The following is a 288,358-nucleotide window of genomic DNA, read 5'->3' as shown; positions in this document are numbered from 1 at the left end:
TTTACCCATTAGCCTAAGAATGCTACTGTAGACTGTTATCCATAAAAACCATTCTTGTTTATCCACAGATCCATATACATCTCAGTACTCTACATGAGGTTGTACTTCTGCTTCCCACCAGATCTCACTCTCTTATTCATGTGACATTCCATCATAGTTACATCAGCATCAGGTGCTCCTGATGTTAACTCTTTACTTTATATCTCCCTTCAAGTCTTTATCGCAAGTGCATACATCCTCCTACGTCACCACACAAAGTCTTAGATTTCACAGGGTTAGTCTCTGTGGTGCCATGACCAATATGCCTGATCTAGTCCTGAATTCATTTTGAGGTTGAGGACGAACAAACTGTACTGTCATCTTTCAATAGCAGTGTCTTCCACCTAGGTAGGCTGTAGAGTTTCTACTTGTTTCTGATTCCTTGTCTCCATCCAGATCTAAATAGTATGTCCAAGGTTCCATTGGTTTCCTTCCCAATGATATCAAGGCTCTTCAGTTCCTTCTAATATCTCCATGGTTCATCTCAATTCTATAAGATCTCAGATGCGGAGCTCTTTCTATTACAATGCTCTCTTTCTATTGATCTCAGATCCACACTCTAGCACTTTCAAGTCCCGTCCTCTGTGTCTGAAGTTGAAATTATGAGCTTGACATTCTCTTTGTTGCTCCTCACGCTTTCAACTGACTCATGATCATCTGAGGTAATATTGGGTTGTAGTGTTTTTTGTAGAGCTGGAAGTTGTGTTTGCAGCCATCTTCCTATCAACAGTTCTGATGGCAAGAGTCCATTTTTTTAGCAGTGAGGTCCTGTAGTTAAGAAGGGCTAAGTTAATATTTTCACACGTTTTCATCAATTCCTTGATTGTTCAAACTCCTCTTTCTGCTTCTGTGTTCGAATGAGGATATCTAGGCATACTAGTCACATTTATGAAACTATATTCCTCTGCAAACTTGCAAAACAGCTCGTCAGCAAACTAAGGTCTGTTGTCTGACACCACAGTCTCCAGGATGTCATGCGTCATGAAGATTCTTCTTAGTGATGTAATGACTGTCTTTGGCGTGGTACTATGCAGTCTACTCATTTCAAACCATCTGGAGCAGTAATCAATGACGATGATGAAAACTTTGCCATTAAACTCAAATAAATCCATTCCCAGGCGTTGCCATGACCTCGAAGGAAAAGTAAATGGTGCCAGTAGTTTGCTCTGCTGTTGGCTATTCGCTGCACACGTCAGGCAAGTCATGATTAACTCTTCAATGGAATCACTGATGCCTAGCCACCAGACTAACTGCTGGGCTCTTGCTCGGTATTTCCAAGTGACCTTGGTGGATTTTCTGGAGAATGTCGAGTTGAAGTGTTTTAGGGATGACTAATCTGTTGTTAAAAACTAAGGAATCATTGATGATTGTGAGATGCTTTCTCTGCTTGAAGTATTGGCAAACTACTGGGTTGTTAGGAGTATACTCTGGCCCTCTGTTCAGGCAATACTCTTTTACTTTGATGCACTTGTCATCTTGCTTAATTTCTTGTAATCTCTTCGCAGTGGCTGATAAGTGTTTGGTAGGGAGCATAATATATACTTCCACTTCCTCATTAAAATTTAAATCTTCCAGCTGAACATACTGGTATGCTTGATAATGTATTCATTGTCATCTGACACTTTCCTTGAACATATTCAGTAACTGAATCATATCTCGTGAGTCTCAGTCCAAAACGTTGAATTCTAGGTGACATTTTTGCAATTTCCTTTAGGTTGAGAAGAGTAACCAAAGGTTTATGGTCGATTTCAATTTTAAACCTTAATCCCATGACATAATCAGAGAACTTCTCGCAGGCCCACGTGGCTGCTAATGCTTCGTTCTCAATTGTTGCATACCTTTTCTGTCTCCATCTGCGGCCTTGAAGCATACTAAATTGATTTTCTTTGTCCATTGTTTTGAACTTAAAACAGCATTGCGCCCAAGCCTATAGATGATGTGGAAAAACTCAGCAAGTCTGACAGCATCGGCGGAGAAGAAAAGAGTTGATGTTTCGAGTCCTCATGACCCTTCAACAGAACTGAGTGAATCTAAGGAGAGGGGTGAAATATAAGCTGGTTTAAGGTGGGGGGAGAGAAGTGGGAGGGTTGGTGTGGTTGCAGGGACAAGCAAGCAGTGATAGGAGCAGATAATCAAAAGATGTCACAGACAAAAGAATACAGAGGCGTTGAAGGTGGTGATATTATCTAAACAAATGTGCTAATTAGGAATAGATGGTAGGGCACTCAAGGTAAAGCTCTAGTGGGGGTGGGCGACGTAAACTGGGCGACCGCTTTGCAGAACACCTGTAGTCTGTCCTCAAGAATAACCCAAACCTCCCTGTTGCTTGCCATTTTAACACTCCACCCTGCTCTCTTGCCCACATGGCTGTCCTTGGCTTGCTGCATTGTTGCAGTGAAGCCCAACGCAAACTGGAGGAACAGCATCTCATCTTCCGACTAGGCACTTTACAGCCTTCCAGACTGAATATTGAATTCAACAACTTTAGATCTTGAACTCCTTCCTTCATCCCCATCCCCTTTCTGTTTCTTCCCCCTTCCTTTTGTTTTTTCCAATAATTTATATAGATTTTTCTTTTCCCACCTATTTCCATTATTTCTAAATCTTGTATGCCCTGCTAGCCTGTCCACCCCACCCCCACTAGAGCTGTACCTTGAGTGCCCTACCATCCATTCTTAATTAGTACATTCGTTTAGATAATATCACCATCTTTAACGCCTCTGTGTTCTTTTGTCTGTGACATCTTTTGATTATCTGCTCCTATCACTGCTTGCTTGTCCCTACAACCACACCAACCCCCCTCCACACTTCTCTCCCCCCCCCAACCCCTACCTTAAACCAGCTTATATTTCATCCGTCTCCTTAGTTTCACTCAGTTCTGTTGAAGGGTCATGAGGACTCGAAACGTCAACTCTGTTCTTCTCCGCTAATGCTGCCAGACCTGCTGAGTTTTTCCAGGTAATTCTGTTTTTGTTTTGGATTTCCAGCATCCGCAGTTTTTTGTTTTTACCTATAGATGATGTGTCCATTGCTACAATTGTTGGCAACTCTGGATCATAGTGTGCTAGAAATTAGGATATCTTTGATCTTGTCAAAAGCATTTTGCTGTCCATGTTCCAGAAGAACTGTGACCTTGTCTCAACAGCTGTCATAATGGCTCATTGATTTCCATCAAGTTTGTTAGGAATTTGCCTACTTGATTGTCCATCCTAAGGAATCTTTGTAATTCTATGATGTTTTTAGGCTGTGGGAACTCTCTACTGATCTTAGTTTTATGCAGGTCGACCTTAATTTCTGAAGTTTGCACAATGTGGCCTAAGAATTTTATCACCAGCTTTGCAAATTCATATTTGTCATTTAATACCAAACCTGCTTCTTGTAGGGCTTTGAGGACTGCTCACACTCGACAGTCATGTTCCTCCCTCGTTGAACCATGTACGTGAATGTTGTCCATATGGCTTATTACTCCTCCATGCCCCCTGGGGTCTAAGACATCATTCCTTAGAATATCTCAGTTGCAGAAGCAATTCTGAATGGTCATTATTGTTTTAACAGGTTACCAAATGGGTGATAAAATTAGTTAGCAATCTGGATTCTTTGTTCAGAGGCAACTGCCGAAAGCCACTGTTAGCATCCAATTTTGTGATGAAGGTACCTTTTGCTAATTTGGCAAGACTTTCATCCACTAATGCCATCAGTTAGATCTTGCGCTGTACTGATTTGTTTAATTGAGTCATATCCATGCAGATTCTAATTGAACCATTTGGCTTTGGTACTGTGACCATTCCAGGACATCACTTTGTCAGTATGGTTACTGGAGAGATAACTACTTGTTGTAACATATGTTTGATTTCGCTCTTGACTTTATCAGGGTGAGGGACCTTCCTCGCTGTGAAAAGACATATCAGCTTAGTATCTGTCCTTAGGGTAATGTGATATACTGTTTTCAGATTTCCTAAATCTGAAAATAGGGATAGAAATTAACTTCTGAAGACATTATTGCACTGCTCATCAGCAATTTCATCAACCTTATAAATTAGCCTCAACTGCAACATGTTTTTATGCTGAATAATGATGACTCCTGGTTCTTTATCACATACAATTTCCACAATTTCTTTATCCTTATATCTTAATCTTGCCAAGTGTTGGCCTATTACTTATAGTGTAGTCCCTACTGGACCTTCAACTGGATGGAGGATGGCTGTAATGTGATATCTTTCTTCCTATAAGCAATAGAAACGTTGGATCTGCATGCTATCTTAAAATGTCCTAACTTTCCACAGTTGTGGCACTCAGCCTCTGCTTGCGTGGGGTTTTCCCGCCACAGTGAGAGCATCTCAAGATGGCAATTGGCATGCTTTTTCCCAATTTCATGGGATACTGCTTCCCTGTGATTCCTCCTTTTTGTCTGACATATTGAATGGCTTCACTCATTTTTTCCAGGGCACATTTTCCCCACAAAAAACTGCTCTGTTTTGCTTCCTTCCTGTTGTGCTTTCTGCACTGCCTTTATGAGTGTTAAACCTTCCCTTGTTTGCAAAAGATCTGATAGGGTTTCATCTAAGACTCCAACTATTGTCCAATTGTGTATTGATTCAAGTCTGAGGATCTCATAGTCGCAATTCTCCATAGCCAGGATTTTTCCCTCGTTGTGTGAGCTCGGCGGGGGCGGGCTGGAATGGTCAGGAAGCCGACTGCTGCCTGCGATCAGGGCTGGACTGCGATTTCACGCTAGCGGGCCAATTAAGGCCCATCCAGTGTGAAACTTGTGTGGCAGCGCTCAGCGCTGCCTGTGTGGGGAGGTGGGGGGAGGAAGGCGAGCGTGCAACTTCGCATATGCACAGAGCTACCTCGGGGAGATGAAGATTTTGAGAACTAAAAATAAAGGATTTTAAATTGTTAAAAACATGTCCCCTCATGTGACTCTGTCTTAATGAAATGTTTACATTTTTATTTGCTGTTGGAAATCTAATGCCACCTGTGGATGAGGTTTCCTAAAAACTTGGCCTATTCGCCTGCCCGCCAACTATAAGGTTGGATGGGCAGCGAGAAATTTATCTCAGTTATAACCTTAATGGCCTCAATAGGCCTTTTAATTGTCGGCAGGTGTGCTGCCGATGCTCGTGCATGATCGCCGACCGAAATATCGCACGAGTGCGCAATGACGTTGGGATACCTGCCCAACGTCATCGTGTGTCAGTTTACACTCAGTCAGATCGTGTGCACGCCTGCCCAACTAGCATTATATTCTGGTCCATGAGTCTGTACAAGTCATTTATAAATAAATCCATGGACTAACCCGGTTTCTGCCTCCTCTTACTAAATTTCGCTCATAAAAGATAGAAAAGGGGGAGATAATTGTTAAGTAATCAAACTTAGAGAAGATAAAATCTCTATTCTGCATGGATTGCATCTGTGCATATTGGAAGAAGTTAGGGAAAAGATAGAAACTTATTGGATAAAGGAATAGTGCCAGAGGTCCGCAGACAGCTAATGTGATTCCTATATTTAAAAGGGTGCAGTCCCAGCTATAGTACTAAAGAGTTGTGCTACAGAACCAACTTCGGCCCTACCTAAGCTGTTCCAATACAGCTACAATACTGACAGCTTTCTGGCTATGTGGAAAATTGCCCAGTTATACCCTGTCATAAAAAGCAATATAAATTCAATCTAGCCAATTACCATCCCATTAGTCTATTCAATCATAAGCAAGTGGTGGAACTTCTCATTGACAGTGCTATCAATTTGCCCTTAGCAACAACCTGCTCACTCATCAGTGCTCAGTTTTGGGTTTCCCCAGGGCCACTTGGCTTCAGGCCTCATTGCAGCCTGAATCCAAACATGGATAAAGGAGCTGAATTCCAGAGATGAGGTGAGAGTGACTGCACTTGACATCAAGGAGGCATTTGATCGTGTGTGGCATCAAGGGCCTTAGCAAAACTGAAGTAAATGACGTGCAATCAGGGAGGAGACTGTCTAGTGGTTGAAGTCATACATAGCACAAAGGAAGATAATTATGGTAATTGGAGGCCAATCATTCCAGCCCGAGGATAATGCTGCAGGAGTTCCTCAGGTTCCTCAGGTTCTTGGTCTAAACATCTTCAGCTGTTTCATCAATAACTTTCCTTCCATAAGGTCAAAGGTGGTGACATTCACTCATGATTGCACAATGCTTATTAGCGTTTGCAACTCCACATGTAGCAAGACCTGGACAATGATCAGGCTTTGTTGATAAGTGGCAAGTGATAAAGGTGCCACACAAGTGCCAAGCAATGACCACCTGCAACAAGAGAGAATCTAATCATCTACCCTTGGCATTTAAGAGGATTCCCCATCACCAAATCTCCCACTATCAACATCCTGTGGGTTACCATTGACCAGAAACTTAATTGAACCAACCTTATAAACACTGTGGAATTCTGCAGCAGATAATTCACCTCCTGACTGCCCATAGCTGGTCCACACCTACAAGGCACAAGTCAGGAATATAATGGAATAGTCTCTACTTGCCTAGTCTCTACTTGACTGCAGCTCCAACAACACTCAAGAAACTCAACACCATCCAAGACAAAGCAGTAGCTTGATGGCACCCCATCACCACCTTAAACATTTATTCCCCCTACCACCAGTGCACAGTGAGAACAATGTGTACCACCTGCAAGATGTGCTGCAGCAGCTCACCAAAGCTCCTTTGGCAGCACCTTCCAAGCCCATGACATCTACCATGTAGAAGGACAAGGACAGAAGACGCATGGGAACAGCAGTACCACCTGCAAGCTCCCCTCCAAGCCACATACCATCCTGACTTGGAACTGTATCACAGTTCCTTCATTGTCGTGGGGTCAAAACCTGAAATTCCCTCCCTAACACCACTAGGGGTGTATCTATACCACATGGACTGCAGCAGTTCAAGAAGGCAGCTCACCACCATGTCTCAAGGGCAATTATGAATGGGCAACAAATGCTGGCCTTGCCAGTGACACTCATCCCATGAATAAATAAAAAAAATGTTGTAGCCTGTGAAAAAATTCAAGAAGCTGCAAATCTTAATTGAACACAAAAATACTGGAAATGTATCAGTGATAACTTTGAGTAGAGACCCTTTGTCAGAATTATTTTTTATGTTCTTGGTAGACTTGCTGTCCATTTCCATTTCTCAAGATTTTCCCACCTTCACTCATGTTACTGATTTGATGTTTAATAGAAGAACCTTCATGCAATTGAAGTATTCTTGAAGACAAGAATGATAGATTTTAAAGGGATCGGTGGTATTCGGAAAAGGTGAGGCAGATGAACAGTTAGTACCTTTTAACTGCTGAATTTCTTCATGTTTGGCATGTGCATTGAGTTTCTGATGGCACTATTGAGAATGGTTATAGATATATGACAAGTAGAAAAGTGAGCAAGGACACTCCCAATTGATTTTCATTTGAAAGGGAGCAAAATAAAATGCAATTACAGATGTCCCTGATAAAAATGTCTAAAATTAACTTGGTATTAAATATATAATTTACATTAATTTAGTCAAAAATAGAGTTTCCATAGATCCACATCACCAGCTACTGTTTTGTGGAAAAAGTTTGGCATATGCATACTGCACTTTCTTAAGCCTTTCTTATATTGCATGTTCATTTTGCAAATCTCCTGACATATCTAGGAGGTTTCTGAATCCTTGATATATCGAGGAGGTTTATGGATTACCTGTGTCAGGTCTTAGACAAGCCTTGTGACATCAATACCACCTTTTTCCATCTGGCACAGTTCACAGGTTTGGCTGCAGCATTGAATCAACGCAAGTGATCCAGGAAACTCTACATAGTGTACATGAACATAATATAACCATTTTTTAGGATTTTTTTTGGTAATCTACTGATCCACAAAATCTTAAATCATCCCCAAAAACATTGTTGACTTTGTAGTAAATACATGCTTGTAATTTTAGTTCTCAACTGTGTCATTACATTTTCTTCCTTTAGTTAAACTGCATGTTCCTGCATAACCATGTCAGAGGCATTTAATGATCAACCATTCATTTTTTGTTCTGAAAAATATATTTTATTCATAAAAACATTTATAAATGGTCATCACAAAAAGTGCAATCATATTCAACTTTTACACATGGATCACGAGGTGCTTCAATACAATCAATGAATATTACAGTCATTTCAAAATGGTCATTACAAACAGTCAGATATTGCAATGGGATTGGAGTTAATGACCTATATCATGTTGCACTCTGAGGTGCTTCAATACAATTATGATACATCTAGAGTTCACTACATACATTCATTGTGAATTGTACAGTCCGAGGGGTCTATACAATTCCCAGTCCCTCGGTACACTATGGTAGAAAGGTCTTAGACAACGACCTTTCCCCATTGTGCCTTTGCGGTGGCTGCCCCAATCTTTACTGCGTCCCTCAGCATGTAGTCCTGGACCTTGGAATGTGCCAGCCTGCAACACTCGGCTGGGGACAACTCTTTGCACTGGAAGACCAATATGTTTCGGGCAGACCAAAGAGAGTTTTTCACCGAGTTGATGATCCTTCAGCTGCAGTTGATGTTTGTCTTGGTATGTGTCCTTGGGAACAGCCCGTAGAGCACAAAGTCCTGTGTCACAGCACTGCTCGGGATGAACCTCTTCAAAAACCACTGCATCTCTCTCCAGAACTTCTTTGCAAAGGCACATTCCACATGGAGGAGAACAACGGTCTCTTCCCCACCGTAGCCACTTCGAGGGCAATGTGCAGAGGGGGTGAGACTCTTGGCGTGTAGGAAGGATCTGACGGGGGTGGCCTTTTTCACCACCAGCCAAGCTACATCTTGGTGCTTGTTGGAAAGATCTGGCAATGAGGCACTCTGCCAAATGACTTTGACAGTCTGCTCAAAGAACCATCCGACAGGATCTACCATCTCCTTTTCCCTCAGAGCCTCTAGGACGTTATGTGCCGACCACTGCCTGGTGGACTTGTGGTCAAAGGTGTTCCCCTGCATAAATTTTTCCACGAGGGATAGGTGGTATGGCATGGTCCAACTATTTGGAGCATTCCGCAGCAGCGTGGCCAGAGCCATCCTTTGCAACACTGGGGACAGATAGAACCTCAGCATGTAGTGACACTTGATGTTTGCATACTGAGAGTCTACGCACAGCTTGATGCAGCTGCACACAAAGGTGGCCATCAGGACGAGGGCGATGTTGGGCACATTCTTTCCCCATTTATCGTGTCCCTGTGAACATGATCCATTTTCGATCTCTAGATAAAGTGAAGGATTGTTCGGGTGATCGCCATCGCGCAGGAGTGAGGAATGGGCCAGACTTGCAACAGCGGGAGTGCCTCACACCTGATGACCAGGTTCTTACCCGCAATGGAGAGGGAACATCGCTCCCACATGCCAAGTTTCCTTTCCACCATAGACACTCACTCCTTCCCGTTTCTAATGCAAGCCCCGGTCCCTCCGAACCATATCACCAGCACCCTCAGGCTGTCCGCCCTGACGGTGAAGGGGGCAAAGGATTGTTCAGCCCAGTTCCCAAAGAATATGGCCTCACTCTTGCCATGATTTACCTTGGCTCCTGAGGCCAGTTTGAACTGGTCGCAGATGCTGATCAGTCTGCGTACCGACAGCGGATCCAAGCAGAAGATGGTGACATCGTCCATGTACAGGGAGGCTTTGACCTGTTGCCTCCACTGCCTTGGATCGTCACTCCTCATGCCCAGATCCTTCCTGATGGACTCAGCAAAGAGTTCTATGCAACACACAAACAGGACAGGGAGAGAGGGCAGCCCTGCCTGACTCCAGATTTAATTGGGAAGCTTTCTGATTCCCACCCATTGATTGAAACTGCGCTACTTATGTTAGTGTAGAGCAGTTGGATCCAGTTGCAGATTCCCTCCCCAAATCCCATTTTGGAAAGCACATCTACCATGTAACTCTTTCGAGTACAAACCCATTTCCATCTGTTTCAGATGAAGTTACGTTGTTTCATAGTTTGCCATTGTGAGATTTGAACTCTTGATCTTGGGGTTACAAACCCAGTACCATAACCACTTGGCTATTTAGGCCAAGCGTCACATCTACCATGTAGGTGTGCGATATTCTGTCCAAGATTAATTATATAGAATCACATTAGAGTACAAGTGAATAAGGTCAATTGGTGCACTTATCTGCACCAGCTGTTTGAAAGAGCAACCCAGTTAGTTCCACACCTTAGTTTTGCCCCCTCCCAGCAACTGTTTTCCCCTCCAAGTATTTATCTAATTTCCTTGGAAAGCCACTACTGAATATGTATTCACCACCCTATCAGGCAGTGCATTCCAAATCCTAACCACTTGTTGCATAAAAAAAAAGTTTTTCCTCTTGTCTCTCCTGGTTCTAATGCAAATCACCATAAATTTGTGCTTTCTCTTTAGCGATCCTTCAGCCATTGGAAACAGTTTTTCTTTATTTACTCTATCTAAACTCTTCATGATTTTAACCACTGCTAACAAATCTCCTCTTAACCTTCCCTGCTGTAAGGAGAGAATCCCCAACTTTGCCAATTTATCCACGTAGCTGTAATCCCTCATCCTTGAACCAATTCTAGTAAATCTCCAAAACCTCACATTGTTGCTAAAGTGTGGTGCCGAGAATTAGACACAGTGTTCCAGCTAGGGCCAAACTAATGTCTCTTATAGCTTTAGCATAACTTGGCGTCTTTTGTACTCTATGCCTCTATCTTTAAAGCCCAGGATCTCATATGCATTATTAACCTGTCCTCCCATCTCCAAAGTTTTGTGCAAAACATCCCCAAGTCACTCTGTTCTTGTATCCACTTTAAAATTATAACATTTGGCTTGTATTATCTCTCCTCATTTTCCCTACCAAAATGTATTCCCTGTCTTCTGTGTTGAATTTCACCTGCCATGTGTCCTTCCATTCCACCAGCCTAAATGTCCTCTTGAGGTCTACTTCTACAATCCTCACTGTTTCTGTAAAGTGGGATGGGTTTTTGCTAATTTCTTAATTGCACTGCTGTAAATTTTACTATGTGGGAACTAGCAAATTCCAAATTAGTAATGCATGCAATTTAATGCCAGTTCATGGAATCCTCAGTCAGAGAGTCTTGAAGTTTTAAAACTTTGTTCTTGGGTTATGGATTGGGCTGTTAGGTCAAAAGTTCTAGGATTTTTACCCAGTGACAATGAAGGAACAATGATATATTTCCATTTCAGGGGCCATGTAACTTGAGGGGGTGATGTTCTTACATGCCTGCTTTTTTTTCTTTCATTGAATGTGAGTTTCATTGGCCAGGTCAGCATTTGTTGCCCATCCTCAATTGCCCTTGAGAAGGTGGTGGTGAGCCCCCTTCTTGAACTGTTGCAGCCCAGGTGGTGTTGGTGCACCCACACTTCTGTTAGGAAAGGAGTTCCAGGTGTTGCTTCATGTTGCAACCAGCGGCTCACTACCACCAGATATTCCACTCCCACCTAATAACCAGCTGCTCCTTCTGGCTGGCTACAGACCAACAGCCTGCCAAAGAGGTCCTGCAATTAAAATTTTTTGGGTCTCACCATGCTGAGGTCAGGGAGATTTGCTGTTTGCCTGCTCTGGGTTAAAATCAAGCACAAGGTGATGCCAATTGCTAACTTAGTCGATCACTGCATGCAAAAATACTGGAAATATATCAATGCAAATAATGCATGACCCGCTCATACGTTAATGCCTTTAGATCCAAACACCAAACTCTATGTTGTCAGCATCTTTCCATCCGTGTAAGATGATGGACATGCAGCAAATCAAATCCATTGGGGATGGTCTAACCTGTAAGGATACCCACAACAATGTGCCAAGACCAAAATGCGCACAAAAGAATTGTAAAAGGTTTTAGAGGAGCAACTGGGTTAATATACCAGGATTTAAAGTGCTGTGATAGCTTATCACTTGTTTACTGTTGTTCCAAGTTATCCAGTAAAATATTGGGAGACATTTTGAGAATGTGTACATAAAATTCTAACACTTAGTTTCATTTTAGGAAGCAGCAAGAGCAATATTTGACTATAATCGAACATAAAGTGAATATTCTACAGAAGAAGTTGATTAGGATAGCTCTATTAAGAGAAAAGAAAAACAAGCTTCTCTTCCTTCAACTGGAAATTATATTCTGTTTATTGGAAAGAATGAAAGCTAGCACCTAATCAAAGCAAGAAGATAACATCATGGATTAATTCAGTGATGTACAGTACAGTAATAGTCTTTCTCAGGAACATGTTGGGAACTAAGCTCCCACACAAACTTATACATATCCTCTGTATTTTTAGTATTCTTGATGGGTTGACCTGTGTAACCATTTAGTGTTTCAAAAATCTTAAGTGTCTCTAATCAGCTAGAAAGGCACATTAAACTCACTTACTATGGTAACACCTCACCTTAAGCAGTTTTCACAGCTTTTGACTGTCTTCACAAAACCTACAGAAAAAAATAGACTACACAAGCTACTTTGCAACCTTGTGAAGAGGGCTCTTTAACTAACTAAATAAAATTGTGTTTATTTTCTATGGGTGAGAAGACTAGTCACGTAACAAAGAATGGGAAAGTATTTAACGAAAAGCAGCACTACTGTAGTACAAGATGATCTCTGCAATTTAACTAACCTGTGATCATAACATGGTTCATTTTAAAACAAATGCAATCTCATTTTCACCAAAGTTTATTCATTGATCTTCAATTTCTGGTGACATTGTGCTCCTGTGGCATCGAGTCACCTAGCATTTCCAATCTAAAAGTGCAGTACTTGAGGAGAATTAAATGTAAATACAAATCAAAATGAATAGGAAGCAAAAATAATTTATTGTAGTCATCCTCAACCTTTCAATGAAGCCCAACCTATACCAATATTTCCATCGTTACATCCTCATGTGATTTAAGATGACTTCTATGTTACTAGTTTTGTGTATACACTTAAAAAATCTGTTTAAGTTAAGATAAAATCTAACACAATGGCCTGGACTTTCTGCTTCACTGTTATACGGGCAAGATTTAACATTATTTTGAAGAACAGCAGGGGAGTTATCATCATCACAGAAACAGATTATCTGATCAATATCACATTGCTATATGTGAGCTTACTGTATGCAAGTTGGCTGCCGTACTGCCTACATTAAATAGTGACAACATTGCAAAAAGTACTTAATTGGCTTAAAGCATTTTGGGATGTCCGGTGGTCCTGAAAGGCACTAGATAAATGCAAGTCTTTTTTTTTTGAAACTTCTGAAAGAGTTCCTTCTGTCAGGGTCAAGAAAAACAAGTTTCAAAGGCCCTGCATTCACCACACACCACAGGAGCTGAACCTAGCTCGATTGATTCTGGCATAACAATAACCTAAAGCATAATACTACATGCAATGTTTGCATGGAAAGGATTCATGTTCAGTGAAACCTATATGAATGGACACATTGAGGATCGTGAATAACTTGCAGGTTAATATATACAGAGGAGAGAACATATATAAACGGAGAGATCCAACAATATGCTGACCAGCATGACATGCAAAGCTTTTTTGAAGCTACTGAGGCCATCTATAGATCAAGGTCAAATGGACAAAAATCTCCTTTTTTTCATTTTTCATGGGATGCGGGTGTCGCTAACAAGGCCAATTTTGTTGCCCATGCCTAATTGCCTTTAAGCTGAGTGGCTTGCTAGGCTCTTCAGAGGTTTAGACTCAACCACGTGGCTGTGGGTCTGGAGTCAAATGTAGGCCAGACCAAGTAAGGATGGCAGATTTCCTTCCCTAAAGGACATTAGTGAACCCAATGGGTTGTTACAACAATTGATGATAATTTCATGGTATCCTTTACTGAGCCTAGTGTTATATTCCAGATTTTATGAATTGAATTGTAATGTGGGGCACAGTATAAATCAGGAAATTAGGGGTGCATGTAATAAGGGTAATACAGTATTTTGGGGGACTTCAATCTACACATAGACTGGTAAACCTAATTAGCACTAATACTAAGGAGGACGAATTCCTGGAATGTATATGCAATGGTTTCCTAGAACAGTATTTTGGGGAACCAACTAGAGAATGGGCTATTTTAGATCTAGTATTTTGCAATGAGAAAGGGATAATTAATCTTGTGGTAAAGGAGCTTTTAAAGAATGACCACAATATGATAGAATTTTATGTGAATTGTGAAAGTGATGTAGTTCAGTCCAAAACTAGGTTCGTTAATCTAAACAAAGGAACCTATGAAGGTATGAGGGGCATGTTGTCAGAGGCAGTTTGGGAAACGATATTAAAGATATGAAGATAGACAGGCAATGATTAGCATTTAAAGAATTAATACATGGTTTGCAACAAATTTACACTTCTTTAATTCACAAAAAGCCAGTAGGAAAAGTGACCCAACCATGGTTAACAAGAGAAGTTAAGGATTCTATTAAATCAAAGGAAGAGGCATATAAAGTTGTCAAAAAAGTAGCAAGCCTGAGGATTGGGAGCATTTTAAAATTCTGCAAAGGAGAACCAAGAAATTGATAAAGAAAGAAATTCGAATATGAAAGCAAACTAGCAAGGTATATAAAAATGGACTGTAAAAGCTTATTTGGTATGTAAAAAGGGAAAGATTAGTAAAGACAAGTGTGGGCCCATAATAGGCAGAGAATGAAGAATTTATAATGGGTAATGAGGAAGTGGCAGAGAAACTAAAATATTTTGGCTGGAATTTTCCCATCCTGCCCACGGTGGGTTTTGTGGTGGGTGGCAACGGAGAATCCAGTGGCAGGCAAAAAGTTGCAAATCCGCTGTCATAAAAACAAGTCGCAATTCTCCTGATGGTATGTTCATGGCAGGTCAGTTATCCTGCCGACTACTGGCACAAACACCATTTGCATCATTAGCATGTCATGAATGCTCATTAAAACAGCTTCTCACTGGAATCTTGCCACGCCTTCCAATCTTTCGTCACGCCAGTTGGAAATTACATCAGCCTCAAATCCGTTTGAAAAAAGGTGATGTGCACAAGTCAGACCTCAGTTCGCTGGTAACTTGGAGGTGAGTGGAAGATACCTGCTGTAGCTCTGCGCTGGTCCTGTTGTGATTCTGTTGGGGCTGTAGGGTTGGACTCCTCTTTGCTTTCATTGTCCCGAGGAAACCACTGTACAGTGGTACTCATGCAGGCCTCCACTTTAAGAGACTAAGCACTTCAACCCGGGGGGTTGGGTTGTGAGGAGAGGGACAGATTTATGAACATGATGGGGGCAACGGGGAGGGCAGGCAGTAGAATGGCAGTGAGAGGGAAGGGCAAACATGATGGGGGCCTTTCTGGCGTCGCCCTCTAACGTCTTGTTGCCACAGGAGTGAGCAGGAGTCTGCTTAGAAAGAAAGCAGGAATACCTCCTTGCATTGAAAGCCATTAAATGGCTTCATTAGCATTGTTAGAGGGCTACTCAGAACTCAGTGGCTACACATTAGTTGCTGCATCTCAAAAGTAACACATAGAAATGTAGAATTTGGGAATGAAGGCCAATAGTGAAGGAGGCACAGCAGTATCATATATCACATTCCATCAATGAAGGTCTGTCATGTGTTCACCAGAGGTGACACTCCTAATGGGCCAAAGGGCATCCACTCATTGATCATGAGCAACTGATTGGTCATTAAAATGCCACATCAGAGATTGGAGCATAAAGCTATGTTAAGTTCATCTCACTTAAACTTTAGCATCCTATGAGGGGCTCAAGATGTTACATCTGCGATGCTATCTTGGTCACCTGGGTGTGTGTGCTAGTGCCTCAGGGACAAGGTGGCATCAGCCACCATGCAAGTAGGGCAGGAAGAACAATGGACCCTTACAATCTCCAAACGTGTCAACTTCTGAGCTTTGCTTTCTTGCCCCTTGAATCATTAATGTCTTCAATGTTTCCTTTCAGAGAGAAGACAAAAGCAGATATGGATCCAGGGCTCAATGCTACCTTTGTAAGGGTCCAAATGCAATGGAGACAGCGAAGGAAGGAGAGGTGACTCCACGCACAGCTCCAGCAGGAGGGACATGGTCAAGCAGAGCCACAGCTTGAACAGGAGGGTCAGGAGAAGAAACCCAGACAATGGGGTCGACTCACCAGACCTGGGCTTTATTGCCCGAGAGTCTCCTAATTATAAATATGAGACAGGCAACGTCGTGCACGTCGGCATTTGTCCTGAGATCTGGTACACCACATATGCCACATTCTTCGTGAAGACCTGATGCCATGTGGAGGTGGAGAGTATTCCCTCCCAGTTGCTTTGAAGGTGACTGCTGCACTCAATTTCTTGGCCTCTGGTTCTTTCCAAGGATCAAGAGGTGACCTGTGTGGCATCTGTCAGTCCTTAACACATTGATGCATAAAGGAGGTCATAGATGCCCTTTAGAGGAAGGCCCATTATTATGTCAGGTTTGCTCTGGATGAACACAGCCAGGCTACAAGATTCACTGGCTTCGCCACCCTCTCAGGCTTCCCAAGAGTGCAGAGTGCAATAGACTGCATCCATGTGGCTATACGGGCTCCATGGTAGCAGGCCCTAATGTTTATAAACCGCAAGAGCTATTATGTACTGGTGTGTGATCACTGGAAGCACACATTGCATGTTTATGCACAGTACCCTGGAAGTTGCCATGACTCCTACAGCCTTCATCACTCCCAGGTGCCTGAGATTTTCGAGGGGCCATTACATCTGCAGGGATGGCTCCTTAGGATAAGGGGTACCCACTGAAACATTGGCTGGTGACACCAGTGCGTTGCCCTCAGAGTCATTCCGAGGTGAGTTACAATGCTGCTCACAGCTCCACACGCTCCCTTATAAAGCAGACCACAGGGCTTATGAAGATGCTTGTCAAATGCTTCAACCCCCCAGGTGGCTCATTCCAATACACCCCTGACAGGGTTTCCCACGTCATCGCAGTATGTTGCATTCTCCTCAATCTCAAAGCTCCACCAACCTCAAAGAGGTGACCTCCTATCAGAGGATGACCTGGAGGAGGATGAGAGATCATAAGAGGATGAAGATCTAGAGGCCCATGAACCTCAGAAGGCTGCTGAGTGTCAGTATGAGTGCAATCATGGAGGAAGGGAGATGTGGGAGACATGCCTTTGATACGTTAATCACTGACAGGTTCCAGGAAGAATAAGGTCAAGTGAAAGAATATGGCCACATCTCTCCTAGCCCTCAATGCCATTTTCTTTCAACTCAGGGGATGTCCACCCACTTGCAGCGAAAATGAGTCCCGCATTCACACTTGCCTCATGAATTGCCAGGCCATGGCCTTTGCTTTGGTCCGTGGGGCCCTGAGAGTGAGCTCACTATGGGATCTGAGAGCCCACTTAGGAACATGAGCAATGTGAGAGAAGACTTGAAGCCTTCGCCGCCATCTAATGATGCAAACGCTGCTGCAATTGAGATGTGGACATGCCTAGGGATTTCCTCCTCCCGTGCATGTCTTTTCTGCCTCTACCACCGAGGAGACACAAATGCTGCTAGGTTATCAATGCTGATGACCTGCCCTTGCTCAATGGTGTTCTTTGAGGAAGAAAGGTTAGAAACGCTTATATCACACACTTCCAATAAAGATTTAAACACATCTCCCTGATATCACACAAGAGGTGCGGATACTAGTTCAACTGAGGTTGACATCACAGGTATGTGAATCTCAGTGGGACACCATCGCTGAGTGGGAGGAAGGTTAAACCTCAAAATAAGAGGATTCAAAAGTACAAACTCACAATGCCTTCAGTTGACAGGAACATTCACATAACCATCAAATAAATGAACAAAAGTGCAATTTATTTACATGTCTAGCAAACACATGATCCAAAAGTGACATCAATTTTTCTTAACTTTCCTAATTCTAGCGCTACCTCTGGGTGCAGCTCCAACATCCATATTAGAGGTGGAGGCAGCCTGCTGACTGCTATGTCCTGATGTCTGTGATGATCTTAGCAGTCCTCTGGTGGTCCGTGGCCTGGAGAGCCTCGACCTGATAAGGGTCACCTGCACAGGGGCAGAAATGCCCTCGGCGAGTTGAGAAGCTGGAGTGGATGAGGTCACAGGCAGAGGGGGCTATGAGCAGTTGCACACCCTTGGAGTGTCCTGAGAGGAGGCCTCCATATGTCCAGCTGACGCTCATCTTCCCTGTGGGTGCCTGAGCGCCCCGCCTTGGCTCCTGAGGAGATGGTGCACCTGGAGTGGGTCAAGGTGCCTCGTCCACATGTCACCTTCACCTGATGGTGCCTACCAGGGTGAATGGCCGTGGATTGCAGGGCCGAGTGCAAGTCCAGCAAGACCACCGGACCAAGGTCTCTATGATGGTTGCCAGCCTTCCCATGATGACCTTGAGGTGTTCACATGTCGAGGTCACAATCAGACAGAACGCAGAAGGACTCCTCCATCATTTGCTGTACTCTGCTGAGTGTCTGCTGAATCTCTGCCTGATGTTCCGTTGCCTGTTGTTGCATCTCCAGCACATATTAGGCGGCCTCTTCCAAAGGCTCAGCATCTGACTTGAACTGAGCGAGTGGCTAGTCTCCAGCAGCCTTCCGAGTGCTGGAGATCTGGCTGTCCCTGCCTCTGACTGCTGTGCGGATGTGTCAGTGAGGTGTTTCCCAAAAAGTGAACCTGAACCTAATCTATATCTGTGCACCACTGTGTTCTGTGCCTCTGAGCTGGTGGAGGATGTGTCTGAGCGCTGTGATAGTTTTTCCAGAGCTTCCTTCTCGGATGAAGTCTGGGGGCTTGCACTGGTGGTGCTGGACTGACTGGGGGCCTCAATCTGCTGATGTCTAAAAAATAGAAAATTGGGTTTTAGCTAATGAACATGAACTAGATAAGACTGCACGTGACTCACTGTGAATGTCAGGATTTTATGAAGCGATGGAGCTATGATCTATACTGGTTTGGTGGGAGAGGCCAATTTCCCTTTCTCCACAGGAACAATCCCTGTCCTCCCCAGCCATCTCGGCTGCAGCCTCCTCAAATTCAGTGAGGGCAATGTTGTCGGCCATCCCTCCCCTAGTCTGCACTCTTGCACGCCTGTTGTGCGCCAGCTTGGCCTGTATGAAGAAAAAAGGCATGTAAAAAGAATGCATGGAGCAGAGGTTGGGTGAGATGCATGTTCCCTGTGGGAAGAATTTTCCCCCGTCGGGGGGGCAAGTGCAGGAGTGGGCACGTGCAGGCATGTCTCCGATCGGTGCCCCCGATTGGGAGCGCGCTGCCATTTTAGTGGGCGGGCCAATTAAAGCCCGCCAGCGTAACGTTGCCAGTAAGTGCTATGCGCTCCCTGTGTGGACGGGGGGTGATTCCCTCAGCCAAGAGGCTAAGTGCTGCCTCAGGGAGTTTGGCGCCAAATTTAAAAATGATCAATGTACAAAAACAAAATTTCCCTGACATGTCCCCTCTTGTGACACAGTCATATGAGTTGGGACATGTCCATCACTTTTAATCAAACTTTTATTAAATTTTTAAAAACCCTCATGAAACCTCTTCCTGCCCGTGGAAGAGGTTTCATGATTTTTCTGAAGCCCACCAGGGCTCCTGGCCTGCCCGCCAACCTTAAGGTTGGACAGGCAGGTCCATTAATTACTTGAATTAGTTTTCAAATGGCCTCAATAAGCTGTTGACAGGTTGGCGGGCGCACAGCTGAATTGACTGTGCCCCCGCCAACCTGAAAATTGAAATGACGCAGGGTGACGGGAGTTTCGCCAGATGTCATCCCGCGTCATTTTACACGTCAGTGAGCGGGCCCCCCCCCGCCGCTCATTGACCTCAATATCCTGGCCTGTGCGTGGTGAGCCCTCCCCAGAAGGGCCAGAGGATGGAGTGAGAGCAATGTGACAAATGGAATTGTGGTGATGTGAAAGTCTCAGTGAGAGAATGTGTGTTGATATATGTCCCCCACTAATGGTTATGTGAGACCCCTGAAGCGAGTAGCCATTTGAGTGTATGATGCCATAATGAGAGTTTGATATTGGAGGAAGGTGAAGGATGACTTACCCTGGTGGAGTGGATGAGATCATTCATCCTCTTCCTGCACAAGGTACCACTTCAAGCACAGGTGCCAGTCGCGCTTACCTGCTCCACTCCCAGGCTGGAGAGATGAGGCTGCTGTGCTTCCTGCAGCCATCCCTGAGATAATGCACTTGCCTGTGTTCCTGCACTCCTCTGATCAAGGCCTGGGGAGCCTGGTGCGTAAAGCAGGGTGCTGCCTTCCTGTTCAAGCTCTTGGCCTTCCTCATCTGGCTGCCAGACGTCTCTGGTGGGCTGGAGAGAGTGAGATATTGTGTGTTGGACAGGCAGTTAAATATGGCACCTGGACCAGCTGATGGCAGGTGGACGAATCAGATCCCAACCTGCCAGTCAACACACGCCTCTGCATAATTAATGAGGCCTCAAGTACAGAACTGGGCGCAAGTTGCCGCCATTACGGGGAGCTGGCTGGGTGCTGCTGAAACCGCCTGCCACCGCACTTATTTTCATTATGGGAAAATGTCTGTTTTCATTGGTGGAAGATACAAAAAACCTCCTTGAAATTCTGGGGAGCCAAGAGACTAGTGAGATTGAGGACCTAAAAGAAATTAATATTAGTAAAATATTAGTGCTGGAGAAATTAATGGGGCTGTAGAGATAGTTGATGCATTGATGATCATCTTTCAAAATTCTACTGATTCTGGAATGATGCCTGCAGATTGGAATGTAACCCCACTATTTAAGAAAGGAGGGAGAGAAAAAACAAGGAACTACAGACCTTTTTAAAATTTTTAATTCATGAGATGCAGGCATCACTGATTAGGCTAGCATTTATTGCCCTTGCTTAGGGGGCATTTAAGAGTCAACCACATTGCTGTAGGCTAGCTAGACCAGGTAAGGACAGCAGATTTCCTTCCATAAAGGACATTAGTGAACCAGATAGGTTTTTACAACAATTGTTTCATGGTCATCATTAGACTTCTTAAATTCCAGCTTTATTTTAATTGAATTCAAATGCCACCATCTGCTTTGGTGGGATTTGAACCCTAGTCCCCAGAGAATTACGCTGGGCTGCTGGATTACTAATCCAGTGACAATACCACTATGCTGATGCCTCCCCTGAACCTATTAGCCTATCATCAGTAGTAGGGAAAATGCTAGAATCCATTCTAAAGGATGTGATAACAGCGCTTAGAGAATAATGATGAGATTGGGTAGAGTCAACATGTATTTATGAAAGGGAAACATGTTTAACAAATCTGTTGGAGTTTTCTGAGGATGTTACTAGCAGATAGATAGAGCACCGGTGAATGTGGTGAATTTGGATTTTCAGAAGGCTTTTGATAAGGTGCCACACAGAAGGTTAGGAAGCAAAATTAGAGCTCATGGGATTAGGCGTAATATACTGGCATGGATTAAGGTTTGGTTAAGAGACAGAAACAGGGTAAGGATAAACGGATCATTATCAGGTTGGTAGGCTAGTGGAGTACTGCAAGAATCAATGCTTGGGCCCCAGCTATTCACAATCTTTATCAAATGATTTGGATATGGGGACCAAATGTAATGTTCCCAAATTTGCTGATGACACAAAACTTGGTGGGAATGTGAATTGTGAGGAGGATGCAAAGAGGCTTCTAGGAGATTTAGACAAACAAAGTAAGTGGGCAAGAACATGGCAAATGGAATATAATGTGAAAAATATGAAGTTATCCACAGAAATGAGGACTATTTCTTAAATGGGGAGAGATTGGTAAGTATTGATGTCTAAAGGGACCTAGTAAAGAGGTCTTGTTGCAGTCGTACAAAGCCTTGATGAGACCATGTCTGGTGTATTGTGTGCAGTTTTGGTCTCCTTATCTAGGAAGGATATACTGGCCATAGAGGGAGTTCACCAGATTAATCCCTGGGATAGCGGGATTATCTCGAGTAAGAATTGAGGAACTGGGCCTGTATTCTCTAGGGTTTAGAAGAATGAGTGGTGATTTCATTGAAGTGTACAAAATTCTTACAAAGCTCAACAGGGTGGATGCAGAAAGTATGTTTCCCCTGATTGACGGGTGTCTAGAACCAGGGGGGACAGTCTTGGAATAAGAGGTAGGTCATTTAGGACGGAGATGAGGAGGAATTTCTTTAGTCAAAGAGTGTTCAATCTTTTGAATTCTCTACCCCAGAGGGCTGTGGAAACTCAGTAATTTAATATGTTCAAAGCAGAGGTCGATAGATTTCTAAATACCAATGACATCAAGTGATACAGAGATTATGCAAGAAGTTGGCATTAAGGTCAAAGATCAGCCATGATCTAGTTAAACGGCAGAGCAGGCTCAAGGGGCTGAATGGCCCACTCCTGCTGCTATGTTCCAATGAATTCACATTACACCAGCTGCCATGGTGGGCAGCTTCGCTCATAGGATGGCGTTTCTCTTCTTAAGGATGACAATTGTCACTCTATGCCCCTTTGTTTTTGAAAATATGATTTTTAAACTTTCAACTGACTGAAAACCCTGCAATTTGAATTGAGACAGAGTAAACTGCTTAAAAATGCAAGACTACATCCCAAGGTGAAGGTGATAAACAAACAAATCAGCCTCAGGAGAGTGTGAAGAGAGAGACATTTTCTAAGATCCAGACATTCATTAAAATGCATAACTGTCTCAGGAACAGACATTAAAAATATAAAGTATTGGATATTGAAACAATGGCTGCCACAGACAGACACACCCAAAACCTCTTGGAAATACACAATGGGTGAAGTATTTCAAGGCAAAGTCGCCCAGCCACTAGAGATTGCAAGTGAGACAGATGGGGTCAAGAAAGTCTTCACCAGAGGAAACAGGCTGGAAACTGCGGTCCCACCCTCTCTCTGTTTTGGAATAAGAGTTTGAAAAGCCAACTCTGCCAGAAACCTACCAATGAACCAAGATCTCGTACTAATTGCAACATCATCTTCATCTGACTGCACCCAAGAAATCAGCTAACCCAAGTTGGCTGCAGCGTTTAAAACCTACTCCTCAAGAACAATCAAAGGACATCTAATCGTATATTCTTTTGCCTTTTTTATTGGACTCTAACTCCCTTTATTTCTGGTGTGCGTGTGTGTCCAAATGACTGCACGAAGGCCGAATGCTTGACGTCATATTTTTTATTATTTTTCTTGGGTTTAGTGGTTAATAACTTTGCTCTTTCAATGTCTCATGAAAATCTTGTTTGACTGGCTCCTTATTTCTCACAGCTTAAGTACATTGAGATTTAGAAAAGGCATATTTTCATGAAAAAGAAACTTAAACCATTGTTGTGACTAACTGAGGATGTTGAATAGAGGGGAGCCAGTTCACCCCTTCACACCTGTTTGTAACAAAATTGGGTGTTGTATCCAGAATTGTTCCCACAGACTGACAAAAGAATTGGAGTGGGGAAAGGAAATTGTTCCTTCAAAAGCAATTTTAAAACTGAAAAAGGTTTTCTCGGGTCTGTAATACTAAAGTGCTAAAATGTCCACATTCAATGTCAGTGCTTTCATAGAACAGGATGAGATAACTGGTGAGAAATTAAAGGCACTGTCCTTGGAAGAATTGAAAGGTGTAGCTAGGCACTTAGAGGTGGAGTTTTGCCCGAAGGCCAGAAAAACTGAAATTTTAAAATGGTTGGAGAAACATCTAAAGGTGGAAATTGAGGACACAGATAAATTAGCGGCAGAGAAATTAAGATTGGAGCAGCAGAAATTGGAACTGGAATTTGAGAAAAGGGAAAAAGAGAGAAAGGCAAGAACAGGAAAAAGAGAGACAGGAGGAGATAGAATCCCAGGAAAGAGAAAATGAAATAACTCGAGCTGAGAAAGAAGGATCTCACTGTACCCATTGAAGACACCCCTGGTGAGGGGTGGTTCCCTAGTGAGGGAACCATCCCCAGCTCTGATTTAGGGGCTGAGGTATTCAAGTTTGCCCATTTAATTCCTAAATTTGATGAAGAAGAGGTGGATGCCTTCTTTATTTCTTTTGAAAGGTTAGCACAGCAGTTAAAGTGGCTAAACCAACACTGGTCCCTGCTGTTGCAGAGTAAGCTGACAGGAATATCTCATGACGTGTACTCCCTCTTGCCTGAAGAAAGTGCAACAAGCTATGAGGCAATAGCAAAATGGGCTATTTTAAGTGTGTACTAGTTAGTGCCAGAGGTGTACCACAAGAAATTCCACACCCTAAGGAAATGGTCTGACCTGGAATTTGAATGGCTTAAGCAGCTCACTTTTGACTGGGGGCACGTGCTTAAAATTGAGGCCACCAACAAAAACCTTTATGAAATAATTCTTGAGGATTTCAAAAACTTCAAACTTTTCCCATTAAGAATTCACATAGAGGAACAGAGAATAATGGGGCCAGGCAGGCAGCAACCCTGGCTGATGATCATGAGCTTGTCCATAAACTCTCATTCCAAAGGAAACCCTTCCTTAGTCATCTCCAACCAACTGAGAAGGATAGAAGAAGGGAAGTTGATAGGAACTTGAGGAGTCATGGGAGAAAAGTGACAGCTAGAAACACAGGGGACCCTCCTCAAGCCAGAAAGGTTGGTGCTGAGAAGAGGACTGAGGCCAAGAAGCCTACCACAAGACAAGACACCTCCATGCTGGAAGTTATGGGAACAACCCATGGGATTTGTTGGGGCACACAAACCCCACACAGCAAATGGGAGTCAGACAGAAAGCATAGCAGACCAGGCTGTGGCTGTGGTTGTAGTAGCAAATCCCTGCAGACACGTTACTGTGAGTGCAGTTGAATTTAAAACAATCCCTGGGAACTACAAGGATATTACATCAGAAGGAAGAGTGGCCACATTTCCCCAGAGTGAGGTGAATAGCCTGTGGTGATACTGAGGGATACAGGGGCCAGCCAACTCTACTGCCGGGAAAAGGCATGACCTTTCCATAAGAGAGTGAAGCAAGTGCCACGGTGCTAGTAAAGGGTATTGAAGAAGGGTACATGCCCATCCCCTTATACCATAGTGCAACTTTGTGTCAGGACTAGTGACCGTGGGAGTTGTCCCCAGTTTGCTTGTGGACGGGGTCAACAGAGTCGACCTGCTCCTGGGTAATGACCTGGGGGATCAAAAGTGATAGCATCCCCAGTAGTCTCAGAGAAGCCAACCAAGGTCAGGGATACAGAACAGCTGCAGGAGAAAGTGCCTGGCATTTCCCCTGACTTGTGGTTACCTGGTCTATGGCCAATCAAACTCCATCAGAGGGGGCTAAGGTGGCACTGCAGACAGATGACCCCACTGTCTGGTCATCTGAGACCTTTCTCAGGAGTCTGGAGGACCCTAAGGAGGTAATATGTGTATCTTCCTTGGTTGAGGCTCAGCAAGCTGACTCATTGTTAAAAAAGTTAGTTCAGGCTGTCCAAACTGAAGCTGAGGCAGATGCAATTCCTAAATACTATTACATTAAAAATGAAGTGCTGATGAGGAAGTGGAGATCCCCCCTCACAGTCCTGAAAATGAGGAATGAACAGTAATCCACTAATTAGTGGTGCTGCCAAAGTACTGTGAGGAAATATTAAGGTTAGCACACGAAGTCCCGATGGCTTGGCATTTGGTGTTCAAAAACCCAAGCCTGCATCAGCCAGCATTTTTACTGGCCACATCTCCACAGGGAAATAGTAAGGTTTTGCAAAACCTGCCACATCTGCCAGGTCGTGGGAAAATACCAGCCTGCAACTATGATGACCGTGCTGGCCCATGAGGAACCATTCAGCAAGGTGCTGATGGACTGTGTGGGGCCCCTGCCAAAACAAAAGGGGGCTGCCAGTATATCCTTACCATTATGGATGTAGCTATCTGTTTCCCAGAGGCTGTTCCCCTGAGAACCATATATGCCAAAATAGTGTAATGTAATGTAATTCTTTACGGGAATTGACTGCCTACCAAAATCCAGTTGGATCAGGGCTCAAATTTCATGTTCTGAGTATTCCAGGAAGTCATGGGTAACCTAGACATGACATGACTGAAGTCCTTAGCCCATCACCCACAGTCATAGAGGGCTCTAGAATTGTACCGCCAGACTCTAAAACAATGATCAGGGCATACTGCCACAAGTACACCCATGAAGGACTAAGTTTTCTTCTGTTCTCTATGAGTCCAATGAGTCCACCGGTTTTACTCCATTTGAATTGGTTTACGGATACCAAGTGAGAGGTTCTCTGAAACTAACCAAGGAGAAATTTTTAGCAGAGAAGGAGGAAGTCTCCATGTTAAACTACGTAACCATGTTCTGTGAGTGAATCACAAGAGTCTGTGATGTGGCTTGAGAAGAGATAAAGATCTCCCAAACAGCTATGAAAAAGTAGGCAGACAAACATGCAGGGCCCGAACCTTTCAGCCAGGAGATGCCATGTTAGTGCTCCTACCAATACCAACCCCACAATGAAGAATGCAGGAGGGCATGCCAGGAGCAGCCCCAGGCATACCTAAAAATGAGCTATCAACCTGGCGAAGCCGCAGCACAGAACTCCTGCTGCATAAGCAGCAAGTGATAGACAGAGCTAAGCAATCCCACAATCAACGGATCAAATCTAAGCTCTGCAGTCATGCCACATCCAGTCATGAGTGGTGGTGGACAATTAAACCACTCACTGGAGGAGGAGGCTCCACAAATATCCCCATCTTCAATAATGGGAGAGCTCAGCACATCGGTACAAAAGATAAAGCTGAAGCATTCGCAACAACCTTCAGCCAGAAGAGCCAAGTAGAGGTCCCCACCTTCACAGATGCCAGTCTTCAGCTAATTCAATTCACTCCATGTGATATCAAGAAATGGCTGAAGGCACTGGATACTGCAAAGGCAATGGGCCCTGAAAATATTGCTGCAATAGTGCTGAAGACTTGTGCTCCAGACCTGGCTGTGTCCCTAGCCAAGCTGTTCCAGTACAGCTACAACACTGGCATCTATCTGGCAATGTGGGCAACTGCCCAGGTATGTCCTGTATACAAAAAGTAGGACAAATCCAACCCAGACAATTACCATCCCACAAGTCTACTCTCCGTCACCAGTAAAGTGATGGAAGAGGTCATCAACAGTGCTATCAAGCTTAACTTGCTTAGCAGTAATCTGCTCACTGACGCTCAGTTTGGGTTCTGCCAGGGCCACTCAGCTCCTGACCTCATTGCAGCCTTGGGTCAAACTTGGACAAAAGAGCTGAACACAAGAGGTGAGTTAAGAGTGACTGCCCTCGATATCAAGGCAGCATTTGACTGAGTGTGGCATCAAGGAGCCCTAGCAAAATTGGAGTCAAAGGGAACTGGGGGAAAACTCTGCTGGTTGGAGTCATACCTAGCACAAAGGAAGATCGTTGTGGTTGTTGGAGGTCAATCATCTCAGTTCCAGGATATCGCTGCAGGAGTTCTTCAGGATAATGTCCTTGGCCTAATCATCTTCCACTGCTTCATCAATGACCTTCCTTTCATTATAGGGTCAGAAGTGGGAATGTTTGCTGATGATTGCACAATGTTCAGCAGCATTCGCGACTTCTCAGGTACTGAAGCAGTCCATGACTAAATGCAGCAAGACCTGGACAATATCCATGCTTGGGCTGTCAAGAGGCAAGTAACATTCATGCTGCACAAGTGCCAGGCAATGACCATCTCCAACAAGAGAGATTCTAACCATCGCTGCTTGACATTCAATGGCAATACCATCGTTAAAACCCCCGATATAAAGATCATGGTGGTTACCATTGACCAGAAACTGAACTGGACTGGCCATATAAATACTCTGGCTAAAAGAGTAGATCAGAGACTAGGAATCCTGCAGTGAGTCAAAGCCTGTCCATCATCTACAAGACACGGGTTAAAAGTGTGATGGAATACTCTCCACTTGCCTGGATGAGTGTAGCTTCAACAACCATCCAGGATAAAGCAGCCCATTTTATTGGCACCCCATGCATAAACATTCACTTCCTCCACCACCGACTCAAGGTAGCAGCAGTGTGTACCATCTACAAAAAACACTGCGGGAATTCACCAATGCTCCTTTGACATCACCTTCCAAACCCACAACCACTGCCATCTAGAAGGGCAAGGGGCAGAAGATAGATGGGAACACCACCACCTGGGGAAGTTCCCCTTCAAGTCACTCACCACCCTGACTTGGAAATATATCGCCATTCCTTGAACTCCCTCCCAAACAGCACTGCAGATGTACCTACACCACAGGGACTGTGCAGTTCAAGAAGGCAGCTCATCATCACCTTCTCAAGGGCAATTAGGGATGGGCAATAAATGCTGGTCTAGCCAGCAACGTTCACATCTCATGAATGAATAAAAAAAAGACAATGCAATCTGTCAATGCCAGAAAGAAGATTTTTGACAACTCCTCAACTGTGAATCCATAGTGGCAGCTGATACTCTCCAGACTGTCCCCCAGCACCCTCTGGTAGAATCCATGGATGAACCACAATTGAGGGGAGAGCTGTAATAAGTAATCAAACAAATCAAAAACAACAGAGTCTGCGGCCCCAATAATATTCCAGCTGAAGTTTTCAAAGCTGCCGGACTTTTGCTCAAGACTCAAGACTGCATCCTACGGTGCTGGGAGGAAAATGAATTCTCCCTCCAGCACTCCAACTTCAGGAATGTGACAATTGCAACTCTCTCCAAGAAGGAAGATGAATTATCCTGTGGAAACTATCGAGATATTTCCCTCTTGTCCATAACAGGGAAAACCCTGACACACATTCTCCTGAATCACCTACTTCCTGTGTTGTGGCTGAGGAAATCCTCCCAGAGACAGAGTGTGACTTTAGATCTTCCACAGGCATTCAAAGATCTTGACACAGAAGTACACATTAAGTCCAGTACAGAAGACCACCTCTTCAATCTGCATAGACTTGCACAAAGATCACAGAACAGCTACTATGTGAACTCTTGTTTGCCGATGATTGTGTTCTTGTAGCACACACTCTGGAAGACATTCAGCTATTTGCTGACTGCTTTGCCCAAGCCTCAGAACACTCCTGCCTTATAATGTCTGAAAAAGACACAGCTTTTGTACCAATCGTTATTTAAAATTCATCCACAGGATGTGGGCTTCACTTGCTGGGCCAGCATTTATTGCCCATCCCTAGTTGCCCTTGAGAAGGAGGTTGTGAATTGCCTTCTTGAACCGCTGCGGCCCATGTGATGTAGGTACAGCCATAGTGCTGTTAGGAAGGGAGTTCCAGGATTTTGACCCAGCGACGATGAAGGAATGATGATATATTTCCAAGTCAGGATGGTGAGTGACTTGAAAGAGAACTTCCAGGTGGTGATGTTCCCATGTATTTGCTGCCCTTGCCCTTCTAGATGATAGTAGTTGTGGGTTTGGAAGATGCTGTCGAAGGAGCCTTGGTGAATTCCTGTAGTGCATCTTGTAGATGGTACACACTGCTGCTACTGTGCGTCAGTGGTTGAGGGAGTGAATGTTTGTGGATGGGGTGCCAATCAAGTGGGCTGCTTTGTCCTGGATGGTGTCAAGCTTCTTGAGTGTTGTGGGATCTGCACTCATCCAGGCAAGTGGGGAGTATTCAATCACATTCCTGACTTGTGCCTTGTAGATGGTAGACAGTCTTTGGGGAGTCAGGAGGTGAGTTAATCGTTGCATGATTCCTAGCCTCTGACCTGCTCTTGTAGCCACAGTATTTATCTGACTAGACCAGTTCAATTTCTGGTTAATGGTAAACCCCAGGATGTTGATGGTGGGGGATTCAATGTTGGTAATGACATTGAACATCAAAGGGCAATGGTTGGATTCTCTCTTATTGGAGATGGTCATTGCCTGACACTTGTTTGGCATGAATGTTACTTGCTACTTGTCAGCCCGAGCCTGGTTATTGTCCAGCTCTTGCTGCATTTGGACAAGGACTGCTTCAGATCTGAGGAGTTGCGAATGATGCTGGACATTGTGCAATCATCATCATCAAGCATCCGCACTTCTCACCATATGATGGAAGGAAGGTCATTGATAAAACAGCAGAAGATGATTGGGCCGAGGACACTACCCTGAGAAACTCCTGTAGTGATCTCGTGGAGCTGAGATGACTGACCACAACCATCTTCCTTTGTGCTAGGTATGACTCCAGCCAGCGGAGAGTTTTCCCTATGATTCCCATTGACTCCAGTTTTGCTAGGGTTCCTTGATGCTACACTTAGTCAAATGTGGCCTTGATGTCAAGGGCAGTTACTCTCACCTCACCTCGTGAGTTCAGCTCTTTTGTCCATGTTTGACCCAAGGCTGTAATGAGATCAGGAGCTGGGTGGCCCTGGCGTAACCCAAACTGGGCATCAGTGAGCAGGTCATTGCTAAGCAAGTGCCGCTTGATAGCACTGTTGATGACCTCTTCCATTACTGATGATCGAGACTAGACAGATGGGGTGGTAATTGGACGGGTTGGTTTTGTCCTGCTTTTTGTGTACAGGACATACCTGCGCAATTTTCCATATAGCTGGGTAGATGCCAATGTTGTAACTGTATGGAACAACTTGGCTAGGGGTGCGGCAAGTTCTGGAGCACAAGTCTTCAGGACTATTGCTGGAATATTGTCAGGCCCCATAGCCTTTGCACTATCTTGTGCCTTCAGGTGTTTCTTGATATCACTTGGAGTGAATTGAATTGGCTGAAGACTGGCACCTTTGATGCTGGGGACCTCCAGAGGAGGCCAAGTTGGATCATCCACTCGGCACTTAGGCTGAAGATTGTAGCAAATGCTTCAGCCTTATATTTTACATTGATGTGCTGGGCTCCCTTATCATTAAGGATGGGGATATTTGTGGAGCCTCCTCCTCCAGTGAGCTGTTTAATTGTCCACCACCATTCATGACTGGATATGGCAGGACTACAGAGCTTAGATCTGAACCGTTAGTTGTGGGATTGCTTAGCTCTGTCTATCACTTGCTGCTTTTGCTGTTTGGCACGCAAGTGGTCCTGTGTTATAGCTTCACCAGGTTGACACCTCATTTGTGGGTATGCCTCGTGCTGCTCCTGCACTTTGCATTAAACCGGCTTTGATCCCCTGGATTGATGATAATGGTAGAATGGGGGATATGCCAGGCCATGAGGTTACAGATTGTGTTCAAGTACATTTCTGCTGCTGCTGATGGCTCACAGCACCTCATGGATGCCCAGTTTTTAGTTGCTAGATCTGTTCGAAATCTATCCCATTTAGCACAATGGTAGTGCCACACAACATGATGGAGGGTATCCTCAATGTGAAGGTGGGACTTCATCTCCATAACAACTGTGCAGTGGTCACTCCTGCCAATACTGTCATGGACAGATGCACCTGTGGCAGGCAGGTTGGTGAGGTTGGGGTCAAGCACGTTTTTCCCCTCATCACCTAGCAGAGACCCAATCTAGCAGCTGTGTCCTTTAGGACTCGGTCAGCAGTGGTGCTACCAAGCCACTCTTGGTGATGGACATTGAAGTCCCCAACCCAGAGTACATTCTGCACGCTTGCCATGCTCAGTGCTTCCTCCAAGTGGTGTTCAACGTGGAGGAGCACTGATTCTTCAGCTGAGGGAGGGCGGTATGCAGTAATCAGCAGGAGGTTTCCTTGCCCATGTTTGACCTGATGCCACGAGACTTCATGACGTCCAGGGTTGATGTTGAGAACTTACAGGACAACTCCCTCCCGACAGTGCCATCACCTCTGCTGGACCTGTCCTGCCAGTGGAACAGGGCATACCCAGGGATGGTGATGGTGGAGCCTGGGACATTATCTGTAAGGTATGATTCTGTGAGGATGACTCTTGTCAGGCTGTTGCTTGACTAGTCTGTGAGACAGCTCTCCCAATTTTGGGACTAGCACCTGAATGTTAGTAAAGAGGACTTTGCAGAGTTGACAGGGCAGAGATTGCCATTGTTGTTTCAGGTGCCTTGGTCTGTCCGATTTCATTCTTTTTTGAGGCCAGTTTCATTCCTTACTTGATACAACTGAGTGGCTTGCTAGGCCACTTCAGAGGGCATTTAAGAGTCAACCACATTGCCACAGGTCTGGAGTCACATGTTGGCCAGACCAGGTAGGTAGGGACAGCAGATTTCTTTCCATAAGGGCAATTGTGAACCAGATGGGTTTTTATGACAATCAACAATGGGCAATGGTTTCATGGTCATCATTAAACTTCTAATTCTAATTCACCATCTGTTATGGTGGGATTTGAACCCCAGTCCCTAGAGCATTACTCTGGTTTTGCATTACTCTGGGTCTCTGGATTACTAGCTCAGCAACAATATCACTACGCCATCACTCTATTCACAGGACATGCTTTTTATCAGCTATCTGAGCACAAATATTGACCCATTTAAAAATACAACTTGGGAGTGACCTGAGCTTTACATTATCCTTTTTTATCAGAGACAATGCTTGGTGGACTAACTCTTCCCATCCTTTGTACAGCTCAGGGAGTGACCTATGTTTGTTTTGTCCCCTTTACAGATTAGGACTTCAACACTCAATTTTATTTTAAAGCCTTTCCACTCTAAAAAAAATAGTTAAATGGCAGAAATTCATTTATACATGGAACACCATACATTTATACAGTGTTTTTAACATAGCAAAATTACCCAAGGTGCTTCAGAAGTGTTACCAAAATTTACTCCAAGCCAAAGAAGGACTGATGATCAAAAACTTGGTCAAAGAGGTAGGTTTAATGGAAATCTTAAAGGAAATCTAGAGAGCAAGCAAAAGCTTACATTTCCTTTTATTATTTCCTTGCCATTGACTGTGAGGTCTAACAAAATTATAGGAGTTTTATTTAGGATGTGCAAGCTTTGGCCACTGAGCATCATGAAACATGTACATTATAGTTTGAGTATTCAGTAGAAGAATTAATGTGAGTAGGTGCTGCTACACTTGAAACCCTGAACTGGGTGTTTAAAGTAACACTGCAGAATGGTTTCCTTACTGCCAGGTGAGGTATTTTTGCTATTAACTTTCAGAACAAGGTTTCCATTTCATGTTTATACCTTTTGTTTGGTTTTACATTTTATTCATAACTTAAAATTAAACCCAGACAATCCTCTCCTAGCAATGTTAAGTATCTTCTGGAACTTGAATCCTTTAATCTATTCAGTCACCAGCACGCACATGAAAACTCACCTTTGCCAATTATTTCCTGGCAATTATTTTGCTTGCCTCTCCGCCATATACCATTTCCAACCACCTTCTCCCTTAATTTTGGCACTCCTGTAGTTTAATTTTATTACATCATTTTTGAAAGCTGCTTTCAAGTTCTTGTCATGTTAAATGCAGCAAGTTACTCCAAGAGCAATATTAAGCCTGTTTACACATACAATTCACTTGGAAGAAGAAAATGTCTCATTCTAAAGAAAAACTATTATTGTTGAAAGTTATTGACATGGTTTTACAGTACTGTTTATACCAAAGTGTAAAAGTGTCATTTTCACTGCCTTGCCTCTGATCACTAACAGGAATGAAGCCGTACCCCTTCACGCTCCTTGACCGTGACAGAATGTTGACTGACAGAGCTGCTAATGCACCAAGCACCTTGTAGACTGCCCATTCAAAGTCTTCATTTGAGTCCTTTGCAGCAGTACTTATCTGCTACATTGCCCTCCAGGGAACTGGCACACAAACTATTCTTTTCCCCTGGCTTGGCTGCAGCTCTTTCATGTCAGGTGACTTAACACATGCAAATTCTGACTCCATACTAGCCTCTAACGTTTTGCACCATGCCAGTATTTGAGCTGGTAGCAATGAGTGCAAGATCAACTGATGGTGCTTCTTTGTCAGTGCTATGGTATGAAAAAACTTCCATGCAGTGAGTGGTTAAGGTCTAGAATCCACTGCCTGTGTGTGTGGTGGAAGCAGGTTCAATCAAGGCATTCAGAAGGGAATTCAACTACTATCTGAAAGGGAAAATGTGCAGGGTTACAGGGAGAAGGCGGGGAATGGAACTAGCAGAATTGCTCATTTGGAGAGCTGATGCAGACACGATGGGCCAATAGCCTCCTTCTGTGCTGTAACGATTCTGTGAGCTGTCCAAACTTAATCAATCCTTAAAGTGATGATAATCCTTCCTGGAACCCTGAATACACCATTTAGTACAGGAAAAAGGTCCATCACTTGCACTCTGCTGACCTCAAGTAGGCTTTGGGGAATCCCACAGGGAGCATCAGCTGCCCCCTAACTGGGACTAATGTCTCTGGTTTGATTGTGTCATTGAATTCAGTAACAATTGTAAGTTTGCATGGACATCCTCCAAACCTGCCTGTGCACGAGTTTTATTTATATTCATTGTGTAAAAATAGCTGCCGCGCATGGAGGATAATTAAAGCCAGGGAAGAAATTAGAGAAGCAAATCTATAGGGGAAAAAGCAACCTACAATCGCCCTTTGACGAGATTTTTTAAAAAGTTTCTGTAATTTATTGATTTACTATGAGACCCAATATACAGAGGTAATCAGTACAGTAGAAGCCATGAGCCTAGAAGCAAATTTGCAATCCAGTCCATCTGTACTCAATTTCTTGCAAACACTTGGTCCATTCCTTGACTAGAAATTAACAATATGTTAACTGCAATGATCTTGCAGGGGAAAGACCGAGGTGTATATTTGATACAGAGAAGTAAAATTATATTAATTATACCTCATTTTTTTGCTGCGCATTTTCCTTTCAGATATCTAATCGGAGTATGTTTCCAGTGATAGATAAGTGCAGAACATGCGAGGCTTTAATGATACCTGCTCATTCTTGTGAAACATTAGGCTCTACGTTCCAATACGAAGAGAATATTTGACGAGCTGTGATGCAAACTTGGTCAAACAACATTTACAACTGATTGAATGTGATCTTTCTGCTTCACAATGCTAGCTATTTCTGTGTATTGGAAACTGGCCTTTAGTATTTTCATATAAAACAGAAATACAACAGTAGCTGGAAAAGCACTTGAAAGAGATAAATATTTCTCTTGCTTAACACACAGACCTGGTCAGCATTTTTTAAAGAGACGAGAGCCAAGTTTTGTGAGAGTGTTTCTATACCCCTAACTTTTAAACATTTTTAACTTCTGACTTTATATCGGAAATCACAGCTGCAGCTTTAGTGTGGTCAGAAAATTGATGAAAAATGTAGCACTAATCTCGAGAAGTAGAAATGGATGATTGGAAATCGAGTGTCGACTTTCACCAATTGAGTTGAGTGAAAATCTGTGAACGTTAAAATTCAATATTTGCCCTTATCCTCCTTTCACCCAGGAAGAATCTGTTCCTTTTACAATTGCCCTTTGATGAGATTTTTAAAAAAGTTTCTGTAATTTATTGATTTACTATGAGACCCAATATAGAAAGGTAATCAGTACGGTAGAAGCCATGAGCCTAGAAGCAAATTTGCAATCCAGTCCATCTGTACTCAATTTCTTGCAAACACTTGCTCCATTCTTCTAGTCTTCCCTCCAATTTTGAGGGGTGATCTTACCAATAGGAGACACGTTCCATGTAAGCCCAGCCTGCATTGCAACGTAACTCCAGACTGCAACACAGAATGCTAATCCTCCCACAAGGATAGCATTTCCATACTTGTCATGAAAGTCAGGACCAGTTTTGTGGTGAACTTGCCTTGTTACAATTTGACGAATGCTCTGACTGGACACAGAAAACAGACTCTTGGTCAAAGGCATAATCTCCACCGTGTACCTTCCTGTACCACTGTGAAGAGTAGGCAATCACATTGAACCAATAGATGGCAATGTGACTAATAAGCTAAACCAGGGTGGGGCAGTCACACCCACACTTTCCCACACAGCAAAACCCTGGTCTCAGCTGCGCCTTGAGATGTGTAATGAAGGAAGCAGTGGCCTCTTGTCTGCAGCACATAGTAAACAGTTTAAAAGGGAATATTGCATAGCTTTGAATAACTTAAAATGGACAAAGGGGACACCAGCCCTAGACCAATCTTTTTATACCAATCACTGAAAGCAAGCATGCAGGTGCAGCAAGCAGTTAAGAAGGCAAATGGTATGTTGGCCTTCATTGCGAGAGGACTTGAGTACAGGAGCAAAGATGTTTTACTGCAGCTGTACACTGACTGAGCCAGTATTTTTTTCCCATCCCTAGTTGCTCTTGAGAAGGTGGTCGTGTGCTGCCTTCTTGAACCGCTGCAGTTCATGTGGTGTAGGTACACCCACAGTGCTGTTAGGAAGGGAGTTCCAGGATTTTGACCCAGCGATAGTGAAGGAATGGTGATATATTTTCAAGTCAGGATGGTGAGTGACTTGGAGGAAAACTTCCAGGTGGTGGTAGTCCCATCTATCTGCAGCCCTTGTTCTTTTAGATGGTAGCGGTCGTGGGTTTGAAAGGTGCTGTTTAAGGAGTCTTTGTACTAAGGAACCATTCAGCTTCATAAGCCTGGTTCAATTGCAGTGCATCTTGTAGATGGTACACACTGCTGCTACTGTGGATTGGTGGTGGAGGGAATGAATGTTTGTAGATGAGGTGCCAATCAAGCAGGCTACTTGTCCTGGATGATGTCGAGCTTTTTGAGTGTTGTGGGAGTTGCAGTCATCCAGGCAAGTGGGGAGTATTCCATCACACTCCTGACTTGTGCCTTGTAGATGGTGGAAAGGCTTTGAAGAGTCAGAAGGTGAGTTACTCACCGCAGGATTCCTATCCTACAACCCGCTCTTGTAGCCACAGTGTTTATAAGGCTAGTCCAGTTCAGTTTCTGCTCAATTATGTTGATAGTGGGGGATTCAGTGATGCTAATGCCATTGAATGTCAAGGGGCAATGGTTGGATTCTCTCTTTTTGGAGATGGTCATTGCCTGACACTTGTATGGCGTGAATGTTAATTGCCATTTGTCAGCCCAAGCCTGGATATTGCCAAGATCTTGCTGCATTTGAACACGAACTGCTTCAGTATCTGAGGAGTCGCAAATGGTGCTGAACATTGTGCAATCATCAGTGAACATCCTCACTTCTGACCTTATGATGGAAGGAAGGTCATTGATGAAGCAGCTGAAGATGTGTGTAAAGACAAGCAGAGTGGGACAGGAAGGGACAGAGGGTTTAACAAAAAATGTACATCAGCGAATAAGGCAATTGCAGGGAATGGAAGTAAAAAGATGAAATTAAAGAATCTTTATCTGAATGCACGAAGCATCTGCAATAAGTAGATGAATTAGTGACATAAATAGAGGTAAGTGATTTAGAAACATAGAAAATAGAAGCAGGAGGTGGTCATTTAGCCCTTCGAGCCTGCTCCGCCATTCAATATGATCAAGGCTGATCTTCTATCTCAAGGGCGTACTCCTGCACTCTCCCCATATCCCTTGATGGCTTTAGAGTCTAGAAATCTATTTCCATCTTAAATATATTCAGTGACTTGGCCTCCACAGCCTTCTGTGGTAGAGAATTCCTTAGGTTCACCATCCCTGAGTGAAGAAGTTTCTCCTCATCTTAGTCCTAAATAGTCTACCCCCTATCCTGAGACTGTGACCCCTTGTTCTAGACCCCCCAGCCAGAGGAAACATCATCCCTGCATCCAGTCTGTCCAGCCCTGTCAGAATTGTATACGTTTCAATGAGATCTCCTTTCATTCTTCTAATCTCCAGTGAATACAGGCCTAGATGGCCCAAGCTTTCCTCATATGAAAATCCTGCCATCCCGGGAATCAGTCTGGCGAACTTTCGCTGCACTCCCTCTATGGCAAGCATATTCTTTCTTAAGAGACCAAAACTGCACACAATACTCCAGGTGTGGTCTCAGGTGTGGCCCTGTATAGCTGCAGTAAGATATCCTTGTTCCTGTACTCAAGTCCTCTCGCAATGAAGGCCAACATACCATTTCCCTTCTTAACTGCTTGCTGCACCTGCTTGGTGTAAAAAGACCCCAGGTCCCTTTATACATTGTTTCTCAGTCTATCACCATTTGAATAATACTCTGCCATTCTGTTTTTCATACCAAAGTGGATAACTTCACACTTAACCTACATTATACTTCATTGGGTATGTATTTGTCCACTCACTCAACCTACCTAAATCGCCTTGCAGCCTTTTAATACGCTCCTCATTGTTCGCATTCCCACCAAGTTTTGTGTCTTAGCAAACTTGGAAATAATACATTTGGTTCACACATCGAAATCATTGATATATCTTATGAACAGCTGGGACCTGAGCACTGATCCCTGCGGTACCCCACTAGTCATCACCTGCCACTCAGAAAGAAAAACATTTATTCCTATTCTCTGTTTCCTGCCTGCTAACCAATTCTCAATCCATGCCAATGTATTACCCCCAGTACCATGTGTTTTAATTTTGCACACCAACCTCTTATGTGGGACTTTATCAAAAGCTTTCTGAAAATCCAAATACTCCACATCCACTGGTTCTCCCTTACCCATTCTGCTACTTACGTCCTCAAAGAACTCCAGTAGGTTTGTCAAACATGATTTCCCTTCTATAAATCCATGTTGACTTTGTCTAATCCTGTTGATATTTTCTAAGTGTCCTGTTATCACCTCCTTTATGATAGACCCTAGTATTTTCCTTACTACTGAGGTTAGGCTAATAGGTCTGTAATTCACAGTTTTCTCCCTCTCTCCATTTTTAAATAGCGGGATTACATTTGCCACCCTCTAATTTTCCGGGACTGTTCCAGAATCTTGAAAGATGACAACCAACGCATCCAGTATTTCCATGACCACCTCCTTTAACACCATAGGATGTAGATTATCGAGCCCAATTTATTGGCTTTCAGATCCATTAATTTCCCCAGCACTATTGTTTTACTAATTTTTTTCAATTCCTCCTTCTCACCAGGCCCTTGGTTCCCTCATGTTTCTGGGAAGTTATTTGTGTCTTCCTCCGTGAAAGTAGAACTAAAGTAGTTGTTTAATTGCTTTGCCATTTTCTTGTTTTCTATTATAAATTCTCCCCTTTCAGACTGTATGGGACCTACATTTGTCTTCACTAATCTTTTTCTTTTTATATATTTGTAGAAGCTTTTACAGTCTACTTTTATGTTCCTTGCAGTTTACTCTCATACTCTATTTTCCCCTCTTAACCAATCGATTGGTCCTCCTTTGTTGAATTCTAAACTGCTCCCAATCTTCAGGCTTACTACTTTTTCTAGCAACATTATATGACTCCTCTTTGGATCTAATACTATCCTTAATTTATTTTGTTAGCCATGGTTGGGCTGCTTTTCCTGTTATGTTTTTGCATCAGAAAGGAATGTATAGCTGTTGCAATGTATACATTCGTTCCTTAAATATTAGCAATTTGATCCACCATCATGGAAAGCCTATTCCCTAGTCGGTGCCTCGATATACTGGCTTAAAAAACCATCTCGTACATATTACAGGAATTCATTCACCACAGTATTATTGCTAATTTGGTTTGCCCAGTCTATATGTAGATTAATGCTAATTTGCTTTGCCCAGCCTATAGATTTAGATCTAATCGCCATTACAGAAACAGGGTTACAAGGTGATCAAGGTTGGGAAATAAATATTCCAAGGTACACAATAATTCAGAAAGACAGACAGCATGGCAAAGGAGGTAGGGTAGCTCTGATAGTAAAAGATGACATAAGAACATTAGTGAGGAAGGATCTGGCGTCAGAAGATCATGAAGTAGAATCAGAATGGGTGGAAATTAGGAATAGCAAGAGTCAAAAAAACCACTGTTGGGAATAGTTCATGGGTCCCCTAACAGTAGTTATACTGTTGAGCAGAGCATTAAACAAGAAATCATTGGAGCCTGTAACAAAGGAAATGTAATAGTTGTGGGGGATTTTAATCTTCATATAGACTGGGACAATCAAATTGGCGAGAATGGTTCAGAGGATGAGTTTGTAAATATTTTTGTGACAGTGTCTTGAAGCAGTACATATTGGAACTGACTAGGGATAAAGCTATCTTAGATCTAGTACTGTGTAATGAAGCAGGGTCAATTAGTAATGTTATTGTGAAAGATCCATTGGGAAATAGTGATCAGAATACCATTCAATTCCATGTTAAATTTGAAAGTGATTTATTCCAATTGCAAACAAAAATCTTAAACTTTTAAACAAAGCCAGCTACATAGGTATGGAGGGAGAACTAGCTAAGGTTAAGGGTAAACAAACTAAAAGGTAAATGAACTGTTGGATAATCCAAAATATTCAACAAAATATATTCAATTGAAGAACAAAAGCTCAGCAAGATAGACCCATCAGTGGCTCACTCAAGAAGTTAAGGATAGTATTAAATTAAAAGAAAAGGCTTACAATATTGCAAAAAACAGCAGCAAGTCTGAGGATTGGGAGTGTTTTGGACACCAGCAAAGGGCCAACAAAAAGTTGATAAAAAGTGAAAAAAATTATATGAGAATAAACCAGCCAGAAATGTAAAAACAAATTGTAAGAGCTTTTTATAAGTATATAAAAAGGAAGAGAGTAGCTAAAGTAAATGTTGGTCCCTTAGAAGCAGAGACAGAGAAATTATCACAGGGAATGAGGAAATGGTAGGGACATTGAGCAAATATTTTGTGTCTCTCTTCACAGTAGAAAACGCAAGTTCCATATCAGAAATAGGTGATAACCGAGGGGCTAAAAAAATGAGGAAATTAATATCACCAGAGATAAAGTATTAGAGAAACTTAAGGTACTAAAATCTGACAAATCCCAGGGACCTGATGGCCTACAGCCTAGTATTCTAAAAGACATAGCTGCAGATGTAGTGGATGTGCTAGCTATGATTTTCCAAAATTCCTTAGATTTGGGAATGGTCCTACTAGATTGGAAGTTGGCCAACATTACATCACTTTTCAAGAAAGGAGGTAGAGAGAAAACAGTAAACTACAGGCCAGTTAGCCAAACACCAGTTGTTGGGAAAATGCTGAAATATATTATTAAGAAAGTCTTAACAACGCACCTAGAAAACCATGGTATGCCTTGAGCAAGTCCAAATGGCTTTACTAAAGGGAAATCCTGTTTGACAAATTTATTGGGGTTTTTGAGGATATAAGTAGGTGGGTAGATGAAGGGAACTAGTAGATGTAGTATACCTGGATTTTCAAAAGGCATTTGATAAGGTACAGCACAAAAGGTTAATAGGCAAGATAAAGACTCATGGAGTTGGGGATAATATATTAGCATGAATAGAGCACTGGTTAACAGATAGAAAACAGTGGTCATAAATGGAGCTTTTTCAAGTTGGCAGGCAATGAATAGTGGCATGCTGCAAGGATCAATGCTGGGGCCTCAACTATTTACAATCTATATTAATGACTTAGATGATGAGACAGAAAATAATGTATCTAAGTTTGCTGATGATAGGTGGAAAAATAAGCTGTGGGAAGGACACAGAGAGGCTGCAAAGAGATATAGACAGGTTAGGTGAGTGGACAAGATGGCAGATAAAGTATAATATAGCAAAGTGTGAGGTTATTCACTTTGGTTGTAGGAATAAAAAAAGCAGGATTTTTAAAAATGGTAATAAACTTGTAAGTGTTGATGTTCAAAGAGACTTCATTTGGTGTGCTTGTACAAGAAACACAAAGTTAGCATACAGGTGCAGCAAGCATTTATGAAGGCAAATAGCATCTTGGCCTTTATTGCAAGAGGATTGGAGTACAAGAATATAGAAGTCTTTCGACAGTTGTACAGGGTTTTAGTGAGACCACATTTGGAGTAGCGTGTGTAGTTCTGGTCTCCGCATTTAAGTAATACTTGGAGGTGGTTCAATAAACTGGTCCTTGGGATGAAGGGGTTGTCGTATGATGAGAGGCTTGAGCAAATTGGACTTATATTCTCCTGAGTTTGGAAGAATGAAAGGAGACCTCATTGAAACCTACAAAATTCTGAAGGGACTTGATAGGGTGGGAGATTGTTTCCTCTGGTTGGGCAATCTAAAGCTTGGGAGCACAGATCAGGAAAAGGGGCTGATCATTTAGGACTGAGATGAGGAGAAATCACTTAATTCAAAGGGTCCTGAATCTTGGTATTCTTTATCCCAAAGGGTTGTGGATGCTCTGCCACCGAATACATTTAAGACTGGGATAGACAGATTTTTGGTGTGGAGGAGGAAAGGAAAGCCTTTACTAGAAACCCTCAGGCAGTGATTGGATGTGTCAGAGTGCAACCAAGCAAGGGCAATCCTGCTGAACTGGACAATTAGGGAAAGACATTGAATGAGGATAAGGGAATTGTGAGGAACATAGGCAAGAATTCCAGAGGCAACAATATGCTGAAGGATTTTGGAGAGGAAAGGGAGGTGGGAGATTGGGTGGTAGGTTGCAGAGACATTATGCTCAGTGGTAGGTTTTTTGCAAAGTTGAGTGATAATGATGATATTGAAAGGGAGGGATCAGTATCTAAAAGAGATTTGGAGACAGGGAAGGGGAAATTGAGTCGTCAGCAATTCACTGGGAATAATGTCATGGGGGCATGACATGGATTGGAGTTGGGTGGCTATTTGTTCGTTTTTGTACCAGACAGTTGGGATTTCAGTGCATCTGGTCCATTTCAAGTCCTGAAAATCAGTCACATTTGACTCGCATTATCCTGGATAGTACCCATATCACACCCCATTCCACATGTCACTGATCCATGCCTCAACATCAAACCATCTGCATAAAAACAATGCTCAAAAACCTCTAGAAGTACTTCAAGATCAATAATTTGAAATGTAAAAGTCATAATGTATTAAGAATTGGTACCAGTAATGAGGTGTACTGTTCATTATACTTGTGATCTGTCCTTCAATGAAACAGCTCTGAATGTGGTCAGGAGTTTAGAGAACAGAGGCTGAAACTCTGGGAAAGTGCTCAGTCGACTGCATGGCAAGTCACTCACTAAAGCAGTGAGGAAAGGCTCCAGCGGGGAGGTGAGAGGCCAGTAGCAGGCAGCAGTCAGAGGGTGGGGGAGTGGGTCCATAAGGGAAGAGAATCTGCCTAAGGAGGGTGCTCCGTCTGTAGTGGGCAATGCTTTTGACAAAGGCCAATGAGAAGCTGAGGCGGGTATTATTGAAGCAGGTCCCCATATAATTTACTTGCCAGTTTCCCTCACTTACATTACTCATACTCTAGTGAACATCTTTAACGTATGTATATTTCTGAAAGCTTGTGTTCTTAGTATTTCAGCAAATTGCAAATCCTAGTGTTGTGTAAAGCAGCCTGAGTGGAACTATTAACAGTTATTCTGTCTGGTAAAACTGTTTGTCCTTTCTTTCAAAGAGATTAAGTTAAGGAAAGGTAAGGGTTCTAGTTTTTATTTAAAGTACATAAATAATTTAACTTTTATTTTACTGTATTTAACCTAAAGGAAAGGTTTTTTTCCAACTAGAGGCATGGAAGGGCAGCTCAGTTCCATGTTATGTACCGTCTGCAACATGTGGAAATTCCTAGACGCTCCTTGAGCTCTGACCAACCACCTGTGCAGGAAATGCCACCAGCTGCGGCTACTTGAGCCCCGAGTTTGAGCTTGAATGGCAGCTGGAGGCACTGAGGTGCTTCCGCGAGGCTGTTTTGTGGACAGCACGTTTTTAGACGTGGTCACCCCACAGCTTACAGAAGTGCAGACAGAGAGGGAATGGGTGACCATCAATCAGAAGAAAGGTGTCAGGCAGATCGTCAGGAAATCCCCAGGGTGCATCTTGCTCGAGAACCGTTTTCTGAAAAGTGAGTGTGATGGTTCCTCTGGGGACTGTAGCCATGCTCATGGCACTGAGTGGCTCAGCTGCACAGGGGGAGGAAAAGGAGGGTAAGAGCAATAGTGGTAGGAGGTTTGATAGTAAGGGAAACAGATAGGTGTTTCTGCGGCCGTGGGCATGACTCCAGGATGGTATGTTGCCTCCATGGTGCCAGGGCATTCTAAAGGGAGAGGGCAAACAGACAGAGATCGTGGTACATATTGGTACCAATGACATAGGTTGAAAGAGGGATGAGGTCCTGCAAGCAGAATTTAGGGAGCTAGGAAACAGATTAAAAAACAGGACCTCAAAGGTAGTAATCTCTGGATTATTTCTGGTACCACATGTGGCTGGAGAGATGGTGCAGGAGGGAGGGCTTTAGATTCCTTGGACATTGGGGCCATTTCTGGGGGCAGAGGGACCTGTACAAGGCAGACAGGCTGCACCTGAACTGGAATGGGACCAACATCCTTGCGGGGAGGTTTGCCAGTGCAGTTGGGGAAGGTTTAAACTAACTTGGCAGGGGGATGGGATCCTGAGAGGGGGTTCAGCAAGGGGAGATGCATAGCCAAAATGAGAAGAGAGAACAAGTGAGTCTGGAAGGCATAGAAATTATAGGCCAGTTAAGGCACAAGGGAGTTTGGCAAGGTTGGATGGTATTTATTTTAATGCAAAGAATCTGACAAATAAGGCAGATGAGTTGAGGGCACAAATTAACACATGGAAGTATGATGTCATTGCTGTCACAGAGACATGGTTGAGAGGGGGACAGTATTGGAAGCTCAATATTCCAGGATATAGGGTTTTCAGGCGAGACAGTGAAGGAGGTAAAAGAGGAGGGTATTGCAATATTGATCAAGAAACCAATTACAGCAGTGAGGAGGGATGACATCTTAGAAGGCTCCTCAAATGATGCCATATGGGTAGAACTGAAAAATAAAACAGTAACAATCCCATTGCTGGGAGTGTACTATAGACCCCCAAATAATGAGAGAAATAGAAGAGCAGATATGTTGGCAAATTTCAGAGAAGTGTAAAAATAATAGGGAAATAATAGTGGGGGATTTCAACTTCCCCAACATTAACTGGGTTAGTCATAGTGTGATAGGTTTAGTGGGAGTGGAATTCTTAAAATGCATTGACAGCTTTTTAAGCCAGTACGTAGAAGGTCCTACAAGAGAGGGAGCGGTCCTGGACTTAATTTTAGGGAATGAAGCCGGACAAATGGTAGAGGTGTCAGTGGGGGAGCATTTTGTAGATAATGATCATAACTCCATTAGATTCAAGATTGTTATGGAATAAGACAAGGATGGGCCAGGAATCAGAGTTCTAAAGTGGGGGAAGGCCGATTTGAATAAAATATGATTTGGCCAGAATGGACTGGGAGCAGTTACTTTTAGGTAAATCTGTGTCAGAGCAGTGGGACTCATTCAAGAAGGAAATAGGGAGATAGTACAGAGCCAACATATTCCAGTAAAGACAAAGGGTGGGACCAACAAATCCAGGGAGCCCTGAATGTCAAGGGATATAAACGATTGGATAAAGAGAAAAAGGGAGGCTTATGGTAGATACAGAGGGCTCAAAACGATGGAAGCCCTAGAGGAGTATAGAATGTGTAAGGGGAAACTTAAAAAGGAAATTAGGAGAGCAAAAAGGGGGCATGAAAAAGCATTAGCTGGTAAAATAAAGGAAAATCCAAAGTTATTTTACAAGTACATTAAGAGTAAGAGGATAACTATGGAAAGAGTAGGGCCCATTAGGTAGTAATTTGCGTGTGGAGCCAGAAGACATAGGTAGGGTTCTATATGAATACTTTGTGTCGGTGTTCACAAGTGAGAGGGACAATGTGGGTATGGAATCAGGCAGAAGGACTGTGATATAATTAAAGAAATTAGCATAGAAAGGGAGGAGGTTCTAAGTGGTCTGGCAGACTTAAAAGTAGATAAATCTCCAGGCCCGGATGAAATGTATCCCAGGCTGTTGAACGAGGCAAGGGAGGAGATAGCAGGGCACTGGCAATAATTTTCAAAACCTCTCTGGCCACAGGAGAGGTGCCAGAGAACTGGAGGACAGCCAATGTGGTACTGTTATTCAAGAAGGGAGGAAGGGATACACCAGGGAACTACAGGCCAGTCAGTCTAACCTCAGTGGTGGGGAAACTATTGGAAGCAATTCTGAGGGACAGAATTAATCTACACTTGGAGAGGCAGGGATTAATCAAGGACAGTTAGCATGGTTTTATTGAGGGGAGGCCATGTCTGACCAATTTGATTACATTTTTTGAAGAGGTGACCAGGTGTGTAGATGAGGGCAATGCTTTTGACGTAGTCTACTTGGACTTCAGCAAGGCTTTTGATAAGGTAACGCTTGGGAGACTAATAACGAAGTTAAGAGCTCATGGGATCCAAAGCAATTTGGCAAATCGGATCCAGAATTGGCTGAGTGGCAGGAAGCAGAGGGTGATGGCCGAGGGGTGTTTTTGTAACTGGATGCCTGTGTCCAGTGGGGTTCCACAGGGATCGGTGTTGGGTCCCTTGTTGTTTGTGGTATATATAAATGATTTAGACTTGCATGTAGGAAGGTTGATCACTAAGTTCACGGATGACAAAAAAATTGGTGGGGTGGTAAAGAGTGAGGAGGATAGCCTTAGATTACGGGAGGATATAGACAGACTAGTCAGATGGGCTGATCAGTGGCAAATGGAATTTAATCCGAATGAGTGTGAGGTGATGCACTTGGGCAGGACAAACAAGGCACAGGAATAAACAATGAATGGTAGAACCTTGGGAAATACCAAGGATCAGAGGGACCTTGGTGTGCATGCCCACCGGTCCCTTAAGGTAGTGAGGCAGGTAGAAAAGGTGGTTAAGGTGGCATATGGGATACTTGCCTTTATTAGTCAAGGCATAGAATGAAAGAGCAGGGAGGTTATGCTGGAACTGTATAAAACATTGGTTAGGCCGCAGCTAAAGTATTGCATGCAGTTCTGGAATCCGCATTATAGGAAGGATGTGATTGCACTAGAAAGTGCGCAGAGGAGATTTACCAGGATGTTGCCTGCGCTGGAGAGTTTTAGTTAGGAGGAGAGATTGGATAGACTGGGGTCATTTTCCCTTGCAGCAGAGGAGATTGAGGGGGGATATGATTGAGGTGTATAAAATTATGAGGGGCATAGATAGGGGAGACAGGAAGGAACTTTTCCCCTTGGTGGAGGGATCAATAACCAGGGGGCATAGATTTAGGTAAGCGGCAGGAGGTTTAGAGGGGATGAGAGGAAGAATTTTTTTCACCCAGAGGGTGGTGGGAATCTGGAACTCACTGCCTGAAAGGGTGGTAGAGGCAGAAACCCTCATAACATTTAAGTAATATTTGGATGTGCACTTGCGATGGCATGGCATACAAGGCTATTGGCCTAGTGCTGGAAAATGGGATTAAGATAGTTGGGTACTTGTTTGACCGGTGCACACTCAATGGGCCGAAGGGCCTTTTTCTGTGCTATAGGCCTCGATAACTCTGGTGTCTCAGCAAATTAAGTGATATGAGGAGCGGGTGGGAAAACAGTTGAACCCCAATGAATGGAGGGGCAGGCTCAATGGGCCGTGTGATCTACTCCTATTTGTGTTTAATAAAGGTAAAAATTAAAATATCAAACAAACTTTTAAACAAATTTTACATTGTGGGTTTCTTAACATAATGGTAACATTTGAACTTAATTATGAACTTAGTATGCCATTAAAAATCCAGCTTCATCTCATTCAACAAGGTGTAAATTTTTTTCCAAGGGCTTTTACATCATGACTAACAGTGTAAGAATGGAAGTCTCTTCAAGCCTGTGTGTCAATTTCTGAATATGTATGAATGCATTTGGCATAAATCAACTGAAACAGTTTTTTATTCATTCATGGGATATGAGCTTCACTGACTGGGCCAGCATTTATTTCCCATCCCTAACTGCCCTCAAGAAGGTGGTAGTGAGCTTGTAATTACTTTGGAATATAAATGCAGTGGTTTCTTTAACTGATTTTTAATGCATTGTTCTGAAGTGTCAACCTAGTGCATACAAAAATTAAAACGCAACTAAAAAAACTGATAAATGATTGCAATCACACAATATGAAAGGAAATCATGATTTTATTATTTTATTAAAAATCTACTGCTCTCAAAAAATTCTAATTTGTAATTACTACATTTCAACATCTATACAATCACAGTTAAAGTGCTAAAACTGAAAAAAGACTGAATGAAACTAAACATCTGAACACAATTCTAATGTAAACAAAAAGGCTCTTTATGGGGCGAGTGCAAGTTACAAGGTTTTCTCCTTTGCCATTTTAGTGTTGGACACAGCTCGACTGAAGTCCCCTTTCTACCACAGGGTTGCTTCTGATGGTAAAGGCAATGGTGCTCAACAGCCCAACAATCTTGCTGTCAGGAGGAGCAACAAACTCCTGGAACATAACTTGCAGTTGCTGCCTCCAACAAGGAAGGTGCAGATGGCAGCTACTGATCTGATTGTGGTTGGGCTATCAGGCCAGCAGTGTAGTTTCAGCACAGCTACCCTGTCACACATCTGTTCCTAACATGTCATATTGTGGCCAGATGTGCTAACTGCATAAAGTGGGAGATTGAGCACGAGCAGTAATGGTATCAGGTTTGTGAATTCCGATATAAAATTGAACAGTTCCTCACTGCTACTGAATCAGCCTCAGGGCAGGTGCAGTACACTCAGTGGCTTCCAATTGGAGCTGTTGAATAACAAGGGGGTAGAAATCGGCAGAGTTAGTTAATATCAACCACTACTTTCACCCCAAATCAACAACTAATCAGTGTTAACAAAGCCAGCACGAGGTGACATTGCGAATAATGCAACCATCTGTTTCAGTGCTTCACATAAATCAAGTGCAGCCATTACAATTGGCCCAGAATAATTTAAAATTACAAAATTACAACAAAAAAAAACTTAAAATTTCTCAATCTTCATTGGTTCTTTTTGACAATTCAGATTCTTTACAAAGTCCCAACATTGAAATTTTGTTCAGTCCCCTATAGTACCTTTCTGTTTACACATCTTGTAACGTGCCTTCACCATTCAGATTCAGGTTGTGTTGCTTTTGAGGGATGGGGGAGGCGTAAAATGGAAGGAATCAGTTATTTCCTCTTCCATTGAGGTTGTTCTATGCCACATACCATCCACAACAGAGAAGGCTTTATTTTTAATTTTAAAAGATTAACCAAGATCACCATAAAGGTTGAAAGAGAAGACTACTATCTAATAGGGGACAGTGATAATTGGACAAAACTAAGCTTGGGTTTGGAAAGTCTAAAGATTGACAGAGGAAACCCTGGAGATTTAAGAAGTTCCTGAGTCAAGGTACTAGGAAATAGGAGAGAAGACTGCAATGAACTTGATTTCAAAATATTGACTTAGTAGGAAATCACAAGAGTACATAGGATAGCATTTGTTGAACTTTGCAGGAATAAGGGAAAAGTGCGGAGAAATATAAAGCATAGTCATGTCAATAAAACAGAAAGGCTGCAATAAAGAAATGTTGGAATAATCAAGGTGAGTGAGGGATTGCTTTATTTATCTATGCTGTTTTATCTTGTACTCTGCCCAGGAGATCAGGCAAGCCCTGTAGATATATTAAAATGTTACGGCAGCTTTAGCAAGTTAAACCTTTGGTCATGAACAAAGTACACATCATCCCTGGAGGCCACTGAAGATTTTGAGGACAATAATGTTGGTAAATGAAGGCTAAATGTTAAACCGGTAGATGCAGTAAATTTAGTCTGTACTAAATGTCATGGAAGAAATAAAGATATTGATGCTTAGCAATTACACCACAAGAGGAATCAAGTGCATGACCTGAAGGAAATCGATGAATGTAAAGACTTCAACGAATAGTTGGACCATGCATGAAGGAAGTTAGTGATCTGCGACAAGGAGACTGATTTGTTTGGACTTATTTAAACTCATTCTCTGGATTATTAGTTAAAAATAATTAAATCCAGATAAAGCTAGACTTTTCAAAACACAGACAACCATTCAGATTTCAGTTAGGCTGTGAAAACAGTTCGTTTTGCTAGAGGGCCTTTTCTGAATGAAGGTTAGGAACCCCAGGGAACAGGAGATCTTGTTTAAATAAAATAAGAAGTGTTCCTTATTTTCGATCATTACGTGAAGATTTAGGTTGCGCTAATTAAATCAATTAGAACTGTCATTCTCTCCATTCAACTTACTGTGAAATGAACCTTGCCTTACCCAAGCCTTCTCAGGGAGACTGATGGCAGTGGGATGGGAACTCTCGGACACTTCATGTGTTACAGATAGTCACATGTACAGGGAGTGCTGTTAGTTGGAAGAGCTTGAGCTTCAAATTTCAGCAGCTGGCATCATGCAGTGCATCTGCGAACTTGAGAGTTTTGTGGATATCATGTTTCTGGTCATCGTCACCCCAGCTTAAGGATTACAGACATATGGGATATGTGAGACCATCAGGCAGTCCAGGGGGACCAGGCAGGTGGTACAGGAGTTCCCTGAGCACATCTTACTCTGAATACGTCACTGAGTGGCTACAAAGGACTCCAAGGGGGGAGGGTGAACAGCCAGCTGTCATGGTGCATATCAGTACCAACGACAGAGGTAGAAAGAGGGATGAGGAGTAGGATGTTGCGGCGATAATAGAGAACTGGCTGAAAAAAGAGCAGGACTGGGTGTTAAATATTCTTGAACATGGTATAAAAATTAGGGTAGGTAAGAAATGAGGGGGGGATGGCAGTATAAAGCTAAGAAATGACAAAAATACCGTTACACTACTGGGTGTATTCAATAGGCCACCAACTAGTGGAAAATATATAAAAGAGCGAATTGGCAATGAAATTACAGAGAAGTGCAAAAATGATAGAGTAGTTATAATGGGAACTTCAAACATTCTAATATAGGATGGGTTAGTACTAGTGTTAAGGACAGAGATGTGGAAGAGTTTCTAAATGTGTTCAGAAAAATTTTCTACATCAGTATGTTTCCAGTTCACTGAGAAAGGAAGCATTGCTGGGTCTGGCTCTGGACCAAGTGGATCAAGTGTTGGTAAGGGAATATACAGGGAACAGTGATCATACTAGTTTAGGGTTTAAGTTAGCAATGGTAAGGGGCAAGGAGGAATCCTAGAGTAGAAGTAATTTGTTGGGTGAGAGCGAATCTCAATGGGGTGAGAATGGGTCTGGCCCAGGTAAATTGGAATCAAAGATTGCCAAGTAAAACTATAATTCAACAATGGACTGCCTTGAAAGAGGAGATTTTTAAAATTCATTCATGGGGTGTGGGCTTCGCTGGCTAGGCCAGCATTTATTGCCCATCCCTAGTTGCCCTTGAGAAGGTGGTGGTTAGCTGCCTTCTTGAACTGCTACAGTCTATGTGGTGTAGTACATCCACAGTGCTGTAGGTACATCCACAGTGCTGTTAGGAAAGGAGTTCCAAGATTTTGACCCAGCAACAGGGAAGGAACAGCGATATATTTTCAAGTCAGGATGGTGAGTGGCTTGAGAGGGGAGCTTGCAGGTGCTGGTGTTCCCATGTATCTGCTGCCCTTGTCCTTCTAGATGGTAGTGGTCATAGGTTTGGAAGGTGTTGTCTAAGGAGCCTTGGTGAATTCCTGCAATGCATCCTCTAGGTGATACACACAGCTGCTCCTACAGTGTGTCGGTGGTGGAAGGAGTGATTGAATGTGGAAAGGGTGCCTGTCAAGCGGACTGCTTTGTCCTGGACGATGCCAAGCTTCGTGTCGTGGGAGCTGCACTCATCCAGGCAAATGAAGAGTATTCCATTACACTCCTGACTTGTGCTTTGTAGATGGACAGGCTTTGGCGAGTTACACATTGCAGGATTCCTAGTCTCTGACCTGCTCTTGTAGCCACAGTATTTATATGGCTAGTTCAGTTCAGTTTCTGGTCAATGGTACCCCAGGTTGTTGACAGTGGGGGATTCTGTGATGGTAATGCCATTGAATGTCAAAGGGCGATGGTTAGATTCTCTGTTGTTGGAGATGGTCATTGCCTGGCACTTGTGTGGCATGAATGTTACTTGCCACTTGTCAGCCCAAGCCTGGATATTGTCCAAGTCTTGCTGCATTGGGCATGGACTGTTTCAGTATCTAAAGAGTTGTAAACGGTGCTGAACATTGTGCAATCATCAGCGGATCCACTTCTGATCTTATGATGGAAGGAAGATAATTGATGAAGCAGCTGAAGATGGTTGGGCCGAGGAGAAGTACAGTCAAAATAAATGCCCATGAAGGGGAAAGATAGGGCAAACAAAGCCAGCAGACCCTGGGTGACAAGAAAGAGTAAGATGCAGAAAAGGGGGTAAGTTTGGGAGGAGAGGAGGCACATATGCCAGATGTCAATTTGATAATACAAGTGAGAAGTAGGCTGAATATAGAAAGTTCAGACAGGAAGAGAAATAAGAAAAAAAGCACAGAGCCTGTATGGGATAAGGCAGACAACCAACATAAAAGGAAATCCAAAAGTCTTTTGGCATTAATAGTAAAAAGGTTGCAAAAAAAAAAAGGGACAACTGATTAGGGACCAAAAACGGAATTTACACATGGAGGTTGAGGAAATAAATGACTTTTCAATTATCTTTGCCAAGGAAGATGCTATAAAGTCAGTGAACGAGGAGGTAGTTGAGAGACTGGATGGGCTATAAATTGATAAAGAGGTGATATTAGAATGGCTGGTTGTATCTGAAGTTAATAATTCACCAGGACTGGATCAGATGTATCCAAGAATGCGGAGGGAAGGAAGAGTGGAAATTGCAGAAATGGTGGCCATAATCTTCCAATATTCCTTGGATACAGGTGTGGTGGCAAAGCACTAGAGAATTGAAAACGTCACACAATAAAGGATGAAAGGATAAATCCAGCAATTATGGACCAGCCAGTTTAACCTTGGTTGTGTGAAAGCTTTAGTAATGATAATCTGAGGCAAAATGAACAGTCGCTTGGACAAATAAAAGCAAAATACTGCAGATACTGGAAACCTAAACTAAAAACTTGAAGTGCTGGAAAAAACTCAGTAGGTTTGGCAGCAGCTGTAGTGAAAGAAACAGAGTTAATAGCCAGAATTGAGAGTCCAGCGGGCAGCGTGGTTAGCGCCAAGAGGGGAAAACAGCCTGCTGCCCGTGATCAGCCCCCCAACTGCGATTTCATGCTGGTGGGCCAATTAAGGTCCGCTGAGCATGAACCATGGCTCCCCCAATGTTTGGGAGCAGGCGGGCAGAGGTGGGGATCTGTCAGCTGCTGGGTCCAATGGCGACCCAGTGGCCGGTTAAAACCGGCAGAGTCGAGCCCTGAAAGGCTGCTGGCGACAAAGACATCTTTAGTGTCATCAGGAGAGTAAAAATTATGGAAACAAATGCCAGGCAGGAGAGCAGGTCGGGTGGGCATTCGGCCCTAGTTTACTGATGAATGTCTCGCGGTCCTCCTGGAGGAGGTGGCTGCCAGGAGGAATAACCTTATCCCCAGAGATGGAAGGAGGCGGCCACCGTACCTTACAAAAACTGCTTGGGAGGTGGCGGCAGTGCTGGTCAGCAGCCATGATGTGGTGCGGTGCACCTGGGTCCAGTGCCACAAAAGGAGGTTTAACGACCTGAAAGCGGGAAGGGTGGGTACCGAGTTGGCATGGATCAGTGTGTTGAAGTGTTAAGGGCTGGCCAATCCCCGTGGAGCCCAGGGGTGTTAGAGTCTGAGTGCCAACTGTCAATTATGCTGGCATGGCCAAGGGGAGAGCCCTGGCTGCTTGGAATGAGTGCCTTGTGGCTCGAGGGCAACAACTCAGATGTGCCCTGTGAGGTTCTCCTCAGGTGGAGTTGGCCAGGCTGCAAATGGGGCTGCAGATAGAGAGTGGACTAATCAATGTTTCTCTCACCTTTCAGAAGACGGCCCATAATAACATAGAAAGGTCATGGACTGATGGAAGCCCCCCTAACCTCCTAATCCTAATCAGATGCGAGCAGGATGCCTTGGAGCTGGAGAGGCGCCACGCACCTCGGTCAACCAGCCGTGGAGAGGCTGGGGCATCAGACGAAGGTAAGAGTGCAGTGCACAGAGGTGAGAGTTTTGGATGGTGCAAACATCCTTGCGTAGTCTCATCATTGACGGGAACCTCAAAATTGGATTCTCCGTTGATCATTGAAAAACGATGGCACCATGATTCTGATCTCCATGGTCTCTCCAGGGTACATGGCATGCACACTGACATTGTGATGACTTAAACTAATGACACATTATTCTACCTTAGGTTTGCCAACACGCACCCAATCGCAGGACTCCAAAGACCCACCCCTGACACCAGAGGATCACCAGGCTCCAGATGCACAGATACCAGCACCTCAGTGGTCATTAGATCTTTGGTTAGAATTTTGGTGAGGGCAATTCACACTTGTCTGAGGTGCAGACGGAAGCAGAGTGCGCCCAGGGCGCCGGCAGTTGGAGGGCTGCTGGAGACCAGGACGATGCTCAGTTGAAAGCAAATGAGGAGCCTCTAGTGTTGTCCATTAGGCGGCAGATGCTGGATGTCAAACAAGATGTGTGGGAGGATCTGGCGGAGATCCATGAGGATTTGAGTGCCATGGTCTCTGTTATGGAGGCATCCATGTGGAGCATCAGCACTGCGTTGACCCTCATGGCCGAGCGCAATGCCTCCTCCATTGAGAGTGTGGTGACTCTCATGGAGAGGCAGCTCCAGAAACAGAATCAGGGTTCCGTGGGGTTGCTCTCAGATCTGCAAGCCCTCACACAGGGACTGACCTCAGGTGGTCAGTGTCCAGTTGAGAGATGGATGAGGTGCCCAGTATCCCAGCTAGGTTCCTGTCCATCATTGGTGAGCAGGGAGGTCCAGAATGAACTTATGTTGGCCCACGAGCTGCCTGTCATCTCTGAGGGCTCCTCTCCGAGCTTTCTGGATGACGGCAGCAGCTCCTCTGTCCCTCTGCCAGTGACTGTGGCATCTGATGAGGCTGCAGTGACTGGGGAGATGCCAGCCATGGAACTGGCTATTCCCTCCCAGGCGGGGCCAGCACAGGCTCCACTGGCCAGAGGGTGACTGCCAAGGTCGTCAAGGCCAACAGAATCAGCAGGCTGTCTCCAATGCCAAAGCCAGCACGTGGGGAACACCAAGATGTAGCACTCGCAAACTTAAGTTTGAGGCACCACGAGCACAAGAGGGACTGGTCACGGGTGATCTTCTGTTGTGCACTGTTTTGTTTATTTTAACTGATCTGGGGTTGAAGACCAGAGAAGGTTCTGTTACTTCGTTTTGACTGTCAACATGAGATAAATTTTCTTTTCTTGTAATGGCCCGAGTATACTTTTTTTATTTAATGTGGTGCAGGATACGCCAGTGTGTATTGCTGGACTTGGGCTTGAAACTTTCTTGCACAGGCACTGAGTGGACTTGAGTCGAAGGAATGGGCCATTTCAGATGGATGGAGGCAGGAGCCCTGGTGTCATGAAGATATTAATGTATATAATGTTATTGGAAATTATTTTAAATTGAGCTTGTAGTGGGGTCTGTGTCTGTGAGTGTGAGTGTGTCTTAATTGGACTAAACCCAGCTAGGCTGGATGCTTTGATGTACAGTAGTTTGGAGATGTTAAACCGTAAGGTAAAGAGTACATTTGCATTTTGTTGAATAAACCATTCAAAGACTAGGGGTGAATTCTTGCACCTAGCTAGAAGGCACCAAGCAATATGTTTATATTACTAATAAAATTGGTACTATGAAAGGGGTTTTATTGTTAGAAGAGGTGGAGTTCAAACAGTTCAAAGTTTAATGAAAGTTTGCATTCAAAGGGAAGGCTAGATATATATAGAAAAGTTGTGTGTGTGGAAGTCAGAGGCATATAAGATCTAAGCCTGTGTCTGCGAAGGAACAAAAAGAAAGGAACCTCATTTTGAATTTGTAAAATAAAATGTGCTTTGCCTGGTGTCTGTTTAAATCTGTGGGTTATTGTTGCCTTGGGAAGATTATCTGAGTCATTAATTTGGGGATTTGTTTAAAAGTTATTATGGTAGTAATTTGTAGACGTGTACGTATTTAATTCCTTGAAAATTAATAAATTTAATTTATATAAAAAAACCTCGAGGCTTGGTGGCTTTCATTTCTGAATTCAGAGCTGCATCTCAAACATACCAACTGAAAAAATAGGTTTTGACAGTTATTTAAAGTTTCTCTCTGGGACTTAAAATAACTCAGCCTTTATCAACTGCTGTGTCATAACAATGGCATGGGGTGATAGCGCTTATTTGGCAGCCTAGCTGAAGGAGCATTGGACTAAGGTGTCCCTGCCTTCCTGGAGGTTACAGAGGTCTGGCTCTACGTCCTCAGCGTTCTCCTCACGTGCTCCTCTTCTGACTTACTACTGGGTTCATCCTCTGTGGCCTGTGCAGCCAAATCAAGACCCTCTTCCTCCAGTGAGTCCCCCCTTAACAGTGCCAGATAGCGGTCGCATGCTGCACTCTCCACAATCAGTGACACCCACTCTGGGGAATATTGTAGTTCTTCCCCTGAATGGTCCAGGCATTGGAAGTGAGTCTTTAGAAGACATATGGTCCTCTCTATCACCGCCCTTGTGGAGGCATGGCTCCTGTTATATCGTTGCACTGCCTCTGTTCTTGGGTGGCAGAGAGGCGTCATAAGCCACCTTTTCAACGGATAATCCTAGTCACCCAGCAGCCATCCATCCAGTCGGGCTAGAGCACTGAAGAGCCTCAGCACCTGGGAGTGTCTCAGGATGTAAGCATCAGGCGAGCTGCCAGGGTATCTTGCACAGACTCTCAGAATCTGCATCCTATGGTCACACACTATCTGAACGTTCATGGAGTGGAATCACTTCCTGTTAACAAACGCACCCGGCTCACCCGCTGGCGCCTTGATGACTACATGTGGAGTTGATTGCACCCTGGATGCGGGGGAACCCAGCAATCACTGTGCTTGCGCCTCTCCTCCCACAGGTTGCTCCCCTGAAAGCTGCATTAGGGCATATGGCCTCCACTCCCTTCTGTCCCTCCCTTTCTCCTCAGAGGAGGTGCCTCCAGCAAAGAGCACAATCTCCATTACCAGGCTGTCTGATGCCTGGAAGGGTCCACATGGTCTGAATCCTCCGGGGTCCTTGGAGTCACCAAGAAAACCTGAAATGCAGCCTGAAAATGCGAAGAATGAAGTCCCGAACAGAGTTGAAACTGCCAAGTACCAATAAGTCACCAGCAGCAAACTATCTACGAAACGACTACTCACATTGGCAACGATGCTGACCTTTTTTATCCTGCCTGTAGATGAGATTTTGGAACTTGTCAGTTGGCTGTCTGCCTGTTTAGCCTGTGCAATGAGTGCGAAATTGCACAGGTAACGAAAAATCGGTGTCAATTGACTTTTTAATGGCCTTAACTGGCCTCTTAATTAATGGTAGGTGCGGCTCCAGCACCTGCCGGGTGAAATATCGCGCAAGTGCGCGATGACGTTGGGATGCTCACCTGACGTCATTGTGCGCTATTTTATGCTTGACCATGTCGGGTGTGCGCCTGCACGCCAAGCAAAAAATTCTTCCCAATGTTTTGAGTTGAATACGACTCTTCTTCAGAATTAGTCCAAGTGACTTATCCAAGACACTTTGGACAAATACAGATTAATTAAGAAAAACCAGCAAATATTTGCTGAGGGCAACTCATGTTTAACTAATTTGATTGACTTTTTTGATGAAGTGCAGGAAGGATTGATGAGGGTAGTGTGGTATACATCAGTTTCCAAAAGGCATTTGATAAAGTGCCAAATAACAGGCTTGTCAGCAAAGTTGAAGCCCATGAAAGGGACAATGAGAGCATGGAAAAGAAGTTGGTCAGATGACAGGAAACAGACATTAGTATTGCATGTCTATTTTTCAGACTGGAGGAAGCTATACTGTGGGGTTCCTCAGGGGCTAGTAATAGGACCACAGCTTTTCTTCATCTATGTTAATGACTGAGATTTGGGTATACAGAGCACAATTTCAACACGTGCAGATGGCAAATTTCGGAAGTATTGTGAAATGTGAGGAAGATAGTGAAAGACCACAGATAGGCAGACTGATGAATAGGCAGACAGGAGGCAGATGCAATTTAATGCAGAGAAGTGTGAAATGATGTATTTTGACAGGAAAAATTAGGAAAAGCAATATAAATTATAGGGTACAGTTCTAAAAGGGTTCAGCAGCAGGAGAACCTGGGGTATAGGTGAACAAATCATTGAACGTGGCAGGGCAAATTAAGAAAGCAGTTAACAAAGCACATGGGATCTTGGGCTTTATAACTATGGGCAGTGTGTACAAAAGCAAGGAAGTTATGGTGAACCTTTACCAAACACAGGTTTGGCCTTAACTGGCATACTGTGCCCAATTCTGGGTACTGCACTTTAAGGAGGATATGAAAACACCAAAGAGAAAAGATCTATGAGAATGGTTCTGGGAATGAGAGACTTCAGTTATGTGATTAGGCTGACGAAGCTGGGGCTGTTCTCCTTAAGAGAAGAAGGTTGAGAGGAGATTTTCTGGATGTGTTCAGAATCATCACAGAATGAATCGTTAGAAACTGTCCCCATTCGCGGAAGGGTTGAGAACCAGAAGACAGATTTAAAGTGACCGGCAAAAGAGCCAGGGGCGAAATGAGGAGAAACCGTTTAATGCAGTGAGTGGTAAGGATCTGGAATGCATTCCTGACAGTGTGGTAGATGCAGATTCAATCATGGCTTCCAAAAGGGAGTTGGATAATTACCTGAAGAGAAAAATTTATATCTACAGTGAAAAGGCTAGGGAGCGGGACTAGCAAAGGGCTCTTACAAAGGGCTCTTACAAAGAGCCAGATTTGATATGATGGGCCAAATGGCCTCCTTCTTTGCTGTAACCAATCTATGATTCTATAATAAATACACGTGTGAGAGACACCACTATCCAGCCTAGGTCACAAAGGGATAATATTATTACACCCGTGGGTTATCATGGAGGTATTATAGATACAAGGAGGCATGTGTCACTTCCATTAAGGTAATCAAACTGTTTAGAAAGATGTAATTGCATTGACATAATACCTTTTACAACCTCAGGATGTACCAAAACAATTCACAGCCAATTAAGTACTCGAATGTAATCACTGTTGTAATGTAGGAAATGCAGCAGCCAATTTGCACATGCAAGATCTCACAAATATCAACGTGATAATGACCAGAAACATTAGTGATGTTGGTTCTGGAGAAAATATTGGAATAGTGCTGTGGAATTTTTTTCCTGTCCATCTGAGAGGGAACACAGTTTAATATCTCATCTGAAAAATGGCACTTCTGACAGTGCAGCACCCTCTCAGTACTGACATAGCAGTGTCTGCCTAGATCCTGTCTTTAAGGCTCTGAGTTAAAAGGTAACGGGTTCAAGCCCCATTCCAGAGGCACCACTGAGTTATGAATGGCGCTAATGATCGAAATGTAGTGTCTCAGAGCCTTCATTGCCTTTTGTAATCAGTGGAATACTAGGCGAATATTTTTGGTATAGAATTAATGTGGTATTTAATTACACAGTAACACCTTTGCGAAAATACTGATGAGTGTTTGGAAGTACCTATTTGGACTGAGGTTCAGTTAACTGGTCGGCAGAATAGACAATTGCAAGGCGGTTCCACTTTTTAAAATCCTGTTTCAGTTCATTTCAGGCAAACTGCAATTGAAAATTTATTGGATAGATATAAACAAAATATCATCAAAAGGATATTTTTGGTTGCAAAAGCAACAAATGAGCAAACAGTGTTTCTAGTGGAGTTTCCAGGAACTGTAGAATTTGTCCAAATTACATTTTTTTTTTGAGGTGAATGGCAAAGTGTGCTGGGGTGGGAGGCAGGGGCAATACCACATCACAGCTATTAAGCTCCCCCAGTACCTGGTATAACGTATCATTGAGCTGAGTGCAATCTGCACTTCAACGTACTGTCATGTTACAAATCAAGCTCCTAACTCAGCACCATTCTCCCTATCTTTTTTTTGTTCTTTCGTAAGACATGAGCATTACTGGCAAGGCAAGCATTTGTTGCTCATCCTTAAATACACACTTCAGGCCACAACCGCCTCCCAACACCCACCCCTCTTCAGCAATGCACTATTCAACCAAAACAGAAATGCATCGGTGATAGGCTAATCAGTCTATATTGCTGCCTCATCTGTTGTGTGGACAAATCTTAGAAGGGCCGCCATGAGGTGGTGTCGCAATATCCTGACATGAATAACAAAAACTTTGCATCAGCCCCTTTACAAAATCTACCTCAGTTCAAGTTAATGCAACATATTTCTACACTTTATCACATCATTTGATCATTGCTTTCATACTATGGACCCTGTTTCTAATAACAGGATTTAATCTCTTAGAGATGAGAGTTCTGAAAACCAACAGGCTTGCTATTAATGTCGTCAATTCTGCCGTAAACTTAGTAAAAAATAGTTCCAAACAATGATCCCTTTGATACCATATGGGTATGGTGTCTTCATAGAGTCAAATTCTGCACAAGAAATGTATATGTTCATTTAAAGATCTCACAGCAATGCTATAAAAAATGTTTTTAACGTTAAGGATCATTATCAGCCTTGAAGAGGAATCCAAATTTCCTTACTCCATCAGTTTTATAGAGAAGCCAGAGCCAACAGCAGTGTGTTAGGAATGAGAAGCCAAAGTCAGCTTTGAGCTTCCTCCTCTTTAGTCTTTTCATTGGTGGCAACAGTTGTAAAGAGTCTGAACTTGTGTTGTTCCAAAGACGATTTCAAGCCACATTTGTGTCAGCAACTATTTTAACCCTTCTTGGCAGCACCAGTGGCATTGGATGAGATTGCAATTAACACCATCTATTATTTATTTCTCTATTGCTGACCTATCATAGTATATCAGAAAATGAGCTCCCTCTTGCAAATGCTGTGGATTTACCTGTCTTCTGTTGAACTGTGTGCCCCCTTCACTTTGCCTTGGATAAGAGGCTTTGTTTAGGCACTTGTGCAATCTTCCTCAATGACTCGGTTCATGCTAGTACCATGAGTGATGTGGGTTGCTGGATTAGTCAGGTCCCTGATACTGCTTTGCCGGGACTGGTCATTCAGACGGTGTAGGCTGCTTTGCTGGGACTGGTCGTTGAGCCTTGGCAGACTGCCATGCACCAACCGCTCATCCAGACCTCTGAAGCTGCAAGGTGTATATCTGATAAAAGAACAATGGTAAAATTTCCATTAACCATCACTTGGCAGCAGGTTTGTATGTGTGTTTATAAAACATCATGGGCTGGAGGTGGTTCAGATCAGCATAGCCGATTGAGTTTCGAAAGCACCACAAACCAAGGTGTTCCTGTGCTAGTCTCCTGTTTGAACACTGATGGAGGAGACTCAGAAATCCACATGGGTTTTTGGACCCACCAACTGCTACTGTAAAGTGGACCCCCCCAACCTGAACTAACACACTCCCGGCACATCAAAAATGCTGCACCACCCCCAATCTTCCCTGTTGCCGTTTACAGATGTTTGCACCTAAATGTCATGTCAATTACAACCCTCCAAATTAATTCTGCACTCTCTCACACCCATCCTGTGTTGTCAGAGTCCAGGGTCCTAGACTGCTTCTGGAATATGTTTTATTAAGAAAAGAGGGTGTTCTAATATTGTGGTGTAAACAGAATTTCAAAAACTAAACTACTGTAGTCTTATAATCTTTCTCCAATGGCCTCCTCTCCCATTTCTGCTGTTGGCCATCCATCATTCATAAACTTCGATGTGAATGCTGCAGGCTATTCCACCACATTGGGCTTCATGAACCAGTATGGCTTTGCCCTCTGCAATGTCCATAAGCACATCCTTCTAGCAGGGGCTGTGGACAATTACAGTGCCCCCAGCATGGTCCAACTGACATCAGGGAAGAACTTTCCTGTTCTAGAACACAAGAGATTGAAGCTGAAGTAGGTCATTTAGCCCTTTGAACCTGCTCTGCTATTCAATAAGATTACGGCTTCTATCCAACTCCACCTTCCTGTACTATATAAATATTCCTTAAAGCCCTAAGTACCAAAAAAACTATCAATCTCAGCCATTGAATATATTCAAGACAAGAATATTGTAGAGAATTCCAAAGATTCACAATCCTTCAAGTGGAGAAATTTCTCCTCATTTCGGTCCTAAATGTCTGATCCTTATTCTAATATTGTGACCCCGTGTTGTAGATTCTCGAGTCAGGGAAACATTTTCTCGGTATCTACCCTGTGAAGCCCCCATTTTCTTTGTTTCATTTAAATCACCACTCATTCTTCTCAACCCATGGAATATAGACCTTGTCTACTCAATTTCACCTCAGGACAATCTGTTGCACTTCCTCCAGGGCAAGTATGTTCTTTACTTAAGGAGACCAAAACTTCATACAGTACTCCAGGTGTGGCCTCACAAATGCCCTGTATAACTGTGGTATGATTTCTTTATTCTTACATTCTAATCCCTTTGTACCAGTGTCCTTCCTAATTGCTTGCTGCCCTTGCATGTTCACTTTCTATAATTCATGTACAAGGTCATCCAGGTGCCTCAACGTAAATATTTCCCAGTCTCTCACCATGCAAAAAAATTCTGTTTTTCCTATTTTTCCTCCCAAAATGGATAACTTAAACACTTGGTATTCTATCTGCTATGTCCTTACCCATTCGCCCAACCTATCTAACAGCCCCCTAGCCTCCTTCACAGCTTTCTTTTTCATGTAATTTTATATCATCAGCAAACTTTGATAAGTTACATTCCTCTCATTTAAGTCACTAGTATAGATTGTAAATTGCTGAAGCCCATGAATTGATCCTTGTGGTTCCCTGTTAGTTACAGTTTACCAGCCTGAAAATGTCCTGTTTACTCCTAATCTGTTTTCTGTCCATTAACTTAATCCCATTGTGTGCAAAAATCCGTGAGAATGCTTTTTGAAAATCCAAATATACATCTTCCACCGATTCCTCCTTATCCTAGTTACCTCCTCGAACCACTAACAGATTTGTCAAACATGATATTCCTTTCATAAATTTGAGAGACTCTGAGTAACTCATTGTGATTTTCGAAGTTCTGTTACCACATCCCTAGTAATAAGATTCTAGCAGTTTGCTTACTACTGATGTAGCTCCTCATTTTCTCTCTTCTTCCTTTCATAAATAGTGGGGCTATATTTGCAACTTCCTACTTCCTGGGAACTGTTCCAGAGTCTAAGGAATTCTGGAAGATCAAAATCAACGCATCCACTATATCAATAATATAAAAGCAAAATACTGCACGTGCTGGAAATCTGAAATAAAACAGAAAATGCTGGAAAAATTCAGCAGGTCAGGCAGCATCTGTGGAGAAAGAAACGTTTCAAGTCTGTATGTCTCTTCTTCACTATCCCTGCAGCTATTTTAAAATCCGAGGATGTAGGTCAAGTCCATGGGATTGGTTTCCAAAGAGTCCCCTTAAACCTTTACTTATACAGATTTAAGTTCCTCATTCTTGCTAGGCCACCGGTTCTCCATCACTTTTGGAATATTTTCGTGTGAAGACAGATACAAATGCTATTTCTTTAATGTCTCTGCCATTTCCTTATTCCCCATTATAATTTCACCTGTCTCTGCCTCTAATGAGCCTGTGTTTACTTTCATTAATTTTTTATTTACATATCTATAGAAACATTTACAATCTGTTTTTATGTTCCTTGCTAGTCTACTCTCATATTCCCTTTGCTCTTTATGTGCCGATTTCTTGGTGGTCCTCTGGTGAATTTGGAAATCTTCCCAATCTTCAGGCTTACCACTCTTTTTGACAATAAGCTCTTCCTTTGATCTCTTAACACCGTGTTAGCCGTGACTGGACCACTCAGTTTGTGTGTCTTAAAGAAATGTGTATTTGTTGCAAAGTATGTATTAATTCTTTAAATGCTAGCCATTGCTTGTCCACCATCATGTCTTTTAATATAGTTTCCAATCTACATTACCCAACTCTCCCTTCATGCCTACCTAGTTTACTTTGTTTAGATTTAAGTCCTAATTTGAAACTTAACTAAATTGCTTTCAAACTCAATATAAAATCCTATCATATTATGGTCACTCTTCCTTAAAAGCCCCTTTACTGCAAGATCAATTAACCCTTTCTCATCACATAATAATCCAAAATAGCCTGTTCCTTGACATACTGATCGAGAAAATTATCTTTTATACATTCCATGAACAACTCCTCCACACTATTACTGCAAATTTGGTTTGCCTAGTCCATATGAAGATTAAAGTTCCTCATGATTACTGTATTAACTTTATTAGATGAACCTCTCATTTCCCAATTTATATTCTGTCTACACCAACTACTTCTAGGGGGCCTATAAACAAATCTCACCAATTTTTTCTGACCCTTGCTTGCTTTCTGCCCTTCTACCCAAACTAATTCTACTTCGCCTGATCAATTGTTCATTGAACAAAATGGCTGAGCAACCAGTCCTGGCTCCTAGCTCTGGTCTCACTCACAAGTGTCTATATGTCTATCATTTCAAACCCTTTCATAATCTTAAAGGACTCCAGAAGGCCATCCCTCAATCTTCTCCACGGAAAAGAGCCCCAGCCTGCTCAGATCTTTCCAGATGATAAGTTCTCGGTTCTGATATTTTTCAATTTACACCAGATTAAGCGGCACATTGTCAGTGACTCTGTATCTTTTCTACTCCCACCCCCCCCATATAGCTGTGGTCCTTTCTCCCTGTGAAAGGATGCTGACAAGCATTCATAGACCATTCTTAAGTTGAAATTCACATCTCTGCAGTTGAGATGCCTCCTACACTAGTAAAAAAAGAGTTGAGGCACATCAACTCACCCACAACACAGCCCACTATCACCTGATCCCTCCTTCTTAACCTTTCTACCTGAATATCAAAAATCAAACAATGCTACTGGTTTAACCAATGTGAAATCCGACATTAGTTATTTAATATGATAATCCTGACTGAACAATGCAGTTGCATATCTGATACTTAATTTTTAAAAAGCCTCTGTCACACGTGATTTGCCGTGGTGTTGCTGCAGTAGTTCTGCTCACCTGCCATCCCGTGACCTGTGCAAGCTTCCATGGTAACTGCTGAGTTTACTGTGTACACTGCCGGCCTTGCTCCTCTGGTCGTCCATAAGGGCGAGTTGCTGCGAGGAGGCGTGAGTGGACGTTCCTTGCGTAGAGGTGCCTCTGGATTTGCGGACGATTGGGGTGTTGGGGTCTCTCAGCAGTGACTGTGCAAACTCGGGTTCCTGCAGTACTTGGCGGCTCTCATTTACAGAACTGAAAGGAGAAATGAGAAGTCAATTGTAGAACCCAGTTAAAGGGAAGATAATTCTCAGGGCAAGTATTAAGTTTCAGTTATCACCAATTCCCCAAAATAACTTCTGGTTTCTGACTGCCAGCTCTGCGTTGACAGATTTAATACATATTTTATATATTTATTTTGTATATTATATAATACATACACCTACAGGTTTTGGCCTTGGAAGAGATAGAGTGCAGATTCTCCAAAACAAGAAGCCTCATCTTAAAATTAAAGTCAGGTCATTCAGAAATGAAATCAGGAAACACTTATTTTTTCCTCACACATAGGGTAGTGGAAATCTGGAATTCTTTTCCACAATAAGCTGTGGATACTGGGCATCAACTGAAATGCTCAAGACTAACAGCCTTTTGGGATCAAAGGATATGCAAGTCTGTATAAATGTTCAGATACTGATCAATCATGATCTGATTGAATGACAAAACATGCTCAAGGGGCGGTTCTTATTTTCAAGGACACAACCGCCCAACCACCGTGTCTCAGTGCAGGATAGGAAGTGCAAACAATTAAGTTCACTGAGTGTAAAAAGTCCATCCATCTCTCAAGTAAACATCTACTCACCTTCTCATTATGTCCCCCAGTCACTGGCTATTAATTGTGAACCCCTGGGAACATTGGCTTATTGGGTTCACTTAATGACCTTACATGAAATGTGTTGAAAGTTTCAAAAATTTTCCTGTGCACGCTAATTCGTCAATACAGATAACACCACAAATGTTGTGCATCGGACACAAGTACAGAAAATGCTGGAGGTTTTGAGGCAGGCCTAATCCAAGCTTGCCTTTTTTTCCAGGTTGTTGAAGTTGCTTGCTATGCATTTCTAATGTCAGCTGTGGCTTGGTAGGCAACTCACTCACTTCAGTCAGAAGGCCTTGGGCTCAAGTCCCAGTTGTTACAAACAACTGGTTAATAAGATTGTTATGTTCTGGGGCTGTCTCTTTTAACTTTAAGTTAAATGGGGGAACTGAAGGTTAAATGTTAAGGTGGGGGAGGTAGAGCCATTGCTTTACCGGGGAGAAGGTCCAAGATGTTCATACCTCTAGACAAATGGCAAGCGCATCTGTGATGACTGTAGGTGGACAGTTAGTCTCGAAGTCTCATTGGGAGGCGTTAGGAATGTCAGGGTTTTTTAAGCGGATATACTTGAAACTATCTATTCAATTCCAAGAAAGAATGGAGATTGGGGGATCTAGAGGGTAGCTAATGAACATTTCTACCTGGATACAAGGCCCATGTGATTCACGTTGCCTTGAGTATGGGCTTTAAGAAGGAAACGTCAATAGGAAGCCAATGTGATATGAGGTTGCTTAAGCTCTGAACCTCCCAGACTGACATCTGCAAGAATCTGAAAGCATGAAAGAGAGCACATGCAGAGAGGGCAAGGGGGAGGTGGCAGACAGGGAGGGGGAGGTGGCAGACAGGAAGGGGAAGACAACAGGCGTCACTGGCTAGGCCATCATTTATTGCCCACCCATAATTTCCCTTGGGAAGATGGTGGTGGGCTGCCTTCTTGAACCCGCTGCAGTCCTTGTGGATAGGTACACCCACAATGCAGTTAGGGAGGGAGATCCAGGATTTTGACCCAGCAACAGTGAAGGAACAGTGATATATTTCTAAGTCAGGATGGTGAGTGGTTTGGAGGGGAACTTCCAGGTGGTTATGTTCCCAAGTATTTACTGTCCTTGTCCTTCTAGATAGTAGTGGTCATAAGTTTGGAAGGTGCTGCCTAAGGAGCCTTGGTGAGTTTCTGCAGTGCATCTTGTAGACGGTACACACTGCTACCGCTGTGCGTTGGTGGAAGGAATGAATCTTTGTAGAAGGCGTGCCAATCAAGCGGGCTGCTTTGTCCTAGACAATTCGTGCTCCTATTTCCTACGTTCCCATGAAGCAGAGAAGCGGTGAGGACAGCCCTCACCAAGAAAGCCAGTTCGAGGTTAGAAGTTACCAGGCTGGGAAAGGAAAATGGTAGCAGGCCATCAGGAGTGGATAATAATTTTGGACTGGTTCCAGGAGAATAGTGTCCATTTAAGGGGCAGAGTAAAGTATAACCATGGCAGTGTATTTTCAGGTGTGTTAAAAGTCACATGGGAGATCTTTTCTGTACTTTAAAGTATAAGTTCCACACTAAAAAGTGGTTGGTCAATGTTGCTTTTTTGTTTATTTGTTACAGTAAAAGTCTTAAAACTTGAAATCTTGAAGTGTGATCCCTCCAGTCAACCATTGGAAATTCAAATATCTTTTTCAAAGTTCTTGGTCTCTACAGAGATTGTAACACAGCTACTTCAACTGTAATCAAGACTACATTTCTGCTGGCTGCAGTCCTGAGGGACTGCTGCTGGAGGTAGCGCTTTTGGTTTCAGATGTTAAACTGAGGCCTGTTGCCCCCTGGCTGGACCTAATTGATCCCATGGCACCAGTGGAAAAAGAGCAAGGGAGTTCCCGTGAATCAACCCCAGTACTAGAGGCACAAATTCATTAAACCACACTGTCCTCACACCATGAATAGGTTTTATTGAAGAGTGATATGTGATTTATGATATCAGAAATGTTTACAAATTCTTAACCATTCACATTCAAAGGTTTTGATCATTTACATCTTATGAAATGATTTTGGAACAATTCCTTTCAACTTTCATCCTCTTCTCCAGAACACTGCAACCAGAAGGGACTAAAGAGCAGATATAAATCTCACCAGCAAGAAAATAATTTGGGACAAGTCAGGTGGAGTTGAATTTCTCAGCTGTGCTGCTGGCGAAGAGAGCTCCCTGTCAAATGGGCTGATTGAATAATTACACTTACCATCCTTCACTCCCAAGCCTCGTTCCATTTCCACCCCCAAAGACAAACTCTCTGGTGTTTATTGGCCAAGGTTAAGCTCCTCTAACTTTCAACAGAATTCAGCTGTGAAAAGTAGTACAGCATACCACATGTCCTCAGTCTTCAGTGAGGCATTGTTTACATGCACATATTCATCATTCACAATTCCTGTGCACTTGGGTCAGTCCTGATCAGAAATGTCAGACACTAATTAAAATGCGGTTTTACTTGAAACCCACAGGAACTAATGCAATGAGTGAGTTACAGCAGGGGTGACCTGTACTGAAATTGGAGTGACAAATGATCACTAGAGTTACTATTGCTTTAAAAGGAGCTGTGTTAGATGAGGACTCGAAACGTCAACTCTTTTCTTCTCTGCCGATGCTGCCAAACCTGCTGAGTTTTTCCAGGTAATTCTGCTTTTGTTTTGGATTTCCAGCATCTGCAGTTTTTTGTTTTTATCTCTGTGTTAGATGCACAGCACTTGCTCACTGCTTACTTGCACACATCCCAGTGGGCTGCTGCAGCAGGTCTCAAACATACCTAGGTGTGGGTGGGATCTGGTCTCTGCTATAGGAATAAGGCAGCAAGACAAAAAAAGGGGACAAAACACCAACTTACCCAACTTTTCCAGTTCACCCACCTGCTTCCCACATACCTCCCAACACACAAGATGTAGATTCATTTTTGGCTGTCTGTGCTCCCTTCTACTCACTTACGAATGCGGTGTTTCACAGTACCCGAAAGAATTTATGAAAAATTAGCTATAATGAGGTGTAAACACATGGCAGGTAGTGGGGGCAGGGCAAGCGGTGGGGAAAGAAGACAACATGAGGAGTGCAAGGGTACGCAGCACAAGAAGCAGACTCACTCTTTCTTCTTGCGACCATGGAAGAAACTGGCCCATTCAAAGCAGGTCTTCTTACTGCCAACCCAGAATACAGAAGGAATTCCAACAACCAGAGCCATTAGGTACTTCATGAGGAAGAGAATAAGATCGGGGCGGCTCACCTGGGTGACCTAATGAGACACAAAGATAGTTTAACAACACATGGAACAGCAAAAATACAAAAAATAGCCATGTTGGTATATTGTGGAATTTTACAACCAACTCAGTGGAGAAAAATAATTTTATTCTAATTAAGGCTCACATCTCAATCATTAGCTTAGTTTTTCTTTTTATGGATGCTGATTGACTACACATTCCATCCCACAACACTCTTACCACTCTATACCCTAATGGACAGTGCCACATCCCAGCCTCTGAACAGTGCTGCATTCTGCCACCCTACCTTTCTCAACAGGGCATTTCCCAGTGAGCCTTTAAGGGAGCATAGGTGCAATATCCTCTATTCACTAATTTCAGCAAAATTGCACAAGTAAAAAGGTTTTTTTTTAAAACTCTGTTTTCATTAAAATTAGTGAAAAGGAAAGTACAGTCCTTAATAACTAAATTAACTTTGATTTTTATTTGTTACATTTAATAATTTACCAAATTCACATGACATGGGAGATGGGAAAAATGGATAACGTTTCTAAAGCCCTCAGCAGTAACTCAGGGCTTTGTGTATAAAATAAATGTAAAGTCATTTACCTCTAAAAAATCTCAGGGGACAAGTCTCAGGCTTCTCCTCTTCTATCCGTCAATGGAGTAATTGCTGTGACCAAGCAATTACTGAAACAAAGCTATATAATCAGTTATTGGATGGCAATGTTTCAAAGTGGATCCAACTTCTAATTAAAAACAAAAAAACTGCGGATGCTGGAAATCCAAAACAAAAACAGAATTACCTGGAAAAACTCAGCAGTCCAAGTTGGACTCGAACTCAAGTTCTGTCGAAGGGTCATGAGGACTCGAAACGTCAACTCTTTTCTTCTCCGCCGATGCTGCCAGACCTGCTGAGTTTTTCCAGGTAATTCTGTTTTCGTTTCCAACTTCTAATTGTTCTGTTCATTCTGTAGCTATCCAGAATTCATTGAGAACTTCACTGGAGCCTTCTGTCCAAAATGACTCAGGTAGACCATTCCCCTGTAACTATGCTATTTACTATAATTGTATAATGGGGTGCTGAAAAGAGGGCAAACTGGCTACTGCCTCAGGAAATGCAAGGAAGTCCAGCAGTGAGGGAGGGTAAAATAATTATGGAAGAACATGGTAACAGGCCCCACATCAAAAGCAAACCCCATTCACATTATCCCTAGCCGTTTGGCTTCCTCTACCATGTAGCTCATATCAAAACACTCAAATGATAGCACTGGTTACACTTGTGCCCAGAACCAGGAAGTTGTATCTAATATTTTTATCGAGAGCACTTTACCAGACTGTACCTAATACTTCAGGAGTTTAGATGCAAATGCAGGACTTTTAACCCACTGTACAACAAACTGTATGCACCTTTAATTTGATTTGTGCTTCTAACTGCAATCTGGAGACTGTAGATTAAAGAAATCTTGCTATTTCTGAGGATCTGTATAAAATACATGCTCATTTCAGAAGGTGTGGAACTCCATTTATTTAAACAATAATCTAACTGAGTGAGGAAACTAGATATGTACAGAATTACCAAATTGGAAAGAGAAACAAGATTGAAACTAGATGGACCATCTGGCATTAACCTAATCAACAAATTCAGACACGACAAATGTACACTCTGTCCTCCTCATTAATATCTGGGGACTTGTGCCAAAATTAGGATAGGGTGTAGGATAATTTAAGCAACAGCCAAATGTACTCACCAATTTGTGCCTTAAAACCAATGTCCCAAGCTCCTCTATCGCTATTCCTGGGTATGCCATGTCCCACCAGGATAGACTCACCAGAGATGCCTGAATGTAGCAAGGGCCAGAATATACTCGGTGAGGCATTTCAATGTCCATCACCAAGAGCGGCCCGATAACACCACTACTGATCGAGCTGGTCGAGTTCTGTAGGATATAGCTTCAAACTGAGCTTGCAGCATTGCAAGAGCCAACATGAGGGAAAAACCTACTTGACTACTGATCTGTCTGTTGCAGATGCATCTGTCCAGGACAATATTGGCAGAAGTGACCAGAACATAGTTCTTGGGAGGACAAGAATAGTAGGTATATTGGAGGCCGGTTAGCTCAGTTGTGTAGACAGCTAGTGTGTGGTTCAGAATAATACCAACAGCGCAGAGTTTGGTCCCCATTCCGGCTGAGCTAGAATTGGGGACTGCCCTTCATCCTGTCCAGTAGTAAAATCATGGCATAAGCCGTGGTTCGGTGGCCATCGAATAATAGATTATGCTATCTGGAGAAGAAGATGTATTGGAACTCCATCGCTTCTAGGTTTCCCTCCAAGTCATACACCATTCTGGCTTGAAAATATATCGCTATTCTTTCATTGTTGCTGGAACAAAATCCTGGAATTCCCTAACTCCCACAACCAATGGATCAAATCAAAGATCTACAGTCCTGCCACATCTAGTCGTGAATGATGGTGGACAATTGAACAACTCGCTGAAGGAGGCAACTCTAAAAACATCCCTAGCCTCAATGACTTAGGGGGGGCGGGGAAGCCCAGCATCAATGCAAGAAACATTTGCAATAATCATCAGCCAGAAGTGCCGAACAGACTATCTATCTTGTCCTCCATCTGAGGTCCTGACAACATCTCGGCTGTAGGAAGAAAGATCTGTGCCCCAGAACTAGCCATGCCCTTAGCTAAGCTGCTTCAGTACAGCTACAACACTGGTTCTAACTAGCTATGTCCTGTCCACAGAAAGCAGGGCAAATCCTACCCAGGCAATTACCATTCCATCAGTCTACTATCAACTATCAGCAAAGTGATGGATGCTGCTATTGACAGTGTTATTAAGCAGCACTTACTCAACAACAACCTGCTCATTGATGCAGTTTGAGTTCCACCAGGGCCACTCAGCTCCTGATCTCATTATAGCCTTGATCCAAACATGGACAAAAGGGCTGAACTCCAGACGTGAGGTGAGAATGACTGCCCTTGACATCAAAGCAGCATTTGAGTGAGTATGGCATCAATAAGCCCATGCAAAACTGAAGTCAATGGGAACCGGGGAAAACTCTCCAATGGTCGGAGTCATACCTAGCACAAAGGAAGATGGTTATAATTGCTGGAGGACAATCATCTCTGTCCTGGGAATCATTGCAGGAGTTCCTCAGAGCAGTGTCCTAGGCCCAACCATCTTCAGCTTCATCAATATCTATCTTTCCATCACAAGATCAGAAGTGGGGATGTTCACTGATGATTGCATAATGTTCAGCACCATTCGCAACTCCTCAGATACTGAAATAGTCCATGTCCATATGCAACAAGGTCTGGACAATATTCAAGTTTGGGCTGATAAGTGGCAATTAACATTTGCACAACACAAGTCCCAGGCAATGATCATCTCCAATAAAAGAGAATCTAACCCTCTGACATTTGATGGCGTTGCCATCGCTGAATCCCCCACTATCAACATCCTGGGGTTTACCACTGACCAGAAACTGAACTGGACTAGTCATATAAATACTGTGGCTACATGAGCAGATCAGAGGCTAGGAATCATGTACTGAATAACTCACCTCCTGACTCCCCAAAGCCTGTCTACCATCTACAAAGCACAAGTTAGGAGAGTGACGGAATACTCTCCACTTGCCTGGATGAGTGCAACTCCAAAAACACTCAAGAACACATGACAACATTCAAGACAAAGCAGCCCACTCGATCGGCACCCCATCCAGCATCACTCCCTCCACCACCAATGCACAGTAGTAGCTGTGTGTACCATATCCAAAATGCACTGCAGCAACTCAGCAAGGCTCCTTCGTCAGCACCTTCTAAACCCGCGACCTCTACTACCTAGAAGGACAAGGGCAGCAGATGCATGGGAACACCACCACCTGCAAGTTCCCCTCCAAGTCACACACCATCCTAACTTGGAAATATATTGCTGTTCCATCATCATTGCAGGGTCAAAATCTTGGAACTCCCTCTGTGGAAGCACCTTCACCACATGGATTGCAGCAGCTCATCACAACCTTCTCTAGGCAACTTGGGATGGCCAATAAAGTGCCAGCAAAGCCCATATCTTAAGAATGAAATTATAGATACAAAAGGCAGCAAAAGTGGAGAAAGGAAAAATAAATTAAACAAATTAGCATGATGACAACATGACCTTCATAAGAATACCCTCATGTTCAAGTCTTGATGTATAATGAATTCTATTCAAAGGCTTACAGGGAAGATGAACAAAGGTGAGGTATTCCCAATGTGCGTCTAGTTTAAAAGTTGTTTTCAAATGTAGCGAGAGGCAATGTAATTCAAATTTGTCAAATAATCTGCCCTGAAATACCCAGCAGTGACAGGCCATGGACATTAACTGTCATTCATTATAACAGCTACCCAACCCACTCAACGCAAGACTAGAACCGTCTTCACATTGGTCCACTTCAGCTTCTCAGAAGCTCCCAGAGCTCAAATTAGCAGGCGTATTAAGCATGTTCAAGACAGAAGTCGATAGATTTCTGGATAATAGTGACATCAAGACATATGGGGATAGCACAGGAAAGTGGCAGTGAGGTCAATGATCAACCATGATCTAACTGAACGGTGGAACAGCCTCAACCAGCTATATGGCCTATTCCTGCTCCTGTGTCCCTATGTGTACATTTAAAATACATACAGCAAAGCAAAATACAAGCTCTCTGCCAGTAAAATGGTGTTTTTAGTCTGATTGGGAATACAAAGATTACTTTAAGATCGTTCATTATTTGGGGGTAACATCCACACACCATTGGGAGTAAGTGAACATTGAAACATGTTCACTTGGATCAAATCATGTAACTATAGATGCTGCAGCTGTAATCTTCCAAAGTTCTTATGATTCAGGAACTCTTTTTTATTGAAAAATTACATCTGTCATTCTGCTAGTTAAGAAAGATGAGAGGGAGAGATCAGTAACTTACAGACCAGTTAGTCTTAACACCTGCTGCCAGGAAATTACTAGTGCCAATGGTTAAAGACAGAGTGACTCAACTCTTTGTAAAGTTTGAACTGATCAGAGACAGCCAGCATAGTTTTGTAAAGGGTAGGTCATACCTGACAAACATGATTGAATTCCTTGAAGCTGGGAATTCAATGGATGTTACTTATATAGACTTCCAGAAGGCATTTGATTAAATCCCTCACATATGGATTACACGGTGTTGTTGCTTCCCTTGTGCTCTCTTTACTGTGGCCCCTCAATGCCCCAGGCATTGCTTTTACCCAACCCCTCAACCAGCGCCCCCCACGGCCTTTACCCTTCAATCCCTCTGCTTTTACTTCCCTCAACTCCTTTATGCAACCTTTATTCCTCCCCCCCACCCTACCCCACTCCTTTACCTCTCCCTCTGCTTTACATGAGCAGAAAGAAAGAAACTGATTATTATTTGGTACTGCTGAAAAAAGAGACATGTCTAAGCTATTCACTTTGTGTAATTCTTAGCACATTGAGGATTATTCAGCAAATGTTGTCCAATCATGGATTCACATCTAATGTTGGACACTGTGTTTTGAGTTTTGCAAGTATGGGCTGGTTGAGTACGGTCTGTACCCTGCCCATTGCGAACGGCAGCTGGGACATGCTGTTTGATAGGACCTGCCAGTCTTTGTAACGTATGGCCCATATTGGCACTGAAATTCATATACCACATTTCTCGTTTGTGTGATAGAATGTATTTTTGGCTTGATGGCAGCAACCTATTGGTGCTGAATACTGCATAGTAGCAGTGAGAAACAGTTAGCTTCACCCGTCGCTCAAATGTTTGAGATACCTTGCCCTTCCAGGGTAATCCGAGGTAGACTGGACACTTTTCAGGGTCGAAAGTGACAAGCCTTAGGTCCGTTCATAAACTTGTGTGATAGAGAGCATAAAATGATTTGATCAGGGTAGCCATTATCCTGCAGGATACCTTTGTGCTAAGAATTACACTGACAATCAATTTAAGATTGTCAGTCAGGCTCACAGTGTGGTGCAGTTGCATGTACTGGAAGCTACATATGTTAATACACAGGGCCCTGTTCTTTGCAGACAAAAAGAACATGTACATACATTGCTCCCGTTTCAGCTAAACAAAATAAGTGAGCCATTCGCTGACTTATTTCGCAGGGCAATGCCTTGACCAATCAGGGTCAAGCTGCTTGATTTAAATTTCAAACAATGCTTGGCAGTTAACTGTCAGTCGCCAGTGGTGCATTCTCCATGGCAATGCCACTTGTCAACCAATCAGCACTCTCCTCTCATACAGTATAAATTGTTGTTTTCCCCTAATATTGATATTCTTGCGAGTGTCCGGATGAGTGCAAGATGAAAAGCTTAGAGATGTTCCTTTTTTCAACAATACTCAAGTTCTATACTATCAGACGACTATTATTTGGTACTACGAATGGGTCGATTGTTTCTCCAATATCAGATTACCTGGTTGCAGACTTCCACTCATGGCATTATCCTACTGAGCTATTTAAGGATACAATATAGGGTGCACTTGTGCTGAGAATTTCATCCTACAGTTCAGGCACCAGTGAGCATATGGTGTGGCGTTGCAGAAGAGGATGTGTTCTGTCCTGTTTATTAACATACCGAACCATTTGTGCACATGCCTTTCCCAGGAGATCATAAGTTGGGAGTAAAGAAATCGTGTTTGGAAGTAAATATTTATGATTATGCTTGGCCACCATGGTGCGGGGTAGACTTGATGAATCAGCTGGTCTTGAAACTTGACTGCCTTTCCCCTCAGGGTCTTATAATCATCAGGGAGTTAAATATACTGGGCACAATTCAAGGTTTTTGACGTAGCAGACAATATAATTCTGTGCCAATTTCTCCCAAAGAAGGTAGGTTCCATAACAAGTGAGACAGGGAGTAGAGCTTTCACAAGCTCCTCCATATCCCAGCACATTTCATTCCCTACCACCTCAAATCTGCAGCAAGGACCTGGCCTACATCCTGGATTGGTATGAACAAATTCATGGTATTGGTTGAGTCAGTCTGTGATTTCAGGTACCTATGGCCAGCAGTAAGCATTCCCATAACACTGGTTGGAGACAAAGTAAATCTCCCTCTGCTCAACAAGATGCTTTACTCCAAACTACGTTGTAAGACATTTTACAATCCATATAATATCCTCTCCTAGCCTCTCAGTGGGGCCAACTGCAACAGAAGCTGTGGTTTCAGATTTGACTTTGATGTCTTTTGGCAGATTGACTGCAGTTTAGTAATAAAAATTCCATTAAAAATGTGACAGCCTCAGAAACAATAAATCATGTATGGATTAATTTTTGATAGCTTCAATTTTTTAGACAAAAACATTCAATGATCAGCCTCTGTTAAGTGGACCTTGCACTGCCATTCAATGATAATTTCAAATCTTTATTAAACACAGCTCTAATCTGTAGGGAATTGAAATAGGCTAACAAGCTACAGCAAGCATCAACAGGACTTGGGAATCAAGACTGACAAAAAGCAGCTCCCATGTTGCTCTTCTTTTAATGATTATCTTTCACGCTTCACAAATCTGCAATGTGGTCTTGAATCTGATGCATAACATGACAGAAGCCTGAGGAGTGATAAGGTGCTGGACAGTCCACCAGATGTGTTGGAAAGAATGACCCAAGATGTTAGTAAAACTTAGCAGCAATTTTGAACTATTTAAACTTCTCGCACATCACATGTCTAGGCATATTTAGCCCACCTTGATTTTCAGCCTTTACTCCTGAGAATGACTCCTGCTGGGGTACACTTCCACCGGGCTTGATGGTCAATTAGCATTTAATCCAAGTATTTTGCCTACTGAAGAATATTTGATGTTTGTGGGCTCTTCAACCAGCAGGTGGGGCAAATCCAGTTCTTATCCTCTATCAGGATCAATATCAGTTGCACTACATCTAGCCACGATCTTCTTCAAATCCTCAAGATGTCTCAGGAGGAAGGCAGTTACAGCAAATGCTCATTCTCATGTCGTTTCTTTTTGGGGTACCCATCGCAAAGAGAAGGATGGGCTGGGAGCATTAATTACATATGATTTCTCTAGCTATCTTAACCTCCCAATCCTTTTCTTCAAGGAAAATTTATATTTGGCTTTTCACTGTATTTAGAATTCCCTGGTGATAAGTAGTCTAAGTGGCACTCAATAATGCCCAGGACTAGGGAAATCCTGGGGCTGGTGTTCTGGAGGGATTAAAATCTTTGTCTTTAGTTTATAGTATCCTTGGGCCCAAGGAGAGACGCCTCAGTAATTGTTGCAGTCACTGTGATCCCCTTTATTTTTGCACAAGATGACTAGTTTTACATCATGCATGTCTTGAGGCACAAATCTTTTCTTCCAGCAGAGGCACAAAAGTTCTTGGAGATGTTGCAGCAGTGTGGTTTTCCCACTTTTGATTAATTCAGGTGGAATGCCATAGTTTCCTGGGGCTTTACCACTGGCAAGGCAGTCAACGGCCTCATTGCGCTATGCTGTGGTGGGCTCGCTGTTCAGCTCCTCCATGACAGGAAAGTCTGGACTGGTGCTGAAAGCTTCTTCAATGGCGACATTCTCCATTGTGTAGAATTTGAGGTGGTACTCCCTCCACCTTTCCATCTGCTTGCTAGGTTCAGTGATGATCATCCCTGTCTTTGACTTCAAGGGGGCTGATTTGGTTGCTACTGGGCCTGTTGCTTTCTTGATTCCTTCATACATCCCCCTAGCACCCCCAGATTCAACACACTGATGCTGTTGAAAAGTTTCAGCCAGTATGATTGGTGCAATGCTGAGCAATCTGCTTGGGCTTGATGCTCTGAAAGCATCTAGATCTTTTGTTTGTGTGCACTTGCTCTAGTTCCTGAGGGCTCTCCTTTTGGTTGCAGTAACTGACACCATTGCAGTCTAATAAGCCTCAAACCAGTCAGCATTCCTCTGATCTCCTTCCCTGTATACAGTGAGTGCAGAGTTAATGATGCTGTGTGCAGATGATCCAACTTCGATACCACACTTTGGCGTTGTTGCCTGAAAGAGCCTGATCAAGGATGATGAGGAACTCCTGGGTCCTTTCTAGGTCAGTGGTATGGCAAGTGTTGATCTGAGGATGATATGCAACAATTACTGAGGCATCTCCTTGTTAAGTATTGTGGGGAAGGTTTTTGTTCACGTTGCTCTGATCAGATTACAGACCCTAGCATCACACAACTACCCAGAGTATCAGTGAGGCTTCAGAGCTGGCAGGTCGACAGCTGACATGATTTTCTCACTTTGGTAGTCATAGGAGAAATGCCATGAACAGTGAAGATCACTCTACATTGCCTTCATAAACCTCAACAAAGCCTTCGGCCTTGTCAGCAGAGACGGACTCTTCAAACTGCTATGAGAAACAGGCTGCTGCCTGGACTCCTGAGCATCATTTCTTCTTTCCATGAGAACATGCACAGTTTCATAAGTTACGGCTTTTAAGGTCAGCAGCGGGGTAAAGCAGGGCTGCTTCCTGGCACTAATGCTCCTTGGCATATTCTCTATGCTGCTATTGTATGCTTTCAGCGATTCAAACGAGAATGTCTATCTGCTTGTCAGAGCTAATACCAAGCTTTTCAATTTAGCAAGACTGCTCACCAAAACCAAACTGTGTAATGTTCGAGTTCGCAAGTGCTGTTTGCTGTTGACTCTGCACTGGCATCCCATTGTGAAATTCACTTGCAACAGCTTGTCAATCGGTTCCCCTGGGCCTACAAAGAGTTTGGACTGACACCCAGCATTAGGAAGACCAAAGTTAAGGGGCAGGATGTACAGACTCCATCTTCTAGCAACATTGACAACCTCACTCTGGAGGTCATTGTCAGCCTCACATGCTTTGGATCAACAATTACCAGCAAAGTTGACAAGTCAAGTGTGGACCAACAGCATACGAACTGAAAATACAAAGCTCCATATGTACAAGGCTTGTGTTCTCAGCACCCTTCCTTTACATACAGTAGAGGGGCATGGATAACTTATACAAAACAAGAAAAACAGCTAAAAAAAGTTTCCACCTCTGCTGCTTCAGACAAATATTGGGCACCTCCTAGCAAGACAGAGTGCTGGATAAAGTTCACCAGCGTGCAGGAATCCCCAGCATGTTTGCCCTCTAGAGTCAGCTGCGACTCCATTGGCTGGGTCACGTGAGCTAAATAGATGGCGGCTGCATCCCCAAAGGCATGCTTTATGGCAAGCTTGCTATCAGCACAAGACCAACAGATCGCCCAAATCTGTGATACGAGGGTGTCTGTAAGCAAGGCTTCAAGTTGACCGAGATTGGAGTCAATGCATAGTAAATCCCTACTGTTGACCATTGTGCCTGGAGAAAAGCAGTCAAGTAGGGTGTGGAAAAAGCAGAGGACAAAAGAAATGACCAGATGGCAGAAGAGAGAGCTCAATGAAAGGAAAAAAAAACATCAGTTGACCTCTGGCCAACGTTATTCATTTGTGCCAGCTGCAGAAGGGACTGCCACTCACAAATCAGCCCCTACAGCCACAGAATGTTCAATACAGAAGTGGCATATATCCTGGGTGCAGTCCTCCATCTCCCGAGACAAATGGATGCCAAAGTCAAATTAGGCCCAATGGGTTATGGCACCATTGCTACTACAGCTTAGCAACATCCATTTGGTAGAGGCTGGATACATTAAATGACCAATTCCTGCCTCTGGGCTATGACCGACCTGCTTCTATTTATTCCACAATTTCTCTGCTTTGAAAAAGTGATAACGTGGTTTAGCAGTCATTCCTACAAACACACAATGAGAGGCTGTCGCAAGGCAGTGGTGTCATGTTTTAGCAATAAGCATTTTAAACACTGCTTGAGCTCCACATCAATGGTCTTCTATTTTTCACAATATTTAAAGTCTTTAGCAAAAGCTCGTCACTTGCATCAGCTTTGGTTAGGAAAGAGGCACTGTGTGTTGGATGTTAATTCCAAATCTGCATCATTTGGTTTGCTAACTTTTATGTCTCTCTCACAAAGCACGAGATCAGTCAATGGCATTACCATTTAACCCACAAGGAGCACTGGTTACAGTTGAGGATATAAACAGAGCAACATTGAGCAAACTTATTTTTCTTTTATATAAATGTGTTTCCACATAAGTGCAGCAGCATCAGTTGATATTGTTCAATGAATTAAACCACACCCTAAGTCTAGGGAAGAAAATAATAATGACATGGACTGGCCTGTTTAGAAACAGGATATATCTGCAAATTGAAAACTCATATCTGATACAGCCTACACATGCAGATTTCACAGGGCCAGAAATAAACTATTCAGTCCCTCAAGCCTGCTCTGCTATTCAAGCAGATGATCTGTGTACAAATTTCATTTTCCTTCTATACCCTTACATAGTCAAAATCCATCAATCTCAGCCCTGAAAGCTCCAACTGTCCAACTCATCTTGAGAAAGTGATGGTACAGATAGTGATGTTTTAGAGAACATTTGAATTGGCATGATACCACTCTTGATCAACGCCATAACATGTTTAGAAACACAATTTCCAGGGCCAAATAATCTAGGCTCAACTCCAATGATATGGGAAGAAAGCTTAATGCCACTACAAAAAGTCTTCTTCGACAATCCCTCAAGATTGAGGATGACTTGCTTCCACTCTGGTTTGATGGGTTCTGAGATGGCTGATCAGTCCAATGAGCGATCTGCAGACTTTGCCACATGCAGGGCAGGTGCTGCTTGAAGGGTCAAGCAGACGAGGTGTTTGGAAGTTTGTGCGCTCTCTCGAACGCCTCAAATTCGCTTCTGTGGGGTCTGGCTGGCAAAATGGTTAAGAACACTGGTCTTTCAGCATATACTAGTAAGATGAAAATCTATATTGGCTTCTTAATAACTTAGGCAAAGTGAACTTAAGCAGTCAACCCAATTTGTGGTGGGAATGGGACTTGAGTAGAAAACTCCCAATTAATTCCACAGAAATTAGGGATTCCTTGAAAGGCCACAGGATGGGTGGTGTAGAAAGCTCTAGTAATGCTTGTGTATTATAACATGTGTGATATTGTGGAGAAATTACTCAGTTTAAAATTCAAACGTGAAAGAAAGACTTGCAGTTATATAGCATCTTTCTGAACCTCAGGGCATCCCAAAGTGCTTTACAGTCAATGAAGTATTTCTGAAATGTAATCACTGTTGTAACATAGGAGACTGACCTAGCCAGTGAAGCCCACATGCCTTGAATAAACTTTAAAAAAATTTTGAATACAAAGTTCCCACAAACAGCAATTTGATAATGGCCAGATAACTTTTTTTGAGAGATGTTGGTTAAGGGATTTTGATGCTGATTATGGCACATTTTCTTGGAGAGAATAGAGGGACTTTCATCTTCATTTCATCCAATATAGGCAGAGTAGACCATTTAACCCTTTGAGCCTGTTCCAGCATTCCATGAGATCAAGCCACATCTGCAACTAAACTCCATTTACCCATGTTTTTCTCTCAGATTCCTTACCATCTTTGGTTAGCAAAAAATCTCTCAGATGTAAAATTAGTAAATGATCTAGCATCAATTGTCCTTTGTGGAAGAGAGTTCCAAACTTCTACCACCCTTTGTATGTAGAGCTGTTTCCTTTCACCTCTGAAAAGTCTGACTCTAATTTTTAGACAATACCCCCTAGTCCTAGATTTCACAACTGGAATAAATAGTTTCTCTATTTCTATTCATTCCCTTTTACATTTTGAAAATTTTGATCAAATCACTCCATTGCCATCTAAATTCAAGAGAATACAATCCTAGTTTGAGTAATCTCACCTTTCAGCTTAACCCTTGGAGTCCAGGTATTACAACAGAAGACCTAAACTGCACTCCCTCCAAGGCCAATATTTCCTTTCTAAGGTGTGGTGTGCAGAACTGCTCGCTGTACTTCAGGTGTGATCTACCCAGGACTTTGTATAACCGAATTATTACTTCCACCCCACTGTATTTTACTTTTCTCAATATAAAGGTCAGCATTCCATTTTTGATTATTTTATGTACTTGTTCATGACATTTTAATTATCTGTGAACATGGACCCCCAAGTCTATTTGGACTTCAAGCTTTTCACTATTAAGTACCCTGTTTTATCTGTAGGTACAAAATGATGCATCCATTTGCTACTGTTTTCCCCGTTTGCTTAATCAATACCTCTTTGTAATTTTATGCTGCCATCTACATTGCTTACAATGTGAGATCAGCAAATTTGGATATGTGGCTTTCTATTCCGTCTTCTAAGCTGTATTGAATAGCGAATAGGTGAGGCTCCAATACAGATCCTTGCAGGATAACACTCATCATATTCTGCCACTTGAGCAACAGCATATCTCTACTTTCTGACCCCTTCCACTCAGACAATTTCCTAACTAGGTAGATAATTTACCTTCAAATCTATGACTTCAACTTTAGCTGTTTATTATGAGGGACTTTATCAAATACCTTGTGGGAATCCATATAAATAATATCCATAGATAGTCCTCTGTTCATTACTTTAGCCACCTCTTCAAAAAATTCACTCAGGTTCATTAGGCATGACCAAACATTTACAAATCTGTGCTGTGTCTCTCTGATCAGTTGAAAATTTTCAAGTTGTTCAGTCACCCTAACCTTAATCACAGGCTCTAGTAATTTCCTCAACAGACGTTAGGCTAACTGGTCTGTAATTCCCTGGTTTCCCTCTGCCACCTTTCTTAAAACGCAGTGTTTGCTCTATCATTTTGTTTCCATTAATTGTGGCGAGTTCTGTCCCTGATTCAATATTAGTTTCCTTGCGATTTCTGGAATGCTGACCTCTTTTGTCGCTATAAATGCTGATGCAAAGTAATTACTCAGCATGACTACTATTTCCTTAAAATGCTGACAAGGTGATTAATGAAGGTGGATAAAACTAATCAGCGCTGGCACTTGAACACAAAAAACAAAAAGATGCTTTTATGCAAATGACTTGCTGGTTGATTATTCAGTTTTCAGCAGTGTTAAAGCAGGGAGTTTCTCCTATCTATTTGTGGGTGCTAATTTAGAAACAGAGCCCACTGTGTCTATAGAGCCTGGATCCCTATTCTAACCATTAAATTGAGAGAGGAACAGATGCTATCTCAAGGGTAGCCTTTTGTGTAACATTATGGAAACAGTAACATTGTGGTAAAGTTATTGGATCAGTAATCCAGCGACATGAGCTCCAATCCCACCATGGCAACTGGTAGAAGTTAAATTTAATTAATAAATAAAATCTGGAATAAAATGCTAATTCCACAGGTGATGACCATGAAATTACCAGATTGCCATAAAAATCAACCTGGTTCACTAATGTCCTCTAGGGAAGGAAATCCATGGTGCTTACTTGGTCTGGCCTACATGTGGCTTCAGACCCACAGCAATGACTTAACTGCACTCTGAAATGGCCCAGGGAATCAGTTATATCAAAGCCACTACAGAAAAGTCAAATAAGCATAAAACCACAGATCACCTAGCAACGACATAAGCACCGGAAATGACAAAGCACACCCTGCCCTCCCGACCTTGGAAGTCCTCCTCACTAACATTTGAGGTATGTGTTCCCCTCCAAGTATCACACCATCCTGACTTAGATCTATATTGTTGTTCCTTACTGTTGCTGGGCCAAATTCCTGGAACTCCCTCTCTAACAGCATCATGGGAGTACCTACGCCACAGACTGCAGCAGTTCAAGAATGCAGCTCACCAGCACCTTTGCAAGGGCAATTAGAGATGAGCAACAAATACTGGCCTTGCCAGCAATGGTCGTATCCCATGAATGAATACAAAATAAACTCATTACAAACGCTTTCCACATAGCTTTAGAGAGGCTGTGGTGTTAGTGGGAACAAATAAGAGATGAAAGAATCATAATGTGTAAGATGGCTTTCTGCTGTAGTCTGTCCTTAGCTACAGTTCCCATAAGACCTGAGCTGCAACATTCCCTTCTCCCTCATACTGAATGAAAGTAATGAAGAGCATCTTACTGCATTCTCGCTTGGCCTAAATAGCCAAGTGGTTATGGTACTGGGCTTGTAACCCCAAGATCAAGAGTTCAAATCTCAATAGCAAACTATGAAACAACGTAACTTCATCTGAAACAGATGGAAACGTGTTTGTACTCGAAAGAGTTACTGCATTCTCCAAACCAAAACAATCTCCCTTTTCCTTGTGCTATAAAAGAATGTCTCAAATCAAATCACTCAACTGTTTTATTGGAATATTAGTAGCCACAGAATCCCAGAATGGTTACAGCAGAAAAGGAGGTCATTCAGCCAATCATGTCTGTGCTGATTCACCAAAGGAGCAATTCACCTAGTCAATAAATAAATAAATCGCTGCAGTTGAACTTTATGTTCAGCATTTGTTGCTCATCTCAAGTAATCTGGTTTTTGCAGTTGAGTTCAATCTGCACGCTATCACTTGCCCCCATCTCCAGTATAACGAGACTATCCCATGGTCTCATTTTATTTTCCTTTGCATATCAAGCCGGCACACATTCCAGCTCAATAACTAATTAAGCTTAATAGCATGCATCAGTCTGCTCACTCAATGAAACGTACAGCATTGGGAATTGGGAAGTATATGTGATAAATGGGGAGCAGACATCGCAGTCCACTCAATTTAATTTCTCTGCAAAAATCACAGCAATAAATAAACATATGCCTGTCACAGGAATGCCATGAAGTTTCAATACAGCCATTGTCAGCCTGTTTTTATCCTAACACCAGCTATCAGTACACATGCTAATACTAATAAAGTCAGTCAAAATTTATAGCATTTGTTAGAAACAATAATTGCACTCCAGAGTTCATACCATTTAAATAATTTGTAATTAATGGAAGTCGGGTTACGTAGGATGACTTCTGAGCCACATTTCATCACATAATAAACAGTAAAAAACAGTCTATTTCTTCCTACATTGTGGTCATTAGTACTTGGAATTATATGTTCTTACTCTTCTTACGCTTCAAATATGCACATCCTAAATATCCTTCTTATCCCTTCCAACTTCACTGTGTAGAAATAAGGATCATTACACCTATTGCTACTCATTCTTTCCCAGAAGTTGAAAGTTGAGGCAAGTCCTATTTATCCTTGGGCTTCCCTCCTGCTTCAAATTGTAGCTTTAAAATCAAAACTTAATGTCATTAAATTGCTGATTAACCTACTACTTTTACTCTTTTCATCTCTGGTGTCTTGGTCATTCAGCACAACAAAATTGTAGATTTCCACCACTTCCTCCCTCCCACTCACCCCACCAACAATGGAACGGATTAGACAATTCTGAACTTTATAAATTACAAGTCACATCAGAAAAACTGATCGCAAATTATTAATAACAGAAAGCAATTGCAAGAGATGCAACTTGGGGGAGGCGATGGCATAGTGGTATTGTCACTGGACTAGTAATCCAGAGATCCAGGGCAATGCTCTGGGGACCTGGGTTCAAATCCCACTATGGCAGATAGTGGAATTTGAACTCAATAAATATCTGGAATGAAAAGCCACAAAACCATTGTCGATTGTTGTAAAAACCCATCTGGTTCACTAATGTCCTTTAGGGAAGAAAATCCGTTGTCTTCAACTGGTCTGGCCTACATGTGACTCCAGATCCGCAGCAATGTGATTGACTCTTAAAAATGCCCTCTGAACAAGAGCAATTAGGAATCAGCAATAAGTGCTGGCCTAGCCAGCGACACCCACATCCCACGAATGAATAAAAGAAAGCCCTGTCAACTCTGCAAAGTCCTCCTCACTATCAGGGGGCTAGTGCCAAAATTGGGAGAGTTATCTCAAAGACTAGTGAAGCAACAGCCTGACAGTCATCCTCACTGAATCATACCTTACAGATAATGTGCCTGATTCCACCATCACCTGTCCTGTCCCATCAGTAGGACAGACCCAGCAAAGGTGGTGGCACAGTGGTATAGTGGGGAGGGAGTTGCCCAGGGAGTCCTCAACATCGACTCCAGACCCCATGAAGTCTCATGGCATGGCATCAGGTCAAACGTGGGTAAGGAAACCTCCTGTTGATTACCAGGTACCACCCTCCCTCAGCTGATGAGTCAGTGCTCCTCCATGTTGAACATCGCTTGGAGGAAGCACTGAGGGTGGCAAGGGCATAGAATGCCCTCCTCTGGGTGGGGGATTTCAATGTCCATCACCAAGAGTGGCTCAGTAGCACTACCACTGACCGAGCTGGCTGAGTCCTAAAGGACATAGCTGCTAGACTGGGTCTGCAGCAGGTGGTGAGGGAACCAACGAGAGAGAAAACATAATTGACCTCATCCTCACTAACCTGCCTGCCACAGATGCATCTGCCCATGACAGTATCGGTAGGAGTGACCACTGCACAATCATTGTGGAGACCAAGTCCCGCCTTCACATTGAGGATACACTCCATCATGTTGTGTGGCACTACAACTGTGCTAAATGGGATAGATTCTGAACAGATCCAGCAACTCAAGGCTTGGCATCCATGAAGCGTTGTGGGTCATCAGCAGCAGCATCCATGAAGCGTTGTGGGTCATCAGCAGCAGAATTGTACTCTAACACAATCTGTAGCCTCATGGCCCAGCATATCCCCCATTCTAGCATTACCATCAAGCCAGGGGAGCAACCTTGGTTCAATGAAGAGTGCGGGAGGGCATGCCAGGAGCAGCATCAGGCATACCTACAAATGAGGTGCCAACCTGGTGAAGCTAATACACAGCACTACTTGCGTGCCAAACAACACATGCAGCAAGTGATAGACAGAGCTAAGCGATCCTGCAACTAACGGATCAGATTTAAGCTCTGTAGTTCTAAGCTCTGTAGTCCAGTCATGAATGGTGGTGGACAATTAAACAACTCACTGGAGGAGAAGGCCCCACAAATATCCCCATCCACAAAAGATGGAAGAGCCCAGCACAGACCTGCAAAAGGTACGGCTGAAGCATTTGCAACAATCTTCAGCCAGGAGTGCCGAATGGGTGATCCATCTCGGCCTCCTCAGGTCGTCTGAGCATCACAGATACTAGCCTTCAGCCAATTCAAGTCACTCCATGTGATATCAAGAAGTGGCTGAAGGCACTGGACAGTGCAAAGGCTATGGGCCCTGACAATATTCCGGCAATAGTACTGAAGACTTGTGCTCCAAAACTTGCCGCGCCCGTAGCTAAGCTGTTCCAGTACAGCTACAACATTGGCATCTACCCGGCTATGTGGAAAACTACTCCGGTATGTGCTGTGCACAAAAAGCAGGATAAATCCATCCCGGTCAATTACCGCCCCATCAGGCCTACTCTCGATCATCAATAAAGTAATGTAAGGGGGTCATCAACAGTGCTATCATGCAGCACTTGCTTAGCAATAATCTGCTTACTGACGCCCAGTTTGGGTTCTGCCAGGGCCACTCAGCTCCTGATCTCATTACAGCCTTGGTTCAAATATGGACAAAAGAGCTGAACTCCCGAGGTGAGGTGAGAGTAACTGCCCTTGACATCAAGGCCACATTTGACTAAGTGTAGCATCAAGGAGCCCTAGCAAAACTGGAGTCAATGGGAATCAAGGGGAAAACTCTCTGCTGGTTGGAGTCATACCTAGCACAAAGGAAGATGGTTGCGGTTGTTGGGGATCATCTCAGCTCAAGGAGACCAGTGCAGGAGCTCCTCAGGGTATGTTCTAGGCCCAAGCATCTTCAGCTGCTTCATCAATAACCTTCCTTCCATCATAAGGTCGGGAGTGGGGATGTTTGTTGATGATTGCACAATGTTCAGCACCATTTGTGACTCCTCAGATACTGAAACAGTCCATGCCCAAATGCAGCAAGGCCTGGCCAATATCCAGGCTTGGGCTGACAAGTGGCAAGAACATTCGTGCCACATAAGTGTCAGGCAATGACCATCTCCAACAAGAGAGAATCCAACCACTGCCCCTTGACGTTCAATGGCATTACCATCACAGAATCCCCTACCATCAACTTCATGGGGGTTACCATTGACCAGAAATTAAATTAGACTAGCCATATAAATACTGTGGTTACAAGAGCAGGTCAGAGGCTAGGAATTGTGTGTCGAGTAACTCACCTCCTGACTTCCCAAAGCCTGTCCACCATCTACATGGCACAAGTCAGGAGTGTGATGGATTACTCCCCACTTGCCTGGATGAGTGCAGTTCCTACAACACAGAAGAAGCTGGACACTGTCCAGGACAAAGCAGCCCACTTGATTGGCACCACATCTACAAACATTCACTCTCTCCACCACCAACGTACAGTAGCAGCAGTGCGTACCATCTACAAGATGTACTGCAGGAATTTACCAAGGTTCTTTAGACAACACCTTCCAAATCCACAATCACTACCATCTAGCAGGATAAGGGCAGCAGATAGATGGGAGCATTACCACCTGGAGGCTCCCCTCCAAGTAACCCACCACCCTGACTCGGAAATATATCGCCGTTCCTTCACTGTTGCTGGGTTAAAATCCTGGAACTCCCTTCCTAACAGCACTGTGTGTGTGTATCTACACCACATGGACTGCAGCAGTTCAAGAAGGCAGCTCAACACCATCTTCTTAAGGGCAACTAGGGATGGGCAATAAATGCTGGCCCAGCCAGCGAAGCCCAAATCTCGTGAATGAATTTTTAAAAACTTGGTTAAAAGGGTCCCATTTGTCATTGTTTGCTAATAATTGTTGATGTTTTGACATTACTATGAAAGGGGAGATAAAAATATTAGATATGGAGGAAAATGGCACTCCCTCTAAGTTACAATCAAGGAAATCACACAATTGTGTTTACTGTTTATCCCCAAACAGACATTTAAGACATGACTCAATGGTAGCGCAAGATTGTGGGTTCATGCCCCATTCCACAGTCTTGAGTACATGATCTAGGCTGGAAATAAACTTGAATACTCTTGAATATGGAAGCTGAAAGGATGTTCTAACTGAGGAGCTTAAGATGATCAGAAGATTTGATAGAGTAGACATGTAGGGGATGGGCTTGGGGGGGGTGGTGGGTGGAGAGATAAACTATTTCCTCTAGTGGGGTCCAGAACAAGGTGCCATAACCTTAAAATTAGAGCATTAGAGCTTAGCTATTCAAGGGTCACTTATCAGGGAGCACTTCTTCACAGAAAGGGTAGTGAAAATCTGGAAAACTCATCAAAAAACACTGGTAAGACTGGGGTGGAGGGTCAATGGAATGTTTCAAAACTAAGATCAATAACTTTTGTTAGGCAAGGGTGTTAACAGATTGTTAATATATGTGGGTAAATTGAGTTAAGATGCAAGTTAAATGGAGATCAGCTATGATCGAATGGCAAACAGGTTTGGAAGACTTCCACCCCGTTCACACATTCCTATAGCATTGCGTGCACTACTGGGGGGGGGGGGGGGGGGGGGGGGGAGGAGGAGCTTGCTGCATATTTGGAGGTGCAGTCACTCAGAGGAGACTTAAAACTAAGTCTGCTCTTTTAAGTGGATGTAAAAGATCTCATGACACGATTTAAAGAGCGGAGTTCTCCTTGTGTCCTGGACAACATTGATCCCTCAACCAACCAACACCTAAAACAGATAAGGTCATTTATTTCATTGCTATTTGTGTGAGCTTGCTGCACACAAGCCGATTGCCACATTTTCTACATTGCAACAGTGTGCACACTTCATTGACTGAAGCATTTTGGGAATTCTGGAGGTTAGGAAAGGTGCTATGTAAATTCAAGGTTTTTTTAATGTCTTGCATTCACTAATTATTAGATACTATTTCTAGTATGCAGGTGACATTTTCTATGTATGTTATATACACTCACATACATATACAAATATATATATATATAATATATATATGAATATACACACTTGCTGAAGTCTGTACGTGTTTTTTTAATTATTATAGAGTAATATAGGGCATCAGTGAATACAGTTTGAAGCTGCAGGGCCAGCAATATTAACAAGTTATTTGTTACAGATTACAGAAAAGTTCATCACCTCATATACTAGTAGTCAGCTGTGATTTTTACTTTCCCTACCGATTACTTTCTAACCTAAATAGTGAAGCATGACGTACCTGGTAAGGACAGGGAATGTGGTATTCACGACAACGTTCCTGAATCCATGTTGTCTCCCATACAGTACGGAATGCTTGCTCATAAAAGTAACATCCAATTACAACAAGGAGTGGTACGAGGTAGAGAATGCTGAACACACCAATGCGGATCATGAACTTCACCAACTTGTCCTGATTCTCTTTTTCCAGTGGGATTTCAATCCGTACACGGTTCAGGGATATTATACCTGCTAGTAGCAAAGAAACCCCTACCACCACATAGAGACATAGAGGAGCCAAAACAAAATATCGCAGCGCATCAACATCATATAGTCCGACAAAGCAAACACCACTGATGTTGTCCCCTTCAATTTTGTTCATGGCGAGGAGAATGATAGTGAGGGTCCCTGGGATCCCCCAGGCGCTTGCATGGAACAGTAGTGCTTTCTTCTCTATTGCCTCACTGCCCCATTTGGGAACGGCAGCCAAAAACCACGTGATGGTAAGGATGACCCACCAGACACTGCCTGCCATTGTGAAGAAGTAAAGTACCATAAACAACATAGTACATGCCTTATTGTGGGAACCTTGTGTCACTGTAGATACTTTGTAAACTGAAGGGTCATTTCTGTTGCAGGCAACCGTGTCTTCTAGAAGAAATCCAATAAAGAACACCAAGGAAACCATCATGTAACAGACTGCATAAAATATGATTGGTCGCTCTGGATAGCGGAATCGTTTCACATCAATGAGGAATGTGAGAAAGGTGAAGAGTGTAGCAGACAGGCAGACGATAGATATCACGCCAATGAAGTACCTGGCAAAAGAAAGCTCTTCACGTCTGAAATACATGTTAGGACAAGGTGGTGAACAGTCTGTGACCCCCAGGAAAGAATAGCCAAGCTCAGGATCGATTTTTAATTCCCGTGGGCACCAAAAGCCATAGTCCCTCTGCACAGCCATTGGAGCCTCCTCTGTGGGATCACCACCTGAAACAGAGTCAGTGTGGCGTGGGTAGGCTTCATCACAGTCTGGAAATCTGTTGGACAGAAAAAGTGAATCAGAAAATCAATTGATTATTACTGAGTTTGCACTTATTGCACTGAGCCCCACAAAGATTGTTTGGGAGAATTATGGTTAAAATTAACAAAAAATGTTTATGCTTGAGTGTTGCTGGCAACACCAGAAATAATTGGTCTGGAGAACTTGAAGTTAACAAGAAGTCTGAAGACCATAATACTGAGGATCTTATATGATCACTATCTATATGGCTGTTAGCCAAGGTCTTTCACGCTAAAGGGAGAGGAAATCACCAGATATGCCTCTCTGAAACAACTGCTTTCTCTAAGAGTACAATTTTAACATCAGAAATTGCCAATAGTTATAGTCCAATAGCTTATAATCAGATATGGTAAGTGCAATATATTTGAGAGTCCACTGTCTACAAGACAAGTCAGGAGTGTGATAGAATATGCTTCACTTGTCTGGATGGGCGCCATCCAAAAACACAAAAAGCTGGACACCATCCAGGACAAAGCATTTGATTGACACTCATCTATCACTTTAAACATTTACTCCCTCCACTAGCGCACAGTGGCAGCCAAATGTGCCATTTACAAGATTCACTGTAGCAACTCACCTAGGCTCCTTCGATGGCACCTTGTACCTTCAAAGCATGCAACGTCTACCACCTAGAAGAACAAGGCCTGCAGGTGCATGGAAACACCACTACTTGCAAGTTGCACGAATCACACATCATCCTGACTTGGACTATAGTGGAACTCCCTCACTAACAGCACTCTGGGTGTACCTACACTAGATGGAATACAGCGGTTCAAGGTGGTGGCTCACCACCACCTTCTCAAGGGTAATTAGTGCCTGGCAATAAATGCAGACCTTGCCAGCAACGCTCACAACCCAGAAACAAAATTTTTAAAAAAGGTGTCTCTGAACAAAGCTTTCCACCAGTGGCACTTTCCTGGCTTCACATCTGGGCGTGTTGCAGACTCATTGATAGAGATCGATTATGATGATTAGTCAACAATTTTATTACCGTTGCCTCATGTTACCAGGATGGTAGCAGGCGAACTAGATGAACTGTGATCTGGAAAGGACCATTGCTTTTCTTAATATATTAATGTCTCAAACCTGGGTGTACATGGCACAATTTCAAAATCTGCGGATGATACAGAACTTGGAGGTATTGTAAAATGAGGAGGAGAATTGTACCGGACTTCAAGAGGACATGGAGAAGTGGGTGGAATGGGTGAACATGTTGCAGGGAGTGTGAAGTGATTCATTTTGGTAAGAGGGACAAGGAAGGGCAATATAAAAGAGAGAGGGTACAATTCTAAAGAGGGTGCAGGAGCAGAGGGACCTGTGGCTATATGTGCATTAATCGTTGAAGGTGACAAGACAGGTTGAGAAACTGAGGCGTAGGGGATCCTGGGTTTTATGAAAAGAAGCAAAAAGTACAAAAACAAGGATGTTATGGTTAACGTTTCTGATCATTGGTTCAGCCTCAATTGGAGTAGTGTGTCTAATTCTGCACACCAATTTAAGACAGGTGGAATGGCATTGGAGAGGGTGCAGAAAAACTTCACAAGAATGGTTCCATGGATGAAAGAGTGCAGTTATGTGGATAAACTGGTGAAACTGGCAGTTCTCAGCCTTTTCTTTGAAGGAGAAAAGATTTGATTGAGGTGTTCAAAATCATGAGGGGTCTGGACAGAATAGGTAGGGAGAAACTGTTCCCACTGGCAGAAGTGTTGTGAACCACATGACATCGATTTAAGATGGCTGGCAAAAGAACCAGAGGTGATATGAGGAAAAGCGTTTTTATGCAATGAGTGAATAGGATCTGGCTGGAATGCACTATGTGGCAGAGGCAGATTCCATTGTGGCTTTTAAGTGGCAATTGGGTAATTATCTGAAGAAAAAAAATTTGCAGGGCTACAGGGAAAAAGCAGGTGAGTGGGACTAGCTGACTTGCTCTTGCAGACAGCCAGTATGGACACACCAGACTGAATGGCCTCCCTCTGTTCTGTAGCCATTCTATGATTCTAAATTCCTACCTTCCCACCCAACTTATAGACCATTCCATCACACCACTCGTGTGAGTTTCTCGTTTTCTTCCCTATGCTTTGGTTCTGTTTATTCCTTTTTAATGATGATTACCTATCATTTTTCCCCGGTTCTAATAATGAGTTATACCCAATCTTTATCTTGTGTTGTTCTGAGTGCTTCCATCATTTTGTTTCTCCAAAATACTTGCTTGGTCTCAGCATTTAAGGCAGAGTATGGATGCAAGAGACTAACAAAATACACTTACAGATTATGTGGTCAGTTCTGCAAGCTGAGAACAAGCTGCTTCGACCGAGAACCTGACTATAATTCTCATTTCCAACATGGCTTCAGGGTTCCCCTGGAGAACAGTAATAATTGAAAAGATGGGATTCGCTACTACTTCTTGGGAGAAAACGTCAACATAACTAAAAATGAATGATGCTGCAAGTATGCAAAAAGCTTCGAATTTTTCTCCTTTTGCCCATATTACACAGCAAGCGTGTCAAGCAGAGGCACGATTTGCTGATGACTAAACTGAAGCAGATGCCCAATTGTGCACTTTCTAGCAGCTGGCATCCGGAAGTAGGTCACCTGCCGATTCTCAACAAAAGAAAACAAATAAAGGAGGTGAAGAAACAAAATCAGTTGGTAGGTTGCTTGTACAAATGTCAGGTCTGTCGGATTAGATATGTTTGGAATCCCCACACCACCTCTCCGCTCTTATTTCTTTAATTACGCAACATACAGGAAATATAATTGATCCAAACCATGCCTCTAGTCACTAAAATAAATTTGTGTGCTTATATTGTTACCAATTTTTCTAAAAATACCTTTCATGTTTTCTTTCCCTCCCTAACCTGCACAATACTCTTTGAACAGGTTCAAGATTAAGCCTTCAATTGTCTATTCCTATGTGACAGCCAAACTTAGATCAGTAATCTGACTTACACAGGATAGTGGTCAGGAACCTGAATCCATTCAATGAACAACACAAGTAAACAAATCAATGGGCTAGCTGCTTAAGGAGAACATTGAACACGTGCCATAGGAACAGAGCACATTGGTGTTTCAATATACTATTTCTGGAGTGGATCTTTGAGAGAAAACAAAAGTTTTAAGATATTTCTAACAATTAAGAATCTAAATGACTATTTTCTGGTTGTGGATTCAAGTCCAACTCCAGAGACTGGAATACATACTCTAATCTGATTCTTCAGTGCAGTATTGAAGTAGAGCTAAATTGTAAGATATGTTGTTGCCTTTCGAATGCGATGTTAAACTGAGGCACTCTCTGCCCTTGGCACTTTTTGGAGAGCAGAGGAGTTTTCTTAGTGCCCTGGCCAACATTTATAAGAACACAAGAAATTTAAGCAGCAGAAAACCATACAGCCTATCGAGCCCCCTCCACCATTCAGTATGATCACTGTTGATCTGGGGGCTTCAACTCCACTTTCCCACTCACTCCCCACCACTGGATTCCCTGCAAGACCAGATCTATCTCAGCCTTAAATATATTTAACGGCAGTGCATCCACAGCCCTCTGGGGTAGAGAATTCCAAAGATTCACAACCAGAGTGAAAACATTTCTCATCTCAGTCCTAAATGATTTGCCCCTTATCCTGAAACTATGCGCCATGTTCTAGATTCCCCAGCCAGAAGAAACAATGTCTCTGTGTCTATCCTGTCAAGCCCCTTCATAATCTTGAATGTTTCAATGAGATCACCTCTCATTCTTCTAAACTTCAGAGAATATAGACCCAATTTACTCAGCCTCTCATCACAGGACAACTCTCTCATCCAGGGACCAATCTAGGGAACCTTTGCTGTACAGCAGCTAATGCAAATATATCCTCCTTAAATATGGAGGCTAAAACTACAGTGTTCCAGGTATGGCATCACCAAAGCCCTGCACAATTGCAGCAAGACTTCTTTATTCTTGTACTCCAATCCTGTTGTAGCAAAGGTCAACATGCCAATTGCTTTCCTAATTGCTTGCTGTACCTGCATGCTAATTTTATGCATTCCAACTCCCGCTGAACATCAACATTTATAAGTTTCACACCTTTTAAAAAATATTCTGCTTTTCTATTCTTACGACCAAAGTGAATAACCTTACACTTCTCCATGTTATACTCATCAGCCACCTTTTTTGTCCACTCACTTAACCCATCTATATCTCTTTATGGCTCCTTTGTGTCAGTAAGCCTAGATACATTACTCTGTTTCTTTGTCCAAGTCATTCATATAGATTGTTGTCGGCGGTCCCTCAGAATCAAGGATGACACCCATCAGGCTTGGTGAGACTTCAGATGATGGAGGAGCCCAATTCTGGATCCACATGTTCTTCCACAGTGGGGACATGATGTTGTGCAGGGGAGTGGAAATCACAGGCCCAAGTTAGCTTCCCTCTCCTTCCTCTGCCATCGCCATTCCGCCTCGCTGTCGAGTCAGAGTCTTGAAGTGGCATGCACCTTGATGGACCAGGTGGTGCCAGGTCATGCAATCAGCAGCATTCTCCTCCCAGTCAGTGATGTTAATGCCTTTGTGCTTATACCTTTTCCTTTGGCCGCCTTTTGAGCGCTGGCCAGTGGAGAGCTGAGAGAAGAGAACCTGCCAAGGGAGACAGTTTACAGGCATCCAGGCGCAGTGGGCGTCCATCGGAGTTGATTCCACAGGAGCAGGGCTTCAATGCTGTGTCTGGTAGATGCAGCTTCATGGAGGATGCTTGTGTTAGTCCAGCGGTCCTCCCATTTGATCCCCAGGATTTGACGCAAGCACTGATGGAAGATTGCAAGGATCTTAATGTGGTGTCGGTGGACAGTCCATGTTTCACTGCAGAAGAAGGGGGTGGTCAACACAACAGCCTTATGAACCAGAATGTTTGTTGACTTCCAAAAGGTCCCTGTTATCAAAGGCACGTTGGAGCACCTTGAAGCAGCAGCACTGGCACAGTTGATTCAGTGATGGACTTCCTCATCAATGGCAGCCCCTTGGGAGAGGTGGCTGCCAAGATAAGGGAAGTGCTACACATACTCCAGGGCCACCCCATCTACGTGGGTGATGCGAGGGAGGTTCAACTGGCCCGGGGAAAGCTGAAGGACTTTCACCTTGGCGATGTTTAAGGACAGGCCAAGCCTCTTATACGAGGTGTTGAAGAGGTCAAGTGTACTTTTTATGTCCTGTACAGAGTGAACCATCACGCAGCAGTCATCTGCAAACTGAAGGTCGTGAATGTCCGTGGTGATAAGTTTTGATTTTGCCCAGAAGTGACTGAAGTTGAAGAGCTTCTTGTCCAGACAATACTGAATGCTGACACTAAGTGGTGGGTCATCTCGAATGAGGTGGATAATGACGGTCAGGTAAATGGTGAACAAATCAGGGGTGATCACACAACCTTGTTTGACCCCGGTCCGGATGTGAAAGGTGTTGGTTTCAGATCCTCCACTCAGGACAGTGGCGGTCATGTTGTCATACAGGAGTCTCAGGATGATGACAAACTTCAATGGGCAACCAAGGCATTGGAGGACGATCCATAGAGCTTCATGACTTAAAGAATCAAACGCCTTGGTCAGGTTGAAGGAGGAGAAGAACAATTCTTGATTTTGCTTCCGACATTTTTCCTGAATCTGTCTAACCACAAAGACTATGTCCGCAGTACCCCAGGATGGTCAGAAGCCACGCTGGATTTCCAGGAGGATCTCCTCAGTGATTGGACAAAGGCAATTCAGGAGGATGCAGGCCAGGATCTTACCAGCGATGGACAGGAGGGAAATCCCCCTGCAGTTTTCACAATCAAATTTGACCCCTTCTTGTGGACAGTAATAATAGTAACATTCTTGAGGTCCCAGGCGATGTCCTCTTTGTCCCAGGATGAACTGGTGGAGTCATGACATGAGCTGATAGCTGCCAGCATGGTAGACCTCTGCAGGTATACCATCTGGCTGACAAGTTTTGTTGGTTTTCATCTGTTGGATGGTCCGCTTAAGCTCATCAATGGTTGGTGGATCACCAAGGGAATCCTCCACAAGGTGTTGTGGAATGGCTTGGAAGGTCTCCTCCAATACAGTGGAGTCCTGATTGAGGAGCAGTTCGAAATGCTCCTTCCAATGCTGACGGATGGCGTCGCCATCCTTGAGGAGCCAGGAGCCACCCTGTGATCTAAGAGTTTTATCCGGAAGAGCGGAATCCATAGATCTTTTTGGTAGTCTGGAAGAAGTTGCGCATGTTGTGCTGGTTGGCGTAGACCTGAATCTCGTGCACCTTCTCCACCCACCAGTTGTTCTTAATGTCACAAATGTGTCACTGGACCTCAGCTTTCAGTTGGTGGTACACTGCTGGTTACGTGGGTGGCTTTGCCAGGTGACAAAGGCTGCTTGTTTCTGCTTGAGATCGTTGTAGATTGCGGTGTCATCGGGGTGAAACCAGTCCTGGCTCCATCGTGGCACAAGCCCGATAGTCTGTACGCAGGTGTTGAGGATGGCAGACTTGAATTGCTCCCAGTATGCCTGGATGGAAATGGCATCAGTGGTGGGCACTTGTTCCACTACACTGTACAACTGAGCTTGGAACGCTTCCTGCAGTCCCAGGTCCTTCAATGCTGCAATGTTCAACTTTCTCTGGGCGGTTTTTTTGGGTCTTCTGGTGTCTTGGTGCCAGACAGGTGTTCGTCACTGAGTGCTGGACACAGAGATGGTCCATCCAGCAATGTTCAGAACCCTTCATGGCCCTCATTACAAGCACATCCCTCAGGTTTCTGCCTCAGACAATGATGCAGTCCAGGAGGTGCCAATGCCCCGACTTCGGGTGCCTCCACGTGGTCTTGAGTGGTTCTTCTGGCAGAAGGCCATGTTCATCACGATCAGACCGTAACGGGCACACTTGGTCAAGAGTAGGATGCCATTGGTATTGGCCTTCCCCACACCAGTCTTGCCAATAGTTCCACTCCAGATTTTGTGGTCATGTCCAATCGGGCATTAAAGTCACCTAGAAGATGACCTGTCACACCTGGGGATAGAAGCAAGGGCGCCAAAGGATTGGAGTAGAACGTCTCCTTGACCTCACAGCTGGAATCTAAAGTCAAGGCATATGTACTGATGACAGTGGTGCATTAGTTACAGCTGAGATGAGGGCGTAGGGCCGTCAGCCTCTCATTAACCCCCAAGGGGAGTTCGGAAAGCGTGGCAGCTATCCTGTTTCCTGATGGCGAAATCGACTCCGTGGATGCAGGGGTCACGGTCTGACTTCCCTTTCCAAAAGATGGCATACTCTCTGCTGGCCTCCCTCAGTTGTCCCTTTCCAGCGAGCTGGGTTTCACCAAGAGCAGCAATGTCGATGTTGTGCCTCGCTATCTCCTGGGCCATGATGGCAGTTTGTCTTTCCGGGCAATCACCCCCAACTGCATGACCCCTTATCTTGCATAGCCATTCTGTGATTCTATTTTTTTGGGGCACCTTATCAAATGCCTTTTGGAAATCAAGGTATACTACATCTGCTGGTTCCCTGCTTTCTACCCTCCTCGTTACATCTTCAAAAAGTATAATACTTTTGTCAAATAGGATTACCTTTTCATAAAACCATGTTGACTAGCTTTGATCATACTATGCTTTCTTAAGTGTATTGTTAAGACTTCCTTGGATTCCAGCACTTGACCGATGACTAATGTAGGCTAACCGGCCTATAGCTCCTTATTTTCTCTCCCTCCTTTCTTGAATCGTGGTATTACATTTGCTAACTTCCAATCTGCTGGACCATGCCAAAATCTAGGGAGCAAAATCTAGCCAGCACATCGACTATCTTTGCAGCCATCTTTTAGAACCCTAGGATGTAGCCCATCAGGTCCTGAGGATATGTCAGATTTTAGTCTCCTGGGTTTCTCCAGTACTTTTTCTTTCCTGATATTAATTACCTTAAATTGCTCACTGTTATTTGCCTTTAGGTTATCCTCTATTTCTGGTATGTAACTTGTCTTTTCTACTGCGAATACAAGTTCAATGTCGCTGCCATTTCCTCATTCCCTATAATACCTTCTCCTGTCTGTCTCTAAGGGGCCAATGTTTATTTTAGCTACTCTCTTCCTTTAAATAAACTTATAAAAGCTCTTACAATCTGTTTTTATAGCCCTGGCTAGTTTACTTTCATATTCTATTTTTTCTTTTTTTAAAATCAACGTTTTGGTGGCCCTTTGGTTCTCCAAACTATTCCTGATCCTCAGACTTACTACTATTCTTTGCAACATTATAGGCAGCTCTCCCCTCACATCTACATAACTGGCTTTTTTGTTTGTGATTGGAGTTGTTTTCAAATTTAATGTGGAATTCAATTCTATTATAAATACTATTTTCCAATGGATCTTTTACTATGATATTAGTAATTAACTCTGTCTCACTGCACAAAACTAGATCCAAATAGCATTATCCCTAGTTGATTCCACAATATAATGGTCCAGGAAACTGGCAAAGGCATTCCATAAATTCATCTTCCAGACCACCTTTGCCACTTTGATTCGTCCAATCTATATCAAGATTAAATCCCCCCACAGATATTCCATTGCTTTTAATACAAGTTCCAATAATTCCTTATTTAATGCTCTATCCAGCAGTAGCACTACTGTTATGGGGCCTACAAATTACTTCTACCAGCATTTTCTGACCCTTGCTATTCGTAATCTCTACCCATACTAATTCTACTTCCTGATTTTCTAAGCCAACATCCCCCCTCCCTAACCTCCCCCCTCCCTAACATCCTTTATTATTAAGCCTACCTTTCGTCTTTTTCTTTTTGAAATGTTGTTAGCCTGGAATATTTATTTCCCAAACCTGTAATCATGTCCCTGTGATGGCAATTAGATCTAAACCATTTATCTCTAAATGTGTCACTAGTTCATCTATCTTACTGCAGATTCTCCATACATTCAGAGAAAGTAACTTTGATTTTTTTTTCCTACTACTTCCTGCATGGAACTTACTCCCTTATGCATTATTACCACTAAACTCTCTGTCCCACCTGTCTTTATCCACACTTATGTACTTACCCATTGCCTCAATTTTTATTTTTTGGATTTCTAAATCTTCCTTCACCCAAACCCCACTCCTTCTCCCCCTCTGTTAGCTAAAGCCATTTTTTCCTACTCTGACCATATTTGCTGGTACGCTCATGTTTGCATGCTCTGTCCCTGCCTGTCATACTCTGGTTACTTTTACCCATATCGCTATCCTGCATTAACTTTCTTTAGCTTTCCAAATCTCCCCTCACGTGAACCTTCTCCCACAACTATTTAGTTTAAAGCATTCTCCACAGCCCTGATTACATGACTTGTCAGGGCACTGGTCTCAAAATGGTTCAGATAAAGACCTTCTCAACAGTACAGTTCCCTCTTTCCCCGGTGCTGGTGTCAGTGCCCCATGAATTGAAACCCATTTCTCCCACACCAATCTTTGAGTCACGTATCCAACTCTGATACTTACCCTAGGCCAATTTGCTCGTGGCTCAGGTAGTAATCCAAAGATTGTGGTTCTCCTTTTTAATTTCGCTTCTAACTGCTCATACTCTCTCAGCAGAACCTCTTTTTTTTTTCCCCCTATGTCATTGGCAACAAGTTGTACCACGAAAACTAGATCTTTCCCCTTCCACTCCAAGTTCCTCTCTAGTTCAGAAGAGATATCCTTAACCATGGCACTGGGCAGGCAACAGTCTTCGGGTCACTCACTCTCGACTGCAGAGAACCCTATCTATCTCCCTAACTATACTGTCCCTCAACTAATGCAATTGAAAACAGATTAACTGTTCAATTATCACATCTGCTGTCGCTGGGGTCTTGGTGTGCACAAATTGGTTGTTGCTTGTACAGTAACAGTCACTAAATTTCTATGAAGTGCTTTGGGATGTAGGGCATGAAAGACACTATTTAAATGCAAATGCTTTCTTCTTTCAAACTCAAGCTGTTTTTGTTCCATACATTATATAGTTAGATTTTAAATTTCCACTGCATTCTAGTCAAGTTACCTGGAAGAGGAAAAGGGGGCAGCAAAACAATCCTAGGACAGGTAGGACCCTTTGCCAAAAAGTGAGGGTGTCTCTTCTGATGGATCAGCCAGAAAATGACAACAGCAAATATTTGCAGGTTACTGAAGGTGGTCAAGTAGACTTTGGGATTGGAATGGGAGCATACATATAGAAAGGAGAAACCAAGTGCTTGATAGAAAACAGACAGCAGTTGTAATTTTAAAAACAAATGCTGGAAATTCACACTGAACTCCCAAGTGGAAGGGTAGGATATACTGCCACTTCACCAAAGGGACTTGCTGGGTTCTTTGTCAGAACTTGTGACAGTAACTTTCGAATCAAGAGCATCACAAGTAAATGGCAAAGTGCAGAGATAGTTTTCTTAAATCTTTTATTGAAGCACCAGTAGAGTAAAAAGTTAAAACACTACTCATTTGCCCATGGAACCTGTGTTTGAAACTCTTTCAGACCAGAGAGATAGAAGTATTCTCTCTCTATGGTTGCAAGTGCCCTAAATAAAATAAGCTCATCCAGTTTCAAACTGGTTAACGTTGGATGCAGTTGTGAGCCATTACAACGGTATCTGCAGAAACTGACAGTCAGATAACTGGGAGAAATTCTAGTGTCCTAAGTGGGACACTGCTCTAGGTAAGGATTAAAAGAAAGAAAAAGCTTGCACTCGTATAGCACCTTTCACAGCCTGTGAGCTTCCCAAAGCATTTTACAAACAACGATTAAAGGAGAGTGTGCCTAAATTGCTGTAAAATTCTAAATGTCATCAGAAATTTCATGCAGGCAGCTCTTAATCTTTATACTTTATTGCTGCAGGTTAGAAACAATGTATGCATATTTTCACAATCAGTGCAGCAGATCCTTCGATCCAATGATGGCATCAACTCAGGTGCTTGACTCAGACTTCCTCCCCACTCATTAGTGAGCACAAACACTATTTCACTCAAAATAAAAGGTCTCAACAGGTCTCACAATATATCTGCTTCCGGGCTGGCTACAGTCAGCAGTTGCAAGTATGAAACAGCAGCATTGGACAGACATTACAATGTGTACACATCCTAAATGTTATATAGTCAGATTATAAGTGACAATTCAGATAAATAAACTTAATTTAATGGACACCATAGAGAAGGGTGTATGTTTTTGTACATTAAGTAGGATAACCAGGATCTTATGACAGAGCTGAAGAATGTTGTAAACCTGAAATAAACAAAATACTTTGAATACCCACAGGTCAGTCAACACTTGGAAGAGAAAGGAAGGTGAATGTTTTTGGGTGAGATCCTTTATTCAGTTATGATAACTTAACCTATTTTTCTCTCTTAGGTGACTGATCTGCTGGGTATCTAAAGCATTTGAGATTTTTTCCTCACCAACATGCTGGTTCAGAAGGGTTAGCTTTCTTTCTTACTTCATGCACTCCATCTCCTCTGGCCACATGACTCCAAACATCTCCATCAGCTTATGACACTCCACATATGCTCGCTGACACAGCTTACGACATGGCAGAGTAATACGCCCATACTCCATGCAAATTGGGGCATACATCGCACACAGGAATGGTTGTAGGTCCTGGGAACATTCCAAGTTTACAAGAGGATGGAATGGCTGAAAGAAAAACAAATGTAAGGTTACAGAGCTCAATTTACAAAACCTGACAGTCAAATTCAATGAGAAAAGCCTGACATAGTCGAATTCAATTACAAAGATCAGTCACGATCAAAAGAAAATTGAAACTAAATCCCTATCTCATTCACTGCAACATGGTCTATCCAGAAGATCAACAATTCAACATCTTTGACTGGACACGTATTTTGCTCCAAGCTCATTTAAAGTCAATCCTCCCCATTCCTCCAACAAATCATTAATAGTTATATTAAACAAACATAGCCACTGAGTGGAAAACAATTATTTTCCAGCAGGCTAAATAAGATTGGTTAGCTCTGATAACTCCAGCACATCAGCTTCCAGGCCAAGTGTAGCTCAGCAATTATCATCGCTTCCATGACAAGCATTTCCATTCTGTATATGTTTACAAACTTTGCAAAAGTTTTATTTTCCTCCAACACTGTTCAAAGAAAGAAGTTTCATTTCTAGAAAAATATCTGGAATTACATTGTGGAGTAGAGGGCAGGGAAGAAAGAGAAACCAAAAAGGGACATAAATTAGATGACACATTCCAACATTGATAGACCTGTCCTGTACCAGTTACCCAATCATGTTGTCCTGCAGAAGAGGAGGGTGAATTTTGCATATGCATCACCAAAGCTGGGATTACGCACGCTGGTGAGATGTTAACGCCAGTGCACCGGGACACCCAAACCACAAGGGAATTGCTTATGGGCAAAGGTCCTCTCCAAGGACTGAAGCAAAGATTTAGGTTGCCACTCCTGTGCTTTACTGAAAGAACAAACAGCAATGAAATAAGGGGCTCAATGATCTGTTTTAGTAATGTTAGTTAAACAATAAACACTAACCATGACACTGAGGAGAGCTTCCTGACTGTTCTCTGAAGTAATGGCATGGAATCTGTTATGCACAATGTAAAAATACAGAGTATTTTACTTTGTTTTGGAACGGGGAATGTACCACACTGCATTATATAGGATACTTTGTGAAGAATTGTTTGAACTCACTTGCAATAACATGGAAAGCCAAACACTTGCCCGAGTAAAAGACGAGGATTGCACATCAGCAGGAATGGCAGCTGCTTATCAAAAAGAGAAATCATTGCAGATGAATTTATCCTGATGTAGCCAGAGATAAGAATGGAAGCAGGCAAGTGCTGTTCCACAGATGAGAGTCCATTGGAGGAGGACATTGTGATCAGCCATTATCAATGGCTGCCAACCGGTCAAGACAAACAAGGAGGGTTAATTTAGCTTTGTCAGAGCAACACTGAATATCACTTATAACTTTGAAATGTTTCAGTTCTGCAGCAGGGGCAGAAACCTAATTGGAGGGAATCAAATATGCAGTTCTGAGAAAGACAGGCATGATTTCACAGAATCTTTACGGTGCAGGAAGCAGCCATTCAGCCCACTGAGTCTGCACTGGCTCTCTGAAAGAACATTCTACCTAGTTCCATTCCCCGTTCCTTATCCCTGTACATTCTAAGATGGGAATTGAATTCCCTTTTGAATATCCCTATCAAGCCTGCCTCCAATACCCTCTCAGAAAGTTTGTTCCAGACTCCAACCACCCTCTGGGTGAAAAAAAAAATTCCTCACATCACTTTTACTCCTTTTGCCAATTATTTTGAATCTGTGCCCTCTGGTGTTTGATGCTCTTGACTTGGGACAGTTTCTCACTATTTCCCGTGTCCATACACTTCAGGGTTTTGAATACTTCTATCAAGTCTCCTCTCAGTCTTCTTTTCTCCAAGGAAAACAGTTGCAACCTCTCCAATCCATCCTCATAGCTGCAGTTCTTTATCCCTGGAATCACTCCTGTGAGCATCCTCCATACTCTCTCCAATGCCTTCACACCCTTCAAGTATGGCACCCAGAACAGGATGCTGTACTCCAGATGAGGCCTAACTAGCATCTTATACAAGTTCAACATGACTTCCTAAGATACTATGTGCTTTATTAACTGCTCTCTCAACATCCCTGCCATCTTCAATGACTTATGTACATATACACCGAGGTCCCTCTGTTCCTGCACCTCCTTTAGATTCTCTCCCTTTATTTTATACTGTCTCTCCATATTCTTCCTGCCAAAATGAATCACCTCACACTTGCCTGCATTGAACTTCATCTGCCACTTGTCTGCCCAATCCAACATGCCTATGTCCTTCTGAAGTTCAAGCCTATCCTGACCACAGTTGACGTTTCCAATCTTTGTATCATCTGCAAGTTTTGAAATCATGCCCTGAACACCACAGTCTATATGTTAATATAGACCAGGAAAAGCAAGGGTGCCAACACTGACCCCTGGGGATCTCCACTACAGGCCTTCCTCCAATCTGAAAAACACACCTTTAATCACTACTCTCTGTTTCAAATAGTTGTTCGTTGGACAAAGCCTGAGTATTGCTGAAAAAAAAAGACACATTGAAGCTTTTCACCTTGCACTCATCAGGACACTTCACCAAAATACCAATATAAGGGGAAAACAACAATTTATACTGTATGTAAAGAGTATGCTGATTGGTTGGCAAGTGGACTCATATTGGCAGTGCACCATGCACCAGTGATGGTGACTGACAGTTAACTGCCAAGCATTATTTGAAATTTAAACCAGGCAGCTTGACCCTGAACAAAAACAAAAATACCTGGAGAAACTCAGCAGATCTGATAGCATCTGTGGAGAGAGAAAAAGTTAACGTTTCGAGTTCAAATGACTCTTCAACAGAACTAAGGAAAAATAGAAAAGAGATGAAATATAAGCTGGTTTGGGGTGGGGGGGGGGGGGGGGGAGACAGGTAGAGCTGGATAGAGGGCCAGTGATAGGTGGAGATTGCCAAAAGATGTCATAGACAAAAGGACAAAAGAGGTGTTGATGGTGGTGATATTAGCTAAGAAATGTGCTAATGGGGACATTAAGGGTGGAAAGCAGGACAAGCAAGGGACAGACAGCCCAAGGGGCGGGGGGGGGGAGGGGAGAGAGAAATTGAAATAGGCTAAAAGGTAGAGATGAAATAATGGATGGAAATATGTTTAAAAATAATGGAAATAGGTGGGAAAAGAAAAATATATATAAATTGTTGGAAAAAGGGGGATCGGAAAGGGGGTGGGGAAGGAGGAGAGTGTTCATGATCTAAAGTTGTTGAACTCAATATTCAGTCCAGAAGGCTGTAAAGTGCCTAGTCAGAAGATGAGGTGCTGTTCCTCCAGTTTGCGTTGAGCTTCACTGGAACATTGCAGCAGGCCAAGGACGGACATGTGGGCATGAGAGCATGGTGGTGTGTTGAAATGGCAAGCAACAGGGAGGTCTGGGTCATGCTTGCGGACAGACCGAAGGTGTTCCGCAAAGCGGTCACCCAGTCTGCGTTTGGTCTCTCCAATGTAGAGGAAACCGCAATGGGAGCAGCGAATGCAGTAGACTAAATTGAGGGAAGTGCAAGTGAAATGCTGCTTCACTTGAAAGGAGTGTTTGAGCCCTTGATCAGTGAGAAGGGGGGGGGGGGGGGGGGAAGTAAAGGGGCAGGTGTTGCACCTTCTGCAGTTGCATGGCAAGGTGCCATGGGAGGGGGTTGAGGTGTAGGGGGTGATGGAGGAGTGGACCAGGGTGTCCCAGAGGGAACGATCCCTGTGGAATGCCACCGGGGTAGTGAAGGGAAGATGTGTTTGGTGGTGGCATCATGCTGAAGTTGGCGGAAATGGCGGAGGATGATCCTTTCAATGCGGAGGCTGGTGGGGTGATAAGTGAGGACAAGGGGGACCCTATCATGGTTCTCGGAGAGAGAGGAAGGTGTGAGGGCGGAAGCGCGGGAGATGGGCCGGACACAGGTGAGGGCCCTGTCAATCACCGTGGGTGGAAAACCTCGGTTAAGGAAGAAGGAAGACATGTCAGAGGAACTGTTTTTGAAAGTGGCATCAGAACAGATGTGATGGAGGTGAAGGAACTGAGAGAATGGGATGGAGTCCTTACAGGAAGCGGGATGTGAGGAGCTGTAGTTGAGGTAGCTGTGGGAGTCAGTGGGCTTGTAATGAATATTGGTGGACAGTCTATCGTCAGAAATTGAGACAAAGACGTCAAGAAAGGGAAGGGAAGTGTCAGTGATGGACCACGTACCACGTGAAAATGATGGAGGGATGAAAATTGGAAGCAAAATTAATACATTTTTCCAGATCCAGACGAGAGCATGAAGCAGCACCGAAGCAGTCATCAACGTACCGGAGAAAGAGTTGTGGGAGGGGGTCTGAGTAGGACTGGAACAAGGAATGTCCCACATGCCTAACTCTTTAAGGGGTATAACTGTGGCCCATGCGGGTACCCATAGCCACACCTTTTATTTGGAGGAAGTGAGATGAGTTTAAGGAGAAATTGTTCAGTGAGAGAACAAGTTCAGCCAGACAGAGGAGAGTAGTAACCCTGGTTGGTCAAGGCATTGCCCTGAGGAATGAGTCAACAAATGGCTGTCATTTTGTTTAGCTGGAACATGCACAATGTGTGCACATGATCTTTCAGACTGTAAATAAGGCCATATATTAATATATGTAGCTTTCAGTGCATGCAAATGCACCCCACTGCGAACCCGACTCACAATCTTAAATTTGTTGCCAGCATAATTGCTGGCACACTGAGGATTATTTAGCGAGTGTCATCCAATCGCAGATTCACATTTAATGTTGGACACTGTTTTGAGTTTTGCAAGCATAGGCTGGTTGGGTATGGTCTGTTCAGGTTTTTTCCCTTACTCTGACCCCATCTAATGACTTACTATTGCCTTCTCTAATTCTATCAAACTTTCCAAGTTTTCTATTAACCTTGATACTACATTGATATATCCTCCTCAGCAGTTAATACTTCACTACTTCCCACTGCCAGTTCCTCTCCTCTCCATTCTGAATTTCCCCTCAGGTTCCCATCCCCCTTCCAATCTAATTTAAACCAACGCCAACAGCACCAGCAAACCTCCCCGTAAGGAGGTTAGACCCAGTCTTATTAAAGTGTAACCCATCCTCTTGTACAGGTCCCAACTGTCCCAATGCCTTAGAAATCTAAAGCCCTCCCTCCTACTCAATTCTCCATCCAAGTGTCAAACTGCTCAATCTTCCTATTCTTATGTTCACTCGCACGTGGCACTTGAAGTAATCCTGCTCTTGAGGTCCTGCTTTTTAAATGCCCTTCCTAACTTCCTAAAATCTGCTTTCAGGGCCTCATCCCTTTTCCTATGTCATTTGTCCCGATGTGGACCACAACCTCTGGCTACTCACCCTCCTCCAAAAGAATGTCCTGCAGCTGCTATGTGACATCCTTGACCAGGGAAGCAACATAGCATTCTGGAGTCACATCTATGGCCACAGAAATGCCTGTCTGCTCCTCTAACTATGGAATCCCCTACCACTATAGCACTTCCACTCTTCCTCCTTCATTCTTGTGCAGCTGGGCCACCTGTAGTACCATGAACTTGGTTCCTCAGAGAGCTGTAGCAAGACCCATCTCACTCACCAGTATCCAAAGTGGAAAAACCGTTAAAGAGTGAGATAGCCTAATGGATTTCCTGCACCACCTGCCTGTTTCTCTTAGATACTCTGGCAGTCACCTAGCCCCTCTCTGCCTGTGTATTTCTTAGCGTGACCACTTCTCTTAATGTGCTATCTACGTAATCCTCAGCATTAAGAATGCACCAATGACTCCAGCTGCCGCTCGAGTTCCGCAATCCGGAGCTCAAGTTTCTGCAGCTGCTGACACTTCCAGATGTAAGCATCATGGGCACTTTGTGCCTGTATGACTTCCCACATCCCACAGGATGCACATTCCACATGGCCCAGCTGCGCTGACATACTTTAAACTGTAGAAAGCTTTTACTACAGAATGGTATAATAACAACTCACCTGTCACTCACCAATCATCTCCTCTGTGCCGATTTTATATTTACCAACCATTCAGTGTGATGTCACTTTTAGATTTAATCTGTAAACTCCTGGCTCCCTCTCTCTCTCTTTCCTCTGCTTTATGGGCTCTCTCCGAACCCTGCTGCTTTATGGTCTTCTCCTGTAGCAAAGTAACAGTCAGCTACTGGAGGCTGAGGAAAGGTAGAAAATGAAAGGATCATCTTCTTCCCTCTTCACCGAATTCCCTCACTCAAACTTCAATTTAAGCACTCTAATGCACAGAAAGCAGCACTCAGGTTTGGGAGACGATGGAACATTTAAAGAGTTTGGAGAGGAAAGAAAGGGGTTTGAGATAGGGCTGTAGCTTTTGGTCATCTCATGTCGCTCGATCTCAAGTTTTGTTTGATAATGCTCCTGTGAAGTGCCATAGGATGTTTTACTATGTTAAAGATTCTTTATAAATAAAAATTGTCTTTACTGTAGCTGTGGTTCTCTAAATCTTGAGATGTCATATGATTTAAAAACTTAGTCCCACTTTCAATAAAAGTTGCAACTAAGATATGCCATTATTAAAATATCTGAAGGAAAGACATCCGTTGGCCTCAAGTGTTTAATTAAATACTTGATTCACTGGCTTAGGATACCATGAGATTAAACTTTATTTCTAAAGTGCTGAGCTTAAGGCATCACAAAGGTGGCAACTTTATGCTCAATCTGCATTTTAAATACAATAGAAGTATCATTATCTATCTGAGAGGTTGTGATGCAGGTATGAGTACAACTGAAAGAAATATAGCTACTATTTATGAAGTGTGGAGGATATAAATGAAAGTGAAGATATCTACAGTATTACATATTGGAACAATGTACCAAGGTGCTACACAAAAATGATCGCCCTATTTTTTTGAAAGAATTCAACCTCCCTGAACAATATTACTTTGCTGACACTTAACAAGTGGAAATAACAAAGGCATTGCTACCATTAAATTCCAAAGCAATGAGGGGAGGGATAGGGTGCCTGGAGATTGGCAAAAGTATAAGGTGGCCAAGGACTGGCAGCACTGGGGAAGTGGCAGCACCAATAGAGCCGATGGCGACAGTCTAATAGCAAAGCACGAGTCAGTCAGCAGAGAATCCGCCCTGACCTAACTCAAGATACCTGACTACCACTTCTTTTCCCAAGCTACTTTCATTGCTAATATGCCTTTTAAAAGTAACTGCATTGTTAACTATGATCATGAATCCAGTCAACACACGCAGTATTAGTACAAGACAAGTCTTTTGGTTTTTCATGCCAGTTATGTTTAATTTTTCCTAAGATAAAGCTGAAGAGGTTAATAAAATTATAAAAAAATTACTTTTCAAAAGGTGTCTGATTGGTTCACTAATCGTTCTAATTTTCCTTTTCAGATAATCAAATGTCAATAAAATCTGCATACCAACCATTCAAATGGAAGCAGTTCAAATCGAGGATCATCATATAGGGAATACGTATAGTGAATCTCTCGTAGAACTGCCGTAGCAAGTCAGAGGATGTGCTGATTTGCAAGGATGGGAATATTACACCATCTAAAAATACAAAGCATTATTCAGCTGCTGAAATACTGGGGATAAATTTCATGAAAATCTCAGCTGCTGGTGTAACTTCAGCAGAAACCCTTCTTACACTTCAAACAAGCCACGTTACAGTAGAAGAGGAGTCATCCTAAGGAAATGCCTTGAATAGGTAGTCTAATCGGTAATAAGTAAACACTGGGGGGAGTCATTTACAGGCTGACTGCTTTTCAGACTAGAGATCTCTTTGCCTGGCTTCTTTGGAGGCCTATTTAGGGCCCAGCTGTGAAAATTGGAGTTCCAGCACTGTATGGCCCTGAAGCGTTTTTCTGCGTATTGCAACTGACTGCATACTTCCTTTCAGTTTGCGTTAGTCAGCATGGATCATCTGGCATGCAAGAGATGGCACAAGCATGACAGGCCAAATGGCCTCCTGTGCTGTATCATATTAAGAAATTTCAGTATAAGTTGCCTAAGCCAACTCTGATGACGAGGTGCGACAGACAGATGGGTTGATAGATGGAGGCATTTGCTGACCTAAACATTTTGTGTAAATTGATGTGATCACTGAGGTTCTCGTTTACTTTATTTAAAAATACCAATTGTGCTACCTTTTTCATTGTGGAAACCATTTTGAAGCCACTGATATTAAGACTGTGGAGCAGTTACCTTTCACCAATGAGCCACAGCTGTCTACCAGAACAAAGATATTTTTTCCCTCACTAGGGTACCCACTGCTGCCAAGCCATAGTATAGGAATCAGCTGTCATGTTCCTCATTGCCAATGTCCTGGCAGTGTTCACTGATTGGGCTCATATGGAACAGCATCTGGATCAGGTGAAAGCTGCTGGCATCTGTGGAAACTTACATTCTAAGGGAAAAAGGTTGAATGTCATTGTTTCCCAAATCCTACATTTGAAGGGAAACCACCGTATATATGCTTTAAACTCAATACAACACCTTTTTTGCCTGGAGTCAAGAACAACATTTCAAAGAATCATTATCTAGGATCTCTGTATTGATTTTAAATGATCAAATGTTACTGATGACATAAGACAGTTTCATGACTACAGAAATTTAAATGCCTTTATATTTGATTACATGCCCAAGAAGTGCCTTGGGATGTTTTCTATATTAAAGGTGCTGTGTAAATGTAAGCTGTGTTGACACTTTTGTAGTTTGAGTGACAGGACATCCAAGTTTTAGGCTTCTCATCAAAATCAAGGTCTGCAATTCTGTCTCGAGATCAACAAGCTGCCTTTGGCAATGTAAACAACGTGAGTCTGGCACACAGGTGTCAGCCTCCTTTGTGAATGATGGCAGCACTATTGGAAGATTGTTTTTAATTTGTCCTGTGGGTGAAATTCCAGCTAAGGCTGAGGCAGCCCCAGGTTAAAACGCACATTGCCTATGTTAATTCATTTCTTAGAAGCAGACTCTAAGAACCCCTCCAACTCTATTCCTTAAATGTCATCAGTAGCAACTGCACAAGTAAAATAGAGATGGACAGAAAGAGACAGCCCCAAAGGATGCTACACTTAATGATAGTCAAGTGTTCTGTGTTGAAAGCATGATTAAGAATTTCACAGGAGAAAAAGCATTAGATAATTATGGGACTTATAGCCAAATTTCAACATATAGAGGAAATTCTTTGCATTAATTTGATTTCTAAAAGAGGTCCTGATCAAGACTGTATCCTCAAGACACTCCAGTAATCAAATCTTCATTACCAAAATGATTGTCAGCAAGGATCCACAAGATATGCTTATCTGCAGGAAATTCTTTGAGGAATTATGCAAAATATTAATCATTTTTGACAACTGCAATGTACTGCATACCCTGAACAAAGGATACAATTACCATTAGCTTAATATCAATTATTTTAACCACGACATTCTTCAACCCCATGACGTTAAAGAGGTGAGTCTACCGGTTGCACTGCAGCTGTAGTACAGACGAACAAATATGCAAATATTTGCCCTGTGAAATAGTTTCAAGTGCTGAAACCCTCCTGACCCAACCTCTCCCCAGTCAGGCTCCCTTCCTCCACTCAGGAATGCCATCCTTTGTACAGTGCCTTGCCTCTCCTCCTTTGCAGAAATTAATGCCATGCAGGTGGCCCCCACTCATTTAATTAAAACACAAAGCAGCACGATAGAGGTCAGGGCAGTCACTACTGCTGTGGAGAGGAAGGGGGAGGGAGAAAGGGGAATCAATGTCCTCATACAAGTCATTTGAATTTCAAAAGACTCTCCAGCTCTTACAGATTCATACGCTTTTTGTCCCCAAATGAAATAGGAGAAAACCAGAACTTCCTTGCACATTCATCAACCGACACCATCTAATCTGTTAATAATCAGAGAAAAAAAGTTACTTTGATTTATTCTTTCCTTCACACAGCAAACATTTAGACATATGGAAACAGATCTTGGAATTCTCTACTCCACAGGATTGCGAATGCTCCATCATTAGAGTAGATTCAAGTTGAGAGATAGATTTTTGGTTTCAAGAAATCCAGGGATATGACGGGGGTGGGGGGTATACAGCCATGATCGTATTGAATGGCAGCGTGGGCTTGAAGGGCAGTATGGTCTACTCCAGCTCCTTTTCCTTATGTCTGTATGTTAAAATTTATACGTAACAATAGGTACTAGGAGGAGAAATGAGAACAAAAGAGAACTGGTTTAAAATGATCCTATTGCAGCATCCAAACATTACATCTGTGGAGTTAAGAGGGGAATGAGCACATTCTATTCCTCATCCTACAGCTCTCTGTATAATCCTTATAAATACATTTGTTATAAATACAGTAGACTTAGTCAGCAGTGTACAATGGGGTGCAACATATGTTTGAGAAACTTAATGGTATCAGACTGGTTACTGGATGAAAAACATTCTACAGTGAAGCAGTGTCACGGATCACAGGTGAGCAGTACATGCTCCTGCCGATGATGGTAATGAGGATGAGATGGAATTAGGCATTTTTTGTAGGTCTCAAGAGCTGTAGCAGTACTTAAATTTAAACCCTTGGAGGTAGATTCCATTTTAGGCCTTGAACTGCCAGGATTAGGAATGGCAGCAGCAACTAGAGGAAACATGAACCATTAGTCACAAGTTTCCATTTGAGTTTGAATGCTGTTCCCTGGATTCCCCTGATCTTTCCTCCTCATTCCTTGGCGTATTTCACCTTATTTATCTTTAAGGCTATTTGTAGTAATGGAACATGTCATTTTCCATTTTTATGACCTAGAATTCCAAGATGTTTACCACTAATTTACATTTAATTCTATCCATCTAAAATTAGGCCCACTGCTTTACTGTGACTAACATTTCAATTTATTACATGTATTATAGGATTTTCTGGGATTTGGGGAACCCATTTTAATTCCATAATTCTGTGCATTTTCTGAGGAAAACAAAAAATTGATGGGTGAAGGCAGAAATAAAAGCAAAATACTGTGGATGCTGGAAAGCTGAAATAAAACAGAAAGTGCTAGAAAAAGTCAACAGGTCTGGCAACATCTCTGGAGATAGAAACAAAGTTAACATTTCAAGTCGAATACTCCGTCTAACCGAAGAAGAGTCAAAGTCCAAGACAGGCAAGGCTGAGATTTGGGCTGATTTATGCATTGTGAGATTATCCTATTGGGATGTAGTGGGATGACTAATACCACCTATAACTGATGTTGCTGTATTGAGAGCTTTGATCACTCACATGGTACTGCTGCTTCATAGAGACTCATGACTTCCATCAGTACACTGACAGATGCTCAAGAGGCACATGAATCCACTTTGCATATTTAAACTTGTATTGATGTGCTTTGTAAACTCATTTAACATATTTGCTTCCCTAGTAATTATTTACTTCCATTAGTTTAAAATATTTAGAGAAATAATTATTTTGCTTTTTTAAAAAATTGCTTTGATAGATTGCATAGATCACTTATCTCTCCATCTCACACATTCATCATACCATGCTAATCCCAGGGTGGTTCTTTACATTCTCTTGTGAATTAGAAATTAAATGAAGATCAGGTAACAAATGTTGGACAATCCAGAAAAACGGGTGCTACTCTGAAAAGCAGTTATGAAAGGAGTTTCACACCAATTGATATGTAATGTACATACTAGGCTCAAGTGTTTTGGTAGTGAAGTACTGGAAAATCAATTTGTTTTTCTGTCCACCTTGTGAATCAGTCATTACATGAAATAGAACGAAAGTAACACGTGTGGAGCCCTTTGTCAGAGCTCATGGGTTATGACGAATGAATGCAGCAGATACATCAACTTATCTTTCTGAGCAATGAGAGCACGTGTGCATGTAACACAACCAAACTCTCACTATAACCATGAAATAAACAAAAAACAAATAAAACAACAGTAAAATACACAAAATCTAGGAGCATAGAAAAGTATGGGAATGAAAAACACTCTGCAGTCTAGATGATTGATTCCAGAATTTAAGCTTTCTCAATCAATCAGTTCCTCAAAAACCTATCCAGCTCTTCCTCAAATATTTGCACATCTACCTCTCCAATCACGTTCACCATCTTCCAAATGGCTAAATTTAAACATCCCGCTTGCCTTCCCTCTAAACTAGAACCAGCTACATAATCTCCCAGTTATAGAGTTGATGGCAATTTCTAACAAATTTTCAGGATTTAATTATTTCAATTATCCCTTGAGAGATTGAAGAGCAGGGATTGTTTACTCTGAAGGACAGAGCTTGAGGATGAGATTGTTGAAAATTCTCATGTATAAATTTAACTAGTTCCTTTTTTGTGCTGTTGCCTGGTGGATGGAAAGATAGAAGACTGAGTAAGGCAGTATAACTGGATCTCACAGCTAGAGGTTCATGTCACATGACTCCCATCTCTCCACACCACCTTTGGCCAGGATGCCAACCCAGCCAATTACCACCCCATCAGTCTACTCTCGGTCATCAGCAATGTAGGGGAAGGTGTCATCAACAGTGTTATCAAGTGGCACTTGCGTAGCAATAACTTACTTACTGATGCTCAGTTTGGGTTCCGCTAGGGTCACTCAGCTCCTGACCTCAATACAGCCTTGGTTCAAACAGGAACAAAAGAGCTGAACTGCAGTGGTGAGGCAATAGTGGCTGCACTTGCCATCATCAAGGTACATTTGACGGTGTGGCATCAGGGAGCCTTAGCAAAACTGGGGTCAATAGGAATCGGGGGAAGTCTCCACGGGTTGCAGTCATACCTAGCACAAAGGAAGGTGGCTGTGGGAGGTCAACCATCTCAATTCCAAGACATCACTGCAGGAGTTCCTCAGGGTAGTGTCCTAGCCCCAATCATCTTCAGCTGTTTCATCAGTGACCTTCCTTCCATCATAAGGTCAGAAGTGGGAATGTTCGTTGATGAATGCATAATGCTCACCAGCATTCGCAGACTGCTTCAGTATCTGAGGAGCCATGTCCAAATGCAGCAAGACCTAGACAATATCCAGGCTTGGGCTGACATTCAATGGTATTACCAGTATCAACATCCTGGGGGTTACTGGAAACTGATCTAGACTGGCCATATAAATACTGTGGCTACAAGAGCACGTCAGAGGCTAGGAATCCTGCGGTGAGTAACCCCCCCCCCTCATTCTTGACTCCCCAGAGCCTGTCCACCAAGGCACAAGTCAGGAGTGTGATGGAATACTCTCCATTTTCCTGGATGAGTGCAGCTCCAACAACACTCCAGAAGCGTGACATCATCCACAGCAAAGCAGCCCACTTGATTGACACCCCTTCCACAAACATTCACTCCCTCCACCATCGATGCACAATGGCAACAGTGTGTACCATTTATAAGATGCAGTGCAGAAACTCACCAAAAGGTCCTTAGGCATCTTACAAACCCTCGACCACTGCCATCTAGAAGGACAAGGGCAGCAGATAGATGGGAACACCGCCATCTGGAAGTACCCCTCCAAGCCACTCACCATCCTGACTTGGAAATATATCACCGTTCCTTCACTGTTGATAGGTCAAAATCCTGGAACTCCCTCCCTAACAGCACTTATACCAGAGGGACTGCGGCAGTTCACCACCACCTTCTCAAGGGCAATTAGGGATGGGTAATAAATGCTGGTCTAGCCAGCAAAGCCCACACCCCATAAGTGAATTAAAAAAAACTGTGGTCTATGGGAGACAATGTGAGGAATGATTAGCCAGTTTTATTTGAGAGAGGGAGGTTGAAGCAGGGGGGCAAACAGCAGGATCAGTATTGGCAGCAACTTTTTTAATTCAGTTCAGGGGCCTACTTAGGCCATTAATTGCTGCTTAATCAGAATATCCCAACATCATGTTCAGATCACAGGCTCCAGGACTTGACACTGGTCCTCTTGTCTCTGATCTGCTCATTGAATTGCCTTTGTTGCTGTGGCTCAACATGCTTTAAAAGTGGTTTTACTATGACCCATACTGGTAATGGCAAAATGTTTCTGGAAGCATAAATAATAAGTGACAAGGCAAATGACAGCAAATGGAATCAAAATCTGACACCACTGAGGCAGGCCATTCGGTTCATTATTTAAGCAAATTTCCATTATAAATGTGCAAAAGAAAAATCTGGACTGAATACATATATGTAAATGATGACTTAATTACATCTGCATACTTGGTCCAATTTTCCCCTGCCCACTAACCTCATTTCACTTGAAAGCTATTCTGGGATTTGACATCTTGTGTGCAATGTAATGTATGATCAACCGGTCTAAAAAGGAGAATGCCCAGAACCAATAATGATCAAACAATTTCCTTCCGTGCGAGAGGTATGCATGACTAACTAAGAGAATTGAAACTCTGGAATCTGTATTCATTCACAGCCACTACAAATTTTAAATCAGGAAGAATCCACTTTAAAAAACATATTAAATACAATGAACAGCAAGTACCCAGATAAGTTACCAAAGACATTCACCAAGGTGGGCCCTTAATGTTCATGTCCATCATTTGGACCTGCAATTAAAGTCATACCTTGCTACTCAGTCCCAATCAACCACTATTCCAGGTCTCAAACTTCTTGTGACTGTCAAATATTTTGAGAGGAAGATATATTTTTAAGGGAGGCAAAAGAGCAGAGCGGAATGCCAAATAAATCTAATTAAGTCTGCAATTTATTCTCCAAGCAAATAAGCATGGAAAAATGTGATTGTATGAGTACACAAATCCTTTTTGGGTCATTCAAGGAGAAAGCAGGTTTCAACAGTCCAGTCCATCTCTTGTGTCAAACACAGCTCAGCTGTGTGAAAACTGGCATATTTCTGATGAGTGTTTGGATGATCTTCATTCAAAGCTGTAACTAGCTTACTGTGACCTGATTTCACCCACTGAGCCTGACGTCCCGCCACTGGGCCAAAGTATAATATAATCCGCAGTAATGTTTATGAAACATAGACCTCCCCATACACAGAAAAATAGATGCAGACCAGAAGAAAGGATGAGAGAGAGATGGCTGGGGAGTGAAAGTGCACCAGGCAGGAAGATTGCAGGGGTTAGTTCATATTCCTACCAAGAAAAGACTTGACAGAAACAGCTGATGCCTTAAGAAAAGCTATGCAAACAGATTACAAAAAAATAGTTTACAAAAGCTCTGCTGGAGCTGTCAGGGTATCCAAACGTTCCACATAACAGAAATGCAACATGACTCGCTCCTTACAAGAACACAAACCCCTTTTATGTTCCCTAAAGTCCAGGTCATAAATTAGTGACCCAAGGGCAATATTCTCTTGCATAGAGTGCAGTCTGTCTCCTTAATATCTATATTAATCCTAGAAATAGGCATAGCTGTCTGGACAGGGGTAGAGGTTTTCAGGGGCTCCTTTTTCATTCTCACTAGCTGCCTTATGTGAAGCACATTGCAACATTACCCTCTGTATTTCTGTTGTGTTTTAGGGTTTCCTAATAAGATTTTTTAAATTAATTTATAAATAAATCTCACATACTCCATTTCCTAAAATGAAAATTCTAACTATTTGCACAATGTACGTATTAGAAATGAGTTTCACAATGTCCAGCCAGCCCCGGGATGATGGGAAGCGGGGAGATGAAAGTGCAGTTGTTGCATCTCCTGCGCTTGCATGGGAAGGTGCCTAGTGAAGTTTCTACATTCTATTTTTCCAAAAATAAACATATTGTAGAAAGGACCTGACTCAATGGTGTTCCCGCATGACTGATTTTCACTGTCTATAAGTCTGTAGGTAAGTTAAGTTTATGTTGTTGCCAATTGACTGTTTTCCTTCCTTCTTTGGAAAGCAGTTTTGAAAGTGTAGCATTTGAGTGTTTAAAGCAAATCCCATGATAGTTATTTTAGCCCACCATAAAATAAAGACACTTTCTAATATTCTGCGTCAGATGAAATCTTGCCAGGATAAAAATGGGATCTGCTGCAATCATCAAAGTAGATTGAACAAAATCCTCTTTGTTGAAATTAAGTTAACCGGACGCTTGTGATTCTTGGTTTCATGTTTTACTCATTTTATTGGAAACTGATCATTTCATAAAGCACTTATGTATTTGGTAATTGTTTATTGGATTGGATGGGTGAGCAGGAAAAAACTCTCTCAATTCTGATTTTCGCTGTTCGTGGAGTTCCGTTCAAAACTCATTGGCAACCTCACTATACCAGCAGAGATCAGCTCAGACCACAGGTTCTTTATGTTGTCTGTGAGCTTCTACTAACAAATAACAGTAGTTCAGAATGTAATCCTGGAAGAATGTATCTCACTTACTAATTGCATATGTCAAATTATAAGTTGAGTTCACAATACCTGGTTGATCAAATTCCTGCCCTCTGAAATAAAAAATATTTTAAAAATGAGGCTTTCTTGGCAGAATGGGGAGAGCTCTGCTCTTCTATGAAGGTTGGATCACTCCTTACAAGGCTCACGCTTATATGAAACTCTCTAGTTTTTTTGTAAAACACACACATCCCTTCTGTCCCAGAAGAGACAGCAGTTTCTACCAATTCTGGGTCACTCTACAAGCAAATCAAAGTGCTCAGCTTCTCCAAAGCTGGCGTTCATCGAGTGGTCTACTTGCCCAATGCCATCTTTTCGATCTGGGGGATTTTTGGTTTCTTCCACTTCTCCTTGGCAAAAGCAACACCTCGAGACACCTAGTGTCTTACTATCCCCACCACACCCCCGCAAACCCTCCCCTCAGCCTCTTGGTCCCAGAGTTCCTTCACAATTCTCTGATCCAGGCAGCAAGTCATCAAGCTTCCTTCCTCAAAATCTATGGCAATTAATGGCAGAAGGGGTGCAAATAGCAAAGTAAGCAAAAGTACTGGAAAGGGTAAATGGGCACATGCAGAGGTTTGGATTCTTTGATAATAGCCAGCTCAGTTCACATTATCCTTTTGAATCCATTCACTTCTAAGGCTGTTAGCTCTTTGTTACAAAGAAAAAACTATTTGTTATGGATTGGTGACAAGGTCAGTGAAATTACCTATGAACATTTTATTGTATTACTTAAAAGGATGCAATTTTCCTTTGACACAGTGCTTTGATTTTGTTCCACAATATATTGTACTTGATAGCACATTCGTCGAAAACCCCAAGTCACTAGGAGAAGGTGGCCAGCTACAAAGCACTGGCCTACCCACCCTTAATTTCTCTATGATATCTAAGCCTAACAGCAAAAGCCACTTATCTTCCTTCAAAATGGCCTCTTCTCTAAGTGATCGGGGATGGCGACTCCAGGACTGGTCATAATAACTGCTCCAGTTGCAGTTTCCCTCCCTCCTGCTCTCGCTGCTCCTCCAGAGACAGAATCTATGACTGGAGGAGCAGCCAAGGTAGGAGAGAAGGAACCTGCGATTGGCAGAACTGGAGCAGCCAGCATGGGAGAGACAGAATCCGTGATTGGAGGAGCAGCTCTTCACAGGTTCTGTCTCTCCCAAGTACGGGGGCAATTTTCCTCTCATTGCTCACCCCACATGATTTAATTTTTGAGGGCTTTTGATGGCAAAGTTGCCCACTGGCCTCCTGTACTTTGAACAAGCATCTGGGGCTCTTTGGCACTTGATAATATCCCTCATAAGAGACTGGAATTGAAGGCAAATTATTCACCTGGCCAGGAAATTGGTTGAGTGGCAGGAGACAGAAAATAGGGAAAATTGGCAGGATTTGACCAGTGGCGTGTTGCAAACGTGTTGTAGTCTCAACTATTCACTGCATTATTAATAACTTTAGACAATGGGATAGAAGGTCATATATTCCAAGTTTGCCAAGACACATAGTTCCCACTGAAGTTTAAAAGGGCCAGGTGTGACTTGATTGAAGTATATAAGATTCCGAATGGTAGTGACAGGGTGGATCTGGAAAGGATATTTCCTCTTGTGGGTGAGCCCAAAACTAGGGGACACTTTTAAAATTAGGGGCTGCCCTTTTAGGACAGAGATGAGGAGAAACTTTTTCTCAGAGGTTGTGCGACTATGGAACTCTGCCTCAGAAGGTGATGGAAGTGGGGTCATTGAATATTTTTAAGGCTGCGGTAGATAGATTCTTGTTAGGCAAGGGAATCAAAGGTTATCAGAGGTAGATGGGAATCTGGAATTTCAAACAAACAGATCAGCCATGATTTTAATCGAATGGCAGAGTAGGCTCAAGGGTCCAAATGGCTTGCTTCTGTTCCTATTTCCTATGTTCATGTGACAAAGATAGGCAGCAGTGAAAACAATGTGGGTGGAAGGATAGAATTACTAAGAGATACTGAAGATTAAGTAAATGTGCAAAATGATGGAAAATGTAAGACACAGTACTTTCTAAATGGTTAAAAAGTAGAAATAATGAAGGTCCAAAGAGATTTGGGTGGGGTGGGGAGGGTTTTAAGGTGCATGGGCCATTAAAATGTCATCGACAAGTACAGAAAATAAAGCTAAAGGAATGCTGGTCTTTATGTCTAGAGGAATAGTTTCCGCTATACAAAGCAGGGGACCTCTCACCAAGGGCTCCTAGGGAGGCTTTCTCTAGGACTCCTTTTTGATTTTTGGGGCTACATTTTCACTTTCAGGGCCTCTATTTCATTCTCACTAACTCCTTTATGAGGTGATGCAGCGACATTACCTTCTGTACTTGTGTTGATTTATTTTAGGGTTTTCTTCTTTAGATGGATAAGCTAGCATGAATACCAAAGATAGTCATTTGGTAGTACAGAACTTGACTATTGCTGAAAAAGAGATCGAAGATTTTCATCTTACACTCATCAAGACACTTCGCAAGAATACCGATATAAGGGGAAAACAACAATTTACACTGTGATGAGAAGAGACTGCTGATTGATTGGCAAGTGGACTCTGATTGGTCAAGCCAGTGCCATGGAGAATGCACCAAAATAGGTGGCAACTGACAGTCAAGTGAGGTCCACTGCATTGTTTGAAATTTAAACCAGGCAACTTGACCCTGATTGGTCAAGGCATTGCCCTGAGGAATGAGTCAGCGAATGGCTGTCACTTATTTTGTTTAGCTGAAACAGGCACAATGTGAGTATTTGTTATTTCTGTCCTCAAAGAACAGGGCCCTGTGTATTAATATATGTAGCTTCTAGTACAGGCAAATGTGCTACACTGCAAGCCCGGCTCAAAATCTTAAATTGGTAATCAGCATAATTCTTAGCACAGAGGATTATTCAGCAAATGTTGTCCAATTGCGGAACAACATGTCAAGAAACTATCGTATTTTTCCTAATATTTTTGAGGGATATTTTAAAGCAAGCTTGTGTGATTATATTAGTCTGTAAGGTTTAAATTATCAAAGAAGTGAGGTGTAAAACAGGCATTTGAAATGGGGATGAGTAAAGCTAGGGTGAGGTCATCAAATATGGTGTGAATGATATTTGCATTTTTAGGTAAATGGGAAAGATGTTTGATTTTCAAAAGGAACTTGATAAGATTTTTTTACAACTGGCAAGGTAAATAAGGCAACGTTATTCCGCCGATTTTTCTCAAAATTGCTGGCCATGATGAGAACATGAATGATTTTTATATTCTGGAAAAGGTAACTTCGTAAGACAAGTGAAAACAATGGGATTTACAAATCAAAAGGGATAAAATATATTTAAAGGATGAATAGAAGGCTGAGAGAGGTGTGGCCGTGTGAGATCTTGAAAGGTGACTGTGTGAAACAGACTTGAGAAAAAAACCTCCAGCCATCCTGCAGAGGTTTGCTGTTTCAGTAACCAAAGTTGTGTTAAAAGTCCATTGTCCAGTGGGTGCCTGTGGTAAAATTGCTGGAAATCTTTATAAACTTAGAATCTATTTGGGCTGCTGCCTTAAAAGGGGGTGTGTAGTTGGGAGTCTGGTTAAGTAGAAATTTTGGGAACTGTTATAACTGTGTGACTGTGATCTTGTGAGTATGTTTTTTCTTTTGTTAATAAGTTTTAATTTAATCCTCAAAATCTCTAAAGATGGTAATGGACTCATTGCCTCTGACATCAATGCACAAGCCTTCTCGTAATAAATACAAATTGCAAAATCATTGTGATAGCATGGCCAAGTTTCCCTTGTGGATTTGGTTATTCTGGTAAATACTACCAGCCGCAGCATGACACATCTAATGTTGGACACTGCATTTTGAGTTTTGCAAGTACAAGCTGGTTGGGGACAGTCTGTACCTTGCCCGTTATGAACAGTGGCTGGGACGTGCTGTTTGATACGATCCAGCGGTCTTTGGGACATACGGCCCACATACATGGCATTACACTGGTACTAAAATCCATATACCACATTACTCATTTCGGAGATAAGTAGAACATCATTTTGGCTTGATGGCAGCATCCTGCTAATGGCGAACACCACTCGTGTTACTACTGCATAGTAACAGCATGAAACAGCTAGCTTAAATTTTTGAGACACGTTGCCCTTCCAGGATAATCTGAGATAGACTGGTCACTTTTCAGGGCCGCAAGTGACAGCCTCAGACCCATTCGTGAGTTCGTGCGATGTACAGCGTGAAATGATCTGATCAGGGTAGCCATTATCCTGCAGCAGAAAAGCTAGCTGTTTCACAGTGCAACTATGCAGTAGTAACATGAGTGGTATTCACCACTCAAACTCAGAGGGTGGTGAATCTTTGGAACACTCTTCCTCAAAAGGTGGAAGCAGATTCTTTGAATACTTTTAAGGCAAAGATAGATAGATTCCTGATTAAAAAGGGGATGAAAGGTTATTGGGGGTAGCCAGGAATGTGGGTTTGAGGTTACAATCAGATCAGCCATGATCTTATTGAATCACAGAATGGGCCCAGTGGCCTACTCCTGCTCCTAATTCATATGTTCATACAGGATGCTGCCAGCAAGCCAAAAAGACATTCTGCCTATCACACACGAGCATTGTGGTATATGCATTTCAGTGCCAGTGAGATGCTAGGTATGTATGCCGTACATCCCAAAGACTAGCAGGTCATATCAAACAGCACGTCCCAGTCACTGTTCACAAGGGGCAAGGTACAGACCATACCCAACCGGCCTGTGCTTGCAAAGCTCAAAATACAGTGTCCAACATTGGATGCCATTCCATGATTGGTTATTTGCTAAATAATCAGGGCCAAGCTGCCTGGTTTAAATTTCAAACAATGCTTGTTAGTTTACTGTCATTCACCATCACTGGTGAAATGTTTTGAAAGTCTAAAGTATTGAACGCTTCACGAATTTGCGTGTCATCCTTGCGCAGGGGCCATGCTAATCTTCTCTGTATCGTTCCCATTTTAGTATATGTGCCGCTGAAGCGAGCACATTCTCCATGGCAATACCTCTACTAATTAGAGTCCACTTGTCAACCAATCAGCAGTCTCTTCTCAGTGCAAATTGTTGCTTTCCCCTTATATTGGTATTCTTGTGAATTGTCCTGATGACTGCAAAGTGAAAAGCTTTGACATGTCCCTTTCTTCAGCAATACCCAAATACCAAAAACTGTATACATGCATACATATTATTAAAACTTTTAACTTGGAATCTATAAATAAGATGTTGTTAATTTATTATAAATAAATCTCCCATACTTGGTTTCCAAAATGGGATCATGGAAAAACCCGACTGACACAGGTGGCATTGAATGATTCAAATTTAGTAGATGAAGTAGGACAGGGAGTTTACAATTGAAAATCTGACAACTAAAAATGAATTGAATGAATTCCAAGCGTGTTCTCAGCTAAAATATCAAATAAAGATTATTCGTTTAGCTTCATACAGCCTCACACACATGGTAATCAGCCCCTCTTCACTCACACACACTCACACACCTTCCCAATCACCCAGCAGCCTGGGATCCACTGTCACTACCCCCCAACCAATACTCTGTTCTTTTGTAGTTCTAGAATAATCTATAATATTGGACTCTACCACACATTTATTCTCTTAATAAAAAGCTCTGCATAACCATTTGTTGATCTCTACAAGGCATTCCAGAATATGTAGACATCTTCATTATATCCACTTTATTTTTGCTTCCAAATTGCTCCTCTCCTTCTACCCCAGTAGTGTTAAGTCACCCCCACCAACTACCCCACCCCACCCTGCCTTGACACTGCCACCCCGAGACTCAGGCCCAGCCCACCACTAACAACCGTCCCCCCCAACCACCAAACCTCCCCTCCAGTCGCTGGTTGAGACTCAGGCCCAGCAGCACCAACCCCCTGGCCCCGATGCTCAACAACCCTGCAAAAGGCTGACACTCCCTCCTCTTTAATTTTCCAATTCTTCCCCTCAGCCTCCTGGAACATGCTGAGAAGCGACTGGTGATAGCACAGCAGAAAGTCTCCTGCATGAAGGCAGCCTAGCTAGCCAGAACAATTGTTTCCGTGTCTCCAATCACAGGTCCCCTCTCTCCCACTCCTGCTGCTTCTCCAATCATAGGTTCTGTCTCTTGAGGACCAGCAAGAGCAGGAGGGAGCAAGTCTGTGATTGGAGGAGCTGGAGTAGCCAGCATATGAGAGACAGAATCTGAGATTGGAGGAGCAGCTCTTCAACAGATTGTGTCTCTTCCACATATGACAGCGACCTTCCTCTTAGCAGTGCCCCCATGATTGAATTTTTGCTGGCTTTTTGGGGGCTTTTGAGGGCAAATTCACTGCCCCCCATGTATTTTCAACACTGATTCAAAGCCCTGGTTAGATGACACCTGGAGTACTATGACCAGCTCTGGGAACCACGCCTTAGAAAGGATATACTGGCATTGAGGAGTGCAATGTAAATTTAACAGAATGATACCTGAACCCCAGGGGTTAAATTACAAGGAAAGATTACACAAACTTGGAACTGAGAAGATTAAGGGTTGATTTGAATAAAGTTTTCAAAATATTAGGGGGAACATATATGGTTAATAGTCAGAAACTGTTTCCAGTGGTTGGGGAGTTTAGGACTAGGAAGCACAGTCTAAGAATCAGAGACAGAGCTTTCAAGAATGAAATTAGGAAACATATGCAAAAAAGACTGGTAGAAGTTTGGAACTCTTCTCCACAAATGGAAGCTGATGCTAGATCAATTGTAAATTTTAAATCTGAGCGATAAATCTCTGTTAATAAATGGTATTAAGGGATTATGGAGAAAAGGGATTAGAGAGGCAAGATAGGTATGTGGAGTTAGGTTGCAGATCAACCACAATCTCATTGAATGGTGAAACAGGTTTGAGTGGTTAAATGACCTACTTATGTTCCTATGTGGCAGCATGTATCCACAAAAAGCCTGCACTATAATATCCAGGTATTCATTCCATAGCCAGGTCATTTGGGTTTTGAATTCATCCTTCCGCTTATCTCAAGACTGCTTGACTCACCTTTACCAACATACGAATTTGGAGGAATAGGCCACTCGGCCATTCAATAAGATCATAGCTGATCTGAATGTAACCTCAACCCCACATTCCTGCCTACTCCCGATAACCTTTCACCTCCTTGTTAATCAAGATTCTGTCTAGTTCCGCCTTAAAAATATTCAAAGACTCTGCTTCTACCGCCTTTTGAGGAAAAGTTCCAAAGACACACAACCTTCAGAAAAAATTTTTCCTCATCTCAGTCTTAAATGAGCAACCTCTTATTTTTAAGCAGTGAACCCTATTTCTAGATTCTCCTACGAGGAAACATCCTCTCCACATCCATCCTGTCAAGACTCTTCAGTATCTTAAAAAGGTTTCAATCAAGTCGCTTTTTACTCTTCTAAATTCCAGTGGATATAAGCCTAACCTGTCCACCCATTCCTGGTATTAGTCTAGTAAACCTTCTCAGAACTGCTTCTAATGCATTTACATCTTTCTTTAAATAAGGAGACCAGTACTGTACACAATACTCCAGATGTGGTCTCACCAATGCCCTGTACAACTGAAGCATAACCTCCCTGCTTTTGTAATCAATTTCCTCACAATAAATAATAACATTCCATTAGCTTTCATAATTACCTGCTGTCGTTGCATACTAACCTTTTGTGATTATGCACTAGGACATCTGGGTCCCTCAGAATTTCAGAGCTCTGCAATCTCTCACCATTTAGATTAAAGCTTCTTTTTTATTCTTCCTGCCAAATTGAACAATTTCAAATTTTCCCATATTATACTCCATTTGCCAGATCTTTGCCCACTCACTTAACCTTCCTACTCCACTTTGTAGCCTCCTTACATCCTCTTCACAACATACTTTCCTACCTATCTTTGTGTCGTCACCAAATTTAGCAACCATTCATTCAGCCCCTTCATCCAAGTAATTTATATAAGTTGTAAAAAGTTGAGACCCCAGCACCAATTCCTGTGGCACATCACTCATCACATCCTACCAACCAGAAAAAGACCCATTTATGCCAACTCTGTTTCCCGTTAGTAAGTCAATATGTTACCCCCGACACCATGAGCTTTTATTTTCTACAATCTTTGATGTGGCACTTGTCAAAAGCCTTCTGGAAATCTAAGTACAGTATATCCACTGCCTCCCCTTTATCCACAGCACGTGACTCCTTCAAAGAACTCCAATAAATTGGTTAAACACGATTTCCCTTTTACAAAATCATGTTGGCTCTGCCTGATTACCTTGAATTTTTCTTTCTTTAATAACATCTTTAATAATAGCTTCTAACATTTTCCGTATGACAGATGTTAGGCTTACTGGCCTGTAATTTCCTGCTTTCTGTCTCCCTCCACTTTTGAATGAAGGAGTTATATTTGGTATTTTCCAATCTAAGAGAACCTTCCCCAAATCTAGGGAATTTTGAAAAATTAAAACCAATGCATCAACTATCTCAAGAGCCACTTCTTTCAAATCCTTAGGGTGAAGTCCATCCAGATCTGGAGGTTCGTCAGCCTGCAGCCCCAACAATTTGCTCAATACCGCTTCCCTGGCAATTGCAATTTTCCCCAAGTTCCTCCCTTCGATTTCCTGATTTACAGCTATTTCCGTGATGTTACTTGTGTCTTTTATAGTAAAGACTGGAGCAAAATACCTGTTTAATTCATCTGCCATCTCCCTACTTTCCATTATCTATTCCCCAGACGCACTCTCTATAGGGCCAATGCTCACTTTGTTAACTCTTTCCGTATTTAAATATCTATAGAAACTCTTACTATCCATCTTCATATTGCTAGCTAGCTTTCTTGCAAACTCTAATTTTTCCCTCCTTATTAATCCTTTAGTCATTCTTTGCTGTTCTTTAAATTCTTTCCAATCTTCTGACCTGCCAGCCATCTTTGTGTAATTATATGCTTTTTATTTAAGTTTGATACTGTCTTCAACTTTTTAGTTAACCACGGATGGTGGGCCCTCCCCTTGAAGATTTTTCTTTCTTATTAGAACATATATATTGTGTATTCTGAAATATCTGAATATAAGTTAAACCAGGTATGAATGGGCTGGGTCAATTTTTTGTTTTTTCACAGGATGTGGACATAGTTGTTTGGGCCATCATTTATTGCCCATCCCTAATTGCCCTCAAGGCGGCAGTAGTGACAGACCCAGATGATGATTTCACATGGCTCAAATACCTCATGTGGCAATCCACTTGCTAATCTGTTTATGGTTTGTAAATATTGTGGAACTTTTCAGCCAACTTTCAAAGCCACTAAATGTTTTCAAAAGAGATTATTAAAAAACCCCATTTAGTTTCATGAATTAGCAGTTCAGTTTATCAGTACAGTAATGCATGCAGATAAACTAAACATTACATTTATATGTATATATAGAACATACAACAGTTACAGCACAAAAGGAGGTCATTTGACCTGTCTCACGTGTTTCGGTTCTCTGCAAGAGCAACTCAGCTAGTCACACTTCCCGGCCCATTCCCTGAATCCCTTCAATTTTTTCCCTTCAGGTGCCTGTTTCCTTTTGGAAGCCACGATTGAATCTGCCTCCACTACACTCTCAGGTAGTACATTCAAGATCCTAACCACTTGCTGAATAAAAGAAGGCTTTCCTCATGTCATCTTTGGTTCTTTTGCCAATCATTTTAAATCTGAGTCCTTTGGTTCTCGACCCTGCTGTCAATGGGAAGTTTTTTTCTATCTACTCTGTCTCAACCCCTCATGATTTTGAGCACTTCTATCAAATTTCCTCTTAAATTTTACTTTTTGAAGAACAAATGCCAGCTTCCCCAGTTATCCACGTAACTGAAGTCCCTCAATCCTGGAACCATTCTTGTAAATCTTTTCTGCACCAATTCTAAAGCCTAAAGGGTGAAACACAGAATTATACACAATACTCCAGTCGAGGCCAAACCAGTATTTTATAAAGGCTCACCATTACCTCCTTGTTTTCAAAAGGGATGGGAGATGCACATTGGCAAGAGCTAGAGAGATGGAGTGTTCAATGAGCTGGGGACATCTTAGGCCTGGAGGTTGGGGTGAAGTCATCGAAGGATTTAAGCATAAAGAAAAGAATGATCAACATTTAGGTATTGGGGAAATCAGGAACCAATGAACATCAGTGAGGACAGAGTGGAGGGTGAACGAGGACTTGGTATGCAACAAGATTCAAGTAGCAGAGTTCTAGATTAGCTGAAGTTAGAGAGTGGAGAATGGAAGGCTGGCCAAAAGATCATTGGAGTAAAATACAGTCTAAGGACTGACAAAGACATGCATGAGGAACTCAGCAGTAAATGAGCTTAGCTGGGCGCAGAGACAGGCGACATCCACCACCCAAAAAAACAAAAATACAGAAGTAAAATTGCTGTTTCAATCAATTAAAAATTCATTAAAATTAATTCACTCATTTTTCTGGAACGATTTATAGAAAATCATCACATTGCACAACCTTGAAACTGAGCAATTTCCAAGTGAAATTTCACTAACAGGAAGAACAGGTGTGAAGTGTCTACTATTTGAGGCTTGATGTGTGCAGTTCACCTTAGACAGGCAAGTAAAACACCAAGTGAGTAGCTCAGCATAGGCCAGGAATCAAACTTGGAAGGTTCATGGCTTCAACAGCTCAGTTACACACCAGACACATCTGCAGATTTTTGTTTTTAATCACTGAATTTATGTGCTGAGCTCTAATCATTCTTAACTATCTATTTTCACTACCTTCTCCTGTAGTACTAGCTTCATTTGTGGCAGTCTTAAGTTCCGACTTCCAAATTACAAAATCAAAGTTTTTACACAGAACTTCTGACAGATTCTTGATCTCCAACCATTTGTGGGAAGCTCATTGACACATGAAAGGAAGGAGAATTCCTCCAATACCGCTTGATCACAGTAGTGCAAGCTACAAATCTGCAAGGTCAGGGATCTCAGAGCAATGTCTAGGTGCTCCTATTAGGATTATGGTAAAGACATAGATGCATTTTTACAGGAGTAAAATATAAAATCATGATACTGCATGGCTCTGTACACAAGGATGTGGCATAGTGGAGCACAGGATCAGGTTTTAATATAAATTATCAGTCTTAAGGACAGAACGGCAGGGGTGCCTAGCCTAGACCAAGAATGGCCCTGTTGGGGGGAAAAAAGTTATTGCTAAGTTACTAAAGCAGAGATCTGGGAATGCCGTTGTCCCACCCCCATTCCTCTTTCAACTCGGGGGCAATGAATGGTATGGAGAATTTCACGCCTCTCTGCTAAATTACCACTATCTTGACTCTGTCCTTGATGGCTGAGGGTCAGATAGGGGTTTTCACCAATGTTATCCTTTAATTGGCCAACTGGAAGTGGTCATAACCAGAATGAAACATGGGCCATCAAATTCTTCATGTGAAATGGTCCATGTATTGAACAGAAAAGTTTCTACATAAAGTGGAATCCTGTCCTACCACTCAACAGCCCTTAAATTTGGAACAAAAAAAAATCTCAAAGTAAACCAAACACATTCAGAACTAATACATTCTATGGACTTACAGGAAACTTCAGATCTATCTAAAAGCAAGCTACATAGAGAACAGCAAGGGTCAGGTTTCAGTGCAACTGCAATGCTTCAAAATGCTTTGGCAACCAGGGACAAAACAATTCCCACTATTAGCAGTTGTTTCTGTCAGAAACATAATACTCTTAATTGTGATATGCACAGGTTACATTTCACCCTCATCCAAGTGTGGAGTCACGGAATAGGAGTGGCCCATGCTACCGAGATTACAAGTTAGTTGTGACTTTTTGCTACCTCAAATGCTTCTCCATTGAAAGAGCCCTTATGAAATCTGCTCAAAATATTGAGAGAAAGCTGGTGCAGTATTATATGATTTCACAAAAGGAAGCTGCTTTGTTAAGGATTTTTTAAAAAATGAGATTAGTTTAACAAAAGCAATGTAACCTATACAGGTAGTTTTATACATTTAGCTGATAGTCTATTGGAATAATAAACAGGATATACTATATTAGACAGGTTTAACTTTTTTCCTGAATTAACAGCATAAAAGCTGATTAAGAAAATTTAATAGACTGAGGAGAACAAGACAGAAAACTTGATATGGCACCGGACTTATAGAAAATGATTCAATTGAGTCTGATGATATCAGAGGAGGGATGCAGGGTAGGAAGAAAGGAAAGGAAAGAGGGATGGAGGGTGGAAGTGATAAATGCAAGTGAGTTAAAAGGTACTCTAGAGGGTGTTTGTCCAATCGTAAAAAAGGTTTGCCAGCAATTGACAATCAAAAGAAATGGGAAAAGGTTAATAAAAAGAGCAGTCAGAATGCATTATAAATGTACCATTGCCAACATTGACAAGATTAACAGTTTAATGATTTTGTACGATTTGATGTGCATGGTTCATGAGGCTAGAAATGAGTTTGATTTATTTCCTTTCAAATCACGTTAAAGTAACTACACAAATTGATAAATTCTAAGCAAAATCGTGTATGTTGATTTTGTAATTGAGAAAGACCTTAAGTACCTTAAGTAATACAAATGCAAAACATTTCAGGTTTTGGAAATGTAAAATAAAAGCAGAAAATTCTGGAAATACTTGGTAGGAGTGAAAAACAGAGTTAGCGTTTCAGGTCACAAACCACAGATCCTGCCTGACCCACTGAGTATTTTCAGCATTTTCTGTTTTTATTTTGTTTTAAGTAATAATGACCTAGTTTTGAATCATTTATTTCAATATGTTTAAACTAGCAGCGATATAGCTTGGTGTCAAATTTTGTTTTATAATGCTCTGGTGAAGGATATTTTATAACATTAATGGTGCCATATAAATACAAATTTATATTATGATAGATGTACCAATAAAAATTTTATTGGAGAACTTGGCTCATCATTCTGAAAATCTTCTTTTACCTCTGGGCAGTAGTTTTAAATCTTGTTTACATGATGGAAAAGTTTGTTTTCTATGCAAGCAAGTTCTAAGGTGTCTTGCATCCATTATACAGAAGTCAGTTAAAGCTCACCAAACTGGCAGTCTCACTCAAAAGACACAAGGGTGGTCTGTCCAAAAATCCACAAGCTTTTATTTGTTACCCTGAAGAGTGATAGGTGCTCTTGACATTGAGCAAAAGAGGAGAGAAATTCACTTGACATCAACTTTGCTCTAACTAGTAGACTAAGTAGAATGTTGAACAACACCAGCAGGTGTAAAATTTGAAACAGTTTTGTATCTCAATCCTCTTTCAATCACCTTGAGGGCCATAAAACTCAAAGAAAACACATGCAGATACACATGATTTACATATTAAATTAAATTTAAACCTTTACAAGCAGAGTTGAAAGGGACCATCTTCAATCTTAAATCCTTTGTATTAAAAGATAATTATTTACCAGGTGTAAAATTAAAAGGATCTCAAGTGGACTGATCCTGCAAACTGGTTGACCTTGTTTGCTTTCTATGTATAGTGTTAAACCTAGGGAGGCTGGATTAAAAGTTAAATCCTTTGTTTTGAAAATTGTCAGGAAGATAGAATTATTTTCTTAACGTTATTGGAATTTATTGTAACCCTTTCCAGTACAAACCCGTTTCCATCTGTTTCAGATGAAGTTACATTGTTTCATAGTTTGTCATTGTGAGATTTGAACTCTTGATCTTGGGGTTACAAACCCAGTACCATAACCACTTGGATATTTAGGCCAAGCCCTAGAATTTGTTGTAACTCTTTCGAGTACAAACACGTTTCCATCTGTTCCTATTCAGATGAAATTATATTGTTTCATAATTTGCCATGGTGAGATTTGAACTCTTGATACTCTTTTGAGTAAACCTGTTTCCATCTGTTTCAGATGAAGTTACGTTGTTTCATAGTTTACCATTGTGAGATTTGAACTCTTGATAACTCCTTCAAGTACAAACCCATTTCCATCTGTTTCAGGTGAAGTTACATTGTTTCATGGTTTGCCATTGTGAGATTTGAACTCTTGATCTTGGGGTTACAAATCCAGTACCATAACCACTTGGCTATTTAGGCCAAGCCTGGAATTTATTGTAGAGCGAGTGAGTGAGTGAGGGTGTTAATTGAATTAAAGGCAGCTGGTCGGAAGGCTTTCATGTATCAGAAGATAAGCTAGGTTTGAAATGTTAAGTAGGTAAACATAGGTGTAAAGGGAACATTTGCATTTTTAAATGAACCAGACTAGCTTGAATTCAAGGTGGGGTGGGGGTGGGGGAGGACTGAAATGTTTCACCTAGCCAGGAGAAGTTAAGAAACAGTGCGTTCATTTTCCTCAAAGATTACTAGTAAAATTAGTACTACGATAGATTTTTATTAGGGAGGTAAAGTCCAAAGACATAGTGAAACAATGGGAATTTGCATTCAAAGGGGAAAATATTTATAAGGGAGAGAAGGCTCTGTGTAAGGGCAGGCATTCTAAGGTCTAACACAAGTATGAAAAACCTCCATCATCTATGCCTCAGCAAGAAACTGAAGCTGAGAAAAGCTCACTTTGAATTCAACTGGTCAGGGTACTGTGTCACTTTGCCTGGGTCTTTTAAATTCTATGTGTTTTGCTGTTGACTTAACAAAAGTGTAAGTGAGATTGAGATTAACTAGGGGATTTAGATGTTATAATAGTAATTTGTAGATCTATGTATGTACTTAAAATCAATTCTTCAAATAGTAAAGATTTAATTTAGTTTAGTAAGAAACCTATAAGACTCGGTCCTCTTATTACTACTGAATTCATGACACACATCTCGAAATACATACAAATTGCAAAACAGTTGTGGCAGCTGTTTCAATTTTCCCTTTGGGATTTGAGCAGCTCAGCATTTACCATCGGCTGTGTCACAACAAAATCCTGTCAGAGAGAAGAGCAGAACTTGTTCGAAGTGTGCATTGTTGGAAGAGACATGGGTGTGAATTTTGAAGAAGAACTTTATACAGAGAGTGATAATGACCTGAACTCTCTGCCCACGAGGGTGTGTAAGCAGAGATGATCAATAATTTCAAAAGTAAATTGGTTGGGCAATTGAAGGAAATAAACCTGTACATACATGTGAGTACAGCAGGAGGATGGGCCTGACTGGATTACTCTACCGAGAATCTGCAGAAACTTGATGGGCCATATGGCCTCCTCCTGTACAGTAAATGCCTCTATGACTCTTATTTTGTGGTGATCTACTTTTGTTCTTAAGTAGCTTGCAGATAGATGATAGACTATACAAAAAGAAAATAAAACCACTGGTCCAGATGGATTGCATCTATGAAAAGAAGCAAAGGCACTACATATTTCATAAAATAATTCAATAGAAAAATGAATAGTGCCAGAGAATTGGAAGACAGCAATGTTATTTCTGTATTTAAAAAAGGGAGATAGCTCAAATCCAGCAAACTGCAAACCAGTTAATTTAATGTCAGAAAACAGAACCGAGGTAGCTACTCAGGCTGGAAAAAGGCAGAAAGTGGTATTCCAAAGGATCAATGCAGGGACCAACACTGTTCACCATTTACATAATGAATTTGAACTTGGGAGTACAATTTTAAAACTTGTGGTTGACTGCAAACTGGTGGGTATAGTTCACACTGAAGACTGTGACAAAATAACATTAAACTTGCAAAATAGTGTGCAAATAGAAATTAATTTCAATGTAGATAAATGCACAATGGTGCATTTCAATAGGAGAAATGGGGAGGTCACATACTTGTTGGAAAATAAGAATCTTAATTGGGTAGAGGAGCCCTGGGATCTAGGGGTACACATTCATAAATTATTAATCTGCACAGATTAACTGTCATGAAAATAAAAATGAAACACAGGTTGATTACTAGAGGAAAAGAATTCAAAAGCAGAGAAGGTACACGAAATTTGAACAAAACCTTAGACTACATTTGGAGTACTATCCATAGTTCTGTTCTCCAGATAGAGATAGTGCAAAAAAATTACAATGGCGATACCAGAAGAGGGTAAACTATCAGGAAAGCAAGAACAGGCTGGGGCCTTTTCTCTAGATAAGAGAATGCAAGATTTGACTTGATAGAGGTTTATGAGGGGGTTTAATAGGGTGGATGTACAGAACATATTTCCACTTGTTGGAGAGTCCAAAACTAGGGGCCATAAACACAAGGTAGTCACCCAATAAGGAATTTGAGATGTATCTCTTTACTAGGAATGGCAAGAATCTCGATGGTGCCACTACATGCAGCGGTGAGGCTAATAACTAAGGTGCAATTAAGGGAAAGCTAGAGAAGTACATGAGTGAGATAAAGGAAGAGGTGAAGGCAACACATGTGGTGCACAAACATTGGCACTACCCCCCTTAAACCAGCCTATATTTCAGCTCTTCTATTTTTACTTAGTTCTGTTGAAGAGTCATACAGACTCAAAACGTTAACTGTGTTCCTCTCCGCAGATGCTGCCAAATCTGAGTTTTTCCAGGTATTTTTATTTTTGTATTGGCATAGACCTATTGGGTTAAATGACTTTTGTGCCGTGAATTCTATATAAATCTGTGATGGATAGTGTGAAACTAATCCATTAAGTTCTGAGGGTTTTCCGCCATGTTGTTGATTGTAAATAAATAAAACATAAATTTCAAATCCCATGTGGAGATAATCATATTAAGCAAAAGGCTGTACTGTTTTATAAGGACATAAGCATACCATGTGTCAGTATCATTGTGCAGATATGTATAACATAACCTCTTCCTTTAAGACCACAAGATCTAATCGCAAATTCTCAAGTCATTTTATCTAAGACATGCCAAGGTCGAACAGATATAAAGAACAGGAATAATTGTAATGCAGTTGTAGCAAAGTGTAACATGTAGTGTGTGACTAATAGAAAGTTTTAATAGATTCAAATTAGTTGTTAAACTCAAGTTTTTTTTTAATATTACAAATACTATTTAAAAAGGTAAAAAAATAAAGCAACTTTATTTCTCTTTTGATTATGCAAAACCTCATAGTCTAAGGACACTGCGTCCTTCAGATACACAATTAATCATACCGAGGAAGCACAAAATGTAGTTGACACTGAACATGAATGCTTTGTATGATTTTCTATACATTTGCTTAATGACTTCAACCAACAAAATTAAAATCCTAATTTTTTACTCACAAACACTTGGTATATCAATTTCTGATAACTATTTACTTGTTAGGCAGATGCCATTTGACATGAATTACAGATCCCATTTTGCCTTATTGGTCAAATTCCAGTCAATTGTCAGATGACTTGTTGCATCAACAAATTACATCAAATTAACAGGAAACTATAAAACAAATTTGTAATTTTCCATTAAGATTACAATTAAGGGCATAAGTACCTTGAAAATTGCTTCAAACTTATTAAGACCTGTTCGGTGAATGCAGAGCTGCAAACGTGACTCTTGCTTTTACCTCTGCTGCAATCCCATTTCCAAGGAACATGGTGTACAGGGGCAGTCAAGGAACCATATTGCTAACTATACGGAAAGGGAGATATGACAGCTTGAGGAAACCATTCTTAATTTTCAACCAAAATCCATTTGCAGACCTCAAAGATATTTTCTTTAAAATTCAAAATAAGGCCAATAACCAAGGAGTGGGCAAGTCAGATATATATTCAATGATTCCAGATTCCATCTCCAAGCCTTACAAGTGGGCTCAGGGTCTCTGAACTCTCAGGATTCTGGCTCACAATCAATTTTTAATGAGTCCTGAATGTCTGTTTGTGCATGTGGACATCAGATGAGTATAGGATTGAGCTTGTTTGCAACACCTTCCACAGTTGAATACCCTATTGGCACTTACTGTTTGGATACACATGAAGAATGGGGACTTGGATGAGGTATAAGAGCTGCCAGTATACATTAAAAACAGTAAGATAAAAGCAAAAAACTGCAGACGCTGGAAATCCAAAACAAAAATAAAAATACCTGGAAAAACTCAGCAGTTCTGGAAGCATCTGCGGAGAGGGACACAGTTAACGTTTCGAGTCCGTATGACTCTTCAACAGAATTAAGTAAAAATAGAAGAGGTGAAATATAAGCTGGCATGAGTGATAATTATTTGAAGCTGAAACTGGATTTATTCTCAGGAAAATCAAAATTGGTCCTATTTTAAATCAGAATGAGTGCCCGTCACACCCAATGAGACACACTCAGGATACTGGGGGCTTGGAACAGTGGGAGGACAACAGATCTTGAACCTTCCACAAAGAATGCAAGGGCTTTTGCAATGAGTGGCTATTTGATTCCAATAAACAATTCATCACAATTTCACACATGCAAGTTTCCAATTGTAAAACCCCTTTTCCACAAGGGATGACAAATAAGCTCCACTCTCAAATTATTCCCAAGTTGAAAAGAATCACTAATGACAGTTTGGAGTTCTGGCCACCTGCACCTCCTCCCATCAAGAAAGTGTGTATAGAACAGGATAACTCTCAACAGAGTAGTGAAAAATAAAATAAAGCAAGGCTGGCTGCTTGCACTGGTTCTGCAGAAATTTAAAATAGGTGGCTCATTAGGGTATTACATTCTCAAGCAGAAAATCCAATTCAAGGCTCCATGCTTTGTGCTGCAACTGCACTCAGAGTTCCCCTAGGGAAGGGAGCTAACATCACTTTCAGGAAAAGGAAAATTTAATTGTCTCTCTGCATATCTTAAGCTTACCTTTTGCTGTGTCAAATGAGGACTGACATTGACAGGGATAGCCAGGATTTTTGTTGAAGGATGTAGGCAATTGTTCCAAAAAGACACATCCTAAACAGGTCGAGATTAATAACCTTTCTGGAATCTCAAAATGGACCATTTGAGGGTGGAAAGGTTAAAAGGAGGGCTCCAAGACACACCAGTAGGAGTATTGTGCACCCGGATAAATAATATTAAGCACTGACTGCAGGGAAAGGTCAAACTCTTACATGACTTTTAAGCAAGTTGATTAACCCGGAGTGTAATAAATAACATTCAAATGAATTCCAGTTATTAAGATCAGCACGTGATCTCAGAACAAGCACGACCTCCACATTATTCAAATTCAGAAGCCTTCACTTACAGTAACTGATTGCCAATAGATTCTGGTAAGTGAACCATTTCCAGTTATTCAGAAATCCATAGTCTATAGGAAAATTTTCCCAAACACTACATAAAAATGCATATTGTACATCTTATGTCTCTAACCCAACAATAGTAAGCAGAGTAGCTGTACACGAGTAACTCACCAAGGCTCCTTAGACAGCACCTTCCAAACCCACGACTGCTACTATCTAGAAGGCCAAGGGAAACAGACATATGGGAATACCGCCAACTGTAAGATCTCCTCCAAGCCACTCATCATCCCGACTTGGAAATATATTGCCATTCCTTCACCGTCGCTGGGTCAAAATCCTGGAACTCCCTCCCTAAAGGCTACACCACATGGACTGCAGCAGTTCAAGAAAGTAGCTCATTACCACCTTCTCAAGGGTAATTAAGGATGGGCAACAAATCCCCGTCTAGCCAGTGACACCCATAACCCATGAATGAAAAAATAACTATCCACATTTTATTTACTCTTATACAAAGAAGCTATTCTATAGAAACTTTGACATCTAGTTTGAGATTAACTGATTAAAAATCTGTCTATCACAGCCTTGAATATACTTAACAACCCAGCCTCCACAGCCCTCTATGGTAAAGAATTCCATAGATTAACTACCCTCAGAAGAAATTCCTCCTCACCTCTGTCTTAAATGGGTATCCCCTTACTTGGAGATTATGCCCTCTGGTCCTAGTCTCTCCCACAAGGGGAAACAACCTCTCAGCATCTATCCTGTCAAGCCCCCTAAGAATATTATGTTTCAATAAGGTCGCCTCTCATTCTTCTAAACTCCAATGAGTACAGGCCCAACCTATTCAGCCTCTCCTCATAAGAAAATCGCTCCACACCCAGGATCAATCCATTGAAACTCCTCTGGATTGCCTCCAATGCCAGTACATCTTTCCTTAGATAAGGGGGCCAAAACAGTTCACAGTATTCTGGATGTGGTCTAACTCATGCCTTGTATAGTTTCAGCAAGATTTCCCTATTTTTACACTCTATTCCCTTTGGAATAAAGCCCAACATTCCATCTGCCTTTCCTATTACTTGCTGAACTTGTATGTTAGCTTTTTGGGATTTATGTACGAGGATCCCCAAATCCCTCTGTGCTGCAGCTTTCTTCAGTCTTTCTCCATTTAAGTAATATTCAGCTCCTCTATTCTTCCTGCCAAAGTACATAACCTCACATTTTCCCACATTATATTTCATCTGCCAAGTTTTTGCCCACCCACTTAACCTGTCTATATCTTTCTGTAGACTATGTCATCCTCATCACTTGCCTTCCCACCTATTTTTGTATCATCCGCAAATTTGGCGATATCACATCCATTTCCCTCATCCAAGTCATTAATATATATATTGTAAATAGTTGTGGTCCCAGCACTAATTCCTGTGGGCACTCCACAGGTTGCCATCCTGAAAATGCTCCCCCATATCACAACTCTTTCTATTAGTTAGCCAATCCTCTATCCTTGCTAATATACTACCCCAACACCATGTGCTCTTATCTTAAGTAGCCTTGTGTGTGGTACCTTATTGAATGACTTTTGGAAATCAAAATATATTACATCTACTGGTTCCCTTTATCCTGCTTGTTACCTCCTCAAAGAATTCTAATAAACTTATCAGGCATGATTTCCCTTTCATGAAACCAGGTTGACTCTGCTTGATTAGATTATGTATTTCTAAATGCTCTGCTATTACAATTTCTCCTTCAACTCCTCTCACTTCCTCCAAATAAAAGGTGTGGCTATGGGTACCCGCATGGGCCCCAGCTATGCCTGTCTCTTTATGGGGTATGTGGAACATTCCTTGTTCCAGTCCTACTCTGGCCCCCTTCCACAACTCTTTCTCCGGTACATCGATGATTACTTCGGTGCCGCTTCATGCTCTCGTCGGGACTTGGAAAAATGTATTAATTTTGCTTCCAATCTCCACCCCTCCATCATTTTCACGTGGTCCATCTCTGACACTTCCCTTCCCTTCCTTGACCTCTCTGTCTCAATCTCTGGTGATAGACTGTCCACCAATATCCATTACAAACCCACCGACTCCCACAGCTATCTCGACTACAGCGCCTCACACCCCGCTTCCTGTAAGGACTCCATCCCATTCTCTCAGTTCCTTCGCCTCCGTCGCATCTGTTCCGATGATGCGACCTTCAAAAACAGTTCCTCTGACATGTCCTCCTTCTTCCTTAACCGAGGTTTTCCACCCACGGTCGTTGACAGGGCCCTCAACCGTGTCCGGCCCATCTCCCACACATCCGCCCTCACGCACATGTCTGTCCTCCATCACCCCCTACTCCTCAACCCCCTCCTATGGCACCACCCATGCCCACGCAAAAGATGCAATACCTGCCCCTTCACTTCCTCTCTCCTCACCGTCCAAGGACCCAAACACTCCTTTCAAGTGAAGCAGCATTTCACTTGCATTTCCCCCAACTTAGTCTACTGCATTCGTTGCTCCCAATGTGGTCCCCTCTACATTGGAGAGACCAAATGTAAACTGGGCGACCGCTTTGCAGAACACCTGCGGTCTGTCCACAAGAATGACCCAAACCTCCCTGTCGCTTGCCATTTTAACACTCCACCCTGCTCTCTTGCCCACATGTCTGTCCTTGGCTTGCTGCATTGTTCCAGTAAAGCCCAACGCAAACTGGAGGAACAACACCTCATCTTCCGACTAGGCACTTTACAGCCATCTGGACTGAATATTGAATTCAACAACTTTAGGTCGTGAGCTCCCTCCCCCATCCCCACCCCCTTTCTGTTTCCCCCTTCCTTTTCTTTTTTTTCCAATAAATTCCAATAAATAGATTTTCCTTTTCCCACCTATTTCCATTATAAAAAGAGAAAAAGGAAAAAAAAAAATTATTTATTTTTTACATCTTTTATGCTCTCCCCACCCCCACTAGAGCTATACCTTGAGTGCCCTACCATCCATTCTTAATTAGCACATTCGTTTAGATAATATCACCAACTTTAACTTTAACACCTATGTGTTCTTTTGTATTATTGTTGTTGACATCTTTTGATGATCTGCTTCTATCACTGCTTGTTTGTCCCTACAACCACACCCCCACTCCACCTCTCTCTCTCTCTCTCTCCCCCCGCCCCCCACACACACACCTTAAACCAGCTTATATTTCAGCTCTTTCTTGGATTCGAACTCCAGTTCTGTCGAAGGGTCATGAGGACTCGAAACGTCAACTCTTTTCTTCTCCGCCGATGCTGCCAGACCTGCTGAGATTTTCCAGGTAATTCTGTTTTTGTTTTTGTTCTGCTATTACATCCTTTTTAATAGATTCCAACATTTTCCCAATGACAGATGTTAAGCTAACTGGCCTATAGTTACCTGTTTTTTGTCTCCCTCCCTTTCTGAATAAGGGTGTTACACTGGCAGTTTTCCAATCCTCTGGGATGTTTCTAGGACCTAAGGACTCTTGGAAAATTACTTCCAATGCATCTATTATCTCTGCAGCTACTTCCTTTAATATCCTAGGATGCAACCCATCAGGTCCAGGGGACTTATTGGCCTTTAACCCCATTAGTTTCCCTAGTACTCTCCTCCCACCTCACCCCAAGATAGTTATTGTATTTATTTCCTCCGCCTGATTTGCCCCTTGATTATTTTGTATTTTTGGAATACAATTAGTGTTTTCTACTGTGAAGATGGTGCAAAGTATTTATTCAATTCCTCTGCCATTTCCTGGTTCCCCAATATTTCTTCCCAAGCCTCATTCACTAAGGGACCTATATTGACTTTGATCTCTCGCTTCCTTTTTATATATTTAAAGCAGCTTTTATTGTCCATTTTTATATTACTTGCTAGTTTACCCTTAAAAAGTTTATTTTCACCTTTTTTTTGGTCATCTTCTGTTGGTTTTAAATACTTTCCCAAACCTCTGGCTTACCACTAATCTTTGCCACATTGTATATTTTTTCTTTCAATTTGATATCCTTAATTTTCCTTGGTTAACCACGGTTGGTTTATCCCTTCCTAGAATCCTTCTTCCTCACTGCTTGCTGAGAGTCATGAACTATTTTCTTAAACGTCTGATATTGTTCGTCAACTGTCTTTTCTGCTAAATTACTTTCTCAGCCCACTCCAGCCAACTCTGCCCTCATTCCGTTGTAATTACCCTTATTTAAGTCTAGCACAGCTGTTTCTGACCCAAGTTTCTCACTGTTATGGTCACTGTTTCTTGGGGGATCTTATACTCAGATCATTTATTAAACCTACCTCATTACACAGTACCAGATCCAAAATAGCCTGATCCCTGGTTGGATCCACAACATAGTGTTCGAGGAAACTGTCCCACATACATTATGAATTCTTGCCTATGGCTACCTCTGCCAATTTGATTTTCCCAATCTACATGAAGATTAAAGTCACTCATGATTAATATACTGCTTTTCTTACATGCCCTCATTATCTCTTAATTTATTCGCTGCCCAACAGCATAGCTACTGTTAGGGGACCCATAGACTACTCCCACTGGTATCTTTTTCCCCTTGTTATTTCTTACCTCCACCCATATGGATTCCACATCTTCCAATCCAAGATCATATCTTGCGATTGTACTTATTCCATCTCTTACTAACAAAGCTACCCTGCCACCCTTTCTTTCCTGCTTGTCCTTGCGAAAAGTCACATACCCCTGAATATTTAGTTCCCAGCTTTGATCTCCTTGTAGCCATGTCTCCGTAATGACTATTAAGATCATACCCATTAACCTCTATTTGTGTCATTAATTCATTTTTGTTCCGAATACTACATGCATTTAAGTAAGGAGCCATTAATTTTGCCTTTTTACCATTTTTTCCCTTTTTGACTATTTGCTGCTGTTTTTTTAATACTCTGTCCCTTCCTGTCACACTCTGGGTATCATTACCTAAATAGCTGCCCTGCAATACTGTGTCATGAAGAAATATTAATGTGTATAACATTATTGGAAATTATTTTTAAATTGAACTTGTAGTAGGGTCTGTGTCTGTTAAAATGTTATCTTTAACTACTCCACCCTGTACACATGGAAAGACAGAAAGTCTTTAAACATTTCTGCAACCTGCTCCTCAGAATACTCTTGGGTAAACTGTGAACACATTCCCACTTCTTTACCTATCACCGATTCTCCCCGTTTTACTTGTACACAAATCGCTGGTTTTTCCTATGCCTGAACCTCAGAACCCACAGTACTTTTATTTCCAGAACTTTTCTGCACCCCAATAATTCCAACAGATTTTTCAAGTAAATTCCAACACTGACTTTGTGTGCCTCATTTTATTACAATGAAAACATCTCAATTTTCCATTGTCACTCCTACCGTCAGCACCTTCCTTCTTATTCTGAGAAAAAACTTGCTGGGAATTTCCAGCTGCTCTTCCTCTTCCCTGACTACCCACCTTCCTTTCACCTTGCAACTTTCTATCCTTTTCCGATTTGAAAAGGTGGTGATAAAAAAGTTTAGCATGAACTAACTCAGTCATCAGCTATCTCTGCTGCTTGCCAAACCCTCTGTTCCTCCACATGAGTTCCCACTACCAAAGGGATTGAATCTTTAAATTCTTCCAAAAGAACTACTTCCCTAAGAGCTGCATAGGTCGTCTCTATTTTTAATGCCCGTATCTACCGGTCAAAATTACTGTGTGTTATGGTCTCAAACGCAACATAAGTTTGCCCAGGCTGTTTTTTCATATTCCTAAATTTCTGCCTGTATGCTTAGAAACCAACTCATATGCACTCAAAATAGCCTTTTTCACCATATCTTAATTCACCGATACTTCTTCAGACAGCGACCCATTTACCTCATGTGCCCTACCCAACAACTTAGACTGTAACAACAAAAACAGAATTACCTGGAAAAACTCAGCAGGTCTGGCAGCATCGGCGGAGAAGAAAAGAGTTGACGTTTCGAGTCCTCATGACCCTTCGACAGAACTTGAGTTCGAGTCCAGGAAAGAGCTGAAATATAAGCTGGTTTAAGGTGTGTGTGTGGGGGGCGGAGAGATAGAGAGACAGAGAGGTGGAGGGGGTTGGTGTGGTTGTAGCGACAAACAAGCAGTGATAGAAGCAGATCATCAAAAGATGTCAACAACAATAGTACAATAGAACACATAGGTGTTAAAGTTAAAGTTGGTGATATTATCTAAACGAATGTGCTAATTAAGAATGGATGGTAGGGCACTCAAGGTATAGCTCTAGTGGGTTTTTTTTTTTATTTTATATAATGGAAATAGGTGGGAAAAGGAAAATCTTTATAATTTATTGGGAAAAAAAAAAGGGGGGAAACAGAAAGGGGGTGGGGATGGGGGAGGGGACTCACGACCTAAAGTTGTTGAATTCAATATTCAGTCCGGAAGGCTGTAAAGTCCCTAGTCGGAAGATGAGGTGTTGTTCCTCCAGTTTGCGTTGGGCTTCACTGGAACAATGCAGCAAGCCAAGGACAGACATGTGGGCAAGAGAGCAGGGTGGAGTGTTAAAATGGCAAGCGACAGGGAGGTTTGGGTCATTCTTGCGGACAGACCGCAGGTGTTCTGCAAAGCGGTCGCCCAGTTTACGTTTGGTCTCTCCAATGTAGAGGAGACCACATTGGGAGCAACGAATGCAGTAGACTAAGTTGGGGGAAATGCAAGTGAAATGCTGCTTCACTTGAAAGGAGTGTTTGGGTCCTTGGACGGTGAGGAGAGAGGAAGTGAAGGGGCAGGTGTTGCATCTTTTGCGTGGGCAAGGGGTTGTGCCATAGGAGGGGGTTGAGGAGTAGGGGGTGATGGAGGAGTGGACCAGGGTGTCCCGGAGGGAGCGATCCCTACGGAATGCCGATAAGGGGGGTGAAGGGAAGATGTGTTTGGTAGTGGCATCATGCTGGAGTTGGCGGAAATGGCGGAGGATGATCCTTTGAATGCGGAGGCTGGTGGGGTGATAAGTGAGGACAAGGGGGACCCTATCATGTTTCTGGGAGGGAGGAGAAGGAGTGAGGGCGGATGCGCGGGAGATGGGCCGGACACGGTTGAGGGCCCTGTCAACGACCGTGGGTGGAAAACCTCGGTTAAGGAAGAAGGAGGACATGTCAGAGGAACTGTTTTTGAATGTAGCATCATCGGAACAGATGCGACGGAGGCGAAGGAACTGAGAGAATGGGATGGAGTCCTTACAGGAAGTGGGGTGTGAGGAGCTGTAGTCGAGATAGCTGTGGGTGTCGGTGGGTTTGTAATGGATATTGGTGGACAGTCTATCACCAGAGATTGAGACAGAGAGGTCAAGGAAGGGAAGGGAAGTGTCAGAGATGGACCACGTGAAAATGATGGAGGGGTGGAGATTGGAAGCAAAATTAATAAATTTTTCCAAGTCCTGACGAGAGCATGAAGCAGCACCGAAATAATCATCGATGTACCGGAGAAAGAGTTGTGGAAGGGGGCCGGAGTAGGACTGCAACAAGGAATGTTCCACATACCCCATAAAGAGACAGGCTGTAACAACGTCTAGTAGTCCTGTGGCCATTTCATCTGTTTAGATAGCTTCACAAAATAAATAAAGAACACTTCAGCATCTTTTTCCTCAAACTTTGGAAGAGCTGGTACAAATTTAAACACCTCCCCACTGGGTTTTAGATTGAAGGTGTTTTCATCATCAGATCTCATTTTTTAAACTTCCAGCCTTTTAAGCAGGTTTTCTCTTTCTTTCTTTCCCTTGCCTCTCTTTATCCTCCTCTCTGGCCCGAAATTCCAGTTCCAGCTTCCTTTCTTTCTCCTTGCTCCCTTTTAAATGCCATTTCTCTGTCCTTTGCTTCTAAGTTTTTTCAGTTTCTTTGCTTATTCAAGTTCAGGCATTTTTATTTGTAACTGAAGTCTCACTACCTCCAGCTGTGACTCACTAGTGTCAGATATCACTTCCAACTATTGATGCTGGTCTATACCTTTAATTATATCTGCGTTCACAGCCCCTGCAGGTAACTCTAATTTTAACTTATCTGCCAACTGTTAACTTATGCTTCATTTTTTTTTCAACCCAATCAGAGTTGTATCATCTACTCCCAGACAAGTCTTAGCAATTGCCAAAGCTGCCCTGAAGTCTCACCACTTATAAAAAAAATCTCACTAGCTCCTGAATTCACTGCTTCTCGTACTCATAACCTTCAGATTCAATAATTCCAAACTATTCATGGAATTACAAATATCATCCCACCAAGTGTCCCCAAATGTTATGACACCGCAGTTGGTAAAGCCAGAGTTGTTTAAATCCCAGAGGGAAACTTGAACAACTGTCATAGCCCATATTTTCAATTCTTATGTTCTAGATGCAGTTCTGAATTCAAATGAAATCACCAAGCCTTGAGGTTTTTTTTATATAAATTAATAAATGTTTAATTTAGTTTAACAAGAAATTAAACACATACATGTGTCTACAAATCACTGCCATAATAACTTATAAACAAATTCCCAAATTAATCAATCCCAAGTAAATCTTCACCAAGGTAACAATAATCCATAGACTTTAAGCAAACACCAGGCAAAGCATAAACAGAAACAGAAATACCTGGAAAAACTCAGCAGGTCTGGCAGCATCGGTGGAGAAGAGTACAGTTGACGTTTCGAGTTTCTGTTTTTGTTTTGGATTTCCAGCATCTGCAGTTTTTTATTTTTAACCAGGCAAAGCATAGTTGACCATACAAATTCAAAATGAGGTCCCCTGTGATTTGGTTCCATTGCAGACAGTTGTAAGCTTACAGGCTGGTTAGATGTTAAATGCCTCTGACCTGCACATACAAAACTTCGTTCTGTTTAAACTTAGCCTTCTCTTTGAATGCAAATTCTCATTGTATTACTGGGTCTTTGAACTCCACCTCTTCCAACAATAAAACCTCTTTAATAGCTCCAATTTTATTAGTAATATAAATACATTGTTTGGTGTCTCCTAGCTAGGTGCAAGATTTTACTCCTTTCTTTTGAATAGCTCATTCAACAAATGCAAATGTACTCTTAACCTTCTAGCCTTATGTTTATCTAATTAACATCTCAAACTACTATTCAAAGTACCCAGACTAGCTGGTTTTAAAAACAAAAAAACTGCGGATGCTGGAAATCCAAAACAAAAACAGAATTACCTGGAAAAACTCAGCAGGTCTGGCAGCATCGGCGGAGAAGAAAAGAGTTGACGTTTCGAGTCCTCATGACCCTTCAACAGAACCCTTCAGTTCTGTTGAAGGGTCATGAGGACTCGAAACGTCAACTCTTTTCTTCTCCACTGATGCTGCCAGACCTGCTGAGTTTTTCCAGGTAATTCTGTTTTTGTTTAGCTGGCTTTAATCCTATTAAGCCACACACACGCAGAGCCTACAACAAGTCTAATTTAAAAATAAATTTCCAATAAAATCATACACATTAATACCTCATGACATGCTGCCATAACCTTTTGCCTTGGAGCCTACGTATCGCCCCCTCAACCTCCCATTTAGTTTAAAGCACTCTCTACAGCTCTAGTTATTCGATTCGCCAGGACACAGCATGGTTCAAATGAAGCCTGTCCTGCCGGACAGCTCCCTTCTACCCCAATACTGGCACCAGTGCCCCATGAACGTTAGGGGAGGCAATGGTAAAGTGGTATTGCCGCTGAACTAGTAATCAAGATACCCAGGGTAATGCTCTGGGGACCCATGTTTGAATCCCACCAGGGAAGATGGTGGAATTTGAATTAATTAAAAATCTGGAATTAGAAGCACTTAGCCCACAGCCTTGAATGTTATGATGTGCCAAGTGCTCAGGCAGGTACTTTTTAAAGGATGTGAGGCAACATGCCTCCACACCCTCCCAGGCAGCGCATTCCAGACCGTCACCACCCTCTGGGTAAAAAGGTTTTTCCTCACAACCCCCCTAAACCTCCTGCCCCTTACCTTGGACTTATGTCCCCTCATGACTGACCCTTCAACTAAGGGGAACAGCTGCTCCCTATCCACCCTGTCCATGCCCCTCAATCTTGTACACCTCGATCAGGTCACCCTTCAGCCTCCTCTGCTCCAACGGAAACAAACCAAGTCTATCCAACCTCTCTTCATAACTTAAATGTTTCAACCCAGGCAACATCGTGGTGAATCTCCTCTGCATTCCCTCCAGTGCAATCACATCCTTCCTATAATGTGGTGACCAGAACTGCACACAGTACTCCAGCTGTGGCCTCAACAAGGTTCTGTACAACTCCAACATGATCTCCATACTTTTGTAATCTATGCCTTGATTGATAAAGGCAAGTGTCCCATATGTCTTTTTCACCACCCAACTAACATGCCCCTCTGCCTACAAAGATCTATGGACAAACACGCCAAGGTCCCTTTGCTCCTCAGACCTTCCTAGTGTCATGTCATTCATTGAATACTTCCTTGTCAAATTACTCCATCCAAAGTGTATCACCTCACACTTTTCAGGGTTAAATTCCACCTGCCACTCATCTGCCCATCCCGTCTATATCTTCCTGTAGCCCAAGACACTCAACCTCACTGTTAACCACCCAGCCAATCTTTGTGTCATCCGCAAACTTACTAATCCCACCCCCCACATAGTCATCTATGTCGTTTATATAAATGATGAATAATAGGGGACCCAGCACAGATCCCTGTGGTACGACACTGGACACTGGCTTCACTAAAGCAGCCTTCTGTCATCACCCTCTGTCTCCTACAACTAAGCCAATTTTGAATCCACCTTATCAATTTACCTTGTACCCCACGTGCATTTGACTTCTTTATAAGTCTCCCATGGGGGATCTTGTCAAAGGGTTTGCTGAAATCCATATAAACTACATCAACTGTACTACCCTCATCTACACACCTAGTCACCTCCTCAAAAAATTCAATCAAATTTGTGAGGCATGACCTCCCTCTGACAAAGCCATGCTGACTATCCCTGATCAAATCTTGCCTCCCCAAGTGAAGATAGATTCTCTCCTTCAGAATTTTCTCCAATAGTTTCCCCACCACTGATGTGCTACTCACTGGCCTGTAGTTCCCTGGCTTATCTCTACAACCTTTCTTAAATAGTGGAACCACGTTAGCTGTTCTCCAGTCCTCTGGCACCTCTCCTGTAGCCAGACAGGAATTAACAGCGCTATCAAGCAGCACCTGCTTCGCAATAACCTGTTCACTGATGCTCAGTTTGAGTTTTGCCAGGGACAATCAGCTCCTGACCTCATTACAGCTTTGGTTCACACATGGACAAAAGAGCTGAACTCCCGACTTGAGGTGAGAGTGACTGCTCTTGACATCAGTACCACATTTGACAGAGTGTGGCATCAAGGAGCATTAGCAAAACTGGATTCAATGGGAATCAGGGGAAAAACTCTCCACTAGTTGGAGTCATACCTAGCATAAACAAAGATGGTTGTGGTTGTTGGAGGTCAGTCATCTCAGCTCCAGGGCATCACCGTAGGAGTTCCTCAGGGGTGTCCTCAGCCCAGCCATCTTCAGCTACTTCATGAATGACCTTCCTCCCATCACAAGGTCAGAAGTGGGCATGATCGTTGATGATTGCACGATGTTCAGCACCATCCGTGACTTCGCAGATACAGAAGTAATCTATGTCCAAATGTATCAAGGCCTGGACAATATCCAGGCTTGGGCTGACAAGTGGCAAGTAACATTCGCAGCACACAAGTAACAGGCAAAGATCATCTCCAACAAGAGAGAATTCTACCATCACCCCTTGATGTTCAATGGCATTACTATCACTGAATCTCCCACTATCAACATCCTGACCATTGACCAGAAACTGAACTGGACAAGCCATATACATACTGTGGCTACAAGAGCAGTTCAGAGGTTAAGAATCCTGCGACAAGAAACTCATCTCCTGACTCCCCAAAGTCTGTCCACCATCTAGCACAAGTCAGGAGTGTGATGGAATACTCCCCACTTGCTTGGATGAGTGCAGTTCCCGCACTCAAGATGCTTGACACCATCCAGGACAGAGCAGCCCACATCCCTCCACCACCGATGCACAGTAGCAGTGGTGTGTACCATCTACAAGATGCACTGCAAGAATTCTCCAAGGCTCCTTAGACAGCACCTTCCAAACCTACGACCACTACCATGTGGATAGACAAGGGCAGCAGATAGATGGGAATACCACCACCTGGAAGATCCCCTCCATGTCACTCACCATTCTGACTTGGAGATATATCACTGTTCCTTCACTTTCGCTGGGTCAAAATCTTGACACTTCTTTCCTAACAGCACTGTGGGTAAAGCTACACCACATGGACTGCAGCAGTTCAAGGCCGCGGCTCACCACCTTCTTAAGGGCAACAAGGGATGGGCAGCGAAGCCCACATCCCATGAATGAATAATAAAAAAAGTTCCTCTCCAGCACTGAGGAGGTGTCCTTAACCCTGGCATCGGATAGGCAACACAGCCTTCGGGACTCACGCTAATAGCTGCAGAGAACAGTATCTACCCCACCTAATTATACAATCCCCTACCACTACTACATTCCTATTTCCTCCCCCAACTTGAATAGCTTCCTGTACCACAATGCCGTGGTCAGTTTGTTCATCCTCCCTGCAATGCCTGTTCTCGTCCAGACAGCTTTCAAGAACCTCATGACTGTTGAACAATTGCTGGGCCTGAGTCTCCTCGAACGCTACCCACTGGGTCCCCATACCTGCCTCGCCTGCAGTCACAAGCTCCTGCCCCTGATCACAGACCAAATTTGAATGACCTAATCTGAGGGGTGCGACCACCTACTGGAGTAAAGTGTCCAGGTAACTTTCCCATCCATGATGTGGTGCAATATCTGCAGCTCGGACTCAGCTCTTTAACTCGGATCTGAAGTTCCTTGAGCTGCAAACACTTACTACAGATATGTTCGTTCTGGATCACTTTGGTGTCCAGCAGCTCCCACATGCTGCAGCAGCAACACATTGCCTGTCCTGCAATCACTATCATATTTTATTAATTAATTAATTACTCCAGTATCCCTGCTCTTTACACTTTACTGTCATTAATTTTTTTCCACCAGTATCAATCTTATACTTAACAAGCTATTTTTAAGAGAAACTAAGGACTTGAGGCCTAAACACAAACTATGGACCTTCATTTTACTTTAAAGACTAGAAATACTCACCAATCCGAGCCCCAATCAACTGCGCTTCCCACTCTTTTTAAACAAAGTCTCCCCAATCTTTGTTTAAATGAAACTCACCCTGCTCTTTGTTTAAAAAAAAGATTGCACCCTCCTGGTATGTACCTTATCAAAACCACTCAGGATCTGTTTCAATAAGATCACCTCATTTCCAACTGGATGAAGTGCTTTCAGTTTGGACAAATGAGGATGAATATAAAAAGAATAAGGGAGAGAACATTAAAAATTCAGAAAGTGTTTTACCTAATGAATTATGCTCTAGAGTATGGAATTTATGTAGGTGTTTATATAATTTTCACCCAAATTGCTTACACGACCTGGCTTAAGGGTTACACAGCATAAGAGGACACTTGCAGACTGGGAATAAAACGAAATGCCCTATGACAAGGCTCCCTTTTCAGAATGCAAATTCATAATAGAGCTTTACAATTCTGGTTATTAGCACCAATTGTCTTAAATGACATTTTTTAAAATGTCAGGTTCATTAAAGCCCTTCAAGGTTCGTTGAGTAGTGACATGTTACATACAATTTCAAACAGATTGGTATATTTTTACCACTTAAGTTGGATTATGGCAACTCAAAGCTTTTGGCATTAGATGAGTGAGACTAACTTTCAACATTAGCATCCATTTCCAATGATCAAAGGTTATGTAAAAATCAGATTAAAAAAACAATTATCTCCCAATACACTCGCTATTTAACAAGTGACTGAGCTTCAAAAGCAAGATGCGGCTTCTGAAGCGTTTTGAAACATGCTCAATATATGATAAGGCATTACACAAATACTATTTACTTCTTACCCATTAAATATCAATAAAGCCGTTTTTCATGATAATGTCAAGATGGAAACTTTCTGAAAAAATATGACCACCATCTTCATTTTCTCTTCTTGAAGGTATGGTGATCTTTCTGTACCACTTAAGACCTGGTCATCATTCATACTGCTGTAATGTCTACTGGACTGTTATAACTGGCTCTCTGATTTTCCTTTGAGTCTTTTATTCCATGTATGTCTCTAACAGCAAGTGCACCATCAAAGACAACATTAACATAAAGCAAGCATGTAATATTTGGAAACATCATAGGAACTTAAGAAATAGGAGTAGGCCATTTGGCCCCTCTAGCCTGCTCCACCATTCAATAAGATCATGGCTGATCTGCCCCAGGCCTCAGCAACTCTTTCATTCCAGCTCCTCACAGCTCTCAACTCCCCGATATTTCAAAAATCTATCTACCTCATCTTCAAATACTTTGTGATCTGGCCTCCACAACTCTGAGGTAGAGATTTCCAGACATTCACTCCCCTCTGAGGGAAGAAATTCCTTTGCATCTCAGTGCCCCCTTATTCTGTAACTATGTCCCCTCTTTTGAGATTCCCCCACTGGTGGAAACATCTTCTCAACATCTACCCTGTCAAGCCTCCTCAGAATCTTGTACGTTTCAATAAGATCACCCCTCATTCTCCTAAACTTCAGTGAATAAAGGCCGAACTTGTTTAGCTGTTCTTGATAAGTCAACCCCTTCATCCCAGGAATCAGCCTAGTGAATCTCTTTTGAACTGCCGCCAATGCCAGTATGTCCTTTCTTAAATACGGGGGCCAAAACTGAACACAGCACTCCACATATGGCCTCACCAACACCCTGTACAGTTGCAACAAGACTTCATAATTTTTAAACTCCAACCCCCTAGCAATACAGGCGAAAATTCCATTTGCCTTCTTAATTACTTGCTGCACCTTCATGCACAAGAACACCCAGATCCCTCGGTGCTGCACTTTTTTGGAGTCTCTTTCCATTTAAATAATAGTCTTCCTTTTGGTTTTTCCTACCAAAGTGCATGACCTCACACTTTCCTACATTAAACTCCATCTGCCAAGTTTTTGCCCACTCACTCAACCTATCTATATCCCCTTGCAGATTCCCTATGTCCTCAACACAACATGCCCTCCCCATCTATTTTTGTATCATCAGCAAATTTAGATACATTACACTCTGCTCCCTCCAAGTCATTAATATAGGTAGTAAATAATTGAGGCACTAGAACTGATCCTTGTGGCACTCCACTAGTTACATCTTTCCAACCTGAAAAAGATCCCAATTCCGACTCTGTCTTCTGTGTGTTAACCAATCCTCAATCCACGCTAATACATTATCCCCAATACTGTGAGCTCCTATCTTGTGCAATAACCTTTTATATGGCACCTTATTGAATGCCGTCTGGAAATCCAAATACATTACATCTACCGGTTCCCCTTTAGCAACTCTGCTTGTTATATCCTCAGTGAGCTCTAGCAAAATTGTCAAACATGATTTCCCTTTCACAAAACCATGTTGACTCTATTTGATTGCGTTAAGCTTTTCTAAGTGTTCTATTTCTTCCTTAATAATCGGCTCTAGCATTTTCCCAACAACAGATGCTAGGCTGATTGGCCAATAGTATCCTGCTTTTTTATCTCCCTCCCTCCAACAGAGGTGTCATATTAGTGGGTTTCCAATCTGCTGGGACCCTCCCGGAATTCAGTGAACTCTGGAATATTTCGACCAATGCCTCCATTAGATCTGCAACCACTTCCTTTAAAACCCTTGGATGCAGGCCATCAGGTCCTGGTGACTTGTCTGCCCTTAGTCCACTCACTCAACCTATCTATATCCCCTTGCAGATTCCCTATGTCCTCAAATACTTTGTCCTCATGATACAGACTGTTACAAGATCTTTCCTCCCATTAGCTCCTTGCTTATCTGATATCTTCAGAATGTTTATAATGTCCTCCGTGAAGACCGATGCAAAATATTGGTTTAAATTATCTGCCATTTCCTTTTTCCCCTGTTATCAATTCTCCAGTCGCATCCTTCAAGGGTCCCATGCTCACTTTAGCTACTCTCTTTTTATATACCTGTAGAAGCTCTTGCTGTTTGCTTTTATATTTCTTGCCAATTTAGTTCCATAAATCAATTTTCTCCCCAGCGAGCAATGTGCCCAACCTAGTAATGCTGATTTGAAAAGGCCCTTCCTCTAATATTGGGCATGGCCAGATTATCATTCACAAACATATTCTGCACACACTCAAAAATTCACTATAGATCTTTTCTCCCAGTCATGTTCATAAGTTCTGTCGTGCACGACAAATAGGACAAATTCATTAAATAAGGAATCAACTCAATAATAAGAGCAACAACTCGCTCCCTTCCCTAAGGAAAGTTCCTGGTCTTCTCTTATTACTTCCCTAAATGGACGTTTTGAAGTCAGAAACTGAGGAGTGGCAGGTATTTGCACCCTACTGCCCTGTGATGCAACTGAGTTCTAACTATGTTGCATATGGTTAATGGAGTTACCATGTTGTATATTCTCATATCATGTAGACTTAAAATAAAGGTATATGCAAATACATACATGCACAGTGAGAGGCTATAAAAGTAACATCTCAGAACCTATCGAACCAGAGTGGAATTATGTCATCCTCGATCTTGTGGAACTGCCCAAAGAGGAGGAAGTTAAACATTTGAATTTAAAAGAAAAAATACATGGTCAATTACGTAATATAAAGTGGACAGGTTTTCAGTGAAAAAAAGATACTGAAGATTAATTGCTTCTGTATCTTAAGAAGTCTTACTGGCCTGAACAATCTATTGCCCATAAAAAGTGGTTTCAAGAATCTTGGATGGGTTTACTATTAAACGCAGATTGTTGAAACAGCGCCAATTTGTACTGAAAGCATTATCAATGTAAATTACGATGTGCACAAAGAATCATCTCATTAAATAATTAACTGGCTGCCTGTTGAATGATAGCGCTTTATCAGGTTAGGGTGGTGTATCGCCTCTCATGACCATGCGTATGGCTCATTAGTCTTGAGACACGAGAGGTAGATGATTTCAAAGCATGTTTCTGGAGAGAGTTAGCCCATCTCTTTTCCTGCTCTACAGCTTCAAAGTGCTGCCCCTCAAAGTGGAATTCAGCTTGGCCAATGTCATTTTGCCACTTGTCTGTGGCAAAATGTTAGGATTCCATGTGGGAAAACAGAATTGTGAAACAACTTCGTTCAGCTGGACTAGAATTAAAACTTAGGAAACTGATCATCAGATATCTTCAACTTTATCAGTTGATAGCACTCTGGTCTCCAAGTTTTCGAGAAGAAGGTTTTCAGTTCAAGCTCTATTGCAGGACCAGAGCACTTAATGTGGGCTGATCTTTCAAGGCAGTACTGAGGGCCGGGGCACACTTGAAGCACAGGAAGCTCTCCTAAGGTGATAGTCAAACACCACCAAAAACAGACTGTTTAGTCATTTAATGAGTTTGTCTAATAACAGCGGACTTGCGAGGAACCAGCCTGGAACAGAAGGATATAAATCAGGACTGAGGTTCGAGGCCTACACCTAACAGAGCCAGAGGGGCAGACCAGCTGCTGGGAACCGGCCCATGCCGAGTTTGAAAGAAGAATGAAAAAGACAACGACATCACAGCAAAGAAGCAATCTGAGTGATTGGTGAGTATCTGCTTTAAGGGTATGTGTGCAAATAGCTAGATTAATTTACTACTTTTAGAAGAGGTGTGTAAATAGCTCGATTATTGAAAAATGCAAAAGTTTTGCATAACCCTTAAGCAACTAATTTATAGACACAAGAGGAGGAGCTGATTGATGAGTACGCCAACTTTACTTTCCAGTCTCTAGTTTATAGTAACTAGTTCAAAAGTAAAGTTAAGGTATGGCAGGGAAGATCAGCTACACAGAATGCCCTTCTTGTGGCATTTGGGGAATTGTGGGCATTTCACAGGGCCCAGACAAGCATATATGCAGTAAGTGTCACCAGCTGCAGAAACTTGAGCTCTGGGTTTCGGAACTAGAGTGGCAGCTGGAGTCAATTGTGGCACATCTGCAATCCTGAGGACTACGTGAATAGCATGTTTAGGGAAGTGGTCACACCACAGATTAGGAGCGTGCAGGCAGAGAGGGAATGGGTGACCACCAGAAAGTCTTGGAGGACCAAGTAGCTAGTGCAGGAGTCCTGTCTCTCTCGCTCAAGAACTGGTTTTCCATTTTGGATGCCAGTGAGGGCAATGGTTCCTCAAAGGAATGCAGCAAGTGCCAAGTTTGTGGCACCACAGGTGGCTCAGTAGCATAGATGGGAAGAAACAAGAGAGTGGAAGAGGATTCAATAGTTAGGGGAACAGGCAGGCGTTTCTGCAGCTGAAGACATGACTCCATGATGGTATGTTGCCTCCCTGGCACCAGGCTCAAGGATATCACAGAGCAGTTGCAGGATATTAAGGGAGAGGGTGAACAGCCAGAGGTCATGGTTCACATTGGTACCAACAACGTAGGTAAAAAGGGGGATGAGGTCTTTTGAAAGCATATTTTAGGGAGCTAGGTAAGACATTCAAAAGCAGGCCCTCAAAAGGTAGTAATCTCCAGATTACAACCAGTGCCATGTGCTAGTGAGCATAGAAATAGGAGGTTAGACTGATGAATGTGTGGTGAGAGAGATGGTATGGGGGCATTGGGGCCGGTTCTGGGGGAGGTGGGACCTGTACAAGCCAAACTGTTTGCACCTCAATGGGGCTGGGTCCAATACCCTTGCCAGGAGGTTTGCTAGTGCTGTTGGGGAGGGTTTAAAAACCTGAGGGTAGACTCAGATGGGGCAAAATCAGAAATGGTAATGGAAAGCAGAAAATCAATGAGCGAATCTGGAAGGCAGAGGAAACAAAAGATAGAAGAGAGTTTGGCAGTGCTCAAGGGTATATGCTTCAATACAAGGAGTATAGCAAATGTGAGCTGAGGGCACAGGAAGAACATGGAAATATGATATCATAACTTTACAGAAACAGGGCTTAAAGAGGGACGAATGGCAGCTCAACATTCCTGGTTACGGGGTTTTCAGATGAGATAAGAAAGGGGGATAAAAAGGGAGGGGGTGGCAATTTTGGTTAGGAAAGCAATTACAGCTGTAAGGAGGGATGATAGGTTAGAAGGATCATCAACTGAGGCCATATGGATTGAGCTAAGGAACAAAAAATAGTAAATATGCTCCCACAAAGAAAAAGGGTGGGACAGCTAAATCTAGAGCCCACTGGATGTCAAGGAGCCTTCAGGATAAGAAAAGACAGGAAAAAAAGCTTATATCAGAGATCAAGAACTCAAGAGGAGCATAGAAAACAGAAGGGTCAAATCAAAAAGGAAATTAAGAAAAAAAGAGGTCATGAAAAAATATTGGCATTAAAATCAAAGAGAACCCAAAGACATTTTATCCTCTTGCTCTTAATGTATTGATAACTAAACAAAATGTAGGGCCCATAAAAGACCACAAAAGGAGCCTGTGTGGAGGTGGAAGATGTGGGTATGGTTATTAATGAATACTTTACATCTGGCTTCACAAGAGAGGGACAATGCAGATATTGTAGTTAAGGAGGAATGTGAAGTATTGGATGTGATAAGCATTGGGAGAGAGTAAGTATTAAGGGAAATAACATCCTTGAAAGTGGATAAATCACAGGGGCCGGATGAAATGTACCCTAGGTTGTTAAATGAAGCCAAGGAAGAAATACTGGAGAGTCTGACCGGATAGAATTTCCCAATCCTCACTGGATACAGGTGTGGTACCACAGGATTGGAGGTCTGCTAACATCATACCCTTGTTTAAAAAGGGAGCAAGGGAGTAGACTGAATAATTACAGGCCAGTCAGTCTGACCTCGGTGACGGGCAAATTATTGGAATCAATTCTGAGGAATAGGATAAACTGTCACTTAGAACTGCACGGATTAATCAAGGACAGCGTGGATTTGTTAAGGGAAGGTCATGTTTAATTGAATTGATTGAATCTTTTGAGGAAGTAACAAGGAGGATTGATGAGGGTAGTGCAGTTAATATGGTCCACATGGAGTTTAGCAAGGCTTTTGATGGCAGACTGGTTTAAAAAAAAAGGCCCATGGGATCCAGGGGAATACAGCAAGCTGGATACAAAATTAGCTCAGTGGCAGGAAACAAAGGGTAATTGTTGGTTGGTGTTTTCTCGACTGGAAAGACGTTTCCAGTAGGGTTCCGCAAGGCTCAGTAGTAGGTCAAAACAAAAAAACTGCGGATGCTGGAAATCCAAAACAAAAACAGAATTACCTGGAAAAACTCAGCAGGTCTGGCAGCATCGGCGGAGAAGAAAAGAGTTGACGTTTCGAGTCCTCATGACCCTTCGACAGTTCTGTCGAAGGGTCATGAGGACTCGAAACGTCAACTCTTTTCTTCTCCGCCGATGCTGCCAGACCTGCTGAGTTTTTCCAGGTAATTCTGTTTTTGTTTCAGTAGTAGGTCTCCTGCTTTTTTGTGGTATATACGAATGATTTGGATGCAAATGTAGGGGGAATATTCAAGAAGTTTGCAGATGACACAAAAATTGGCTGCGTGGTTGACAGTGAGGATAGCTGTAGACTGGAGGATGATAATAATGGACTGGTCAAGTGAGCAGTAAAGTGGCAAATGGAATTCAACCCAGAGAAGTGTGAGGTGATGCATTTGGGGAGGTTAAACAAAACAAAGGAATGCACAATAAATGGGAGGATACTACTTCTTCTCGTGTCCACGGACAGTCTATACATGGCTCAGCCAGAACTGGACTCAGTTTTGCACCTTGTTGAATTCGGCAAGATCTGCAACAGTGCAGGGTTCCTCTAGCGATAGGCATTGCAGGAGATGTTGCATAGTCTGTGGGCTCAGTTCCACATTCACAAGTTGTCGTGCTGGTTGTATATCCCCATTTACTTCGTGACACCTTTGAACGACCTACATCAGTCCTAAGTCTGTTAAGGCACTTCCAGGTTGCCCAGCTGCAATTAGCTCCTGGGGGAAGGCTTTCATCCGAAAGACAAAGATGTAGAGGAAGCGAAGGGCCTTGGACCGAAGATAGCAGGACAGATCGATGAGGTGGTTAAAGCAGGATATGGAATCCTTTCATTTTTTAACTGAGGTACAAAACATAAGTGCAGGGAGGTTATGCTGGTACCATATACCTTGAGTGCTGTCTTTCTGTAATGATGTGACTAGAACTATACAATGTCATTGCACTAGAGAGGGTACAGAGGAGATTTAGGAGGATGCTGCCAGACTGGAAAATTGCAGCTATGAGGAAAGATTGGACAGGCTGGGGCTGTTCTCCTTGGAACAGGGGAGGCTGAGGGGAGATTTGATTGAGATGTACAAAATTGAGAGTGGCCTGGAGAGAGTGGATGGGAAGGACCCATTTACTTTGGCAGAGAAGTCAGTGGCTAGGGGGCATATTATATTTAAAGTGATTGGCAGAAAGATTAGAGTGGAGATGAGGAAAACCTTTTTTCACCTAGAGGGTTGCAGGGGTCTGGAACTCATTGCCTGAAAAAGGGTAGTAGAGGCAGAAACCCTGAACTCATTTAAAAGGTGTCTGGATATACACTTCAAGTGCTGTAACCTGCAAAGCTATGGACTAAATGCTAGGAAGTGGGATTAGGTTGGGTGCCTTGTTTCTCAGCTGGTGCAGACACGATGGGCCAAGTAGCCTCTTTCTGCAGCGTAAACTTTCTATGTTTCTATGATTCTATAATAAGTATATTTCAAAAGTAATTTATTCTATTAAAGCACTTTGGGAAACTTTGAGAACTTGAAAGGTGTTTTATAAGTACAAGTACTTTCTCTCTGAATTAGCTCATCAATGAAATTGGTAACTCCTTAACTCTTCTGGGAATAAAATAACTACTTGAGATCTACACTATTATCAATCCATTGAATTGTCTCTCATTATCTATTGCACCTCAGTAAAAGCAGCTCAGAATTCTTTAATATTTGTAACATGCAAAGGAATGCCAATAATTTGTCAAAGTTTTCATTCAAGATTTTACTTTGAGGTGTTAGCCTGTCTCAAAAGCCTAGACTTCTGAGAATAAAATAACTACTTGAAGAGTTTAAAGGAGTTACCAATTTCATCTGTGGTTTCTGAGCATGTGCAGTTTGCAGAACCTCCCAGCTTGTCTTGGGTTTTAAGTAAAAAGGTGACTGCCCATGTCCTGTAGGGATTTGAGAGTTTCTTTGCTCCTTCTGCAAATTTTTCAGGCAAGTTCCATTTTACCACCTGATAATGGGGTGGTGACAGATTCAACTGTGGCTCTGGTTCTCAACCCTTACATCAATAGGAACAGTTTCTCTTTATTTGCTCTGCCCAAGCCCCTCACGATTTTGAAAACCTTAACCCTCTATTTATCCCCTAAAATAACCAAGATGCCCCTTTTCAATTATGAAATACTTGATACTTACTTCAGTCAGGTGGACAACTGGTATTAGCAACACTCATGCTTTGTCTTACTGACATTTACAAAGCTCCTATAAACTTGGTTATTTTAGTGGATAGATGGGCAAAGCTGAGGGTTGTTCTCCTTAGAGAAAGAAAGGTCGAGAGGAGATTTGGTAAAGGTGTTCAAAATTGTGAGGGGCTTGGGCAGAGCAGATCAAGAGAAACTGTTGCTATTGACGAAAGGATTGAGAACCAGAGGGCACAGATTTAATATGATTAGGAAATGAACCACAGGTGACATGAGGAAAACCTCTTTACAGAGTGAGTAGGTAGGGACTGGAATGCACTAAGAATGTGCTGAATGAATTGTGGCTTTCAAAAAAGAATTGGATAATTATCTGAAGGGAACATATTTGCAGGGCTACAGGGAAAAGGAAGGGGAAATGGGACTAGTTGAGATGTTCTTGTACATTGCCAGCACAGACACAAGGTGGCAGATAGTCTCCTTCTGTGTTGTAACCATACTGGTGATTCTGTGAGCTTGAGCCACTCACAGCTGGAGGTCTGATGAGTCTTCAAGATTAACTCTGAAAACCCAAGTAGTATTGTGGCTTTGAGTTGGCCAAGGAAACCAGCTACTCTCACCCAAACCCACTTAACAGACAAGCCAAAACTCCACCATGTTGAATGCCAATTGAAGAAAATTCTGAGGCAAATAACAGAACAATGTATTCTGAACCAGTTCTGTGGAAGGGTCATGGGGACTCGAAACGTCAACTCTTTTCTTCTCCGCTGATGCTGCCAGACCTGCTGAGTTTTTGCAGGTAATTCTGTTTTTGTTTTGGATTCCAGCATTCGCAGTTTTTTGTTTTTATCAATGTATTCTGAATGGTGGGCTTCAATATGTACCACTAAGGATGGTTTGGTAATACCGCTATTGTTTGAGCTGTCTGAAACCTAGAGATTTGAGGTGCCAACCTGGGCCTGCAACAGATGTCAAAAGAATCAACACAGGAAAATAACTGATTTAAACTTATCCTCAAAAACCTATCACAAGTGCGTATTTCTACAGTGGCGTTGGTAAGAGTGACTGTTTTCCCAAGGACTGTGCAGCAACCACTTTTCCATGGTGAGTACCTTCTGTAGTGTAATGACTGCTGTGACATATGTGAATGAAACGAAGGATGGATCTAGCAACTTAACCTATGTTCACAAGGTGCTCTGGGCCATTAGCAACAGTAGAATTATACAACACGACAATCTAACTCCATGGCCAGATAGATTCTTCACCGTAAAGCAGCAGGTCTACTCCTGTTTCAATAGGGTATGTAGAACACAAGCTGCAAAGCCCAGTGTCCCACATCCAATGGATCAGAGTGGAACTGCATAGTTGAGCACTGAAGACTACAAAAGCACAGTACTTTCCTCATCTTGAGGCATTGTTCTCAGCTTTCAGCCTTTCATGCATCCATTCATGATCCTCTGTGGTTCACTTGAGAATCTTTCAGTATTCTTGCATCCAAAAGGCTTGTAACCTTTTTGTATCGTGCTTCTTGGTAATTTAATTCTTATTTCTACTCAACATCTGAGATGTGCTGTGATCCAGAATGCAAAGAGCAGAATTAGCCCACTTATCTAATCCTCTCTTTCACTTGCATGTTCACTCCTGTTGATCCCTTTTCAATATACCATTAATTCTGTTTTCTGAGTCCATTTGACATTCATGGCTGTGTTGCAGAAGAAAGAATTATTTTTGTGTTACATTTCATGCTTCATTTTAGTTAGATGAAATTACAAAAATTGCAATTGCAAGCTGTTGTAAAGAACCTATTTTTATTTTTTTTGGACTGTGGCTTTAAAAATTGAACTGTGGCTTTAAAAACTACCATGGCTGCAGTTGAAAGACATGTTTGCTGGAGCAGGATGAGGAATATCCACAATATTGCTATCCTGGAACAGAGGGTGCCATAAAAGAATGGTGCCGGAAAGAAGTTTTGGGCTAAGGGATCTGCCTGATGACAGCATTTTAATTGACTCCTGACCAGGGTTTTGTGTGGCAACAGTGCAGGCAGAATAGCTCCTGGCCTGCAAAGAGGGAAGACCTAAAACCCCTCCCTCCTGTGCTTGTAAGATTCCAGTAATTCTGCCATAGTAGCTAGCTGGCTATTCCTCACATCTCTAACCTGCTTTTGCTGAAAACCCCTGTCAAGAGGAAAAGGGGGAAAAAATTACTAGTAGAGACATTGAAAAGCAAGTTTTTCAACCAGTGCACCACAATGCTGGGAGATCACCTTGTGTCAACAACAACAAACTGCAAAGAATTTAGAAGACATTAATCAAAATCAACCCATCTGATCCTGTACTCCAGATTGGTGCAATTGAACTGCTTTATCTCATCCTTAAAGTCACGTGTGTGGGTGGCGGTGTTTTTTTTTGTGTATAGGGGTTTAAGAAGGGGTAAAGTTTAAGTTATAGAGTTAGAAATTAGCAGTTCATATTTCTCTTTTGCCACTGGTTAAATTTTGTTTAATAAACAGTTATTTACTTAAACCTGGTGCTCATATTCTGTTACCCTAAATTAAATAGTTAGGTAGAATTGGGGCAATCTGGTGGTTTGATCAAACTTTTCACATCTGTCACGGCTCAGGGAACAGTGGGTCTTGATAATTACAACACACTATCCCCAGTGAGTCATGACGCTGTCCTTTAGAATTTGAGAGAGAAATGTCTGTTCTGGGACCAACACACATGACTTGTTGCTTTTATCAACTTATATCCAATGTTAATATCTATCCCAAATTTATTTTTGTTGCTTTAATGTCTGACTCGCTGCTCAAAATTCTCCCCATAGAATCCTCCTCAAACTAACTTTCCAAATTAATTTTGATAATAGCAGTTCTGACTGACTTCAGCTATTTAAACTAAGCTAGCTGAAAAGATGTGAACACTACTGATGAGTGAAGATCCCCATCTAGACCATTAATTAGCAATTAACATAGACATGCCTAATTTAGGCTTAATCATCTTTACGGCTCAAACAGGTGAATATAAAGAAAATGCTTGGGAGGCCACAAAATTTAAATCACTATTTCCAGTGATCCGCATCAATCAAGATGTTGATAATAATAGGGCCAGGTGTTCTGATCTAAAAATAATGCAACAGTAAGGTAACATACCAAGGACAGTCTTATTCAATCCACCAGGCTTAGAAAATTCAAACAGGATAATCAGAGAATAAAAAAAGAACCGAGATCATTTGGCTGGACTGCCAAGGTTCAGGGGCCATATGTAGACAATAGTCCACAGTTTGGGCCTGCTTGGTTAACGGTGGTATTATTCTGCTTAAATCCTGCTAATTAAAAAAGAAAACAATCAAGAGAGATTGCTCCTACATCAAAAGAATCTTGTGTGTCAACATCAAGCCACATAATAGTGTTTCAGTTTTCTATTCATCGCGCCTCCATACTGGGATGGGAGGAAAAGTGATAGATGCAGATTCATAAGAATCTTGCAAAGGCAAGACACTAAGGATTGTTTTTAAAAAGTAGTTGCATGTTTAGAATAAAAGGTCAGTTTTATATGTACTAGAAGTTTGATTATTGTACAGAATCTTATACATCTCTGTTTCTGTAGTTTATCTGTAATATAATCTGGACAATAGTTTTAGTTGAGGCTAATGGGATGATATTTTTCAGCTTCTGAGTGGACAGAAAAGCACAATGCATGTTCTATATATTTTTCAGTGAACAATTTACTGAAATTAAGGCTTCGTTGTTAAATATTTGAGCTACACTAACTCAAACACTGAATAAATTTTGATTCAGCAAAGACTTGGCTTGCTCACGTGAGAGTTTTGTTCAACTGGCAGTACTGTGACCTATGGCTCAAAGGATCAAGGGATGCAACCACTCCAGGATTTGTGCACATGGTGCAGGCCACGCTTCAGTAGAGAGCTGAGAGAGTGCTACACTGTGCACATCAAATGAGATGTAACAAGGCCATACCTACTTGTTCAAGTGGAGTGGCCAATACCCCTTCCCCATTCAATACCATCAAGAACAGATTCACTGGTCCTTCAACCAATTGCTGCTTGGGCCTTGCTGTGCATGCAAATTGATTGCAACATTTTCCTATGAAAATTTGCTTTACTATCCTCTTCAAGAACCGTGATAAATGTTTGCATTTATGTGAAGCATTATTTATTAAACAGAAAAAGAGAGAGGCCTGATAAATTCACTTTGAACAGAAGATGGGGACTATTACAAAGGTTATGGGGGATAGTTGGAATATGGAGTTGAGGCCACCATTAGACCAGCCATGATCTTATTTAAAGGCAGAACAGGCTAGAGGGGCCAAATGGTCCTGCTTCTGTTCCTAATTCAAATGTTCGAATGTTCCCCACGAATTCTTACAGTTCTCTCTTAGTCATCATCAATCCTCAGGTTCTTAGCAGCATTATATGGAGCCCAATGAAAAACCTTTGCACTAAACTAATTCTACAGGTACAAGTGTAAGAGCTATGGCAAGTCCTGACAGTGTTGGATGCATTGGTGTGTTCTTGCACAGTCTTTGCAATAGTAAATAACTGGGCCTGATGCACTGAAATCTGAACTGGGTTTCATAAAATCTCTCAAATTTTCAATACACAATTAAAGTAAAAAAAAAACCCTATCTTCTAAACAAAACTCTCATGAGTAAGGATCCTTTATGGTATCTGCTATTAAATACAGGCATTACCAGGAGTCAGTTGCACATCAATAGGTCTGCTGAAATATGCAAGGGCTAATAACATTTCATTCAACAAGACCGCAAAAGAGGGGAAAAAATTCATGTAAAGGTCGAGCAATTCAGAACAGTTTTGATACTCTTGGCTCTCTGACATGAACCAGTATATAAAACAAACATTTTCAGCCATTTGATACATTTTGATCTCTTTGCCAAGTTGGCTCATGAGATAAAAGTTTTTGAAGATATTTCACAAGAGCCCCAAGTAAATACTTTTGCTTATCTAAAATGGCAAATAAACGCAAATAGATTTTTTTGGGTAACAATTTGGGTTTGACAATTAATGTTTTATTTCTTAGAAAGATAGGAGTAAGTTATTCAGCTCCTTAAGCCTCTTCGGTCATTCAAACAGATACCTAAACTTTATTTACCAGCCTTTGATGCCTTTACTTAACAAAAACCCTATCAATCCCAGTTCTGAAAATTTCAATTAACCTTGAGCATCCACAGCCTTTCGAAAGACAATTCTAGATTTCTTTCCACCACCCTTTGTGAAAAGTGCTTTCTGATTTCATTCCTAAATGGCCTAGTTCTAATTTTATGATAATACCCTTCTTTTCTGGATTCCCAGTATCCACTATCACATATTTTTACTATTTTAAACACCTTAATTAGATCACTCCATAATTCTCCAAACTCAAGGAAATAAAATCTGAACTTATGCAACCATTCCCAAAACACGACCTTTTAAGTCCTGGTATAATTCTGGTGCATCTGCAATGCATCCCTTTCAAGGCCAATGTATCCTTCCTATGGTCTGGTGCACAGAACTGAATGCATTACTCCAGATGGGGCTTGTACAATGAAGCATCACTTCCTTCCCTTTGTATTCCAACCCCTTGAGATCAAGGCTGATGTGTCATTAGTCCTTTTGATACCTATGCCACGAAGAAACAAAAGAAATTGGCCCATGCTTCTCAGCTCAAACTGATGCCTATTTTCAAGAACAATAATGTGCTGGGTCTCAGGATTCTAAGCATGCAACATCTTGATTCAGTGAGCAGTTTTAAATTAAAGCAGAGACAGGGATTGACTGGAATGGAACTGATGTGCTACATACATAAACATATGGGAGCAGCTGTTTAATTTCAAACCAGTTTCATATAAATGGCCTCTTTCACCTCCCATGGGGTACACTCATGACGAGTAAATACTGTCATTCTCCTTCTCCCCCAGTTCAACACCAGAGATCCTTTGTGGGCTTAACTACTTATAGTTCAAACACTATAGAATCCACGAGTGAAAATCATAAAATTACTCTGCTTCAAATCAAATGCTATTTCCCCTAGACCAGGAAGTGCTCAATTATGACGCTGTTCCATTCCTTGAACACCTTTTCTTAAAACAACTTGCACATCACCAGAATTTGACACTAAGCCACATAAGGAGATATGAGAACAGAAAGGGAGAGGCAGTGGCGCAGTGGTAATATTGCCAGTGCCCCAGGCTAATGCTCTGGGGACTAGGGTTCAAATCATGTTAATAAATCTGGGAATTAAAAAGCTAGTCTCTGTAATAGTGACTATGAAACCATTGTCAATTGTTCTAAAAACTCATCTAATTCACTAATGCCCTTTAAGGAAGGAAATCTGCCATTCTTATCTGGTCTGGCCTACATGTGACTCCAGACCCACATTAATACAGTTGACTCTGAAATGGCCTCTGAAATGACCTCTGAAATGACCTCTGAAATGACCTCTGAAATGACCTCTGAAATGACCTCTGAAATGACCTCTGAAATGACCTCTGAAATGACCTCTGAAATGACCTCTGAAATGACCTAGCTTGCTACTCAGTCACAAAGTCTACCGCTACAAAGCCTACAAAAACAAATGAAACCGGACGGCATCGACCTAGGCACTGGAAGCGACAACGACAAGCCCGACCCTGCAAAGTGCTCCTTACTAACATCTGGAGAGCTGGCCCACAGACTAGTCAAGCAACAGCCTGAAATAGTCATACTCACAGACTCATACCTTACAGACAGTGTCCCAGACACCAGCATAAAGACCACTGGCAGGACAGACCCAGCAGAGGTGGCAGCACAGTTGTATTCAGTCAGAAGGGAGTTTCCCTGGGAGTCCTCAACATCACTCATGGCATCAGGTCAAACATGGGCAAGGAAACCTCCTGATTACCACCTACTGGTCCCCACCCCAACCCCCTCAGTGACAAATCAGTACTCCATGTTGAACATAACTTGAAGGAAGCATTGAGGGTGGGAAGGGCATAGAATGTACTCTGGGTGGGAAACTTCAATGTCCATCACCAAGAGTGGCTCAGTAGCATTACTACTGACCAAACTGGTCAAGTCCTAAAGGACATTGCTGCTAGACTGGGTCTATGGCAGGTGGTGAGGAAATCACAGAGGGGTAAACTTACTTGATCTCGCCCTCACCAATCTACCTGTCGCAGATGCATCTGTCCATGACAGTATTGGCAGGAGTGACCAATGCACAGTTCTTGTGGAGACAAAGGGCTGTCTTCATATGGAGGATACCCTCGATCAAGTTGTGTGGCACTACCAGCTGTGCTAAATGGGATAGATTTCAAACAGATCTAGTAACTCAAGGCTGGGCATCCATGATGCACGGGGGGCCATCAGCAGCAGAACTGTGCACAACCACAATCTGCAACCTCATGGCCCTGCATATCCCTCACCCTACCATTACCATCAAGCTGTGGACCAACCCAGGTTCAATGAAGAGTGCAGGAGGGCATGCTAGAAGCAAGCAGCAGGCAGACCTAAAAATGAGGTGTCAACCTCTTGAACTTGCAACACAATTACTTGCATGTCAAACAGTGAAAGCAGCATGCGATAGATAGAGCTATGCGATTCCACAACCAACGGATCAGATCTAAGATCTGCAGTCCTGCCATACCCAGTCGTGAATGGAGGACAATTAAGCAACTAAAGGAGGAGGTGGTTCCACAAATATCCCCATCCTTAACGATGGGGAAGCCCAGCACATCAGTGCAAAAGCTAAAGCTGAGCATTTGTAACAATCTTCAGCCAGAAATGCCGAGCGGATGATCCATCTTGGCCTCCGACAGAGAACCCCAGCATCACAGGTCTGCCAATTCGATTCACTCCACATGATATCAAGAAATGCCTAAAGGCACTGGATACTGCAAAGGCCATGGGCTCTGACAACATTCCGGCAATAGTATTGAAGACTTGTGCTCCAGAACTAGCTGCGTCCTTAGCCAAGCTGTTCCAGTACCGCTACAACACTGGCATCCAAAAAGCAGGACAAATTCAACCTGGCCAATTACCATCCCATCAGTCTGCTCTCCATCAGCAGCAAAGTGATGGAAGAGGTCATCAACAGTGCTATCAAGCAGCACTTTCTCAGCAATAACCTGCTCACTGACACTAAGTTTGGGTTCTGCCAGGGCCACTCAGTTCCTGATCTCATTACAGCCTTGGTTCAAACATGAATAAAAGAACTGAACTCCAGAGGTGAGGTGAGTGACTGCTCGACATGATGGCAGCATTTGACCAAGCGTGGCATCAAGGAGCCCTTGCAAAACTCGAGTCAATGGGAGTCAGAGGAGCACAAAGGAAAATGGTTGTGGTTGTTGGAGGTCAATCATCTCAGCTCCAAGACATCACTATAAGAGTTCCTCAGGGTAGTGTCCTTGGCCCAACCATCTTCAGCTGCTTCAGCAATGGCCTTCCCTCCATCATAAGATGGGGATGTTCGTTGATGATTGCACAACATTCAGCACCATTCGCAATTCCTCAGATACTGAAGCAGCACATGTCCAAATGCAGCAAGACTTGGGCAAAAATCAGGCCTGGGCTAATAAGTGGCAAGTAACATTCATGCCACACAAGTGAGAGGCAATGACCAATAAGAGAGTCCGACCATCCTGCCTTGACATTCAATGACATTTATATTGCTACATTCCCCACGATCAACATCTTGGGGATCACCATTGACCAGAAACTGAACTGGACTAACCATATAAATACTGTGGCTATAAGAACAGGTCAGAGGCTAGGAATCCTGTGGCAGGTAACTCAGTCCTGACTGCCCAGAACCATCTACAAGGCACAAGTCAAGAATCTGATGGAATGCTCTCCACTTGCCTCGATGAGTGCAGCTCCAACAATACATTAGAAGCTCAACACCATCCAGAACAAAGCAGCCTGCTTGATTGGCATCCATCCACCACCTTCAACAGCCACTCCGTCCACCACCAATGCAGTGGCATCAATGTGCACCGTATACAAGACGCACTGCAGGAACTCACCAAGACTCCTTCGACAGCACCTTCCAAACCTACAACCTCTACCACCTTGAAGAACAAGAGCAGCAGGTGCATGGGAACACCATCTCCTGCAAGTTCCCCTCCAAGACACACTATTCTGAATTACATTGTGAATTACATTGTGGTTCCATCATTGTTGCTGGGTCAAAAACCCTGGAACTTCCTCTCACAGCACTGTCAGTGTACGTACACCACATACACGGCAATGGTTCAAGAAGGCAGCTCACCACCACCTTCTCAAGGGCAATCAGGGATGGACAATAAATGCTGGCCCAGCCAGCAATGCACACAACCCACGAAAGAATAAAAACAAAAATGACCTAAAGCTTCAAAGAGGTGGATTTTAATGAGTGTCTTAAAGGAGGAAAGAGAGAGAGAGAGAGAAAGGAGGGGTTCAGGAAGGATATTCCAGAGTTTCGGGCCTTGGCAGCTAAAGGCATGGCTGCTAATGGTGGGGCAATTAAAACCAGAGATGCTCAAGAGACCAGAACTGGAGGAGCACAGATAACTCAAAGGATTGTGGGGCTGAAGGGAATTAGAGAGGTAGGGAGAGGCAAGATCACAGAGGAATTTGAAAACAAAGATAAGCATTTTCAAATCAAGGCATTTCTCAGTCAGGGCCAATGTAGGCCACCAAGGTTTCAATGCAGGTTGAGCTGCATAAAAATTCAGTAAATAAAAAGAAAATGCAAGTGTAGTTGTGCTTGATATTTCGGCATCAAAAAAACAGCTCTTCTCTGTTTCCTTCCCTCCCTAAGTTTGCAAATACTACCTGTTAAAAAGGGATTGCTTCTATATGATTAATATGAGGCTAGTTGGACTCTCCAGTCATATTAATTTAATGCTATAACAATAGAACCAGGCTTGGATGCCATTCCATACACTCCCCATATTGAGTAGTTTTCCCACTCACTATGCAGCTTCACATATGAGCAATGGCCACTTGAGCGAGGCCATCAAGGACACAGTGGTACATATAGAATAATAGCTCAGTTCAATCCGAAACTCTGGAATATCCTTCCTGAACCCCTCCTTTCTCTCTCTCTTTCCTCCTTTAAGACACTCGTTAAAATCCACCTCTTTGAAGTTTTAGGTAATTTTTTTTTATTCTTTCGTGGGTTGTGTGCATTGCTGGCTGGGCCAGCATTTATTGCTCATCCCCGATTGCCCTTGAGAAGGTGGTGGTGAGCTGCCTTCTTGAACCATTGCCGTATATGTGGTGTACGTACGCTGACAGTGCTGTGAGAGGGAGTTCCAGGGTTTTGACCCAGCAACAATGATGGAACCACAATGTAATTCCAAGTCAGAATGGTGTGTCTTGGAGGGGAACTTGAAAAGGGAGGAATAAATTCCTACAAACTTGGAACATGAGTTAAGGACACAAAAATGCCTGTTACTAAAGTACGTACTTATATACACACACTTAAATGCACTCAACTTGTTTTAGTTGTGTTGCATATTTCACCCCTTGGACTGTACTCATCAGTAATAAATTTACTTTGCCACTTGCCCAATGCAGACAATACTCTCCTATCTTTTAACTAACTCTGTATCCAGTGTAGTAACCAATTCAGATTGGTTTAGCTAAATAGTGTCCCCACATTGTAATTTCTTTGGAATTTATGTAATATTCTCCCTAAAATTCCATCGCTGTCAGTTTAGCTAGACAGCTTTGATACAGTGCCTGAACGAAAGTCTTCTGAAAGACCATTAACCTAGATTGTAGGAAATTACATCACCTCATGTAACTTCAAAGTTTTTAGTCATGATGATGATCTTCTAAAACCTGGTTGGTTATGTGCTACTGGGCTGTATAATAAAGTTTTTTTTTGCCTACTATTACTTTTATCTGGTTCAAAACTTATGCTAACACACCTGTACGTGTTTGGATTGGATTCTTCATCCTTCTAAAATATAAAGCTATTACATTAGCCTGCTTCTAAAGCTTTTATATATTCATAAATTGACTTTCATGATAACCAATGCTCCACTAATCTTCATAACCACTTCTTGAGCTCAGTCACTCCTGCAAGTGGGTCACATATACTCCATCATCAGAAATACACTTTTATTGTCCAATATGCGGTTAAACAATACTATGACCATGGTAGCTACTGCATGCACAAAGATACGTATTGCTATATGCAGACACCTATCCTTATAGGAAAGAGATTGAAAAGTACTCTGCTAAGACAAGGCTCTATCATAAATCATGAATGAACAGAATAATTTACCACAACATTCATGGTTGTTGTACTGCTATTTTAGGGTACATAGGGTTTTTTAAATTGGGAGGACAAAGTAATTATGTTTACTCCCAGAGGGTATTAACTTTCACCCCTACTCCACTCTTGATATAACAGAGGAATTTTTATATCTGCTTCCACATTTTATTTCATTTTCTCTTGGCTACCGAATCTCTTGTTCAACCTGCTTCTCTATAATTTTGTATTCAACCAAATAGTCAACATCTCTCTACAGGATGTGTAATTATTTTTTAGTACATCACTTGATCATTTCTCCACTGATCCACTTCAGAGTATTTCTGTTTCCAAACCCCAGCTGCACTTGGCCAATTTAGTGCTTCTGAAGTATTCCATTTGTCAACAGAACATATTTATTCTCTACTAGCCACATTCCTTGTACAAGCATAACGTTGGCACATTTGATCCCCATTAAATCAAAGACTTCTATTCCCTGCTGAGCTCCTAACCTCAGTATACTCGACAAAAATCAGGCAAGCTGTTAATGAGCAGTGTATAAAGTGCCTAAAGATATCCGCGCTATGAACAGAGGGATTTGCACAGTAATAGCACATTTATATCACATATAGGCAACAAACTTCACACCTAAATTGCTGAATTCCCAGTTATTACACATCCACTTCTGTGACAAAAATACTTGTTTGTATTTTGCCTAATGAATTAACTCTAAATTTTCTGGAGATACCCAACAGGCAGTGCCCCAGTGCATGTTGAGCCATGTCAATTAGCCTCCCTACTGAATTCCCTGGTCTCCCAGTATGCAATAACCGAGGCTGGCCAACATTCACATGTACCTCCTAATGGCCAACTACAGGCTTGGAATGAGGCTGCCTACTTAGGTTGTGAAAAGTTGTGTTCAGGGAAAGAGGCAAGTACCAAAAAAAAAAAAATCATGTATGGTTATCCCTGCTGAAAATTTTCTTTCACCAAAACAGCGACTGGAGAACTGGTAGTGCAATATACTGACTGCCCAATGCACTATCCTATAGGAACGCAGGATTCATGCTTCCATCTAAGATTAACCAACCAATGTAATTGAGAAACAGCTCATTGGCCAATCTGGGCCCTGTGGTATATTACGCAGTGGCATTGGCAGAATCCTTATGTGCCTTAAGAAGTTGGACACATTTCTATCCTCAACTGGGACACAGTATGCAATATGGACAGTTGGGGGGAATAAAAAGGGTTATTTTGAAATTAAAGTTCCCTAGAACCAAATAAGTGTTTATGTTCAAACGCACTATTCAGTATATTCATCCCTTACCCCCTCCAGTCTGCTGTACACACAATGAATTACTTTAGGAGCGCTTACACTTCTGGCTTTCAACCAATCCTCTGATGCTTCACTGCACAGAATTTACACACTCCTCCCACTTTCTTTTGGAATAATTACATTTAATGATGCCAGGGAGTAAGAGAGCATCTGTCATAAAAACAAAAAAACTGCGGATGCTGGAAATCCAAAACAAAAACAGAATTACCGGGAAAAACTCAGCAGGTCTGGCAGCATCGGCGGAGAAAAAAAGAGTTGACGTTTCGAGTCCTCATGACCCTTCGACAGAACTTGAGTTTGAGTCCAGGAAAGAGCTGAAATATAAGCTGGTTTAAGGTGTGTGTGTGGGGGGTGGAGCAATAGAGAGACAGAGAGGTGGAGGGGGGGGGGTGTGGTTGTAGGGACAAACAAGCAGTGATAGAAGCAGATCATCAAAAGATGTCAACGACAATAGTACAATAGAACACATAGGTGTTAAAGTTAAAGTTGGTGATATTATCTAAACGAATGTGCTAATTAAGAATGGATGGTAGGGCACTCAAGGTATAGCTCTAGTGGGGTTTTTTTATAATGGAAATAGGTGGGAAAAGGAAAATCTTTATAATTTATTGGAAAAAAAAGGAAGGGGGAAACAGAAAGGGGGTGGGGATGGGGGATGGGGGAGGGAGCTCACGACCTAAAGTTGTTGAATTCAATATTCAGTCCGGAAGGCTGTAAAGTCCCTAGTCGGAAGATGAGGTGTTGTTCCTCCAGTTTGCGTTGGGCTTCACTGGAACAATGCAGCAAGCCAAGGACAGACATGTGGGCAAGAGAGCAGGGTGGAGTGTTAAAATGGCAAGCGACAGGGAGGTTTGGGTCATTCTTGCGGACAGACCGCAGGTGTTCTGCAAAGCGGTCGCCCAGTTTACGTTTGGTCTCTCCAATGTAGAGGAGACCACATTGGGAGCAACGAATGCAGTAGACTAAGTTGGGGGAAATGCAAGTGAAATGCTGCTTCACTTGAAAGGAGTGTTTGGGTCCTTGGACGGTGAGGAGAGAGGAAGTGAAGGGGCAGGTGTTGCATCTTTTGCGTGGGCATGGGGTGGTGCCATAGGAGGGGGTTGAGGAGTAGGGGGTGATGGAGGAGTGGACCAGGGTGTCCCGGATGGAGCGATCCCTACGGAATGCCGATAAGGGGGGTGAAGGGAAGATGTGTTTGGTGGTGGCATCATGCTGGAGTTGGCGGAGGATGATCCTTTGAATGCGGAGGCTGGTGGGGTGATAAGTGAGGACAAGGGGGACCCTATCATGTTTCTGGGAGGGAGGAGAAGGCGTGAGGGCGGATGCGCGGGAGATGGGCCGGACACGGTTGAGGGCCCTGTCAACGACCGTGGGTGGAAAACCTCGGTTAAGGAAGAAGGAGGACATGTCAGAGGAACTGTTTTTGAATGTAGCATCATCGGAACAGATGCGACGGAGGCAAGGAACTGAGAGAATGGGATGGAGTCCTTACAGGAAGCGGGGTGTGAGGAGCTGTAGTCGAGATAGCTGTGGGAGTCGGTGGGTTTGTAATGGATATTGGTGGACAGTCTATCACCAGAGATTGAGACAGAGAGGTCAAGGAAGGGAAGGGAAGTGTCAGAGATGGACCACGTGAAAATGATGGAGGGGTGGAGATTGGAAGCAAAATTAATAAATTTTTCCAAGTCCTGACGAGAGCATGAAGCGGCACCGAAGTAATCATCGATGTACCGGAGAAAGAGTTGTGGAAGGGGGCCGGAGTAGGACTGCAACAAGGAATGTTCCACATACCCCATAAAGAGACAGGCATAGCTGGGGCCCATGCGGGTACCCATAGCCACACCTTTTATTTGGAGGAAGTGAGAGGAGTTGAAGGAGAAATTGTTCAGCGTGAGAACAAGTTCAGCCAGACGGAGGAGAGTAGTGGTGGATAGGGATTGTTCGGGCCTCTGTTCGAGGAAGAAGCTAAGGGCCCTCAGACCATCCTGGTGGGGGATGGAGGTGTAGAGGGATTGGACGTCCATGGTGAAGAGGAAGCGGTAGGGGCCAGGGAACTGGAAATTGTTGATGTGACGTAAGGTGTCAGAGGAATCACGGATGTAGGTAGGAAGGGACTGGACAAGGGGAGAGAGAAGGGAGTCAAGATAAGTTCTGTGGGGCAGGAGCAAGCTGAGACGATCGGTCTACCGGAGCAGTTCTGTTTGTGGATTTTGGGTAGGAGATAGAAGCGGGCCGTCCGAGGTTGGGCGACTATCAGGTTGGAAGCTGTGGGAGGGAGATCCCCAGAGGAGATGAGGTCAGTGACAGTCCTGGAAACAGTGGCTTGATGTTCAGTGGTGGGGTCATGGTCCAGGGACCATCTGTCATAGTTTAGCTATCAGCATTGCTTATTAATTACTAGAAATTAATGGTGTCCTAGGTAACACCAATCTCAGCGGGTAAGAGGATGCTACTGCAGAGTAGATTTAAATACATCCCTAACCAAAGGCTACTATTGTTTACCAAATGCTCCGATAACAGTCAACATGTCCAACTTTGACAGATTAAAAGGGCACTGCCAAGTGGTAAAATGACTAATGTAAATGTCATTAGATTTGTAAACAGACAGATAAAAGCCTCACGAGCTGACTGTTCTTATTCCAGGCTGCATAACTGAGCTACGTGGAACCTTGGCCATGCCAGTTCTGATGAAGAAAATTAGAAAGTTAAATAAATAACCGGGCAAAAGTAGAAACAGAAGCAGTGTTTATATAGTGCCTTTCATATCCTCAGGGTAACCTAAAATATTTAACAGTCAACAACTTGCTTTTGAGGTGAAGTCACTCTTATCTTTGTATTTTGCCTTATGAATTATGGCGTGAGGTGCAGAACGTCAGCAGCTAATGTGGAGCTTCCTTAGAAACTGCTGGTCCTTCTGCAACTCAAGCAGAGTCAGCAGTGAACTCTGGCAATATCATCAAATGTTCATAACCTCCCCCCCAGCCCCTCCCCTCCCCTCCCCACACCCCCAATAACATCTTCCAACAGCTCTTATCCCAAGTGCCATCCATTTCATTGTCAGTATAGAAGATAGCTTGCCATGTGTCACAGACATCAATGTTCAGCGAATCCTTAGTTACAGGATTTGTTAAAGACATTCCTACCATGCTGATTCTTTCCAGGCAGCTGAGCAACGGTTCCCCGTTGTCAGGGTCCTCCCTCCCTACAAGTTTTTCCTTTTTGCCACCAAGCCACTACACAGCTTGGTTTCAAAACTTGCACATGGGCCAAAGGTGCTCCAAGCCATGACAACATATGACATATCCTTAACTCATGCGGTGACTTAGCTGTCACTTACATCAAGAAATTGGATTTGAACCCAGGGCACAATGTTCCAACTAACCGCAACGCTCGGCCACAACTTGCCGCAGAACAATAGCATACTTTCAAAAGGGAAAGTTTCATTCAGCAAAGCAGAATAAATAAATCTGAAATGAAGAATACGGTGGATTAAGTATTAATTGACTGCATTAAAATGTAAAAATATCAAACCAGATCAAAGCTGGCAGCACAATGAGCTACAGTTCCAATCCACTGCAGCCCAAGGTTCACACCTGCAATTCCTTGCATGTCAATTAATTGATTCCTGTCTCAGGAAGCAACAAAGTAGAGGCCAGGTACTTCACTGGACAGAAGTAATTAGAGGACAGAATAAAATGGCCTGCTCTCACAAATGGCCTTGTAGGGCAACAAGGTCAAGGGACAATTGGTCTGACCCATGGGTTGGAGAAGGGTCAATCATGGGTATTGTGACAAGCTTAAAAAAAATAAAAATCTTAAAGTCAGGTTTAATAGAGGGTACCACAGGACATTGAAGCAGAAAAACTAAATGTGGAATTAGTGATATTCCCATTCATCATTTCAATGAGCTCAACACAAGTTTTTTTTTCAGCAGACTATACTTTCCTTAAGATGCAGAAATATGAACACAATCCACAAAGGGATACGCTTAGAGGAAAATACCAGCTTCAATCTGCCTTCAAATGTGCAAAGATGTCTTTAGAAATGCTGCAGGGCTCAGAATGGACCTAATCAGCCGTGGTAAATTGAAACAACAACTGCACAGGTGCAAAAGAAAAGTTGATGAACTTGTCTCACGGGAGACAGAAATGGAAGAGAAAAAAAATCTAGCAACAGAAGACAGCCAAAGGCTAACTAGCCTTTCACAGTCTAAATTACAATCATACAGAGGATTCATACCACTAGGAGGCAACAGAATAGCAAATGCCACAACAAAACACATAGTTTTTAAAATTAAATTTGATAGATACCATCAAGAGAGACAAATTTTGTTCTTGAAACCAAAAATGCTGGGAATAGAAACTCTTTCAACTGCTCACTGATGTAAGGGGGCCAAGGTAGAAGCGTTCACGTCGCGGCCCTGTTTCAACCAATTCTACCACCACCACACACGGTAATGTATACAACATTTTTGTACTGCTGATTTGATCAAGTACCAACACGATGCCTGAAGACGGAAGTCATTGATGTCAGAAACACGGGTCTTTTTCAAGACTGGCATTGACTACTATATTTGCTAACGTTGAAGGGTTCTCTGTAGCTAAACAAAACATCCTCGCTACATTATGCGATGAGTTGCAGTGTGATGTCCTCTGCCTGCAGGAGACACAGAGGAAGTGACAACAACCAAACAAAAATAGCAGGAATGTTCCTGGTTATTGAAAGACCTCATCGACAATATGGCAGTGCTGTACTTGTTGAGCTGGTTCAGTTGTAGAAGCCACTAAAACAGAGGAGGACATCATCGAAATTCTAACTGTAGAGCTGAGCAAAGTAGTAGTGGCCTCAGTGTACAATCCACCTGGCACAGATTTCAGCTTCTCTAACCCTGTACCCAACCTGCACAGTAAACCACAGATCATCATTGGAGGCTTTAACAGCCACAGTAGCCAATGGGGGTACAAGGAGTCTAACAACGATGGAGAAGCAGTCGAAGAATGGATGGACGCTAACCAGCTTAGTCTCATCCACGATCCTAAAGTGCCAGCCTCCTTCCACAGTGCCCGCTGGAAGCGTAGTTATAACCCAGATCTTGCCATTGTCAGCAATGACATCACTGGCCTCTCCAAGAAGCTTGTCACAGACCCAATACCACAGACAACACCATCCTATTGGCATCCAGGTAAATGCAGCAGTGTTACCAACCGTCGTACCATTCAAAAGGCGCTTCAACTTCAAGTAGGCCAATTGGAACGTGTTCATCTGAGCACTTGACCGTAAGGTTAAATGTATCAAACCATTACCTGAGCACTACAACCTGTTTGCAAAAGCTGTCCAGAAAACAGCCAGAAGGAAGATCCCCCAAGGTTGTAGAGCACACAACATAGCTGGTCTCCCCAAGGAGAATGCTGAACTCTACTGGGAGTATGTCTCAATGTTTGAATCTGACTCCTTCTCAGAGGAAACAATATCTACCGTAAGAGGGTGATGTTAAGTATCTCAAGAGCGTCAAACCTGGGACACCTTGATAGAGACAACAGATCTTACAAAAAACAGCAAGAAGGCATGGTCTCTCATAAGCAAACTTGGAGGCGATCCCAAGAAAGCTACCCAACATCCAAATGTGTCTGCAAACCAAGTTGCACACCAGTTGCTCCTAAATGGAAAAATCAACAAAAAAACAACCAAGAGCACAACAAGATAGGAAGAAGGACATCAATGACACTGGCTTCACTGGATCATTCACCAAGGAAGAGCTGGAAACTGGTGTATCTAGTCTAAAACACGGGAAAGCAATTGGTCTTGACAACATAGCAATGGAGCAGATAAAGCATTTTGGACAAGCAAAGAAATGGCTCCTACAATTGTTCAACCACTGCCTGGCAACACACAAGCTACCTAATATTTGGCAGAAGGCACATGTAATAGCACTATTAAAGCCCGGAAAAGATCCCTCAAATCCTAAGAGTTTTCGGCCAATTTCACTGCTTTGCCACACGAATAAGCTGTTTGAACGCCTGATACTCAATAGGATAGCACCAACTGTAGATGAGAAGATCATTCCAGAGCAAGCAGGTTTCCGCCCCAGCAAATCAACAACAAGCCAACTGCTCAACCTCACACAACATATCAAAGATGGTTTTGAGCAAGTGATGGTAACAGGTGCTGTTTTTGTAGACCTGTCAACAGCATACGATAGTGAACCAAAGACGTCTCCTCTGCAAGATCCTAGCGGTGACGAAAGATATTCACTTAACAGAGCTGTTAGAAAGCATGCTTCAAAATCGCCAGTTCTGTGTTGAACTAGGTGGGATATTCAGAAGAATGGTCTTCTTCAGGGAAGTGTGCTTGCACTGCTGCTGTACAACATCTACATGAATGACCAACCTATAGGCGGTGTCACACACCGTTTTATATATGCTGATGACTTATGTGTCACTGCCCAAAGCACTGATTTTAACACCGTGGAGAAACCGCTTTCTGAGGTGTTGGAGGGACCAACATCGTACTATGAAGGAAACCAACTTCGAACAAACCCAAAGACCTAAGTTTGCGCATTCCACCTCAGAAACCGTGAAGCCAAACGCCAGCTTAAAGTAACCTGATGTGGAGCAACATTGACGCATTGCAAGCACCCTATCTACTTAGGAGTCACCCTTGACAGATGCCTCACTTTCAAGAACCATATTGAAAAGACAAAGGCAAAAGTGAGCATACGAAACAACATCCTGAATAAGCTCACTAACACAAAATGGGGAGCAAGCTCGAAAACATTGCACACCAGTGCACTTGCTGTTTGCTATTCCACTGCCGAATATGCCTGCCCTGCATGGGAAAGATCTACTCATGCTAAGAAAATGGATGCCATTCTGAATGCAAACTGCTGACTTATCACAGGTTGTTTAAAACCAACAAACACCAACAGCCTATATATCCTGGCAGGTACTGCTCCCCCGATATAGGAAGAACGTTAGCAAGCAAGAAAGAGCGACTCCATCAAACATCAGATGAGAGGCACCCTCTACACCCAGCCGCCTAAAGTCAAGGAAGAGCTTCATGAACAATGTTGTTCCATTACAATCAACCCCATCTGAAGCCCGCATCGCCTTGTGGAAAGACCGGCTCGCCAGTCTCGAAAAACCCCCAGTGATGGAAATTCTACTGGATGAAAATCTTCCCCCAGGAGCTAATTGCAACTGGGCAACCTGGAAGTGCCTTAACAGACTTAGGACTGGTTTAGGTAGTTCAAAGGTGTCACTAAGCAAATGGGGATATACAACCAGCCCGACAACTTGTGAATGTGGAACTGAACCACAGACTATGCAACATCTCCTGCAATGGCTATCGCTAGAGGAACCCTGCACTGTTGCAGATCTTGCTGAATTCAACAACAAGGCGCAAAAACGTGTCCAGTTCTGGCTGGGCCATGTATAGACTGTCCGTGGAAGAAGAAGACTGACGTAAAAGAGAAATGTCTTTAGGTTGGACCTCTCATCAAATGATGGGATCAAAAGTGCCAACAGGGAACATTAACATTTGGCTCTTTTTCAAATATTGATCGATGATCTGTGTTTTTCTGGCATTTTCTGTTTTTGACTTACATTTCCACCATTTGCAATTCTTGTTGTTCAACTTTGCCTTAAAATTTACTTTGAATTCTCATCATGAAAATTCTTTGTTTCTGTTCTGTTCTAGAATTGAGCCAGATCTTCACCAATGCAAGTGCACTATCGTCAACTTCAAAGCACAGAAAAAATAATATTTCACTTCATCCGCACTTTCGGCTTTCCCTCATTTCACTTCAACATTTCTTTCAGAAGACCTGAGATAGGGAACTCCCTCCAGGATAAATTGCAGAGTGACCCAATGAACTCTATACCATATACAAATGCATTGTGCCACTGCACAGGAAATCTCAGTAGCTGATTTTAGTTCAAAGAAAACAAATGGTAATAAGGAAATATTTTCAGAACTTCATACAAGTTTTACAGTTCCACAGTTGCAGAAATATGTTAGTAAATACTACTGCTTTATTTCACTAACTTAGCTATCAACCCATGCCACAAACTCTGTACCGTTGTCAATAATTTCAGTCCATGCCACTGTCCCAAGCTGTTGAAACCTCTGTTCAATATTTGACCCCAAGCTTAGCTTCTGACCCCATAACCTCTTCACCTTAAACACCACCTATTTACAGCACCATTCAATCAACCACCTCATCCCTGCCTCAATTCATCTGCTGCTGAAACCATTTATGCAAGCCTTTATCACCTCTAGCCTTCTCCTGGCTGATCTCCAATTTTGCACCCTCCCTAAACTTAAGCTCATCAAAAACTTAGCTGCTTGTAACCTATCCTGCTCACTCATCACTGATGTCTTCCTGATGTAAAGATTGGATCCCAGACCCCAAAACTTCAAATTCTAATTTCTCCTGATCTCCATCTCTGTAAATTTACTGTTTTTCCAGGATTTCTGGAGTGTTAGCAGGATATTGGAAGGGCCCTATAGAAATTCTACTCCCAACAGTAAGATTATAAGGTGCTAATAGGACAACTTTTACCTTGAGGATAGCATACATTTACAATTTTTTTTTTTTTACTTTGCAATACAGAAACATATCATTGCAGGAACTTACCACAAAAACATTGTGCTTAAAATTCTGTGATAAATTTCAACAATCATGTCGGCAGCAGGTAATGAACAGCTAACATCTATCGACAGGGAAGTAGTACAGAGGGGCATAAATGTCCATGGCTTATGTAAGCGACTCATGACCTCATATCCAGAGTGCCAAAGTTAGGACAATCTAGTCTCAGCTAGGTTATAAAATTAAGGGGAGAGAAGGGTTTTTAAAAAAAAACTACACAGCTCGTTATGCTGCAACAGCAAAGATAGAAAGTCAGCTTACCTCCATAGCCAGGGCTGCAGTCTGCTGGTCGTAGTGATTCAGAAGATTTGGCATAAATGTCATATTGTAAGGCAGATCATGGCACATTCTCAAGGAAATTGGTTCACAGGCAAACATACTGTGGCCGCTAACGTGTCCCAGAAATGCAGACAGTACATAAAATGTCCATAACATCTCCCTGACAGTCATAGCCATAACTGCAGCGTTCAACACTAAAAACTCCTTTCTTGCTAAACGAAGGAAGAAAAACAGGTTCACTAATTGAATGCTTGCTTTTTTAATCTTCTTTGTTTGCTTGCTCAAACCGCCATTCACGAACACAAACTTGTTCAGGCCTCTCAGTCACGGGTTTCTGGAACTCATCAGTGCAGTACTCATCATTTTTCTCTTTCACATAAAATAATTTTGTTTCCTTAACAGGCCATTAAAATTAGGTTCTGGCAGTCAACTGCTTTCTTTTGCTGTCCGGTGAATTTCCATGTGACTCTGTTACTTAGCCACATTCCCAAGCAATGGTTCCCATTCTAGTCCAGAAGGTTCTCTCCCCAAATCAAGGGTATTCTTGTGACCTATAAACAACCATACAAACAGAAGTTACTAGAGGTGTTTCATGCCCTGCTTATAATCAACATTCTCTCCTTTCTGTTGTTATGGTTCTACATGTGTTAGTCACCCTCTGGTATCCAACACAAGCGACCAGTCTTCTTGAGCAAGCATCTTTGGTGACTGCTGACAGGTTATTTGAAATACGGACGGACAATATGAAAGATTCAAATCCTATCTGCACCTAACCTACCCAAACACACACCTTAAGCAGGAGTTTCTGAATGACAATTGCAAACAGAAACCCATGCTGATAAAGCCTAACCACAGGGATCCTGCTGTCATACTAGGATCAGCAAAGGCTAATGATCTAATTAACTGGCTCAGATAAACAGAGCCAAATATGTTTTTATACATTTTTGTGCTACGAATATCCCATTGTACAGGCGTGAGCAAACAGTAAAAATCAAGTTCCTGTCCAGACCTTGAAAAGTCAGGATTTTTTTTAAAAATGAACCTTTGATATAGCTCTTTCCACACTTTCTCTTTACTTGATACAGAGTCCAACAATGAAAGGACACATTCTTTTGTAGTGGCGACAATGAAATGACATACATAGGTATGTAAAAAATGCATTAAACCTTTGAGGAACACATTTATAACTGGTACCATGACCCCATTACAAAACCACTGCACATCACGTACTCTGTAAGACTCTTTGCAGAAGCCCATTAAAATATTTACACTTTTACATTGTCTATTTTCACTGCTTTTCAGAGGAGACACTCACTTTCACTTTTATAGCCAGATGTAGGATTTGCTGAGCTCCACTGTGAAGAAACTCAATTGATGCATTGTTAAAACACAGGGGATGGGTTTTCCTCGTTTGCTACCTTAATGTCGATTCCCTTAATATACAAGCACAATCACTGACTGAATTTTGTGTGATGGTTTAAAAGCTATTAGCTCTCTGTACATTTCTACTATGAACCGCAGCCAAAAATGGGGAATCCACATGTCTGTTATATTAGAGGAGTGCAGTTGATAAAGTGGCTTTTAACTGTATCTCTGCCACGCCTACTCTGACAGATCCCAAATACCCTTTGACAACAGTGAAGCATTCGCACATTGGTCAGTTGTCTCAAAGCTATGATCACTAACTCAATGAAGGATCCTATTTCAGACAGTACAGAGCAACATGGTAAAGGCCCCGTCAGTAATCCAGGCTACTCTGCACTGTAGCTAAACTGTTATGAAACAGTCAGACAATACAGGCATATTAACAAGCTATCTGGAGATGGGAGGGCAGCATCAGGCATACCTGCAGCATGATGTATATGAAGTCTTTCTGAAGCAACTGCAAAGGTAAAATGCAGATTGTTTTATACCGTGTACCAATAGTCACTTCTTAATAATAGAGGTTCCCAGTAACCTTATACAAAAGCAAAATACTGTGGAAGATGGAAATCTGAAACAAAAACAGAAAATGCTGGAAATGCTTAGCAGATCTGGCAGACATCTGTGGAGATAGAAATGGGGCTAATGCTTCAGGTTAGATTTATCTCTAAGATTAGGTATTAAGAGGTAACTCACAAACAGCCGACCTGCACATCAGGATTGACTGCAACTAATAAGACCATGCCTATGCTCATTTTCACTTTTCTGCGGTGCTCGAATAAATATACCAATTTGACACTGAAGCACTGGATGTGAATTAAATGTCAGCCATGATTCAGTTGCTACCACCCTTGCCTCTGAACCGAAAGACTGAGTTCAATTCTCAATCCAGAGACTTGAGCACAAAAATCTGCTCCAGTGCAGAAGTAAGGGAATGCTGCACTGTCAGAGGTGCCATCTTTTAGATGAGATGTTAAACAGAGGCCCTGTCTGCTCTGTCTCAGTTCAACCTAAAAGATCCTACGGCATTATCTTTTTCAAATAGGAACTGGGAATTCCCCATCCCAAAGACCTTGCAAATTTAAAAAAAGAGATTATCTGGTCATTATCACATTACTGTTTTTGGAAGCTTGCCGTGCACAAATTGGCTATGGGTAACCTACATAACAACAATTACTGCATTTCAAAAGTAATTCATTAGCTGTAAAGTGCTCTGGAACATACTGAAGTTGTGAATGATGCTATATATAAATAAAATTTTTGTTTCCTTTTTTCACATAACTAGCATAACCCAAAATAAATTTTTAACTCATACAGTATATAGTGTTATCAGTGTTGGGTACAGCTAGTGATTAGGAATGCAAATGGAATGTTGTCATTCATTTCAAAGGGAATGGAATATAAAAGTAGGAATATGTTGCTGCAGTTGTCCAGGGTATTGGTGAAACCACATCAAGAGTACTGTGTACAGTTTTGGTGGTCTCTTTATTTAAGGAAGGATATAAATACGTTAGGAGCAGTTCAGAGAAGGTTCACTCGACTGATACCTGGGATTTGGGGGTGGGGGGCGGGGTGGGGGGGTCATTTTAAGAATAAAGGTTGGATAGGCAGGGCTTGTATCCATTGGAGTTTAGAAGATTGAGAGGTGATTTTATTGACAGGATGGACACTGAAAAGGATGTTTCCCCTTGTGAGCGAGACTAGAACTAGGGGACAGCTTAAAAATAAGGAGTCTCCCATTTAATACCGCCATTAGAAGAATTTTTTTTCTGAGGGTTATGAATCTTTGGAACACTCTTCCCCAGACAATGGTGAAAGCAGGGTCAATGAATATTTTTAAGGCAGAGGTAGATAGATTCTTGACTAGCAAAGGTTATCGGGGTAGGCGGAATGTGAAGTTGAGGCCACAATTGGATCAGCTGTGATCTTACTGAATGGCGAAGAAGGCTCGAGGCGCCAAATGGCCTACTCCTGCTCCTAATTCATATGGACACATTTTCTCTATGCAGCACGACAACTTTTAAAAACTGAGAACAAAACAGTCGCATAACAGAATATGTAGTTGGACTTAAAAATTAAAACAATTTTGGGAGAGCGCAAACTCTACTTTCCAACCAAAGAACTAGTGCATTTTGGATTACAACTCAAAGAATTTGACAGCTTTCTCTACAGCATATAAATGAACCTGCTTCGCAATCTTGGTTATGATTACACAGTTATCAAGTTACAGTATGCAGGTGTTTGTCTAGATCTTTCACTCTCCACTCACAATTCAATGTGCCTTCCCATCAGCCGTTTTTTTTAAAAGGTCTCTCTGTAACATGCATGCTCCACTTTGAGTGGCAGGGATCTCATTACCTGGCCATTTGAAAGTCATTCCCTGGCAGTCAGGTGATTGATATTTAAAAATAACTTCAATAACTTAACAAAGAGTGCAAAGAAAATATTCAAGTGCAATCTAATTTAAAAACTGAACTGCAGTAAAATGGCAGGCACACCCTTCTCCCTCCCCTATCTGCAACAGACCAGGACCCATTTAGCAAGGTTTAAAAGTTTCTACTTCTGGCAATTAATTAATAAATTCTCATTTCAAACAGAATAAACTATGGGAAGAAATATACCTGGGTAGAGGGATTTAGGATGGGAATTCCAGAGTGCGGAGGAACAAGTGTTGAAATTCCTGTTATTGACAACAGTCAAGTCTCAGAAGGGAGACAGTACAAGGTGGGGAACAGGACACATGGAGGTACTAAAAGTGGCATGGAGCCAAAGATCCTAAAATCAATACACTGGAGCACAAGCAATCAGCAGAGCCTGGTGAAGCTGGGCTGATACATGAATTAGGTTGACATGGGGTAGAATTCAAGTGGGAAGTTCTGCATAAGTTGGAGTTCATCTAGCGTAGAAAAGGGAAAATCTTGGACAACTTCAGTGCCAAGGTGACAAAAGTACAAGCAAAGATTTCATCAGCGAGGGACTGGAGTACAGGCAGCATGGAAAATCCCTCAGCAGTGGTATTGGACAGTCTTAGTAATAAGCTTGATATGGCTAGTTAAGAGTCATAACAAAGAGTTGCACACACCCATGGATGAGGTGGAGCATGCAATTGTTCGCCAGGAGAGGAGTTATCCTTGGTCCCCTAGTCAATATTTATCCTTCAATTCTCACAAAAACATATCATCTGATCATTATCACATTACTGCTTGAGGGAGCTGAATGTGTGCAAATAGATTGCCACATTTCCGACATTACAGTGATTATATTTCAAAAATACACAATTAGCTGAAAAGCACTTTGAGGCATCAGAGGCAATGAAAGGCACTGTAAAAAAAAATTCTTTTTTTTTCCTATCTGCCAATCAATACAATGGCAAGGAGCAACTATTCTATTGCTCCAACTACAATACAGCAGCTAAATAGAATACAATTAGCTGAGTCATATGACTTGAAATGTTAACTCTGTTTCACTCTCCACAGATGCTGCCAGATCTGCTGAGTTTTTCCAGCATTTTCTGTTTTTACTTTAGAAATCAGTTAACATTGGATGGGAATTAACGCTCACAACTCTTAAGTACCAAAAATCCCATACCTTCTAAATTCTACTCTTAATTAAACATTGATTAACATACAAATTAAGTAATCAAATTTTTAATCATTCCCATTTTATGCTCCTTTATTCAATTCTGAATTAAAAGCTATAGACTGTGTTTGCAAACACCATGTACGTGAATAAGTAGAACAGATCCTTTCTAAACCTCTGCCACGATAAATGGGATATCTTCAAAACTAATCATGCTCTAATATCAGCCACAGCTTTATCTGCAAGGAATGTCACTAATACAGCACTGCATTACAAACTGGCTTTAAAAAGGTTCCAGAATAAGTTAAACTATAGTAAACCCATTTTTGTGAATTTCCTCCACCTCAGGTCTTCTCTGCATCCTCTGTGCCATGCTGCTCACCATTCTCATAAGGGCACCATGGAATCATTTGTTAATGAAAATTAAAATTTAAGTCAATTGCAAGAGATAATTCATAAATGGAGATTGCTGAGAATTTGAGTAATATAACAGCAGGGTTTAATTCCAGACCAGGTTGAGCTGGTGGAGTTCTTACAGTTGAAGTTTATATAGGGTGGATCTTGGTTGATGGGCAATTAGATCAACTTATAGGTAACAAAAGCATGAATAAAATTTTCAATGGTCGTGTGGATAGATAGGGTCAGGGTAGAAACAGGTACCGTAATATTTGGAGACGGAAGCACATGGTCTTTCTGATAGAATTGATTGGGTTCAAAGTTTAGTAGGACACCAAGAATAAACATTGTTGAGTTCAGCCTGAGCATGCGATTTTAGAAGTTGCAAATTTTGTGATGGCAGCCAAACATAATGGCATCATTTTGATGACTATTAATCTGTAAAAAAGTTCTTCTTTATTCAAGACTTGATGCCCAACAGAGAAAGCAGTAGAATAAAAAACAGTAACTGAATTAGAAAGTAGGTTAACTTGAGCAGTATTTTATTCTTGGGTTGTGGTGACACTGGCAAAGCAGCATTTATTGCTTATCACAAGTTGCACTAATGAGTCAACCATGTGAGAATGGAGTCACATACAGACCAGATTGTGTAGGAGTGACAACTTTCACAGTCACTTTTGCTGATCACAGCCCACATTTTTATTGAATTCAGTTTCACAAATTGCTATGGAGAGATTCTGGCTCATGATCTCTAAATTGCTAGAATCATACCCAGTGGGTTACCATACCCACAGACATGTGAAGGCTGAACCCAAGTTTAGGGATAATGTTGGCAAAAGACATCACACAGACAAGGAACAAGAATACAGCCTATCATATTTATTAGTGGCACGCTGAACTTGCAATTCTAGAACTTAAACCTGCTGAGAGGAAAGTCTAGGGACTTAAAATGTTGCAATACACAAGTAGTGCTTAACCTAGATAAATCCGCTAATGGAACTCAGGGCAAAATTCCCTACAATTCAGCACCGATTGGCAAACTCACTCAGATTCCATAACAATTACTGATTTAGTAAACATTTAGTAACAATTACTGAATTAATTAACCACAAAAATACTGGTGCCATTCAGGTCTGTCTTCACTTTGGGAATGAAGGCACAATTGAACTGTAGAGTGGCAAGTTCTACTGTTCCTTGTTGTGATTTGAGCCTGACTTGGGGACATTCAATAGGAACCTAACGTAGAAATCACAAAGTTGTTTTGGTTAACCTAAATATTGAGAGGTAACCAAGAATCTCCAGAAGCATTGCAAGGGTTCTTAGCTACTACATTTTATTCTGTAAATTGGCAAGCTGGCTGTATTCTCTTTGTTCTTCCCACTCAGCACTGCCACAGATATGGAAACTTCAAAAAAGGGGGATTAGGATCCAACATCCACAAATGTAAGTATCCTTTCATGGATTTCTTATTAGCACACAAAGCCCAACGGATTTGACAACAATAGCGAAGACAAGAGGAGGATTGCAAGTTAGAAAACACATATACGCAAAGGGCAGATGATGTTTCAAACTCTTCTGCAAACAGCAGTTGATGCTAGGTAAACTGTTAATTTTAAATCCGGGGTGAAACATTTTTGTTACCCAAAGATATTAAGCGATTGTGATGAGTTCCGTCACAGACCAGTTGGGATCTCACTGAGTGGCAGAACAGGCTCAAGGGGCTAAGCAGCCGATTCCTACGAAGAAAACATTAGAAACCCATGTATATTTATAGACCGTAACCAGGAATCATTTAAAAAAGGTAAATACCATGAAGTGGACCTGGGTGTACTCTTGATGGACCAGTTTAAATTGACTTAACAGCCTCTCTGGACTATCACTATCTTGCACGAAGCAAAGTTAAAAGTTGAAAAAAAAATTCCCCATTGAAGCTCAGGTTTCTAATATACATGGTTAGTGAAAAGAATAAAGGGCTACTGAGCCCATTAAAGAACATTTCCCACCTCAAAAACCTTACTCTCCCACTGACATCCAACTACTTTTTAAATGTCCCAAATATTTTTACTTCTGCTCTCACCCAGTTTATTTCAGAGCTTTTTGTCTACTGAGCAAAGCTCTCCATAAAGTTTTGTTTTCAATTTTAACCAAATCTGGCCCAGGTCTACATAACTGTCATTACACTATTTCACTGTATTGTGAATAGTCCAAATTCATTTGCTTCCATTTACAAAATATAACAAAAATCTTTCAAAGAAGCTTTTGCTGACATTCAAGGTATTTCTTATTGGTTTTCATTTACATTGGTTAGTCTTATATTTGTAGCATTTTAAAAAATGTATCAGTTTTTATTCATTCATGGGATGTAGGCGTCGCTGGCTAGGCTAGAATTTATTGCCCATCCCTAACTGCCCTTGTTCAGAGGGCATTTAAGAGTCAACCATATTATTGTGGATCTGGAGTCACACGTAGGCCAGACCAGGTAAGGACAGCAGATTTCCTTCCTTAAAGGACATTAGTGAACCAGATGGATTTTTATGACTATCGACAATGTTTTCATGGTCATCATTAGACTTTCAATTCAAGATTTTTATTGAAGTCAAATTCCACCATTTGCCATGGGCAGGATTTGAACCTTCTCAGGATCTTTCACAGGAAGTGGGCGTTGCTGACTAGGCCAACATTCAGTGTCCACCCCTAATTGCCCTTCAGAAGGTCATGGTGAGCTGCCTTTTTGAACTGCTGCAGTCCATGTGGTACAGGAACACCCACAATGCTGTTTAAGTGGCAGAGGTCACAGGTTTGGAAGATACTGACAAAGGAGCCTTTGCAAATTGCTGCAGGGCATCTTGCAGATGGTACAAATTGCTGCCACTGTGCATTAGTGATGTAGGGAGTGAATGTTTAAGGCGGTGGTGCCAACTAAGCAGACTTATTTGTCCTGGATGGTGTCAAGCTTCTCAGGTGTTGTTGGAGCTGCATCAAGGCAAGGGGAGAGTACTCCATCACATTTCTGACTTGTGCCTTGTAGCTGGTGGTCAAGCTTTGGGGAGTCAGGTGGTGAGTTACTTGCCACAGAATTTCCAGCCTGTGACCTGCTCTTATAGCCACAGTATTTATATGGCTGGTCCAGTTCAGTTTTTGGTCAATGGTAACCCCCAGGATGTTGATAGTGGGCAATTGAATGATGGTAATGCTATTGACTATCAAGAGGAAATGATTAGATTCTCTCTTGTTGGAGGTGGTCATTGCCTGGCATTTGTGTGACACGAATGTGACTTGCCACTTATCAGCCCAAACCTGAATGTTGCCCAGGTCTTGCTATATATGGATGCAGACTGCTTTAGTATCTGAAGATTTTTGAATGGTGCTGAGCATTATGCAATTGTCAGCAAACACAAACATCCCCGTTTTTGACCTTATGATGGAGAGAAGGTCCTTGATGAAGCAGCTGAGAACGGTTGGATCTAGGTCACTACCCTGAGGAACACCTGCAGCGATGTTCTGGGACCGGGACGACTGAACTCTACCAACTACAACTATCTTCCTTTGTGCTAGATATGACTCCAAACGGTGTAGTCTGCCCCCAACCCCCACTTCCACTGATTCCACATTTGCTAGGGCTCTCTGATGTCACACTTGGTCAAATGTTTTCTTGATGTCAATGACAGTTACTCTCACCTCAGCTAAGTTAAGGTTATCAACAAAAATTATTACATGCATTCAAAGATCCCACTGAAGATCCTCCCTTCTAATTAATAAATGGGAAAGTTCACTAATCTTTCCTTGCAGATGGGGCTACAGCTTTGTAGCGATTGAATACTTGAACTTCCTTTCATCATTACACAGGATATTGAGTTTTGAATATTTTGCGGATCCTAATGCGGTTTTTCACAAAGAAATGAGTGATATTTCACAAGTCAGTAGAATTGATCATATCTGATCCCTCTTACACTTGGGATGAGCCTTGTTTCTCTTTTTGCCAACGTTATAAACTTTGGCCAGGCTTTTACGGCCCTGCCGCAGTGTGTCTCTCCCCCAGCCCGATGCTGCCAGCCATTTAAATCATCATTCAGTTTGACGCGACAGTAATATCCCGCGAAGCAGGAGGGGCCGTGAAATCCAGGACAAGCCTTTTTTCATATGGTGATCAAAAAGATTTTTTTTATGAAGGACCTGACTAGTTTTAGCATAACCTATGCATTCTTGTGTACTACTATTACAGCCATTTAGCCAAACATTGCAATAATCGTTATTTTTATTGCTTTATCTTATTTGAAAGTTTGAAAACGAGATCAGTTGCCATTACTCACAGATACTGTCCGTATCTCCTGGTGCTGATTCAATGCCAATCATTCTGTTTACTTACCTCCCATTTCTTTACCCCACTGGCCTCTGTACATTTAAATAATCTTCACGTAAATAGATGTTTTTATTTTTAAAAAGATTGATAGAACAGATATATTACCTTGACATATACTCGGCTACAGGTATGGCTACATCGCTGTCACATCTCCAGTACTGTTACTTAATTTTTAAAATAAAGTGAATAAGCAAATGGACGGACATTTTGGAATGAAAGAGAAAAAAAACAGTAGGATAATCTTGCAAAATAAGAAAAAATGTAGGTAACATATAGCTTGGGATACGCACAACGAACTGCGCTTTGTATTAAAACGAAGCAGATCGAAGTGTCGTCCACTGCAAATTCAGCACATAAATTAACTGAGGGATTAAAAGGCAACACCAGCCATTCTCGGCTCAGAACACACGCACAGTGAAAAACGGGGACCGGGTATCTTGAAACAGAAGACAGTTGGGGGCGGGTGGGTTGGTTGGTTGGGCGAGGGAGGAGAGGAGGAGGCCGCGAAGAACCGGGAGACAGGAACAGAACCGGTGTTAGAGTCGCAACATCGCGGCGGCGCTGCCCAACCGTTAACCGCTACGGCTATACCTGAGAATCTGTTACTCCGGAAAAAAAATGTTACAGCAACTGCGTAACTTTCCTTTTCCCCACCCCCATCACGGTCGCGGTAGCCGCCACCATTTCGTCTCTCACCATTCACAAATCGCCAATCTTCATCCCGACTACTCGCTGGCACCACCGTCAAAACCAGCACCACGCCTCCGACACGAGGCCTGATTGGTTTAAAGGATGCGGCGAATGGGGAGCGGCGATGCTGGTTACCCGGGAAACGCGTTCCTCCGCCTCTTGTCCCATGACCTTAAGATACAGATTCTATTGGTCAGCCGACCAGCCGCCGGGGGCGGAGGCTGTTACCTTAGAAACCGAGAGAGGCCAAACCGGAGGCAAAGATGTCGCCTGTTGCTGTTTGACTGACGCAGGTGAGAAAACGACAGGCAAATCATGGCGTGAAGTAAGCTGCGGCTCAACATGGCGGTAACCGAGTGATGGAATAGCTACGTGCCGAGATCCCTAAATGTAGGCTTGTCCCTGCGGCTCCGTGGATGGGAAGGGATGGGAGAGACTTGTTCCCTATAAATCTGACTCAAGCTCCTCTTCCTTCATTGTAGCGATGAGTCTGCGCACCCAGCCGGCCCTAGATACTCTGGCGGTTCAATGGCTGCAGTCCCTGTCTCCCTGGTGACCGTTTCACGGTGAATCGTCCTGACTCTTGGGTAGGATTGAGGGCAGTCATCACCAGCTGTCCTGTAAACAGTCTCTTAGTAACTCTGTAAGGTGATTCAACAGATGTTACCTGGTCGGCTGGGTGCTTCCGGGATTTTTCTGCTTTTATTCCAGATTTGTAGCATCTATGCTTTTGTTATCTCTGTCAGTTCCCTGTAGTTTACAGATGACCTGAAACTGGAAGTGTAGTAAATGATGAGGAAGATAAACGTCCAAGAGGACATAAAAATAAAAATATCTGGAAAAACTCAGCAGGTCTGGCAGCATCTGCGGATAGGAACACAGTTAATGTTTCGAGTCCTTATGACTCTTCAACAGAACTAAGTAAAAATAGAAGAGAGGTGAAATATAAACTGGTTGGGGGGGGGGGTGCAAGTAGAGCTGGATAGAGGGCCAGTGATAGATGGAGATAACCAAAAGATGTCACAGACTAAAGGACAAAGAGGTATTGTAGGTGGTGATATTATCTAAGGAATGTGCTAATTAAGGGTAGGAAGCAGGACAAGCAAGGTACAGAAAGCCCTAGTGGGGGTGGGGTGGAGTGGGGGGAAGGGATCGAAATAGGCTTAAAGGTAGAGATAAAACAATGGATGGAAATACATTTAAAAATAATGGAAATGGTGGGAAAAAATCTACATAAATTATTGGAAAAAGGGGGTGGGGAAGGAGGAGAGAGTTCATGATCTAAAATTGTTGAACTCGGTATTCAGTCCAGAAGGCTGTAAAGTGCCTAGTCGGAAGATGAGGTGCTGTTCCTCCAGTTTGCGTTGAGCTTCACTGGAGCAATGCAGCAGGCCAAGGACAGACGTTGGCATGAGAACAGGGTGGAGTGTTGAAACAGCAAGCGACAGGGAGGTCTAGGTTATGCTTGCGGACAGACCGAAGGTGTTCTCCAAAGCGGTCACCCGGTCTGCATTTGGTCTCTCCAATGTAGAGGAAACCGCATTAGGAGCAACGAATGCAGTAGACTAAATTGAGGGAAGTGCAAGTGAAATGTTGCTTCACTTGAAAGGAGTGTTTGGGCCCTTGGACGGTGAGGAGAGAGGAAGTAAAGGGACAGGTGTTGCACCTTCTGTGGTTGCATGGGCAGGTGCTGTGGGAGGGGATTGAGGTGTAGTGGATGATAGAGGAGTGGACCAGGGTGTCCCAGAGGGAACAATCCCTGCGGAATTCCGCCGGGGGGGGTGAAGGGAAGATGTTTTTGGTGGTGACGTCATGCTGGAGTTGGCGGAAATGGCGGAGGATGATCCTTTGAATGCGGAGGCTGTTGGGGTGATAAGTGAGGACAAGGGGAACCCTATCGTGTTTCTGGGAGGGAGAGGAAGGTGTGAGGGCGGATGTGCTGGAGATGGGCCGGACACGGTAGAGGGCCCTGTCAACCACTGTGGGTGGAAAACCTCGGTTAAGGAAGACATCAGAGAAACTGTTTTTGAAAGTGGCATCATCAGAACATATGAGACGGAGGCGAAGGAACTGAGAGAATGGGTTGGAGTCCTTACAGGAAGCGGGGTGTGAGGAGCTGTAGTCGAGGTCGCTGTGGGAGTCAGTAGGCTTGTAATTGGATATTGGTGGACAGTCTATCACCAGAGAATGAGACAGAGAGGTCAAGGAAGGGAAGGGAAGTGTCAGAGATGGACCAAGTGAAAATGATGGAGGGGTGGGAATTGGAAGCAAAATTAATAAATTTTTCCAGGTCCAGAAGAGAGCATGAAGCAGCACTAAAACAATCATTGATGTACTGGAGAGAGAGTTGTGGGAAGGGGCTGGAGTAGGACAGGAACAAGGAATGATCCACATACAGTTCCTCTGACATATCTTCCTTCTTCCTTAATCAAGGCTTTCCACCCACGGTGGTTGACAGGGCCCTCAACCGTGTCTGGCCCATCTCCCGCAAATCCTTCCTTTCCCTCCCAGAAACATGATAGGGTTCCCCTTGTCCTCACTTATCACCCCAACAGCCTCCGCATTCAAAGGATCATCCTCCGCCATTTCCGCCAACTCCAGCATGGAGCCACCACCAAACACATCTTCCCTTCACCCCTCCGGCGGCATTCCGCAGGGATCGTTCCCTCATGGACACCCTGGTCCACTCCTCTACCACACCCTACACCTCAACCCCCTCCCAAGGCACCTTTCCATGCAACCACAGAAGGTGCAATACCTGCCCCTTTACTTTCCCTCTCCTCACCATCCAAGGGCCCAAACACTCCTTTCAAGTGAAGCAGCATTTCACTTGCACTTCCCTCAATTTAGTCTACTGCATTCGTTGCTCCCAATGCGGTTTCCTCTACATTGGAGAGACTAAACGCAGACTGGGTGACTGATTTGCAGAACACCTTTGGTCTGTCCGCAAGCATGACCCAGACCTCCCTGTTGCTTGCCATTTCAATACTCCACCCTGCTCTCATGGCCACATGTCTGTCCTTGGCCTGCTACATTGCTCCTGTGAAGCTCAACGCAAACTGGAGGAACAGCACCTCATCTTCCAACTAGGTGCTTTACAGCCTTCCGGACTGAATATTGAGTTCAACAATTTTAGATCATGAACTCTCTCCTCCTTCCCCACCCCCTTTCCGATCCCCCTCCTTTTTTTCCAATAATTTATATAGATTTTTTTTCCTACCTATTTCCATTAATTTTAAATATATTTCTATCCATTGTTTTATCTCTACCTTTTAACCTATGTCGATTCCTTCACCCCACCCCCACTAGGGCTATCTGTACCTTGATGTCCTGCTTTCTACCCTTAATTAGCACATTCCTTAGATAATATCACCACCTTCAACACCTCTTTATCCTTTTGTCTATGACATCTTTTGGCTTTCTCCACCTATGACTGGCCCTCTATCCAGCTCTACTTGTCCCAACCCCCTCACCCCTCCCCACCCACTTATACCAGCTTATACTTCACCTCTCTTCTATTTTTACTTAGTTCTGTTGAAGAGTCATACGGACTCGAAACGTTAATTGTGTTCCTCTCCACAGACGCTGCCAGACCTGCTGGGTTTTTCCAGGTATTTTTATTTTTATTTTTGTTTTGGATTTCCAGCATCTGCAGTTTTTTGCTTTTATTCAAGAGGACATAGACAGGCTGACAGCAAAGTGTGAGGAGGCACATTTTAATATGTGAATGAGAAGAGACAATACAGGCGAAATAATACAATTTTAAAGGGTGTGCAAGAAGAGAATGACCTGGGGATGCTTGTGCACAAAACTTTGAAGGTGGCAGGACAGGTTAACAAAGGTCATGGATCATACTTGAGATTTCAGCTCATAAACTTGGCTGGCAATTTAATGCACTATTGAGGGATTGTTCTCTTTCAAATTTGTTAAACCAAGGCCTCATCTACAACCTCCCTCTTGCTCCTTCCAGAGCTCCAGCTCTCTAAGAACAGAAACAGCCATCCTATCTCCGTGATGGAGTGTTTGAACTGAGAGTCGATAATAGGAGGTGATGAATGGAAGAAATTAAAACAATACTAAATTGCAAACATTACCTGGAAAATTGACAAATAAAATCCACGTGCCAAATGAAATGCAACCAAAGCAAATCAAAAAGTCAACATAAATCTCAACACATTGTAATCCTAAACCAGCTAAACACAACTTTACAAAATTGACTGCCAGTGACCAGGAAGTGAGTTTATGACAGGCCTTCAGCACTGGCATTGGTTGTTTGGAGCAGTGGATGGAAAATGCAGGTTGGAGAAATGCTAACTTAATTAACATCAACCTCACACTCTTAATGGAGCCATTGTGTACCTATTGACAATCCAGCCATGAAAAAGCAGATGATGCATAGGCTGAGAATTGGCAAGTGCTAGGTAATAACCATCTTCAAAAAGAGAGAGTCTAACCATCTTCCCTTGACATTCAATGGCATTACCATCACTGAATCCCCAACTATCATCATCCTGGGGGTTACCATTGACCAGAAACTGAATTGGCCAGCCAAAAAATACTGTGGCTACAAGAGCTGGTCAGAGACTGGGAATTCTGCAGTAAGTAACTCACCTCGTGACGCCCCCCCTCCCCCAAAACCTATCCACCATTTACAAGGCACAAGTCAGGAGTGTGATAAAATACTCTCCACTTGCCTGGATGAGTGCACCTCCAACAACACTCAAGAAGCTTAACATTGTCCAGGACAAAGCAGCCTACTTGATTGGCACACCATCCAGCTCCCATTCACTCCCTCCACCACTGATGCACAGTGGCAACAGTGTATACCATCTACAAGATGCACTGCAGCAACTCACCAAGGTTCCTTCGACAGTACCTTCCAAAGCCACGGCCTCGACCACCTAGAAGGACAAGGTTGGCAAATGCATGGAAATACCACCACCTGCACATTCTTCTCCAAAGCACACACCATCTTGACTTGGAACTATATTGCTGTTCCTTCACTGTCAACATCCTGGAACTCCCTTCCTAACAGCTCTGTGAGTGTACCCAATGCACATTGACTGCATTGGTTCAAGAAGGCAGCACACCACCACCTCCTCAAGGGCAATTCGGGATGGGCAATAAATACTGGCCTAGCCAGTAATACCCACATCCCGTGAAAGAATAAATTTTAAAAAGTGCATTCCCAGCATACACCTCTCTGTATTTCACGAACCCATGTAAAGAGTGCAAATTTGCCAATGGCCCAGAGCAGCAGACAATGTACTCTAGTTCATATAGAGTTACATATTGAACCCTGGAGCACCATTGCTTTCATCTTTAATAAGAGCTTTTGACATAGGACCTTGTCAAAGGCCTTATGAAAATCTAATCCACTGTTTACAATATCTGGAGTATCATAAATTATAGGGTAGGTTTTCATTCTAGTGCACCTGGCACATGCTAAAGGACATATTCGATTGAAAATAGCGGTGTAGCTTTGGAACTTTCTGGTGTACACCAAGAGTGCCAATGATATTTTTCAGGCATGACACAAAGTATGATTTTTCTTTCTTAACCCTATATCCTTCAGTCTGGTATAGAAATTAGGCTGATAGACATGCATTTGTCTGAGTCAGATTCATTGGCATTGATGGTTAGATGACGCCATGGTTTCCTCATTGTTGTTCTGTCTTTTAAATTCCAGTTGAATGGAGTGATTTCATACAGGAAGAACAACTACCGACTGTTTATTTCAAAATGGCATTTGCACCATCCAAGAACATGAATGGATCTAAAATGCAAACTAAGATGAGCACATGGACACCCCTGAATCACCAGCCCACCAATGATAAGGCAAGGGAATGTGACTTTAAATTATCAAGCAGAAATGTTTTTTTATAATCACGTTAAACAGGCTGTATGCTAGATAAATTCCATTTTTTATTGTGTATGCTATATATAGGTGGATTATCACCAGCAGTGACAAGTGGTAGATATGAGGTGATCAGGCAAATTATTCTGCTTCGTTCCTATGTAAAATATGGGCAAAAGGAGCCAGGACTGAAATCAGGCGTCAGAGGGGAGACCATGATAGTTGATAACATTTAAATGTCACAGTTCTGGTGAAGGAGAGTGGAACTGTTGATAGGAATACATTGCTATGGAAGAACTCTGGTTTTACATTATAGCCATTCTAACTATCTTGCTAGCCATAAAACATTATCCAAACATTTAAACTAAAAATGTTTCTTTTTTTGGGCCTTTTCGATGTGAATTCCCTTCTAAGCATAACCGATGATTTGAATTGTATTTGAGAAACAACTCTGCACATTTACCAGCTACCTCACTGCCTTTTGCAGTTTTATATAAAGTTAAAACAAGCTGAAGTTGTTTTCCTTGGAGCAGCGAAGGTTGAGAGGGGACCTGATAGAGGTGTATAAGATTATGATGGGCATCGATAGGGTCGATAGGAAGGCACTTTTTCCATTAGTAGAGGGGTCAATAACCAGAGGGTATAGATTTAAGGTAAGAGGTAGAAGGCTAAGGGGGGAGTTCAGGGGAAATTTTTTCACTAGAGAGCGTTTGGAGTCTAGAACTCACTGCCTAAAAGGGTGGTTGATTCAGGAACTCTCGGAATGTTTAAGAAGTATTTATTTATATTCAATTGCATTGCCATAGTCTCCAGGGCTATGGGCCAAGCGCTGGAAAATGCGATTAGTGGAGTCAGATCTTTGTTGACCGACACAGACACGATGGGTCAAATGGCCTCCTTCTGTGCTGTAAACGTCTATGAATCTATGAGTCTAAAAGGTCTCTAGGGATTTCTTGCTATTGGAAACACACCCTTGACAATGTAGGTTGTATGTCCCAACGATTGGCTGATTGAATCAAACAGCATGTTTCTTCAGCTGTTCATAATAGGCAGAGTACTCACTGAATTTCACCAGTCCACACTTGTAAAACCCAAACCAAAACGTCTAATGTTAGATGTGATTCCATGATTAAGCAGCGTTTTCCTGAGTGTGCTATCAGCTACACTAAGAACCAACTCAGATAATCAGTCAGACTCATAACATAGCTGATTTACACTTGCTAGAAGTGACTTACTTTCATATGTAGGGACCCATTCTTGCAAACAAATGGAATACATTCCAAGTCTTGCACCTCTTTGTATTACCCAGGAGCCTATAGTTGGGAGCCTATAGTTCCCCATTGCATTCTCCATGGCAATGCTTCAGCCAATCAGAGTTGACTTGCCAACCAATCAGCACCTTGTTTCTTCTGTAGTATAATTTGTCGTGATCATTTAAAATTTGGCATTCTTACATTTGTCCTGACGAGTGCAAGATGAAAATCTTCGGTAAAATGTCTCTCTTTTCAGCAATATTCAAGTTCAAGTTTTACATCAGTTGCCTGTCCTGTTGCTCAGTTTACAAAGCACCTTCCCTAAATACACTCATACTATGTCTAAGTTGATTGAGGACAAACTGCTTGCAACTTTAATTCCTTCTAGTGGCAGTGATCACCAGTATTGATTATTGATTTTGTCTCGGTTGGTTCTCCAGCAGTTCTTGATGCTCAGTGCTCACATGGCTACTGATGATGGCTTCCTTTTTCTTAAGGAAGGTGGCTGCTTTATGGTCTGGCATATAAAATGTTTTAATTCCATGCTAGCAAGAAGCTTAGAGACTTTGTTTTGCCTTAGATATTTCCACAAGAAATAGAGAATGTCCTTCAATTCTTATGTGCCGTTTTCTCCTTCCATCAGGTCTTTGAAGAAAGAGGGGAATTACTTGGGAAATGGGTAAGATGATCATTAACTGGTTTGCAGATAAAAAGTTTTAACTTTAATTAAACGCAAAGTAATAGGTCCCTTGGCAGTTCAGAAAATCTATCCATTGAATAAATGAACAATATAGATCGGGGAGCCCCAAAGCTGAATCCCCTTGTGTTGCTGGGTTAGCTGATCTCTGGCAGGGAGGGAGACAGAAGTGCCAGCAAGAACTTATGTTTGTATGGCACCTTTAAAATAATAAAACCTCCCAAGGAGTTTCACAGCGATATTACTATTACACTGGGTCATATAAGGAGATAATAGGGCAAATGACCAAAAGCTTGGCCAAAGAGGTAGCTTTAAGGAGTGTTTAAAAGGAGGAAAGGAAGGAAAAGAGATGGAGATGTTTATGGGAGGGAATTCTGGAGCTTAGGGCCTAGGTAGCTGATGAAGTGATGGAGCGATTCAAATCTGGGACATTCAAGAAGCTGGAATTAGAGAATTACAGATACCTTGGAGAGCTGTAGGGTTAGAGGAAAACACAAAGATAGGGAGAGGCCAGACCATGATGGATTTGAAATCAAGGATGAGAATCAAGTGTTGTTTAACCGTTTGGAGGCAGTGTAGATCAGCGAGCACAGAAGTGATGGGTGAGTGGGCATCAGTGTGAGTTAGGACATAGACAGCAGAGCTATGGATGACCTCAAGTTTATGGAGGGTAGAATGTGGGAGTCCGGTCAGTAGTGTATTTGAGTAGTCAAGTCTGGAGATAAGAAAGACATGAATGAGACTTGCAGCAGTGATAAAGCTGAGGTAGGGCACAGTGAAGCAACGTTACGGAGGCGGAACAGGTGATCTTGGTGATAGTGCGGTAATGTGGTTGAAAGCTCACCTCAGAGTCATATATGATCCTGAGATTGCAAACAGCCTGGTTCAGCCTCAGATAGCTGCCAGGGAAAGGGACGGAGTCAGTGACGAGGGTGCAGAAGGATCTGGGTGTCTTAGTGCACGAATCACAAAAGGCTAGTATGCAAGTACAGCAAGGAATTAGGAAAGCTAATAGAATGTTATAATTTATTGATAATCATTATCACTTATTGTTATCATTTATTATTTGGACCTTGGTGTGCATGTCAACCAGTCTCTTAAGGTAGCGGGACAGGTCGAAAAGGTGGTTAAGAAGGCATATGGGATACTTGCCTTTATTAGCCGAGGCATAGAATATAAGAGCAGGGAGGATATACTGGAACTGTATAAAACGCTGGTTAGGCACAACTAGTGTATTGCATACAGTTCTGGAATCTGCATTATAGGAAGGATATGATTGCACTAGCAAGAGTGCAGAGGAGATTTAGCAGGATGTTGTCTGGATTGGAGAGTTTTAGTTATGAGGAGAGATTGGATAGACTGGGGTTATTTCCCCTGGAGCAGCGGAGATTGAGGGGGAACGTGATTGAGATGTATAAAATTATGAGGGGCATAGATAGGGTAGACAGGAAGGGACTTTTCCCCTTGGTGGACGGATCAATAACCAGGGAGCATAGATTTAAGGTAAGGGGCAGGAGGTTTAGAGGGGATGTGAGGAAAAAATTTTTCACCCAGAGGGTGTTGGGAATCTGGAACTCACTGCCTGAAAGGGTGGTGGAGTCAGAAACCCTCATAACATTTAAGAAATATTTGGATGTGCACTTGCGATGCCATGGCAGACAAGGCTATTGACCTAGTGCTGGAAAATGGGACTAAAATACTTAGGTACTTGTTTGACTAGCGCAGACTTGATGCTGTAGACCTCTGTGACTCTATGCTCTGACAGGGGAATTGAATTCAAAAGTAGGAAGGTTATGCTTCAGTTGTGCAGGGCATTGGTGAGACCACATTTGGACACCGTGTACAGTATTGGTCACCTTATTTAAGGAAGGATGTAAATGCGTTGGAAGCAGTTCAGAGCAGGTTTACCAGACTAATACATGGAATGGGTGGGTTGTGTTATGAGGAACGGTTGGACAGACTAGACTTCTATCTGCTGGAGTTTAAAAGAATAAGAGGTGACTTGATTGAAGCATATAAGATCCTGAGGGGTCTTGACAGGGTGGATATGGAGTGGATTTTTCCTCTTATGGGAGAATCTAGAACCAGGGGTCACTGTTTAAAAATAAAGGGTCACCTTTAAAACAGAGACGAGGAGAAACATTTTCACTCAGAGGGTCGTGAGTCTGTGGAACTCTCTCCCTGAAAAGGTGGTGGAATATTTTTAAGACAGAGGTGGGTAGATTCTTGGTAAGCAAGGGGTGATAGGTTATTGGTGATAAGTGGGATGCAGATTTCAAGTTACTATCAGATTAGCCATGATCTTATTGAATGGTGGAGCCTGCTTTTTTGGGAGGGGGGGCTGAATGGCGTACTCCTGCTTCTTGTTCATTTATTTATATGAGGGAGCAGAGTTTGTGGTGGGGGCTGAAGACAATGGCTTCAATCTTCCCAGTATTTAATTGAGTGAAATTCCTGCTCATCCAGTACTAAATGTCAGACAATTTGAAGACAGTGGAAGGGCTGGGAGAGGTGGTGGTGAGGTAAAACTGGGGGTCATCAGCATAAATGTGGATACTGATGTATTTTCACATGATGTTGCTGAGGGGCAGCATGTAGATGAGCAATAGGAGGGGCCAATGATAGATTCTTTGGGGACACCAAAAGTTACAGTGCAGGAGCAGAAAGAGAACCCACTGATGGTAATTCTGTGGCTACGATTAGATAAATAAGAATCAAACCAGGAAATTGCAGTCCCACCTAGCTGGATGATGGTGGAGAGCCATTGGAAGATGATGTGCGATTAACTGTCCTGAAGGCTGCAGACAGTCGAGAAAGACAAGGAAGGATAGCTTTCCTTTGGCACAGTGATGTAGAATGTCATTTGTGACTTTGATAAGAAGTCTTCTGGTACTGTGGCAGAGGTGGAATCCTGATTGGAGGGATTCAAACATTGAGTTCCAAGAAAGATAGCATGAATTTGGGAGGTGACGACATATTCAAGGACTTTGGAGAGGAAAGGAGGTTGGCTATCAGAGCCTTGGTTTCAGAAGTAGTAAATCAGCCAGGGCTTGTAGTTCTGAACAGTATTCAGCCACTCTTACTATAAGTATGCACTGTGGTTCTCGAGCCATGAATTTAACTTGGTTCATTGTTAGGTCATAGAATAGAATCATAGAAAATTTATGGCACAGAAAGAGGCCACTTGGCCCACTATGTCTGCACTAGCCGACAAATGAGCTCCCCCGCCTAATTCTACTTTCCCCAGCATTTGGTCCATAGCCCTGCAGGTTGCAGCACTTGAAGTGCATATCCAGACACCTTTTAAATGAGTTGAGGGTTTCTGCCTCTACTACTCTTTCAGGCAATGAGTTTCAGACCCCCACAGCCCTCTGGGTGAAAAAACTTTTCCTCATCTCCTGTCTAATCTTTCTACCAATCACTTTAAATCTATGCCCCCTAGTCACTGACCTTTCTGCTAAAGTAAATAGGCCCTTCCCATCCACTCTAACCAGGCCCCTCACAATTTTGTACACCTCAATTAAATCTCCCGTCAGCCTTCTCTGTTCCAAGGAGAACAACCCCAGCCAATCCAATCTTTCCAGTCCTGGCAATATCCTCCTAAATCTTCTCTGTACCCTCTCTAGTGTAATGACATTTTTTCTGTAATGACGTAACTAGAACTGCACACACAGTACTCAACTTGTGGCCTAACTAATATTTTATATAGTCTCAGCATAACCTCCCTGCTCTTGTATTGTATGTCTCAGCTAAAAAATAAAAGTATTCCATATGCCTCCTTAACCATTTGCCTACTTAACCTGCTAACGCTCATGCTGAAAGCCCGAGAAGAACAGTCATTTGGATGATGTGGCGTAAGGTGTCGTAGGAAATCAAAATAGGTGTAACATAGGTTGCTGCCTCACTATCATCCATTTTGCAGAAAGTCAAGATCTCCCTTGAGAGTGATACAGCAACTTGAAGACAGCAAGGAACGCACAGTCTCTGGCTAACTGTGTGCAATACCATGTGAGATTGACTAGCGATATTATGAAAGTGGTAATTCTGTGTGTTGTCACACTTCAGGTACCACACACATTATGTTTCAGCAGCACACTTGACCAAAGATAACGATATGTTAATTTTTTGATTCTAAATATCTTCAGTTGCATGATAGGAAAATTTATTGTAGCTAAATGGAAATTACCTCTAGCTGATTAATATGTACTGTAAATTTGCCAATTCTGATTTATGAATTGTGTTTCAATCATATACTATTTTCTTAGGAAGTCATGCTTACCTAACAAATTATCTCCTGTTCGCTTGAATAGTTCCTCTCAGTTTTTACATGAATAACTTCATCTTTCTCAAACTCTTGGCTTGAAGTTGATATTTTAATTTAGAGCTAGCATACTGTTAGCTTCAGGGAGATGAGCATATGCTGATTTTATGAAGGTGAGTCAGAAGCTAACTTGTCTTCTCTTAGACAGTCCCTCAGGATTGAGGATGATTTGCTTCCACTCTGGTTTGATTGATCTTGAGATGACTGATAAATTTGCAGACTCTGCTACATGGAGGGGAGGTGTTGCTTGAAGAGTCGGGTTGTTGGGTTATTTGAAGGTTTTGTGTTCTGTCTGACACCTTGACTTCACCTCCGTGCATTCCCAACGAAGCCTCTCAATGTATTCAGTGTCTTCCTGAATGAACCTTCTCCATTTTGGTCGGTCACAATCAGGGACTCCTATGAGTTGGCAGGGATGTTTGACATTCCATTCGCCTTCCTAATCATTTGCTGTACCTGCATACTAACTTTATGTGATTCACGTACCAGGACACCCAGATCCTTCTGTACCCCTGACTTCTGCAATCTTTCTCCATTTAAATAGTGTACTACTTGCCAATTTTTCCTGCCAAAGTGGAGAAGTTCACATTTATTCACATGATGCTCCATCTGCCTTTTTTTGCCCACTCACTTAACCTGCCTATATCCCTTTGCAGACTCTCTACCTCCTCTTGACAACTTACTTTCCTACCTATCTTGGTGTCAAATTTAGCTACCATACATTCAGTCCCTTCATCCAAGTCATTGATATAGATTGTAAAAGATTGAGGACCCAGCATTGATCCATAAGACCATGAGACATAGGAGCAGAAGTAGGCCATTTGGCCCATCGAGCCTGCTCCGCCATTCAATGAGATCATGGCTGATCTGATAATCCTCAACTCCGCTTTCCTGCCTTTTCCTCATAATTCTTGATTCCCTTGCTGATTAAAAATCTGTCTATCTCAGCCTTAAATACACTTAACGACCCAGCCTCTACAGCCCTTTGTTGTAAAAAATTCCACAGATTCACTACCTCCTGAGAGAAGAAATTCATCCTCATTTCTGTCTTAAATAGATGACCTGTTACTCTGAGATTATGCCCTCTGGTTCTAGACTCTCCCACAAGGGGGAACAACCTCTCAGCATCTACCCTGTCAAGTCCCCTAAGAATCTTATATGTTTCAATAAGGTCACGTCTCATTCTTCTAAACCCCATAAGTATAGGCCCAACCTACTCAACCTCTCATAAGAAAATCCCTCCATACCCAGGATCAACTTAGTGAACCTTCTTTGGACTGCCTCCAATATCTTTCCATAGGTAAGGGGACCAAAACTGTTCACAGTATTCTAGGTGTGGGCTAACTGTTGCCTTGTATAGTTTTAGCAAAACTTCCTTATTTTTATACTCCATTCCCTTTGAAATAAAGGCCAACATTCCATTTGCCTTCCCTATTACCTGCTGAACTTGTATGCTAGCTTTTTGTGATTCATACATGAGGACCCCCAAATCCCTCTGTGCTGCAGCGTTCTGCAGTCTTTCTCTATTTAAGTAATATTTAGCTCCTCTATTCTTCCTGTCAAAGTGCATAACCTCATATTTTCCCACATTATATTCATCTGCCAAGTTTTACCCACTCACTTAACCTGTCTATATCCCTATGTAGAGTCTTTGTGTCAACTTCACCGCTTGCTCTCCCACCTATTTTTGTGTCATCCAGAAACTTGGTGATAGTACATTCACTTCCTTCATCCAAGTCATTAATATATATTGTAAATAATTGTGGCCCCAGCATTGATCCCTGTGGCACTCCACTAGTTACAGGTTGCCATCCTGAAAATGCCCCCCTTATCTCAACTCTCTGTCTTCTATTCGTTAGACAACCTTCTATCCATGCTAATATACTACTCCCAACACCATGGGCTCTTATCTTACTAAGTAGCCTTATGTGTGGAACCTTATCAAACGCCTTTTGGAAATCCAAATATATTACATCTACTGGTTCCCCTTTATCTACCCTGCTTGTTACCTCATCAAAGAATTCTAATAAATTTGTCACATGATTTCCCCTTCATGAAGCCATGCTGACTCTGCTTGATTATATTATGCATTTCTAAATGCTCTGCTATTACATCCTTTCTAATAGATTCTAACATTTCCCAATGATGGATGTTAAGCTAATTGGCCTATAGTTACCTGTTTTTTGTCTCCCTCCCACCCCTTGCTGAATAGGGGTGTTACATTAGCAGTTTTCCAATCCTCTGAGACTTTGCCAGAATCTAAAGATTCTTGGGAGATTACTACCAGTACATCCACTATCTCTGAAGCCAGTTCCTTTAATATCCTAGGGTGCAACCTATCAGGTCCAGGAACTTATCAGCCTTTAGTCCCATTAGTTTCACTAGTACTTTTTCTCTAGAGATAGTTATTGTATTTATTTCCTCCCCAGCCCCACTTTTGCCCCTTGTTTATTTATTATTTTTAGAATACTATTCTACCGTGAAGACCGATGCAGAGTATTTATTCAACTGCTCTGCCATTTCCTGGTTCCCCATTATTATTTCGTCAGCCTCATTCTCTAAGGGGCCTATGTTCACTTTGGCCTCTCTTTTTTATATATTTATAGAAGTTCTTACTGTCCGTTTTTTATATTACTTGCTAGTTTACCCTCAATCTTTATTTTCTTCTTCTTTATTCCTTTTTTGGTCATCTTTTATTGGTTTTTAAAACTTTCCCAATCCTCTGGTTTACCACTAATCTTTGCCACATTGTATGGTTTTTTTCTTTCAATTTGATGTCATCCTTAACTTGCTTGGTTAACCATGATTGGTTTATCCCCTTCCTTGAATCCTTCTTCCTCACTGGGATATATCTTTGCTCTGAGTCATGAAATATTTTCTTAAATGTCTGACATTGTTCATCAACCATCTTTTCTGCTAAACTGCTTTCTCAGTCCATTCCAGCCAACTCTGCCCTCATTACTTTGTAATTACCCTTATTTAAGTTTAGCACAGTTCCTTCTGACCCAAGTTTCTCATTCTCAAACTGAATACTAAATTCTACCATGTTATAGTCACTGTTTCCTAGGGGATCTTTTACTCAGATCATTTATTAAAACTGCCTCATTACACATTACCAAAATAATCTGATCTGTAGTTGAATCCACAACATATTGTTCTAGGAAACTGTCCCAAATACACTATGAATTCTTGCTCATGGCTAACTCTGCCAATTTTATTTTTCCAATCTACATGCAGATTGAAGTCAGCCATGATTAATGTACTGGCCTTTTTACATGCCCTCTCATTATCTCCTGATTTATTCGCTGCCCTACAGTATAGCTACTGTTAGGGGGCCTATAGACTACTCCCACCAGTATCTTCTTCCCCTTGTTATTTCTTACCTCCACCCATATGGACTCCACATCTTCCAATCCAAGGTTATTTCTTGCTATCGTACTTATTCCATCTTGTACTAACAAAGCTACCCCACCACCCTTTCCTTCCTGCCTGTCCTTTCAAAAAGTCACATACCCCTGAATATTTAGTTCCCAGCTGGGCAAGGAGGCTGGGTGCGGGCAGGCATGCAGCTATTTTATGTGGGTGGACCAATTAAGGCTCGCCCAGTGTGACAAGCACCCAGAAGCTCTGGGTGTAATGTAGGACGGGCAGCCCTGGGAAGCAGTTTAGTTAGTTAATTAATGGCCTTAATAGGCCTTTTACAGTTCGGTGGGGGCGCAGCCGACTCCGCTGTGTGTCCGCTGAACTGAGGATCGGAATGACGAGCGGTGACTTTGGGACGCACACCTGACGTCACTGCGTGTTATTTTATACGTCGGCAAGCGGGGCCCGCCCCCACATGCCGACCAGAAGATTCAGGCCCATGTCTCCGTAATGGCTAAAAGATCATACCTATTAATCTCTATTTGTGCCGTTAGTTCATTTATTTTGTTCCGAATACTACGTGCATTTAAGTAGAGCCATTAATTTTGCCTTTTTACCATTTTTTCCCTCTTTGACTCTATTTGCTGCTTTTTTTATGTTCGTATGCTGTGTCCCTTCGTGTCATACACTGAATATCATTCCCTAAATAGCTGCCCTGCATGCTGCCATATCCTTTTGCATCATAAGCCTATGTATCCTCTCTCCAGAACCCTCCCACCCCCACCTCTATTTAGTTTAATGGCCTCTCTACAGCCCTAGTTATTCAGTTCACCAGGTAACTGGTCCCAGCATGGTTCAAGTGAAGCCTATCCCACCAGAACAGCTCCCTTCTACCCTAGTACTGGTGCCAGTGCCTGATGAACTGAAACCCATTCCTCCCACACCAATCTTTGAGCCATGCATTTAACTCCTTGACTTTAATTACCTTATGCCAGTTTGCCCATGGCTCAGGTAGTAATCCCGAGATTATTACCTTGGAGGTTCTGCTTTTTATTTTAGCTCCTAACTGTTCAAATTTTTTTTAGCAGAATCTCCTTTCTAGTCCTATCATTGTCGTTGGTACCAACGTGGAGGATGACAACTGGATCCCTCCCCTCCCTCTCCAAGTTCCTCTCCAGCCCTGAGGAGATATCCTTAACCCTGGCACCGGGCAGGCAACATAGCCTTTGGGACTCACACTCACGGCTGCAGAGAACAATATCTATCCCCCTAATTATACTGTTGCCTACCACTACTACGTTCCTATTTCCTCCTCCCACTTGAATGGTTCCCTGTACCACAGTGCCGTGGTCAGTTCACTCATCCTCCCTGCAGTCCCCGCTCTCATTCACACAGCTTGCAAGAACCTCATAATTGTTGGACAATTGGAGACTCCTTCAATGCTACCCCCTGGGTTCCCATACCTGCCTCACCTGCACTCATCTCCTCCTGTCCCTGATCCTAGGTCAAATTTGAATTAATCTGAAGGTTGTGACCGCCTCCTGGAGCAAAGTGTCCAGGTAACTTTCCCCCTTCCTTGATGTGGTGCAATGTCTGCAGCTCAGACTCCAGCTCCTCAACTCGATCCGACGTTTCTTGAGCTGCAAACACTTACTACAGATATGTTCACTCTGGATCACCTTGGTGTCCAGCATGTCCCACATCACATGGCCTGCCGTCACTATCCTCTCTTTTTTAATTAATTGCTCTAGTATCCCTGGTCTTTACACTTGAAGAATCCATTGCTCTTTACACTTTGTTGTAATTAATTTTTTTACACCAGTATCGATCTTATACTTAACAAGCTATTTTTAAGAAAAAGAGTGGAAAAAAAAAGACTAAGGCCTAAACACAATCTAAAAACCTTACTTTTTCTTTAAGGACTAGAAATACTCACCAATCCTACTCACCAATCAGCTGCTTTCCCTGCACTCGCTTCATGTTGTGATTGGTGACATCACTCTCCCCACTCTCTTTTAAATGAAGCTTCCCACAGATCCCTGTGGCACTCCACTAGTTATAGCTTCCCAATCCAAAAAAGACCTATTTTCCCTACTCCTTGCTTCTTGTTACTAACCAATCCTTTATACAATGTTAACCTCAACACCATGTAGTAATCTTTGATGTGGCACCTTATCAAATGCCTTCTGGAAATCCAAGTACACCATATCCACTGGTTCTCCTTTATCCACCTTAAATGCTACTTCATCAAAAAACTGTAATGGGTTAGTTAAATAGTTTCCCTTTCATAACGCCATGTTGACTTTGCCTGATCAAATTGTGATTTTCTAACCTCCTTAATCATGGATTCTAGCAATTACCTTGTGACAGATGTTAGGCTAACTGCTTTCTGCCTCCCTCCTTTCTTGAATAAAGTGTTATATTATCTATTTTCCAATCTGGACCGTTCCAGAATCTAAGGAATTTTGGAAGATTATAACCAATGCATCTAATATCTGTGCCACCTTTTCTTTTAAGACCCTAGGATGTAGGCCTCGAGACCTTAGATCTGAATGTTTTTCTAGTACCTTTTCCCTGGTGATCGTGATTGTTTCAAATTCATCCCTCCCTCCTTATCACTTTTTGATTTTTAAGTATTTTTGAGAAGTTTTCTAAATCTTTTACATTGAAGCCAGACACAAAATACTTGTTCAGCGTCTTTGTAATTTCTTTATTTTCCATTATCGAATCCCCAGACTCGGATTCTAGAGGACCAACACAAGTTTTAGCTACTCTTTTCCTATTCAAATATTTGTAGAAATTCTTACTATTTGCTTTTATATTACTAGCTAGCTTTGTCTCATACTCTTCTTTATGCCCCTTCATTTGTCCGTAACTTCTGCGCTCCCAGCGTCGGATTTGGGGGGGGGGGGTACAATAGTTACCCAGATAAAGTTAGAAGAATTAAAATCTCTTCTAACTTCTGAGTAACTATTGTAAAGAGCCAGACTGACCCCACAGGTCTCCCCAACACCCCCAACTATCCCCTCCATGGGACTCCCCTGACCCTTTCCAACCCCCCTCCCCCGAGCTGCAACACTTCCCACCACCCCCCCTCCCAAATTCTGACATCCCCGGACCTCCAACTCCCACACACCCATTTCCAACCTTGGAACCCCCCCCCCATGACTGCCCCAGATCTCCAACCAATCTCCGCCCATAACATCAGACCCTGCCCCAAACTCAGAACCCCCCCACACCCCTCGGACCGCCCCCACCCCCCTCGACCTCCAGCACCCCCCCACCCCGCCCAACCTCTGATACCCTCCACCCCCCCCCCCCACCACCCTCCAACCTCCGATACCCCTGGAACTCGACTCCCACCCACCTTCCCCAGACCTCCCCCCATGAACCCCCTGAACCTCAGACCAACCCATCACAACTCCCCCGGACTTCGAACTGACCTCCACCATCGATCTCAGACCCCCCCCCCCCCCCCCCCCCCCCCCCCCCCCCCCCCCCCCCCCCCCCCCCCCCCCCCCCCAACCTCGGACCCCCCTGACCTCGGATGCCCACACCCCCCAACCTTAAACTGCACCCCCCACCCCCCCTTCAACATGATCCCCTCGGACCACCCCTAGACCCTCCAACCCTTCGATCCACTCCCCCACCCCGGACCTGTGAGGAATCTTTTGATGCAGGCCCCAAGCAGCTCCGGCGAACGGAAGTGGCAACGTAATTTTCAAGACCAGGTAAGTAGGTATTTATTTCTTCTAATTTCTGTGGGCCAGCACTTTCCGATGTTAGTTGGAAGTTGTAACCTTATATCTTTTTAGTCATTCTTTGCTGGTTCTTAAAATCTGTCCAATCCTCTGACCTACCACTAGTCTTTGCAAATTTGTAAAGTGTTTCTTTCAATTTAATACTATCCTTAATTTCCTTATTTAGTCACGGGTGATGCATCTTTCTCCAAGAGCACTGGAATTATTTTTTGCTGAGAGTTATTAAATATCTCCTTGCCACTGTAACTCTACTGTCCTACCTTTTAACCTAGTTTCCCAGTTCACCTTAGCCAGCTCTGCCTTCATACCTTCAGAGTCACCTTTATTTAGGTTTAAGACACTCCGCCCTTTCAAACTGAACATGGAGTTCTATCATGTTGTGATCACTATCACCTGGAGGCTCCTTTACCATAAGGTTATTGATTAATCCTGACTCATTACATGTTACCAAACCTAACCTACTCCATGGTTGGCTGTAGAATGTACTGCTCTAAGAAATTGTCTTTCTTACAATTCCCATTTATTTCCTCCTGTATGCTCTGTCCTATATTTTATCTACTATTAGGGGGCCTATAAACTACTCCCAGAAGTGACCTCTTCCCTTTACTATTTCTTATCTCTGACCAAACTGACTCTACATCTTGATTTTTCCAATTAAGGTCATCTCTCAGTACTAAACTAATGCTATCTGTAATTAACAGAGCTACCCTACTTTTCCTAGCTTCCTGTCATTCGGATATGTCAAATACCCTTCAATATTCAGGTTCCAACCTTGGTCACCTTTCAACCATAATTCTGTAATGCCTAGGAGATCATAAACATTTATCTCTATCTGTGCTAACAATTCATCCCATTTGTTACAAGTGCTGCGTGTATTCAGATGCAGGGCCTTGAACTCTTTTTTTTTTACTATTTTTGCAATCTCTGGCCTTATCTGCTATGCAATCTTACAATTGTATGTATTTGTGATTGTAAATGTGATTCTGCGTAAACCATTTTGAAACCATGGTCCTCAAATACTCTTTTCCTCAGGCGATTTAAGGCTGAGCTAGATCATTGGAGATGATGATGAATTTCATCTTCTATGTCTGCCTTTGTAGAGAGGAGGCTGCCAAGATATGGAAAATGGTCCATATTTTCCAGGATCTCATTATTGATCTTAATTAATGGGGAGGCGGTGTGGGAAAGTGTTGTGTTGTGGGAGCTGCATGGAAGAGAACCTTATCTTTCCAGGTGTTTAATGAAAGGCCATTTTGCCATATGCTTTGGAGGAGTCGACAATGAGTTCAGTTTCTGAGTGAGCGCAAACACAAGCATCATCTGCACGCTGGAGCTAATTGACAAAGTTGGGGTGATTTTGGTTTTGTATTGAAGACGGCATAGGTTGAACAATTTTGCATCTGCTCTGTAAATTATCTCCATGCCTGTGGATAGTTTGCTGGAGGTGAGCTGCAGTATTGCAGCTAGGAAGATGGAGAAGATGACATGATGTTGTTTCACCCCAGTCTTCACTAAATAGGGAATTATCAACTGAAATAGCTAATTTGTGTATATATTTCTCTATCCCATGAAAAAACAAAAAATCAGGCAAAGGAACACAAGAGTTTCTTTCTGAGTATAAACTTAATTGAAAAAAGCTGCAGAACTACATTTTCAAGTAAGATTTTGGATAATCAATTGTTTCATTTTTGACTTAAAGAGACAGGTTAAGTCAGAGATAGTTGCCCAACCAGCCAGAAATAGAGATGGACAAACATGCAAGTGTTTTTACTCAAGCTACTTTGAATTCCTTTTTTCCATTTTCCTAATGAATTGAATTTTGAAGTATTCTCAGGTGAACACAAAGGCACTGATTATCATTATCCATAACCTGTTAAAAGTGAAAAAATATAATTTTTCTAGTAACCACAACTGTTCTACCTGCTTTAAATTCCATCCACACTGCTTCTCCCAGGACCTAAATAAGCTTTCAATGATCTCTATCTGTGCTTACTTGAGTGTACCTGAAGGCCATTTTCACAAGAGATGGTTGATTCCATACTTGGACCGAGAGCCACTTGGTACTGAGATAACCCTTATCTCACGATAGCTCAACCCTCAGAAAACCTGCAGTGGGCTGCATCTTTCATGTGGTTGCCTGGACTGGCTAGCCCTACCTTCAATGTACTCTTTGAGTAGGCCCTTGAGGGGCTAATATGGAAGCCTGGCATATGCTAAATATTCCAGGCCCAGGTTCTAAGTGGCCACAGATCAGCAGGGTGGAAAATCCTAAGGATAGAGTTCTGGGGTCTTTAGAGCCTTCCTGTTGGACTTCCAAGGCTGCAGTCCTGCTCCTGAGGAGCAGGCACCAACTTATCCTAAATAACCTGGGCAGTCGCAGACAGCAGTGAAGCTGCTATTTACTTCATCAGAGACTGCAGCAAGTTCTTCCCTAGCATTACAGTATATGACAGCAGTGAAGTCCACCATGATCTCTGCCATCTGCTGCACCTCCTTCAGGCCTTCCTGAAAATACCACTGTCCTTTCTGAATCCCTTCTTAGAGAAGCTCAAAGAAGTTAGGTGCAGGCGGCAGCACATGTCACTGCAGTGGGCAGGCTAATTCCCATCCAGGCCCAAGGAAATTTGGGTGAAATTGACCCAAGCTAATTGCGCTGATTGTGATATAGACACTTATTATAACTGTGCCTGATTTCCTTTTTCATTACTTCAAGCTCAGTATAAATTCGCCATCAGCAGAAATCACTTTCACCCCCTCTGTCTCTGTATCTGATGTTCCTTTCTATCTTTTGCCACATCTTTGTCTCTTCCATTCTTTCTGAGCCTTGTGTATTAATAATCACAACAGGAATAAGTTCAGGCAGGTTGTATCTGTAGCTGAAAAATACCCACAGGAATTAACATGTAATTGGCATTCTCCAAACGAGAAACCGCAAAGACGGATGTGAGAGAACTGAAAATGTTACATGAAACAATAGGTTGTTCTTTGCTAAGGTTGAGGATGCAGTACCTAGTATTAGCAACACAGAAGGAAGCTATATCTGACCTGTGTCATGCTACACCTAGGAATGTACTGGTTAACAAAAACTAACAATGATGCCTTAATCAGTGCGTCTGGATAAATAAATAAGTAAATATACCAGCACTGAATTGAGCTAATAAATAGGTTTAGTTAATCGTTCTAGTTCAGTTCTTTTTTCTGCCAAGTATAGACCTCCCATAGGCTTTGAAAAAAATCATTATCTTCTTCTAAAGGATTACAGACTATCATGCCAAGTCTTAACTCATGCCCTATTTCTTTCACAATTGCATAAATAATTTCCTCTTTGAAGCTATTCGATTCAAAAATAACTTGCACTTACCTTTAATGAAGCCAAACATCCTTTGACATTTCACAGCTGGGGCAAAGCAAGTGACTGAGCCGGAACTGAGAGTTAGAGAAGATGATTAAAGGTGTGGAGGAGTGGAATGACACTACACAGGAGCTGGAGAAGACTTAGAGGTGACTATAGGTGTGGAGGAGTGAGACTGAGACTGAACAGAAGACGGGGAATCATAAAATGATACAGTACAAAAGGAAGATATTCAACCTATTTTGCCTGTGCCAGCTCTTTGAAAGATATAGCCAATTAGTCCAATTAATCAGCAATACAAAAAGAAAGACATCCTTCATGACCTAAAGATGTCCCAAAGATTAGGGGTGGTGACTGAGGAAATTGGGGGATGGACAAGACTGAGACTGAGCAGCTGCAAGAAGAACTAGAGTAGCTGACGAAGGCTTGGGAAGGCGACAGAAAATGTAGAGAGTAAGTAGGTGCATTGGAACAGGTGATATAGGCAGTGGAGCCATATGATGGACCACAGAATAGAGGAAAGAGATTGATCCAGCGATTCAAAGACCAGGGAGAGGATAAGGAAGGAACAGTGCACCATGTGGATAGTTGTTTAGGATATCATGGATTTTGACCAGGGCAATCTTTTTTGCAATGAGCATTGCAAAAGTAGAAAAAAATACTTGAATGGGGAATGATGGAGAGAGGTGGACGTGGCAATTATGTTTGATGACTTTAGAAAGGAAAGAACTTTAGAGTTGGAATGGCAGCATCGGCGGAGAAGAAAAGAGTTGACGTTTCAAGTCCTCATGACCCTTCAACAGAACTGGTTGAAGGGTCATGAGGACTCGAAACGTCAACTCTTTTCTTCTCCCCCGATGCTGCCAGACCTGCTGAGTTTTTCCAGGTAGTTCTGTTTTTGTTTTGGATTTCCAGCATCCGCAGTTTTTTGTTTTTATCTTTAGAGGTTGGAATGGTTGTTAGAGAAGATGGAAGGATAGAGGGTGGGCTTTTTAGGGAGAAGGTGGATTTTAGGGAGATGGTTGATGATAGTGGCAGTTATGAAAGGATTTAAAGAATAATTTAAAGAAAGGGAGGGTTTGACAATGTCAAAACAATGACTCAAGGAAATATAGGTGAATGGTCAAGAGCCAGGCCAGGAAGAAGTTGAGGTTGCAAGTGATGGGTCTTTTGGAAGAGTTCAATCTAGTAAGGGCTTTCCTGGAGATAAATTACACTCGGGTACTTTTCAATGATTGAAAATGGCACTTAGCCAAATGGCTGTCATCATGTGCGAGTCTGAGTATTGACTCTTGATGTGCCATTCAGCTAGGGGGAGGGGTCTCACAGTGAAGAACAATTGCCACACCCAGACAATTGGTCATTATATTTAGCACTTTAGCACCCATTTTTTTGGTGCTACATGTGCCTTTTTGGTTCCAAAATGTAGTCAGTGATATGCTGCATCTGTCAAAAATGTTCAGTCTAGGCTGATTGTGATCTCAACCAGAGTATAACACTGATTAGACATTAGTGCTGCCATTCTGGAGTTCAATATGCTCCAGCTAACCTTGTTTCTTAAACATACACAGCTAAACATGAGTTCAATATCAGAAAGGTACCCATTCCCCTTCAAAAGTGCTATTTAAAGGGATTATCAACTACTTTCAAGTTAGTTGCTGCTCCCCTTTACTGCAAATGCAGATGTGTCTGGTGTTTTCTGGGCTTCCTTAAAGTTGCCAAAGTTTACAGAAAATGATATGGCACATGCTGAAGGACTTTGTCCTGACTTCAAGAATCCTGCACAAACCACTTGCTCCTACACGTGGTAATATGTATCCCCCTTGGACTACAGCATGACAGGGAAAATGAATAGAGGTAACACAAAGCAGGATAAGCTGCTGGAAGGGCGAGAAGGACTCTGAGCATGAGGCCATATCCACCCAGGGTGATCAAGGGAAAATTCTCCTACCTGAACTTCAGCGACGAACTGTGATTCAGGTGTCACCTCCTCACTGAGGTCATGCTTACTAAAATCTTCCACCAGCTGTCAGCTCAGAGCAGGACAGGATAGTATTGTCTGTGGCTATGAAAGTGACCTTGGCCATGAACTTTTATGCATTGGGTTTCTTCCAAGCTGGACCAGGTATTATTTGCAACACCTCCCACTTTGTCATCCATTGTTACATAAGAGAGGTTACTGAGGCTCTGAATTCCAAGGCAGTAAAATGCATTTCATTCTCTCTCACCAGAGAGAAGCAAGTGGAGCAAACATATGGTTTTTCAAAGTCTTTCCAGTAGCTGGGTGTCATTGACTTGTATATCACCTTGGGGTACAACATATGAACTTTGAGATGGTATGTGGCCGTAAAGCAGCGTATCATGCAAGTCAATGCCTGGTATCCTGGCAGAAGCCATGATGTCTTTATCTGCATCAGTCTGCTCTGGTATCTGCAACTGAGCTACCACAACAAACTAGAGGGTGACTACTGGTTGACAAGGGCTATTGCTTGATGACATGGCCCATGAATCTGTTGTACAACCCATGCATTAGTGGGCAGCATGCTGCCACACAAACTTTGATAGAGCGGACTATAGGCATGCTGAATTGACAGTTCTGCTGCCTGGAACTCTCTGTAGGAGCCCTCCAGCACTCAGTAGAGCAGATGTCATGATTCGCAATAGTCTTTTGCATGCTTCACAGCCTCACCATCACAAAGGCACAGACCTTTTCACCAGCTTTATGCCGATTAGCTGAGCAGCAGCAGGAGAAAAAGACATAGGAGGCAACCAACATAGCCCTTTCTGACTGAGCTGTCTGTGATCTACTCATCCAACTGCAACACTAATTCCACATTCACCAACAGCCCTTACTTTCCTTCTGTCACTAACCATCACAGCGTCCACTTGGCTACACAATGCAAAATAAAGGAAACTACAAAATAAACATTTCAAAGCAAATTTAGAAATCAAATCATGTCATATTGCATACAAATGGCAACTAATCACCCTTGTGCATTCCGTTAGTGCCGGCTTTGCATGTACCTTTGTCTGCTTTGTGCTGCTATGAAATGCTACCCCAGTGGCTGTAGTCGCAGCAAGCATGGCAGTAAACTGAACTTGCATGAGAGCAGTCTGAGCTTCCATGGGAGCAAACTGATCTTGCATAACTTCAGTCTGAGCTTCCACAGCAGCAGCCAGACATTAGGTGGTTTCTGCTTGTGCACTAATTGAAGTTGCCGCATCAGCCATCGGATGCTGGTTCATGGCTGGGTGTTAATGAAGTTGGCCACCACTTCCAGGCTGAAAAGGTTGGGCTCCAATTTCTGTGCAACGTCCTGTGCCAAGTTGGTGCTGGACTCCTACATACCTTTCGACATTGCACGCAGGCTTTCTGGCAAACCTGCCAATACATCAAGCATTTAATTGAGCATACCCATCAGCTTTCTGTAGCCAGCTCCATCAAAGTGTTCATCTGAGTCCTCTGTAGCAGAACTCGTGTGCAACCTTCCTCCTCTGTGAGGAAGACACGAGTAACATCCCCAAAATTCAAGAGAGTTGGGAGGGCCAGAGGTGAGTATGGTGGCCATTACCAAGGAGAAGGTGCTAGGAAAACTGAAAGGTCTGAAAGTGGATAAATCACCTGGACCAGATGGATTACACCCCAGAGTTCTGAAGGAGATAGCTGAAGAGATAGTGGAGGCATTAGTGGTGATCTTTCAGGAATCACTGAAGTCAGGGAGGGTCCCAGATGACTGGAAAATCGCTAATGTAACCCCCCCTGTTTAAGAAGGGAGTGAGGCAAAAGACGGGAAATTACAGGCCGATTAGCCTGACCGTTGGTAAGATTTTAGAGTCCATTATTAAGGATAAGATTTCAGAATACTTGGAAGTGCATGGTAAAATTGGGCAAAGTCAGCATGGCTTCAGCAGGGGGAGGTCATGCCTGACAAATCTATTAGAATTCTTTGAGGAGGTAACGAGCAGGTTAGACAGAGGAGAGCCAATGGATGTTATCTACTTGGACTTCCAGAAAGCCTTTGACAAGGTGCCGCACAGGAGGCTGCTCAGTAATATAAGAGCCCATGGTGTTAGAGGCAAGGTACTAGCATGGATAGAAGATTGGCTGTCTGGCAGGAGGCAGAGAGTGGGGATAAGGAGGTCCTTCTCAGGATGGCAAGGGTCAGTGTTGGGACCACAACTTTTCACTTTATACGTTAATGATCTAGGTGAAGGAATTGAAGGCATTCTGGCTAAGTTTGCAGATTGGTGGAGGGACAGGTAGTATTGAGGAGGTGGGGATGCTGCAGAAGGATTTGGACAGGTTAGGAGAATGGGCAAAGAAGTGGCAGATGGAATACAACGTGGGGAAGTGTGAGGTCATACACTTTGGTAAGAAGAATAGAGGCATAGATTATTTTCTAAATGGGGAGAGAATTCAGAAATCTGGAGTGCAAAGGTCCAGGATTCTCTTAAGGTTAATTTGCAGGTTGAGTCAGTAGTTAGGAAAGCAAATGCAATGTTGGTATTTATTTCAAGAGGACTAGAATATAAAAGCAGGGATGTGCTCCTGAGGCTTTATAAGGCTCTGGTCAGACCACATTTAGAATATTGTGAGCAATTTTGGGCCCCGTATCTCAGGAAGGTTGTGCTGGCCCTGGAGAGGGCCCAGAGGAGGTTCATGAGAACAAACCCAGGAATGAAAGGATTGACATATGAGGAATGTTTGAGGACTCTGGGTCTATACTCGATGGAGTTTAGAAGGATGAGGGGGGATCTGATTGAAACTTACAGAATACTGAAAGGCCTGGATAGAGTGGATGTGGGGAAGATGTTTCTATTAGTAGGAGAGACTAGGACCCGAGGGCACAGCCTCAGAGTAAAGGGAAGACCTTTTAGAACAGAGATGAGGAGAAACTTCTTTAGCCAGAGAGTGGTGAATCTATGGAATTCATTGCCACAGAAGGCTGTGGAGGCCAGGTCAATGAGTGTATTTAAGACCGAGATAGATAAGTTCTTGATTGGTAAGGGGATCAAAGGTTACGGGCAGAAAGCGGGAGAATAGGGTTGAGAAACTTATCAACCATGATTGAATGGTGGAGCAGACTCGATGGGCCGAGTGGCCTAATTTCTGCTCCTATGTCTTATGGTCTTATGGCCCTCTGGTGAGCTGGCACCTGTACTACCCTTGTCCCTGACTGCAGGCCACTCTGGTCCAATGTCTCAACTTGTGCAGATCCCACCTCAAAGCTATTCTCTAAAGTATGCGTAATGTCAGTATCTGAGTTCGTGGCTGCGGGTGTGAGAGCCAGTGACAGTGTTTCTTCTGCATCACTGTATTCCTGCTCTTCCACCTCTAACTCTTCCATGACTGCTTAACCAATTGAAGTTCTTGGGTATCTGAAAGAAAGGCACAAGTGTATGGTTGTGGTGAGGGGAGCTGGGGCAGGGCAGGGGGAGAAGCAAGAGGTGTATGTTTACACCAAGTGCAACTTGTAAATCAGAAGATACCATGGGTTGAGAGGGAAATAGGATTTGACAAGGAGGATTAGAAATGAGAATACTGTCACCTTTGATGGTTTCAGCCCTGCTGCTGGCAAGGCCTCAGTGAGGGCCATTCCAATGATGGTGAACACCATTTCCTCCAAAAGAAAGAAATGCAGTTATTCCTGTCTTCTGATGGTTAGCTGCTGTTGCCTTTGATTATGCAGCAGTTTGTCCTACAAAAGTAGGAAATTGTCAGTGAGTATAATGCAATTTGTGGTTGGAGTGAAAGTGGACATTGGCAAAACCAAAGTGATGCATTATCTTAAAATCACTAAGAAATGTTCATATATTCACCGAAGAAAAAGAACTAGAACAGGTGCAAGAATTCAAGTATTTAGGAAACTAGATATCTGCAGATGGAAAGTGCAGCAAAGAAATAAGAATAATGAAAACAATGGGAAAGGCCATATTTGGTAAGAAGAGAGTTGCTAACCGGAAAGCTGAATGAACAACTCAAGAAGAGACTTCTAAAGACTTGATTTTGAGTGTTATTTTATTTGGACTTGAGACCTGGACCTTATGAAAAATGGAGACCAATTTGCTAAAAAGCTTTGAAATGTGGAATTGGAGGAGAATGGAAAGGATCTGCTGGACAGTAAAGGTAGCAAATGATGAAGTGCTGTGGAGAGTGAACGATCAAGGAACTTTGCTGAATATAATTAGGAACAGAGAGTTTGGGAGGGCACATCTTAAGAGGAAACAGACTTGTAAGAGATGTTATGGAGGGAAGATTTCAAGGAAAAAGAGGTAGAGTAAAGAGAATACCAATGCTGGGTGGCTTGAAATTTGAAGTAAATTAGTGGCAAATGAAAAGATTGGCACAGGATAGAGAGACATGGAAGGACTACTGTGATCCAAGAACCTGCCTTTGGGCAGTGCACATGTGATGATGATGATGATGATGTAAGGTGTTTAGAATGTGTGGCTGTCATGGTTGAACAGCTGGCAGTGTGCTTAAGCTGTGAGATATGGGTATGAGATTTGTAGGAAAGATGAAGCTATGAATGTGAAGTATGAGTTGTGATTGATGTACTGTTAGTTGGTGAGCAATGGGGACTACCTACTTCCAATGCCTTTGTAAAATTTGTCCCGAGAGCCTCCTGGTCCACTATAGACCACTCACCGTTCTCCTCTGCCCCACCTACTCCAACAAGGCATCCAACTTTTTTCTATTCATTCATGGGATGTGGGCATTGCTGGCTGGAACAGCATTTATTGCCCATCCCTAACTGCCCCTGAGAAGGCGGTGGTGAACTGCTTTTGTGAACCACTGCAGTCCCTGTGGTGTAGGTACATCCACAGTGCTGTTAGGGAAGGAGTTCCAGGATTTTGACCCAACAACATTGAAGGAATGGTGATGCATTTCCAAGTCAGGATGGTGAGTGACTTGGAGGGGAACTTCCAGATGGTGGTGTTCCCATGTGTCTGCTGCCCTTGTCCTTCTAGGTGGTGGCAATCGTGGATTTGTAAGGTACTGTCTTAGGAGTCTTGGTGAGTTCCTGCAGTGCATCTTGTAGATGGTACTCACTGCTGCCACTGTGCGTCGGTGGTGGAGGGAGTGAATGTTTGTGGATGGGGTGCCAATCAAACAAGCTGCTTTGTCCTGAATTGTGTCAAGTTTCTTGAGTGTTGTTGGAGCTGCATTCATCCAGGAAAGGGGTGTGCATTCCATCACACTGCTGACTTGTGTCTTGTAGATGGTGGACAGGCTTTGTGGAGCCAGGAGATGAGTTAGTCACTGCAGGATTCCTAGCCTCTGACTTGTTGTCGCTACAGTATTTATATGGCTAGCCTAGTTCAGTTTCTGGTCAGTGGTAACCCCTAGGATGTTGATAGTGGGGTATTCAGTGATGGTAATGCCATTGACTGTCAGGGGCCGATGGTTAGATTCTCTCTTGTTGGAGATGGTCATTGCCTGGCACTTGGGTGACGTACTTGCCACTTGTCAGCCCAAGTCTGGATATTTTCCAGGTCTTGCTGCATTTGGACATGGACAGCTTCAGTATCTGAGGAGTCGCGAATGGTGCTGAACATTGTGCAATCATCAGCGAATATCCTTACTTCTGACCTTATGATGGAAGAAAGATCATTGATGAAGCAGCTGAAGACGGTTGGGCCTAGGACTCTACCCTGAGGAATCCTGCAGTGATGTCCTGGAGCTTTTTCATATGTTGCCCCATAATTCACTCTTCTTTCTGCTCAGACACCCTTCCACAAACAACTCTAGCACCTGCACCAGCGAGATTGTACCTCTCTTTAAAAGGTACAGGCTGGCTTTAATTAGTGTTGGCTAGCTTTAAGTGGTACTAATCTCGCACAAACTTGAATCCTCTGCTGATACGTGCTGCATTCAACGAGACATTTAGTGCTAACTGCATGCAGGAAGCATGCAAATTAGAAGGCAGCATAAAGTTCACGTGCTGCCTCCGCTAGAAACAATGAGTGCGGGTTAATCATGCACCAAGGTCCAGGCCCCCCAACTTATCAGGGGCTTTAAATTTAGCTCTGACTCATTTTCTTTCCAGGATTAGTGGGTTGATTTTTCTTCCCACTGCTATCCTTGGACACCAGTGCCATTTGTAGCATGCCTGTCATGTCCTGGCTGAGATTGTTTCACTCAACAAAATGAATGTGGGGCTTAGCTGTGGTTTTGATTTACTTAGTATTGACTGGATGTGGATTGGATCCTGACACATATGCAAGGCTTTCCCCCAGGTGCTATTACAAGTCTGAACGAGTCCGTCATATCAAATTGTACAAGCTAGGTGGCAGATTCTAATACCTGTTTTCCTAGTATGTGGTTCAGCAATAGAAAGCTTTTCAAATGGGTAAAGACTAAAACCCCAGCTGACAAGTTCACTACTTTATACTCAGCCATTGTAAAATACACTTTTGGCTTTTGTGAGATACATTTCTGATTATTGAAGACTTAGCAATGTTGTCTCTTCAGAATGTCTTATTTCTTTATACCATAATATGTCTTGCCTTACGATGTGAATCTGTAGTTCACCTTTATCTCCTCCTATCCTGCAGGCATTGACTCAAGCTCAAAAATCGACACATGCCTCTCCCAAATGGTTGTGTGTCCTTGGATAGTAAGTGTTGGAGGCCTATTCGATAATGAGATTCACTCAATACCCACGTACATACATTTTGAGCTGTTAGCAACTGGCACAAATAAACCTAGTCATTCTTTCTTCACTTCCTCACTTGGGACGCTAATACCGAGCCAACCAGCAGAATTCGGGTAACTTGGTTTAGCTCAGGGATCAAATTTGAGACTAACCATGGTTCAGTAATACGTTACAGTGTATTTCCTTGCCAAGTGAGCCTTTGGGTTTGTTGGGCTTTGTCCTTATTGTTGTTGGTTCCCAGTTAAGTGAGGTACGCCACATGCATGTATTTATCACTCCACATACCTCTAAGTGGCCTCTGTAATGCCAACCCATCTTTTCAGCTGCAGGTTTCATGACATGGAAAAAAACAGGAAGAGGAAGAGATAAGGTTTATCCACAAAGTAGAAAATCAACAAATAAAAGAAACTATTAATAGAAATATTCCTTCCTAGAGCAAGTCTAGATGTTGATATCAAATTATAGTTATATTTATAATTTTTTTCCAATAACTTCAATAAGTTATTGGTTGATTTCCTGTGACTTTGCATACAAAAGTAGCAGACAGGTAAAAGGAAAGGGCAGAGGAGTGGAGAGTGAAAGAGAGAAGAGGAGGGAGAGGGAATAGGAAAGGAGAAATGAGTAGATTGGGTGAGAATGGGGAGGAGACTAGGGACAGGAAAGGAGTGGTCAAGGAGAAGAGCAGGTGGGGAAATGAAGAAAGAGGAGAGGAGGCGATAGGGAGGTGGAGAGGAAAAGTGTTGGAGGGGAGGGTGAGGATGGAGAGATGCAGTGGCTTTGTAGGAAGGTGAAGAAAAATGGGCTAGATAGAGGGTGGAGTGGGGAGACAGGAAGAAGGGAGAGGAGGACAAGGATGCATTACGAAAGAGATGGAGGGAAATGGAAGGGGAGAGGTGTGAATAAGAGGATTGGAGAGGAGAGGAAGGAAAGGGTGAAAGAGCATATGGGTAGAGAGGAAAGAAGGTGAGAATAGAAGAGGAGGGGAAAAGAAACAATGGATAGTGATGGCTCATTATTTTAATATATAATAGATATCTTGGCTATAGCAATGTGGATGGCATCATTCGCGGTACTGATGTCACCTTGTTGGTGAGACTGACTTTTTACTTTCCCTCATTCTCTCATTTAGTTTGACAAGTGGACTGATTCACAGCGTCGCAAGGTTCTTCTCAACCTGTTTGAAAGGTGTTCTGCATCTCAGTTGAAATTCTGTGAGCAACATTTGCGTAGCAAAGTTCCTGCAGAAGCTCTGGATTTCACTTGTTACCTTCCCAGAGTGCTGGCTTTGTACATCTTTTCCTTCTTGGATCCAAGGAGCCTTTGCCGCTGTGCACAGGTAACATTAATCAGAGGTTTAACATGGTGTTTTCACAAATAGAAAGATAAACTGCCTTTGGTTCCTTATAACAGTAACACTAATTGAAAGCAAAATACTGCGGATGCTGGAAATCTGAAATAAAAACAGAAAATGCTGGAAAAACTCAACAGGTCTGGCAGCATCTGTTTTTATTTATAATAGTTTGTAGAGTAGGTGCTTGTGCAGGATGGGAGAATTTAATCACCCTTACTGTGCGGTCTGTGTAGTTTGCTGTAATTGAAGAGAACTTGATTACATATTGTTCTGGACAGGAGTGGGGGATGGGGGGAGGTGTTACTTTCAAACAGCCCTGATTTCTCCTGTCACCACCTATCCGTAAACAGAAATGTGTTTTTGATTTTTGATTTCCCCCTTTATAAGTTTTGGAGTGATCCAATCCTCAATTAACAATCCCACAGCAAACTTAAGATAGAGGAAGATCAGAGGGTTAGTTTATTTCACATACAGTCAAAAAGAGAGCACGTAACCTCGGTTGTTCACACAATAAAAGAGGGAAAAAAGAAAGAAAAAGGTATAGGGCAAAGACCACAGACAAAATAGAAATTATTGATTCACGTGAATCCAGATTCCAGAATCAAATGTCCACTGGTGCATTCCTTCAGATGTTGGCAGGCTGAAGCTGATGTTGTCTAATCCAATTTTCCAATAGTAGTGATTTCCACAATGGGAGAGGTACAATGGGAGAGGCACAATTTAAACCTAGACAGAGTTCAGTTTCTGATGCTGTTCTGTTAATGGAAGATGGAAAACTGTCTCTTTTAGCTTCACAAGGTGATATTACGGTTCTAGCAGCTTCGTTGGGGTGGGGTGGGAGGCGGGGGAGGTGGTTGTCATGCTACATAACTCCCACTTCTTCCCTTTGGTTTGGACAAAGGATGTATATTCCTGGTCTGGATTCTTGAGATTGTTAATGTTTCATCCATTAATAAGTTTAATAGGTTTCAGGGTCCCTTTGTCCTTGCAGACGTATCGTCTCCGTTGGCCAGAGCTCTGCCTTAGAAATGTAAAGAGCCTTTATGCATTTCCTTGGAATTTGATTTCCGCAGTCACGAGAGCATTAACGCCTCTTTAGAGACAATGAGGTCCCTGCTATTTTCTGAAGACTAGAAATTCCTTTTGTGTGAGTCGTGGCTAGTCAGTCTCCAGTCAGTGTAAAGCCTTTGTCCATTTTTTAAAAAATAATAATTTTATGAAGTAGTTAGGATGATATAGACATATATATTTTCCTTCGTATCTTCTGGGCATGACAATATTATCACACAAACTCCAGGTGTAGGGGTTTCTGTAATACAGAGCTGCTCCTCTGCTATGGAGCAGCAGCAGTTTGAAGAAGCCATCCTCAATGCTTGCATGACTAGGATTATGTCCAAAATTTGATGAAAATGTGGGTATATTTTGACTATTCCTAAAGTCAGAGCAATATTCTGGACTTTGTGCGCTAAATCTGGACTTGTACAGCCCACTTCTACCTATTAAAGAAAGAAAGAACCGGATGGCTATTTCAAAGAGTAGACTTGGGCACGATAGCCTCCTTCCAAGCTGTATGATTCTAGAAAGATAACGGTAAATACCTGGCAGACAGAAGCTCTAAATTTAGAACTCTCAGACAACTTGTTCTTTTGTTGTGGCTGACACCGGTAAGGCCCGCATTCTTCGCAACTTTACATAGCACTCTAACCACCTCAGGACACCTCAAAGTGTTTCACACCCAATTAAATACTTATGAAATGTAGTCACTATTGTAATGTAACAAAAAATGGCAGCCAATTTGTACATAGCAAGGTCCCACAAACAACAATGAGATAATCTGTTTTGTTATTGTTGAGGGGTAAGTATTGGTCAGGACACTGGACACTGCTTTTCTTTGAACTGTGTCAGAAAGAGCAGACAGAGGCTTGCTTTAACTTGTTATCTGAAAAATAAAACTTCCAACAGTGCAGCTCTCCCTCAGTACTGCACTGGGAGTGTCAGCCCAAGTTTCTGGAATGGGACTTGAACCACGAACTTCTTACACAGACATGAGAGTACAAGAAACTGATCCAAAGATGATGCTTGTTCTGTTACAGTGACATTCCTTGAATATAATGTTAGTGCAGGCATAGTCGCCCCAGATGCACTGAGACTCAAGCACTGTCTTCTGGAACTGTTTTATGGCATGACAGCTTTTCACTGCTTTCACACAATGAGACTGATGAACACACAGACTTACATGTGTATGTTGCTGGTATTGTTGCTCCTCAGATCTCACTAAAAATGAGCTGTGTCCTTTCTGCTATGCCCTAGGTGAGCTGGCATTGGAAGGATTTGGCTGAATTGGATCAACTTTGGATGCCAAAATGTCTGAGACTGGGCTGGTATATCAGCTTCTCACCAACTCTCTATGAACAAAGAATCTGGAAGAGGCACTATATTGAGATGGTGAAGGAACTGAATGTCACCAAACCAATGGTTAGTAACATATCCCTATGCACACAGAGTTTATTGCATTCATTAATTTGGTAGCTGTAATTATGCTTACATTTCCAGTATTAGGACAGATAACAGACCCTGTAACTGAAAACCTATGAAAAGTTGTAGAGATGTTTCTAAGGAAAGACTAACTGTCATATTACTGTGTATAGCACTGTTACAGGTCTCAAAGCTATTAAAGGAATGTAAAAATAAATGCACTTTAAAATATGTCTATTGTATATTATATAATGTACATGTAAGAATTAATGCATTGTTCATTATTTTGTAGAACAAAAATTTTCTTTTTTAAATTGAAGTGTTTGACACTATGACAGATCCCAAGACTAGTCAGTCTTTGTATTTGCTGAATTTGTAACTTGGCCTGGAATATTTAAAATGGAAAATGTCTGAAAGTTGCTGTCACTGTTGTTCCTTTGTCTTAACTTGAGAGCTAGCTGGCAAATGCACCCCAGGAGTATTGTACATTAATTTCAATTTTAAATTGGTCCAATTAACTGCATTGTTAAAAGGATATGCTTAAATTCTCAGTCATTAGGGGCACACATGTAAATAAATTGTGCAGAACATGATTCTAAGTAACTTGTCTGATGAGGCTCAGTGCTGAGTTAGGTTGTTTGCACCTGTGAATTCCTTATGGGAGAAATTAGTTCACATAGTGCCTCTTCGGGTGGTGCTGCTTTGGCAGTTGGTTAACTCAGTTGGCTAGATGTGTAGAGTTTGATGCAAAATAACGCCAACAGTGTGGGTTCAATCCTGGTATCGGCTGTGGTAGTTCATGGAGGCTTGCCCCATGCTTGTTGGGTGATGCCCCTCAAGCTATAAGTAATCAATTGTCCCTTTCTTCTTACAAATGCTGTCAGCATTCAGGTAAAGATCCTTTAATTTTATCTTTTTACCGTCTTTGCCTTTCTGACCTTATTTGCTGGTACACTCATGTTTGTACGCTTTGTTCCTTCCATTAACCATATCATTAACCTAAACTATTGCCTTGTCCTTTCTCTTTAACTTTCCAAATCTCCCTCATGTGAACTGTGTCACACTCTATTTAGTTAGATCGTGAAGAATGATCCTTTGTAGGTTCTGTCAGTCCTTAATTAGTATAGTAAAGTGAAATAGGAAACTGAAGAACATGGAGAATCAGTCTCTGAACTTACCTCCAAACTAGCAAAACAAAGGTAATATTGCCATTTCATCCTAATTAATCAACAATAAACCTCATTTATGTAGCTCCTTGAAAGTAGTAAAACATCCCAAGGAGCTAAACCAAAACTGACCAGCTTTGAATGAAGCTTGCAGTGGTAGAGCAGAGACATGGATGTGGCGCCACTACCAGAGCTGTTACGCAGACTCAGGTTGATTTGTCGAGGGCAGGCAACGCCAACGGCTGCGACCTGCATGGTGTTCTTCATTGATATCATTGAAGAAACCTGAGTCGGCTGGTTAGGTGTCTGCCCACGACTCTGCCTACTCCCGGTGAATTGATGAAGTCTGTATAAAAGGCAGTGCTACTAGCAATGGCATGCCAATGCACCCAGGTCAACACTGGTAGGATGGCAACCACCATGGAGACCTTGGTCCAGGACATTGGTCCTGCACTGCTGCATGGACTAAACTCCATCACTGAGGCCATAGTTGGCTTCCAACAGTGTCAACATGAGAGGGGTGTGGGGAGGCTCGATCTCAATCCAGCTTTCCCTTCTCCTCAAGCAGTTAGCCAGGGACCCTGGGCCACTCATAGGAAGGGGATCAGCAGGTGCACACTCCGGGGCCATCCATCCAGGTGACTCCAGGAGTGTCCGGCCCATCCAAATCCTCTGTTCCGTGACCCCAGCAAATCCAGCTCCAAAGGCTGAGGAGGGTGCCACTGCCACGCAGCAGGACCCCAAAAGCAGGTCAGGGCCCTCCAGGTCCTGGCCCTCCAGATGTCGCCCGTCCAGGTTATCACAGACAGGGCTTAGCAGTCAGCAGGCTGCCTGTGCACAGGTGTTACTCACTTGTACATGATGTTCGCTTTGTTAATAAACTCCCAAGAATTTCTCCTTGCCTATGGCTCCTTGTTCTGATGAGCAATGTTTGTGTCACTCAGATGTGAAAGCTTGGTCCCTGCACAAGATAAAGGCAGGTGTCTCAGTCCAGGGCCTCTTTCCTGTGCTTTGTGCAACCTTCCCAGCACACTGATAGTGTGTCTTCACTGTCACTGGTCACGTGAGTCATGCCTGTACCTTGATGGGGCTTGTCATTGCTGCTAGAATGTCCTGAGCCAGTGGCACAGAGTTCTGTCACTCTCTCTGTGTGCTTCCAGCATCCATGAGGTGCATCAGCATCTTTGTCCAGTGACAGCGTTGTCCTGAAGGATTCAACTCACAAAGAATACCATAGGATCAGGAGAAGTTGAAGTTTCCCCACTGCATCTCCATGATATGACCCTGTTCACAGAGTGCAAGCCGTTAGCCAGACAGGAGCCAGGTATTCACATAAGCTATGAGAGGATCAACGGACTGTCCCCACTGCATGTCATCATCATCCTCCTGGAACGGGTCAATGGACATCCGCTGCATTTCCATGACATGAGCCTTATCACAGAGGGTATATGTGCTGCCATACAGGAGTCATATGTTCACAGATGCAATGTGAGGATCTGTGGTGTCTCCTCACAGCATGTCGTCATCATCCTCCATGAATCTGGCAGTCATGACGGCCTTCCAAGTGCTCCTGGCTCATCTGGCCAGTGCGATGGCCTCATCTCCATATTCCTTGCCTTTGATGACCTCCTCACCCTCATCACTGTCGGCGTCCTCCTCATCGAAGGAGACGTGCAGTTCCTCCATCTCCTCCTCAGCCAGCTCCTGTCCCTGTTGCAACACCAGGTTGTGAAGGGCGCAGCAAGCGACGACGATGCATGACACCCTCTGTGGACTGTATTGCAGGGCTCCACCAGACCGGTCCAGCCACTGGAACCTCATTTTCAACATTGCAATGGTTTGCTCCACCAAGCTGCGAGTTGCAGCATGAGCCTTGTTGTACCTTCTCCTTGCTGCACCCTGAGGCTGCCCCATGGGTGTCATCAGACATGTCCTATTCAAAAAGTATTCAAAAAATCATTAGATCCTGGAAAGGTCCCAGTGCATTGGAAAACTGCAAATGTAACACCTCTGTTCAAGAAAGGAGGGAGACAGAAAGCAGGAAACTATAGTCTGCTTACCCTAATATCTATCATTGGGAAAATGCTAGAATCCATTATTAAAGAGGTAGCAGGAAGACATTTAGAAAATCATAATGCAATCAGACAAAGTGAACATGGTTTTATGAAAGGGAAATCGGTATGATGGACTTACTAGAGTTCTTTGAAGATGTAACAAGCGCCCAGTAGATGTAGTTTATTTGGATTTCCAAAAGACATTTGATAAGCTGCCACAGGAAAGGTTACTATACAAGATAAGAGCTTATGGTGTTGGGGTTGATATATTAGCATGGGTAAACTGTATTAGCATGACTAACTAACAGGAAACAGACAGTCTAGATGTGTGGGTCATTTTCAGGATTGCAAACTTTAATTAGTGGAGTGCCACAGGGATCAACTATTTACAATCTATATTAATGACTTGTGATGATGAATGGATCGAGCACATTGTAGCCAAATTTGCTGATGATATAAAGATAAGTAGGAGAGCAAAATGTGAGGAGGATACAAAGTGTCTGCAAAGGATATGGATTGGTTAAGTGAGCAGGCAGAATTTTGCAGATTGAGTATTACATGGGAAAATGTGAGGTTGTCCACTTTGGCAGGAAGAATAGTAAAGCATAGTATTACTTAAATGGAGAGAGAGAATGTTGCAGTACAGAGGGTTCCAGGTGTCCATATATATGAATCACAATAAGTCAGCATGTATGTACAGCAAGTAATTAGGAAGGCAAGCGGAATAAAGTTGACCTTTATTGCAAGAGGGATAGAGTATAAAAATAGGGAAGTCTTGCTACAACTGTACAGTGCATTGATGAAACCACACTAAAGTACTGTGTGCAGTTTTGCTCACCTTATTTACATGCTGGCACTGGAAGCAGGTTCACTAGGCTGAATCCTGGGATGAGGAGTTTGCCGAGGTTAAGCAGGTTGGGCCTATACTTATTGGCAATAAGAAGAATGAGAGGTGATCTTATTGAAGCATAAGATTCTGAGGACATTTGACAGGCGGGATGCTGAGAGGATGTTTCCTGTTGTGAGGGAATCTAGAACGAGGGCCACAGTTTAAAAATAAGGGATCTCTCATTTAAGATGGAGATGAGGAGGAATTTCTTCTCTCAAAGGCCCGTTAGTGTTTGGAATTCTCCTCCCAGAGAGCAGTGGAGGCTGGGTCATTGAATGTATTCAAGGCTGAGTTAGGCACAGTTTTGATTGCCAAGGGGGAGGTGACAAGGATTATGGGAGTAGTGAAGTTCAGGCCCACAATCAGATCAGCTATAATCTTATTGAATGGCAGATGAGGCTTGAGGAGCTGAATGGCTCCTATTTCTTATGGCCTTATGTTCAGTTAAAGCAGGGACCTAAAGCAAAGTCTCAGTGGCAAGTAATTAATATCCCATTGGACATAAAATCACTTTGGGGTCATGGGACTGGGCAGGAGTGGACATTATGCCCACTTCCACATCCAGCCATGGGATCCAGATGTTGGATGTAAAATCCACTTCGTGATAAAATTATTAAAGAAAACTGCAAAACCTATTTGGAATTGCTGGGATAAAGTACCTTTTTTCACATTTATCTTCTGATTCATGCTTGTTACTGTATAATATCTATCATACAATAAGTTTGATTAGTAATTTTAGTTTAGGCTCTGTGATCTATCACCTATTTCCTCACAGTCATCCCTTGGAGAATAGTACAAAGTAGCTGATTAACATTATGGCAGGATAACCATGTGACAATTTTCACAGAAGCTAATGGGGGAGTTCTGATCTATATGGCTTCCAGAGCCCACATGGTGACGGGGCTGGGGTCACCCACACTCTCCGGACTCAAGTATCCCATTGGGCATCAACCCAGAATTCAGAGCTGGAGTTCTAGTCCCCACCCACCAGGCCTGTCAGGAGTGGGGTTTGAACCCTGTACCTTCTGATCTAGAGGTAGGAATGCAACCACTGAGCTGAAAGCTCACTCCTAGCATGGCTGCTGATTTGGAGAAATCTGGAGGACACCGTGTATAGGCCATACTCTTTACAATGCTTAACCCAAAGGATAGAATGTTTCAATGTTTCCTATGTGGCACACGATCTTATATGTTTCAAGCATAAGGCCAGGTTAGGAACAGCATAACTTCAACCCCCTTGTATCCTATTCCTCTAGGAATAAAGGCCAGCATTCCATTAACTTTCTGATCGTTTTCTATACCTGTTCATGACATTTTAATAATCTAACTACCTGGAATTCCCAAGGCTCTTTGGACTTCAACTGTTTCTAGTTTCTTACCATTTAGGAAACATCCTGTTCTATCCTATTTTAGTCCATAGCAGATGACCTCACATTTGTCTGCATTGTCCATTTGCCACATTTTTGCCCATTCACTCGATCTATCAATATCTAATATGGAACATCCCCTTACTGGTTTTAGTTCATATCGCTGCTGTAAACTAACCCACCCAAATAATTCACTACCTTTCAGACATATGCTCGTCTGCTTCTCCCAATCTGTATGAAAGTTAAAATTCTCCATTAAGAGCACTTTGCCTATGCCACATGTTTATTTAATCACTGCATTTATACAATCTACCACCGCACAGCTGCCCAAAGGGTCTTATATACAATTCCCACTTCAATCTTAATCCTATATTCAATCTTAAATCCTCTTCAATTTCTTAATTCTGCCCATAAAATCTCCACCTCCTGCTTACCTCTCATTATATCCTCTCTTATCTTTGAAGTAATTTCACCCTTCATCACCATGCCTTTCCCTCCCTCTCTACCATTTTCCCCACCATTCCCGTAGAACTTATAACCTGGTATATTTCTTCTCAGTGCTGACTTTCTTACAGCCATATCTTAGTAATGGCTACCATATCATACCCTCCAAGTTGATTTTGTGCCTGCAGTTTATTCATTTGATTCTTATGCTCTGCGCATTTGTATAAAGAATGCTTATTTGAGCCACACATCCTAACCTGTCATTCTATTCTGTTGTTGTACTCAACACGTTTCTTATTTCTCTCTCCTGGTTAAATTACTTTACATCTTATAATTTCCCCTTTACTGGAATTCCCAAAATCACAATTTCAGACTGTTATTCTATGCTCTCCCCTTTCATGTTTTCAAGCTATTATTCAGACCACATTTTCTTTATAAGCACCCCTGTCCCCACTCCATTTACTAATTTAAAGCTCTTATGACCGCCATATTCATAAGAACAAAAGAATCAGGAGCTGGAGTAAACCATTTGGCTCTTCAAGCCTGTTCTGCTGTCCAGCAAGATCAAGGCTGACCACCCATCTCAACCCCACCTTCCTTCACTATCCCATATGCCTTAATTCCCTTATTACACAAAAATCTATCAACCTCAATCTTGAATATGCTCAATGCCTGTGTACCTAGATAGTTCTTTGGGGTAGCGAACCTAAAGATTCACAATCATTTGAGTGAAGAAATTTCTTCTCATCTTAGTTCTAAGTGACTGTCCCCTTATTAAGGGGACCAAAACTGCACAGAGTACTCCAGGTGTGGCCTCACCAATGCCCTGTACAACTGTTGTAAGAGTCCTTTAATCTTATATTCTGGTCCCTTTGTAGCTCAGGTGGCTAGATGGCTAACATGTGGTTCAGATTAACGCCTACCATGTGGGGTTTGATACCCATTACAGCTGAGGTAGACTTGGGAGCCTAACACCTCACCCTGCCCCATAGTAAATATCACGGCTTAATCAATGATTTGGCAACCTTCAAATAATTGAGGATAGTACCTGAAAAAAAAGAAGAACCAATCCTTCATCCATCTTAATATGTTACCCTCAAACCTTTTTGTATAACAAAATCTTGTGTGGCAGCTTGTCAAATGCTTTTTGAAAATCCAAATATGCTGTATCCACTGGTTCCCCTTAACCATCTTACCAGTTATGACCTCAAAAATCTCTAACATATTTGTCAAACGTGATTTCCCTTTCATAAATCTTAGTTAACTCTGCTCAATCATATTATGGGGCAGAATATTGAGCTTGGCGGTTGGGCAGGAGGGCGGACGGGCCCACCCCTGACTTGGCCGAGCGTAAAATGACACTTGATGACTTCGGGCATGCTGGTATTTCTGCAATATTTCATTCAGCGGGCATGCACCGGAGTCGGCAGCGCGCCTGCCGACAATTAAACGGCCTCTTAGGCCATTAAAATGTAATTAAATTTAAATTGACGCTGCCTGTCCAACCATATGGTTGGCGGGCAGGCAAAAACACCAAGCAGCCTTTGCACTTTTTAGGAAACCTCATCCACAGGCAGGATGAGGTTTCCTAAAGCAAATAAAAATAAAATAAAAATTTTACACTTGAATTAAAAACATGTCTGTGCTCATGTGACAGAGTCACATGAGGGGACATGTTTTATCACATTTTTAATTTCTTCATTAGTTTTTTTAAACAGCGCTTCATATCCCTGAGGCAGCTCTGTGCCCACTCACCCTCTTCACTCCACCCGCACAGCAGGGCTCAGTGTTGCCGCTCGCATTCCATGCTTGGTGGGCCTTAATTGGCCCACTAGCGTGAAATCGCAGTGTGGTGAGGATCGCAGGCGGCGGTTGGCTTCCCCAAGCCAAGGGCAAAATTCTGCCCATGATATTTTTAATGTTCACTGTTACCATGTCCCTAATAATAGATTCTATCATTTTGCCTACTCCCAATGTTAGGCTAACTGGCCGATAGTTTCCTGTTTTCTTTCTTCCTCTTTTCTTAAACAATAGGGTATTGTTTGCTGCCATCTAACCTTTGGGAGCTGTTCTAGAACCTAAAGAACTCTGAAAGATCAAAAGCAACACATCCACTATCTCTGCAACCACCTCTTTTAAAATCTTAGGATGCAAGTTGTCAGATCAAGGGGATTTGTTGCCCCTTAGCCTCATTAATTTCTCTAGCACTATTTCTTTATTTATACTGATTTCTTTAAGTTCCTCATTTTGACTAGACACTTGGTTCCTCATTATTTCCAGAATGTTTTTGCATCTTCTTCATGAAAACAAATGCAAATGCTCTCACCTGTCTCTGCCTCTGATGAGCCCATGTTTACTTCCTATTTACATACCTATAGAAACACTTATAACCTGTTTTTATATCTCTTACTAATCAGCCCTCATATTCTCTTTTCTTTTCAGTTTTTGGCCCTCCTCTGCTGAATTCTAAAATCCTCCAATCTTCAGGTTTATTTCTCTTTTTAGCAACATTATGGGCAGGATTTTACATCCCGCGGGCAGATGCACACCCGACTCAATTGGGCTTAGAATAGTGCACGACGTCATCGCGCACTCGGGCATATTTCGGTCAGCAGGCGTACCCGAGAGTTGGCACCGCACCCACCTACAATTAAGAGGCCTATTAAGGCCATTAATCAATTAATTTAAACCTATTTTTTGCTGCCCTTCCAACCTTACAGTTGGTGGGCAGGCGAATCGGCCAGGCAGCCTTTGGATTTTTTAGAAAACCTCATCTACGGGTGGGATGAGATTTCCAACATTAATTTTAAAAAACTTTTTTGACATAATTTTTATAACGTTTATGTTGATGTCAGTGAGTCCTATGTGGGGACATGCTTTGCACATTTTCAAAATCTTTATCTTTGATTTTGATATTGTTCAGTTCCCTGAGGCAGCTCTCAGCCTTTAGGGAGCTTACAATGCGTGCTCCCCCTTGCATGCACAGACTTTTGTGCTCGCACTCCTCTTGCCCGCACCCAGGCAGCGCTGAGCTTTTCAGCTCGTCTTTCACGCTGGCTGGTTGTTAATTGGCCAGCCAACGTGAAATCGTGGTCGGGGGCCAATCACAGGCTGTGGACCATTTCCCAGCTGCTCCCGGGCCTGCCCGCCCAACAACCCAAAAGTCCTGCCCTTTAAGTTTGCTCGACCTGCCCTATCCCCTCTTGACCAGCATAAAATCCATCACATTTCTACTTCTCTTTTGCTCTGAAGAGTCATATGCACTCAAAATGTTAACTAAGTTTCTCCCTCCACAGATGCTGTCAGAACTGTTGAGTTTTCCAGCATTTTCTACATTTACTTCAGATTTCCAGCATCTGCAGTATTTTGCTTTTATTCTAAGCTTCTTTCTTTGATCTAATACTATCTTTAACTCCTTTTGTTAGCCACAGTTAGACCACATTTTCTGAGGCACATTTTGTGCCTTAAAAGAATGTGTTTTTGTTGCAAATAATGTTCTAGTTCTTTAAATACTAGCCATTGCTTATCTACCGTCATATCCTTTATTGTAGTTTCTCAATCTACCTGAGCCAACCCGCCCCTCATTTCTATGTAATTTGTTTTGTTTACATTTAAGACTCTAGTTTCAGACTCAACTAAGTACTTTCAAACTTTATCTAAATTTCCAGCATATTATAATCACTTATTGCTACAGACCCCTTAACCACAAGGTCATTAATTAAGATAAAAGCAAAATACTGCGGATGTTGGAAATCTGAAACAAAAACAAAAATAGCTGGAAAAACTCAGCAGGTCTGGCAACATCTGCAGAGAGGAATACAGTTAATGTTTTGAGTCCATATGACTCTTCGTCAGAACTGTTCTGATGAAGAGTCATACCAACTCGAAACATTAACTGTATTCCTCTCCGCAGATGTTGTCAGACCTGCTGAGTTTTTCCAGCTATTTTTGTTTTTGTTTCAGGTTATTAATGAACTCTTCCTCATTGCACAATACTAGATTCAAAATAGCCTAATTCCTTGACATACTGATCTAGGAAACTATCTTATACCCATTCCCTGAACTCATCCACCGCAGGATTACTGCAAATTTAGTTTGTCCAATCTGTATGAAGCTTAAAGTTCCCATGATTACCGATTTACTCTTGTTACATCCGCCTCTAATTTCCTGATTTATACGGCCCTACTTTAGAGCCACTGCAAACAGCTCCCACTAATGTTATTTGCTCTTTGCTGTTTCTTGGTTCTACCCAAACTGATCCTACTTCTCAATTTCTGGACTAAGATCCCTTTTCTCTACTATCTTTATTCCATCCTTTATTATCAGGTCTACCCCTCCTCATTTTCCATTTTATATATCTCTTCTAAAAGTTAAGTATCCTGGAAAATTTAGTTCCCAATCTTGATCACTTTGCAACCTTATCTCTGTAATGGCTATTAATTTAAACCTATTAATCTCTAGCTATGCTATTAATCCACCTAATTTGTTATAAATGCTTCATACATTCAGACATGGTGCCTTTAGCTTTGACATTTTTCTAATTTTCCTTGACATCATCTTAGTTACAAATGCCCTATAACCTTTGTTACTCTCATTGTCCCTTCCTGACCCACTCTGCTTATTTTTATGCAAAAAGCTACTTTGCTCCTAGAGCTTTGGCATTTCTGTTGCTGCTTTTACCCTTTCCTGAATCCTCCTGTCACCCCCACTCCCTCACAAATCTCCAACCACTTTAATAGTTTAAAGCCCTGTCTACTGCCTCATTATTTAGTTCACCAGAATACACTGGTCCCAGTCCAGTTTAAGCCAATCACCTCCCAGTGGAACATCTCTCTTTCCCAAGTACTGGTGCCAGTGCCCCATGAAGTGAAACCCCTGTCTCAGACACCACTCCTTAAGCCATGCATTTAACTTTCTAATGCAAAAACAAAATACTGTGGATGCTGGAAATCTGAAGTAAAAAGAGCATTGCAGCATTTTCTGGTTTTAATTTTCTAATCTATTTTATCCTATGCCAATTGGTGCATGGCTTAGTTAACAATCCAGATATTATTACTTCGGAGGTTCTGCTTTTTAGTTGGATCCTAATTCCTAAAACTCTCTTAGCAGAACATCATTCCTAATTCCACCTATGTCATTGGTTCCTATGTGGATCATGAGATCCCTCTCCCCATCCAAGTTTTTCTGATGCCATGTGGAGATATCTTTAACCCTGGCACAGAACAGTCAGCAGAATCGTAGCTGCAGAGAACAGTATCTATTCCCCTGACTATACTATCCCCTGTCAGTACTGTTACAACTGGTCCCCAGGCTAGGTCCCCCAATTTGTTAACTTCCCGAACAGGACCCCAATTTTGTTATGCTCCCACGTGAGGAGGGGTTGCTAAAAGGTTAATTTAAAAGGAATTCCCCCCCCCCCCCCGCAACCACCACCACCACCCTGGATATCTTTTCCCAGTCCAAATGTATTTATTTTTAGAAGAAGCCTATTTAACCAGGCTTTCCTGAGTCAAAGAAAGAGTGATAACATTCAAGGCTATGGGCCAAGTGCAGGGCAAATGAGGTTAGGTAGGTAGATCAGGTATTTCTCACATGTCGGTGCAGACTCGATGGGCTGAAGCGTCTCTTCTGCACTGTGATATTCTGTGATTCTGTGATTAGTTACTAAAACCCAAGAAAAAATAATAACAACAGAACACGTACACACAGATCAGAAATGAGAAGTTAAGAGTCCAAATAAAAGTTTTAAAAATATACGAATCAGTCTTTGGCTTGTCCGTGTGGCATAGATGGTGGTACATTATGGCTGTTAAGTTGGGTGATTCCAGTACAGCTGTCTTTGGCAGTTTCGCAGTCAGTTTGGAGACACTTGGTTCTGCAGGGTAGCTGAAAAGGATATTCTATTTCCTTTTTGATTGCGGCTTCTACTGAGCTTTGCCTCCAGCAATGGAGAGAGAGAGAGAGATACTTCACCTGCAGCTGCAACAGGGAAGTTGGTCTTCTTTTGCTGTCACTCTCCCAGCGCACCAGCATACACTACACTGCTTTGCAGCTAGCTTTTTAACCCATTTTTCCCCCATGTATTCCAGGAAAGGAAATAGTCGTATTGCATTCGTATCAGAATTATTTACACATTCTGAGATATAAATCAGCAGGAGATGGATCTTTGGATGACATGCAAATCAATCTTTTGTCTCTGCAACCACAGGAGATTAAAGTTCAATCTTTTGCATCTTTCCTATCTCCCTTTCAAGTGTCTCTGCTTGAAGAAGGCCATGACACCTTTTGAGGTGCGACATTCCATGTTCTCTCAGGATAGGTCTGTGAGTGTAATCCACATAGGAATTTTCCAGAAAGTGTCACTTTGTATTATCAGTCATCTTTTGTTCAGTGCCCTTGTTTGTATTTCTTTAAAAACACACAAGTCTTCCTTAAAAAGTTCAATATGCACGTAAGTAATTTGTGGCTGTAATCGGCTTTTCCTGACAATACCACATTTCTTTTGCCTACCCCCACTTGAATGGCTCACCCTACCATGCTATGGTCAGTTTGCCTATTCATCCTGCAATCCGTGTTCTCATCCACGCAGATAGAAAGTATCTCATATCTGTTGCTCAAAGTCAAGCGTTGAGGCTCCTCCATCACTACATTCTAGATCCCTTACCTGTCTGACTCATAGTACACCCTCCTGTCCCTGAGCATTGACCAAATCTAAAGGTCTACTTAACCTAATGGGTGTGTCTGCCCCCAAAGTGTCCAGGTAATTCTCCTTCTTCTTGATATTCTGCAATACCTGTAACTTGGACTCAAGCTCAACACCTCTGCCCAAAGTTCCTCAAGCTGCAGACACTTACCACAGATAAGTTGCCAGGTGTTGCAATGCTCTTTTCATACACCCATATGCTGCAGTTAACAGCACAAGCCGCCTTGTCTATATAACCATATTTATTTATTCTTTGATTAGTTGGTTACTAATTTAGTAAAATAAACTAATAGCAAGTTACAGTTTTCCAGCTTAGGAACAAAAGAGAAACCCTCGCCAGATATTGGAGGTAAAAAAATAGCAGCTCCTTCTCCTCCTCTGCACCCGCTCTCCTCATAGCTTGAATCGGTCCCAAACTAATCCCACTGCCCTGTTATATTTCCAAAGTCATGTCTGATTCCAAAACTATTCCCATTGTTCCACTTTCTCCATTACTTTGTGTCAATCCCAAACTAATCTCGCTGTCGCACTCTCTCCTCATTGCCCTACATCAATCTCAATCTATTTCCACTGCCCCACGCCCCCCTCGTAGCCTGTATAAATCCAAAACTAATCCTTCTGCCCTGTTCTTTCAGTACAGCTTTGTATCATTCCCAAACTAATCCCACTGCCCCTTGCTCTAATCATTACCTTGTGCCAATCCCAAACTAATACCATTTCCTCACTCTCCTCGCATTGCCTTTTGTGAAGCCCAAATAGGGCAAGAGTTGTTCCAGACTGCTCCCACCGTTCTCCCAGTAGCTATTGGTAAAGTAGCCTCGGTGGGACAGAACAACAGGTCCATGGTCTACTCAAATCTGGGATTGGGGGAGGTGGTTGAAAGTAAAGAAGTGAAGATATTTAGAAAAACATTCCATTCCTTCAAATTGTTAATGATTTGAAGTTAATTAACCAATGTACTTTATTTTTGTGGCGCATCAATAAAGAACTTTGTAAATTACCTTAATCTCCAAATTGTTAAGATTCCAAACAATGCATCAGTACTAGAATGCAGTTTTCACTATCAGTATGTACACAAACACAACCCTGACTTGCAAGAGCCAGTGTCATCTATTCAATTGCCATGAGCAATGAGTATTTTATAACGATTAACCAGTTGTCATTTGAACATAAGGTGGCCTTGAATGCAGAATAGCGAGAAGTTATGCTAAATCTTTACAAGTCATTAGCTTGGCCTGAGCTGGAGTAATGTATGCAATTCTCAGCATCACACTTCAGGAAGAATGCCAAGGCTTGCAGAGGATATCGAGGAGATGTACCAGAATGGTTCCACGGATAAGGGACTTTAGTTATTTGGAGAGACTGGAGAAGCTGTTTTCCTTAGAGCAGAAAAGGTTAAGGGGTGATTTAATAGAGGTGTTCTAAATTATGAGTTGATAGAACAAATAAGAAGAAATTGTTTCCAGTGGCAGAATATGATCAGTAATCAGAGGACATAGATTTAAGGTAATTGGAAAAAGAACCTGAGGGAAGATGAGAATTGTTTCTATGCAACGAGTTGTTATGATCTGGAATGCAATGCCTGAAAGGGTGGTGGAACCAGATTAAAACTATCATAAGGGAATTGGAATAATATTTGAAAAGGAGAAATTTACGGGGTTATGGGGAGAGAGCAGGAGATTGTGGGATAGTTCCTTCTCTGAGCCGATGCAGGTACATTGGGCTGAATAGCCTCCTGTGTTGTATCACTCTATGACTCCATATTTTTAAACCACAGTTGGAATGCAGCTTTCCCTGATTCTATGGTCTTGAGAAGGTCATGGAGGAGTTTTTACTTGACTGCCTTTTCTTTCCAACATCAAACTTAACAATAAGATAAAAGCAAAATAAGTGGATGCTGGAAATCTGAAATAAAAACAAAAAATGCTGGAAAAACTCAGCAGGTCTGGCAGCATCTGTGGAGAGAGAAACAGAGTTAAAGTTTCGAGTCTGTATGACTCTTCTTCAGGTGTTCTGAAGAAGAGCACCTGAAGAAGAGTCAGACCTGAGTTGTTCCAGCATTTTCTGTTTTTACTTCAAACTTAACAACACATGGGACTGATTCTACAAGCATGTCTTTATTCAGCATTTCTCCTGTTTCCAGATTCCGTCCAGAGAGGAGTTTATTGTGTTGGATGTCCATCTGTTACCAAAGGATCCTGCGGACCAGAAGCAGCTCAGAACAGCAGCAACTCGATCCCTGCCTCCGAAAGTGCGGCTCGAGCTCCCTCCCTGGCGTGGCTCAGACCGACATCCAACGGACACCGTACGCTTCAACTATCTGGACAACTGTGACCCCATAGGGGAAGAGTAAGGAAACCTGCTATAGGAGGTTTCGGGCCACCAACGGGGAAGGGAGCACCTATTATGTGAGAGGGACCTTTTGCTGTTCCAGCTCACGAATGCTTTCTGGCTGTTGCTCCAATGCCTCATATCGCTCTCCAGGGAGCCTGGGGAAGTTATTTGCTTCCCAGATTGAAAGTGGTCACTGTGTCTCCACCCCCTTTACCTTGGCCTGGGATGTCTGCAGCATTCTCCGGGGTGGAAGACAAAGGGCCAGACACATAAATGGGACACTCCCAGCCCTGTCGCATGCGCTTCTGAAGGTTCACCTGAAGGATATGTAGAAGAATGGGGTTTGAAGGTGAAGCTGCAACAGCCTCCTACTCCTACTCTCCTTCACATTGGGTCTGAAGAAGTTGTCACAGGCTTCGACTCCTGGTCCCTTCCCATGGGGGAGGTGTGAGGGGTGTGCTGTGAGCATCAGGTAGCAAGCCAATAAAGGAAAATGTGTTTTTCTTTTCCCATCAGGTTTGTGGGGTTGATGGTCTTCTGATTACCATCCCACAGCCAGTTTCCATTGCGACCTCTGCTTTTCTGCCACTGAATCAAGGCATAGGCCTGTGTTAGGAGGAGGGAGGACCACATTGTGATCCATAAAAATCCTGAACCTGCCAATGCTGGGAGGCATTCAATTCAGTTGAGGTACAGTACTAAGAGAAGCAAGGAAGAGAAATGCTGGACCCAGTCTGCCTGAGTGTGATTCTAACTTGGGCCTTGGAAAATTTTTAAGGAGGCTGTAGAAAAGAAAAAGAAAAGAAAAGTGTGGTTTGATGTTTAGCATATGATAAAGGGGATTGATGTTCATTGTAACTGGTCATGTAGCAATATATATCCTCCATGTAACTTCCCACGCACCTAACTGCAGGTAATGGGTTGGACCTGCGCCTCTTTCACCATAAGACATAGGAGCAGAAATTAGGCCATTCGGCCCATCAAGTCTGCTCCGCCATTCAATCATGGCTGATAAGTTTCTCAACCCCATTCTCCCGCCTTCTCCCCGTAACCTTTGATCCCCTTACCAATCTATCTCGGTCTTAAATACACTCAATGACCTGGCCTCCACAGCCTTCTGTGGCAATGAATTCCATAGATTCACCACTCCCTAGCTAAAGAAGTTTCTCCTCATCTCTGTTCTAAAAGGTCTTCCCTTTACTCTGAGGCTGTGCCCTCGGGTCCTAGTCTCTCCAACTAATGGAAACATCTTCCCCACATCCACTCTATCCAGGCCTTTCAGTATTCTGTAAGTTTCAATCAAATCCCCCCTCATCCTTCTAAACTCCATCGAGTATAGACCCAGAGTCCTCAAACATTCCTCATATGTTAATCCTTTCATTCCTCGGATCATTCTCGTGAACCTCCTCTGGACCCTCTCCAAGGCCAGCACATCCTTCCTGAGATACAGAGCCTAAAATTGCTTACAATATTCTAAATGTGGTCTGACCAGAGCCTTATAAAGCCTCAGCAGCACATCCCTGCTTTTATATTCTAGTCCTCTCAAAATAAATGCCAACACTGCATTTGCCTTCCTAACTACTGCGTCAGCCTGCAAGTTAACCTTAAGAGAATCCTGGACTAGGACTCCCATGTCCCTTTGCACTCCAGATTTCTGAATTCTCTCCCCATTTAGAAAATAGTCTATGCCTCTATTCTTCCTACCAAAGTGCATGACTTCACATTGCCCCACGTTGTATTCCATCTGCCTCTTCTTTGCCCATTCTCCTAACCTGTCCAAATCCTTCTGCAGCCTCCCCGCCTCCTCAATACTACCTGTCCCTCCACCTAACTTTGTATCATCTGCAAACTTAGCCAGGATGCCCTCAGTTCCTTCATCTAAATCATTAATGTATAAAGTGAAAAGTTGTGGTCCCAACACTGGCCTCTGCGGAACTCCACTAGTCACCAGCCGTCATCCCGAGAAGGACCCCCTTATCTCCACTCTCTGCCTTCTGCCAAACAGCCAATCTTCTATCCATGCTGGTACCTTGCCTCCAACGCCATGGGCTGTTATCTTACTGAGCAGCCTCCTGTGCGGCACCTTTTCAAAGGCCTTCTGGAAGTCCAAGTAGATAATGTCCATTGGCTCTCCTTTGTCTAACCTACTTGTTACCTCCTCAAAGAATTCGAACAGATTTGTCAGGCATGACCACCCCTTGATGAAACCATGCTGACTTTGCCCTATTTTACCATGCACTTCCAAGTATTCTGAAATCTCATCCTTAATAATAGACTCTAAAATCTTACCAATGACCAAGGTCAGGCTAATCAGCCTGTAATTTCCCGTCTTTTGCCTCACTCCCTTCTTAAACAGGGGGATTACATTAGCGATTTTCCAGTCCTTTGGGACCCTCCCTGACTCCAGTGATTCCTGAAAGATCACCACTAACGCCTCCACTATCTCTTCAGCTATCTCCTTCAGAACTCTGGGGTGTAATCCATCTGGTCCAGGTGATTTATTCACCTTCAGACCTTTCAGTTTTCCTAGCACCTTCTCCTTGGTAATGGCCACCCCCATACGCACCTCTGCCCCACGATTCTCTTGAACTTTGGGGATGTTACTCTTGTCTTCCACCGTGAAGACTGACGCAAGTACCTATTCAGTTCGTCTGCCATTTCTTTGTTCCCCACTACTACTCCTCCAGCGTCATTTTCCAGCGGCCCAATGTCCACTTTTGCCTCTCTCTTACCCTTTATATATCTAAAAACCTCTTGCAATCTTCTTTTATATTACTGGCTAGTCTTATTTAATCTTCTCCCTCTTTATTTCTTTTTTTGGTTTCCTCTGTTGGTCTTCGTAGGCTTCCCAATCCCCTGGTTTCCCACTGCTCTTCGCCGCATTGTATGCTTTCTCTTTAGCTTTTATGCTGTCCCTGACTTCCCTTGTCAGCCATGGTTGCCTCGTGCTCCCTTTATTATGCTTCTTCTTCCTAGGGATGAATTTTTGCTGTGTGTCCCAAATTACTCCCAGAAACTCCAGCCATTGCTGTCTTTTCTGCTAGGCTCATCTCCCAGTCAATTCTGGTCAGCTCCTCCCTCATGCCTCTGTAGTTGCCATAGTTCAACTGTAATACCGTTACATCTGATTCCAGCTTTTTGCTCTCAAATTGCAGGGTAGATTCTACCATACTATGGTCACTTCCTCCTAAGGGTTCCTTCACCTTAAGCTCCCTTAGCAAATCTGCCTCATTACACGTCACTAAATCTAGAATTGCTTGTTCCCTAGTGGGCTCCACCACAAGCAGCCCCAAAAAGCCATCTCGTAGACATTCCACAAATTCCTTTTCTTGGGATTCACTACCAACCTGATTTTCCCAGTCCACCTGCATATTGGAATCCCCCATGATCACTGTAACCTTGCCTTTCTTACATGCTTTTTCTATCTCCTGGCGTACTTTGTGCCCTACATCCTGACTACTGTTCGGAGGCCTGTATGTAACTCCCATTGTAGTTTTTTCACCTTTGCGGTTCCTCAACTCTACCCACACAGATTCTACATCATCTGACCTTACGTCATTTCTTGCTATCGATTTAATTTCATTTCTTATTAACAAAGCAACCCCACTTCCTCTGCCAACCTGCCTATCTTTTTGATAGGATGTCTATCCTTGGATATTTAGCTCCCAGACCTGATCCCCTTGCAGCCATTTCTCCGTGATGCCCACCACATCATACCTGCCAATTTCAATCTGCGCCACAAGATCATTTACCTTATTTCATATACTGCGTGCATTCAGATACACCACCTTCAGTCCTGTATTTCCCGTCCCCTTTCTTATTGTCGTCCCTTTATCTGATGTGCTTGAAGTTAGATTCCTAGCCCTTTCCAAACGCTCTGTCCTATTTTGTGTTCTAGGGAGTTTAATAGCCTCTCCAGGGCTCTCCTTTCTTTTCAGTTTTTTCATAATTTTCCATGAAGTTGAATCCAACCCCCCCACACGCTAACCTGCTGCTTTGTTTCCCATTAGTCATACTTGTTGGAGTTTTACCCCTCCCCCCCCCCCCCACTTTCTAGTTTAAAGTTCTTCTACATTACTCTCTATTTATTCTATGTACTGTTCCTTGAACTAATATTATCCTTATTTTTGAATGAGGGCTGCTGTATTTTTCCAGGAGAAAGAAGGGAGGTGGAACCACATCAGCTCGAGAAAGAAAGAAGCATCCGTCAACAAACTACAAAATGAAGAAAGCAAAATCACTGGTAGGCTCACTAGTACTTCCTTCCTCAGCTTTTTTTGAGGGTAAAATTGGTCTTTAGAGAAAGAGCAAAGTAGCCCATGGTGAAGTAGCAGCCCACTTTATTCTGCACCCATTGACTTCAGTGGAAAAGGAAATTAAGCGCAGGGTAATACAAGCTGTCAGTTCCAGCTTTTTTCTATTTTTGGCAGAGGCCAGTTTTACTTTCTCGGTTTCCCACCTAATGACATGTATTTCACAGACACTGTTGCTAAATGTGCAAGCAGGATCAGAGTTAACTATTTGCATGTTATTGATGTTTTATTGATGAGACTCGTGTATTTAAATTTTCATTGCCAGTTAATTAAGGCAGACTTTGTGTAGTTTGCAGTGGGACACAATTTTCAGAGCTGCGCTGATTGCCCTGAGTCCTTCCTCAACTAACATATGCATTGTCTACCAAACAGCTTGCAATTCCAAATGTTGCCTGCTCAAAACTGAGTAAAGGGCCTTCACAGTTTATTAGGAGGCAGCCCTTCAGGCAAGAATAACTTCCCTGTGTCATGACCCAAAGAGGTCTCAGGTGCTAGTTCCCCAGAGGTAATCTCCAAGGTGAGGAAAGAATATTGAAGTTATGACCAAAATGAAAACGCCAGTTCCCCTTTTAACTGTGGTTTGTTGAGACTCAGTGCTTTAAAGTTCCACTGGTGCTGCCTGAGCAAAGAAAGGAAATAAAGATCGCCAGTACAGTACAGGTGAGAGTGACCATTCAGTCCATTGAATTCATCCTTCCATATAGACCTACAATTCTACCATCACATCATCCAACTGCTTCTTGATTGATTCTAGTGTTTGTACCCATGACTGTAGCTAGAAAACCATCCCAGTTAGTGCCCTTTACTTGTGTTCCTGTCCTGTAGTCACAGTTTAATTTGATACATTTTTTCTAATCTACTCAGTATCTTATGTGCCTGTACCAGCCTCCCTCATTCTTTTTTTTTAATATTCGCTCTCGGGATGTGAGCATTGCCTGCAAGGCCAACATTTGTTGCCTATCCCTAATTGTCCTTGAGAAGGTGGTGGTGAGCTGCCTTCTTGAATTGTTGCCGTTCATGTGGTGTAGGTGAACTACAGTACCTTTATCTGCTGCAGTTTGATACAACTGAGTGCCCTTTGAAATGGCGGAGCAAGCCAGTTAAGAGTCAACTACCCTTGCTCTGGATCCGGAGTCATGGGTAGGTCAGACCAGGTAAGGTTAGCAGATTTCCTTCCCTGGAGAACATTAGTGAACCAGATGGGTTTTTTAAATGAGAATCCAGTAGTTTCATGATCATTATTAATGAGACTATCATTTTTATTCCAGTTTTATTAGTTAATTATTAGTTTATTAGTTAATTTTATTAGTTAATTACCAGCTGCCATGGTAGAATTTGAACTCACATTTCCAGAGTATTAATCCAGGCCTCTGAATTACAAGTCCGGTTACACTATCACTATGTTACCATCCCGCTGCTTTCAAGCAGAAGCTGTCCGATTCCTTTTATCCTTTCCTCATCATTCTGGCAGCAGGAATCAGCCTAGGAATCTTCTCTGCAAGGGTTCCAGCGTCCATCATTTTCCCCATCATTTCGGTAACAAGAGCTGGTCAAACTGCAGCACTAAAGCACCATATAGTTTCTGTATGTCAGCCTCGGATTTGTACTCTGCTCTGACAATATCGCGGACCAATCTGTTTCCTTTGTTGATTGTTGTTGCTCCACAACAATCAGATGTGGTAAGAGTTAATTCTGCTGTTACTCTCGTACTTATTGCAGTTCTCCCTCAGCTAATAAACACTTCTCATTAAGTAAAGATTTTCACATTATTGTTTTTCTGTCTTATTTTTAATTTGGATATCTTAAACTTCATCCAGTGGAGAGTGGTGAATCTATGGAATTCATTGCCACAGAAGGCTGTGGAGGCCGGGTCATTGAGTGTATTTAAGACCAAGATAGATAGGTTCTTGATTAGTAAGGGGATCAAAGGTTACGGGGAGAAGGCAGGAGAATGGGGTTGAGAAACTTATCAGCCATAATTGAATGGCAGAGCAGACTCGATGGGCCGAATGGCCTAATTTCTGCTTCTATGTCTTATGGTCTAATGGTCTTATGGACAATTTCAAAGTACAACTTACTGTAATTTTTAACCAAATACCGGGGTGTGTGGTAGTGGGGAGCATGATTTTGATGTGGGTGAGAGGAGGGCAGAGTGGTCAACCCCATTACCATATTCTCAAGGAGCTGCCCCAGATTCTAATTAGAGGAAGTGGGAAATTTGGTGGTTTCTCAGAGGAGCCAAGCCAGTGGATTGGAGGTTCAGGTATCAGAGGGTCGATATTTTGCACAATTTTGGAGTGGGCACTAGTAGTTCCACCCACTGGATCTTGAAAACTGCACCTGATTCCCTTTGTAGAGTGTAACTCTTGTCTGTTTCTGATGAGAGTTTTGGCTGCCTGTCCAAAGGCTTCAATCAAAATTGTAGTGGGCAGAAGCAGAGTAGGAGTGGGCTTGGGGCAATAATGCTTCCTAGTATTGCAGTTTGCACAAGTGCAGGGAATAGTCATCATAGAAGCAAAAGTAGGTCATTCAACCTCTTGATGATGATTTCCCATTCAATTTGATCATGACTGATCTGTACCTCAAGTCCATTTATCCAGTTTTGCTCCTTACCCCTTGATACCTTAGTTCAACAAAAATTTATTAATCGTAGTCTTGAAAATGATGGCCAGCATCCACAGCCTTTTGGGGGAGACAGTTTCAGATTTCCAATTATCCTTTGTTCGGTAGAAATGCTTTCTGATTTCCAAATGCCTAGCTCTAAGTTTACGATTGTGCCTCCTTGTTCTGGATTCCTCTATCAGAGGAAATAGTTTCTCTCTATCCACGCTATAAATCCATTTATCATTTTAAACACTTCAACCAGGTCAACCTACAATTATCTAAATCAAGTGAATACAACCTAAGCTCATGCAATCAGTCCTCAAAATGTAACTCTTCTGGCCCTGGTATCATTCAGCTAAACCTATGCAGCACCCCTCCAAGGCCGTTATTCTCATCCTGAGGTACAGTGCCCAGAACTGAACACAGTGCTCCAGATAAGCGCTCTGTACAACTAAAAGACCATAAGACATAGGAGCAGAAGTGAGCCATTCAGCCCATCGAGTCTGCTCCATGATTCATTGAGATCATGGCTGATCTGACAATCCTCAACTCCACTTTCCCCATAATCCTTGATTCCCTTACTGATTAAAAATCTGTCTATCTCAGCCTTGAATATACTTAACAACTCAGCCTCTACAGCCCTTTGCAGTAAAGAATTTTACAGAGTGCCTACCCTCTGAGAGAAGAAATTCCTCCTTATCTCTGTTTTAAATGGGCAGCCCCTTACTCTGAGATTATGCCCTCTGGTCCTGGACTCTCCCACAAGGGGAAACAACCTCTCAGCATCTACCCTGTCAAGCCCCCTAAGAATCTTATATGTTTCAATAAGGTTGCCTCTCATTCTTCTAAATTCCAGTGAGTACAGGCCCAACCTACTCAACCTCTCCTCATAAGAAAATTCCTTCATCCCCAGGATAAACCTAGGGGAGAATTTTCTCCCTGTCGGGGGGTGGGGGTGGATGTTGGGCGGGAGCGGGCCGATCGCCACCATTTTATGTGGGTGAGCCAATCAAGGCCCACCCAGCATGACACACACAAAAGCATGCGCACGAATGAGCGCAGAAATCTCCCTGAGGCACAAAGCTGCTTCAGGGAGATTAGTTTAAGTCCAAAAAAATTTAATAAAGGGAAAAAAACAATTTAAGCCATGTCCCCTCATGTGAAACTGTCACATGAGCTGTGACATGTCTATTAATTTAATTAAAAAATTTTACAAGACTTTAAAAACCTTTATGAAACCTCATCCCGCCCGTGGATGAGGTTTCATGATAAACGTAAGGGTCACCTGGGCTCTTCACCTGCCCGCCAACCTTAAGGTTGGACGGGCAGCTCAGTTAATTGTTTCAATTGATAGTTAACTGGCCTTAATAGACCTTTGCTAGTTCAGCGGGCGCACAGCCAATTCAAGTGTGTGCCCGCCGACTGAAAATCTGAATGATGCGTGGTGACATCAGGACGCACGCTCGACATCACCACATGTCATTTTACACCTTGGCGGGCATGCCCCGCCCCGCCCCACTCACCGAGCCGAAGATTCTGCCCCTAGTGAACCTTCTCTGGACTGCCTCCAATGCCAGTATATCTTCCTTAGATAAGGGGACCAAAATTGTTCACAGTATTCTTGGTGTGGTCTAACTAGTGCCTTGTATAGCTCTAGCAAGATTTCCCTATTTTTGTACTCCATTCCATTTGAAATAAAGGCCAACATTCCATTTGCCTTCCTTGTTACCTGTTGAACTTGTATGTTAGCTTTCTGAGATTCATGCATAAGAACTCCCAAATCTCTCTGTGCCACAGCCTTTTGCAGTCTTTCTCCATTTAAATGATATTCAGCTCCTCTATTCTTCCTGCCAAAGTGCATAATCTCACATTTTCCCACATTTTATTCCATCTTGCAAGTTTTTGCTCTCTCACTTAACCTGTCTATATCCCTCTGTACATTCCTTGTGTCATCCTCACCATTTGCCTTCCCACCTATTTTTGTGTCATCTGCAAACTTGGTGATAGAACATTCACTTCCCTCATCTAAGTCATTAATATATATTGTAAATAATTGAGGCCTCAGCACTGATCCCACTGGCACTCCACTAGTTACAGGTTGCCATCCCGAAAATGCCCCCCTTATTCCAACTCTCTGTCTGCTATTAATTAGCCAATTCTCTATCCATACTAATATACTACCCCCAACACCATGGGCTCTTATCTTATTAAGTAGCCTTATGTGTGGAACCTTATTGAACGCCTTTTGGAAATCAAAATATATTATGTCTACTGGTTCCCCTTTATCTATCCTGCTTGTTACCTCCTCAAAGAGTTCTAATAAATTTGTCAGGCATGATTTCCTCTTCATGAAGCCCTGCTGACTCTGCTTGATTATATTATGCATTTCTAAATGCTCTGCTATTACACCATTTCTAATAGACTCCAATATTTTCCCAGTGATAGATGTTAAGCTAACTGGCCTATAGTTACCTGTTTTTTGTCTCCCTCTCTTTTTGAATAAGGGTGTTACATTGGCCATTCTCCAATCCTCTGGGACTTTTCCAGAATCTAAGGATTCTTGCATCCACTATCTCTGTAGCTACTTCCTTTAATATCCTAGGATGCAACCCATCAGGACCAGAGGACCTATCGGCCTTTAGCCCTATTAGTTTCCTTAGTAACTTTTCTCTAGCGATAGTTATTGTATTTATTTCCCCCCCCTCTTTTGCCCTTTGATTATTTAGTATTTTTGGAATGTTATTTGTGTTTTCTGACTGATGCAAAGTATTTATTCAACTCCTCTGCCACTTCCTGGTTCCCCATTATTTCCCCAGCTTCATTCTCTAAGGGGCCTATGTTCACTTTGGCCTCTCTCTTCCTTTTTATGTATTTAAAGAAGCCTCTTACTGTCCGTTTTTATATTAAGTGCTAGTTTACCCTCAAAGTTTATTTTCTCCCTCTTTATTATTTTTTTGGTCATCGATTGTTGGTTTTTAAGGTCTGAATTCTCCGGTTGGCGAGTCGGGGTGGGGGCTGCTCACCGACACGTAAAATGATGCACGGTGATGTCAGGCAGGTGTCCCGATGTCACTGCGCGTTATTTAGATCTTCAGGTTGGTGGGCGCGCAGCCGACTCGGCTACATGCCCACCAAAATGTCAAAGGCCTATTAAGGCCTGTTAAAAACTAATTTAAACAATTAAATGAGCTGCCCATCCAACCTTAAGGTTGGCGGGCAGACGAAGAGCCCAGGTGGCCTTCATATTTTTCATGGAATCTCATCGGCAGGTGGGATGAGGTTTCATGAAATGTTTAAAATTTCAATAAAAATGTTTTTTAAATATCATTGATATGTCCCAGCTCATGTGACACTGTCACATGAGGGGACGTGTTTTAAAAGTTTTCAAATACTTTATTTAGAAATTTTAAACTTAAACAAATGTCCCTGTGGCACCTCTGTGCCTCAAGGAGATTTCTGCGCTCATTCGCCCACATGCTCACACTCCCAACTCAGGGAACACCCCCCCTCCCCCACCTGCACAGGGAGTGCTTAGCGCTTCCTGGCGAGTGTCACGCTGGGCGGGCCTTAATTGGCGCTAAAATGGCGGTACGCATCCGATTGGAGGCGCCAATTGGGTTTGCGCTTGCTCCCATCCATCCCTGCACAATCCCCCCAACGGCGGTGGTGGGGGGGGTGGTATACACTACTCATAAGAACAAGAAATAGGAACAGGAGTAGACCATTCGGCCTCTCGAGCCTGCTCCGCCATTCAATAAGATCATGGCTGATCTCATTGTATTTTGATTTCCACTTTCCCATCTAACCCCAATTACCTTTGATTCCCTTGCCTAACAAGAATCTATGTACCTCTGATTTAAAAATATTCAATGAAGCCATCTCTACCACCTTCTGAGGCAGAGAATTTCCAAGTGGTGAATTTGTGGTGAAATTATCCCACCAGTGTCTTCTTCCCCTTGTTATTTCTTACCTCCACCCGTTTGGATTCTACATCTTCCAATGCAAGATCCTTTCATGCTATCATACTTATTCTATCTCGTACTAACAAAGCTATCCCACCACCCTTTCCTTCCTGCCTGTCCTTTCGAAAAGTCACAAACCCCTGAATATTTAGTGCCCAGCTTTGATTTCTTTGTAACCACATCTCCGTAATGACTATAAGATCATACCCATTAACCTCTATTTGTGCTGTTAATTCATTTATTTTGTTCCAAATACTATGTGCATTTAAGTAAAGATCCATTAATTTTGCCTTTTTACCATTTTTCCCCTATTTGCTGCAATTTTTGTATGTTTGTACACTCTATCCCTTCCTGTGACACTCTGGATATCATTACCTAAATAGCTGCCCTGCAAGGCTGCCATGTCCTTTTGCTTTGTAAGCCTATGTATCCCCTCTCCAGAACCCTCCCTCCTTTTTAGTTTAAAGCCCTCTCTGCAGCCCTAGTTATTCGGTTCTCCAGGGCACTGGTCCCAGCACAGTTCAAGTGAAGCCCGTCCCTCTGGAACAGCTCCCTTCTACCCTAGTACTGGTGCCAGTGCCCCATGAACTGAAACTCATTCCTCCCACAACAACCTTCAAGCTATGCACTTAACCCCTTGACTTTATTTCCCCTGCGCTAGTTTGCCCATGGCTCAGGTAGCAATCCCGAGACTATTACCTTGGAGGTTCTGCTTTTTAATTTAGCTCATAACTGTTCAAATTCTTTCAGCAGAAACCCCTTTCTAATCCTATCAATGTCGTTTGTACCAACATGGAGGACGACAACTGGATCCCTTCCCTTCCACTCCAAGTTCCTCTCCAGCTCTGAGGAGATATCCTTAACCCTGGCACCGGGCAGGCAACACAGCCTTTGGAACTCATGCTAACGGCTGCAGAGAACAGTGTCTATCCCCCTAAGTATACTGTCCCCTACCACTATTACACACGGTATCAATCTTATATTCAACAAGCTATCTTTAAGGAAAGAGACAAAAAACACTGGAGATGCAAACACAAACTAAAGACCTTATTTTACTTTAAAGTCTAGAAATACTCACCAATCCTGCTCACCAATCAGCTGCTTTCTGCACTCTTTTCCCTCTCACGTTCTTTAATGGTCCCACACTCTCTCTCACTGTTAAAGGCTCTGCTCCTCTCACACTCTCTTGCTGTAAATGGCCCCGCTGTTTCTCTCACACTCTCTCGCTGTAAATGACCACGCTGTTTCTCTCATACTCTCTCGCTGTAAATGGCCCCACTGTTTCTTTCACACTCTCTTGCTGTAAACGGCCCCTCTGTTTTCATCACACTCTCACCCTGTAAATGGCCCTGTTGTTTCTCTCGCACTCGCTCCCTCTAAATGACCACGCTGTTTCTCTCATGGTCTCTCACTGTAAATGGCCCCGCTGTTTCTCTTGCACTTGCTCTCACTAAATTACCATGCTGTTTCTCTCACACTGTCTCGCTGTAAATGGCCCTGCTGTTTCTCTTGCACTCGCTCACTTTAAATGACCATGCTGTTTCTCTCACACTCTCACCCTGTAAATGGCCCCGCTGTTTCTCTTGCACTTGCTCTCTCTAAATGACCATGCTGTTTCTCTCACATTCTCTCGCTGTAAGTGGCCCGAGCATTTCCTCTACTTTGTATTCCAGCCCCCTTGAGAAAAAGGCCAGCATTCCAATGGTTATCAAAGAAGCAAATTCCTAGAAGACAGTTTCTAAAGCAGTGATTTGAAAGCATTTTTCTTGGTCATGCAAAATTTTGCAGCACACATGGGAATGTTGGTACCAGAGGGACAATCCTCTGCCACTAATATTGTCATCTCTAGGCATTGCATTTTTTAGCAAAACCAGCAAGCAGTGTCTGTTCACCTACTCCATTACAAGTTGTTGTTTGGTAGTACAGAACTTGAGTGTTGCTGAAAATAGAGACATTTTTTGTCGAAGCTTTTCATCTTGCACCCCCTGATATTGGTAATTTCTTGCAAATTGTCCTGCTGAATGCAAGACAAAAAGCTTTGACAAAAAATGCCTTTTTTTTTTCAGCAATACTCATTACCAGTCCTTAAAAATGAGTGAAGCTCATTGGAAGACATCCCAGAACCTGGAGCAAGCATATATTCACAAGGATCAAGGAAGAGGATATAGCAGGGAACAGCCCTGAAACCTGATCTGTGCTACTCCCAATGTGAACACAGTGCCAGATCCAACAGGCCGGGTCTAGATGGGCGGTGTGAAAGTATTCTGCCTACTTCTGTAGGCCAATTGCCATGCTAGGATGTTGTGGAGATGCTTAATACTCGTGAATATTAACACCATTTGCTCTGTCAGCTCTTAAACTAGCCAGAATTGGAGCTTCTAAGCCACCTAGTGACAGTTCCCCTTTATTATACCCCTGTAATAGTAAGAATAACAGTTTGATTTTATTTTGTTAAAGACAAGTAGTTCACGACAGTGAAGGACTGAAATACAAGGATGCACAAGTTAAAATTAAAATAGATTACATAAGAAGGTAATGAAGCTGAGCAGAACATTTTTTGACAAAGATAATAGACCTGGAGAAGAAATTGCCAGAAAAACCAGTACTCTGGTGTTTTTCATATCCTATAAGTCTTTCATCTTTTACGAAAGGCTTTAGTGGAGCAGATGATTTCAAGTAGCAATTACATAAAATTATATAGGATATATGGCACAGAAACAGGCCATTCGGGACAACCAGTCCTTGCTGGTGTTTATTCTCCACTTGAGCCTCCTCCCATCTTTACTCATCTAAATCTACCATTGTAACCATCTTCTTCTCTTCCCTTCTCCCTCATATGCTTGTCTAGTTTTCTTTTAAATACACCTGTACTAATAGTCATTTGGTAGTACAGAACTTGAGTCTTGTTGAATAAAAGAGGCATGTTGAAGTTTTTTGTCTTGCACTCATCAGGACACTTCACAAGATTACCAATGTAAAAGAAGAACAACAATTTATATTGTATGAGAAGAGAGTGCTGATTGTTGGAGGCGTTGCCATGGGGAATACACCAGTGATGGTGACTGATGGTTAACTACCAAGTGTTTGAAATTTAAACCAGGCAGCTTGACCCTGATTGGTCAAAGCATTGCCTTGAGGAATGAATCAGCGAATGGCTGTCACTTATTTTGTTTAGCTGAAACAGGCGCAATGTGTATACATGTTCTTCCTGTCTGCAAAGAACAAGGCCCTGTGTATTAATATATATATAGCTTCCAGTACATGCAAATGCGCAACACTGCGAGTCCAACTGACAATCTTAAATTGGTTCTCAGCGTAAGTCTTAGCACACTGAGGGTTATTTAGCAAATGTTGTCCAATCACAGAATGGCATCTAACTTTGGACACTGTGTTTTAAGTTTTGCAAGCACAGGCTGGTTGGGTACGGTCAGTACTTTGCCTGTTGTGAACTCCCCTTCCTTGATATACTAGTTGAGAAATCTTCCAGAGGGTTCGCTACCATATGCTGTAGATTAGTCTTATCACCAACCTTGTAAATAGGGCCTGAGCCATTTGCTCACCATGCAAGCTTGATGCTGAATTAGGGTGCACCAAAGGCATCCTGCGGGATAATCAGTTCATTTTGCGCTGTATATAGTGCAAACTCATGAACGGTCCTAAGGCTGTCACTTTCGTCCTTGAAAAGTGCCCAGCCTACCTCAGATTACCCTGGAAGGGCAAGGTATCTCAAAATTTTGAGCAACAGGTGAAACTAGCTGTTTCATACTGCTACTATTGAGTAGCAACACAAGTGGTATATGCCACTAACAGGATGCTACCATCAAGCCAAAAAGGCATTCTGTCTATCACACAAATGAGTAATGTAATGCATTTCAGTGCCAGTGTGATGCTAGGTATGTAGGCCATACATCCCAAAGAGTGGCGGATCGTATCAAACAGCACATCCCTCACGGCCAAGGTACAGACTGTACCCAACCAGCCCATGCTTGCAAAACTCAAAACACAGTTTCCAACATTAGATGTGATTCTGCGATTGGACAACATTTGCTAATTAATCCGCAGTGTGCTAAGCATTGTGCTGACAATCAATTTAAGATTGTCCAGTCAGGATCAAGCTGCCTGGTTTAAATTTCAAACACTTGATAGTTAACTGTCAGTCATCATCAGTGGTGCATTCTCCTTGGCAACACCTCTACCAATCAGAGTCCACTTGACAACAAATCATCACTCTCTTTTCATACAGTATATTTCTCCTTATATTGGTGTTCTTGCAAAGTGACCTGATGAGTGCAAGACAAAAAGTTTTGACAGGTCACTTTTTTCAGCAATACATCTATACTATTTGCTTCAACCACTCCCTGTGTTCTTCTTACCACTCTTTGGGTGAAGAAGTTTCTTCTGAATTCCCTATAGGATTTCTTGGTGACTATTTTATACTGCTGGCTTCTAGTTACACTCTTCCCCACAAGAGGAAACATTCTCATTGTATCCCCTCTATCAAAATCTTTCATAATTTTACAGACCTCTAGTAGGTCACATCTGAGCCTTCTTTTTTAAAAGAGAGAAGGGCCTGTCAATCCTTTCCTGATATGTATAACCACACATTTATGATATCATCCTTGTAAATCTTGTCTGCTCCCTCCCTAGTGACTCAATATCCTTATAACAAGGGCATTGACAATATGACAACCAGAACTGTGTGCAGTACGCCAAGTGTGATCTAATCAAGGTTTGATACAGGTTTAGCGTAACTTCTCTATTTTTCAGTTTTGTCCCCCTGGAAATAAAACCTTGTGCTTGGTTTGCTTTTTTTTTATGGCCTTGCTAACTTGTGGTGCTACTTTTAGTGATTGATTATTTGTGCTCTGGGTTCCTTTGTTCCTTTCCTCCAGACTTGCACCTTCCAAGCAATGAGTCACCTCCCTATTCTTCCTACCTCATTTATCTGTGTTGAACTTCATATGTCCATTCTGCAAGTTTATTAATGTCCTCCTTTAATTTACTGCCATCCTCATCAGTATTGACTTTCCCCCCAATTTGGTGTCATCCATGAATTAAAAAATTTGTTTTTGATTCCAAAGTCCTAATCGTTAATGTAAATTCTGAACAGCAGTGATCCCAGCACTGACCCATGTGGAACTCCATTTCCCACCTTCTGCTTCTCTGAATAACTCTCACTCTTTGCTTTCTGCTTTGAAGCCAACTGGCAATCCATTCTGCCACTTGTCCCCTGACTCCACATTCTCTGACCTTATTCATTAGTCTATAATGGGACACCTTATCTAAAGTCTATTCAAAATCCAGATAAATTACATCTACTGAAATGCCATTGTCTACTCACTTTTTTACTTCCTCAAAAACTTCAGTAATTTTGGTGAAGCAAGATTTACCCTTTTGAAATCCATGCTTACGATTCAGTATGTTATGGTCTCAGCTGATGTTACTACTGGACAAGTCAGATCCCTGGGTGGAACCTGGCTTGATAGACCCTAACTTTTATTTTTTGTTTAGAATCATGAAGGGTGGTTACTGAAGAAAGTCCAGAGTCTGCTGATGTACTTTTAACAAAACAATAAAACATTTATTAAACAAGAAAAAGATTAACTATATTACAGTACTCCTTCACCCACAACCATACCTTTACAGATATATACAGATTCGTAAAAATAACACAAGTTACAAAATCTATCTTATACTCTAACATTCACAGTAAATATACAGCCCATGTAAACCAATAGCCGACCTGTGGTCGGACACACCACACTCCAAGATCAAGCAACAGATGCCACCCAAAGCAGATGCTATGGATTTCTCATCAACTACCCCCAGATGCTTGTCACGCCATGAGCCAACCAGCTTCATGGAACTCCTTCCTCCCGATGGTTTCCAATCTCAATGCAGGAAGAACTTGCTTTGGGATCTTCTTCCAAACAAAGTTTTCACTTGGTCATCTTCCACAAGGATCCACCTCCAGGGTTTCAACCTCTCCTCCTGATGTTCTTTTCCCCAGGATAACCATGTGCTTTCAAGCTTCACCTACCACACACTCTCTCTTAGATATTCAGCCGTGCCAACAGGACACCACTGCTTCACAGGCTTGTAGTAAGGAGTCACCAATCTTTGGCTGCTGTCCCCGCGAATCTTCTGGCTTCTCACACGCCCACTTTTCCTTGAGTCTGCTTCCTGCAGTTTTCTCTCTTTAATTCAGAGCCTTTTCCTCTGCTCATTACTTTCACTTCCACTGAACAGGACGTGTTCCCTATTCCTGTTCTTGTTCTTTGACTTAACTGTCTTCCTGGGACTGTCTTTTGTCCCCGTTCCCTGATTTCTGGGACTTCATTCTTTTGGGATATCCAGTCTCTGTAGTTCCCTCTCCTGTCCAGTTTCCTCACCCTTTGGTATACACAGACCAACTTAATTCAAACTCCTTTGCTGTTTCTCTGTAGGTCTGCTGTTGCTATGCAACAGCCCAGTTTTTCCTACCTTGTTTTAGCTTCCCTAAACCACTACCTCCCCTTGATAACATAGCTTTCCACTTCAAGGGTCAAAAGACCTCATTAAAAATGCAGGTGCGCAAGCAGAGCTTAGACTTGCTGACTCCACTCTAAAATGAAACCAAAAATCCAGGCTTCACCCTTCTAACACACAAATTAAAAAAATATATTAAACTTAAACCTAAAGTTAAACTTAAACTTAAAGCTATAGCTTATTCTTAACACTCACCAAAACAAATATAACTTGCTTAAAGGTAACTCTGATTCCTAACAATTATTATATTGCTCGTTTCTAGATATTCCTCTTTGCTTTAGTAAGAATTCCATTATTTTTCATACCACTGATGTTAAGCTGATTGGTTTATAATTCCTGGACATGTTCTGTCCCCCTTTTTTCATATAGTAATTAACTATCTGCCAGCCCTCTGGCACTATATCTATTTTTCTAACAAATTATTAAATATGAATAGTAATGCCTCTGCTATCTCTTTCCTAGATTATTTTAAAATATGTGGATTCAATTAATCCGGAGCAGGGTTTTTATCCTCTTCAAGTTTGTTTCATTTATTCAATACATCCCCATTTTTATTTTAAATGCACTTATCTCATTACTCATCTCATCATGTCTACCTATTCTATCTCCCTGGTAAATACTGAAGCTAAATAATTATTTAATATTATTGCCATCACCCTATCATTACCTATGGTATTATCCTGTCTTAATGATCCTATTCCTATCACAGCCTTCCTTTTTTATTGAAATGCCTGGGAAATATTCTACTCTTTTGTTTTATGTTCCTTGATCATTTAATTTCATTGTTCCTCTTTGCCTTCCTAATTGTTTTTTGACTTCCCTTCTAATCTCTTTGTATTCTCTCTTATTCTGTGCTCTCTGCTGTCTGTGTACTTAATGTATCCCTCTTTCCTAACCCTCAGTTGTTCCCTGATATCCTTCTCATCCATGGAGTTCCAATAGTGTTTAGTTTGTTCTTTCCTCTTGGCATATATATTTTCCTGCAGTCTGTTGAACACAGTTTTAAATGTTTCCCATTGTTGTTCTGCATCATTGTTTGCCAATATATTTGCCCGTTTTACTTTCTCAAGTTCTAATCTCAGCCCCTCAAAATCAGCTTTTCTTCAATCTATTAACTTGGTTCTCATCATACTTATGTCCTTCTCTGTAATCGTCTTAAAGCACATTATATAGTGGCCACTATTGCCTAGATGCCTGTTAGATCCATTTCTAAGGAGAAAAATAATTTAAACGTGAGAGGTTGGTTAGTGATATGGTGAGAGTGTGTGAGACGGAACCCCCAATTATATAGTGCCTTTCATGACTTCAGGACATCCCAAAGCACTTTACAGCTGATGCAGTACTTAGGAAGTATAAGAATGAAGAGTGTTGCAGTGCAGGGAAACACAGCAGCTGATATGCACACAGCAAGGTCCACAAACACCCATGAGATAATGACCAGATTCTCTGTTTTAGTGATGTTGTTTGAGGGTTAATTATTGGCCAGGACACTGAGGAGAACCATCCTGCCCTTCTTGAAAAATGTCGTGGAATCTTTTATATCTAACTTAGGGGCAAATGTTTTCTGCCAATCCTAACCCAGGGGTGCAGTGCTGGTGCCTCAGATCAGATCAACTTGGCATTTTATCTCCTTTCTATCCACCATATCAAGAGCTGAAGATGCATTATGTCTACGCAGCCTGCCTTTTTTGAGTCTTGTTTGTTGTAACCATCCTCTGTATCTATTTTCAAACACTTCTGATTGTTTCTTGGCTTTGATTTGTGCTCAGATGTGCATGTCTCTTGACTTCAACTTAAGTCAGAAACACCAAGTCCGCCCAGTGTGGGCATGTCAAGATCCAGTGGGCAACTTTGTTTCCAAGGAGGAAGTCAAGGCACTAACTCGGAGTTCTGACTGGAATGCTGGAATTTACCCAGCGCCGGTTCGACCTGCCATACCAGCAATGAGTGAGAGAGGGCAGAAAGCCTCCCTGAGGACTCAGAGGAGCACTCCTTGTAAGTAACAATGCTAGTCATCTGCATTATCCTTTCAGTTTTGCATGAGCATCACTGGTTATGCAAGCCATAACTAGTTTAGTGGCAGCAGAAATAGAAACAAAAGAAAGCTTGTGCATTTAAAAGGCACCTTCCACATCCTCATAATATCCCATAGTGCTTCACATCCAATGATGTGCTTTCAAAGTCACAGTTATTACCATAGAAAATGCAGCAACCAAATTGTGCACAGTAAGATCCCACAAACAACAATGAGAAAAATGGCCAGATAATCTGTTTTTAAAAATGTTTGTTGAGGGATAAATATTGGCCAGGACTCCAGGCAGTACACCCTTGCTCTTCTTCAGTTAATGAGGTGTCAAAAGACAGCACCCCCAGAGTACAGAACCCCATCAGTGCTGCACAGGGAGTGTTGGCCTAAATTTTGTGCTCAAGTCTCTCAAGTGGGGCTTGAACCAATAACCTTCTAACTTTTCAAATGTTTCCTCTTTCTTTGCAGAGAAGCACATTCCATCTACTGTGTGTTCTTACAGCAAAAAAACTAGCTGCTTTTATAGTGAAAGGATTTGCTATCCTATATCTGTCAGTGCACTGTATGTGGAGGCTTAGTATAGTGTCAGGTTGTTATATGGTAGTTGACAGTGTGAAAATTGCTGAAATAATAATTTGTGGTCTTTTTTAAAGCATTTATAATCAGCAGAATCTGTTGAAATGGATATTGCAGAGAAGATTAGATTATGAATAGTGTGGCATGGGCATGCACAGGTTTAATGCAAACCATGAACAAAAACAAAAATACCTGGAAAAACTCAGCAGGTCTGGCAGCATCAGCAGAGAGGAGCACAGTTAACGTTTTGAGTCCGAATGACCTTTCAACAGAACTAAGTAAAAATAGAAGAGAGGTGAAATATAAGCTGGTTTAAGGGGTCGGGGGGGGGGGGGGGTGGTGCGCGCGCGGGTGGTGCGGTGGGACAAGTAGAACTGGATAAAGGGCCAGTGATAGGTGGAGATAACCAAAAGATGTCACAGACAAAAGGACAAAGAGATGTTGAAGGTGGTGATATTATCTAAGGAATGTGCTAATTAAGGGTAGAAAGCAGGACAAGCAAGGTACAGATAGCCCTAGTGGGGGTGGGGTGGGGTGAAGGAATCAAAAAAGGCTAAAAGGTAGAGATAAAACAATGGATGGAAATACATTTAAAAATAAAGGAAGTAGGGGGAAAACATGGTTTAAATAAGGCACAAGAGGCAAAGAGTATTTATACAAATGTGTGTATCATGCATTGCCTTGGGCTAAATGGAAGTGCTGAACTGATTCATAATCTATTGCAATTGCGCCCTCAATCGTTGCATGTGTTCACTATAAAACTGTGTAGGTACATGTAAGCCATTTGCATTTAAGTTCTGCCTGAGTTCAAGGCCATGAAGCAAGAGGGATAACTTTAGTGGAAAAATGTGCCTCCACTGATGGGGAGATCAGTGCTTGTCAGGAGGGTGATGGGTTCCGCAATTGCTCATTTTATGGGTTGAAAAGGAGGAGAATAATGCACCCTGCAAAAAAAAACCAAATAACTGTCTTGTTGTGTTCTCTGCTCCCACCTCCCCTCCAGCATGCCCGCTCTTTGAGAGTCAGCCATGGCAAGTTCCCATTTCGGAGAGAGGGTCTGATGAAGAATGAGAGGGCAAAGCTATCTGGAGCAGAGACGGTAAACCCATCAACGGGCTGAGCCAGTTAGTGCAGAACAGCAAGGAGTGGCGGAACTGGAGTGGGACTACACTGAAGGAATGGCTGGATTGATGTGTAAACACCACCTTTAATCATAAAATGAAGTGTGACACTTTGAGTGATTGGGTGAAATAAATATAGTTCCTTCTGGTTTCATTTTGGTGAAAGTAAGAAACAAAAACGTGTCTCAAATCACTAAAAACGTATTAACATTGCTGCTAAAAGCCCAAAACATTGAAATATTGTTTGTTTCTCTTGCCCTGTGCAAAATTGAGTTTTGCACCTCATCTGATGTGTTAGGACAGAGTACAAAGAAAAAGAGAAGCTAACCACCCGCCCCACCCCCCCCCCCCCTACCCAAACAGGGATGGAAATCGGAAGCTGAATGCAACTGCTAGTAGTGGGTTCTGTGCAGAGTAAGCTAAAGTCTGGAATCCCTTAACTTAGGTTCACAATTACATCCTCCCAGCCACAGAGATCATGCATTTGCACAACATCCAAAAGGTATAATTGTATTGGATTAAAAAAAAACTGTGTTAGCTCCATCTTCTGATTTGTAGTGTGGTAACATTATGATTAACAGACTAGAGTGGAGTATGATTGCTGTAAAGTTAGTTGACCAGACTTCCTAATGTACAATCACAAATAAATAGTTTAAGTCATGATTGTTGAATGATTCATTGATTAGAACAATAAATAGTAAATCTCTTGTCCCTTGGAAGAACTAGAAAAGTAGGGAAGTTTTGGTTCAATCTCTCATCAGTTCTGAGCAGACTGGTCTTACCCTGGAGCTACAATTGGACTCAATAATCTCTGAAATGGGAGTGGAAGTGTTCAACAAGGGTTTTCAATTCTGATCATTTTCATAAATCACCACCTCCCCACCCATCCCCCTCCCACTGCCCAACTGGAAAATGAGGGCACATGGCTAATGAATTGGCCCCAGTCATAATGCCCTATCTGGTCGCATAGCTTGTTGCTGCTGCTCACTCAGGCAAGTTACTAAAGGGAAGCTGGTGCCCATGAAATCATGTCCAGCATGAAATAGTTCCTTGTGGGATGGAGAAAAAATTGTGGTGAAACCCCCCACCCCAAACCCCATCTTTCCCACCTCCAGCCCCAGGAAAATCACTTTTTAAAAATTCATTCTTAGGATATGAGCTGTTAAGACATGGTAGGTAAATTGTGCCAGGCAGACCAAATCCACGAGGGAAACTTGGCCACGCTATCACAAAGGTTTTGCAATTTGTATTTATTATGAGATGTGTGCATTGAATTCAGAAGTAATGAGTCCACTAAGACCTTTAGAAATTTAAAAATTAAATTAAAATATGTATTAACAAAAGAAAAGATTTTAAGCACATACATAATATTATAGTTACTTAATACTAGAAAAAAATCCAAAAATTCTTAATTAACCTAACTCCCAACCACACACACCCTTTAAGGCAACAGTCCAAAATAGATTTTTTTTAAAAGCCAGCAAGTTACCACAGCACCCACCCGACAGTGGAATTCCAAAAGCTTTTCTCCAACTTTAGTTACCGGACACAGCAGACTTATTCAAAAATGGCTGGAGGCTTCTTCAAAGCTGTTTCACACACTCTTGTTAGATCTTACATTGCCCCCCAACATGATCTTTCATTCCCCTTTATATATGTTTCTCTCTCTTTAATCAGTAAATTCCACTGTTCCATATGTCTTTGCAAATTTACTTTTCCCATAATATAAAAATCTTCCATGTTGCCAATATGACCTCTTTCCTTTTGGGAGAAACAAACACACTGCTTGGCCTTTTTATCTTACCAGTTGTAAACATGCTACCATCCCTTTGAAATCTAAAAACTTCCTTCACTTCTCTAAAAATGCAAATTTCCTTCACACCTTATATTCTAAAACCTCATCCATGTTTACTCATTAGCATTTCAAGTACCCTTCTACACCTAACTCCTTTTGACAACTTCAAGCCTGCAGTCTAGTTGACTCCAACTCAATTAAATCACATGGACAGAATAATCTATATTCACCCCTATAAACCTACTTTACAATAACCCACATTAATATGAAAATTCTTATAGTATTGTAACAAGCATCACTGGCAAGGCAGGCATTTATTGTCCATTTCTAGTTATCACAACTGAAGTCTTTGTTAGGCCAGTAGGCAATTAAGAGCCAACCATGTCATTGTTGGAATGGGGTCACAAAAAGGCCAGATCTGATAAGGACGGCTGCCAGATTCCCTTCCCTAAAGGACATGAGTGAACCAGCTGGCAATTTGACAGCCTCATGATCACTTTTTATTTTTTTAAATTGAATTCAAATGCATACAAACCCCTGATTGGATTTTAATTCACAATCTTAAGATTATTATTCCTGTTTGTTATATTCCAACTATAACCATAGTTTGTTGAGATTTGTTCTATATTTAGCTTATCCAGAGAAGCATACGCTGTTGGCAATGTTATTCTCCAGTCAATTGCTCTGACTGATCATTGCCATACCTGAGATCTTTAGCTACAGGCAGTTTGGATGCAGTACCAGCATTTTGAATTGCTGAGCAAAGTTTTTCCATTAAGAGCCACTGGCCACTGAAAGATTAACTTATGAGCTGTGAGATTTTGCATGATTATAAAATAAAAGGAAAAAGGTAGAGCCTTTGTTCCAATTGTACCCCACCATAAAAGAAACAGGAATTTGCACTATGCATGAAGGTTGAGCAAATGAGGAAAGCACAGGTGGGCAGTCATTGCTTACAGGAAATCTAGATGAAACCTTTCACTAAACAGCAAGTCCCAAATAAATAATATTAAAAAGCAGGAGCGGTTCACCCAGTGCCAGATTATGCTGAAACAATAACGATCTCAGAACTGTTTCTGGTTCATGTGTAATGACTGGGAAAGAAAAACATCTTGCACAACCACAGACTGTCCAAAGGCACTTTCTTCTTCATTCTCTTGCATCTAGAGACTGTAAGGAACATATATTTTTATTTCTATTGGACTGTGGATTGAAATTACAATGGCTGCTGTTTGAGGGACATGTCCACTGGAACAGGATGAGAGATACACACGATGTCGCATAGAACAGAGTGTGCCATGAAAGACAAGATGGTGCTGGAAAGGAGTCCTGGACCAAGGGATCTGCTGGGAAACAGCGTTTTAATTGGCTCCTGACCAGGTTTTTGTGTGAGAGCAGTCAGCTGAATAGCTCCTAGCCTGAAAGGAACAAGACCTAAAACCTTTTTCTCCTGTGGGTGGAAGATTCCATTAGTTCCACAATAATAGCTGGCTGGCTTTTCTCCTCATGTCTCTATAACCTTCTCTCTGAAAACCCTGTCAAGAGGCAAAGAGGAAAGTCACTGTTAGAGACAAGTTAGAAAGGCAAGTGCTCAACCAGTGAAGAAAGTGCTGGAAGACCACCTTGTGTCATCAACAAGAAGTGAAAGGAATTTAGAAGACATTGATCAAAATCACCCCATCGAATCTTGTACTCCGGATTTGTGCTATTGAACTGTTTTATACCACCCTTAAAATACATGTTTATGTGTCTTATGTGTCATGTGTATGTGTGTGTGTCTGTGTGTGTGTGTAGGGATTTAAGAAGGGGTTAGAGTTTAAGTTATAATGTTAGAAGTTAGCAGTTCATATTTCTTTCTTTTGCCACTAGTTAAAGACAGTTTGTTCAATAAACAGTTATTTACGTATTAAGTTTACAAACCTGGTGCTTGTATTCTATTAACCTAAATTAAACAGTTAGGGAGAATTCAGGCAATCTGGTGGTTTGGTCAAATTTTTCACATTTGTCACGGATCAGAGAACAGGGGCTTGATATTACAGTGCACTATCCCCAGAGGGTCGTGACAAGATGCATAAAGCAGATCGAGCATATGCTTATGTCTGTTTCTTTAGCTAGTTTTTCCTGAAATAGGTTGTTAGCATGTCACCAGAGGCTATAGCTTCAGAGATGCCGCTCTATAACAAACATGGCTGACCAGGAGACCCTCCTGCTCTTACTGCCTGCCTTAGGCATTTTGGAAGGATTTACAGGTTGATTATCAAACAGTTTGACCATGTTATAAATGCACCTTCTGTGGTCATCAAGCCCTGGAGTGGGGCTCAAACCTGGAACTTCTAGTTCAGATGCAGGGTCATTACCCACTGTGCCACAGGACCTCCCCCACAAGACACTTTACAGCCAGTGAAATGTTATAATGTGGAAGATGCATCAGCCAGTTTGTGTACTGCAAGGTCCCACAAACAGCAATGTGATAATTACCTTTTTTAAAAAAGTGATGCTGTTTGTGGAATAAATGCTCACCAGGGATAAATTCCCCCTGCTCTTCAAATAATGTCGTGATCTTTTTACATCCACCTAAGAAGGAAGGCTGGGCCTTGGTTTAAAGTCTCATACAGGAGGCAGAACCTCTGACATTGCGACATTCCCTCAGTGTTGGCCGAGATTTTGGTCGCAAGTCTCTGGAGTGGGGCTTGAACCCACAACCTTCCAGTTCAGAGATGAGAATGTTACTACTGAACTAAGGCTGACATTTTTATGAGTGGCACTACAAGAGCTTAGCAAGACCTAAACTTCATGCGTAAAGGTGACTATTAAGTTTATCAGCAGTCAAGATTGTACATTTTTCACTAACAATAGAAACACTTGATAAATCTTAAGAAACTAAGAACGTTCCAAACCATGGACTTCCATTGTCCAATTTTGTCACTTTGTATTGTACCCTGTATTGTTAAAGATTTTGGCAGGTACAGGTTGAGGAGTACATGTGCATTGTACAATGGAAAGGCATTTGTTTTGAATAACATAATGAACGCAGTAAGTTACAGTTCTGGAATGAACTGCCTGAAAGGGTGGTAGAAGCAGATTCAATAGTAACTTTCAAAAGGGAATTGGGTAAGTACTTGAAGGGAAGTAAATTATAAGGCAAAGGGGAAACATTCGGTGGAGTGGGACTAATTGGATCGCTCTACCTGTGAACTGGCATAGGCTCGATAGGCCATATGGCCTCCTTCTGTCCTTTGGTCCTCTAAAATGTGAAACAATTTGAACTAGGCTAATATTTCTAACCTCTTTGTACCCTGTATTCATGATTTTTAAATGTTGAACGACCTTCATTTTTGTCAAAACTGTTGAAACTTATTTTATGATAAAACCTGTTGATATAATTTTCAGAAGCAAAAGTTGTACATTTTAGTTTAATGTAAATGTTTTGTCATGAAAGATCACAGTGGTTTTAACTGGTATCATTTAATTTGGTGTACATCACTATTTCATTTTGCTTGGTTCTGTAGGCACTTGAGTACATACATTGAAAAAATAATCAAAGAAGAAAATGTGTAATTATGCAGGAGTGCATCTACATTATATTTAAAAGAAAAACACTCAAAAATGCTTTTCCCATTAATATCCTGGTTTCTTTTAAGGCCTTCCAGATTTGTTAGCCCTTTAAGTGGTGGGATGTGTGTATGTCTAAAGATTTCAATTCAAACCCCAATGACCCTAATTAGAACTGTATAAATACTAAAATATTGGGAATGTCCATTACTGTAAATACCAAGATATTAGGAGTATCTTTAATACTCTGAATACTAAAATTTTAGTGAGTTACTGTAAATACTAAGATCATGAGTATCTGTAAAACACGGAGATATTGAGAGGGTCTTTACAATAAATGCTAAGATATTGCGAGTGTTTAAACAGTAAATACTAAGATATCAGGTGTGTCTTCATTACCTAAGACTAAGATAGTGGGGAGGCCTCGGGTTTGTTTTTTTAATGAAATACTATCCCAATATTCTTTTGGCCGGCCTCCCATCTTCCACAAACTTTAATAAAAGCAAAAAAACTGCGGATGCTGGAAATCCAAAACAAAAACAGAATTACCTGGAAAAACTCAGCAGGTCTGGCAGCATCGGCGGAGAAGAAAAGAGTTGACGTTTCGAGTCCTCATGACCCTTCGACAGAACTTGAGTTTGAGTCCAGGAAAGAGCTGAAATATAAGCTGGTTTAAGGTGTGTGTGTGGGGGGCGGAGAGATAGAGAGACAGAGAGGTGGAGGGGTGGGGGGGTGTGGTTGTAGGGACAAACAAGCAGTGATAGAAGCAGATCATCAAAAGATGTCAACGACAATAGTACAATAGAACACATAGGTGTTAAAGTTAAAGAGTTGGTGATATTATCTAAACGAATGTGCTAATTAAGAATGGATGGTAGGGCACTCAAGGTATAGCTCTAGTGGGGTTTTTTTTATAATGGAAATAGGTGGGAAAAGGAAAATCTTTATAATTTATTGGAAAAAAAAGGAAGGGGGAAACAGAAAGTGGGTGGGGATGGGGGAGGGAGCTCACGACCTAAAGTTGTTGAATTCAATATTCAGTCCGGAAGGCTGTAAAGTCCCTAGTCGGAAGATGAGGTGTTGTTCCTCCAGTTTGCGTTGGGCTTCACTGGAACAATGCAGCAAGCCAAGGACAGACATGTGGGCAAGAGAGCAGGGTGGAGTGTTAAAATGGCAAGCGACAGGGAGGTTTGGGTCCCTGTCGCTTGCCATTTTAACACTCCACCCTGCTCTCTTGCCCACATGTCTGTCCTTGGCTTGCTGCATTGTTCCAGTGAAGCCCAACGCAAACTGGAGGAACAACACCTCATCTTCCGACTAGGGACTTTACAGCCTTCCGGACTGAATATTGAATTCAACAACTTTAGGTCGTGAGCTCCCTCCCCCATCCCCACCCACTTTCTGTTTCCCCCTTCCTTTTTTTTCCAATAAATTATAAAGATTTTCCTTTTCCCACCTATTTCCATTATAAAAAAACCCCACTAGAGCTATACCTTGAGTGCCCTACCATCCATTCTTAATTAGCACATTCATTTAGATAATATCACCAACTCTTTAACTTTAACACCTATGTGTTCTATTGTACTATTGTCGTTGACATCTTTTGATGATCTGCTTCTATCACTGCTTGTTTGTCCCTACAACCACACCCCCCCCCACCTCTCTGTCTCTCTATCTCTCCGCCCCCCACACACACACCTTAAACCAGCTTATATTTCAGCTCTTTCCTGGACTCGAACTCAAGTTCTGTCGAAGGGTCATGAGGACTCGAAACGTCAACTCTTTTCTTCTCCGCTGATGCTGTCAGACTTGCTGAGTTTTTCCAGGTAATTCTGTTTTTGTTTTCCACAAACTTTAACTCATTCAAACCTGTGCTGCCCGTATCCTAACTCACAACAAGTCTAATTCACCCATCAACGCTAGGCTCGCTAACCTACCTTGGTTCCATCAATACTTTGATTCAATAATTCTCATCCTCCTGTTCAAATTTCTCCATAGTCTTGCCCTTCCCTATCTCTGCAATTTTAATTAGCCCTACAACTCCCTGAGAAATTAGTCCCTCCAATTCTGCCTTCATGTACATTCCCCATTCCCTTTACTCCATCATTGGTGGCCATGTCTTTAGCCATCTAGGCCCTAAGCTGTAGAATTTGAAATCTTTTTGCCTCTCTCCTCCTTTGAGACCCTCCTTAAAACTTACCCACTTAACCAAGTTTTTAGTTATTGCTCCTATTCCTTGGTGTCAGTTTGTGTCTAATTATGCTCTTGTGAAGTGCCTTAACTTAATTGTACAATAAATTACTTTGGTACATTTGCTGTTGAAAACCATCAGTGAGATGAGCATTTTTCCATGGGAGGTCCATGAGGCAATTGAGATTTTTGCTGAAAGACTGATAGGGAGACAGGGAGAGACAGACTTGCAAGAGCAAGGGGTTCTGACAGAGAGAGGATGTCTGGAACATGCTTCTTTCCGAATTAACACTGGCCAACAAGGCTGAATGTACAAAAACAATGAATGGACAGGAGCAAATCTAGATGAACCATTATCTGCCTACAACAATGAGACTAAATAAATAATAAACTAATTTATTCATAGTTTCCTATGTACAGTTTATAATGCTCCAAATTGTGGTCAAATGTACAAACAACATTACAAACATTCTGCTCTTGTGACAATGAAACCAGATTCTCTTTATTGGTCATGCTCAGTGCTACGGAACTGCAGGCAAGCAAGCTGGCTGAACCAAGAACCAGTCTATTTTAATCAAATTCAAAAATACAGACTACTGTGGCTGTTGAGCTGTAAACAAAAAAAAACAGTTTCAGAAATGATATCACTGGTTACAGTGCATGCAAAAGCTAAACTAAACACAAGTAATATCTATTGAAAGGGAAGTCAGCCTTAACTATTGAGGATCACACACATTACAATGTAATGTGCCTATTCATGGGGGCTAACCCAATATATTTCAAGAGCAAGAAAATGAACTACTTTTGTTTGGTACATTTAACAAGGCAGTGAATTTAATGACATTAACATGCAGAAAGTAGTGGTTTTATCAGAGTTACTGCAGGTTTCAAGTGAGAGGGTAGATTTCTCAAATTTAGAATACTAAATACATAGAAGCAATTACAGAGCTGTAATCTAAACAAAGAGGTTCAAGTCATCTCCTACATGTTTGTAACCATCATCTGATCTTCTCAATCTTTTCTAGGGCCAGATTGTTGCCACTATTATCTCTGTTCCAACAGAGGGATCACCTGTGGGATATAACTAATTAGCTGCTAGGCTGAGTTAATGTTCTGGAGTACTGTTTGATTACCATTGTGAATTGGGAAGAAATGTGTCAGGTGGTTCAGTAGGTCTGTTTTAAGAAAACTGTGCCTCTATGCAGCTCTTTGAGACATTTTTCTTTCAGTGCTGTTGTTGTTAAGTACAACATATGACATGGAGAATTATATTTGGCCTGTTGAAGGAATGGGCTTTACTTTTCCCATATTTCTTTATGTTCTTATGATCCCAGTGACTCATTTACTGCTGTAAAGGGGTCAGAGTGCAGCCAGTAATGTAAAATACCAATGCTATTTCTCTTAAGTTTCTTTGAAGGTTAACTAAGGTAGGGGAGGAGCAGTGGGACATTCCAAAATAGTGAGATCCAGAAAATGGAACATACAAACCCGCTGGGTGCATGCGTTTCTCAACATAATGAGTTCACTAGTATTGCAACATATTTGTTTGGTAAAATTACCACAAAAATACCTTTTTACAGGCAAAGAACAGTTAGTTCCGAAGACTGTCATTCTCATGAATTTAAGGTAGGTAATGGGTCATAATCACTCCTGCCATGCTTGCGATTGTGTGGTTAACCCCCAAAGAACTGGAGCTCTTAATTGACTGAGAGGAAAGACAGCAATGGGCAATAGGTGAATAGTCTCTTTTATGATAAAATGTTTTCTGGTGTTGTTGTATTGGGCGTGCAGGGAAGCAAGGATTCACCTGATATGCTGCTGTAACTTCAGGGCAGCTGATAAAATGGTATAAATGGCCATTAACATTATAATCATAATTCAGAACATTTTTTGAGGTTTTCAGCTCATTTTGATCACCAGAGGTATGATGGAAAATCAGGAGAACAGAGGAGAAATTCTACTCCTATGTGGACACATATACTCACAGAGTAGGTAAACCAGGCCTTATGGTAATTTGGGGCTCTAGCTAGTATTGACATTTCTGTCACTAATTTTCATGACCAAGGAGTATTGTGTGAGTGTTGAATGACTGTTTTAGAGTTTAGTAGTAGTGGTGTTATTCTTTTAAAAATCTCCTGATCCAAGCTTACAGCAACTGGGAATGAAAAGTAGAATTGCTCGAAAGCTTGAGTAGACACTGCAGGGTCAAAAGGCCTTGCACAGTTTTGCTCAGTTTGGTTACACCTACTAAATATTGCTGTCATTCTTGTACTCTGGTGCTCAACAGGGAAGGCGAAAGCGTGAATGAGGGTATCTTACCACTGCACATTGTGAGAACTTCAGCAATTTCTCACTGGCCTAATATTTAGCAAAACCAATTTTTTTCAAATCTCTCCATGGTCTTGCCTCTCCCTACCTCTGTGATCTTAATTATACAAGAGGTAGGTACTGAGTAATGAATCACTGTCAGTGTTGACTCCTACTAGTTTCAATCCCCTAGAGGAATCAGAGAGGAATTTTCCAGATTTTTTTCCCCCATTGTGTTTATTTAGTCTTTCCCTCTTCCAGGAAATTAGATGGCCTCTAGGGGTTAGGGAATGTTTTACTGATGACACATATGGCATCACAACTATATGAGATAAGCTGGCTGGACCTATTGGTCTTTCCCTGTTTGATATTTTGGTATGTTCCTATGACTGTGGGATTTTAAAGGATTACTTTAGGTAAAAAGTCAGAGTAGAAATGAGGAGAATTTATTTTACACAGCAAATCATTATGATCTAGAATGCACTTCCTGTAAAGGTGGTGGAAACAGATCCAATAATAACTTTCAAAAGGGAATTGGATAAATAATTGAAGGGGAAAAATTTAGACTGCTGTGGAGAACTGGCAGAGATGAATTGGATAGCTTCTTCAAAGAGCAGACACAGGTATGATGGGTTGCACAGCCTCCTTCTAGCCACAGAATCTATGATTCCTTCTATCCATAGAATCTATGATTCTATCAAACTCCACTGAGCATCTGTCCAATTGAACACCAGATATGTTTTCGGAGCAGCAAATTTGAATGTCCAACAGGTCACTGTTTCGTGATGCGATCTTTTTGGGTTAGAAGGATGCAATAAGTGGTGAGTTAACATCCTCATGTCTGCTATTACTCCACTTTGTGCACCCCTGTCCGCCTACCTAGTCCAATATCACACTTTTTGTTTTTCAGAGATGACAAAGCTTCTTTAAATGACCGTGGAACTGTGCAAAAATTAAACCATTACTTTTTTCTTTGAAGTAAGTGGTCATCAGAAAGTGTTGTGTATAGCCTTCGTGATTGTACATTTATCCATGAGTTATATATTTCAGTATCACAGAACAATAATGGCATGAACAATGTTAAGGCTGACTCCCCTTTAAACTAGACTAGGTGTTAGCAATACCCAGTCTCACAATCCCAAATTTACACAGCCAAGTTGTCTGGTAAACTGTCATACTCAGTAGAACGTGCAGTCAACCCAAGGTACTGCCTCAGAAATTTGCTATATCTTTTCTGATTGGTCTGTCTGCTCAAATTGCTCCAGTTCCTGACCGATTTTCTGACTCCCATGAAGCCTCCATATCTCTTCTGGAAACTTTTGTTGCCCTCTACAACTTCTTTGAAATTGTGTTTCTTCTCCATAACCCCTCCATATCTGTTGGAAGCTAGTGGCTCTGCATGGAAGCCATAGGAGCTCTGGTCTGATGGCATCTCTGTACCTTGCTGACTGTTGTCCACCTCAAATGTGGCTTTGGCTCCGTCATTATAAATGCCTTCTGTGCTGCCATTGGGCAACATGATCTTCGTGGTTTGGAGAAAGCCATGAGTGTTTCCCGAGTTGACTCCCCCATTGTTTCCAGCACTACCAAGAGACAAACTTCTGGTTTGGGATGTGCTCACACCAAGAGGTAACACTGATGATGCAGAGGCAATTTTTCTGCACTCTTCCCAAATGACAGGGGAGGATATAACTTGCCCTTCGCATTGTAGAATGCAGACCTAAAACAACAGGACAGGTTATTCAGTGATGGAATGTACTCCTGATACTTAATTTTTATTAAGTCATTTGTTTTATAAATCTACAAGTGCCTACATTCTTACATAGAAATAGGAGGAGGCCATTCAGCCCCTTTAGCCTATTACACTATTCATCTAGGTCCTGACCAATCTGTACCTTAGTCTCAATTACCCGCCTTTGTTATTTATTCTTTTATACCCTTACCCAACAAAACTCAATCAATCTCAGTCTTTATTATTGTAAATACACCAAGATATTGAGAGCATCCTTATTATTGTGAATAATAAGATATCAAGTGTGTGCTTATTATTGTAAATACCAATATAAGGAGGATCACTAATGTAAAAACTAAATTATTGGGAGTTAATCATCTTATCTAGTAGGATGATGGAAGTATCTTTATCACTGCAAAAATTAAAATATCATTGGAACAGGAGCAGGCCATTAAACCCCTAACACTGTTCCATCTTTCAGTTAGATCATGGCTGATCCGCACCTCAAACTCTTTTTAACTGCCTTTGGTCTCTATCCCTTTATCTCCTTACCCAACAATAATCTAGCAATCTCAGTCTTGAAAGCTTAAATTGATCCCTAGCACCCAGAGCCTTTTGGGGAAGAGTGTTCCAGCTTTCCACCGCCCATTGTATGAAGAAGTACTTCCTGTTTTCACTCCTGAATGGCCTTGCTCTGATTTTAAGACTGAGAAATCCAGAACAGGGAAGCACAATCAGAGGAAACAGTTTCTCTATATGTACCTTACTGAATCATTTTAAACACCACAATCAGATCACCGCTCAACCATCAAAACTCAAGGGAATACAAATCAAGTTTTTGTAAGCTGTCCTCATAATTTAACCCTCTAAGCCCCAATATAATTCTGGCGAATCTAAGACCTTCTCCAAAGAATAATACAGCCCCCCTGGTGAAGTGCTCACAACTGAACTGTTGCCCCAGACGGGGACTATCAAAGCTTTATACAGATCACACATAGTTATAGTATATTTTGTGACAGCATAGCTCATTATTGATGACTGTCCGTGAACAATTCCAGATCCGACTGTGATGGAACTGATCAACTCCCTCCAATCAATGTGATGATTTGTGTGATAAAGCAGAGTGCCACACACTTCATTCTGAACCTGAAGGCCCACTGTCAGTCCTGCACTCCCAGCTTCTTGCCAGTGGTTGGTGCTAGTGTACTTTGTACAGTCCATTCCTGTTAACACACTTGCTGAAAATAAATATTTTCTTTGCAGCAGCTCTGTGCACTGCCTGTCTTTGAACTTTCTTCCTTCGAGTCCCTCAGCAGGCAACTAACCCGTAACCTATGTGGTGCAGTCGGTGCTGACTGTCTGCATGTCTTCGAGACGGAGTTGGTCTAAGAGATCACACCATATAGAAGTTAAGTGCTTTACAGAAAACACTTACACTGTGTGATTTCCTGGATTGGTTTTAATCACCAGAGAGGGTCAGAGAGGAATTTCCAAAGCCTGATTTCCCTTATTGGTCCTGGAGGTTTCCTCTGTCCTTTTGCTTCTTCCAAAGATTACTTAGTAATAGGGAGGGGGAGTTTAGTCCTGATGTTCTGACTATCCTAAGTATGAAGCAGGCATGATGGTCCAGCTGGTGTTTTTCTGCCGGTCACCTTCATAAAACCAGAAACGGGCCGTTTGAGTGCCTCCTCAGGAGGTTAAGGGGGTCTCCAACAGCTCTGCGAATATATCCACTGAATACTAAAGTCCCCAGTGTGAATACTGATCCACGTTAAGTTGTCTGACCTCTTCCTGAGCAATGGTAGGGGAGAATGTGCTGGGGTTCCCGCTCTTGATCATCACTCCGAGCCCTGGCGGAAGCACATGCGAATGGAGTTCGGCTGCGATGCCTTCTATTGATGAATAGCCTACTGGCATCCACTGTCATGAATGATGGCCAGCTGCCTGAGATACCACACACCCACCACACCACAGCAAAGGATGGTACATGCAGGAGAGGGAGGGGAAAACTATCAAAGGAAGTAAAAGTGCGAAAACAATAAGATCTTAATTTCAGTTGTTGCGTTGGTCCTGGTCCAGCTGCCCCTGTTGTACTGTTTTATATTTGAGATAAGGGGCAACGTTAATCCATGAATCCACCCTTATGCAGGTGAAGATTGGTCTACAGTTGAAAAGGTGGTGGGTTGGAACACATTCTGAGTGGGTTCCAGAAACCTGAGCACAAATCCAAGCTGACACTCCCAGTGCAATACTGAGGAACACTGCACTCTCTTTTTGATGAAATATTAAACTGAGGCTCTGACTGCCCTCTTAGATGAACGTGAAAGATCCCATGACACTATTAGAAGACCAAAGTTCTGGTGTCCTGGGTCAATCTTCCAATCAAAACAGACTGATTATTTATCCTTGCTATTTATGGGAACTCGTGTGCAATTTGACTTTCCCCTTCTATTCAGTTCTGGACAACATTCACATTGTGCTTCCTTCATGCATCCATCAAGCCTCTCCTTAACTGAATAAAACACTCTGCTTCAGCCAATACACATGACAGTGAGTTCCACATTCTCACCAATCTTTGTATAAAGAATTGCCTCCTAAATTCTTTATTAGATCTGTTAGTGACTATCTTATATTTATATCTCTTTGTTTGGACTCAACCGCAAAGGGAAACAATTTCTCCACACCCATCCTCACCAATCTTCCAGTTTCTTACACAATGGATATCAGATGAGATAATACCATCAGAGAAAACAGTGACAAAGCTCAGTGAGCCCCCTGATGAAAACTGACATGTGAGACTGTAAGATGAAGACACAGTTTCTGAGACTAACCAGTATGTTGAAGTGTTGATGCTGATAGAAGAGTTTGTTACAGGTGAGGCACTCAGCCACACAGTCTCCCTGGCAACAAGGAACCAGATAGAGGATCAGTATGAGGGACCGGAGAGAGGTCTTCATATTGATTCAATTAGGATAGGCTGCAAAAGAAATAGGCACATTAAACATTCGGCTTAAACATCAGCTTAATTTAGTTGGTCTTCAAACTTATTATCAGCACTTTCAACTCTACTAACTTAAACACAGACATAGAACAAATAATACACAACTTTCGGTGACTGACAGAGAACAAATAAAACTCTGCACCCTCTACAACTGGCAGATATAGAACAAATAAAACACTGTAATTTTTGTAACTGACAGATATGGATCAAATAACTACATAGGTTTACATAGGGTATGCAGTACAGAAACAGGCCATTCGGCCCAACCAGTGCATACTGGTGCTATGCTCACTTGAGCTTTCTACCATTTTTATCTGACTTAAATCTATCATCATAACCCTCTATTCACTTCTCTCTCAAAAGCTTGCCTATTTTCCCCCTAAATGCACCTATACTATTTGCTTCAACCACTCTCTGTGGCAGCGCGTTCCACATTCTCATGACTTTTTAGGAGAAGAAGTTTCTTCTGAATCCTTATTTCCTGGTGACTATCTTATATTAATATCCTCTAATTGCACTCTAGCCCACAAAAAGAAACATTCTCTCTCTATCCAAACCTTTCATAATTTTAAAATCTGTTAGGTCACCCCTCAGAATTCTCATTTCAAGAGAGAAGGGATCCAGACTGACAATCCTTTCCTGGTATGTATATCCGTGCATTTCCGGTATCATCCTTGTAAATCTTCTTTGTACCCTCTCCAGTGCCTCTATATCTTTTTTATAATATGGTGACCAGACTGCAAGCAGTATGGTAAGTGTGGTGTAACCAGGTTCGATATAGGTTAAGCATAACTTTCCTACTTTTCCATTCTATGGCACTAGAAATAAAGACTATTGCTTGCTTTGTATTTTTTATGGCCATGCTAACTTGTGGCACAAATTTTAATGATTGATGTATTTGTACTCTGAGATCCTTTTGTTCCTCTACCCCACTAAGCTTACACCTTCCAAGTAATAAGTGACCCCTATTCTTAATGCTAAAATGTACTACTTCACATTTACCTGTGTTGAACTTAATTTGCCAATTATTTTCCTATTCTGAAAGTTTATTAATGTTCTCCTGTAATTTGCTGCAATGCTCTGCAGTATTGAGTAATAACACAATGAGCTTTCTGTAACTGACAGATATAGAACAAATTAAGCTCTAATTTTCTAAAACTGACAGATGCAGAACAAATACAAACTGAGCTTTCAAGAGTTGACAGAGAACAAATAGCACACTTGGTGCTCCATAACTGAAACACCCATTCATAGCTCACAAATCACTGAGCTTTCTGTAACTGAAACACTGATCTAGAACAAATTAAACACTGCACTTTGCATAACTTTATTTCCAAATAGTCAAGATAACCAGGTTAGGGATGTGAACAAGTGGCTAAAGGAGCTGTTTGGGAAAGAAGGGATCTATTTCATGGGACTCTGGGTCAAGAAGGAATTGTCCCTTCAGAATGGTCTCCACCTGAACCGGACTGGGACAAGGATCCTAGTGGAAAGGATAAATAGGATGATCACAAGAAATTTTAAATAGTAAATATCTGGAGGAATCATGTGGAAAAGTTAACATAAACTCGGAAACAAACGAAAGGAACAAGAGTAACAGTCAGAAATTGTACTTTAGGCACTACAGTTAAAGGGAAAACTAAAAGATGTAAAGTAATCAAACCAAAAGAAAGAAATAAGGAATGTGTGAATAAAGCTTTTTTTTGGAAAAATATACTTTATGCATAAAATATCTGGAAGAACATACCAAACCATTTCAAAATCACCATTACAAAAGTACAATCAGGTTCAACTTTTACAACGTGTATCACAAGGTGCATCAATACAATAAATGAATATTACAATCATTTGCAGACATTCATTTTGAGCTGTACAGCCCGAGGGGCTCTAAACAGTTCCCAGTCCCTCGGTGCACTGTGGCAGAAAGGCCTTAGAATAAAACATGAGAGCAGAAGGACCAGTTAGGATGTGTGAATGAACTGCAGATGCAAACTTATCTTGGAGCACATGACATGTAGTCCATGTCTCAGTAATGGTTAACAAGATGGTCAGGATTGGAACTAAATATTCCAGGTTATAACATATCCAGGAAACTTAGAGAACATGGCAGATAGGGAGGCGTAGCCTTAGTGATGTAGAATGAAATTTCAATGATAAGAATATATAACAAGAGGTAAGAGGAGATTTTATGCATATAATTAAGAAATAGAACTGGATTTAAGATGGTAGTAGGAGTTGTGTATAGGTCCCCCCAGTAGCAGTGGTGAAGTGGTAGATTCTATAAAAGCTGAGGTTAGATGAGCATGTAGCTCATGCAGAGTGATGTTAATAGGGGATTTTAAGATTGGGAGAAGCAAATTAACAAATGTCAGAAAGGTAGTGAATTGCTTGAGTGTTTCCAGGATAGTTTTCTGCAACAGTATGACCTAGAACAAACAACGGGAGAGGTGATGTTAGATTTAGTAGTGTCTAATGATCCAGATTTAGTAAACAGCCTAACAATGTGTGAATATTTATTGAATAGTGATCATAATATGACCAAATTCAATGTAGTGTTTGAAAAGGAGAAATAGGAGACAGTTACTAAGGCTCTATATTTATGTAAGGCTGACTTCAGTGCGAGAGAGACTGTCCAAAGTAACCTGGGCAAATTGGTTAATGGGTAAAACAATAGAAGATCTGTGAGCAGTGTTCAAAGGAGAATTTAATGTGATACAGAACAGTTTAAAAACTGAAGGGGCCAGAGCTCCTAACAAATTAGGTATGGACAACTAAAGAGGTAAGATACAATATAAAACTAAAGGAAACGCATATAAAAGGTACAACTAAAGAGGTAAGAAACAATATAAAACTAAAGGAAATGCATATAAAAAATTCAAAAAGTAACAAAGCTCCTGGCAAATGGGTTAGATACAAAGAATAGCAAAGGGTGATAAACATTAAGCGCTAAAAAAAAGAAGCAAAAAGGAAGGACTGAAATAAACTGCCTTTATATAGCAACTTTCATAATCTCAGGGCATCCCAAAATGCTTTGCAGCCAATTATTTTGTAAGTCACTGTTGTCATGTAAGGAAATGCAGCATCAAATTTGTGCTCAGAATGGCCCCACAAACAGCAGTGAGATCAAGGACCGGATAATCGGTTTTTAATTATGTTGGCTGAGAGACAAATGCTGGCCAGAAGAACGTCCCTGCCCTTCTTCAAATAGTACCCTGGGATCTTTTACATCTAGCTGGACAGACAGATGGGCCCTTGGTTTAATGTCTCATCTGAAGGACAGCACCTCTAACAGTTCAGCTCTCCCTCAGTACGATACTGAAAGTGTTAGCTTCTATTATTTGCTCACATCCTGGAGTGGATTTGAACCCATGGCCATAAGCCATTGGAATCCTACACTGTAGCCATTATTGTGCTCCATTGCTGTTTGGAATATGTAAAGTAAGCAAGTGTTGAAATTAACCCAGTAGATATTGAGCTGTAATAAAACATTTTGTGGTTCAGTTAATAAATCCCCAGATTTGGACCCAGTTCTCATCATGGGAGAATTCTGTCTCACAGGGGTACATGGTGCGAGGACATGGACAGGTATTTTGCAAACTTAATGACTTCTGAGCTTATCTCAATACATTTTCTTTCCCTGAGAGCCTTGTTATTTTATTCAGCTTGCAAACTACTTCATGTTTTGGAGATCATGTTAGGGGTGATGCCAAATTTCCTGCTTTGTTGTAAATATGACATTGGAAGAGAATCTGCATGAAGGTCAGTGCCCCCTGCGCTGCCAGCATTATGTTTTGAGAGGTTATCACTATGAAATACATTAATGATAAAGGTAACAGTTTCAGCCTTTGCATAAGTGCCTGAAGGGCACTTCCAATAAGGCTGTTGGTGGAAAGCCAATTCAATGGAGGAGGAGCCCATTTTCAGCAATCTACAATCTTTCAAACTGTTAATCGTTGACAAGTGGATGTTTGCTCAAATGGTCATTGCAGTGGAATTCATAATCTTGTCCTGCATGCACAGTTACCATCTGTTTACACATGGTACTGGATTCACTTGTGCAAACATATGTGGTTAGGGCCTCCACTGCACCGACCGCTAATCAATCGCACATATCTAAGACAGAATAATTAAACACAGGAACAGGAGGAGCTCAAGATTTCCATTACATTTTGTGTGAAAAAATGCTTCCTGATTTCACTGCAGAAAGGCCTAAATTTTAAAATTGTACCTCTTTTTTCTGGATTCCCCAACCTGAGGAAATAATTTCTCTATTTCTACATTATCAATTCTGTTTATCATTTAAACTAACTGATTAGATTTCCCCCCATCCTTCTAAACTCAAGGGAATGCAAGCCAAGGAATATAACCTATCCTCAAAATTTATGCCCTTATCATCAATAATACCGACAGACTTATTCGATTGTTAACTGTGACTGTCTAAACAAAATATCTAGTAACTCAACAATATGGAAACTAGTATAGCGCTGTAAAAAAAACTTAAAATGTGTCTTTCAGTTGAAATAACAATTAAATAGTGAGGTCACAAAAGGAAAAAATATTTCTAAATTTGAGACTCATGGTTATGTAGTGTGTCTGGGGAGGAGGTGGTGGTGTAGTGGTATTGTCACTGGACTAGTACTCCAGATCCCCAAGGTAATGCTCTGAGACTGGGGTTCAAAGCCCACCAAAACAGACAGTGAAACTTGAATGCAATAAAAAATATGAAATTTAACCATGAAACCATTGCTGTAAAAACCCATCTAATGCCCTTTAGGGAAGGAAATCTGCCAACATGCAATTCCTGATCCACAGCAATGTGGTTGACTCTAAAATGGCCCAGCAAGCTATTTGCTTCTCAAGGGCAATTAGAGATGGGCAACAAATATCCCATGAGTAAATAAAAAAAATCTCTGGTTCACTGTCTTTCTCCTTTACATCCACATCTTGCATTTAGATAGCTGTTTTAAATAGAAAAACATGCCAGGGAGAGCTGACCAATATGTAACTGCAAAAAAAGCATGATATCAATTTGTGAAAAAAGGCAAACAGTTCTTTATATGAGCTCTCCACCAACTCCTGCCCCTTTTTATTCTTAGTATCTCATCTCTTTATCCACTTTCGATTCTTTAGGCTTCATTGTGGTTGTCTATTTTACACAGTTGTTTTCTCTTTTTCTGTCAGTCTCTCTGCCCACCACCGTTATCCATATTCCCCCATCCACTTGGAGTGACTGTCTGCGGGCACTGATGCTAATGTACTGCGGTGGTTACAAATAGGAGCATGGACGGAGTTGTCCGGTCCACGGGGTGCACTGCAGCGGAGCTGGACCCCGGCCCACGCTGTCCATACAACCAGATACACACAAGCGAACAGACAGATATACACACATGTAGGCACACACACACACACAAATACATCAGCCCCAGGGAGATCACCGGGGAAGCAGCCCTGAACAACGTGTGCATTCCCCTCCTTAGCACACACATCTGAACTTCTACCTTCAGCACAAAGAAGTGATCAAATCCTGCTGCTACTGGACTCAGTGCCATTCTGCCCAACCAGTTACCCACTGAACCACGACCCTTCTCCTTCACGTCCCTTAACCTTCTGTCCTTTGAATTCGGTTAGGCGATAAGTCGCTCCCCTAGTTCCACTGCCTCATTCCCCACCCATTAACCCTGGCGGCTCCCCTGCCCTCATTTTGCGAAAGACCCCCCCGCCACCGCATCGCCCCAATCGCAAGTAAGTGAAGAGACGGCGGAGGGGAAAGTGACGGGAAAATTGCAGGTCCTTTGCCCGGCGGGAAGCGCCTCCAACTCGGGTCAAACACTCGGGGAGGTGGAGTTCCTCTCGGTCACTCAAGGTCTGAGGGACACATGGAAAGTTGAGCAGCGCTGGGCTAGGGACCTGGAAAAGATGGAGATGAAGGGAGGGAAAATGCTTTCCATAAATGAAAAGTACTGGTGAAGTTAAAGGCTGTTGGGGAGGATGAGAAATTAAACGGAACAAAGGAAAAGAGAATAGAGAGAGTCCCAAATAATCTAGATAAGAAACCTGGTGAGTTAAGTCCACCAAGTGAAGGGGGACAAGGTTAAGTAGATAAAGAAGGGGACAAATCAGTAAGAGGAAACTAGGGATGGTTCCAGGGCAGGATGCAGGGAGAGTGGGATCTGCAATCAATGGGAGGATAAATAGCAAAGAACTGACAGATTGCAGAGAATAGGGAGCTCAGAGTACACACACACACTTAAAGACACACACTCCCACCCACCCACACACACACACACACACACACAGGAATGAAGTTTAAAGCAAGCACCTGATGTTTAATAGGTAACTGAACGGATTCCCGGAGTGAGATGGAAAATTGAGAAAATCTCCTACCTGTGAATGTCCGGCTGTAACTGAGTAGCTGTTGCGAGTTCTGCTCCTCACATACACACACACACACGGCAAGTTGTTTTCGTCCCCTCAATCCTGAAGCAGATTGTGTGGTTTAACACTGCCTGTGTGCTTCACTCCCCCCTTCTGATATACCCTGACTGGACAGACAAACCAGACAGTCAGCAGGCATAGTGCCCACCCCTTCCAGGAATAGATGCATTTCTACAAGCAGCTTCCTGGCACCCCTCACATTCAGTCAGTGACTGACACATACTCACTCAGTCACTAGCCCCTGAGTCATAGTCACTGAGCCCTGAGAGTCACACAGTCACTGACCCCCAAGAGTCACACAGCCACTGACCCCAAGAATCATGCAGTCACTGACCCCAATAGTTATCAGTCACTGACACTGACTGTCGCTCAGTTAATAACTCTCAACAGTTACAACACATCACCTGGTCACTCAGTCGCTGACTGCCGATAGTCACTGACCCTGACATTCATTTAGTCACCACCCCCCAAAAGTCATGCAGCTAATAAACCCCAGCAATCACTTAGTCACTAACACTCAACAGTTACTCAGTTAATAACTCCCAACACTCAATCACAAACACATCAGTTGTCACTCAGTCACTGACCCTCAACAGTCACCCAGTCACTAGCATGTCACCCAGTCACTAACATATCATCCCGTCACTAACATGTCACCCCGTCACTAACTCTCAACAGTCACTCCGTCGCTAACATGTCAGTTAGTCACTAGGAATATAGGATAAGTAGATCATTTCACCCTTAAGGCTGTTTTGGCAGTGAATGAGATCATGGCTGATCTGTGACCTGTACCGCTTTACCTGCTTTTGCCCCATATCCCTTTCTATCCTTGCCTAGCAAAAAATCTATGAATCTCAGATTTAAAATTTACAATGAATCTAGCATCAATTACCATTTGTGGTAGTGAGTTACAAGCTTCCACAACTCTTTGTCTGTTTGGAAGTCTCCTTGGTTTGTGTTGCACTAGGTGTAGATAATGAAGAACCAAGTCTCTCTCTGGTCTGAGTTTGTACCAGGTGCAGTACACCTCAGGAAACAGACCCCAATCTCTCTCTCTGGTCTGAGTTTGCACCCGGTGCAGTATACCTCAGGAAACAGACCCCAATCTCTCTCTCTGGTCTGACTTTACACCAGGTGTAGTACAACCCATGGATCAAGTTCCAATCTCAATCTGTTCTGATTGGGATTCAGTAATGTCCAGGTGTTTTCATATAGCTCCTCATTTCTTTTAAACTTCCACATGGAATTTTTGAAATTTTATGGAATGCTGAAAGTTGCAGCCACATTTTTTCAACATTAAAAATTAGTTACTTGAGAACTTGGTGTCCACTTGCCCGGTTGGAGCTCCTTCATAGCTGGTCTGAGCATGATTAAATGAGTGTACAAAAATGTGGCAAATGGATTTCAATATGGATAAGTGTGAGATCATCCACTTTGGATTTGAGAAAGACAAATTAGAATACTTTCTTGATAGTGAGAGATGAGGAACGATGGAGGAGCAAATATATCTAGGTGCTCAGGTGCAGAAATCACTAAACGCTAGTGCACAGGTACAAAAAATGATTGGGAAGGATAATCAAATGTTGGGTTTGTCTCAAGGGCATCAGAATACAAAGTAGGGGAAATTTTCCTTCTGTTGTATAAAGCTTTTGTCAGGCCCCATGTGGACTACATTCCGTTTTGGGCATTCAATCTCAGGAAGAATATACTGACCTTGGAAGGGGTGCAATGCAGATTTACCAGAATTGTAACAGAACTTAATTGGTTAAATTTTGAAGACAACTTGCATAAACTTAGGCTATATTCCCTTGAGTTTAGTAGGTTGGGGAGTGAATCGAGGTACATCATTTGTGGCAACAAGAACAGATTAGAGGCTGGGAATTCTGCAGCGAATGACTAATCTCCTGACTCTTCATCATCTACAAGGCACAGGTCATGAGTGTGATGGAATACGCTCCACTTACCTGGATGAACACAGCTCAAATGACATTCAAAAACATCGACACAACCCAGGACAAAGCAGTCTGCTTGATCGGTACCCCATCCACCTCCTTAAGCATTCACTCACTCCACCACCAGCACACAATGGCAGCAGTGTGTACCATATACAAGATGCACTGCAGCAACTCACCAAGGCTCCTTCAAAAGCCTTCCAAACCCACAATCTCTGCCAAAAAGGAAAAGGGCAGCAGATGTATAGGAACACCACAACTTGCAAGTTCTCCTCCAAGTCACAGACTTGCCATTTGGTCACTGTCGCTGGGTCAAAATCCTTGAACTCCCTCCCTAACATCTCAGCGGTTCAAGAAAGTAACTCACCACCACCTTCTCAAGGGCAACTAGGGATGGGCAATAAATGCTGGCCTAGCCAGTGACACTCACATTCCAAGAAATAAATTTTTTAAATGCCCAAGTTTACATCTGCCAAAATCATGAACCATTTTCCATTTGTGTTATAGTCCATTACAGTGTGTTAAATGTTTTGTGTGTTTTGGGTAGGCACAAATGTTTATTCAGTAGCTGACTGCTTCCATAAACAAGCTTCACGAAGAACTGCTACAAATTGCCGAAGTGTTGACTGTGATTAATTAATAATGATATTTTCAATGAATTTATCCAGGTTTTACTTAAAAATATTCAGTCTCTCTCCTCTCAGATCTCCTTCCATTCTCCTGGCTCTGAATCCCCACTCATTGGTTCAATTACCCCTACACACACAGGCCAGCTCTGCCTTCCTTCCCTATAAGAATGCTCATCTCTCCCGCATGCTCACTCCAAGCTCAATTCCACCTCTGTCGTCCAATGCTGGTGTTTATCTCGATGCCGGATATCAGTTGGCAGACACTATAATGTTGTTGATTGACCTGTGTGGGGCTTCCTTAGCACAGCCTGGGTGTATGAACCTCAGAGGAAACACTGGGAGATCCGAACTCCACAATGCTCACACCCTGGACGCAGGCATCACTTGCTACCTGATACAATGGACAAATCACAATAGTATCAATGTAACTGCTATAACAAGTGTTGTAATGTGTTTAAAACGATAAAAGGATCCAATAGGATTGATATAAAGAAACCATTTCCTCTGGTGGAGGAATCCAGAACAAGGGGATAGATTGTTAAAAATTAGAGACAGGCCATTCAGGAGTGAACTCAAGAAACACTTCTTTGCATGAAGGGTGCGTAAATCTGGAACTCCCTGCCCCAAAACACTGTTGATGCTGGCAGTTAATTGGAACTTTCAATACTGAAATGCATTCAGGGATACGGAGCAAAAGTAAGTAGATTTCATCACTTTCTGTTTTCTGTTGCAAGGCCTGGTCAGATAGCATCTTCAACAGTGTGAGCTCTACATAGGCTGCAGGAAAGCTTACACACATGAGCTGGGTGGTCTTGTGCTGTGTTCATTTCTATTCTTACAGCCCAACTCCAAGCAATACTAAGAGACAGCAGAGTGTCATTGAAATGTGTGCCGTTAAACAAACATTCTCCTGCAAGCATTCATGTGAGCAGCCAGTCTCGGCTCTTAGGATTGGTTGATGAAGAGATTCAACCTATTAATGTGGATGAGTATCTAGGTAACTGCAAGTGAAAGGGCTAATATTTAGCCAAAACCAATCTCTCATCATTCATTTAAACAGGAAATAGGTAGGTGAATGGTTCAATCAATTCCTTTCACAATAGGCTATCTGTTAGTAATAGGAGAAAAGGGTGATTGAAAGGTTTCTCCCCTCCTGCCAGACCCAGGTTGTGTTAAAAACAAAAAAACTGCGGATGCTGGAAATCCAAAACAAAAACAGAATTACCTGGAAAAACTCAGCAGGTCTGGCAGCATCGGCGGAGAAGAAAAGAGTTGACGTTTCGAGTCCTCATGACCCTTCGACAGAACTTCGACAGGACTCGAAACTTTTCTTCTCCGCCGATGCTGCCAGACCTGCTGAGTTTTTCCAGGT

At 42.3% G+C, this 288,358-nt stretch overlaps 3 protein-coding genes and 1 non-coding gene across 16 annotated transcripts; 1 reads left to right on the top strand and 3 right to left on the bottom strand.

Moving 5' to 3' along the window:
• Positions 1-47,772: 47,772 nt before the first annotated feature.
• Positions 47,773-192,297, bottom strand: LOC121277942 (frizzled-3). Of its 10 annotated transcripts, none has more exons than XM_041187824.1 (10): positions 181,752-181,870; positions 109,913-110,042; positions 108,474-108,664; positions 103,605-103,675; positions 102,380-102,576; positions 89,911-90,928; positions 68,740-68,888; positions 64,775-65,008; positions 60,642-60,908; positions 47,773-48,402 (listed from the first exon to the last, which is right to left on the bottom strand). In XM_041187824.1, the coding sequence occupies exons 4-9, from the start codon at positions 103,614-103,616 to the stop codon at positions 60,698-60,700; spliced, it is 1,821 nt and encodes a 606-aa protein (XP_041043758.1). In that variant the 5' UTR covers positions 103,617-103,675; positions 108,474-108,664; positions 109,913-110,042; positions 181,752-181,870; the 3' UTR covers positions 47,773-48,402; positions 60,642-60,697. The 10 variants fall into 10 exon arrangements, with proteins under 10 accessions (XP_041043758.1, XP_041043759.1, XP_041043762.1 ...); XM_041187825.1 differs by having other exon boundaries at positions 109,917-110,042; XM_041187828.1 differs by lacking the exon at positions 103,605-103,675 and having other exon boundaries at positions 109,917-110,042.
• Positions 123,668-123,774, bottom strand: LOC121278520. Its single transcript, XR_005943184.1, has one exon. It is a non-coding gene; the product is annotated as a U6 spliceosomal RNA (small nuclear RNA).
• Positions 192,298-192,421: 124 nt separating the features above from the next.
• On the top strand, positions 192,422-264,056 carry fbxo16 (F-box protein 16). Of its 4 annotated transcripts, none has more exons than XM_041187302.1 (9): positions 192,422-192,509; positions 197,906-198,054; positions 199,970-200,005; positions 224,610-224,816; positions 227,142-227,306; positions 242,073-242,278; positions 246,419-246,506; positions 261,440-261,665; positions 263,276-264,056. In XM_041187302.1, exons 2-9 carry the CDS (start codon positions 197,959-197,961, stop codon positions 263,341-263,343), a joined length of 1,092 nt encoding a protein of 363 aa, XP_041043236.1. In that variant the 5' UTR covers positions 192,422-192,509; positions 197,906-197,958; the 3' UTR covers positions 263,344-264,056. The 4 variants fall into 4 exon arrangements, with proteins under 4 accessions (XP_041043236.1, XP_041043239.1, XP_041043238.1 ...); XM_041187304.1 differs by having other exon boundaries at positions 192,459-192,541; XM_041187303.1 differs by having other exon boundaries at positions 192,475-192,606.
• A 7,277-nt stretch (positions 264,057-271,333) lies between these two features.
• Positions 271,334-284,483, bottom strand: pnocb (prepronociceptin b). Its single transcript, XM_041187152.1, has 3 exons — positions 284,355-284,483; positions 277,801-277,946; positions 271,334-274,957 (listed from the first exon to the last, which is right to left on the bottom strand). Exons 2-3 carry the CDS (start codon positions 277,924-277,926, stop codon positions 274,382-274,384), a joined length of 702 nt encoding a protein of 233 aa, XP_041043086.1. The 5' UTR covers positions 277,927-277,946; positions 284,355-284,483; the 3' UTR covers positions 271,334-274,381.
• Between the last annotated feature and the right edge of the window lie 3,875 nt (positions 284,484-288,358).

The sequence above is a fragment of the Carcharodon carcharias genome, chromosome 5 (assembly GCF_017639515.1).
Source record: "Carcharodon carcharias isolate sCarCar2 chromosome 5, sCarCar2.pri, whole genome shotgun sequence".
NCBI lineage: Eukaryota > Metazoa > Chordata > Chondrichthyes > Lamniformes > Lamnidae > Carcharodon > Carcharodon carcharias.
This window is presented reverse-complemented; position numbering and strand designations above follow the sequence as displayed.

Bases quoted from the DNA above. Each gene is read 5' to 3' on its own strand.
- LOC121277942 (XM_041187823.1), bottom strand. From the start codon at position 181,946: ATGGCTATGACTGTCAGGGAGATGTTATGGACATTTTATGTACTGTCT. The intron at 102,577-181,751 runs GTAAGCTGACTT...TTTTTCTTTCAG, and splicing joins CTGCAGCCCTGGCTATGGAG to CCATTCCATCCTCTTGTAAA. The intron at 60,909-64,774 runs GTGAGCAGAACT...TTCTTTTATCAG, and splicing joins CACAGGTCACGGGATGGCAG to ATATACACCTTGCAGCTTCA.
- fbxo16 (XM_041187302.1), top strand. From the start codon at position 197,959: ATGGCATTTGCACCATCCAAGAACATGAATGGATCTAAAATGCAAACT. The intron at 200,006-224,609 runs GTAAGATGATCA...TCTCTCATTTAG, and splicing joins GGGAATTACTTGGGAAATGG to TTTGACAAGTGGACTGATTC. The intron at 224,817-227,141 runs GTAACATTAATC...GCTATGCCCTAG, and splicing joins GCCTTTGCCGCTGTGCACAG to GTGAGCTGGCATTGGAAGGA.
- pnocb (XM_041187152.1), bottom strand. From the start codon at position 277,926: ATGAAGACCTCTCTCCGGTCCCTCATACTGATCCTCTATCTGGTTCCT. The intron at 274,958-277,800 runs GTTAGTCTCAGA...CTGTTGTTTTAG, and splicing joins ATCAACACTTCAACATACTG to GTCTGCATTCTACAATGCGA.